Source organism: Podarcis liolepis (assembly GCF_965112155.1).
Source record: "Podarcis liolepis genome assembly, chromosome: 5".
Taxonomy (NCBI): Eukaryota; Metazoa; Chordata; class Lepidosauria; order Squamata; family Lacertidae; genus Podarcis; species Podarcis liolepis.
In genome coordinates this window covers 79,933,202-80,150,549 of record NC_139556.1, presented here as the reverse complement: position 1 = coordinate 80,150,549, position 217,348 = coordinate 79,933,202, and the positions used below count along the sequence as shown (strand labels likewise).

The 217,348-nt window shown below is 43.3% G+C and overlaps 1 protein-coding gene and 5 long non-coding RNA genes across 56 annotated transcripts in view; 5 read left to right on the top strand and 1 right to left on the bottom strand.

Annotated features, from left to right (window-relative positions):
- Positions 1–24,040: 24,040 nt before the first annotated feature.
- MBNL1 (muscleblind like splicing regulator 1) lies at positions 24,041–203,108 on the bottom strand. 50 transcript variants are annotated; one of them, XM_083504330.1, is made up of 13 exons: positions 202,135–202,519; positions 164,665–164,827; positions 68,654–68,824; positions 64,378–64,470; positions 57,894–58,001; positions 52,936–53,136; positions 47,265–47,522; positions 45,301–45,354; positions 44,154–44,307; positions 39,881–39,916; positions 38,922–39,016; positions 32,012–32,086; positions 24,041–28,276 (listed from the first exon to the last, which is right to left on the bottom strand). In XM_083504330.1, exons 1-12 carry the CDS (start codon positions 202,161–202,163, stop codon positions 32,030–32,032), a joined length of 1,419 nt encoding a protein of 472 aa, XP_083360456.1. In that variant the 5' UTR covers positions 202,164–202,519; the 3' UTR covers positions 24,041–28,276; positions 32,012–32,029. The 50 variants fall into 50 exon arrangements, with proteins under 50 accessions (XP_083360456.1, XP_083360467.1, XP_083360475.1 ...); XM_083504341.1 differs by having other exon boundaries at positions 164,665–165,757; positions 202,135–202,514; XM_083504349.1 differs by lacking the exon at positions 202,135–202,519 and adding an exon at positions 165,789–165,917.
- Positions 111,146–113,862, top strand: LOC310707566. Its single transcript, XR_014526586.1, has 2 exons — positions 111,146–111,774; positions 111,851–113,862. It is a non-coding gene; the product is annotated as an uncharacterized lncRNA (long non-coding RNA).
- On the top strand, positions 133,199–139,892 carry LOC310707527. Of its 2 annotated transcripts, XR_014526544.1 has the most exons (3): positions 133,199–134,120; positions 137,499–137,626; positions 139,623–139,892. It is a non-coding gene; the product is annotated as an uncharacterized lncRNA (long non-coding RNA). The 2 variants fall into 2 exon arrangements; XR_014526545.1 differs by lacking the exon at positions 133,199–134,120 and having other exon boundaries at positions 135,240–137,626.
- LOC310707533 lies at positions 186,465–190,367 on the top strand. The gene is made up of 2 exons (XR_014526551.1): positions 186,465–188,172; positions 188,958–190,367. It is a non-coding gene; the product is annotated as an uncharacterized lncRNA (long non-coding RNA).
- Positions 198,811–202,130, top strand: LOC310707462. The gene is made up of 2 exons (XR_014526469.1): positions 198,811–201,398; positions 201,914–202,130. It is a non-coding gene; the product is annotated as an uncharacterized lncRNA (long non-coding RNA).
- A 5,877-nt stretch (positions 203,109–208,985) lies between the features above and the next one.
- Positions 208,986–217,348, top strand: part of LOC310707536 — a 20,820-nt gene continuing 12,457 nt past the window's right edge. The window contains exons 1-2 of the long non-coding RNA XR_014526554.1: positions 208,986–209,063; positions 217,063–217,196. This is a non-coding gene — a long non-coding RNA (uncharacterized lncRNA). The remainder of the gene's footprint in view (positions 209,064–217,062; positions 217,197–217,348) is intronic.

Here is a 217,348-nt window from a genome sequence, read left to right as displayed (position 1 = left end):
TTTACAACAACAATACTTTTCCTTCTTCTTCTTTTTGGTACTCCTGCAAACCTTGAGGTTACCCTGAATTTGCTGATACCTCCCTCATGTGGAGGGAGGTGGTATGGTTGTGGCTACAAGGGAAGATTATATGATTCTATCACTATTACACAGCCTCCAAGTGTCCCTATTTTCCAAGGACAGTCTTGGATTTACAGATGCTGTCCCAGCTTCTAATTTGATCCCAGACTGCTCTGCTTTTCCTTAGGTCATCCCTATTTTCATTGGAGAAATGTTGGAGGGTACGTAGTTATGCGACACCGAGACACCGAGGTAAGTAACTACCTTTAGAGGACATCTGAAGGCAGCCCTGAATAGGGAGGGGGGGTTGGTACGCAGGCTGAGACCCTACCTGCCCGCAAACTGTCTCGCCAGAGTGGTGCATGATCTAGTTATCTCCTGCTTGGACTACTGCAACGCGTTCTACGTGGGGCTACCTTTGAAGATGACCCGAAAACTACAACTAATCCAGAATGTGGCAGCTAGATGGGTGACTGGGAGCAGCCGCCAAGACCACATAACACTGGTCTTGAAAGACCTACATTGGCTCCCAGTACGTTTCCGGGCACAATTCAAAGTGTTGGTGCTGACCTTCAAAGCCCTAAGCAGCCTTGGCCCAGTATACCTGAAGGAGCGACTCCACCCCCATCTAAGTTTGTTCTGAGTATAAGCTTTCGTGTGCATGCACACGGGAGCTTATGCCCAGAACAAACTTAGTTGGTCTCTAAGGTGCTACTGGACAATTTTTTAATTTTTTAATTGTTTAATTTTATTTCGACTGCGTCAGACCAACACGGCTACCTACCTGAATCCACCCCCATCGTTCAACCCGGACACTGAGGTCCAGCGCCAAAGGCCTTCTGGCAGTTCCCTCACTGCGAGAAGTGAAGTTACAGGGAACCAGGCAAAGGGCCTTCTTGGTAGTGGTGCTCGCCCTGTGGAACACCCTCCCATCAGATGTCAAAGAAATACACAACTACCTGACATTTAGAAGACATCTGAAGGCAGCCCTGTTTAGGGAAGTTTTTAATGACTGACATTTTAATATATTTTAAATCTTTTGTTGGAAGCCACCCAGAGTGGCTGGGGAAACCCAGCCAGATGAGTGGGGTATAAATAATAAGTTGTTGTTGTTGTTGTTGTTGTTGTTATATTTAATGTTTTTATTATGTTCTTATATATGTTGGAAGCCACCCAGAGTGGCTGGGGCAACTCAGATAGGTGCGAGTATAAATAATAAAAGTATTATTATTGTGATTATTCTTAGGATGTCCCTAGTTTCATCAGGGAAATGTTGGACTGTTATTGTTTTGTTTTGTTTTGTTTTGTTTTGTTTTGTTTTGTTTTGTTTTGTTTTGTTTTAAACAATCTTGTTACATATACAGGCTACAACCACCTTTGGAATGGCTGTAGGAATGGAATTGAATTTCTTTAGGATAGTATTCCACGTCTCATGAAGCTAATAGAGGCGATGCTATTCCAGAGCTTTTCTTCCAGATGATATTGTTTCTCCTAGCACAAAGCCATACAATGGATGCTAGGAGGCTGTCTGGAAGTAAATATATTAGAATTGGAAAGCTCATTGCCTAGAGGAATGGAGAGAGTCAATGAAGGATAGTCATGCTTATCTGCACACTTTATTATAGTCAAAAGTGGTATTTTCTATATTCTGGTGAATATATCATATTGCCACCGTGCTTATTACAGCGCACAGCACTGTGTTCTGTAAACAAATATAATCTGATGCATCCAAATAAATTGCTCTTCAAGGGAATCGGGGCTTGTCATGTGGATTGAATTACTGTGCCAGAACAGTATTAACTCTACTGCTACTAGCCTTTATTGGCATAAGTTAAAAGAGTAAAATCATAAAATCAATCAAAGTCATCCAAATACATTGATAAGCACATACAATATATAAAAGACTGGTTAGCCAACTATTGAATAAATCAGGCAACTTTAGATTTAGCTTTCAAGATCTCAGCTAAGTACCCCCGAAACTATCTTGGTAGTTTCGGGAGTATCATCCCTCAACAAATATTGGGATACTCTTTGTAAATCGATATTTTGAGCTGTAAGGGTGTCACTAGGAGATCTCTGAAAAGGGCGCTGAGAAGAGGGCAATCCAAAATTATGTGATGTATTGTACCTGGTATTTTCTTATGACAGGAACAGAATCTGTTCTGGAAGGGTTTTGGGGTGTGTTTTTTTTAAACCTTCCAATGGGACGTGGGTGGCGCTGTGGGTAAAACCTCAGCGCCTAGGACTTGCCGATCGCATGGTCGGTGGTTCGAATCACTGTGGCGGGGTGCGCTCCCGTCGTTCGGTCCCAGCGCCTGCCAACCTAGCAGTTCGAAAGCACCCCTGGGTGCAAGCAGATAAATAGGGACTGCTTACCAGCAGGAAGGTAAACGGCGCTCCGTGTGCTGCGCTGGCTCGCCAGATGCAGCTTGTCACGCTGGCCACGTGACCCAGAAGTGTCTGCGGACAGCGCTGGCTCCTGGCCTATAGAGTGAGATGAGCGCACAACCCTAGAGTCTGGCAAGCCTGGCCCGTATGGGCAGGGGTACCTTTACCTTTATCTTTAAACCTTCCAAACAACAAATGCATTCGCCTCATCTGTAGATGAGCTAGCATAAAAGCTCTGTGATGCGATGGAGTATCTAAATTACAAAAGTAATTAGGCATTACTCCATGGTGGGGCTACAATCCTAAATAAGCAGATGAACATACAAAAGGCTGGGAGGGGTAGTTTTTTCATTTCATGATCTAGCAGCCTCTGCTTGATGAGAGATAAGATTTGTGACACATCTGATAAGAAGGGAATCCCGGTTTTCTTACGTTTGAGGGTAATATAGAAAACCATGTAAGAATTATGTGTATATCTCAATAACCAAGTTGGTAAACTTTCCGGGTCTGTATTAAAATGAATTTTTAGCCAGTTTTCAAAATCATAAAAAGAGCTCTGCTTCTGTTCATAGCCTCCAAACCATCAAGGTGACAAACTGGGACACATGTTTTCCAGGGCCGCACTCCAGTGCGCCTGAGATTGTGGCCCCAAAAGACAACTTTTAGTCATAGGTGTGCTCTCACAGTACCAAAAAATGCAGGCTTTGAGGCACCACATGAGATCATGGTCCTGAAGAAAAGCATTTGGGGGGATCATTTTGGGGTGCTGTTTCTCAAACAAAAAAATGGGGTGTCCCAATGGACATTAGAGAGGTATGTGTGTTCTTATGGTGACCCCAACAAGATGTCTATGGGAAGTCTGAATGCAGGACCTGACGGCAACAACACCCTTCTCACTTGTAGTTTCCAACAGATATTCAGAGAAATGCTGCCTCTGGCAGTGAAGATACAACAATGCCATGGCTAGTATCCATTGAGAGCCTTCTTGTAGGACTTTCCCAGTAATATTACCCTTCCATATGGCTGCCTCTTCCCTGCTCTTTTACATTGCTAGAGAATACTAGGGCTGATAAAGGAACTTGGGGGAGCAGGATGGTGAACTGCGGATATGATGCAGTTGCTTCAAGCTGCACTTGTGTGCACTTGAGTTCGTGAGCAGCAAACTATACAAGAAAATTGAGGCCCATGGGAAAGTCATGGACCACATTCATGGTAAGGATGGGAGAATCCGTCAGTTTTGGTTTCTCTCCGTTTCTTGTTTCTCCAACCTTAAGTTCAGTTCTCCACATTCCCATATTACTGTAGTTTTTTAAACATTCTCATATTACAATTTTTTTAAAGTACAGTGGTACCTCAGGTTACATACGCTTCAGGTTACAGACTCCACTAACCCAGAAATAGTGCTTCAGGTTAAGAACTTTGCTTCAGGATGAGAACAGAAATCGTGCTCCGGCGGCGAGGCGGCAGCAGGAGGCCCCATTAGCTAAAGTGGTGCTTCAGGTTAAGAACAATTTCAGGTTAAGTACAGACCTCCGGAATGAATTAAGTACTTAACCCGAGGTACCACTGTACTCATCAAAATTTATTTGCACAAATATATGCATTTTTAATGCATATGCATTTCTAAGGGACGCGGGTGGCACTGTGGGTAAAACCTCAGTGCCTAGGACTTGCCGATCGCATGGTCGGCGGTTTGAATCCCCGTGGCGGGGTGAGCTCCCGTCGTTCGGTCCCAGCTCCTGCCCACCTAGCAGTTCGAAAGCACCCTTAAGTGCAAGTAGATAAATAGGCACCGCTTTATAGTGGGAAGGTAAACGGCGTTTCCGTGTGCTGCTCTGGTGCCGGTTCGCCAAAGCAGCTTCGTCACGCTGGCCACGTGACCCGGAAGTGTCTGTGGACAACGCTGGCTCCCGGCCTCTAGAGTGAGATGAGCGTACAACCCTAGAGTCTGTCAAGACTGGCCGTACGGGCAGGGGTACCTTTACCTTTACCTTTTAATGCATTTCTATGGATGCTTTAGTCCGGTACAGTGGTACCTCAGGTTACATAGGGTTCAGGTTATAAACTCCGCTAACCCAGAAATAGTACCTCGGGTTAAGAACTTTGCTTCAGGATGAGAACAGAAATCGTGCGGCAGCAGTGGGAGGCCCCATAAGCTAAAGAGGAGCTTCAGGTTAAGAGCAGTTTGAGGTTAAGAATGGACCTCCGGAATGAATTAAGTACTTAACCCGAGGTACCACTGTATATGCATTTTTGTAGATGATACTTAGCTGAAGAACTTCATTGCAAGTGACTTTCGAAAATGGGTGTGTTTCGGCTCTCCAATAGTTTCTGAAACTGTGAATATACTGGCAAAGGGTGAGACAAAAGTGTTTGTTTCTCCTCATGAGAAATGTGTAGCAGAGGCTCCGCACGCAATTTAAAGCCCTGGAAAAAGGCAAGTTTTAAAATGTGATTGGAGCCTCAGCCTACACAAGGAGAGGTGGAGTCTTCAAACAGGAATCCACATTCAAGGTTGCTTATAGAAAATACTAGCTCATGTGACACTCATTGGCTGGAGTGGAAAAGCAGGAGACATACGTGCAGAGGCAGATGAGTCAGAAGAACACAGGGAAAGGGTTCTAGCTCAGTGGCAGAGCATCTACTTTACATGCAGAAAGTCCCAATTCCCAGGTTCAGTCCCTGGAGATCCAGGCAGGGCTATGAGAGACTCCCTGTCTTAAATCTTGGAGAGCTGCTGCCAGCTACATGGGTCAATGGGCTGACTCCACAGAAGGCAATATAGATCTGGAACACAATTATGCAAGAGACAATCAGGACTGTTCAGTTTTCTTCCAAGTGCAATGCAAGGGGAAATGAATATTCAATACAGCTCCCAACACGCAACACATCTTCTTTTCATCTATGTACAGTGGTACCTCGGTTCTCGAACAGAATCCATTCTGGAAGCCCATTCAGCTTCTGAAATGTTCGAAAACCAGGGCACGGCTTCCCATTGGTTGCAAGAGCTTCTTGCACTCAGCGGAAGCCACGCTCGGGTTCCAAAAAAGTTCAGAAACATTTACTTCTTGGTTTGGGGCATTCGAGAACCAAAACATATGACAACGGAGGTGTTCGGGAACCGAGGTACCACTGTACCATTCTAAGCCAACTGTGTGTGGAGAAATAAAAAAATTCCTTCCAGTAGCACCTTAAAGACCAACTAAGTTAGTTCTTGGTATGAGCTTTCGTGTGCATGCACACTTCTTCAGATACACCACTGTGTATCTGAAGATACTCCACTGTGTGTGGAGAAGTGCATCCTCCCCCAACTTTGTGCCCTCCAGGTGATGATGATGATGATTTGTTGAATTTATATACCACCCTATACCCAGGGGTCTCAGGCCAGTTCACAGAATAAAATCAAGATATAAAACCACAAAATACCGTATTTTTTGCTCTATAAGACTCACTTTTTCCCTCCTAAAAAGTAAGGGGAAATGTGTATGCGACTTATGGAGCAAATGCAGGCTGTGCAGCTATCACAGAAGCCAGAACAGCAAGAGGGATTGCTGCTTTCACTGCGCAGCAATCCCTCTTGCTGTTCTGAGATTCAGAATATATTTTTTCTTGTTTTCCTCCCCCAAAAACTAGGTGTGTCTTGTGGTTTGGTGCGTCTTAAAGAGTGAAAAATACGGTACATGATCAAAATAAAAACAATAACCCAATAGCCCCTACACACACACACACACACACACACACACACACACACACACCATTTTAAAAGAACATAGGATGTAAATCAGATCGACCAAAGGCCTGGTTAAAAAGGAACGTTTTTGCCTGGCACCTAAAGGTGTATAATGAAGGCGCCAGGCGAATTTCCCTGGGGAGAGCATCCCACAGATGGGGAGCCACAGCAGAGAAGGCCCGTTCTCGTGTTGCCACCCTCCTGACCTCTTGAGGAGGGGGCACACAAAGGAGGGCTCAGAAGATTATCTCAGGGTCCGGGTAGGTTCATATGGAAAGAGGTGGTCCTTGAGGTATTGCGGTCCTGAGCCACAGATGCTCTAGACTACAACCCCCATCAACTCCAGCTAGTGTGGTAAACGATCAGAGATTATAAGACTTGTAATCCAAAATATCTGAAAGGTGTTGGGTTGCAGGAGGTTGCTCTAAAGAATGGGAAAACGAGATGCTGAGGTGGAACTAGTTATTGGCTTCAATCGCCTTAATGCAGAGATATGCACCTAGGCATCTGAGCATATGTGGCCCCCAAGAGGTGGACTGCAGTGTTCAATGGACAGCACCAATCATCTCCTGATTGGTTAGGGAGTTTTAAATGGCCCACACATCTTCTCATTCTCTCTTATGAAGGCTCTCATAGGTATTCTTTGCATTTTCACATTTGACAACTGCCATCTTCTTATTTGAAAGTCAAGTTCGCTATTGAATTGCATTATGTTATTGCACATTTAGAATATCCCGTGTTGAGACTTCAGAAAATTATAATGGGAGCTCCATGGACCAGCTTCAGGAGTTGAACAATTTGTTGCAGCATGCCTGGGGGGGAAAATCACCTTGTTGAAGAGACTGGAGTCTGATTCCCCCAAGGCTAGTTATCTGGAGTGCAAAACACATTCAGGAATCTGGAGGCAGACAGGTTTAATTGCTATATCTCAACACCACCTCTGCATTTCTCCTTTCTTCATTTACTATTTTTAATACTGGGTTATATCTTCACTGATTCATTTTTCCACTTTGCAACTATTTTATGAGGGTGGCTGATCCATTTCTCTTTCCCTTAAAACTACCAGCACAGATCGTTTGGCCCATAAAATCATCGTTTTCTGCGAGTTCTGACTGGTATGTTTAATTCCTCTGGGCTACATAGTAGCATGAGCACCAGGTGATGTAATCACTTTCCCAAAATTTGCATGCATCTCTGTTCCATGCTGTTAGTTTTCCCCTAGAGCCTTTCAATCTCCAGCCAAGCCAGCGCTGCCTCTGTCCTCCGCCTCCACCTTGATGCCGAAAAGAAAATGAGCCGTGTGAGAGAGAGAGAGACACTTTGTGCAATTGGCCAAATGCTCCTTTTTGTGCAATCCCTGTCCATTTAATTTGACTGGGTGCCTTGCAAGATGGGCTGTAGCCAAGATGGGGCCAATGGGTGCGCTGCCTGCCTGGAACACTTACTATTTGCCCAATGTGAAATTGGTTGCATGAAATTGGCTTTTTTAACTCATGAGATGACAACCTCTAGTTCAGTGTTTCCCAACCACTGTTCCGCGGCACACTAGTGTGCCGCGAGATGTTGCCTGGTGTGCCGCGGGAAAAATTAAAAAATTCGAAAGATTTTTTTTTAAAGTCAAATTTTCGATTGGGGCGCCGTCACTAGATGACCCCTGGGGTTCCCTCCCTCCCTCCCGCTCTGCGCCTCCCTCCTCCTCCTCCAGGAAGGCCCTTCCTGGCTCTCGGCCAAGGCTTGGCGGCTGCCACTCACTCACTCGCTCGCCCACCCGTCCCTCCATCCCTGCACCCGGCCTCTCCCCCTCCGTCCCCGGCATGGGGGCTGCCGGGATCCGTAGTCCCCTCGCCCTTGGGCTCCGCGCCCGCGCGGGGTGCGCGAACTACGTTTCCCAGCGTGGCCTGGCGGGCCGGGCATTTTGTTTGAAGCGCTCTTCTCCCGGCCATGGAATGAGCGCAGCAGCGGCGGCCGGGCGGGCAGGGGCTCTTCCGCGCAGACCCCGCGCAGCCTGCCTGCGCCCCCGCGGAGATCGGGCGGCAGGATGGAGCCTGGGGATCCCCGTGGAGGCGGAGCGGCGGAGGCGGAGGCTGCCCCCCAGGTAGGGCTGCGTCGGGGGTTTTTTATTTTTGCAATGCTGCATCCGCGCCGGAGGGGACGCATCGGACCGCGGGGAGACCCCTTGGCGTGCGTGCAAGGCAATGCATGCGTGCAGGCGTTGCATGGAGTGCAGTGCAATGCAATGGCAACGCGGCGCCCTGCATGCATGCATGCAACTTCCACCGGCGCTCCGGACTTGGCAGGTGAGGGGGGTCCCCAGTGGGCGGCAGAGAGAGCCGGGAGGGCAAAGGGGAGCCGGGGGGGAGCAGCGCTGCTCCCCGAGCCGAGCCCGGGGGGAAACTTCGGCGTCGTTGCGCCGGGTGTTGGAAGCGGAGGCTGGCGGGGGCCCCTCACCTGCAAAACCTGGTCGCCTCTCATATATTTCGTGCATTACATTCATCGCCCGCTTTCTCCTCCAAGGAGCTCCCGGGGGCGCGCGTGGTTCTCCCCGTGTTATCCTCGCAACAACAGCCCTGCGAGGTGGGTCAGGCGAGTGGCCCAAGGGAGCACCCAGGGATTGTCCTGGCCAGGTGGGGTGATTTGAACCCTGCTCTGTGCCCGGTCTTCGTCCTCATTTAGCCCCCACATGTGCATGACTGTGCATGACTGAGGTTTTCCCCCCTCGTCTTGGCTATGGTGTGAGTCTGTGCTGTTAATTAATGGGGTTCTGCCTTCGGAGAAGATGAGCCAGCCCTCAAGGAGGTGATTATGTAATTTGCTAGCAATTCATGTCCCTCCCGGCGTGACGCTGCGCGCTGACGTCACGGGGCTGTAATGGTGGTGTGCCTCGAGATTTTTTTCATGAAACAAGTGTGCCTTTGCCCAAAAAAGGTTGGGAAACACTGCTCTAGTTAATGAATGAAAGCTTGTTTTTAAGAATGGGAACAATTCAGCCAGCCCACCACCAAAGTTACAATACAGTGGTACCTCGGGTTACAGACGCTTCAGGTTACATACGCCGCTAACCCAGAAATAGTACCTCAGGTTAAGAACTTTGCTTCAGGATGAGAACAGAAATCGTGCTCCGGTGGCATGGCAGCAGCAGGAGGCCCCATTAGCTAAAGTGGTACCTCAGGTTAAGAATAGTTTCAGGTTAAGAATGGACCTCCAGAACGAAATAAGTTCTTAACCCGAGGTATCACTGTAATGCTCGAATGCCACCCACTTGGCACAGTTCTGTTCACTCAAGATATACTCCTGACTCAGGGTGGATTTTCTTTTCAGGATCATAAACACACTTATGCTTAAGTCACACTGAACAACAACAAAACCTGGTAGCCATTAGGTAAAAGGTAAAAGGACAGGTAAAAGGACCCCTGGACAGTTAAGTCCAATCAAAGGTGACTATGGGGTTGCAGCACTCATCTTGCTTTCAGGCCGAGGGAGCAGGCATTTGTCCGCAGACAGCTTTCCGGGTCATGTGGCCAGCAGGACTAAACCACTTCTGGTGCAACGGGACACCATGACGGAAGCCAGAGCACACGGAAACGCTGTATACCTTCCTGCTGCAGTGGTACCCATTTATCTAATTGCGCTGGTGTGCTTTCAAACTGCTAGGTTGGCAGAAGCTGGGACAGAGCAACAGGAGCAGGGATTTGAACCACTGACTTCTGAACAGCAAGCCCAAGAGGCTCAGTGGATTAGACCACGGCGCCACCTGCATCCCAGTTGCCATTAGGACAGTGAGTAGGACAGCCTGCTCAACAGGGAAGTGGGGAGTAACTTAAAATGATATTGGAAAACTACCACCCGGGGGGCCAAACTAGATGCTACTTTAATTCTCTATTTGACAACCAGTGGGAGCCCCCCCCCCAATAATTTAGTAAATAAAAATAATAGTTTCTCTCCAACCAGGCATTTGGCTGATTGACATTCTATGGCCTTTTAAATATGTCTGGGGGGGGATATTGGTTTGTTTTGCTTTTTTGTTTGTTTTGTTATGCATTTTGTGTTTTCATTTTGTATTTTTATGTTGTGAACCTGTGGTCTTTGGATGAAGGGCGGTATACAAATAGAAGAAGAAGAAGAAGAAGAAGAAGAAGAAGAAGAAGAAGAAGAAGAAGAAGAAGAAGAAGAAGAAGAAGAAGAAGAAGAAGAAGAAGAAGAAGCAGCAGCAGCAGCAGCCTTATAACATCACTGAGGATGGGGGAAGGTTTTCCAGTGGCTTTGCATCATTGGAGGAGAGGGTGAAATCTTCCCTCCCTGCATGCTGATGTCTCAATGAGAAATGGAGTAGTGGTGGTGCCCCTGAACTTGTAACTAAATGAAGGGAAAAAACAGCAGCAAGCTATGCATTTAGTTTAACGTGTACTTTGAGCTGAAGTTACCAATTACTCTTAAAACCCCTTATTAAATTGACAACCTCAGTGGCTAAAAGGGTACCCGCACCACAAAATATTTAAGGATGATAAAGAGTCAACCCACACACAAAACCTGTGGGCGACACACACACCCCAACACACATATAAACCCTGCCCTGCAAAAAGCAATGTACCCATCACACCTAGCGGGGAAGATAAGACAACAGCCCTGAGACCCATTAAAGTGAAGGGACCCATTGCAGCAGGAGGCCTTGATGAACTGAATCCACTAGAGACAGGAAACCCCACAGACGAAATGTGGTCCGGAAGTCAGCCTCCGAGATGAGTCTTCACGTTTTAGTCCCCATAAAACTTCTCATTTGTGTGTAGTAAAAAAAGAAGCAGCAAAAACATATCTGCCCTGCTGGCTGTACAGATCAGATCTAATAACAATCAAGCACCAGGCTTGCATGTTTAACTAATGAAAATCTCCATGAGTTGTTAGAATCTAAGAAATAAACTTATACACGAAGAGAGAAAATACAGTTTGTGCTTTGCTGAATCTGTTCCATCACTAACTGATTTGCTAACAATCAAAAATTTCACACCATCACTGCGCAAGGTCCTGCTCCAAAGTGCTTGCAATCCATGCTTTGCCAAAGGGCAAGACAAAAGCCTCTTCTTGCTAGAGGCCTTGTTTGTTTTTCCATGTGACACAAGTGTCATGTAGGCTCCTCACGCCATTTAGAACCAGGAAAATGAGGGTTCTGAAAGGTGTTTACACCAGTAAAAAAAAAAGAGGGAAAGGGTGGAGTGAATGTGCTCATCTCCACTACTTCCCCCTCTGCAACGCTGCTCATGTAGGGAAGAGGGGAGTAAATCTGGACTGGAGCTTTACCACTTCAGATTACAGCAGCGGGTTTATATGACAAGGTTCATACATACAGTGTGAAATATACTCGGAGTCAAGAGTGGATTTCATGCTCTTTATTCAGCTCATAGTGGTGAGGAGGAATGGAAGTTCCCACAGAATGTCTGCTTTATATACATTATTTACACAATGGGCCCCACGTGATTGGCTAATTCCAGGATTCTCCTGTAGGCCAATCAGGTTGCAGATTCACTTCCACCTGGAGCTGGATTGGGTGGCTCCTGTGGACCAGTCAGACTGCTGCATTCTGGATCCTATTGTTCTAGGACCAATCAGACTGCTGCATTCTGAATCCTATTGTTCTAGGACCAATCAGACTGCTGCATTTTGGATCCTATTCAACTCAGTACATAACACAGTGGAACCTTGGTTCTCAAACTTAATCCTTTCTGGAAGTTTGTTTGACTCCCGAAACCATTCAAAAACCAAGGCACAGCTTCTGATTGGCTGCAGGAGCTTCCTGCACTCAAGCGGAAGCCGAATTGGACATTCGCTTCCAAAAAATGTTCAGAAACCAGAACACTTACTTCCGGGTTTTCAGCTTCTGGAAGCCAATTTGTTCGTCAACTAATCTGTTTGAGATCCAAGGTACCACTTTACTTATTTTAAATGGCAAACCGATGTGGCGAACTGATTTTAAGATTAGAAAAATGAGAGACTGAAATTGACAGATTTTGCCTACCCCTATAAGTAGGTCTAAGCATAATCAGAGGAGACTAGATGAGGAATTGCTAGCCTCATCCAAGCAGATCTGAACAGAATGAATAATTTGATTTAGTGGTATTCCCAGTGCTTTTTTCTGGGGGGACACAGGGGTACGCATACCCCTTCATTTTGTGAATCTAAGTTTGGCCTCATTAAGGAGCAGTATTTCAATATGAGTAGGAAAATGAGAGTACCCCTAAAAAACTTCTTTTTTTCTTTTTTTAAGAAAAAAAGCTCTCAGTGTTGTTGTTTTTTACCCATTCCTAGGAATACTGGGATGCAGGGAATATTTGGCTAATACCTCATTTTTTCTGCTTCCATTTCTCCCATTCTGGACACAATCCTTCCTTCTCCTTCTCGGCATGTTTCCTGCGTTACCTCGCTTGGCTTACAAGCTGGCACATTGCTCACTCAGCAACTCCTGGCCTTATTCTGGTAAGGATTTGAGCGCCAGGAAGTGACAAGTGTAATGACAACCTTTTGTGATGTCAGTCTTTGAACTCATAAAACGAGAACCTGACACGAGCCACCGAGCAGATGGCACAGAATCCAGCTGTCCTGCTCCTGAGCTGGGTGGGAATGACCTAGAAGGAAAAGATTCCACATCCAATTACAATTCCCTGGAGGAGAGACAGGTCAAACTCGTTAGCTGCTTCACTGCTTTCCCTCGCTCTGCAAGGTCAGCCCAGAGCCTGCAGTCTTAGCATATCTGAATGAAGATTCCCACTTCCTAGATAATTCCTTTCCCATTTCTATACTATTCCAAGAACACCCTGGCCAGAAAGTCTGGTGAGCTCCATCTCTAAAGGCGTTCTTGGGACCTTCTGGAACCTGTTTTGGTCCGGAGGAGCAAAGTTCATTTTTACCTTATTCCTCCAAAACGATGCTTTGGCTCTGCTGGTTTTTGGTCTGCATTATTCTAAAATATTTTAATTCTGTGTTTTGTATAGGGACATAGGGAGTGGCCTTATACTGAGACAGGCTATTGTACCATCTCTCTTCACTGGCTTGTGTTGGCTCACCAGGGTTCAGAAAAGGAGAATAAGCCTTATATCATGGATGCTTTAGCTGAGATTCCTGCAGTGCAGAGGGTTGGACTAGATGACCCGTGGGGTCCCTTCCAACTCTACAATTCTATGAGACTCTCCCTGACATGCTGGCTGTTGAGCCTTCTCTACAGGGAAGACATGTGCTCTGCCACTGAGCTACTTATTCATTGCTGTTTACCTGCCAAGGTGGTAAACGAATTAAATCTTAGCATGGAGAGAGCTGGAATGGTGTTAAGGGTGTGAACTAGAATGTCACCTCTTCAAATCTCACTTCAGCTGTGATGAGCTCCCAAAGTGGTTTTGGATGTTTCCTCTGCTCTCAACCTCATCTGGAACCCTGAAATATACTCAGAGTCAAGAGTGGATTTCATGCTCTTTATTCAGCTCATAGTGGTGAGGAGGAATGAAAGTTCCCCCAAAGTATCTGCTTTATATACATTATTTACACAATGGGCTGCACGTGATTGGCTAATTCCAGGATTCTCTTGTAGGCCAATCAGGTTGTGGATTCACTTCCATCTGGAGCTGGATTGGGTGGCTCCTGCAGACCAATCATACTGCTGCATTGTTCTAGGACCAATCAGACTGCTGCATTCTGAATCCTATTGTTCTAGGACCAATCAGACTGCTGCATTTTGGATCCTATTCAACTCAGTACATAACAAACCCAGATCCTGCTCCTTCTTTATCACAAGTCCGCTCACCTTTTCCTGGTGGGCGGCATTGCGGCTGGGCAGCCAGGTCACAACATCTTACCGGCCTAAGAGGCAGAGGGATGCCGCCTCTCCCCTGTGTCATGCCGCCCATGTCATCATTGCTGGGGTTTGTTTCCTCCTATGGAACGGCCCCAGCCAATCAGCTTTCGGGGTGGGTGTGGCCACAGGCGACTTAACTCTAATGTGGCCAGCCGGCACCCTGTCTCTTGCCCCATCGCCAGATCTCCCAACCCACCCACCCTCTTTCCATGCATTGCTCAGATGCGACCTTGCTATGGACAATTGTTGGTTGCCATATTGTTGGGGCTGGGTAGGAATTTTTCCACTTGGCAAATTGGCACCTGCCATTTGGTTTTTGCCTACCTAGTAGCAATTGTCACAAACTTTGTGAAGTTAGGCATTGGGTGAGCCGTCGTTTGGTTGGAGGGAGATTGTGGCCTTCGCCTGCGCCTCCTCAGTAAGGGTATCCTGTTAAAAGAGATCCGGGTTTGAATACCGTCCGAAGCCTGGACAGGGGTTAGGGCCATGTTATAGCTCCTACAGGGAACCCTTGGGTGCCCTTATTTGATGTAAGTCATAGGGCACCCCCCTATTGGTGGTTTACACTTCTGTGGACTCCTTGCAGGAGGGCAGGAGTCAAGATATAGCTTGGCTTCACCCCAATGCCTAAGCCAAACTGCTCACATCTGTAACCAATAAAGCTGCAGCCTATTTGAACCCATAAACCCAAATGCTGACCTTTAAAGCCCTAAATGGCCGCGGCCCAGCATACCTGAAGGAGTGTCTCCACTGCGAGAAGCAAAGCTATAGGGAACCAGGCATAGGGCCTTCTTGGTAGTGGCACCCGCCCTGTGGAACGCCCTCCCATCAGATGTCAAAGAGATAAACAAGTACCTGACATTTAGAAGACATCTGAAGGCAGACCTGTTTAGGGAAGTTTTTAATGTGTGACATTTTAATGTTTTTTAAAGCTTTGTTGGAAGCCACCCAGAGTGGCTGGGGAAGCCCAGTCAGATGGGCGGGGTACAAATAAATTATTATTATTAATTATTATTATTGTTATTGTTGTTATTATTATTATTATTATTATTATTATTATTATTATTATTAGTGTGTTTTATTGTTCTCCTGGGAACTTTGTGGTTCGGGTGCCTTGTCATGCAATCTGTAAATTACAAAGCGGACAGCATGGACCAATTTTCAGTAGCAACACAAGCATATCTCCTCCGCCTCCGGCCCAATGCGCTGCTTGGATACAGGTGTATTTGGAGAGGTGCCCCAATAGACAAAGTCCTATGGTGTTCAGAGGATCTTATTTCCTAGATACTTGCTCCCACAGAGTGTTCTCCACATACTGCCTCAAAACGCACAGAGAAAGCACGAGCCGGGTGATTATTGGACAGGCATCAAGCAGCAGGCTTTGAGGTGGCTGGGATCACAGCCATTGTGATTAGGATTAAGGTGCCGAACCGCGGAGCTGCAATCAGCAGGTGGTAATCATTATATAACTTTCTCGGATATTGTTTCCGTTAATTAGTAGGGCTGAAATCCCAGCTGTCTGGAGAAAGGTTTTCGAGAGAACATTTGCTCATCTTCAGGCAACTGTTTTCACGATTAGCAAACCATAGCCATCCCTGCTAAATCCCCAGGCTTTCAAAGCAGCATATTAATGAGCACATCTCGCTCGAGTCGTCTATGTTGAATTCAAGAGGGAAAGAGAAGAACAGTGGGCTTGTATAGCGACCATCACCATTGCCGCTCGGTGTAAGCTACCCATTCTATGCCTAGGAACCCACAAAAGAGCTTAGACTTTTAAAAAGCATGATGCGAGTGCCCACAATATATGCATGCTTGGATGTGAATGCTTCCTCTTCCTGATAATTATAAACTGGGCCTGCATTCTGACTGGAAATTGCCATGCGTTACTGAAAGGTGTTAAACAGCAACAGATCTCCGACAAGCCATTTCTCCTCACACATTTTCATGTTTAACTTTATATATTTAACTTTATATATTTAACTTATATGTAGAATTCATCATGCGAAAGGCTGGGCTGGATGAATCCGAAGCCGGAATTAAGATTGCCGAAGGAATATCAACAACCTCAGATATGCAGATGACACAACCTTGATGGCAGAAAGTGAAGAGGAATTAAAGAACCTTTTATTGAGGGTGAAAGAGGAGAGCGCAAAATATGGTCTGAAGCTCAACATCAAAAAAACGAAGATCATGGCCACTGGTCCCATCACCTCCTGGCAAATAGAAGGGGAAGAAATGGAGGCAGTAAGAGATTTTACTTTCTTGGGCTCCATGATCACTGCAGATGGTGACAGCAGTCACGAAATTAAAAGACGCCTGCTTCTTGGGAGAAAAGCAATGACAAACCTAGACAGCATCTTAAAAAGTAGAGACATCACCTTGCCAACAAAGGTCCGTATAGTAAAAGCTATGGTTTTCCCAGTAGTGATGTAGTGAGAGCTGGACCATAAAGAAGGCTGATCGCCGAAGAATTGATGCTTTTGAATTATGGTGCTGGAGGAGACTCTTGAGAGTCCCAAGGACTGCAAGAAGATCAAACGTATCCATTCTTAAGGAAATCAGCCCTGAGTGCTCACTGGAAGGACAGACCGTGAAGCTGAGGCTCCAATACTTTGGCCACCTCATGAGAAGAGAAGACTCCCTGGAAAAGACCCTGATGTTGGGAAAGATGGAGGGCACAAGGAGAAGGGGACGACAGAGGATGAGATGGTTGGATGGTGTTCTTGAAGCTACCAGCATGAGTTTGATCAAACTGTGGGAGGCAGTGGAGGACAGAAGTGCCTGGCGTGCTCTGGTCCATGGGGTCACAAAGAGTCGGACACGACTAAACAACAACAACACTGAAAGGTGTTAAACAGCAACAGATCTCCGACAAGCCATTTCTCCTCACACATTTTCATGTTTGCTCAGGGCTCTTCATTAGGAAGTAAACTAGAGGCTGTGATTTTTGACTGTTAGATGTAGGCCTGGGTTAAAAGTTTTAGGAGAATTTTGTGGCTTTGGAACACCCGGGATCTTCTACATGCAAACCCCACATTTTGAGGGGGGGGGACCTGTAGGGCCCTCCGCCCTCTGCAGAGGTGTGCCTGGAGACCTCTGCAATGTTTGTGAAAGATCCATTCCCATCTCAGGATTCGTACTAGACTGGTGGGACAGAGGAGATCCCAGAAGAAAAAGACTGGGAATCTGCTATATGCATGGAACGAACCAGAACATGACACCTTGCAAACTTAGACTGCATGCAGATTCTTATTTCTAATTATGCCAGACCCTTTACATAGCACAGTTGGTAGAGCTTGAGTTTCTTAATTTCAGGGTCATGGGTTTGAGCCCATGTGGGGCAAGAGATTCCTGCATTGCATGGGGCTGGACTAAATGACCCTCATGGTCCCCTCCAGTGCTACAATTCTATGATTCTAAGAGCCAATAGCTGGCTACCACCATTCTCACCAGTCCCCAAAGCCTGCAGAAAAACATACACACACTCTCTCTCTCCCCCCCCCCAACACCCCAGGAGGCCATCCCTCAAAGATACCCGTTGTCAACCCTCTGGACCTATTTGGTTCACACAGCTCTCAAGCAAGCAAGACAATTCATAAAGGAACCTTGCTCCGGTTCAGATGTCACATATTACTAGCCCAGAGAACGTGCATTAAAGCGGGGGGGGGGGAGCCTGTGTCTCTGCAGATGTTGTTGGACTACAACTCCCATCATCCTTAAAAGGTAAAGGGACCCCTGACCATTAGGTCGACTCTGGGGTTGCGGTGCTCATCTTGCTTTATTGGCCGAGGGAGCCAGCGTACAGCTTCCGGGTCATGTGGCCAGCATGACTAAGCCGCTTCTGGCGAACCAGAGCAGCACACGGAAACGCCGTTTACCTTCCCGCCAGAGCGGTACCTATTTATCTACTTGCACTTTGAGGTGCTTTCAAACTGTTAGGTTGGCAGGAGCTGAGACCGAGCAAAGGGAGCTCACCCCGTCGCGGGGATTCGAACCACCGACCTTCTGACTGGCAAGTCCTAGGCTCTGTGGTTTAACCCACAGCGCCACCTGCATCCCATCATCCTTAGGCCATGCCAGCTGAAGCTGGTGGAGTCTAACAGCATCTCTTATAACGACCCATTTAATAGTAGATAAACTCTGATTGTGTTGGCAAAAGAGAGCATGTAGCACCATTCCTTGAGCATAATAGCCTGAGCCTCCTCAGCCGATCAACAATCCAAAATTTCCACAAACGCCCTCTTTCCTCGACAAGACACGTTTTCCCTTTTTATGTTCAGGCACATTCCCAAATCGCACCACATTCCGATGCTGACATCTGCTGGTACAGTGTGTTATGCCAAGCTATTTCTCAGCCTAGAGAAGATACGATGACAGGCAAAAATCAGCCTGCTTTGCAGTTGCAACACTCAATTTACACAAGCCTGATTGCCTGTTTACTTATTTTTTTTAACATCAATAGATAGTACTGTGGTGGTCTATTTGATTTTTGAGAAAAGCGGTGAACAGCTTTGCAAATACTCACATGCTTTTGCAATAGAGGTCAAATCCAATCAATGCTGCTGGAATAAATAAACTGGTAAAGAAGAATTGTGTATGTGTCTTTTGTTTTTTAAAGAAATCTGAAGGTCTTGTTAAATGACAGTCCTATCCTATGTTTACAGGTCATGTTCCAGGTTTTTGTTCTTTCTAAAAACCCTTTCTCTTCTGTGCATGCCTTTGGCATACAACACTGGAAAGGTTGGACAAATCAGAACGCCAGTTCTAAATCTGTGGAGCAAAGGGCAGGAGTGTGATTACTTGTCTGCTGTATATGACAAGCGCTTTTCCAATTGCTCTGTGCCTCCTGTTTCATGTAGTGCTGACCCAGTTGGAAGGTTCAGCTCAGAGATAATGGGTGGATCAAACCAGAGGAGGAAACTGCGCTCAGCCAAAAGCAGTTTTGCTGTAATCTCTCTCCATGCAGTTGTTTTTTCAAAGCCTGCTTTGATTCTTTTCTTTCTAAATGATTGGAGCAGAAGAAAAGGCAGGGACAGATCATTTGGAACTATTTTTTCAAAATAGGTAGCTTTTAAAACAGAGACTTTATATATCTGCTAAATACATTTTTGTCTCATCCTCTTGTTGCAGCCATCCTTTCTTCCCTCCTCCTCTAATTTTACAGCCTCCTCCATTGCTGCAATTCATATTATCAGGCCCTCAGGGCATATGTTGCACTCTTACAACATAGGCTTGTTCCGCTTGTGCAATTATTTAACTGAATACCGCCCAACACATTCAGAAGTTGCATTGCTTGCAGTAAATAAATGTGCATTTAGTGTATTAAGCAGTGAATAAATGTGTTGCTGCTCAATGGGGCTTAATCTGTACTGTGTTTAGATTTGCAGCCTCAGGCACTGTATACATTAATGGTGCTACAGAAACAAGTAACACATGATCCGAATTCTGTGGGGTTGCCATGTGAGGCTATTAATTGCAGTTTTACTATTTTTATTATTGTTACACTGCTTTGTTTTTAGTAGGCAAGATGGGGTGAAAATGCTAGAAACCAGTCAAATTGATCTTTAGACAAGGATGCCAGCAGTTACTGTTACCTGCAGATGTGGCACTAATAAAAGGTGGCAGGGATGTTGCAGTGCAGTTGCAAGACTTTAAATGGGTTGGAACGGGGCTCACATTCACACAACAGAATCATAGTACTAGTTTAGCTCTAGTTAATGCATTAAGGGAGTAAGGCCATAGAGTAAGCAGTCCTGCCAAACTTGACTAGGTCACATCCCCTCACCTTGGGAGGGTTAAAGGTAAAGGGACCCCTGACCATTACGTCCAGTCGTGGCCGACTCGGGTTGCGGCGCTCATCTCGCTTTATTGGCTGAGGGAGCCGGCGTACAGCTTCCGAGTCATGTGGCCAGCATGACTAAGCCGCTTCTGGCAAATCAGAGCAGCACACGGAAATGGCGTTTACCTTCCCACCGGAGCAGTACCTATTTACTTGTACTCTGACGTGCTTTCGAACTGCTAGGTTGGCAGGAGCAGGGACCGAGCAACGGGAGCTCATCCCGTTGCGGGGATTTGAACTGTGACCTTCTGATCGGCAAGTCCTAGGCTCTGTGATCTAACCCACAGTGCCACCCGCGTCCCAGTTGGGAGGGTTACCCAAGCCTTTGTTCAGTCTCTTCCACCATGTGAATCCAGCCAGAATGGATGTCTGAGCTAATGCTCCAAGCTGAGACCACATGTCTTTAGCAAGCCATCTTTGTGTTTCTCTACAAACAATATAGAAACTCTTACCTTTTTGAAACAAAGTTAAACTGCCTGTCTTTTCTTGCTGCTGTATGGAAAAGCACATGAATTTGAGCTTGGAAAAGTTTGTAAGTAAACCATTTGTAACTTACCAAATATGTAGTCTCTTTTTCTATGCTAAGAGCAGCTTTGGAAGAAACTTAAAATGGGATATTTTACAGATCTGACAGCCCATATTTCCACCCTTTACTTTCCTGCATGTTTTGTGGTTTTAATTCTTTGCTGGGGCGCTGTCACCAAGAGAGCATTTGCGCCAAACCTGGACCTAGGCATCCAGGGAATTCTTCCTTTATCCTTTAACCAAATTATAACCAAAAAACCCGAAAGGTACCCTGGTGGTCATCTAGTCCAACCCTCTGTGGTATGCTGGTTCTGCAGCACAGGATGCAATGACAACATCCCTGGCAGATGACTATCCAGCCTCTTCTCTCCAGCAAAGGAGAGCTCACTACTTTCTGAGGCAGTCTGTTCCAAGGGCTCAATTTGCCTATCACTTTAAATCCCAGTTAAGCTTAACTAGAGTTTAAAGGTGAACTGGGGCACAGGAAGGAAATTCTAGCCATTCCTGCCACGCTACAGGGAGCTAAGCTACAGTTTGTAATAGTCTGAACCCAAAATCCTGGCTTGTTTCTCTCCAAACTAACAATGAGCTGCAACCAAGATCTCCTCATAGCTGACCGCTTGCAGTTGGGGTGCGGGGAGAAACCACAATCCCTGGGTTCAAATGTCGCATTAAGTCAATCCCTGGCTTAGCTCGCAGTAGTGGAGAAGGAACAAGCAGCCGCAATCGTCTCCTTACGCAACAGCACACAGCAAACTCACCTTTAAACCGTAGTTAAGCTTAACTACGGTTTAAAGTGAAGTGCAAATCGGCTAATTGCCAAGCAGCTTTTACCATTAAGATGTTTTTTCCTTATGTTTAGCCTTCTCCCTTGCCGTTTCTACCAGTTGGTGATAACCCTGTCCTCTGTAGCAACAGTGGAAAAGTCTGCTTCATCTTCTTCATGACAGCTCTTCAGGTAAATGCACTTTGGGCAGCAACGAACTGGCCCCAGAACTGTAAATCAGTGCTCCCATATAGAATACATGTAGCAATGAGATTGCAGCAATGGACTTACCTGCCTTATTTTGCACAGGATTTCTTTTCCGCGTTCTTCATTTCACAGTCCAGTGAAGAAAAGCGTGAAACAAGGGAAGATGGAAGTGGAGTGTCAGCTTGGTTTTAACCAGCAGGTTCCCCAAAACTGGGGGAGCTCAAGGAAAAGCTGTGGTCAGGAGCGGGGAACCTTTATGTCCTGGTGACATGACCCCCCCACTTTCATGGGCCATCTTTTGACAGGTAGGCAGGACCACCCACCTGGCAATAATCCGGCACACGTCAGGTGCTTGACAAAGGTGCTGGCCTGCAAGTGGGGCAGCGGGGGTGGGGGGTATAGTTTAAAGGGATTGTTTAGCTCTGTGCACGGTGCTTCTCAAACATCCCCAAACCAGCTGATTTGTCAGGCATTTGGTAAGCACTGCACAAGGCCTTTGCAGCCACTGCCAGCTGCCGGTACCTGCAAAGCTACTTTTGGCCAAGTCTTGCCATCACCTGCTCCACACCTGACCTTATAGATGATGTCAGGTGAAGGCAGATGGGGATGGCTTTACTGAAATGGCCTCATGAGCCAGGTGAGGAGGCCTGGTGGTTCAAATTTGGCCCCTGGTGTTAGAGGCTCCGCACCCCTGGGCCCAATGCAGAGCCCTCACGTGGCTACCTACCTCAGAACTCCTTTCAACTTCCTAATACTCCATTCAAATGAGAAAAGGTAAGCATGGTATATTGAGAGCCAGTGTGGCGCAGTGGTCAGAGTGTTGGACTAAGACCTGAGAGACCAGGGTTCAAATCTCCTTTGGCTGCTTAATTGTCTCTCAGCCTAACCTACCTCACAGGTTGTTGTGAAGATAAAAAGGGAGGAAGGAACCATGTCTGTCGCTTTGATCTCTTTGGTGGAAAAGATGGAACGATAAACGTCAAAATAAAATAAACCAAATGTATGAGGCAGCAATATATGCAGAATCATATATTCAAAGCCAAATGCATTTTTAATTTTAATTTTTGCAGATTTTCAAGAAGGGTTGAAACAGCGAATAATAATGGGTGGTGCTTAAAAACCTTTAGTTTTGGTAAACACTTGTCCAAATTCTTTTTTTCTAATGCCTGGATTGGCAAGGTGTTTTAAAGCACGTCAAGGGCCTCCATGAAGACTTGGCTTTGCTTCTGACATAACCCAAATTTCTCTGAGATGCCACACTTTGGTGACTCCAACGCAGACCACTACTAGAATGTAGTACTTACTCACCATTTCAAATGAGGGGTGGGGTGGGGGGTCCCGTGACCTTTCCGGAGTGTCATGGAAGGCAGGTGAGACAAGGCAGACGGGGTCATAGATGCATGACTGTTGGTCAGCAGTTTTTAGCACAGGTACGGGACATCCTATTCCTTCCACCAATAGGGGTGTGGTGCTTCTTTTTGCCACTGACTGTGCTATAGCAGCTCGGTAAAGGTAAAGGGACCCCTGACCATTAGGTCCATTCGTGCCCGACTCTGGGGTTGCGGCGCTCATCTCGCTTTATTGGCTGAGGGAGCCGGCGTACAGCTTCTGGGTCATGTGGCCAGCATGACTAAGCCGCTTCTGGCGAACCAGAGCAGCGCACGGAAATGCCGTTTACCTTCCCGCCAGAGCGGTACCTTTTTATCTACTTGCACTTTGACGTGCTTTTGAACTGCTAGGTTGGCAGGAGCAGGGACCGAGCAGCGGGAGCTCACCCCATCGCAGGGATTCGAACCGCCGACCTTCTGATCGGCAAGTCCTAGGCTCTGTGGTTTAACCCACAGCGCCACCCGCATCCCGTAGCAGCTCAGTACTAATGAATATATTCAATGCTGCACTAAGGTGAGTACTCCATCACTGCAAAGATTTCAGCACAAGAAGAGATTGGTCAGCTCTGATGTGTTTGGTTTTTCTGAATCAACTTTTTAACTGAGAGGGTTTCTTCTCCCCCTCCCAGCTCCCCAAAAAGAGGGAGATACATTCAGAAAACATTTTTAATATTAAAAAGTATACCCTTATTTATTATATTTGTTACCTGCCCTTTATCCATGAAGGCCACAGCAACAGCAAATTTAAAAGTACAATATTAAAACGCAGATTACTATCAAGGCACTACCGTATTTTTCGCTCTATAAGACGCACCAGACCACAAGACGCACCTAGTTTTTGGAGGAGGAAAACAAGGGAAAAAAATATTCTGAATCTCAGAAGCCAGAACAGGAAGAGGGATCGCTGCGCAGTGAAAGCAGCAATCCCTCTTGCTGTTCTGGCTTCTGGGATAGCTGCGCAGCCTGCGTTCACTCCATAAAACGCACACACATTCTCCCTTACTTTTTAGAAGGGAAAAAGTGAGTCTTATACAGCAAAAAATATGGTAAATATGTAGCTCAAGTGTAAAAAGGTAAAGAGCTGCCCCTTCAGCATGTGATGGAAACCACACAATGAAGGTGCCAGGTGAGCCCCAGTGGGGAGGCAATTCCATTACTTAGGGGGCTGCCACGGAGAATGCCATCTCCCAGGCTGGCACCCCCAAACTTCTGAGGGCGGTGTAGATACCAAGAGGGCACCGGCAGAGGACGCCACATCACCCTCCAGCTTAAAAACAGAAAAGAAGATACTACAAAAGAGAAGTTTTATTAGGGCAATTTAACTTTATTTATTTTTTTTTCTCCATACAGCTAGGTCAACTATAGCAGTAATAATAAAATAAGCATAAAAACAAATTGCGGCCCAGGACAGAGTACATAATTTGGAGCAACTACCAAGCAAATTTAAGTCTGTGATTACATAATAGTAAAAAACCAAGCACACCTGTCCTTTCAGCAGATGAAACCCTTGCAGGGTTTGCCAGGAAGTGCAACGTCTTCTAATTCATCGGTGTGAATTATTACCAGAGAGAATCCAATCCAATCGTTTTCTCCCCAAACCCCCCACCCTGGCCCCTTCACTTTGGCTTCGTATATATTACATGGTTTCTCAAGTGCTTTAGGTTAGAAATGGTTAATTTTGATAAGGTTTTTTTTCTTTTCTTTTCCTTTCCACCTGCTAAAAGAACAGGAAGGATCACTACAGCAATAAAAATAATTACATAACAACTACAGCTATGATGTTTTGTTTTGGTTTGCCTGTTGACGAGTTTTTCTTTTTTAAACATTTTTGTGAGCATGTGAAAGTCAATATCGGTTTCTGTTTGTGTGTGTGTGTGTGTATTTCTGTGTGTCGGTGTGTGAATAATAAAACTACTGAAATTTGTCAGAAACTGTTTTGAATAGAATATATATCTTTTATATATATCTATATCTATATATATTTTCTCTTTCTCTTTCTCTCTCTCTCTTTGATACTTTAAACATGCAGTAGTTGTCTTGAGTAATGTACGACATATCTGATCCATGATTTCCCTTTAATGGTTTGAAGTACCTGTTTGTTTGAAATTTCGTTTTCTAAAAAAATAATTTTTATTTATTTAGTAATGATCTTCAGGCAGATTTGGACCAGTGCAGCTTTTAATTTTTTTTTTAAAAAAGGCCCCAACTGCTCTATACGTTCAAAGCACGATGTCACTTTAAACCGCCGTGGCTTGCCCCAAAGGATATTGGGAACTGTAGTCTCCTACGGGTGCTAGTAGTAGTTCGAAGACCCCTGCCCCCCTCACAGATTCCCAATGGCTTTTTAAACCAATCCCTCTTCTCAAGGAACGCTGGGAATTGTAGTTCTGCGAGGGGAGAAGTGGTCTTCTAGCAACACTCAGCAGCCTTAATAGACTACAACTCCCAGGAATTTTTAGCAGAAGCCATGGCTGCCTAGAGCACAGTCATACATTGGATCCTGAACACCTTGGTTTACAAACGTTCTTGGGAACCCAAACGTTCCAACGGGGCTTCCAATTGACTGCAAGAGCTTCCTGCAGCCAATCGGAAGCCACGCTTTGGTTTCCGGATGTTTTGGAAATCGAGTGGACTTCTGGAACGGATTCCAAGGTACAACTGTGGTTCGATAGGGCTTTAATTGTACAGTGCAGAAGGGTCCTTAGTCACAAGAACTGGGATAGAGGGCCAATCTTTCCAGCAGAAAGAATCCTGGCAAACTAGAAGCTGTTCACATAAAGCAAAGCAACTTTTTTCCCCATGGGGTTTGGAGTGCTAACTCTGTGCCACTTTTTTTGCAAGCAATTTTGTTCAGCCTGTCTTTTTTATTTTTTAATTAGCCTTAACAAAACTCCTTGTATTTATAGACATTTTTATTCAAAATAAGATCTTACTATTATACAGGTTACTCTCTTTTTTTTTTTGACTATATACAGAAGTGCAAAAGGTCAACTTTCCTCTCTATACTTTCCCACATGCTAAATTGCAGCATAATCAACCCTCAAGAGTTTGCACACGCACTCATACATATTATAATTCTTGTTATACGTAAACTTTTGAGTATTTGGATTATCAACAAAAAGTCCCTTGATCTATTGATTATGCAGCTTATTTATAACAAGGCCTGATATTCAGGGATTTCAAAAAAATATTTAAACAATATTTTAACATTTGAAATGGATACAGTAGAAAATAAATTTTTATTCTGATATCTAGGAACTAGATTTTTTCTTTTATAATTAATTACAAACAAAATAAATCATCAAAATATTACTCAGTTGTCTGCCAGGATCGTTGCAATAGCAACAACTTAACTTCTTACTTAGCAATGATTATATAAGATATCCATATAAAAGATCTTTGTTCTTTTAATGAAAACTAGACAAGAACTAACAATGACTGATATTCTTACATTGTAATATTAAATCAGTAAAATATAAATCATTTAGTTAACAATAATACGAATATTCATGACACTACATGTAAATTCAAAACTGCATATGCTATGAAGAAGAAAAAAAACTTTTTAAATTTTTTCCGTATTTTGAAAAATTCATTAGTTAAAATCTAATAAAACAAAATTCTATAAACTGAAATGGCATTCGTCTGGTAATAGAAAATGAAAATGATCTAATAAATGTAAGAAATAAAAACTACTATTTTAACAAGGAAAAAAAATAAGTAGTATTCTCTAATGTAAGTAAACTACAATAACATGTGAAGTCACCTATACTTTCTTAACACGATTGAAATTACATTGGTATGGGTTTTAACCCGTAATGTAATAATCTAAGGCTTTAATAGATGTACAGTACAATCAGTAAAATCAACACATCATTCTTTTTTTTTTCTAGAAAGCATCTCTCAAGCATAAAAACCTGCAAGTAAACTTGGAAGTACGGAAAGTTCTAGAACTGAACTCTCTCCTCTTCCATTCCATAGACTACCAGTGACCTGGCCCCCACCTCAGCAACCCTTTAGCTTTGCTGAACAGAGCAAAATATATCCTTTACTAGCTGCAACATCCAAACCACAAAAAAGATTTCCTTTGGATGAATCCATTCTTGAAAACTTGAATGCACATCTATGTTTTTTGTTTCATTTTTGTAAAGGCTTTCTAAGGCTATAAGCAGTTAAATCTGAACAGAAGAAATCACATATAAAATTCATCCCAATATTTAACCCACCCGATACCTATTTCTAATTAACATCTCCATTTATCTCATTGTTTTGGTTTCTTTTTTAAAAAATCGTGCATCTGATGTCAGTGCTTCCCTCATGATTAGAGTCACTATTTTTATTTTTGAAGTGCGTGACTTTGAAGTGATGCGTTTGAGAAGAAAGCAAAAACCCATCTCCTCCAACACTTTTAGAGTCTCTTGGACTTCTGACAGAGGTTAGAAATTCGAAGCGAAATAAAATTCCTCAAATGTTTTGCAAACAGTGTCTCAGAAATGGCTTTTCCCTTTATTTAAAATATTTTTTTTTAAAAAAAAATGTATATTGTCTGTTATATGGTATAGTTTGCATAACTGTTATTATGGATTATAATAATTTATATAGGTTTATATATCCAGTATGTGTAGGAATAACCTGGGTTTAAGACTGGTTCTTGCTTATTTTAAAAATGTGCTGCCTACTATTAACTAAGGTAAAACTGGCCATTTCTGAGACAGCTTTGGTTTAAAACAGAAGGGGTGCCCTTTGACTGATTAGCAACTAGGAAAACAAGCAAAATTAAAAACGTGGCTCTTAAAAGTAACACTGCAGAAATAATACTCTACTTTGATTACAGTCTATGGCACTTCATGAGCATCATTAACAACATGGTACTTAAAGCCATTGATGTGCTTTAAAAATATACACAGTTGTGGTTTATACTTGGCACATTCATCTCTGTCAGATACCTCTTTTTACCACTTCTTACAATCTATTACATTTAAAAATATTAACTCTTAAAAGCAAAAAACGAAAGGAAAAATAAAAATTATACTGTGCATGCACGCTCTCTCCTATAATGGCAATTTTAAATACAAGGTGCACCTTTCGTTATTTTATTTTTTTTGTAAACCTTGAAAGAAATAAACTTACTTAAAAAATTATATCTTGGTCTACAGACGTACCAATACATAATAGATCTATGGCTACATCACAGTCTGTCTTTTCAAGATGACGTACATGATTATGTAGGAAGGAGTCTGCCAGCGCATACCTCTGCTGTGTATGCCTGCTTTACCTGTGTGCTAGAAAAGATAGACAATGCTGTAGTCTTTAGACAATATGATCACCCCAGCACAAATATCTATTCAATGTACAAAGTATATAGGCAACAGTGTGCAGTGGATTTCCGAGTTGTCATTTCATCTTGTTAACATGCAATATGTGGATGTCTTACTGCTGAGGAAATTTGGGTGCTGTTATCTGACGGTATATACATTATGGCTAATGACCTGTTCCGTTTCTTCATTCAGTCACACTGTCCTCTTTTCTTTTATATGATCTGCGGGAAATAATGAAGAGGGTGGGAAAGGGGTCGCCTTCGTTTCATCGACACCTGCAGCTATTTCCCCCCTCTACTTTTTCTTCCATGCAAGAAAGAAATACCACGACCACCCCCCCTCGATGCTATTCAAATATGACAATGACAGCCCCCCAGCACTTCTAATCCAAATGCACTGAAATACGACATACACTACTAATTATTTAATGAAGCATTTAAATCAACATTGATTGCAAAATCTGTGCTGAGTTAAAATGGGAAGTGATGTGCAAAGTTTCCCCCTTTTAAATTTATTTAGCTTTGATCCTCATCAGCACTTGCTAAACACCTGAGCACAAACCAGGATATAGGTAAAGGTAAAAGGACCCCTGACCATTAGGACCAGTCGTGGCCGACTCTGGGGTTGCGGCGCTCATCTCGCTTTATTGGCCGAGGGAGCCGGCGTACAGCTTCCGAGTCATGTGGTCAGCATGACTAAGCCGCTTCTGGTGAACCAGAGCAGTGCACGGAAATGCCATTTACCTTCCCGCCAGAGCGGTACCTATTTATCTACTTGCACTTTGACGTGCTTTCGAACTGCTAGGTTGGCAGGAGCAGGGACCCAGCAATGGGAGCTCACCCCATCGCGGGGATTCGAACCGCCGACCTTCTGATTGGCAAGTCCGAGGCTCTGTGGTTTAACCCATAGCGCCACTCACGTCCCAACCAGGATATAACTAGTACTAATTATTATTTGCCTTTTTTTAAATCTCACATTTCCCCCCTTTCCACCCATACTTATCCTGGATGGCTTTAAAAAGAGGAAGAAAATTCACGGAGGATAAAGCTATCAATGGCTATGAGCTACAACGCCTTTGCTCTCTCCCTTCTCTGTAAGAGGCAGCATGCCTCTTTTGCACCAGTTGCTTAGAATCGCAAGTGGGGAGAGAGCTGCTGCTATCAGGTCCTGCTATCGGGTCCCCTGGGCATCTGGTTGGCCACTGTGAGAACAAAATGCTGAACTAGATGAGCGTTTGGCCAATCCAGTAGGGCTCTTCTTATGTTCTTAGGTGTTTGAACCATAGCCAGACTGAGGAGCAACAATGGCAGCCTCCACCCAGCTGGTAATATCCTTCTGAGCTGTGATGCAAACTGGGCCCAAAGGGAGAGTGCAAATAGGGAGAGTTTGCAAGGGTGCTTTGGGGCTTGGAGTGCTGTCTCATGGTGTATGAAGGACCAAGAGACATGGACGGCGAGGGAGCTACTGCGACGACCTGCAACACCAGTGCCATGCTGGTCTTCCTGCCTGAGAACGTGAGAAACTACGCCTGCAGCAAGTGCAAGGTTGATTGGCTGGAAGAGAAGGTGCAGCAACTTGTGGTCCATCTATCCAGACTTTGAACTACTGGGCAAGATGAGGGGTTTCTCTACAGAGCAGAGTGGACTGTCTGGGAACAGTGACACAAGCAGGGTGGCCCCTAGGGAGAAGGAAGGCTGCCCCTGCAGGAGACAAACCCCTGGAGGAACGTGACACACAGAAGCAGGGCTGTCAGGAGCCATGCTGTATCACTGGAGCTGCAAAATCAACTCCACGCCATCATCCCGGATGACAGTTCTGGGCCAAAGCAGCAAGGACAGCAGTTGCAGACCTCAGAATACACCCAAGTGGTTGTGGAAGGTACAGTGTACAGAACGATTCCTGCCATTCCCAAGAGTGACAATTCTTGCCTTTTATTTTATTTTTAGGTGCCTGCCTTAACAGTGAAGTAATCTGCATTTGAAAGGTCAACTTTCTTTGAATGGCACTTTAATTGTCATGAAGACTGCTGAGAAGTGTAGTTTTTTAAGGTTGTGGGAACTGTAGCTCTGTGAGGTCACTACCACGAAAAAGCTTCAGTTCCCAAGATTATCCATGCCAGTTAAAGTGGCCTCACAGCACTGTCATGTGAACGCATTTGATGTCAAGGCAAAACTAGAAGCAGGAAGAGGGAAAAGTTCTGAAGCAACTTCCATTTCCACAGCAGGCGTTGCCCTTGAAACAGGGAGAGGAGATGGCAGACGAGCTATTACCGGCAACTTAAAAATAGTCTTGTTGGATGAAGACATGATGTCAGGCAGAACCAGTACTGAACACTCCAATCACAAATTTAAATTAAGTGCAGAAAGAAAGAAAAACTCTCTTCCAAGCAGACAGGTGTAGTCAAGTGAAACCTTTTCTCACAGAGCAGAAGGTTAACTTATAAAGACCTGACATTCAGTAGCTGGAGCCGCAGTTCAAGATTAATTTATGCAAGTGGATGAGTTTGGGGTCTTTGCCTGATCTCTCCTGACAGCCGGTGTCACAAAACACACACACAAATTCAATATCATTTGGTAATTTGTGCTGGGGAGAGACTATCAGCTTGATGATTCCCAGTTCTGAGTCTCACACAAAAGGAGACTAAGGCCTGCACCTACTGAAAGGACATGATGTTTTTTGGTGTGATGACAGAGGCAACTTGACTTGCGGCTATTATGGACCATGCAGGTTTAAACTGCATTGAATGACAACTTGAGAGTCATTCACGTGCTGCATGATCCACCTTGCTGATTGGATGCTTATCCCTACAGAGACTTTGGGGCGGGAGGAATCTGTGGCAGTGAAAGAAAAATCAAAGGCTCCTTGATAGCAGCCATTTCCTTATGTAGTCATGAACCATCCTTATGTAATCATTAAAAATGACACCTGCACGCCACCTGGAATTTATGCAACGTTCCTTTAGGACATACACGCAAAAGCTTAAATCTTTTGCAGTCCCCGTATCTAGTAGTTAGACAGTAGGACATAGTACATTATCCAGAGTATTATTTATGGGATTTTGGATTTGTATACATTTTTTAAAAAATGATACTTTCAAATGCCACTTACAACTAGCCTGTGTATACAGTAAAAGGTAAAGGGACCCCTGACCATTAGGTCCAGTTGTGGCCGACTCTGGGGTTGCGGCGCTCATCTCGCTTTACTGGCTGAGGGAGCTGGCGTACAGCTTCTGCGTCATGTGGCCAGCCTGACTAAGCCGCTTCTGGCGAACCAGAGCAGCGCATGGAAACGCCATTTACCTTCCCGCCGGAGCGGTACCTATTTATCTACTTGCACTTTGAGGTGCTTTTGAACTGCTAGGTTGGCAGGAGCTGGGACCGAGGAACGGGAGCTCACCCTGTCGCAGGGATTCGAACCGCCGACCTTCTGATCTGCAAGTAGGCTCTGTGGTTTAACCCACAGCGCCACCTGCGTCCCGTGTATACAGTAGATGACAGGATAAAAAGTGTGAATGGACTTTCCCCTTCAGACTGCATGGGTATGGGCATCAGGGGAAGGTGAGATTTTTTCCTCCAAGTACAAAAATTACCTGCCCTTGGTAAACCAGGGATGGAATCCTATGCACGTTTAGAAAAATGGGAAGCTAGCTGACTACACCGGTCCTGCTTGGAGATTGAACCTTGGGACTTTCTGGATATAAAGCAGATGCTCACCCAAAAAACTACAGCACTTCTCATTTACCTGGGTTGACATTCAACTCATTTGGGTTTAGTAGGCATGCATAGGACTGTGTTGCAGATACCACGGAGGAGTCCTAGCTTAGTGTGGTCTCTGGCCTGCTGTGGGTATTACATCCAAACTGGGCTGCTAACTTGGTTCTTGTTCCAGGGAGGAGAAAATGCAAATCCAGAATAGCACTATCAAAATGCAACATAAAGCATACTTGAGAAACTTACTGTTTGATGATTATATGTCTACATCTGTGTAACATACTTGTGGCTAGTCAGATGTTCGGCAGATATTATGGGTATCTATTGAAGAACAAAAAAAGGAATGTAACCTGTGAATAATGTGTTCCACAAGAATGCATGATTTTTTTATACTAACAGCTCAGGTGAAAGATGGTGGACTTCTATATCGCAACAGCAAGTTAACAAAAACACAGGTATCAATTTAAATAAAAATGTTCTGTTAAGTAGTATATCGACCAATGTTTAGTAATGATTACTGATTGTTTAGAAAGAAGGATAAAATTAACAGTTAAAAGTTCATGCAGTGCAATAATTTCAAAAGTCCTTTTTGTTGGCCTACACATATTTATACGGTTTGGGGGACTTTGCCTAACTCGCTGTGGGAAAATTTGAGCCAGATTTGTTTTGTTTTGTTGCAAATCATTTCATTTTCTGGTTAAGCTGTGCTGATATTCAAGCGAAAGGCATATTGAGAAACTTCAACACTCAGAATATCCACTCCAGAACTGAACTGGAATAAAATCTCAAGTACATAAGCTAATCATGCACCTAAGAATCATATACTTGTTTCCATCTTTGCACTGAAACAAACAAACACACACAAACACATTTGGTGGGGAGGGGCACATATCAAATTTAAATATCTTCCCAAGAATAACCTCCTAATGAGGTTCTTGGATTTATTCCCAATATATTATTCTCCCAGCTGGGGGGTGGGGGGCAGTACGTCTTCCCCAGATTCCTAAAGACTCCATTTTGGGCAAGTAAACTTAGCAAAGCAAGAAAGAGAACCATCTATCTCTATTCTGGTGTCATACCTTGGAAATGCCTTTCCAGTGCAGATCCACCTAACTGTAGCCTACTAGCAAGTAAAGAGAATCCTTTGTTGCTGGCAGATGAGTAGCAGGGACTGTTTTGACTTACTGATTATGGCCTGGTGCTAATATTTTGTTTTGACTACAGCTGACACTGTCTGGATCTTTTTTGTGAATGGCATTTCTGCTTTGAATTTTATAAATATTGCCCCAGGTACCTTTGTGCAGGGGAAGTTATTTATAAAAATAAGGCTGCAATTCGAACCCGACTTACCTAGGAGCAAGCCCCAATGAATTCAACAGGACTTACTTCTGAGTAGACATGGTTAGGACCACACTGTCAAGTGTCTTTCAATTGTGGATTAAAAGTATAGAATTGTTAGTATCCATATTAAATTTCTCCCAAAAGGGCCTAATTTTCCATAATATGGAAAGTAAAGCTACCTGGAGTGATATTTTGTTATGAAACGTAGCGTTTTGCACCATAACATACACAGTTATTCTCTCTCTCTTTGCCATTTGAAAGAAAGTCTTCAAACGGTGCATAACTTGGGAGTATTCCCCCACCCCTAAAAATCAATACTTTGAACTATAGTTGCAACAATTAAAACAAACTCAACTTGGTGGGATATCGATTGGTGATTATAACTGGGCCTTCTTCTTTGTGGACCAGCAAAATGTCTCACTGAAGGCATGAGGTGTTGCTCTTCCGCTGCTGGCAGTGGGAATCCTGCACAAGCTGGGGGACAGAGCTATTGAATATAGGAATATGCAACCCATGAATGGCCTGGGCCTTCCCAAGATGTGGTCTGAACAAAGGAGCATTTCTTTGCACTTCAAAGTCAGGAATGCAAGAAGCTGCCTTATCCTGAGTCAGACCATTGGTCTATTCAACTGAGCATTGCCTACACTGGCAGGCAGCGGCTTTCTAGGGCTTCAGATGCCAAAAGATGGCCTCTGGGACTAAACCTGAGGCAGAGCTATGTCCCTTCCACAAAATGAAGTCTGAATTGGCTCAGAAAGGATAAAGAAGGACCTACTCACCAGATGCAAGGTTCTGCACTATGGTTCAGTGGTACCTTGGTTGTCAAATTGAATCCATTCCAGGAGTCGGTTCGACTCCCAGAACGGTTCGAAAATCAAGGCGCGGCTTCCGATTGGCTGCAGAAGCTTCCTGCACTCAATCGGAAGCCGCAGAAGCCACGTCGGACGTTCGGATTCCAAAACATGGAACTCTCACTTCCAGGTTTGTGGCGTTTGGGAGCCAAAACGTTCAAGTACCAAGGCATTCGGCAACCAAGGTATGACTGTACTTTGTTCAACTACTCCCTCAAGTCTGCAGTGTATAAACTTCCCGTTGGCTGTTATTCAAGTATATATGCTCTCCCCAGGGAAGTCCGCCTGGCGCCTTCATTATATACCTTTAGGAACCAGGCAAAAATGTTCCTTTGATCGATCTTATTGACCTCCAACACTCTTTTAGAATGTGACTTTTTTTGGGGGGGGGGTTATTGGGTTACTGCTTTTGGTTTGATTTTATATGTTGTGGTCTTGTTGTGAACCGACCTGAGACCTCCGGGTATAGGGCGGTGTATAAGTTGAAATAATAATAATATCCACCAGACAGGTCAGGAGATGGGAGATGAAGAGCTGTGGCACATCTTGTAACTGAGTCCCACATCCCACCCACCAAGCATGACTAACTGCCCCCTAGCCACATACTTGTTCTTTAGGTGTACTGTATACATTTGTACAGCACATTTTTTTGTGCGTGTGCACGGAAACATGTGCCAAGTGTAATTGAGCTTCTCGTACCATTTGTTTTCTACGGCAGCAGGAGAGGATGTTGCACCCAGCTGTGTAGAAGCTTCAAGAGCAGTGCTGTTGAAACAGACCAAGGACCTTGAGCACTGGCAAGTGACGACAGAGGGGCCAGTTCTTTTTGAAAAAAACAACAACTTCTGCATGCATGCACATTGCGGGAGGTGGGGGTGGGTGGGCTATTTCTGGTGGCTTTTCATTATGTCAACAATGCTTACATACTATATACATATATGGCTCATATATGCATATACTGAGGGTTGGCTGCGGTACTTGGCTGCAGTGCGTTATGAAGACCCAGAGAGATACGCATGAAATGGTCAGATTGCACAACGAAAACAGAATCTGGCTTGGAAAATGCATGGGGGTGGGCAGTGTCTTTTTAAAATACAGAAAAGTTACATTATCATCTGTGGAAGGGAAAGAGGATTTTGCAAGAGGTTTTACATTAATGATCCTAAAAGACATTAATTTTTTTTTTTAAGATGGCTGAACTGTTTATCAACCAATTCATACTAAATAGGGGGGATTCCTGATATACAGTCCTTTGTTTTGTTGCTTATGAATCAATCATAATATTAGGATTTGGGGCCGCTGCAAAGGCTGTGGCAACAGTCCCATGTGGGGGCCTGTGGGGGCCCTTCAGAATGGGCCGTAAGGGATGGGCAAGTCTATCAATTCCAGTTTTTTAAATTCAGTTCTCCACATTTCCACATCAGTTTGCATTTTTTTTAAAAAAAAAAGCCTCATGAAAATTCACCACCATTTTAGTGTGAATCTCTCCTAACATACATGTTTTTGTATATTGTATATTTTTATATTTTCCATACTGTAATGAATTTCCATGTGCTATTTTCATGAATATAAGCATTTTTATGAATGCTTCATCCTAATATATGCATTTCTGTACACAATACTTGATGGGAGCACCACATTGCAAAATTCAGAGAAGTGTGAATTTTGAAGAATGGTTGTGTTTCAGTTTGCATACTGTCTGGGAATGTGCCAATGTGACTGCTGTTTTCCTTTTGGTCCTTAACCAACAGAAAGGGCACACACCCGAGGTGCAATTTCCCACCACTCCTCTTTCACTGACATTACTGTGTGGAGTCTTGATGAGGTTGGAAGCAAGACATCTCACCTATCCGTATGCTGGGGATCATCATACAGAAAGCAGAAACAACAGTTGCCATTTCCAGAGCACATGCGCAAGGAGGTGCCCTGTGCAGAGGTCTGTATCCGTGATCCACTTATGCTGAACTTTAATTCTGGCATAAGCAATACCCTATCTGCGAGAGGCTCATGGCCAGCCTTTCAAGCAATATTTGAGAGGAAAATGCTCCATCCTGGCTAAGCCAGTCCCCCCAAAAGGAGCATTTAGGGTGAGTGGCAGAGGCGAGATGGGACAAGGGGAAGACTTGCCCCTATTCCAAACTCTGCTCAACTGGGTCACACAACCATGCGACCCAGCTGATGTTACACTGCCAAGTCTAAACTCCATTTTAAAAGCTTGCTCTCCCTCTTGAAGGCCAGCTCACCTGACAGTAGCCCTGCTCCTGAATGGAGTCTGGACTACGGATAAGATACAGCTGCATAACTTACACCTAATTTACATTGGCTTCCTATTGTTTGTACTGCTCTATGAACTTCGTATCCCTGTTCCGTTAATTCTCCTTCGTGCAATGCCAACTGTGTGCGTGGGGAGGGAATACATCAGGGGAGCACTAACTGGACTGACAGCCTCTGTCTTGCTTGACAGCAGACGTTTGCGGCAGGGACCTTGCACCGCATCCTATTGAGATCCCTGCATGATCAGTCTATGCTGCACGAGAAACCAACACAAACAGCCCATTCACCACAGACATTTAGCATGGGGGGGCTGCGGGAGTGGGTCATTGGGAATGCAACAAGGGCGAATGGGTCTAACAAGCATACAGCTGCCCTAAGATTGGAATTGTTCGATTGAGAATGTCTGAACAGGACTGATCAGATCCTGCTTTCCTATACAGTGGTACCTCGTCTAGCGTCCACCTCGGTGAGCGCCCGTTCTGCCGAACGTCCACAGCAAACCCGGAAGTACCGGAACGGGTTGCTTCAGGGTTCGCCGCTCGCACATGCACAGAAGCACAAACCACTCCGCGCGCGTGTACAAACGTGGCACTTTGTCCAGCGTCTTTTTCGGCCAGCGACCGCGACTCCAGAATGGATCCCGGTAGCAAAATGAGGTACTACTATACAGCAAATGCGAAGCTGCACAGGTGAGAGTGGGAGAGGAACCATTAGCAAATGTGCATGAATCTGTTGCCATAGCACCTACGGTCTTTGTAACCACTCAGTTTCAACTTGAGGCATGAGCTGTTTTCTGCAGTCCCTAGGGTATGCTTGCTTTCAGCTCCCTACCATTCATCTCTCAGTTATTCAGCAGCATCAAGTGCACAGCTAAGGTGAACCTCAGTCTAAGCAGGTGGGTTGCTGAACCCACAACATTTTGGAAGATGAGGGGAAGGATCCCCCAGGAATGGAAAAAGTAACTCTTTTTACACATGTAAGGTTCAAGCATGGGGAAGGCAGAGCATGCTGGCCAGCAGCATTTAATGGATCATCATCAAGTGTTTTGGAAAGGCTATGGCCTGTCTTGATGATGATGCCCTAGAAATCCTTTTATACAAATTCTCCTGCGCTCAGCTCCCAGTGTAGCTGCCGATGTGGTCTGCCTTGAATTTCCCACTTTCCACGCAATGCATTTATCAATGCAAGGTGCAATGCAAACTAATAATGCATTTAGGAAGGAAGCGAAAGCTGGTTCATGTTCAAACACTCTAGTCTTAAAGGGTGATCCTTTATTGTCTGAAAATGTTCACAGACGTGTTATTCTGCCAAAGAAAGCAGGGGGGACAGAAATAATAGAAATATATATGCAGCGCCATCAATGCAACCGATTCTTCTGCTGAGCACCTGTGGAGCAATGGATGGCGCAGTGGCAAAAGTGTAGAACATCTGCATTTATGCTGATTCATGCACAACAGTAGGGCCCTGCGCATATCATGGCTGCAATTCTAAATTTACTAGGGAGTAAGCCGCCTGAATACTGCAGGTCTTCTTTCCAAGAAAAGATTAGCAGGATTGTATTGCACACCATGTTCTGTGGCCCTTTGATTTTCTGGCTTGCCTATGCAAGAAGTCCAGAATCTTTGTTTTCGCATTGGCCAACCAGGAAGCCTTGCAAGGAGGACCTGCGTGTAACAGCGCTTTGCTCACTTGTGTGGCAAACAGAATGGTTTTATCCAAAAGCTGACGGTCTACCATTCATGACCTATGAACTGTGTGCTGCGTTGCCCTGAAATATTGCCTATTTAATCGTCAAGCATCTGCGCAAACATTTGAATCACTGGCTGTGTAATTGATGGTGGGATTAAGAGCCATTCAAATGGATAAATCACATACTTAAATTTGAGTCAGATTTGATTCTAAGTTTGATATCTGAAGCGCAATAGTTTTATTACTTACTGGCTTGTTACCATGTTTCTGTTTGTTGTAATTATACTGTCCAGGCAGAGAGGCAATTGCGATAGATTTCTAAGAGTAAATGTAATCTGGGTTGCAATGGACATGGCTGTCAATCCCCTGACTGATTTGAAAATTGAAAGGAAAGCCACAGTGCTATAAAGGCTTAAGCATTCAGATTTTGATAGCTTCGGAACATTCCAGCCATCAATAGTAATGATTTTATTATTACTGTGTTCCTGACCCTTTATTCCAGGGATGTGGGGACCCGTGGCCTTCTAGATTTGGTTGGACTCCAGCTCCCAGAATTCCTGGTCACCGGCCATGCTGGCTGGGGTGAGCGGGAGTTGGAGTCCTATCCAGACTCTAATCCATCACTTAACAAATGCTGGTAAAATTCTACGTACAACAAAACAAAGTACTGTAGCCTTGAATTCCTTCTATTACCAAGCTCTCTGACTATTCTAAAAACAGATGGGGAGGCAGTGGGTCCCTTGCTATGCTGAGTAATTCTTGAGAGAGATTGTGCCTAATATTTTGGTACCGGAAATGGAGATGCAGAACCTTTCTGAGCATAGGCAAAAGGCTAGTTAAGCTATGCTGCGGATCTCAGGGAAATGTGTAGGCCAACAAGAGGTACGAACGAACAAAAAAACGAAACAGAACGAAAGGGGGGGGACGGACAAAACCCCATGCTTCTGAAAAGCACTGATTCTGAGTTATGTTTTAAGAAACAAAGCTGTAAATTAGCAAACCTGGTTGGCTGTGGCTGCTGTAGCGAAGGGGACGCTTGTGGCAGATGTTGCTGCTGCAGACACAGTGGTGGGCGTACCGCCGTGCACCATGGGAACTTTCGGGAGGAAAATCATATAAGCAAACATACAGGAGAGTGTAGCAGTATGGGAAACCATGGCAACAGGTGGCGGAATCGTCGAGTATGGTATTTATATCAGCAGATAAGCCGTGGGGACGAGGTATCACCACCAGCAAAGTGACATGCAATCGCAGAGCAAAAAGCGGGACAACATTCCGGAGAGCGAGGAAAGAGGGGAGGGAGAGAGATGAAAGAGGAGGAGGAGAGAGGAGAAACGCTTGTTACCATCAAATCACGGGAATCAACACAATCAAGCTCAATTATTCCAGTTCATAGTCAACCAACAAACTAGACGTAACCCCCTTTCTTTAACATGTCACGATAACTATTCCGCCGCTGCCACCCGTCTCCCCCTCCCCCCCCTTTTTTTAACCGCTCTAACATTTCATAATCTCCTGGCTTGAAATTCTAGTTCTGGATTAACTTGCACGAAGTATATAACTGAATGTTTTCTTTTCTTTTCAAAAGAAAGAAAGACGCACAACAGTTTCTAAAAAACTGGAACTCAGAGTCCAGTCAAAATCCACCAGAGCTGCTAAGGAGATTGTGGCATGGGGGGGGGGTTGGCGGTGTGTGTGTGGGGGGGGAGATAGGGCAAGGGGGGATGTGTCACACAGCCACCTGGTCTGCTAAACGGCTTCTAGGATTTCTGAGTCAATTAAATAGAAGCAAGTGCATTTAATTGACAAGTTGTTAGTGCAAGGGGAAAGGGGGGGAGGAGGGGAAATGGATTGGCACAATAGCTACATGTTAAAGACCCAGCAGTGGATTTTGAGAGTCTGTGAGCTGCTAAACAGATTTTTAAAAAAAAGATAATCAAGAAACAAAGCTGGCACCTACCAACACTTGTAGCGGGTGTCATGCACAATATTGAGCCTGCCCATCATGCATTGCAACAGGAAGGTGGATTTGCAAAGGGAAAAGAATTAAAACAACCCATCACACGTGTAATTAGGAAAATCTCATTTGAACAAAGAAGAAAAAATTGGTTATTATGGGAAACAGTGGCATGTAACCATCAGCACAGTCAACTCAAACAGCAAGGTGGTGGTCAATTAGAACTAGTCTGACATGAGCAGGGCAGGAGGAAAAGCAGATTGAACTGTGTGCTGGCATTTTGATTAAAATGAGCTAGGGCAGTAAGGGTAATGAAGGCTCTAACAGCATGAGAAGAAGCTTGAGTTGTTGGTTTTTAATATCACCAATTTTAATTAATCCATTCCTTACTAAGTGTGTAAAGCCTGCTGGGTCTCAAACTAATTTCCCTGAAAATTGGCTTAAATTATCATTCTTGTTTTTAAACCTGCAGGACATTATTGGATTGTGATACTTCTCACTTGTACGGAGATCTAGTGCCTTGATTTCAGATATTAAATCAGAACTACAAAAGTTTGCAACACTGCTATCAGGCAGGTGCCACCCTAAATACTGGCACACGCAGGATATCTTAGGATAATTTAGGGGCGCCATTGCGCCCCTGTGATTCTCTACATATGAGGCTACATGCACACCTAAATGTAGCATTGGCCCCACCCTTCAATGGATGCACATTTAGTGTGATGTCTGCAAGTGGAAATGCACCTGTGAGAGCAACGCACCCTTCGATATATGCAGATTCAAGAGTGATCCGAGCTTAATGCCATCTATGTGCGGGCAACTAAACACACAAAGGTGTTCTATGCTGCTGAGATCCACACTAATTGTGGGTTCTGCATCTGGGGCTGTGCGAAGAGAGCACTCTGTCAGGATGGAGGCCAATTGTTCTCACTGCCCCCTTAGTAAGCAGAAGATGTGCTGATACTTTCTGCAAGGGGAAATGTCCTGGATGTTACTATAGTGCCCTCTGCAGATTTTTCTAGCAGTTTTGCAACTAAAGAAGTCAGTGGGAACAAACACGTGCTGAAATTACAACAGTTATTGGCAAACTGGTTTTAAATTATATAATTTTCTTGTATCTGTTGCATACAATTACCACTACCATACAAATGAATTATGATATTCGAAGTTGCTTTCGAAATTTTAACTACTAATTTTAACTACTGTGTGGCATTATTAGTACTAATCTATTTTGAAGGCATTGGGCTGGATCCAGACTAAGTTGAACAAAGATCCTGTTGAAAGGAAGGGGACAAGTTTGTCTTGACTTAAATCCCACTGATTGCACTGGGAACTAAGTCCACTTACGTTAGTCTGGATGCAACACAGGGTTAGCCACTGATATGGGCCAGTTGGTTTTTTTTGAATGGATATAGCTTAGCTGCTTTTCTCTGGACTTAGCAGGACAGCATAACCCCCTCTCCATCATTTGTGCGCATGCAAACACACACATCTTCTGTGAGTGGAGTTTTGCTGATGGAGAGAGCGCTCCTGGTTCCTGCTAATGAAAGTGAGGATAAAATTTTGGCCACTACCCCTTCACTTTGTGGCTCTGAAAACTGTTCCACAGCTTTTTTGGGGGGGAACCCCCTTGGCCACTCTGACAGGTGGTACAAGTGACTGCAAAAGGGAGGCAGAATTGGAGAAATTAAGCTTCAACTCTTTTGTTAGTGGAGGTCAAAGCCCTTGCAATCACAGAAGGAATATTTCTATGAACAAAGGGCATTGGGTTGAATCTATTGCAACTGAAAGGGCATATTTTTTCCTGGCTCACCTCTGCCTCCACTTCCCTTGTGTTTATTCTTTAATTGTCCCTTGAGATTGAGACCTATCTTCTTCTTTTGACAAGCATAATGTGGCACATATTATACACCATCAGCATTATCTGTATTATTGTTGTTGTTTTTATGCCATTTTCACCTACATATTATTAGTTCTATAATCTGTACATTTAATTTACTTGTACATATGTAATGAAAAAAGCATTTGCTTTTCTTCATAATTATTTCCTGAAATTTAACTACGCATGCTTTCGGTTTTAATCTTAGACTGACATTTTAAACCAACACACATTCTTGCACAGGGTTTGCAGCAAATGAATGTAAGGCAGCAATGAAAACCTGTGGTGCAAAAACTGGCAGGAATGGGGGGGAAAGACAGTTGTGTAGGACCCCTTTGTTTATCAGTAATTAAAAATAACAACCCTGTTATTACATTCATCACCTTGACTTTAAAAGTTTTAATTCACTAATCAAGGTGAAATTCAAAACTTGCTAATTCAAACTTTATCTTCCATTTTCCCCCCAGCTCAAGACAAAGTTTGATTTACAGTAGTAAATAGGGGGAGAAACCCATTAGAGTCCCTCAATATTTCTCTAGCAGAATTTAGCACACAAAGAGGTATGTTCTCATTAGGATACGAAACAGTTCATTTCACACAACGACATGTGAAATAGTGCAAACATACCATTCCATATATTTATCTCAATAAATGCAGTAAGAGACCAAGCAGGCCAGATCTTCCCAGAAGCTAATATTATTGTTTCACTCCTGCTGAAGCACTGGGAATCACGATGGAAACCTAAGCGAGTTTTTGCCATTGATTTTAGGCGGAGCAGAAATGGGTCTAGCAAGGACTCTGTACCCTTTAAAAGAGATTACGTATGACTTTGCCATCCTCACCTGAACACGTAATCACCAGTTTTATGTGCAGCGCTTTGCCCAAAGCACCTGCTCTTGTGCAACTTTTTACACAAAATCAATGGTGGCCCTGGGAACATCTTAGCACCTTCTCACATGTTACTTGCATGAAGGGACAACACAAAATACAAAGGGGCTATGGAGCCATGTGTTTAGTCCTGCTCCTGAGATCCCCTCCTATCCTCTCGTGTGTTTAGGGATGAAACATCTGCAGTGGCAAGCCTTTACTACCTGTGTAGCCCCTGGAACCCTGGAAATTAGAACCCTGTGTGACTTAGAACCCTGGAATAACCCTGGTTATTCCTTGGCATGTAGGGGTGCAAGGAGGCAAACAACCCTTAAGTGGGATGTAATGGTCAACTTCGCAGTAATGTTTAAAGTGGGCTTTAAATAAGTGTGGAAGTCAAGTCCATGGCATGTTAGAGTGCCACCCTCCTTTGGGGGGAAAATGGGACTGGAAAGCAGGTGGCAGTGTCTCTACTAACAGCCAGCACAATGGGGGCCCCTTTTCTTGCCCAGGTACGCCACAAATCCAATGGCTGATATCTGTAACACTGGCCATGCTTGAGCATTCTTTCTGGGGTTCTGTCTCAACTTTCCTTTCCTGTTAGGCAAGGTGGTTGGGTGAGTGGATTAAGGGAAATTCGTATCTTGATTTGTATACGATACAGTAGCAGGGACAAAGCAACCCAATTCTGCCACTGATCCTTCCAGCAGGGATCTTCCCAATGGATTCTCCAGTTTAGTTCCAACTTAGGGATCTCAGGACATAAATTCTAGGAGCACAAAGGCACCCGAGTGCGTCTTCTTTCAGACTAAGTGGTGGTGGAATTTACATTCTGAACTTGACTTCCTTCAGCAAATGTTTTATTCTGGATTGTTTTATTTGACGTTTCAATGTGTCGTAAGCCGCTTTGAGATTTTTTCCCTTTAAAATATCAAGCGGTATAGAAATGGATAATAATGGTTGGTCTCGCTCACGATAAAATCAACGGCAAAGCTCCAAAAGGTTTGTGTCTCTCCCCACCCCCCAATAAACAATTAAAAGGTTAATGGGTCTTGTCTTCCATAATAGGCCTTAGAAGGCGGTTACAACATACAGGAATGATTTGTTACGCAGTCTAGAGCAAAGGGGTCTTACAACAATTTTTTATATATATAAAAAAGAACCATACCAAACAGCTGAAGAGAGGTGAAATGGAGGATTAGGCAAAAGAGGCACAAGGGGAAAGACTTCAAATGCTGTTTTTGAAACGTAAGATCACACACTTTGAAGATGCAGATTGTCACATTAGGCCAGAAAGCACCCAGACACCTTGCTTTCAAGACAAACATATGCAGAATCTGCAGTTTAGCAGCAAGACTGTCTTCCTTCCCTACTCACAAAGGGCCAACCCTGCGGGGATCTCTGTTCCTTGGCTCTCTAGCTAGCAACTAATCCTTAGCCTCCGAGGCCTGCTAAGATATGGGGAAGTCCTCCTGTGACCTTGGCTTGTGCCTGGCTCCCGCGCGGGCAGAGGGAAGCTGCGTCACTTACCTGGTGGAAGGAAGGCTGTATGCTGTTGCAATTGCATGTTTGCAAGAGCCTGCTGGTATTGGAAGATACCAGTATTAAAGACAGCTGTGGCACCATTGGTTTTTTCAAGCGCAGGCCTCTTTGGTAATGGGGGGAGTACAGCTTGAGGAATTCCCTAATGGAGGATGAGTATAAGATAGCCCAGGTTTTTTAATAAAAAAATAAAAATAATGAAGAAAATAAAAAGGAAGGTGGGGATGGAGCAGGGAGAGAGAAAAAGAGAGAAAAGAAACAGAAAAATCAGTAGGAGGAACAACCAACAGGCACCATCTTTTTAAAATATATATATATATATCCTTGAGCAAGCAAGCAGCGTAGCGGACTTTACTATTCAAGGAAAGGGCAAAGCTGAAGATTTAAAGTAAGGAATATTTGCCCTCCAAAATATGGCATTGTGTAGTGACAGTGCTCGAGATCTATACACTAGCATATTTCTACAATATAAAGCTTCGGGTTTCTAGTAAGGAGGCAGCAATACCGGGGGTGGGGGTCGGGGTGGGGTGGGGTGTAAATAAAGAAAGCTGCACTGCTAGCTCCATGAGAATTGACAAGTAAAAGCCATGTTAAAGAGAAATCTTAACAGAGTGAATGAAACAGGTTAATATAATATTAGAAGTTTACTCCCGCAAACCCCAAAAGTCTTAACTACTCATGCAAAAATAAAAATGTACCATTCCATGCTGGTACTTCTTCTTCATTTTTTAACATTGCATTACAAATGTTAAATCTACTTTAAGAATATTGTTAAGCCATGCCAACCAAACCGATACAAATAGATATATCTCATATATATTATATACATTTCTTTATATATATATATAAATATATATTTAAAATCCCATCTTACTCCCTTTAGAAACTGCTATAAGGTAGTTAAACTGAATGTGAGGTTCCTACATCCTAGGGGACATGGGCTGAAAGATTAAACGGCTCAATTTCCCCATGAACGGGATCAGGAAACCACACTCAGTTCTTTCTCCCCTTTGAGCTTCAGTTACTTTAATAACAGGAAATAAGGAATATTTACTAATAGAATTTAATTTATTTTTTTTAAAATGCATCTACAGTAAAGCTACATGCCAAGCTAAAAGGTGAAAGGTCATAGTACCAGGTCAAAGGTTGCCTCGAGGGGTCGCTTCAGTGATTTGACAGCCGACTGAGTCTTAATTAGCAGGCAGCGAGCACATGATGGCAATGGGCCAGTGGGGTTCAAGCGCATTAACATAAACAGCAAGCAGAGGTGCATCATGGGGGCAGCAGTGCATTTTTGGGTAGGTGAGAAAAAACAAATAAAAAACAAATCATCGGAATGCCATATACAACGAATAACAAGACTAAGCATGCACAATAAAGGCACTACTGAGTTGTTATTGTGAGGATACACCTCTAATGTAGTTAATTACAAACAAGATACTCTATAACAGGGGGAGAAAAAAGGGTGAAGGAAGGAGAAGAGAGTGAGAAAGAGAGTCTGCCTTCTGTATTTTTGCTCAAGTATCCATAAGCACAGGGGGGAAAGGCCTCTCTCCTGTAGTCCAGCAGTGTGCTATGAAGATCACACAACAACGTTTCACATGAAGTAGTATTTTAATGGTCAAATCATGTAGCTATGTAGAAAAATATATAGGATGACACTAACAGCTAAGCAAAGAACGGAGAAGGGGCCCATTAAAATAGCTATTTTGGCTTGACAACCCCGCCATCACATTTTTAAGCAGTGCGCACACCAACTAATTCAGCTCCCTGCCCCAGTATGCTGCAGTTTAGCTACTCCATGTCATGGTTAACTTCCCAGTTGTGCAATTATTCGTTACACCATAGTTATGTTTAAGAGAAACACAGTAATAATAATAATAATAGTAAAATGATTTCAGGCCCCTCAATTCAAGTTAACAGTCTTGCTGTTGGGTGTGCCTGCTCCTAAGTAGTTCCAGACCCTATTGCCACCCCCTCGCCAATTAAATCATATATTTTAAAGTTACTGTGAAACCTCATACACGGAAAGAAGGCCCAAACGTGAAATATTTAATGCATATCTATTCAGTGACGTGTACGTTTTAGACAAGCAATAATTGGAATATGCATATATATTTCTCAGGGTGTGTCCAAATGAGCAGAACTCTGGATGTTACTTCTCTGCTACCAAGACTATTATTTGTGTGTTACCCATCTGAAACTCAGGCTTTGTCAGGGTTTGTTCTTCATGTGAAATGTTGCATTTGTGCCCCTGCAACAGAGGACCCACAACAGCTCCTAATAAGATTGTTTCCCCCACCCAGCAAAAAAAAGTTGGAGAGGGACCTTGGTTTTGTGAAATAGTTGTGTTCTGGAATCATGAAATAGCCAGTTATGACCCGTTATATTCAGGAAGGAATTAGCAGACAGCATTTACAAGGCAAATAAGATGCACAGGGAGGGTCGTGCAGATTTGTCATCAGGGAAAAAACAGAAATAAAAACTCCAATGAAGAAGATGGAAGAGGAGGAGGGAGGGGGCATATTGTGCAGGAAGTGAGGCAAAAAAATAATAATGTACCTCTTTATAAAGGCATATTATCTGTTGAACATAGCACAGGAAATGAAGCAAAAGGAAATGGCAGATCGTGAGATCTGATGAGGAATGCACCAACTGCTTGTGCAATTCTTACGTCTGAAATGCTGCAGAAAAAACTGCCGGTATGGACTGATCCTGACAAGCATATACATGCATATCAAAAGCTATAGATGGGCAGGTATAAACGGATGTGCGTTACCATCACGCTAAATGCCTGTCTCTCGGTACATTCACAGGCGCATGGCTAATGCTATGTACATCTGGGTACATACATATATGCACAAGCCATGTACACACGGAAAGACTCTATGATAATTTCCTTTTTTTTTTCCTTTTTGAAGGAGAACCTGAAACTACTTAAGAGCAGAAGTGGCATCACATGCTTGGAAGCTTACTGGAATACGTAAGGAATGGGATACCTGAACAATAATATCTTCAGCAAGGAGAGTTAATACATTAATACTGTCCTGCAGCTGACAATGTTACTGCTTTTGCAATCATTTCTTTCTTTGGACTCACCATGGCTGCTGCAGTAGCTGCTGCCTGAGCAGCTGCTGCTTGGTTGACCTGGTACTGGGCAGCTTTTATCTTAGCTTGCAGGTGTGCAGGAGGGTGGAAATATTTGCACTTTTCCCTTGAGCATCTCCCTTTGATGTAATCCATGCAGACGGTAACGGTGTTGTCATTGGTATCAATCATTGCACTGTCGGCAGGGTGAGCGAACCGGCAATCGTTTTCTCCTCGGTTACAATTGCCACGCTGGTACTCTCGGCATACCTGTGGCGGGATTCAAAAGCAAAACTGAGTTACAAAACCTGATCTGGGAAAAGTGACCTAGATCACTTTGCAAGGAAACGTCAGGTGCACCCTGGCGATTGCACATTGTCCCACCTTGTGGCTGTTTTAAAAGCAATGGAATCCTATGCGTCTGAAGTCCTCATATTGTTCGAGCAGAAAAAACAAGCATTTCTGAGGCTGGATGGCCATCTGTCATGGATGCTTTAGCTGAGATTCCTGCATTGCAGGGGGTTGGACTAGATGACCCTGGGGTTCCCTTCCAACTCTACAATTCTATGATTCTATGCTGCAAAACAATTCCCCTGACTGCTGCCATTATGCAGCTATTAAAACTTCAGTTTCTTTCGAGTGAGATTCTTTAGTTGCAATCTAGCAATCTGCTTTGCCTTATGCAGGTTATAACCTTCCTAAATGCAAAAGCAGAATTAACAATTTCTAATTCAGCCAATTGCATTTAGTTCTAGCTTTGAGGTGCATGACCTTTCCACGCATTTTTTTTGTTCCACCTAAAGCTTTGTCAGCACACATGAGCAAAATATATTAACTCTGCTATTCCATGATTTTACCACACGAGGGGGCGCAGACACACGAAATGCTTTTTCATTGTCTACGTTCCCTCCTTCCCTGTCAAAGTGTGTTCTGTTTTTATAGTTTCTCACATCACTTTGCTGCTGCTTTCTTTCACTAAGGCTGCACTCACGCATGCAGAAAGGCTTAATATTAAGAGAGAAGGACATAAGGCAATGTGAACACCTGAAACCTTTTTCCAGTTACCCCAGGGCCTTTTTAAAAAAAAAAACCCCTGTGAATTGTGAATTCGTTCTAGATGAAAGTCAAGCAGAAAGGGGCAACAACATCTTTAAAAAGTGTGTTTTCCCACCGCGAGCCTTTTCATTTTAAAAGCAAAAAGAGCAATGGCTGGCCCCAAGGCAAATAGCAGGCAGGCAGGAGCATGTCATCAGTTAACTTCAAATGGTATCAAGTGATAAGTAGCCCGGTTGGTGCGTCCAAACCTCGCCACCCTGCCCTGCCCTCTCATTATCCCGGTCCATGGGAGCGATGTCCTTGCTAGGTCAGATTGAGGGCCTCACACCTTCCCTGCTGGAACTCCTGCATCCCCCCCACTTCTGGGCCTAGGACAAAAGCGAGCATGGGCGATGCCCGTCTCTTTTAGTGCCAAAGTGAAAGGGGTTTCTCTTCACACGATACATCTGAGGAAATTCAGGGGGAGCCAAGAGAATTTGAGAAGACCAGGGAAGTTCTGCGCATCTCTTGGTTCCTGCTGAATTTCACACCATGAAATTTTGGAGGCTTTTCCTCAGGTGGTGCATTCAGGGACTTCTGAGGGAAGCCAGAAAAGCTTCAATAAGATCTGATATATTTCTTAAGGTGGGGTTTTTTTGGGGGGGGGGATTGGTTTGCAGAATCCAAATGACTTTCCAGTTGGGAAGGTTTGGATTGTTGTTGCTGCTATTATTATTATTATTATTATTATTATTATTATTATTATTATTATTATTATAAGCCCTTCACCCTAAGGCCTCAGGATGAGTTACAACATTAAAACATAATATTTAAAACAGTCTAAAACAACGAGAGGTGGGTTCTAAAAATATACACCTCAAGTTTATAAAGCCATGGTAAAGCCAGTGTGGTGTAATGGTTAGGAGCGGTAGACTCATAATCTGGGGAATCGGGTTCGCGTCCCCGCTCCTCCACATGCAGCTGCTGGGTGACCTAGTCACACTTTTTTGAAGTGTCTCAGCCTCACTCACCTCACAGAGTGTTTGTTGTGAGAGAGGAAGGGAAAGGAGAATGTTAGCCGCTTTGAGACTCCTTAGGGTAGTAATAAAGCGGGATATCAAATCCAAACTCTTCTTCTTCTTTGGCAATCGTTGGAAGCTGTATAAATGAAGGGGAGTTGAGGAGTTCCCCAATCTTGGGGCTGCCACTGAGAATGCCCTCTCCCCTCTTGCACTGTAGCTTGTGAGGGTAAAGAAACTACTAAGAGGAGCCCCTCTGCTGATCTTAACACCTGCGAGAGTCTGTAGGGAAGGAGGCAGGTCTGAGTCACCTAAATTCTATAGACATTGTAATTCAGCAGGATAATTATACCGCTTCCAAGGTAGCCACACTCGACTGCTACAGATGGGATTTACCAATGTTGCTTTTTATTTAATGCATACCCTGCTTTGCCTACACGAATCTCAAGGTGGTATATGTGGAGTTCTCAGGTGGCTTCCTATCCAGGCCCTGACCTACTTAGCTTCAGCAAAGCTTTAACGTCACATGACTTCCGAGTGTATGGATGGCACGTGTGTCAGTATCTAGAGAGTGGGAGGAGCCAGGGAAGCTCCTCTGCACATATGCTACCCACAGGTTATGAACAACAGAACAGGTCTGTAGACTCTGTGAATCCGTGACTCAGTTCACTCCTGTGAAATGGGAACAATAATGAGATAACTCACAGGGCTGTTGTGAAGGTGGACTGGGCAAAGACTGCCCAGCGTTAATGTGTCTGGGAAGGGGTGGGGGTGCTGAGGGGGCAATCGGATCCAAAAATAAGAGCTGCTGCCTATTTATAGTGGGGAAAGAGTTTTATGACTGTTGAACAGACAGCGCTGATTCATAACCAAAACAACAGTTTTGAAAGGCTGGCTAAAAACAGCGGCAGCAAACTTCCAAAGATGCTGCAAAGACGTTTTGCCCTAGAAGGACAAAAAAAACCCTCACTTAGCTGGTTGGCTGACAGCAGTTTTGTCTTTGGGAGCTGCAAAAATGACAGCGGAGCCAGCAGAGTCCCACTTCGCCACTTAACACACAGCAGAACAGGAGCCCCGCTCTGGAGAGAAAAAAGGCTCTCTGAACTCTGGCAAAACAAACAGCAGCAGATCGAAAATCGCCTAATTGGCCTCGGAAAAAGAAAAGAAAACCACCCTAGCCGTTTCTCTTTCGTTGCAGCTCTTTCCTCCAAAGTCTGATCAATGCACCTGTCCCTCCACAGGCCTGGCTCATACTTTCAGCTCTCCCAGTACCCAATCAGTGCAGCTCGCCAACAGCAAGTCAATTAATTTATTATTTTTTAAAACTGGGGCTGGTGTGGGAAGGGGAGAGATATATGCACAAATGGAAATTAACTGGACTGACCTGGTTCAAAACTGAATGTCTGAAACGACGCCACCTTACAAGAATGGCATTAACCACTTTTCCGTGAGTGGAAAGACTGTCGATGGATTTTACGCTTTTCCTTGCAAGGTAAAATAGCAGCCTATTACGGTTGTAGTATCAAGAAGCATCTTAGGACATCAGAGAACATGGTACTGACTCCATCCTCTGTTATCTCTTTCCAGTGGTATTATTATTTTTTGTCCCTTTCTGTGTGTTTTAAAACCTGTATGTGCCATGTAAATCAGGCCTTTTTTTCTGGATCTTGGGTTCTGCCCCACGCCCAGGCTCCAAATAGTCTAAAAAGGCTGTGCAAAATTTCACAGGGGATTTCAGTGATGCAAGCACATGCCTTGAGTGCAGAACAATCTCTGACATCGCCATCTAAAAGACCTCCACCTGAGACAGAGGACAATTGCTGCGATCCAGAACAGACCATACTAGGCTAGACAGACAAAGAGTCTGACAGGGGATAAGGCTGTTCCCTACATCCACAGTGTTATTATTTTTTATGTATGTTAAAAAGTGATTCTGACAGCCTCCTTTTCTACCCACTTTTGGCAGCAAGCAGAAGGTAATGATCTTACCCCAGAGCACAGGGAGACTTTATAGCTGAAATAGCACAGATTACAGCTAAAGACCCAGACGTCCCATTTCCCCTTGCAACTAGCCAATTTCTCCTCACAATTCACAAGTAATAAGGTGCTACTTTGGAGATCTTCCTTATGGGAATTTTTGAGAAATTGAAAGTTCCTTCATGCAAGCAACTTTAGCAAAATCAGTTTTCTCCCTCTGGCTTTTTTTAAAAATGTACGTTGTACAGTTTTTCTTGCTATAGAAGAATCAACTTTTAGAAGCCAGGAGGAAAAGAAGAAACAAATGGGAACTCTGATGTGAGATGGAAGAATGGGGCACTTCAGCAATCATCTGGGGCTACATAAAATGTGGATGTTGACTGCTTGTGCAGCTACAAACCAGAATCTGAAGCCATGGTTTGAAGTGGTTTTGAAAAACCGTGATTTGAACTGCCTAGGGAGGAGTGTAACCTTTCACCTCCACTGACAAAACCATGGTTTAAGCCAGTTTGCAAACCCTGTTTGCAATATGACAGTGAATAATATCCACCATGGGGCAGAGTTTATAACTCAGAAAGCTAAACTGTGATTTTTTTTGCTGCATTCTGATTTTGTTTGCTATGTAAAGGATGATTTCACTGGGATAAATTAAGCCAACAGACCATGGTCAGCACTAACCATGATTAAGCATTATGCCTGCATCCATTTACGGACAGTTCAGATAGTGCCTAAACCAGCACGAAGAAGGCTTCATTTGTAACTCAGTTTTTTAGCGCAGTACCAAGCTGCAGCACAAGGCTGGCTGAGGGCCCACATTGCCACTGATGTCAGAAGATGCTGAAAACTCTTGTCAGACTCCCTCAGATAAGGAATTGTTGAGGGCAAAGGAGAGTATCTGCTATAGCAGAACAACATTTGTTAGGGATGTAGCAAAACCTGATAAATAAAAAATATGAGACCTCATACAAGATTCTGGCAACAGGCGTAGAATGGAAATGAGAAAGTCTGTGGAAAATATGCTGCCATCCTGGTATGATGGTAATACTACTGATGCTCAGAAACTTTTACTTCCTCTAGAGTGCTCTAGACTGCCGTGAATGGGACTTAGGGAGGGATTATATTCCACCCTTGTCAGCCATGAACTCCTGACAAATATTCCCATTTTACAGATGGGGTACTGAGGGTCAACAACAGTGACTTGGTGAAAATGTGTGAGGGAAGGACTATAAAGCGATTTGCACCCTAAAACGTTTGGAGAGCTTGGTAACAACCCCTCTCCCCAAAAGTGCTAGATTTTCAATTCTGGATAATCATTGTTTGAAAGAGCATTGCTTATTTTGTCAATTGCCAAAGATTAAGGAGGGGTAGTTGGTGCCTTCTCCTGCAGAAGTGCTTCCCCAAACCCACCAGCGAAACAGAATAGCAGCCGGCTGCAAAACAAGCTCATAATATCATTTGCAATTCCCCAAGTTATGCAGACACAGGGCTACATTATTACATCACCGTCTTTGCAAAGGATGTTCCCCAGGGTCACAGAACGACGCCTTTCTCGTGCAAGGCGTTTATGGGGTGTTACCACTGCAAGACTAAACAATGCCGATCTGGGTGGTCGGAAGCTTTGCAAAGGGAAATTGTAATGTGTCGTTTCCTACCTCCAGTCTGTCTGTCCTCATTAGCTTTTGTGCGGCTGCTGCTGCAGCAGCAGGAACTGGCATGCCAGGATTCCCCGCAACCAGCATTGGCCCTGACGGCAGGATCTCTGCTGGGACCAAACCAGGAGAGACAGGCCCCAAGTAGGGGTTAAAGGCTGTTGAAGCATTGGTGGCTAAGCTTGGTGCAACTGAAAACATTGGCTGGAGTGGGGGGGGGGAGAGGAGAAAAAAGAAGTAAATATTAGTCAGACCATCACATCAATAACACTATACATACAAAGCCATATTTGAGACAGCAAGCCTGCACTCTTTATCATTATATTCTAAAGGACTTGCACACATTGGCTTGGACCCAGCAGTCACCTCTATGAAGAGAAAGGCTGCTTCTGCTCATGGAAAGCTTTCGATCCAGTGTTGATCCCACTCACGGAAGTATGTGGAGGCTATTTTTGCTGAATCTCCCCTTCCCCTACAGAGACTCCGCCCCCATTCTGGATGGCTCTTCGGCTATTTTGGGTGGTGGACAAAGGACAAAGCAGTCCATGGCCAATGGACCTGCAGCCTCCAGTGAGTTGAAGTGCAGGATAGCCACAACTCATTGAGTGCCAGTGACCATGACACAGATGCTGCATTGGAGAAATCTGCAATGCACTGACTGGAGGCACTGGAATTGGGTCTGGTCTTTTAAGCCACTGTTTTTAGCCATGACTTTGGTAAAGTCGGGAAGAGGCCGGGAATGGAATGAGCACTGCCGCAAGGCCACATTCTCTTGTTGCTCACAACTTAACAGCACCCGCCTGTGGCACACAAGAGCCCCTATCTGCCGCTTCCCAGTGGTGTTCTGGTGGTGATGGGAACAATGGCATACAACGTGAGTGGTACGGGAATACTCACAGTGGCAACATATCACATCACAGCCCGCCCACCCCTGCTTTTTAAAGGGGTTCCTACCCCCCACTATGATCCCTAGGACAAAAAAAACTGTGAAGAAAGTTGCAGTGCAGACAAGGCCTTGTCCCATACTGTAATTTATTACTCTATTAATGCACCCCTCTTCCTCCTGCTGGAGCCCAAAGCAATGATATTTAAACACAATTATCCTAAAAGTAATTAAAAAATTATCATCGGAACAATAACCTTTTCAGCGCCAAAAGGGCAGGCAACAAAAACTTATCTATTAAAACGAGCAGCTAACATTTTAAGTTGACGCCTAAATGCTGGCAATGTGGGACAACCGTATCTCAGGATATGGGTTACATTGGGGGGGGGGCGTGTATAGCTGACAAACAAGAGCAGGGCACAATCCCTCCTCTCCTGCAGGGAACAGCTTAGAAATGAGTATTCACGTGCAAAATGCTCGCTCCTTCAGGGAAAATGCTATTCCATTCAGAACAGGCTGTTTCCTCAACTCCTGGACCCAGGAAGTGCCTAACCACAGGACCTCCATTTTATCAGAATTCAGACTGAGTTTATTGGCCTCCATCCAGCCTGTCACTCTCTCCAGATACTGGTCCAGCACCTGAACACTCCCTCCTGATTCACATGTCATCTGCATATTGAAGGCACCACACTCCAAATACCACCTCCCAGCAGTTTGATATAGAGATATCAAATATATGACAGGAGTGGGGCATGCAGGCATTTTTTAAAAAAATAAGAAAATGGCCTTGTGAGGCCAAGTAGAGCCTTGTGTGTTTAATTAGGTCCACAGGCTAGATGTTTCCATTTCTGGTCTGGGCCATTACTGTCTATTCTGACTGGCAATAGCTCTCAAAGGCCGAGAGGGAGTAAGATCTTTCCCAGCTCTGCTACTTATTAATTGGAGATGCTGCAAATTGAACTTGAGACCTTCTACATGCATGTGCTTCATCCTTTGCTGTGGCCCCTTAACATCATGCTCTCAATTAGTTCCTTCCTGAATATGCCACCTTCTCCTTAGGTAATCAATACGGCCCACAATTTAGGGCTGAAAAGGAACTATTCCCATCCATCAAAAGTGTATCGTTTTCTAGTGCTTGATAATAATCAGACCGAGGCTTAGGAGAAGTACGTGGGACAGATATGGAGGAGGGAGCTTAATGTGAAAGATGACAAAGCAATGGTGTGATCAAAGGCTAAGTCAGGAATGGGTAGGCCAGCTCAACACCCATCAGTCCCTGCCAGCAGAGCCAATGGCTAGGGTCGATGGCAGCTTCTAGCGCAACACTATTTGTAAGGTTGCAGGTTTTCTCTTCCTGGGTTAAATGAAGAGGTGGAATGTGAACAAAGCCGCTGTTCTGTGACAACCCCCCCCCCCGACCCCTGATCCAGCATGTCTTCTTAATGTTAAACATTATTTTCCCTACGAAATACAACAGCCTCGCTGCCTCAGGTTCTTCCTACTCCCATCAGTGGAATGTTATATGAGCCCTGTTCACATCGCCACATCCAGGGAGTGCAGGAAGAACAGCAACTACCACTGGGAAATTTTAAGAGGTGCCTTAAGGGCAAGGAATAGGCTGATCAGCTAAACTGCTAGCTCACTGGGTCACAGCCAATACATTCAAGAATCAACAGCTATGGTTACTGCTATCGATAGGACATCCACAAATTTAAATTTGGGAAGCAGAACCCAAAATACTTTAAGTTGCAGTATTTTGCTCTTAAAGGGAGTGGGAAAAAGAAACCCTACTGGTTTTTCCTCTATTGTAAGCCAGCAATCTAGGCTACCTAAACCAGCCTCTGCTGGTGTCGCTATTTCTGCCACACTCCCTGGCTTCCTATTAGTGGACCGAGTGGGTGCCACTGTCTGTGATTTGGCCTCTGTCCTCCCATGTGTACCTGCCTGTATACCTACCACTCTCCCTGCAGTGCAGACAAAAGGTGTGGGAAGTAATGGGAGAAGCCAGGGGCTGCATGCATGAAATAAGGCTGAGGGACACATGTAGAAAATACTGTTGGCTACCCAAGCCCAACCACAATGTGTAGTCTGCTGAATAAGCCTTAGAGGAGGAGGAGAAGGAAGAAGAAACATGCTCCTAGCCTTGGCTACATCCTTAGCATCCACCAAAAGCCACTGCTCAAGAATAAATAAAGAAGCATTCCTTGACAGCTACACCGACTCTCCCAAGCCCTCCATCTCTGGCTGTCAGCGAAGCTTCAATGGACTAAAAGGCAAAGTGAGATTTGGAAGCATTTGAGGTTTAGTAATCAAATAAAAAAGTTCAAGCAAGACTTGAAGGTAAAAATGGAAGTTTCCAATGGCCCAGGACAGCATATCAACAGCCTGACTAGCCTGGGCCAACAGCTGAAGGGAAGCAAACACCTTGCAAAACCAGGAACCAGATGAGCTGTCAAAACATGCCTTCTCTATTTCCAGCCAAAGCTTTTGCAAATCTTCCCAGTTAGGAACTGGGAAGTACTGGTGCTTGTTCCATGGGCTGTAGCACCAGGATCTTAGGTTTTCCAAAGTGCGGCTGCCCATACCAGCACATTCAAGAAAGAAATACTTGCACTAGCACAGCATAGCACTGTAAAAAATTAGACCCTAAAAATGAACTCAGTTTGATGGAGTGTGTGTGTGAACAAAAAGGGGAATTCAAGTTGTTTGCATAAGCTGAAAAGCCAGCATTTCCAGTAATGCAGCATATGAAAGAAAACACTTACTGCCCATATTGACAGCACTTCTCTTTCTCTGCACTGAGGAATATTTAATAATAATCTAAACAGCATTTCCCTACGGTACACAGTCAGATGGATAGGGCACGATCAAGAAAGTTAGCGTGCTGCAAGAAACGCAGCGAAGAAATAGGAACTCATTCATTCCGGTTCCAATGTCTGCTGAGTCACTGTGTGCTTAGTGGCCAAATCGCTAGTTAAAATTCATGTCCTTGACTCCCTGGTGATAATGCAATGTCATCTTGCTTCATTTTGCATGGAGGCTGCTCCAGTATAAAGGATATTTTATTTTATTTTAAAAATTGATGTCTTTGTTGTAGCACAACCAGAAAGTCCTCCCTTTCTAAAAGAGATGTGCTGGTGGAGGAGACACGATGCCTAAACATTCTCTTCCTGGGTCCAGAGCAGTGTACATGTTTGATGCTTCTTTACTTAAGCCACCATTCCCAATATTCTTTGCCCAGGATTCTCGGCTTGGAAGCACACACCTGCGAGTTGGGCACTGCAGGAGAATTCCCCAACTCAGCCCAGCAGTGGTCTATGGTAGCAGTCAGTGCAATGCTATAGCTCAGGGGTGGGGGACCCTTTTCAGTCTGGGGGCTTCATTCCTTTCTGGGCAACCTTCTGGGCATTGGATGGGATGGAGGCGTAAGTGGGTTGAGAGAGCAATGGAAAGTTTACCTTTGGACAGTAGGGTAGCTTCAACACATCCCTTTGTACCCTCCATTCAGAGAAGCAAGAAGAAGTTCCGAGGACACATTCCAGTCAGGGGGGAAACAGTCAAGGGGGTGGGGGTACAAGGCAGGGCCAGCCAGTGGTGCAACTGGGAAGGGTGTGTGACCTGGGAAGAGTCCCAAGGACCAGAGAGGAGCTTGGAGGGTCACATTTGGCCCCTGCGGTTCCCTAACTCTACTATACATGCATGCTCAGAAGTAATCTCCATAGAGTTCAATGGGTCTTATTCCCAGGTGTGTATAAGACTGCAGCCTTATAAGACACCCCCCCCCCCCGCCCTTGGATCCATAGTAAACAAAGCAGCAGACCTAGGAGTCAACACAGTATGAGAGTTAGGGTAAGGGGGCAGTCGCTAAACTTGCAAGCTGCAAATTCCTGTCGTCTAAAGACCTGGGGAAATAGAGACATTCATCCTGCAGGATAGTCAGCCCAATCTTGAACACTATCCCAGGATAACAAACTGCACACAAACCCCTAGGGTAACAGTGACTTCTGTTCCCAGATCTGGGACACACCTGTAACCAAAACATACATTTGGGGACACTTTTTTTTTTTTAATTTGTTACCATATATTTGTATTGTGGTAGTGCTGCTGTTGCGACCCATCTTAGATCAGTCTGCGACCCGGTAGTGGGTCCCGACCCATCAGCTGAAGACCATTGGTCTAGGGCTCTCTAAAGTACAGGAAGTAGAAAAATGGACAATTGTGATAACTCACGTAAACAAACGAAGATTTCCTCTAAGGGTTTATAGCGAAACTGGGAGATTTTAAAAAATTGTTGTTGTTGTTGTTGTTGTTGTTTGAGGGGAGTGGGGTGGTGATGTAAAGAACACACCCTAGCCTTGTAAACTAAGTAGCTGGTGCCTATTTGAATCAATATGTTTGCAAGCTAGGTCTTTTCAGAGCTCATCGCCACCTCTTCCCTCCCAGTTAAGTGGCAGTGAAATGGCTGCTGGGAAGCTGGTGTCGTGGCTCTATCCCACTGGGTAAGCTGTTCCTGATGTGCTGACAAGCTTTAAGTGGCTGTGGCAGAAATATTTTAATATGAGAATATGTGGCCCTTATTGATCGGCTTTCTTTCCCAAAGCTTCACTTCCATGTGCACCTGAACTTTGAACTTATCTGTTCGATCTGCCTTATTATCTACCAAGATCCTATAAAAATCAATTCAGGGCCAAACCACATGCGCCATCATCAACATTTAATGTGCATGGTTTTTAATTCTTTAAATCTTAGCTGGGGGGAAGCAGTATTGGGTCCAAAGCATGCGAGGGGCATTCACCCTGTTTAGGGAAGCTTTTAATGTTTAATAGACTATTGTATTTTAATATCCTGTTGGAAGTAGCCCAGAGTGGCTGGGGAAACCCAGCCAGATGGGCGGGGTATAAAAAATAAATTTTTGCTTGCTTCCTGGGGCTAATCCCAGTTTCAGAAATTAGGTGGGAGGACCAGGGCATTGGATGTCCACATCGTATCTTTTCCTCTGCATGCGATGGCCCCAATACTGTTTGCCATCTGCCCAACTGATAGTTAAAGGATATGCACTTTAACTTCTTGCATGTGTTTCATGTAGCTTTGCCCTCAATGCATGCAAACAATCAGTGCTCCATGTGCTACTATGTGGCATTTTAGCTTAGTACGAAGACTATAAACACCATTGCTATTGCAGCTGCTCCTTGTAGTAAGGATATACTCTTGAGTTGTTTTGCAGGAGGTGAAAAACTCTTAGAGCCCATGGATTTTATTATAGTAGGAAAGAACAGCCCCACCCATTCCACAATGAGTCATACTGGAACGCATCGCGGCCTACGTGATTCAGGTTGAGAACATGACCTTTTCAACTTTCTAAAGCTATCTTCAGTGCTGCTGGACTTTAGGGCGCAAAGGTGTGGTCCTTCTCAGTTTACACTCCAGCCGATCTCAGATTCATCGGCTGCCACCTTAGAAAGCTGAGAGTAACCCAGAGCTAAATCAAATGAGCAGGAACCAAGTCCTTAATACATAAATAAATGCTAAAGAAAGAAACTCATGCAATACTCTGTACCCTCTTGAATGCACAAGGTTGGGGCACTCATTTGAAGGCACCTCAACTTCAATATTTCCTTCCATGCAGAAAGCTTAAAGGTAAAGGTAAAGGGACCCCTGACCATTAGGTCCAGTCATGACCGACTCTGGGGTTGCGGCGCTCATCTCGCTTTATTGGCCAAGGGAGCTGGTGTACAGCTTCCAGGTCATGTGGCCAGCATGACTAAGCCGCTTCTGGCGAACCAGAGCAGTGCACGGAAACGCCGTTTACCTTCCCGCTGCAGTGGTACCTATTTATCTACTTGCACTTGACATGCTTTCGAACTGCTAGATTGGCAGGAGCAGGGACCGAGTAACGGGAGGTAACTCCGTTGCGGGGATTTGAACCGCGACCTTCTGATCAGCAAGTCCTAGGCTCTGTGGTTTAACCCACAACGCCACCCGCGTCCGTGTAGAAAGCTTACATGACTGCAAAGTCTACAAGAAACTTTAATTGATGGGGCTGTCTTTCCATGTGGAGGAAAGTATACATGTGGGAGTGCTTTCAAAGGAGGATTCTCTCTATGTGCACTGTGATCATGAGTTCTTTATCTTAAGTCAAAGTGGGGAATGGCAGAATGTTAGATGCATGGTCCCTAGAGAAATGACCCAAGTAGGGGGTCAGGCAGACTACATGTGACCCAACTAAAGCCTACTTGCTTTTAAAAGACATCTGAAGGCAGCCCTGCTTAGAGAAGTTTCTAATGTTTAATACTGTATTGTGTTTCTAATATTCAGTTGGGAGCCGCCCAGGGTGGCTGGGGAAACCTAGCCAGATGGGTGAGATATAAATAAATTATTATTATTATACTAAGTGCTTTTGAAGTCAGAATCAGTGGTGAGCGGTGTCTCTTGGAACTGTAAGGGTGCAAGGTAGGAGGCCAACAGTAGGTGGAGCCAGAGCCAATGAACTCCATCCTCCACTATAAAAAATGGTTTGAATGTGACCTTGATCAGGCTGTAACAGAGGCAAACGGTTCAAGCCCCCTAGGCTGGCCACCTGAATAAAAATCCAGCTACTTAAAAGGCACAGCTAAATAGTTAACATGACCCTCTTACCTTCGTGGGGGATGGATATGGGTATTTTTTTTTAGGGAACTGGTCTTGTAGCTCTTCTATTTGTTTCCCTTTTTGCTGGAATAATCCAAAATCAAAATGTGGAGCCTGCCACTGGACAGGCAAGTAGGCACTACTTCATCTCTCAGAATAGCATCCCGGCCCCTTTGTTTGGTCCCTGTAAACCTACAGCTTTCCTGCGACTAAGGAGGTGGGGTTAAAGAGCCAGACTCCATATTGGCCGAGTATCTCTTTCATGATTATTACAAATGTCAGAAACCCAAGAGGCAGGAAATGCTTCCAGAGACAGCAAGCAAGGCAAAAAAGCGAACAAGAGAAGCAGCTCAAGAGCGCAATATAGAAAACAGACACTTTGCAGAGACTTCTAAGCAGCCTGGAACGGAAGGCGAGCCTTGCTGAATTTCTTTTTTAGTTTCTAGCGAGGTGTGGGGCTGTATGTGCTTCTAGGCACTGAAGCCTCTTTCTCCTGGAACTGTGGTCTGAGGTTCGACTTACTTTATAGACAATGCATTCACACAACTGCACCCACATCCCCCAATGCAGCGCCAAAAATAATTTGATTCCTTTTGTGGAAAAGGAGAGGTGGACGAAAAGCCTTGACAAAAACAGTAATTACTTTTCGGCATCATCAAGGAGGAAGGGCAGAACGGCAAAAAGAAACGTAGGTAACTTATGAAAAACAATCGTACACCAGTCTGTACTTTCTAAGCAGCCCTTGAATAGATAAAAATATTATTTACTGCATGAAGTCAAGCACAAACAATGGGAGATCCAGGGGTGCTGTTTGTATTGTAGGAGTATCTGGGTGCACCATAAGAGGCTGCAGATAACAGGGTCTGGATTATGAAATCTCTCCTACATCTGCACAGTAATAAAATCAAACTGCTGTCGCACAGAGAGCCTTGCTGGAAATACATCAGGAGCAAAATGTAAATTAAGCAGATTTTAATTGCATGCAGCCAACATGATTTGCATATTATTTTCAGTCGTGAGTCAGATACCAAGCTGTACATGGCGGACCTCCTGCATTTCTTCTGCGCCCTTGTACTTAAACTTGAAGCCACCCACAGATGAGAAAAGTAAGGAAAGGGTTTTCACTGTTAAATCGCTTTGGGATGTTGCAATTCATAAATGAAGCAAACAAGCTGGAAATAAATCAACTTTCTTTTTTTGCAACCTTGAAAACATGAGGCTTGCTTTAAAAATGAAACTGAAAGGAGGAGGGGGGATTCACAAGTTCCTAACATGTAACCTTTGCACACGGACAGCAGCTCTGACCGTAGAGGCAAGCGACCTTCCGAAGGAAATGCTAAGGTTTTGGAACGACGAGAGAAAGATGTACCACATAAATAATTGATGCATTCCTCGGGCTATATATATATATATATGGCACAAACTGTCTCGGCACATGACTTAAGATGTTAGGAGACGCATCGCTGCCCCTGCTCCACGTCGCTTTTGCCACTCACCCAGCCCTGCCAACGGCGAGGAAAATCACGCCTCAGCACGGTGTCCTGCCCTGCTTTGCGCCTCATTATCAAGGCTGGCATTGCCGCCCGTCTGGTGGGCTCCCTGACTTTGTTTCTGTGCCTCTTGCCCACACACTCCTCTGGCAAAGGGAAGGAACAGCAGCCACCACAGCCGGCTGCAGCTCAGTGGTCCCAGGTTCAATCCGCAGCATGGGAAAGGATGAAATCTGGGAGAGCTGCTGCCAGTCAGTGTACACGAGCTAGGGGGACGAATGGCCTCTGACTTGGTATAATGCAGGATCCTACGTTCCCCTTTCCCTCTGGGTGGCAGTGAGGACCGGAGGTGAGAGGGAAAGCGATTAGGCAGAAGGGAGGTGCAGGGAGGAGGACCGCGGTTCTTATCTGCACAGAGAAGGCAAGGAGGGAAAACGGGGCTCTCTCTAGCCACCCTGTGGGCTGCAGAGCACCCATATGCAGCAGTAGCCTGCTCTGCTCACCTGCTTGTGCTCCCCAAGTATGGTAAAGGTAAAGGTAAAGGGACCCCTGACCATTAGGTCCAGTCGTGGCCGACTCTGGGGTTGCGGCGCTCATCTCGCTTTATTGGCTGAGGGAGCCAGCGTACAGCTTCCAGGTCAGCGCCGTTTACCTTCCCGCCGGAGCGGTACCTATTTATCTACTTGCACTTTGACGTGCTTTCAAACTGCTAGGTTGGCAGGAGCAGGGACCGAGCAACGGAAGCTCACCCCGTCGCGGGGATTCGAACCGCTGACCTTCTGATCGGCAAGTCCTAGGCTCTGTGGTTTAACCCACAGCGCGTAGGACCCTGAATTTAGGTGTGTCTGCAGCGGGACCAACACACAGCATAAGATGACCACAAAGGGATGCATAGCAACCCCCTGGCACTCTGCCATTGGTCATTCTCCTAATGGAAAGATCCAGAAACCAAACTGGGGGGCTGCCGTGCATCCCTTTGTGGTCATCATACTAAAAGTCCTATCACTTGCTTTGGGAGCCAGTGTGGTGTAGTGGTTAGGCTGCCGGGCTAGGACCCGGGAGATCAGGGTTCAAATCCCTACTTGGCCCTGAAGCTGGCTGGGTGACCTTGGGCCAGGCATTGTCTCTCGGCCTAATCTGCTTCACAGAGTTGTTGTGGGGATGAAATGAGGTAGGGGGCAGAGAACCACGTCTGCCACCTTGAGCTCCTTGGAGGAAAAGGTTGGGATATATATAAAAACAACTGGCTCGCTAAATAAAATGCAACGCTGTAGCTAAAAAGGAGGGAGGTATACCAGCCATCTGGGCACCTGCTGGGGGGCAAAGCCGTTGCAAAAACAGGTCCAGGTGCTCTCCGCGGCACCGAAGGAGAGGTGACTTGCCCCCATCCCTGCCCAGGGCATGTGAGGCAGTGGTTAACACCCAGCCAGCCAGCACAGGACACCTGGAGCTTTCCACCTGCCCACCTCCAATCCTCAAGATTTCCGGGAGAAGCCTTTGTGTTTGCTGCCTCCCCTCCATTCATCTCTGTTGAGACAGAAATCGTTCCGCTCCATCAAATCTCATAAGTGAAAAGCAGCAACTGACATGTCGCGGTAGCTGCGTTGGGCTCTGAGGCCCCGACTGCCGTCTTGCTGCTTTCACGCCAGGGCGCGGAGTCCCGACTGAATGCAGCTGAAGCTTTGCAGTCTAACACAGATGCAGGGAGACTGGTGTTAAAACATCACCCCCTTGCTGAAACAGGGACTTTGCGAACAGAAAGCCAGCTTCCCTCTCAACAGCCCTGTTAATGCAGCAAGTGGGGGGAATTTAAACCAGCCTCTCTCTGCATCTAAGACTTTGCCTTCTGTCCATTTTCAGTGCTTTTGCCACCTAAAGGCCATACCTCCTTTCTCCCACTGATAGATTTTAAATAAATGTTCAGGGCTTGGCCTTTAAGGACTTTGCTTCCCAAATTCTGTCATTATCTTTCCCTGTATTCTGCATTTGTGTTTCAAGGTGCTGTCTAATTTCCTCCTCTCGGTTGGCATTGTACTGTTGTTGTTTTTTACTCTGCTGTTCAACCACGTTGGCATCTGCTAAGGCTCAATCTGACTCTCCAGACTCTGCCCTTTCTCTTCATTCTGGGGTATTCATTCTTCTGAAATTTTCGCATGTTGAACTTTCTAAGCAATTTTCATATAGATTGAATTTCAGGAACACCGCTTTGTAACCAGATCCTGGGCAACTCTGAGCATTATATCAAAGGTGACCCCCCCACCCCCCTTATTGTTGGCTTTGCAACGAACTGTTCTAAGACAAATCAATCATCATAGCTAAAAATGCTGGGTCTTCGTCACGATATCAACGCATATTAAACCCGTCAATATGAGCAACTAACATTCTAATTGGCAAGAAAACCCTCACAAAGCAGAAAGAAAACCCAAAATCATAATATTTTCTCACCTTTAGTGTTTGGTATTGATAAATGGAATCAGTGTCGATGAAATATGGAGATCCCTCCCCCCCTCTTTTTTGGAATGTCTGAGGCATATGGTTCTATGAAAAAATAATAACAGTATCGAGTTAACTAATTAAAACAATTAAACTAAGTCATCAACAGCCATATTCGGTAAAATAGTAAAGATAAATGACTGACACTTTAGATCTAAAAAGTGACGGAAAGTTATAACTGTGCAATAAAACAATAGTACCATTCCTTGAACGCAGGTATAAATCAAAGGTTACTTAAAATGCTCCGATGACAAGGAAAATATTGTGCAGACCTTTTTATTTGGATTAGCAGTTATGCACGTCAATACAAACCATGGGAACAGAGAAAAAGAACTGTGGGAGGGTAGGACTCAGCCCTGCTTTCTATAGTTTGCTAATCTTTTCTCTGTACTTTAAAAGCGCCCTGGTTGCTTTTTCATGACTGCCTAGATCTGACGTTTCATAGTCAAGTGACGTCAGCCACTGAAAAGTGTGTATTTGCTTACACACACTTGCACCTTGCAAGCAGCTTGCATGCGATTTCGCGGTCACTTCCAGATGACCTGTTTGCTGAGCATTTGCTCTGATTTGTTTGCAGGGAGGGTTATAAGTAAGCAATGGTTTTCACCACTTTCCTGATTTCAAAAAGTCAGGTTTCTTTTGTTTGTTTTTTGATAAGTGGGTTTGTAGCGCTAGAACACCAAATCCACTTTAATTGCACAAATCCACTGTAATTGCCATTAGGCTCTTGAATCGCTCTTGCAAAACAGCAGCAGCTTGGAAGTGGCCTTCGCCTGCTCCCCGGCACCCCCCCTTTTTTAAAAAAAAAAATTTGCATTTTGCAGCAATTTGCATTATCCAGGGAAGGGCAGTCTGCGATCCTCCAGATGTCCAGCGGAAGTAGATCCCAAATGTTGTGGCAAAACTCCACAATGGAAGCTGGACTCCAACAACACCTGGAGGAGTACAGATCGTCCTCCCCTGGAATAATCTACGATCAATGCTTTATGCCTGTAAGAATTTTAGCAGAAATGTAAGGCAAAGTTATGCAGGAGCTTTGGACAAGGAATCATTACCAAGTTTTAAAATACTGTTGTGCATTTTGCTTGGATTTTTTTGTAAACCACCCTGGGGTGGTTGTTGTTTGCAACCAAGCAATATATATATTTTATGAAATAAAATTACAATGGTACCTTGAGTTACAAACGCTTCAGGTTACAAACTCTGCTAACCTGGAAGAGTTACCTCGAGTTGAGAACTTTCCCCCAGGATGAGAACAGATTTCGTGTGCTGGCAGCGCAGCGGCAGCAAGAGGCCCCATTAGCGAAAGCACGCCTCTAGTTAAGAACGGTTTCAGGTTAAGAACGGACCTCCAGAACGGATTAAGTTTGTAACTAGAGGTACCACTGTAATACTGCAAGGTAACATCCATCCACCCAGCAGTAGTTTTATGCTCAGTATCCAATGATACTTTTAAACTTCAAAATAATGCTATGGTTGTCATTAGGGCAACTTTGGTAGTGATTCTACATTAAGCAGTTTTATATATGACAACATGTCCTATCCAGATTTCCAGATTTCTTTATATGATGGGCTGAGGAGGCTTTTCAATCCTGTTCTCTGAAGTTGTTGTTTTTTAAATATTTTATTAAGGATTTTCTTGTTTTACAGAAGTAAGTGTAATGCCTCATATTTTTTTTCCATGTAACATTTTTACAAATCCGTTTCATTTGTTGAGGCATTAGGGGGAGAAGAAAAAAGAAAAAGAAAAAAGAAAGGGGGTGGAGAGAGGGAAGATGGATAGGGGTGGGGTCGGGTGGCGGTGTTTCTATTATGTTTAATGTATGTAGAGTTTGGTGTCAGCGTTTGTGTTGTTCACTTGTGTTCCTTTGGTGGTGAGAGAGGTTGGGGTTGGCCTAGCAATGTAAACAATACGGAGGTGGACTTGTGGGCTGAGCAGCAGAGCACATTTGGGCTGCTCCAGTGACAACCCCCCACATCTCCTCTCTTGGGTAGGAGGGCTAGGAGAAACCACTTCCCAAGACCTTGGAGAGAGCCTGCCAGTCAAAACAGGGCAGTTTTGGACCAGGTGGACCAAAGATCTACTTCTGCATAAGGTAACTTTGTACATTCAAATTTTGCGGTGTGTGGGAATCTCACTACAGAAACACCACGATGAGATGATCTCCAGTCAATTACAACCTTTAGTTAACTAAACACTCTCTTTACAGGCAACACTATTTTTAGGCTGTGCACATGTTGGCAAAATTTGGCAAAACCAAACATGATCCATTTTATTATCAATCAGATTGTGCTGCAGTCACAGTGCAGATTTCTGTCAGGTTCCCTTTATTATCACTTTAAGGAAAACATTATTCAATTTACTGGTCCTGCCCCAGCTAATTTGTTGATCCTGCAGTTATTATTATTATTATTATTATTATTATTATTATTATTATTAAACACAGAGGACTAAAACCAGGCTTTCAAATTTGTCTCTTATGTTGACTGCACTGCTGCCTGCTTGTGAGCATTCAGTGCTGGAAAACATGAAGCATTTATCGCTTGGCCCACAAATCAGATAAATTGAGGGTACTTAAACTGAAACTGGTTTGTGGGTGAGAGCTCCAGATAGTTATTTTCTACCCTTTTTCCCCCAATGCCTGGTAGCTCAATCTCATACATGTTTATTCAGAAGTAAATTGCACTGTGCACAGCGGTAAATGTGCAGAGCACTGCAGGCTTCCTAAAGCTCAGTGGGCTTGAAAGCATTTTCAAGGTGGAGCTGTTAAAACTTACGATCTCTAAGTCACACCAGCCAACCAAAGAGAAGATTATGAGCTGACATCAGCGTATGGGACTGAAATGAAACAGGAAATTGGGGACTCACCCTCCCCAAATACCCTCTTCCCAAAGGAAGAGGTAGCGCTATGGATTAGAACCTGTCACTTGAGAAGTCGCCCCTTGACAAGCATCAGGGCTGCAAATTGCAATACTGACCCTCCAACTGTGGCCTCTGCCCTTGTTAATTGATGTTCAAAGCCCAAGATGTACAATATGGCACTATGGTGGTTAGATGGTAGGTATGCTCTCTACCTCTTCTTCTGCCTGGGCAAGTGCTGTAGCTCAGTGTCAGATCATCTACTTTCAATGCAGAAGGTCCCAGGTTCAATCTTTTGGCATCTCCTGGACAGCCACTGCCAATTAGTGTAGACAACACTAAGCGACATGGGCCAGTGGTCTGACTCAGTAGGAGGCAGCTTCTCATGTGGATCCTGGCCTCGGTCATGTATACCTGAAGGAGCGTCTCCACTCTCATCGTTCTGCCCGGACACTGAGATCCAGCGCCGAAGGCCTTCTGGTGGTTCCCTCATTGCAAGAAGCGAAGTTACAGGGAACCAGGCAGAGGGCCTTCTCGGCAGTGGCGCCCACCCTGTGGAGCACCCTCCCATCAGATGTCAAGGAAATAAACAACTGACATTTAGAAGACATCTGAAGGCAGCTCTGTTTAGGGAAGTTCTTAATAACTGATGTTTTAATGTATTTTTAACCTTCTGTTGGAAGCCGCCCAGAGTGGCCGGGGAGACCCAGCCAGATGGGCGGGGTAGAAATAATGTTAAAATTATTGTTATTATTATGTTCCTGTGCTTGCAGAGCAAGACAGCACAGCATCCCACCATGAGAAAAATCAGTGGCGGAGTTATAGAGGTTTAGGATCTTCTCAAAAGATGCTGTATTTCAGGTGTGTGGGAAATTAGTTCCTCTGTTCCCTCTGTGCAAACCACCGGGAGGGTTATCTTGAGTAACTGAGGTTGAACCTGCTTGGAGCTACATCTGTTTGACGTTCAGGGGCTCAGTTTTGATGAACCCATAGAGCTACGTGCCAGAAACACATCACACCATGCGGGCAGGGCCCACAGGTGCAGAAGGTGGGGAAGGTAGGTCTTTGAGCTCACCCAGTTAACTCTCCAGATATTGTGGACACCAGCTCCCACCATCACTGATCATTGGCCATGCTGGCTGGGGATGATGGAAGCTGTCATTCGTAGTATCTGGATGAGACCAGCTTGGCTAGCCTGGCTCTCCATATTGCAGATGCACCACCCTGAAGTCTGGGTGAGCGATTGCGTCTATCAGCTAATTTAACCTATACTTAGTGCACACGACTGTTTCTGTAACTGGCAGAGTAAGACTAGAGCACAGACAGTGCACTGGGACACAAGAGAAGAACGGTCCAAACGATGCTCACCACTGGTTGTAACGGGGCACCAGGCATCATGGCATTGGCTAGTTGCATCTGCTGGGCCAGCATGGCCATGTTCTTCTGCTGAATCAGGTTATTGCGTCCATTGATCTCCAACTGTGTTTTTAAGTGTGGCGGTGGGTGAAGGTATTTGCAATTCTCCCTTGAGCATCGTCCCTGGAACACAGCAAAAGAGAAGAAGACTAATTAGGTTTGTCTGCTATTGATTAATACATTTAATTATTCCAGGTGAGCTATTCTGAGGCACAAAAACAGTTGGAGGAACCTGGGGCCCTTCAGACGTTCTTGAACTCCAACCCACGTCAAGCTCAGCCAGCATGGCAAGTGGTCGGAGATGATTTAGGCAGCAGTCCGATGACCTAGGAAGGGTCAGAGGTTCCTCACCTCTGCCTCAAAGTGCTGCTTTCCAGCACACTTTTTTAAAATAAATAAAAGAGCAGCCATATACCACAACTAACTGAGCACAGTTCCCAGATGTCAACATCACCATGGAAAACAACCTAACATTGGCGTACAACCAGCAATTGTATTTGCTATAAGTACCGCCACCATCTGGGAGAAAGAGGGCAGATCGTGTCAGATGTCCAGTTGAATCATTTTCTACTAGATGATATGAATCTGTTTAAAAAGAAGGAGAAGATCACCACGTTCCTATTATGATTTAAGGCTGCACCACTGTGGTGCATCCTGAAGAAGCCTAGGACATTCCAAACAAACAGTATGTGCCTCTACCACTCAGCCAAAGCCCTTCTTAAATAAATGGGTACATTTGTACAGACGTAGTAAAATTTTGATTTGGTATCCTGCCTCTCAAAGCTACTTCCTAATAATGCTGGTGACAAGACTTCATGGAAAGGTAAGGGAGAAAACATATTCTGAAGCACACTGAGGTAATGTCAAATTTAAAGGTAAAGGTAAAGGGACCCCTGACCATTAGGTCCAGTCGTGACCGACTCTGGGGTTGCGGCACTCATCTCGCTTTATTGGCCGAGGGAGCTGGCGTACAGCTTCCGGGTCATGTGGCCAGCATGACTAAGCCACTTGTGGCGAACCAGAGCAGCACATGGAAACGCCATTTACCTTCCCATCGGAGCGCTACCTATATATCTACTTGCACTTTGATGTGTTTTCGAACTGCTAGGTTGGCGGGAGCAGGGACCAAGCAATGGGAGCTCACCCCATCGCGGGGATTTGAACCGCTGACCTTCTGATCGGCAATTCCTAGGCTCTGTGGTTTAACCCACAGCACCACCCACATCCCAATAAATTTGGATTCCGTCTAAGTAAGGCATGGCCAAACATGGCCCTTCAGATGTTGTAGGACTACAATTCCCATCATCCCTGACCACCGGTCCTGTTAGCTACGGATGATGGGAGTTGTAGTCCCAAAACAGCTGGAAGGCCAAGTTTGGCCATGCCTGTTCTAAGTCCTAGGCAATACCTTTGCCTTTTAACAGATTAGCTCAATACACAACAAGGCCTCAGCATGCACAACTAGGAGAAGGACAACAGCCCAAATTTTTGAGTGGCACATAGCACTGTGTGTTGTTCGTGCGCAGATTTTGTCTGAATTAAAAGGAAGCCACTTCCGGCTTGCCCAGGAGGTGGGGTTGTGGGCTTCACACCCACCCCACGTGAGCGGGGGCTGGTCACAGCCCCCGCGAGAGCAGGGGAATCCTGGCCGGGCCTGCCACCCCCAGCCAGCCAATCAGCTGGCTGGGGGGCGTGGCCTGTCCTATTTAGGGCCAGCGCAGAGGGGGCTCACCCTCTTTTCGCCGGCTAGCCCTCACTTTTTTCCCACCCTCCCTCCCTTTAAGTGGGCTTTAGGTAGGTCTTTGACTTTGCTATGGACTTCGGTCTGTCGCCGCAAGGGGCATGGTAGGAATTTTTCCCAATTGGCAATTTCTAGCCTTTTGGTTTTTCGCCTACCTCATAGCAACTCATCACAACTTCTCGGCATTGGCGGTAGGCATTGGTAAGAAGGGGTTAAGAGGATGTGTGGGGGGGGAGGAATGCCATCACCTCCCCTCAGTGAGCGAAGGGTGGTCCGTTAAAGGACTCCGGGGGCGTGGTCCTGTCCGAAGCCTATGGAGGTGAGGGCCAAAGGCACGCCCCAGAGCGGTGACCCGGGGGAGCTCCTAGGCGACGTGCCTCGGTAGGAGACTCCCCCGATATAGTGTTAACCCTTCCCCGTGTCTCCAGCAAATGGGCTGGAGCCGGATAGTCGATAGGACCAATGCCTAAGCCAATGCCTCTCATTCCTGAATTCAATAAAGTTGTGGCCTAATTCGCCCAATTAACCTTATATTATGGTGTCTCGTGTCTTTATTTATCCTGGTGGGGGGCGGGAACTCGCCACGCAACTAGGAGAAGGACAACAGCCCAAATTTTTGAGTGGCACATAGCACTGTGTGTTGTTCGTGCGCAGATTTTGTCTGAATTAAAAGGACGGTGCCCAGGGCACTGCAGAGAATGATGAAACCTTGAGTAATATTAGCAGCAGCAATTAGCCACTGACTCTCTTGAGTTTAAACATGACACAGCCAAAGAAAATCCCCTACGCACAAGCACAAGTTTCAGGTTTAAATTTAACTGCTCTTCTGGGTAATGCCTTTCTTTCGTTAACGAAATAAAGTATTCTTCTCTTTCAGCTAAGAACAACGCCTTAGAACAGAATGTCCAAGTCCCACCTCCAATTCCGAAAACCTTTCAGAAATAAATAAATAAATAGAGCAACATATGACCGATAAAAAGGAATTGTATACAGAACCTTCCGTCGAATTTAATGGTCAGTGTCATACCTTCCATTTATTGCAACAAGATCATCTCTGTACTAGATCTTCTTGCAGATAAGTAACTCTATATGTCACTGATCCTATTCTCTATGACCTTTCTAAGGATACAGCAGAGCAGAACGGCTTGTATGGCCCAATCCTGCACAAAGAATTATTGAACCTCATGGGGCTTGCTTCCCCAGTGGGCTGCACAAACCCCATTCTTAATTTTACAAACCCTGCAGTATTCAGCAAGACTCAGTCCCAGATAAGAATTCACGTCAGTGTAGTCTAAAGCAGATGTCATGTCACAATTGTCAATAATTTTCTGGAAACCACACGCTAGATACCGCCCAATGCAAAATGAAGAGAAACGCCCCCACTCCTGAAGGCCGCTATGCTTCTATGGGCTGAGGCCTGACTGACCCATACTGAACCCAGGATGGGGGGTGGGGTTGTCACATCAAAATGGGTGTGGCCAGAGTGCAAAAGTGGGCGTGGACAATCACCTTTTTTAAAAAGCATATATTTGGTCCTTCGCTGCCCAAACTGTGAAGGGGGGTCACAGAGACATTTGAGCATCACAGAATCATAACGGGGGGTCTGAGACAATGATCAGTATGTACATGTATGGACATATATAAGTGTGTGCACATGTGGTGGGTGAAATTCAGCATCATACTCTTCCCATCGTTCTGCCAGTGGAAGCATCCCGGCTTTCCAGGTAGAATGATAACCTACACACTGTTGTGGGGGTTCTTCCAATACCACTCCTGAGCCAATTTAAGTGGGCAGGGTTTTGGGGGGGGGTTGAGGGGAGGCAGCCCCACTGGACAAATGAAAGTTCTGTGCCCAGGGCTTCCATGAAGGGGGCTGGTTAAGTGGCCCTCACTCCATAGTTTCAAAAGAATTTAAACAGATAAATTCTGTGGGGCCTTGGCGGGAACGCAAAACCCTTTGCCATTCAAGCAGAAGAGTGGGCTGGGATGAGTCAGTAAAAGGAGAGAGGGAGAGAAAATGTGCAGGGGGGAAATATTGATTATGTGTGATGTAACATCGCCTATTCCATACTGGCACCACCACAGTTCTGCCCCTGTCTGCCCCATGGTCTCCCTCATTTCTACGGCAGGCACAGACGAGGCCACTGCAGATTGGCTGAGCTCAGGTTCCTATTTGACTTGTGGGGATTGACTGAGCTGAATGAGCACATCTGGTCCCTGAAACAAGCCCCCTTCAGACGCACTCTCATCTTGAAAAACAGCAATTAGTCAACAAAATTAATGTTTCCAATGATCACGGTTAAATGTATAACGGTAGAGTCTATTCTCCCAGGGACACGCGAAAAACAAAGATATAAAGAGGCACAAATTTCTTCTTGGCAGAACAAATGGCTTAATCTGAAAGGTTCCAATTCCCTTCTTTTCCGTAGTAATCAATCCAAAAAGCAGCCGTGGCAGTGAAAAACAGAACCTTAATTTAAGCAAAGGGCTGCTTGCATCAAGCTTTGCTTTGCTCTCCCCACCGCCTTTTCTTAAAAAGAACAAATTAATGCAGTACAACATGCCCTTATGTTGTACTTTTGCACAGAAAGCTACAAAGCTTCTCCTAGTTATAGGTCTGCCAGTGATCCAACCCAAAGCTCTCTTGTGTCAGTGTATATGATTTATTTCAACCCATCTGCCTCTGCTCTCAGCAGCCAAGCACACATGACTCTCATTTCTGCAGCTAGCCAGTTGGCATTTGCATAACACAGTATGTTTGATGACGGGATTTTACATAATTCTCGAGATCTTGTTGGGGGTTAAGCAGCAGCAGTAGAACAGTCAATCAAACCGACTGACTATGCCGATATGCCTTTCAAAACACATTCTCACCATTACATTGGAAACCCCAGTCTGGATCAAGCCAAGGCCGTGAAATGTGTTAAATATGGAGGAGGTTTATCTAACATCATAGAAGAAATACAGAATGGCCACAGCATATTGAGGCAGAGAATGCGGGAAGTCAATAGACACCACACTTTTTTTAAAAAAGCAGACTTTCTGTTTAGGGTTGAATGCAGGTGGCGCAGGCGGCACTGTGGGTTAAACCACAGAGCCTAGGACTTGCCAATCAGAAGGTCGGCGGATCGGATCCCCGTGACGGGGTGAGCTCCCATTGTCTGGTCCCTGCTCCTGCCAACCTAGAAGTTCGAAAGCATGTCGAAGTGCAAGTAGATAAATAGGTACTACTCCGGCGGGAAGGTAAATGGCATTTCCATGCGCTGCTCTGGTTCACCAGAAGCGGCTTAGTCATGCTGGCCACATGACCCGGAAGCTGTACATCGGCTCCCTCAGCCAATAAAGCGAGATGAGCGCCACAATCCCAGAGTCGGTCACGACTGGACCTAATGGTCAGGGATCCATTTACCTTTACCTTTTATGCAGCGTGGGGGGGGTGTACTAGACGTTGAGCTAAACAGGCTTAGTGTGTGCAAAATGGAAAACCTGAATTAACAGGTGAATGAAGCAATTAACTTTTTATCAACAGGATTTACTGTAGAGTTCTACAGATAGTCATTTCTCTACTTTGGGAACCATAAGAAGAACCTGCTGAAGGACCTTCTGATCAGCAAGCCCAAGAGACTCGATAACAGTGAGTCAGATAAACAAGGCCAAAGGAACTTAAGAACATAAGAGTCCTGGATTAGACCAAAGACCCATCAAGTCTAGTATCCTAGATCAAAGAGGAGCTGTAGCTCCTTGGTAGAGCATCTGCTTTGCATACGAACAGTCCCTGGCATTTAGACTCCAGTTTGAAACCTTGGAGACCCTACGGCTAGTCAATGTAGGCATACTAACCTAGGTTGGCCAGTGTTCTGGTTCAATATAAGGCAGTTTCCTATGTTCCTAACCTGTTCTTCACAGTGGCTGACCAGATGTCTGAAAAGTCCCCACACAGGATATAAGTGCAATAGCCCTCTCCCAATATGGTTCACCAACAGCTGATCCTGAAAGTATTCATAGAATTGTAGAATTGGAAGAGATCTCAAGGGTAATCTAATCCAACCCTCTGAAATACAGGAATCTCAACTAAAGCATCCATGACAGATGACCACCTAATATCTGCTTCAAAACCTCCAGGGAAGAAACAGCCCGCCACCTTCTGAGAGAGTCCATTCCACTGCTGGACAGCTCTTGCCACCAGAAAGTTCTTCCACAGCCATAAAGACTAAGAGCCCTCCATGAATTTCTTCACATGTGTGAATTCACTGGGCGGCAAAAGAGCACCGTAGAAGCAGCAGGGACAGGAGGGGAATGATGGAGGATCAGAGAGAGGTTTGCAGGAGGCATCTGAGAAGGACCCCAAGTTATCACACAACCAATCACACCAGCACCGGAGAGTTTATATATCACCAGGGCCATTATGCAACCCTGAAATCTATATTTAATGTAAATGACCCTAAGAGACCAAACACAATTTTCTTGCCAGGTCAACTCACACATGCACACTTTTAAACCTAATGCATTTTCATGCATTCGTACTAACAATTACTCATGACGGTTTGTTGTCAGTGTGCGCGTACGTGTTTAAGCCCATTTTCCATCCCCCATGTGTACCGTTAGCCTATTTAAATCAATGCAGATCTCTGGCAGAGAATGCATCTCCTCTAGAATTCATTCTCTTTGGCACAAAATCTATGCGATTCCTGCAGTGTCCCTCCAGTGGCAATAAAAAAAATGGCCTAATTAGCTAAATATATCATCTAAATAAGACAGGAACAAATATACAAGTTGATTCCAGGGAGATAGGATACAGTCTGGACCGGTAAGCTAAAATAATCTCCTTTCAGCATGAAACTCATTAGAGAAGTTGGTTGGATGAAAGATAGTCCACACCTGGCGATGATGCTGGATTCTCTGTTTCTATAAGATACAACAGCCCTATCAGGGCACTGCACTCATGGTTGGCACCAAGACGCAAGCCAGAAGTGATACCATGATGAGTAGCCCCTCCTTCTGGCATCCACATCTGTAATGGAGTGAGGGGGGCTAGCCTGCACACATATAGAGTTCCATGCAGTTATGGAGCTCTGAATGCTCAGAGTTACAGAACCAAGTGGAAACTTTTATGTGCAACCGCAGAGGATCAGTGCACTGCTTGATAGCAAAGCTGGTTAGAGAGCAGTGTTGACAGTGCCAAGTTGCAAGTTTGATCCCCATATGGGACAGCTGCATTTTCCTGCACTGCAGGGGGTTGGACTAGATGATTCAAAGCATTCCATGATCACTGCAGATGGTGACAGCAGTCACGAAATTAAAAGACGCCTGCTTCTTGGGAGAAAAGTGATGACAAACCTAGACAGCATCTTAAAAAGCAGAGACATCACCTTGCCAACAAAGGTCCATATAGTTAAAGCTATGGTTTCCCCAGTAGCGATGTATGGAAGTGAGAGCTGGACCATAAAGAAGGCTGATCGCCAAAGAATTGATGCCTTGGAATTATGGTGCTGGAGGAGATTCTTGAGAGTCCCATGGCCTACAAGAAGATTAAACCTATCCATTCTTAAGGAAATCAGCCCTGAGTGCCCACTGGAAGGATACTAAACAACAACAACAATGAAAATCACACAAAAATAGAGGGAAGGAGTACCGTATTTTTTGCACCATAACACTCACTTTTTTCCTCCTCGAAAGTAAGGGGAAATGTCTGTTCGTGTTATGGAGGGAATGCCTATGGGTGGCATGCCTACGGATTTTCCTCCTCTAAAAACTACGTGCGTGTTATGGTCGGGTGCGTGTTATAGAGCGAAAAATACGGTAACTTTCAGCAATGTTTTTGTTTTCCACCACTGGAGGGCGCTCTAGGCCCATCTGAGGACACTTCTCCAGGCATAAAGGAGTGAATCATATGTGCAAGTTTGGATTCTATGCATGGACCCCAGTGGGAGGGGTACTTGGTGAGGATGAGGAACCTGCAGCTCTCCAGGTGCTGTTAGGATGTAACTCCCTTTACTCCTGACCATTGGACCATGGCTGCCTGGAACTGGTAGAAGTTGGGAGTCCAGCAACAACTGGAGGGGTGCAGGTTCCCCATCCCTGACCATAGGTAACAGCTGCATTATAGCTGATGAACGAACAGTTGAAATCCAGGTATGTGTGTCATCAACTGAGGTTTGCAAAATTTGGCACGTTCCACTTTTATGTATGGAGATCGATTTCTTCTCCTGAGCATCTTGCAGATATGCAATGGGTGGCTATTTAGACCACACACTGAGGCTGGGTGTGTCTGGTGGGGGGTGCTCTGAGTCAAGCTGTATATCAACATAAACTGGACAGAGCTTGGGAACCTGAGAACAGTGGTCTTCTGAAGAATTTTGTGCAGTTGTCTCTTCAGGCCAGAAAAGTTTGCATGAGCCTTGAAGAAGCAAGTACCTTTGCAGCTCTCTGATTCAACGTGTTTGGAATTCAAAACCTACCCAAAGCTAAGCACTTTCAGACCAAGCGCACTGTTGAATTCTCTGTTTCGACCTCAGGTGATTCAAACTCCCCCAATGAAATCAGTGTGATTTAACTTTACCTGGAACTTATATGCCCTTTCTGCATTATAAAATGTGGCTAAATGTGCCAGATACAAGTTTTAGGTCCACAAATGCACACGCTTTCTAGGTCTCCTAAGAACAACAGGACTGGGCAGAAGATATTTGCTACCGAAGCTCCCCCCCTCCCCCGAGACTCCATCAGCCCCACATTTGCATTTGGAAAAGCCAGGAGCTGCAGAATGTCCACTTGCACAGGTGAGGAGATGCATGGGGGGGGGGCTGCTAGTGCATCCTTAACCTGGGTTGCTAGGTAACAGAAAACTTAAGGTGAGTGTGGCAACATGTTCTCTATGGAAAGGGCAGAAGTTGAAACAGTCACAGGAGCATCAACAGCCTGGGCAGAGGGCATTTGCCACCAACGAACAATGGACCAATCTGTCAATTTCAGTTTCTCCCATTTTTTTCTAGATCACTCCATTTTGGCATCAGTATGCAAACTTTTCTACGAAGAAAAAAACACACACGAAAATTTGTGTGAATTTCTCCCAATCTGTGCAATTTTACAAGCATTTTCACTTAATGGAATCCATTTGGTATACTAATTTTTGCTAATCTATGTGCTTGTGTGCACGCTTACACCCAATATCGCAGTGCAAAATTGGGAGAAATTCTGGAGGCTACCTGAATTTCAGTTTGCTCCTTGTGTGAATTAAGTAGGTTCTGCAAAAATGTGCACTGAACGAATTTATCCCACATCCCTACCACCAACGTCCACCCCTGTGAAAGAATCTTACTATTGTGTTACTACTACCTTTCAATTTTCAGTTATTGTCATTGGAGCCTGTTGTCCATACATGAATACTGCAGGTAGGCAAGTATGTAAAACCTTACACATACAATTTCAGGAGCAGTACAGGGTAGGGTAAACACTGGGGGAACTATGCAGCAACAGAGATCGACTGGCATAATCATATGACTGCATAACAGCAGCCAGAGTACTGAAAACATCACATGATGTGCAATATTTGCGGAAGGAAAGTATCAATTAGAGAGGCCTGTTACTTTTCCCACACTTAGATATAACCATCAAAAGAACCATCAGCAACAAAACCCCTCCTGCGTTCATACTGGTTCTGCTATGCTTTTGCAATTATAACTTTTCTGTGCTAAAGGATCTGAAAAGACTGCCCCAGATCTCCACGTCCCGCAACGGGTTCTGCTCAAAGGGCTTGAACTCTACAGATGCTGGGATCTGCCGTGGGAGCCATGGAAAGAGTGAACACGGAGGTAGCTTCCAGGTTCTGAATGTGCCGCGCATGCCATTCTAAACCAGACTTCCTCAACCTGGTTCCCCCTCCAGAGGCTTTGGGTAGCAATTGCCATTAGACTCAGCCAGAAGATCCACTGGTCAGGGGTGATGGGAGAGGTCGCCTCCTTGTACTGGCTAAAGGTGGAGGAAGGCAGCTCCAAACAGTATACTCATCTAAGCAGCTAAACTCCTCAGACACTATTTTTGGGCGGATTCAGGCAGCGACCATTTTGCACATGCCCCATTGGTGCATGACCGCTAATGCGCAGGTCCTTTCGGACCCGGAGGAGGGCAAAAGGGGGGGACGAGGGGTGTGGAGTGGCTTATTGTCTGCTCTGCCAACGCACACGGGAACCCCCATTTGAAATGGTCACCACCTGTATAGCTATAATACCCATCTCTGTATCAGTGAATAAAAGTACTGGCGATGTGTGCGGGAGATACATTTATTTGCTTTCCTCCTGTTTCTTAACCAACTCCCCATCAGTTTGGAAGGCCCCCAGGTGTTTCAGCAACAAATCGGCAAAAATGTATTAGCAGCACTTCGGAACACATAATATAATCAGGTCTATAAATAAAACGCCCGCATGCAAAAGCAGCGTCGGCAACAAAGTGCTTGTCTAAATAAATGTTTTAACTTGGTTTCGTTCTGGATTTTAAAATTGTGTAAGGGTGGGGTCTGGTGGGTATTCCAAGAGAAAGTGTTTTTATGGGAGGGAGGGTGACAGGAGGGAAGGCAGTAGAGATTCTATTTCACAGCCATAATTGCCATACAAGACAATATATATATATATAAATCATTCTGTTTACAGAACGGGGACAACCCAGCAAAGGTGTCCACAATTAGAAAAGGAGAGGAATCTCACACATAATGCCTCACATTTTTCTGAGGTGTCTTCCAACCATCCGGAGCAGAGGGAGGAGCAGAGCAAAAGGGAAGGAGAATCAGTGAAAAACTGCACCCCCGAAACGTATTATTATTTATTAAATTTGTATGCCACCGCAACACCTGAAAATCACAGGGCAGTTCGCCTCATAAAAATACAGAACGAAAACACAAAATAAACCAAAAACAAACCAATAACATTTCCCCTACCACAAACACATTTAGAAAGTTGTAGAATGCTCATCAGCCAAAGGCTTGGTTGAAAAGAAATGTTTTCGCCTGGCGCCTAAAGATATTTAATGAAGGTGCCAGGCGAGCCTCCCTGGAGAGAGTATTCCACAAACAGGGAGCCACTGCAGAAAAGGCCTCCTCTCGGAGGAGGCACGCAATGAGCCTCAGATGATGATTGCAGGGTCTGGGTTGGTTCATATGAGGAGAGGAGGTCCTTGGAATTACTGCAGCTCTGAGCCGTTTAAGGTTTTGTAAGGTCAAAACCAGCACTTTGAATTGGGCCCTGGAATTAATTGGCAGCCAGTGCAGTCAGGTCAGGATCGGTGTAATATGCTCAAACTCATCTTAGCTCTGTGAGCAAGTTGGCCGCCAAATCCCATACCAGCTGAAGATTCCAAACTATCTTCAGATGGTTGGAGTACAGTGGTACCTCGGGTTAAGAACTTAATTCGTTCCGGAGGTCCGTTCTTAAGCTGAAACTGTTCTTAACCTGAGGTACCACTTTAGCTAATGGGGCCTCCCACCGCCGCCACATGATTTCTGTTCTCATCCTGAAGCAAAGTTCTTAACCCTAATTTCTGGGTTAGCGGAGTTTGTAACCTGAAGCGTCTGCAACTCGAGGTACCACTGTAATCTAAACTAATCCATGGATCACTGGATCCAGTCCACTGAAACTATTCTAGCTTCACTCACATTTCCTCCCGGAAGGCACTTTTAATTCCAATTTGACTCTCGCTTTTATGAAATCTGGATACGGCCAGGGTGGGTGGGGGTGGCGGGGAATACGTATCAATATACCGATACATTTCAAGCAACCTTGCACATCCCTCAGATGACCTTCTTCAAAAAGCAGCTAGCCTTCAGTGTTCAGTTTAATACAGACCAGAAGAGCAGGGTTTGACTGGCAAATCTATTATGCAGTGCATTATTCTAGAAAAGGGAAGATAGGGGCAGGGTTGGAAAGGAAGAGCAGCTTATTTTAGGTAAAGCAGCTGCAAAAATAAAAAAATCTCCCCCCTATCCCAGCACATTTAAATTCCACCTTTATATTACATTAATTAAATTATAATTGGAATTACACATGACAATCTAGTATCTGGATGACAAAAATAATATAAAGGAAGTGCAGAATTTGTTAAGAAGGAAAAAGCTGCTGTGGTCTAATGGATGGCATTCTATTTTTATCCTGCAGAGAAGCTATCACACTGCAGGTGTATTAGCAAGTTAACATTTCTCTTTGGGCTGCAGCCTCTGCAGAGAGACGCAAGTGGCCCCCAAACCTCAGCTGTGTCACGTAGGCAGGTTTTTATTATTATTACAGGACACTCACATAATATAGTTCTGGAGTCGTTAAAATCCCCAAAGATTTGCTGCTTGACCTTGTTGGTTTATAGGTTTCAACCTTGACTTTTAATAATGCAGTGGTTTGGTTTTGCTTTTTTTTTTTTTGCAACGAACAAGTAAATCAAATGCAAATAAGAAACTCTTTTTTTTAAAAAAAGAATGTCTTAATTCTCCAACATATCAATCGATTTTTTTAAAAGGTTACAAATAGATTGTTTGTTGTTGTTTGCCAACAGTTTAGAAGTAAAGCACTCAGTCGAGCAAGGTGAAATGAATGTTTTGTTCTATGGAACTCCAATAAATAAGCTTAAATGGGAAAAGGAATAAACATATACAGTGGACCCTCTAGTTATGAACCGCTTTGGATATGTAACTTTCGGGTTACTAACACGGCAAACCTGGAAGTGTATACTTCCAGGTTTTGCTGTGTGCGTGCGCAGAAGCGCTTAATCGCGCCACATGCATGCGCAGAAGCGGCGCCTCTGCCTATGGACTTTTTGGGTTCCAGACAGACCCCCGGAACGAATTTAATTCATATCCGGAGGGTCCACTGTCCTTAAAAGGATATAATGCGTAGAGTGGAGATATATGGGTTGTTGTTGTTTAGTCGTGTCTAACTCTTCGTGACCCCATGGACCAGAGCACGCCAGGCACTCCTGTCTTCCACTGCCTCCCGCAGTTTGCTCAAACTCATGCTGGAAGCTTCGAGAACACTATCCAATCATCTTGTCCTCTGTCATCCCCTTCTCCTTGTGCCCTCCATCTTTCCCAACATCAGGGTCTTTTCCAGGGAGTCTTCTCTTCTCATGAGGTGGCCAAAGTATTGGAGCCTCAGCTTCAGGATATCTCCTGCCAGTAATATATGGGTAGGGGTCCCCAATTCAGAGCTCAGAAGCACCCTAACACCCTCAATACCCCTGTGAAACTCTCCACTGCCTTGTCCCTCCTCCCAGGGGACCGCAGCAGTTGCAAGGAAGAAGAAAGAAGGATATGTTTATCTTTCTCCTTTACTTCCTCTTCCTAAGTGGGACAAAGAGGAAGTACAGAAGAAGCAGAATACCTAATTGCTACTGCCAGTAAGCTAAACAAGCAGGTCCCATCTAACGTAAATTGGCCCATGTGTTTCAAAAGTGCCTATTGAAAAATCTGTTGGATGTTTAGAAGTATGTCTATGTGCCTTGCTTTTAGAAAGGCATTCATAGAATTGATCCGGAGAAGATCAAGGGGAGAGCCATTTTGTGCTATAAGGCTTGATTCCCACCCCCAACTATAGCCCTCTTCAAGGGTCGACACTCACCATCCCTGGAATGGCAGGAGATGGAGCACATACAGTTGCAGCAGGAAAAGTAAATGGGGAAAATTTGGCAGTTCTCCTTTGTGCGGAAGCGCTTTTCTGTTTGTAGAAGCCATCTTTGAATCCAAGCTGTATACAGTCATACCTCGGGTTACAGACGCTTCAGGTTACGTGTTTTCAGGTTATGGACGCGCCGAAACCCGGAAGTACCGGAACAGGTTACTTCCGGGTTCCGGTGCTTGCACATGTGCAGAAGCGCTAAATCACGCTTTGTGCATGCGCAGAAGTGCCGAATCGCGACCCACAAATGCACAGATGCGGTGCTGCGGGTTGTGAACGCTGTGGGTTGTGAAGGTGCCTCCCGCACGGATCACTCACACTGGCACGCATCCCAAGGTAGAATTTTTTTTGAAATTGCCCTTAGATTCAACCGGCCCACATTATTTTATGATCTGCTTGTTTCATAAACCTGTTAAGACTGCTTGATTCTAGGGGGGACGGGACACCTCAAAGTGGTTTACAAAAATGATAATAGTATTATCCCTAAAAAGATTACAACCATAATTTAAAACATACGGAAAGTTTAAAGCATAATAGAATACAGTGGTACCTCGGGTTAAGTACTTAATTCATTCCAGAGGTCCGTACTTAACCTGAAACTGTTCTTAACCTGAAGCACCACTTTAGCTAATGGGGCCTCCTGCTGCCGCCGCACCGCCGGAGCCCAATTTCTGTTCTTATCCTGAAGCAAAGTTCTTAACCTGAAGCACTATTTCTGGGTTAGCGGAGTCTGTAACCTGAAGCGTATGTAACCTGAAGCGTATGTAGCCTGAGGTACCACTGTACACTAAAACAAATTAAAACTCACACGAACTTTCTAAACATCTGGGTCAGCTTGCCTAAACAAGAATGTCTTTGGTAGGTACCAGGGGAAAAAATACAGTGAAGACGTCTGCCTGATTTCAATAGGAAGGGAGTTCTAAACAGTAAAGTTTAGTGGTGTGGGTATTATGTGGCACCTGTAGCAGTGCCAATTCTGCCGATCGAAGCGGCCGGGCGGGTAAGCTGATCTCGTAGGTAAACTGGACCCAAGTTGTGAAGGGCTTTATCACCACTGTTCAACAACTCTCTCTCTCTCTCTCTCTCTCTCTCTCTCTCTCTCTCTCTCTCTGGCTTATTCACAAGGCAGTCAGAGCTTATTGGTTGAAATGTTTGGCGAGATTTCAGGCAGAGAAATACTGCCTTCATCTGTAAGAAACAGCATGCCATTTTGTCGTACATAAAGCAAGGCTTACTTCTGCGTTATGTAATTGGGCTCCCTTATGGTAGATCGTAATTGCCCCCTTTTTATTACGCCACTTTATAACACTCCAAGTGCTTGACTTTCTGCAACAGGGCTACACAGATAGCGCTGCGCTTGATACTGCAATTAGCCTCTGTGCACAGACTATTCATAAATATATACTGGGACGGGGGAAGAGAGAAATATGGAGTCGTTATGAACTCCGCTGATGCCAGCTGTGGCCGTTCCATACGTCTTCATAAGAAGGAACATGAAAAAGGAGAGGGAAAAGGGCAGATGACTATCATATGATGTTTTGCTTCTGCTGCCATATCAACAAAGTTCAGGCCGAAAGCCGAGGATCTGCTAAACCATTTGATTAGGGCACTGTGACTTCTGCAAGTATTTCAAATTGTTTTCTGCCACGGCAGAAGAACTAATTTATTGCAATACTCCCTCCGGCCTGCTACGGCAGTAGTTTCCCCTCATTTTCTTTTTTTGGATATTGTGTCCAAGCTGATGGGAAGGAGATCTGTTTTTATGTTCAGTCTTCAGGGGCTGTAGCTCAGCGGCAGAACAGATGAATATAATGACCCCACATGGTCCCCTCACAATACCCACAAATATATATATATCTGTAAATAAGCACAGCCTGAGTCACATTTAAGGGCATCAGCCTACTAGTATCCACTTCGTAACTACTACTATATTTGTACCATTTTTATCCTTGTTGTTGCTGTCCTTATTCAAAACAGGAGCCAGTCCCCCAGTAGCTCACACTGGTCCATTGTGGGATTTAAGTCTCGTAATTGTGGGTGAAACACTTATTTTTAAGGACACAAAATCACCAACATCTGAACATGAACCTCATAACACAGATGTGGCATTTGCAAGAGCCGAGGAAGGCTGCAATCCTTTACACTAGGGATACGGTGGGACGCGGGTGGCGCTGTGGGTAAAACCTCAGTGCCTAGGACTTGCCGATCGTATGGTCGGCGGTTCGAATCCCCGCGGCGGGGTGAGCTCCCGTCTTTCGGTCCCAGCTCCTGCCCACCTAGCAGTTCGAAAGCACCCCTAAGTGCAAGTAGATAAATAGGTACCGCTTTATAGCGGGAAGGTAAACGGCATTTCCGTGTGCTGCGCTGGTGCTGGCTCGCCAGAGAGCTTCATCACGCTGGCCACGTGACCCAGAAGTGTCTCCGGACAGCGCTGGTCCCCGGCCTCTTAAGTGAGATGGGCACACAACCCTAGAGTCGGACACGACTGGCCCGTACAGGCAGGGGTACCTTTACCTTTACCTTTAGGGATATGTAAGAGTACAGGATCGTGCATTCCCTTGGAGTATTCTTTAGAGGGACAACACACCAGGAGTGGGAAGGGCCAGTTTGCACTAATCAAAAGAAGGATGTGCCTCTTTCTCTACCTCTGTACCCTTTTTCTCGTTTGTCTTTCACTCCTGGCAAAAACCACCCCCTGCAGCTAAATGTTTTATGGGTATTTCTTTTCCCCCATTGGCACCATATATTAACCATTCCCTCCCTAGCTGTGTCTCCCGCCCCAGCAAAAGTTTTTATGGTAAGCCTAATAAGGGATGTAGCAGAATTCCAAAAGAAAAGGGAGCAGAATTTGCCGCTGTTCACTTATTCATCCTGTGATTGATGTTTGCTATTGTTCTCAGTCTACAAGCTGCTACTTATTTAATGGCATTTCCCCCATTTGCATTGAAATTAATGGTGTGGAATAATTAATCACTTAAAATCAAGCCAAGAGCTGAATAATGCAGTTTTTTGTCGGAAGCTGAACTGCAGTGGAGCAGAAACAGTGTTGCATGTGGTGAACATGGGTCGGAATGGAAATTAATGCCTTCTTACATGCAAGAGCCAAAGTCATCTCAGGCCAAATCCAGGCTGGAGGAAGGGTGGGGGAGAGGAATTACTGCTATATTCATGTACCTGGGAGTAAGTGCCACTGAAAACTTAACTTTTACATGTACAGGGCTGAACGCTGTTAGGTGAATTTGAATTTATTTATTACGGTTGGAGACCAGCTTGTCGCTGTTAGGTGTTTCTGGAGAGGGCAGCCAAAGATAAAGGTAAGTCTTTAACTTAGACGAATAAAGGCTGTAAAACTTATTTCACTTTGCAATATTATACTGCAGCTGCACGCCTTTAAACTTCTAAGCCAGGCTGTTGAGAACTCAGCTCCATAAGAGGAATGTTATTATTCCCAAAGATCAAAGTTATTGGGTGTCATTTTGTAAACACTGTGGAGCATGGAGCGCATAACATTATTGCAAGCTTCGTACGAGGTTATGATCCTTACAGTGGTATAAAAATAGCTAAAATAAACAGTCCCAGCAAGCAGGCGCAGCATAAACTCTGAAAACTTCAAAAAACAGCGCCACTCATTCTTTTTTAAGAGGGACAACTTGATTATCCCAAAGTGAAGTATTTCCTGGCTGAACTATGCTTCATTCAAATATAGCTCAGATGTATATATTTGAAGAAACTCTGAGGCTGAATTAGGTGAGGGAATATCTTAAAATTAAACAGCTTCAGCATACTGTGGCTGCTTATCCCCACTGCACCCCCATTTTTATGACACTGCAGGGGCACTACCAGACTTACAGAATATTCGCTATACAGTTTGGACTGTGTTTACACAAAACAAACTGAGGGTTGTTTTTTTAAAGTTTCAAAAAGGCAATTGTATAGAATCTTGTTTTCCATAAATCCTTGCCATTACAGTATCTCTGTGGATTTTCACACACACGGCAGAACTGCCAGAACAAACATGCTGTTTATTAAAAGAGGCGAAACACTATTTGAATGAATCTTTCTTCTTCTTACCCTAGGGTAACACATTCAACCTCTTTGCTCAGGCAGAGTAACACAATTAGCCACTAATATCATTTTAGGGAGCTGTCTGAGATGTCTGCATTAATTCTGCAATTCTTTTAAAATTATATGGCTTGGTACTCCAAAATGTTGCAGCCGTTTGAATTACCGTATATTTATCTAAACCTGCAGATGTATTCCCACTGTAATTAATGTGGTTGTTGTTGTGGATGATTCTGTTGTTCCTTTGAATGAAGGGTCGGAGTTCAGTGATAAGAACATCTGCACGGAATGAAGAGGGTCCCAAATCTAATTCCTGGCTTCTCCAGCTAGGGTTGGGAAAGACCTGGGCTTGGCCATGCCTCTCCAGGACTTCAATCAATGTTGACAATACCATGCCAGAGAAACCAAGGGTCTAATTCAGTAAAGTAAAGGACCCCTAGATGGTTAAGACCAATCAAAGGTGACTATGGGGTTGTGGCACTCATTTCGCTTCAGGCCGAAGGTGACGGCATTTCTCCACAGACAGCTTTCCAGGTCATGTGGCCAGCATGGCTACACCGCTTCTGGTGCAACAGGACACTGGTGCAAAACAGAGTGCATGGAAACGCCATTTACCTTCCTGCCGCAACAGTACCGATTTATCTACTTCCACTGGCGTGCTTTCAAACTGCTAGGTTGGCAGGAGCTGGGACAGAGCCACAGGAGCTCACTCCGTCGTGGGGATTCAAACCACCAACCTTCTGATCGCCAAGCCCAAGCAGCTCAGTGGTTTAAACCACAGCGCCACCCATGCCAGTGCATGGTCCTGGCTCACCAACCAGGACAACACCGCATTCAACAATTAGAAACTTCAGTGGCAGAGTTATAGGTAGGGCATTAGTACATGTGTTCACATGGCTGTAGTCTACAGCTGAAAATAAGCTTCAGGAGACTCGCAAGGATACAGGTATACCATTATGCTGTGAGTGACTACTATGGTAAACAATTAGGTGGACCCATCTATTAGGGATACATGCCGAGGATTGAAGTCTTTTTACACCAAGAACGGGGAGTGTTTGTGTCCTGCTTTGACAAGCTTGAAACAGTGGCTGCTTTTCGAAAAAGCTACTGCAAATAATGGCAAGCAATTCCTCATTCACTCATATATTTTTTCAGCAGAGAGGGCCTGCAAAGAGGGTGGGAGAATTATTCTGCAGGCAGGGAAGAAGCATTGCTCTCACTCTGAACTGGCTTTCTCTTTATGCCAGATATACTAGTCTGCTTACTTATGTGATAGTGCATCATCAGCGTGCAAGCTACCCCACCCCTCAATTGGATGGGTTCACATAGTTAGCAAAAGGAGCCCCACTTTAAAGTAGCAGTGCCAAAGCTGCAGCAAATTAGGCAGGGAAGGGCATTAAAATAGCAAGCAATTCAAAAAGTAAGGGAGCTGAATGCACCATTTGGTGGAAAGATGGGATACAGATCCAATAAAACAGACAAACAGACTTTCCTCCACCACCAACAAAATTGTGCCCAAAATATTCTTTTGCGAACATTCAGCAAAAAATATAGAAATAACAACAACAAATGCTTTTAAAACACACCAATATTGACCTTGTATGTTCACATCCCTTTAAATATGAGCCCTGTTGGCACCATAGCTAAGAAAGTGCCCCAGTTTGAAGCGACACACAGTGCTTTCAAATAAGTATATAATGTTGAACAAATCTAAAATCGACCAGGAATAAAAAATGTATTTTGTATTTCAACAGTTTCAAAAGCATTTCTTGATATTTCACCAAGCAATGCTTACAGGGACGAGGAGCCTTTTACAAACCTCCTGCTAAACCATACTGCTTTAGCAACTTAATTCAATATATGTACATAGATAACATAAGCTGTCTAGGATAATAATTCTGTCATTTGCATTTTAATATCAAAACTAGAAAAGTGCATTGTTTATAGGCAGCCGGGATTACTGAGCCAGATACTATGCCTTCATAGAGCTATGCTGAGCTACATGAGTCAAAGATATGGCTCATTGATTTCATCCTTTTCTGACTGCATTAAATCAAGTAGTCGGAGTCTCAGACTCTCTGCTTGAAATCTAAATAGCTCCAGTGAAATAAGTGTTGCTTCAAATCAGAAACGCACTTCAAGCTTAGATGTTCTGCTGGTGAATCTGCCAGCAACCGGCACAATATCCAAGATAGGGATGCGGGTGGCACTGTGGTCTAAACAACTGAGCCTCTTGGGCTTGCTGATCAGAAGGTCAGCAGTTCAAATTCGTGCAACAGGGTGAGCTCCCATTGTTCTGTCCCAGCTCCTGCCAACCTAGCAGTTCGAAAGCATACCAGTGCAAGTAGATAAATAGGTACCATTGCGGCGGGAAGGTAAATGGCGTTTCTGTTCACTCTGGCTTCTGTCACGGTGTTCCATTGCGCCAGAAGCCATTCAGTCATGCTGGCCACGTGACCTGGAAAGCTGTCTGTGGACAAACGGCAGCTTCCTTGTCCTGAAGCAAGATGAGTGCCACAACCCCATAGTTGCCTTTGACTGGACGTAACCGTCCAGAGGTCCTTTACCTATTTACTTTCCCTGCTGAAATTTAGTATAATTCACCACATGGACTGGGGCGACCACAGAATCATTTCTGCCACTCCTAGCACCAAGTATCAGTGACCTGGATTGCAAGAGCACGAATTCACAACATGTTGGCTTGCTTTACGTAATGGTACAGTTCAGGGTGCAAACTCCCCAAAGATTTGTCCACTCCAGTGGAGAGTGTCCTATACAGAAACGGCCCCAGTGACCCTCCATGGGAAGGATGTAATGTACCTGCTGGGCAGCTGCAAAGAACACCTGTACACATCCACTCTTCTTATGGCTGCTGTATTTTATTTAGAGTTTAGCTTACCTTGTACTTAAGTCTCAAAATGGGTTGACTTAAAAAAAACAAAGCATTCTAACAGTTCTGGTGCCTAATATGTACAAAACTTCTAGCTATCCCACTGAGATTAAAGCAACAGCCATAATTATGCCAGATGCAAGACACACACAGAGAGAGACAGACATAAAAACACACACACACACACACACACACACACACAAAATATTTGGGTGGTGCCATCTAATCAATGTATCAAATTTGTAAGCTTTGCTCCCTCCCTCAAAGCAGTATTGGAAAATATGTGTCACGTCAGACTGTATATTTCTTCTCTGCAAATAATAAAGTAACACGTATGGATAAACATTCAGTGGTTCAGCTGATGTGGAAGCAAGCTTAAAAAACTTGTTTTAAAAAGAATAAAAAACCAATGTTCAAATGAGTATACATACAAAAGCAAACAGACTGTGTAACCTAACCCCTGTGCCACTATGAACAACTGTTAAACACCACCAACAACAACAAAAACAACAACTTTTTTTGGGTATGGTGCTTCAGTGTCAAGTGGCTTCTGGCTGCCATATTTTATTTAATTTAAATATATATATTTATAATTTTAATAAATTTGCCACATTTTCCTTCCTGGAATGCTGTGGAGCACCACAACTTCTAGGGCATTGGGGGAGGCAAATGCAATAGAGTGGCCCAAAGCTACTAGGTCCTGTAGGGATTGGGGGGGGGTGTAGAATACTGAAGTCCAAGGCCAGCAACAGGTGTGGGAGGGGGGTCCAACAGGCTTCACCTTGTTGGAAGGAGCCAGTGGAAAGCCGCTAAATAGGTCATTTGAAGGGTGCAGCAGGGTGGGACTGAGCTGGCCTAGGATCTTCTACCTCCTTAGACAGTCTCACTGCCATCATCACCTGTTGGCATTGGCAAAATAAAAAAATTCCTTCCAGTAGCACCTTAAAGACCAACTAAGTTAGTTCTTGGTATGAGCTTTCGTGTGCATGCACACTTCTTCAGATACACTGAAACAGAAGTTGCCAGATCCTTCTATATAGTGAGAAGGTGGGGAGGGGTGTTACTCAGAAGGGTGGTGGGAATGGGAGATAGGCAGATAGCTGGGAGAGCCTGTTGACGACTCTTAACGACTGTAATAGGTCTTACAGGAAAAGGCAAGGGGTGAGAAGGTGAGAAATGGTATAGTCATGTATAGTGAGATAAGAATCCAATGTCTTTGTTAAGCCCAGGTCTTTTCATGGTTTTAAGTTTGGTAATGAGTTGTAATTCAGCAGCTTCTCTTTCCAGTCTATTTCTGAAATTCCTTTGTAGTAAAACAGCTACTTTGAGATCTTGTATAGAATGCCCTGGGAGATTGAAGTGTTCTCCTACTGGTTTCTCTGTTCTGTGATTCTTGATGTCAGATTTATGTCCGTTTATTCTTTGGCGTAAGGTTTGGCCTGTTTGTCCAATATAGAGAGCTGAAGGACACTGTTGGCATTTGATGGCATACACAATGTTAGACGATGAGCAATTAAATAGTCCCGAGATGGTATGTGTGATGTTGTTGGGGCAAGTAATGGTGTTGTCCGGGTGTATGTGGCAGCAAAGTTGGCATCTGGGTTTATTGCAGGCTCTGGTGCCAGTGTCTGTGTTAAGTCTGGTTGTGGTATTATTGTGGGTTAGGAGTTGTTTAAGATTGGGTGGCTGTCTGTAGGCAATGAAAGGTCTTCCTCCCAGAGCTTGAGAAAGAGAACTGTCATTGTCCAGGAGAGGTTGTAGATCTCTGATGATGCGTTGTACTGTTTTAACTTGGGAGCTGTATGTGATGACTAGAGGTGTTCTGTTATTTTCTTTTTTGGGTCTGTCTTGCAGCAAGTTCTCTCTGGGTATCAGTCTGGCTCTGTTGATCTGTTGTCTAACTTCATCTGCTGGGTATTTTAGTTCTGAGAAGGTTTGCTGTAGATCTCTTAGGTGAGAGTCTCTGTCTGTAGAGTTGGAACAGATGCGGCTGTAACGTAGTGCCTGGCTGTATACAATGGACTGTTTGGTATGTTTGGGATGGTAGCTGGAGGCATGTAGATATGTTTGTCGGTCAGTTGGTTTGCGGTATAAGGTGGTGTCTATGCGCCCATCCTGTATTTTTATAGTAGTGTCCAAAAAATGTATTTCTTGCATAGATTGATTCATTGTAAGGTTGATTGTGGGGTGAAAATCATTAAATTTCTGGTGAAAGGTGTCCAGGGTCTGTTGACCATGTGTCCAGATGATAAAAATATCGCCAATGTTGGCATTGGGTTTACTGTTGCTGAGGATGCAGCAGTGGATCCTCAGTGCCCTGTGGGTAGGAGGGGTGAGTTTGGATTGCGCCCTTATTTAAGCTGATATGGCAAGGAGTTTACAAGTACCGGTAAATTTGTAGGGATTTATGCAGGACAACAAAATGACATTGGCTTCTGATAGGGAAAAGGCGTCTTCACCTAACAGTTAATGACTTTTTACTATACAGTGGTACCTTGGTTTTCGAACGTAATCCATTCCAGAAGTCCGTTCGACTTCCAAGACGTTAGAAAACCAAGGCACGGCTTCCCATGGGTGCAGGCGCCCCGAAAACAATAGCCAACAACCGCATCAGACATTCAGCTTCAGAAAAATATTCCAAAACTGGAACACTTTCTTCCGGGTTTTCAGCGTTCAGGAGCCCATTTGCTCATCAACTAAGCCGTTCGAAAATCAAGGTTCTACTGTATTTCTTTTTATTGTTTTGGGAGAACAATCAAATGTTGCCAACGAACTCTTAGTACCTTTGCCATCTCTTAAGCCATGGGAAACAGTGGCAGTATGTTCTACTGTTTGCCAGCAGAAGGCAATTAAAACTAGCTTTAAGGAAACAGAAATACTTTGGCAGCATCCTTTCTGATAAATTCAATGCGATTGTAAATGTGTCTTGATATTGCAGCCTGGAGCAATCATATAGCAGCAGGCAACTAAAACAAAATACAGGCAGTGGCTGATAGCACCAACCTGCTTGAACAGTGGCACAAAGGTCAGTGGAACTACCAGCGAACTCCCAATATTGAGAGTGTTGTTTTTGGAGATTTGCCTTCCTTCGGAGTCACAAGAAATGCCATGCGATCCAGGATGAGTGGAATTTATATGCCTAACGTCAAGCCGACATCGCTGAAATAAATTCAGATAATTCTGTTTGTTTAGCATTAAATAAACACCATTGCGAATGTGCTCTCAGTAGACCCAAGGGCATTGGTGCAGTCATCGGAACAAAATAAGTGATATATGGGAAGAAGAACAGTCGTCTCAAATTCACATCGAAAGACTCGCAGCATGCATACAGATATATCTTCAGGAATTACTGTTTTTCCCTTGCTTCCACACCCCACACCAATGCCTTCACAGCATATTTGACTGGCATATTTAGCAACTGTTTTTATACCAATTTTTTACTTTCCCAGTGGTGAGCAGAGGAACACATCTGCCACACATACACCAGGCTTGGTGTAATGGTACTTTGGGTTGCTCAGCAAGACATTGCAAATTAACTATTCAGGATAGACTAGTGGCTGGCAACAGGAAACCTCTAGGTCAAATAAAGCCCTTGAATATAATCACTTACACCCTTCAAGTGGTTAAAAGGACCTTTTAAGCCACAGCCAACCATAGACAGGTTAATGGGGGAATTGGATTATTGCAGTCACTCATTTTAAGCCTTTGAAAAGTCATTACACTACTCTAAGGCTTCCAGTCTCAGACAATGATGACCACTCTGACAATGGCAGATGGGTGTTCTGTGCTCTGCTTTAGATCAGCCTATCAGTCAATTTAATACTTTTATTGCTATTTAGGCCCTAATAATTAGTACCTTAATAAATTAATAACAGCAAGACGATGGTGAGACACATCAGTTCTAGAACATGTGAGAGACAGACCGGGTTAATTCCCAGTGGCTCAAACTGAAAAAGCACAAATCAACATTTCTTGGAAGATCTTCAGAAAATCCCACTAGGATGTATGAGCAATGCTAGTATATTCACCTAGCCTGGCAGTTTTTCTTCTTTGCATATGGGCTGTATCTTCTGTTCTCCAGCCCAAAGGAAGCTTTCTTCCCAGATGACCCACTGTTTACACTCTTATCTCCCTGCTAACCTTATCCAATCTATTGCAAAATACATTTCCCCAAACCCTCTCCCTGTTCTCCTCCTCAGGCACTTCATACGGCTTCACTCTTCTTTGTGGAGTTAAGCTGTTAAGAGGCTTGGGGGGTGATGGCAAAAAATTTGAGGTGTTTTTCCCCCCTTCCCTGGAGTATTAATTTGATATCCAGCAAGTATAAGTGATGGACTTAAATCTCATTACCAACTACCTACTGACCTAATTACCTGACCGCTACTGCAAAAATCTATGGCTGGGCTAAAGGTTCCAGGAGGCAACTGTCCAAATTAAAAACAACAACACAGAAATAGTATCAACTGCCCTGTAACAGCACATAACAAAACAGCCTTCCTGGAAGCATGAACAAATGCACTATGCACCCAGAGAAGCAAGTGAGAATATAATGGATTGAATATGGATTGAATGCAGGGAGGCAGTGGAAGAAGGGACCTTCCCAATTGTGGCATACTCTCCTCAGAAAGATGTGCCTGGCACCATCATTATCAACTTTTAGGCACTAGGCAAAGATGTTCCTGTTTAGCCTGGCATTTGGTTCTTAACTGGGAACATGGCTGAGGAGAGGACTTAGAAGATTTATTGCACTGCCCTCTGTATGCCTTCCTAGAAAGAAACTGTTATCTTGTGTCCAATGCAGCGAGTGGCCTATACAGGACATAGGTGTCCACCTATTTAGGTGGCAACCATTTTGTGTGGGGGTTCCATTCCTGGCCCCCATGGACATTGGCAGAGCTCGCACAAGCCTGCTCCAACCCCCATTCTGTCCTCTTCCAGTCCAGCATCAGCAGGCACACGTCAATTGGGCACGCACAAAATCAGGCTTCCTCAACCTTGGCCCTCCAGATGTTTTTGGCCTACAACTCCCATGATCCCTAGCTATCAGGACCAGTGGTCAGGGATGATGGGAATTGTAGTCTCAAAACATCTGGAGGGCCGAGGTTGAGGGAGCCTGAACAAAATAGTCACCGCTTGCAATTCATCAGAGGTTTTTAAACAGAGGTTGGATGGACATCTCCCAGTGATTCTTCAGGTGTGATTCCTGCACTGCAGAGGGTTGGGCTAGATGACCCTTGGCGTCCCTTCCAACTCTACGATTCTATGAATTGCTTGTTATCTGATGGATATGGGTATATATCCTATCAAGCTGCACTATTTTCAGCCGCAGCGAAGGAAAACCAAGTGAGGGAGCAGCATGTAAAACTCAGCTGAGTTCCAAATCATCTGCCCTTACAGGCTACATGGCACTCATGAGGAATACAGTCCAGCTTGCAAGACTTGTGGCAAAATAATTAGAATAATGTCGCCTTGGTGGCTCAGGAAATAAAGATGCTCAATGGCCCAGTTTAGTGTACATCCACAAGCTGCTGTGAGTTGTTTCAGCATTAGGTGATCGAGAGCAAAGCTGGTGTGCACTTGCACATACGTTTATACACTTGCATGAACTGTTTAGGGAATATAGTAAACTTGTCCTTTAAGAAAAGTCCTAGGGGCATAGACAGATAAAACCGTCTATTTCACAACGTACGCCATAAATGTCTGAGGGCTGTCAGGCGGTAGCACACTTGAGATAATTGTTCCCTTCAAATCTGGGCAGAATTATAAGAGTTTACATTTTTCTCCCTCTTATAATTCTAAAAACCAGGGCTACCCAATGAAGTTGGATTGTTGGAAGGTCCGGGGCAGACAGAAGAAAGTACTCATTCGCACAGAGCAAAGTTAAATATGCAGCTGCCCCATATGGGAATCAAACCTACGACCTTGGTGTTACCAGCACCATGCTCTAACCCACTGAGCTATCCAGGTAGTAAACACCAGGAACACCAGAGTTTGGCAATAAAAGACCGATTTGCAGTTAGCCTGTGCCTAGCTGCGCTCCAGCAGATTATGGCATCCAGTTTTGACTCTGATTTTTAAAACCGAAAACTACAGATTTTCCAGGACGGTTTATTCTGCTGTTTTGCGCCGTGTCCTCCATGGCTTCCCACAGCTTAGTGATCTTGTCCCATACCGTGGCAAACCTTCTATCCAATGTTTTCTAGATGGCCATCTGTTTGAAGTTCCCCTTTCATCTCCCTTCCCCGCCATTCTGTTGGGTTTTGTTTTTTTGCCTAGCGTTTTGCCAAACCTCGTTCTTGTTTAACTTATCACATTTCATGGGCACTAGTGAAAATTGAGGCATTCTTTCATCTCCTCCATTCACAGCTCCACCAAGCATAATGTTATTGCAGTCGCCCCCCAAAGAAAGACACCGTTCTAGCTGTGCTCTAGCGGTAATCGTGTGGGCGTGTTGGCATGTAATTTAATTTGTTCAAATCAATTTCAGCTGAAGGGCACGGGGGGGGGGGGGGGAGGAAACAACGCATGAGCCTCAGTTGTTAAATTCTTTGTAGACCGTGGAGGAGGGAGGGAGGGAGGATGTCTAATTTGGGAGGAGAAAAGCCTTTGACCAATCACTGAAGTCTTGGCATTGCAAAGATTCTATTAGATTTCTCTAAGCAGAAAGAAGACTTCTCAGGTGGTTTTGTTTAGAAATGTGCTGCACCTCTCTGTTCCCTGGGAAACCTTGGGGACAACCCCTTTGTATCATACCTAAGGCTCTGTAACACAAATAAATGCATGCCAACCCCCAACCCCCCAATCTTGCCCCCCTTTCCTTCCTTCTGCCAATTGGCACAAACCTCTCCTCTTTTACTTTGGAAAGTACAATGGATCCAGATGGCACTATATAAATAATAAATTGTAACTGATAAAATGATAGCCATAAACCATAAAGTAGGGAGACAAGAGAGAATTTGTAAGGGGCTTAAAACTCTATAAATTGTTTTTCATGCCCCAGGCTACTAATATGGCTTTATGTCTGTAATTGTGACTACACCCCCACAAAACTCCTTCCACGTGTGGTCTGGAAGTTAGTATAAGTTGTACTACTAGACTGGGGCTGTAGCTGAGGATAAATATAGAAATTAAGGCAATTAGCAGAGCATCAGTTTAGAAGATATTCAGGGTCTTCTTGGTTCATTTGAATAATTTGCATCCCACCTTTTAAAAACACCTCCCTGCTCCCCACCTCCGCGAGACGGCTAACATACATTGAAAAAAGTCGACATCATAAACCATGGTTTGATGTTGGTTTATGTCAAACAAACCACAATTTACATTAACCACAGTTTATTGGATTTGGACCACACAATAAGCCATGGTTAATAATAATAAAAATTGGAAAGGCTGGAGCTGAACTGGAAGGCAAGAAGCGTGGAGGAGTTTGCAAGTCCGAGTTGACGCATGGCCTATTCCTGTGATGATAAGCTATGGTCTAAACACTGCTGAAATTAACATTCATGTAATCTGTGATTAACACGCGTACAAAGGAGATGAAGTGGCAGGTACATCATGCGAGGTACTCTGCTCATCATTATGGCACAATGCATGCAAATTTTTACATGCAAGGGGTTGGAATTTTATCCCAATTCCAACACTATCAGCATTCAGTATTTAAAATAAGATTCGGCACCTGACAAGATCTGTGCTAAGGTAGCTTTTGTGAGATTACGTCTTGGCACCAGAGTTGCAGTGTGGTTGCTCTGGTAACCAGTGACGAGGTAAAGGAAGCAGAGATTCTAGGTGAGGACTACAGCAGGAATGAAGAAAAGTCAGTGGGGTGGGGTGGGGGAATGGGATGGTTAAAAAGAACGCCTTCTAATTCTCCCTTGAAGTGGAACGCATGTGGGAGAAATGTGAAAAGGCCAAATTACATCATCTAACAGAAAACAATATAGTTTAAGGTTTCCTACTAGAGAAAACAAATGGATTTTTTTAACTGTGCACTTAATATATTTTGTATTTACTTCCAGGGCATTGATCAAGGCGATAATGGTGGGTCTGGAAAATGTCATTGCTTGTGGAGAAAAATAAAACGCTTATGTTCTCTTATTGTGGAGTCTTTGTGCTTTGACTGTCAAAACAAGACAACGATACTCCCTGAAGAGCAATCTCTTTCACCTGGTCTTCTGAAAGAGACTGAAAAATGTTTAGACAAAGATATTATCAAGCCGACGTATTCCAAAAACAGCAAACTTTAGAATTATGAGGCCCTATGTTTATTGCATTTTGAAAAATGATGTTGAAGACTCTTTTTTCTTTTTGCCAATGTTACCTTTTCCTCAATGTGATTTTTAAAGAGATCCACAAGCGGAAGCCAACCGGCATCTAGTAGTCCTTGCAGATCTGTCATTTAAAACTTCAGAAAATACTTTTTCCCCCAGTATAAACCTTCTCATAACTGGTAATATTGTGTATATTGTGTATAAAATGTCTGGCTGGCTAGATAGCTAGACAGCTAGATAGCTAGATATATGCTTGCATACATACAATGGTTTGGATTCCACCTAAGGTAGTTGACTTCTCTTCAAAATAAAAAATGACCAACTTATCCCATTGATTTCAATGGAGCCTTAGTTCAACTAACTTTGGAAGCACTTCTAAGCCCCTGGTGGCGATGGCAGGGGGCGTAGGATGAAGTGCAGGCCCTTAGTCACCACTCTCTACTGGCGGAGAGGAACACCATTGATACGTGCTCATGTTAGGTCCAAAATGCATTGAAACAGGGCACTATGGGGGCAGGGGCACAACTGGGCAGCCAACGAGCCCATTGCCAGGTGAAGGGTCCAATCTGAGCTCATTTGCTGTGTCAGTCTGGAGCTGGTGCAGCCCAACCCCACAAGAGCCCCAGATGCCCACTTTCCACCCCGAATGGCAGGAGCACAGGGGCTTCAAATGCAGCGGTGGTCCCACATGACCTACGATGCAGAGGCTAACAAACTGTGCAATGTACTCAGAGGGTGATAAGGCTTCAACTCTGTTTTGGGGAGGGGAGAGCTGCCAGAACTATCTTCAGGACCCTCACTGCTCGTCTGATTCGGAAAAGGTTTCCCATAGTACCCTTATGTCTTCAAAGCCATCAGAAGAAGAAATCGACCCTTTACAAGCAGTCGGCTCCTCCGGAAAGGAGGGCTGACTGCAACGTGGTCCTGCCAAAACATATAAGGCTTCCAACGGAGCTAGGCGCTTGCAAAGACAACCGCTCGTAAAGCTAACCGCAGGGTTCTTGCCAAGGTTCTGCAGGTGCCTTGCATGCCTGCAGGAACACAACTGGATTTCCCCCGTGCACCTTGAGCTCACAGAAGAGAACACCCTGCCACATCACGCTATGCATTTGGCTGGGACTAGCCCTTCACATGCACCATAGGGCAAATAAGACCACAGCATCCCCAGACCGTGGAGATGGGGCTCCAAAGCATACGCCGGCAATGGTTTTGCAACCGACAAGTGCTTTGCTGGCAGAAGATTATTTACGAAGGCAGAGCGTACAGAAACACCTGACTCGGCTGAAGCCAGCTCCTGCTTATTTATTGCAAATCAGCATTGTTTACACCAATTAAGCAAGCACAGAGATAATTGGCGTGGGCTGATTAGGATCCAGGAGGCCTGTCTCCAGTTTGCAATTGCAGATAAGGTTCCCCTTGGCAAACATCTCCAAATGCAACAGAGGAGTCCTCAATGAAAACCACCTTGTTTTCTAGTCTAAGGCAATCCTCTTTTGAACCGTTCTGGGCTGTGGGGTGGGAAGGAACGGCTTAAGACGCAGGGAAGCGGTGGGAAGTCAATGAAGATATGTGTAGCAATTTATGTCCTGGTTGTCTTGTAAGCAATTGAAGCTGCCCTTCTGGACAACCTGCTGTTCCGCCCTCTCCCGCCTACTCATTATTGTCATACCACACACACACACACACACACACACACACACACACCTCCCTCTTGTTTGGTGCATTGTATCTAAATTACCCAGTGACTGACAGATCAATTTCATGTCCCTGACAATCACATCCTGCACATTTTCAGCCTATTTCCTCTGACCAGAGCTTGGCCCCGGCAAATAAGGGAGCTGCCAGCATCCCGTATGTCAGCCGGGCAGTTCAGACAGACTGCAGCGGCTGCTGTCTAATAACGTGTAATACAGCTTGAGAAGCGATAGAAGAAAGAAAGGAGGGGGGGGGAACACAACAACACTGTGTGCGATGCTGCAGACAAGCACTTCAGATATCCATGTCTGACACAGCTTGCAGAAAGCGGTACAGATGTTTTGCAGATTAAAAAAAAAAAAAATGCCCCAAAGCATCTTTGTTTTCTACCAGTCTAAGTGCAAGAGAGCATACGTGCTGATCATGTCTGTCCAGTAGCCGAGCGGGAATAGGGGAAGAACAAGACATTCTAGGCAGTAGCGTTTACTGTTAGCAACCGCGCTGAGACCAGTTTCCTGTGTATAATTGGGTCGGATCTGAATTCTATGAAGAACAGTGACATATATTACCCAAATCCAGCATTTCGCCAAAAAAAAAAAACCCCAACAACCCCACAACAGAACCAAGCACCTTTCTGCATCCTCCTCCTTTAATCGGATTCAGTGAATGGAGCTGCTAATAGCTTTTAAGATTTTATTCACAGGCTTTAGGAAAAACTGTCTGTGACTTCTCACCTCCTTTCTAGTCTACTCCAAATCTAAAATCCAACTTGGGGGAGGGGGGGAATGCAAAGTAAACAATGCCAACATGTAGGAAGGATTAAATGTTCTAATGAACTGAACGGTTCAATCCTATGCATGCCCACCCTGAAGTACCATTCACTTCAATGGGGCTTGCTCCCAGGCAAATGTTTATAGGATTGCAGCCATGATTACCTTTCACAATGTCCAGTAAACCTAAAATGGCTGCCTCGGACACAGCTGCCGTCTCTAAAAATAGGAAGCATCACAGTGTTTCTGTTAATTAAGGACAGAAACAGGATCCTCTCTGCCTGACGATTGTTTTGCATTAAAACTCACATAGAAGATAATTGATATCCAAAAATAATGGATATTGTTTCTTTAATTAAGAGGCAGGAAAGCTACCAATCACCAGTAGATGTCATTAAAGCAATTACGTACAAACTTTCCTCATGGATTACAATATTTTGTACTGTTGTTGTTGTTATCACATGTTTCATTTTACTTCACATCTTCAGTGTAATCTGCAGTTACATCAACTCTTGACATTTATCAATGACAAGAACAGGCAGCAAAAAGTAACTCCTGCCCTAAACTGCGATGCATAGCCCCATTAAATAAAATATATGTTATACTATGGTGCCATTTTGCTGTACTGAGCGAATACTAGAATTTGGGAGACAAGCTTTGTTTTCACGCCCATTAGTAGTGGAATTGACCGCTTTTTAATGAATATATTGAAATATTAAGTTTTGCAAAAACTGACGACGTTATAGCCAGACGCCACACAAGTTGTCAACAAACATCTCTTTTAGGTAGATGCATTTTGACCACAACAACCAAAGAGTTGTGAGAAATCAGACTTCGAGTATGTTCTATCTAATGAAAAGGAAAGGGTCGAGGATAGCACAAGGAAAATATATGCTATCGATCACCAGCTTTTTCAGGCACCGGACCTTAAAAGTTATTTTAAAATCTGTAGGGGGACATGGCAGCAGCCAGACTCCATGGAAGCAGCTCTGCGCTGTCCTAAATCCCTATAAAGTGTTATTCTATCATTTAACCTGTACATTTCCATCGGTAATTCTGAAGGGTATGGAGAATTCTTACCACACACACCTCAGAACAGATCTGAGGCTTGCCACATATCTGTCTATCATACACTGAAGACAAGGTGAATATATACTCTCAAAAAGATAAGTAAACTTCAGTAAGCTTTGAATAAGTCCCAAAATGCCCTGAAACATATCTCTTTCCATTTTGAACACACAAACTAATGGGAGAACAGAATGTCTGAGTGAGCTATTTGCATGCCGTCAAAAGATAAACAAGACTTTGGTCTCCCGATTCCCAGTCCTGTGCCTAAATTGCAAGATAAATATTCGTCATCCACTTCACAAAAGAGAAATACACAGACATGTACAGAAGGAGAGAACACGTCCCCCCCCCCCCCGAATATAGGTATATAATACTGTCTCTTGATTAAGGTATTGATAACTGCTCAAGCTTTGTTATTTCAAATATTTCACATATATATTTCAAATATTGAAAAGCCACTTTCCTACAAAAAAAGCCTTTAGCTGTGCGATCCTATGCATGCTTACTCAGATGCAAGTCCCACTGAGTGCAGCCCAGACCGCTCAACAAAAATAGTACAGTTCAATGATGATGATTTGACTTAGTACTCTTTACTAGTTGCTTTACATGGAAGTCACATAGCAGCTTACAAAATGAAATACAATACTGGTAAATGTTTCAAAATCAATACCATGCAGCATGGAGATTAACACTTGAATTCTTGGGGGGGAAAGGGATGTCATTGCCTGGTGCCAAAAAGATGTTAGTGTTGGGACTGCGCAAAACTCATGAGGGTGATTGTTCCATAGACGGTAAGTTTGTGCAGGATCAGAACCTAAATAAGTTATGATATATATCATAAATAGTTATGATATGGATGCTTTTAAGCAATGTTTGGAACGTAATAAAACTCCTGATTCCCAACATGGATGTTTTAAATTTAATCTGAGGGGTGAATCTACACATTACAAAAGGAATAAAGGGTTGCTGACCTCATTTTTTCCTTGCAAATACAAAGACTGTTATGGGGGCAATTACGGGGAAGAATGAGCAGGAAGAAGGGGGATGTCTAACCCTGATTTATCCCCACCTGTTAAATGCATGGGTTCAGCTGCAAACATTTGAAGTGTGTTGCAAAGTGCATTATACAAATATGACACTAGATGGCGATGGTGAGCTATGGTAAATTCAACATATTTTTGGGGGAACCTTTTTTTTAAAAAGCATTTTCACAACTTTTTTTTATGTGTCTAGATTCCACCCAAGTCTCCTCTCAAGCTGCTTTTAAAATCCCCTCCCTAGCTGAAAGCCAACCCACCTGGGGAAGGGGCTAATTTCAGTGGGGCCTTTTACAGGAGACCATTGTTGAGCATGAAGGGGGAATAAGCATTTCTCCCACGGGTCCTCCCTTGCTAGTGTAGTCTATCCTCTGTTCCTGCAGTCAGGCTATCTCAGCCAACACAGGTTTGAGAACCCAAGTCTGCTGAGACAATGCAGAAACCATGTGTCAGAAAGCTAAACTTCAGGTAACCACTTCAAACAAGGCAGCTCCCAGGTTATGCTTTCATTTACAAGAAGCCTTAGAAATAATCATTCCAAATCATGCACATCATCATGTGAACAAGGAAGTATGAGCTGCCCAACAAAACTCCGTGCAGTTCAAAAATAAGTCACGGTGGTATCAAAATCACTAAGAATGAGACTTTTCCTCTGACTGTATGGAACATTAATGGAATCAGAGGCTTTAAGCAGCTCTGCTCACTGAATGCTTGGCTTGGGTTTGGAAGCCGCCCACAATCAACCACTTCTTTGCACTAACAGTCATTTGCTCCTAATAGCTGTTGGATGACTAGCGTGAAATGAGTTGGACAGGTGTCCCTCGGAAAAGAAACCGAACGTCACAATTGCCATCGATTGGAGCTGCTCTTTGGCAGCCTGTACAGTGGGAACTATTCAGTACCCGGGCCAGCTATGGATACCAGATTCCCTATCTAGAAAGCCACAGGCATGTTGTCGAAAGGAAAGGAGTGCGCTCTCTTAACAAGGCAATGAATGAAAATGGAGGCACGCGGCTGTATTCGCAAGGTGCAACAGGCAGAGAGGAGGACAATTTTAAAAGATCTGTATGTGAGATATCGAAAGCTAACCCAGTTATTGTGCCAGGAGTTTCCAGATTGAGAAGGACTACTTAGGGGCAGGTTCAGGAACATCAGACCTGCAGGGCAAATGTGGTACTTCAGCCCTCTCTATTCAGCCATCTTGCCTTTCCACCAAACCATGCCTTTTTCCTCAAGCCCACACCCCTCACTGACCATGATCTCTACACTTCTAAAGAAAGGGCTTTTGCCTGGCTGGAAGATGTCACCGAACTGTGATAACATCTCTTGCATGCCTAGATGAAGATTGAAGAGGTGTGTGTATTGGGGGCAAGAGGTACAGAAACGCATTTGCTCTGCCCACATTATTATTACAGTGGTACCTCGGGTTAAGTACTTAATTCGTTCCGGAGGTCCGTTCTTAACCTGAAACTGTTCTTAACCTGAAGCACCACTTTAGCTAATGGGGCCTCCTGCTGCCACCACACCGCCGCTGCACGATTTCTGTTCCCATCCTGAAGCAAAGTTCTTAACCCGAGGTAATATTTCTGGGTTAGTGGAGTCTGTAACCTGAAGCATATGTAACCTGAGGTACCACTGTTTTATTTATTTATTTATTCATTCATTCATTTATTACTATTTATCATATTCTTTATCTGCCCTTCACACCATGAGGTCCAAGAGTGGGTTACAACAATTTAAAATACAGTATTAAAATCAATTAAACAGCCTGGGTAAGTTTGATCCCCATATGGGACATCTGCATATCCCTGCCTTGTAGGGCGTTGGACTAGATCAGGGCTTCCCAAACTTGGGTCTCCAGCTGTTTTTGGACTACAATTCCCATCATCCCTGATGACTATGGATGATGGGAGTTGTAGTCCAAAAACAGCTGGAGACCCCCACGTTAGGGGAAACCCTAGACTAGATGATCCTGCCTACTGTAGTTATTCAATTAACTGCCTATCACTTGCTTAACTTTTGGCCACCTCACTGAAGTCCATGGAATGCTGCTATTAGGTCCCTAGCAAAACTGAGGCGTGGATTCAGAAAAGGAAAGAAACTGATAAGCCTTACTTAATTTATTTTCCTAACATATATAGCGACAACTGCAAAGAGACAAGCTAGTTTCACGGTGCTGTTAAAAGCAACAGTGGGTTTATTAGATTAAAAGAAGCCCAGGCACTATAATTAGAAAGACATCTCTCCCAACCAGCGATCGGTATGTAAAAGGTGTTCTACTCAGCAAAGTCATGTTCTACCAGTGAAATTAGAAGGATCTAATCAGTGGAAACATGACAGTAATGGTTGAGATTTCCCGATTGATGTAATGTTGCTCACTTATAAAAATCAATTCAAGTCAGATTGACTTGCAGATTGCTTGAGTTCTGATGTAGCATCTACACTGTTCCTAGGTCTCTGCTTCTCTGCAGATACCCAGCGGGCCCAGAAGGCATTTAAGTTCCCTTAAATCCTCAGATTATACCGTTTTATGAAGGTTCCAGTCAGCCGTATCATTCCAAAGATCTCTGTGTAACAGTGGTTATTCCCTGGCAACTGAACCACTTCTTCACTGATCATGTACATAATGGAGAAAATACTGATAAATGGAGAGCTACATTGTGGTTTCATTTTCCTCTTCCCATTACTCTGGCACCTTTCAGAAAGCTGACAGGACATGCTGCAGAACCCATTCGCAAAGGGTCAGCAAACTTAAAGCACAGGTTTGAGTCAATATCGCCTCAGAATTCATTGCCAAGAATTCCGAGTCCCTTAGTCTCTCTAGAACGTCAGATACTAAGGCATACACAGTATATATTCTAGAAGACCAGTATTGCTGCCTTTGACAGCAGGGCTGTTTCTTCTAGAAACTTTTCCTGACCCCCCACAAGTACTTATATAAATTCTTACTTTACACCCCTAGTCCTGCGAACTTTTACACAGAAGTCCCACTGAGTTTTTAAGAGGACTCAGGCTATGTATATATTAACCCATTTGTAGCAAAAAAAAAAAAAAAAGCTTTTATCAGTTTGGAATCATTCATGCTTGTCCTCAAAATGCTACTTAAAATCTAGGTTGGTTCTAGATCCTGACACCCACAAGAGTGGGTGTAGTTTCTTGTGATGTGCTTAAAAACTCTCCCTTTGATCACTTTTATGCCCTGCACATGCGCCCTAGGTAAAGGAAGAAGGAAATGGTGATGGCAGTCTTGGTATACACCCACCCACAACTTCACTGGGCAGATGCAGTTACATCTTCTCTGCTTCCAGGACTGCCAAAATTGGTACACTGTGGGGTAATGTGGAATCCACACTGAGCTTTTTATTTTTGGAAGGAAACCAATTTCTCAAAAAGTACAAAAAAAGATGCAGAAGATTCTAGACCAGGCTTTCCCAAATGTGGTCTCCAACTGTTGTTGGACTACAACTCCCATCATCCCTGACTACTGGTCCTTCTAAGCTAGGAATGATGGGAGTTGTAGTCCAACAACAGTTGGAGACCCTAGTTTGGAAAACTCTGATCGAGTTTGTGTGCGGACTATGTGGAAAAAAGGATGTCCTGCATGTGCATTGGATCTAGAATAAAATGCCGCATGTACACAGCCTTACTTACGGTACTTACTAGGACTGCAACCTCAGGGATATTTTTCTCACTTCTTGATTTATGCCCTCATTTGGTGTGAGTATTGGCAGGGTTACAGCTATATTTTCTAAAGCATGAATAATTGAACATTGCCCACTGCAACCATGCCAAAAAAAGAAAATAAAAAATTAGATATAACAGCAGGACGTGTGGGCTTCCTACGGGTAGCAAGACTACATTATATTTCATTTTGAATAAACAGAAGTATTTCAGCGCATCAAAGCCTCTCAGTATATCATGAACTCACTATTTGTACTAGTAAGGTTTTCTTTTAAATTGCAAATTAGCCAAACCAATCTATCAGTCTCTCCTTTCTGGCACACTGTTTTCACTGCAGTAATTATTACGCTGATTTAGCTATGAGGTTTATGTTTTCTAATCATTTTGTTGCATTCGTTCAGATCCAATATAATCATAAAATAAAATAAACTGACCGCCTAATGACATCTTTGAGTTTTTGTAGCATCTCCCTCATTTAGAAGTCTTCCAGTTATTTACTGTTTGCACAGTGATATATGAGAATTTCTGATAAGCAGGAATACAGTCCCACTGTTCTGAGACATTACTAGTACAATCCTACACATCACACAAACGTTATCCCCAGTAAATTCAATGGGACTTACTCCTAGGAAGTAGGCTCAATGTTTTAAAAATAAAAGGTACCTGACATCACAGCTGCTCCAGTGAACCCTTTAAAGAGTTACTTGAACAAAACACAACCTTCTTCACAAGGAGGAATTTTATTTTTCACTTCCGTATCAGAAAGTGCTTTGCACATGTAAGTGAATGGTCAGTCCCTATCCAATCTGTGTGTGTTTAGATCAGGGCAAAGTTTACTTGACTGTAAACTCCTCACACAAACTAGCTCATTTTGTAAAGGGATAAACTTGAACTGAAATTTCTTTTTAAAGTTGAACTAGAACTAGTTCCTTTTGAAATAAACTTTCCAAGCTCTGATTTCCTATTATTTGATTGAATCCAAACCATACAACCATCTTGGGAAACGTACATTGTTAGGGGTGCTGAGAGTTGTTAGGAGACCCCCATTCCTGTCACAGAGTTACAATTCCCAGGGTGGTTTAACTATCAAACCTTCTTGCACTCAGGGAAAGGGTGGTGCTCAGCAGTCATTTCTGATATTTTGAATCATGTACTGAATGTTACTGTTTGATAGATTTGTTAGTTTTTTGCCTTATTTATACACTATTGTGCTTTTGGTATGGTTAGAATGATGACAATGGTTCCTGAAGAAGTGTGCATGCACACGAAAGCTCATACCAAGAACAAACTTAGTTGGTCTCTAAGGTGCTACTGGACAATATTTTTATTTATTTTGATTTCTACTGAAATGTTAATATCATCATTTTGAGACATTTTGAGCTCAACTTTGTTGTTGGAAAAAGAGGAAAGCAAATATTAAATGAAATCAAACCCAACCGAACTCTGTAAACTGTAGTTCTAGGAAGGGAATGGGGGCCTCCTAGCAACTCCCAGCTGGCGCTGTGGGTTAAACCACAGAGCCTAGGACTTGCCGATCAGAAGGTCAGTGGTTTGAATCCCCGCAACGGGGTGAGGTCCCTGCTCCTGCCAACCTAGCAGTTCGAAAGTACGTCAAGGTGCAAGTAGATAAATAGGTATCCGGCAGGAAGGTAAATGGCGTTTCCATGCGCTGCTCTGATTCGCCAGAAGCGGCTAAGTCATGCTGGCCACATGACCCGGAAGCTGTACGGCGGCTCCCTTGGCCAATAAAGTGAGATGAGCGCTGCAACCCCAGAGTCGGTCACGACTGGACCTAATGGTCAGGGGTCCCTTTACCTTTACTAGCAACTCCCAGCATCCTTAACAAACTACAGTTCCCAGGATCCTTTGAGGGAAAGCCATGATTGCAACAGTGATATAATTGTGCTTTAAATGTATGGTGCAAGTGTGGCCACAGAATATAGGACCGGAGGATAGTTTATGGTCTAATCCAACTCTTTGTTTGATGCTGGAGGCTAAGAGCTCACAGGATCTTCAACCTGACTTTCCAGCATCTGTCTGAAGACCACTAGCGAGGGGCAACCCACCACCCCTTAGACCAGCCTTTCTCAACCTGTGGGTCCCCAGATGTTGTTAGACTACAAATCCCATCATCGCTGAGCCAAAGCTCAGGGATGATGGGAGTTGTAGTCCAACAACATCTGGGGACCCACAGGTTGAGAACCGCTGCCTTAGACCCTTGGTTCCATTGATAAACTTCTCTCACTGCCAAGATGTTTCTGCTAAATGCTCAGCTGGAATCTGCTGTAACTTAATCATATTATATATAAAATCCTGCCATCTGGGGCAGTAGAGAACAAGTCTTCTAGGTGACTGCCTTTCAAGTATTTAAAGTAATAATAATAATTTAATTATTTACACCCCACCCATCTGGTTGGGTTTCCCCTGCCATTCTGGGCGGCTTCCACCAGGATATTAAAACACAATAAAAGGTCAAACATTAAAAACTTCCCTAAACAGGGCTGCCTTCAGATGTCTTCTAAAAGTCAGATAGTTGTTTATTTCCTTGACATCTGACGGGAGGGCATTCCACAGGGCAGGCACCACCACCAAGTAGGCCCTCTGCCTGGTTTCCTGTAACCTCACATCTCACAGTGGGGAAACTGCCAGAAGACCCTTGGAGCTGGACCTCAGTGTCCGGGCTGAATGATGGGGGTGGAGATGCTCCTTCAGGTATAATGGGCCAAGGCCATTTAGGGCTTTAAAGGTCAGCACCAACACTACTGTGTCGCCACCATTACTCCCCTCCCCTGATTTTATGAGAATTACTGTTTGGCTATTTTCCAACCATCTTGCAGACTGCTAACGTTTTGATAAAAACAGCTCCCTCTGTGAGCATTGAATTAAAAACAAAAAAGCAAAACCATTGGGGGATTACGCAGAGCTCTGCACTCAGCAACCCGAAAAGCAAAAATCTAGAACCATGAAGTTCAATGGCTAACGACCTACGTTCATCTATATGAACCTTACCCGGAGCATGTAAGAACTAACAGTTTAATAGTAAAAACAGTCACTCGGCTTCCAGATCAAGCAAAAGGACATGGCAAATTTGATTCATTTATCATTAAAGCTTCGTACGGGTCAGCCAGTGAGAAGCAGTGAACAAAGAAATACTGTTAAAGGCTCAGCCAGCTGCAGGTAGTGATCAGCCCTCTTTTATCAACAATTCTACCCACTGTCTACAGTTTAGCTGTAAATTACTTCACTCATTTAATGGTCCAACAGCCAGCTGTTTCTATTTAGGTTGTTGCTGCTGCTGCTGTTGTTGCTTTCAATTTATAAGTCAAGTCACATTTATTGAATTTAGCCGTGGGCTGTTACAACATGCCTTTATTTCACGAATCTTTTAATTCACCCGTTTTTAAAAGAATCCCTTTTCCAGTGCAAGTAGGATCGCAGTAAAAACTGACAGCCATTATTTCTGCTTCTGAAGCAGTTTTGCTACTTGCTCTTTTCAGAACATCAGTAAAAGGAGACAGAAGCTACAGGTGGGAGATTGGATAAAGGAAGATACAAGTTATATATGGGCATTCGTTGCAAGAACTGGCATGCTGGGCTTTTTCGTGTCATTTTGGCAGATCCACGTCTTCATTTCCTCTCTGTCCTTATTCCACTTGAATCTTGGAAGACTTTTTAACTGCAAATTTTGCCAAGTTGGATTTTGATTCCTTGTGACTGGTCATGTCATGGGAAGCATATATCTTATTATTCCTCCCAACAGGGCCATTATTTTATGAGGTGTCAAACAGCAGCAATACAGTCGTACCTTGGAAGTTGAACGGAATCCATTCTGGAAGTCTGTTCGACTTCCAAAACATTTGGAAACCAAAGCGCGGCTTCTGATTGGCTGCAGGAAGCTCCTGCAGCCAATCGGAAGCCGCAGAAGCCCCGCTGGATGTTTGGCTTCCAAAAAAAGTTCGCAAACCGGAAAACTTACTTCCGGGTTTGCGGCGTTCAGGAGCCGAAACATTCGAGAACTAAGCTGTTCGAAAACTAAAGTACGACTGTTACTTAGACATTGTCTTACGGATTTTGTAGCATTCTACTGTGGTGGGCTTGAAGTATGGCATTGTTAAGACTTTCAGTTCTCAAATATTACTGCACTAAAGGGGCAAGAAAACTGGGAAGAAAAAGTACAGTTACAAAATAACTAGCAGGCTTTTATTGGCATCCCTGTGAGCACTGATTCGATTCCCTGGCAAAACTTCAGATGTGCTAGTCATACTGCAGATTAGTATCTAACAACCCTTCTATATTTGTGTCACAAGATCTATTACATGTGCTTGCGCATATTGGCCACTGCAATGTTGCACAGGGGTCTTCTTCTCACACAGCTGCCAGATATGATCTAAAATCCAGAAAACTGCCAGTAAAATTGGGGCTGGGTCCCACTGCAAAAAAATAATAATCCAAAATCCAAGAAGAAGAAGAAGAAGAAGAAGAAGAAGAAGAAGAAGAGGAGGAGGAGGAGTTTGGATTTGATATCCCGCCTTTCACTCCCTTTTTAAGGAGTCTCAAAGCAGCTAACATTCTCCTTTCCCTTCCTCCCCCACAACAAACACTCTGTGAGGTGAGTGGGGCTGAGAGACTTCAAAGAAGTATGACTGGCCCAAGGTCACCCAGCAGCTGCATGTGGAGGAGCGGAGACTCAAACCCGGTTCCCCAGATTACGAGACTACCGCTCTTAACCACTGCACCACACTGGCTCTCTTCCATTGGATGGCAATGGGAATGTGACTCGTGACGCGTGGCTGATAATACACACGTATGAAATCCTGAACAATACCTGTACAAGGCATTTGAGCAACTTAGCATTCAGCACCAGAGTTGCTAGACTGGGGTCGTGGTTCTTAACCTATCAAGCAGCCAAATCAAATCATAGCCACATAGGTATGGATTATGGCTGAATTTAAGAATGGCTGTCTCTAATATGAGATACTGCAATACCAACATTCACAAGCCCCAAAACAAAACAAAACATTCGCTGTCCTTTTAGGTATTCCTTGCTAAAATGGAGCACTTTAAAGTCAAAAATTCAGCTCTGTGAAACAGTGCCAACAAAATACGAATACACTGTAAGGTCATTACAGTAGCAAAATGTGTTGCTCCTTGTAGCTTGGAATGAATTGATTAAATAATTAGTCCTGGAATATGTTAATGACAAAAAGGGCAAATAAATATATTGTAATAATTTAATATGCCAAATAGACTTTTTAGCATAAACTGTCTTTTTTTTTAACTATACAAAATTAATTTCCTTCTTTACAGTTTGCATCTTATTAACTATGTTGTTTCAACAGACGTCTGTGTTGTAACCAACCTCACAGCTGTGTTTGGCTATCTTTCTAGTAGGTCTGTGAAATGCTTTTTGTGTGTAAAAAAAGAGTGACTTGAAATCAGTTTTTTGGATAATACTCTGTAATCATCTGTATTTTGTATCCCGAAGCTCCAAAAGAGCTGAACAAAAGACGATGTAAGCAGATACTCATTTTTCAATTGTTCTTGCCGTAACACTTTTATGGGTCTGAAACTCTTTTAATGAAGCACAAAGGATGTCGCTAGTAGAGAAGGACTAGTAAAAGAAATGCATGTTCACAATAAGTGAATTAAGTGTGCAAAGTGAATGTCTGAACACGCCTACTCAGCAACAACAAAAATATCTGCATATCTATATCTACATAGATAAATAAATCACTACATGTATGGGCAGTAAATTAAGAGCAATGATAAGCTGTTGTTGGCTGCAGACTCATATGTGTATGATCTACACATCGGAAGCACATAATTTCCAACTCAGGGTCTTTCTTTGTTGGGTTTGATTAACATGCAACACTGCAGTCTGTGCATGCCCATTCTCTGTTAATGTTCAAAATCCCTGCTCCCAGATAAGGTGCTAGTGCTGTTGAGGCGTTCAGTTATGTTGCCTCTAGATAGCTTAGTAAGATGTGTGGTTATCCTTATTTGTAAGAATGGCCAAATTCATTGGCCCACACAATGCCTTTCAACGCAGGGACCACAGAAAAATATTGATTGCGAAAGGGACTTCAGAATGCTAAGCCAGGGATCGCCTGGTAAGCAATGCAAAGTTCTCTTATTATTGCTTTGCAACTAGAGTTTGTAAAACTTGCTCAGCATTTGATAGCATCAATTCTTTGTACTCAGCAGTGCAGTAACTCAGGTATATCTCCAATTTTGTGCTAACATAATTCTTGCAGCTGTCGTGGCATATAGAAACAAGGTCTCTTGTAACTCAGGTATATCATCAGATTATTCAAAAGTTCTCTCACACTAGGTTTTTTTATTTTTATGGAACATTAAATACTGTCCTGGCACTTTATATGCTTGCCTTTATGTTACTCACGTAGCAATTTTTTAGCTGACATATATCAATGTGCTATATTCCAAAGCCGTCCAAAAGGGTTTGTTCTGGAACATGGTCCTAACAAAAGCTCCAACCCATTTAGGGGCTCTTTGTGAAGTTCATGGAGTTCCACATAGCCTAAGCTGTTATTCTAGCCTTTGTTTATTTTGGGGATCACCCATGAATGTGATGAATGCCTGTTCTACCACACTATACATACAAATAGCACATGCCCTACAGCAGGGGCAGCCAACATGGTGCCTTCCTTATGTTGATGGGCTGCAACTCCCATCATCCTTGACCACTAAGCTGCATTGGCTGGAGCTGAGAGTCCAACATTACCACTTTGCCTACCCCTTACCCTAGAGATCCTTGGTCCCTGGATGGGCTATACAGTGGTACCTCGGGTTAAGTACTTAATTCGTTCCGGAGGTCTGTTCTTAACCTGAAACTGTTCTTAACCTGAAGCACCACTTTAGCTAATGGGGCCTCCTGCTGCCGCTGCGCTGCCGGAGCACAATTTCTGTTCTCATCCTGAAGCAAAGTTCTTAACCTGAGGTACTATTTCTGGGTTATCGGAGTCTGTAACCTGAAGCGTATTTAACCTGAGGTACCACTGTATCATAATGGAAAGGATGTCATCAACCTAGTCTTTCCACTGAACGAACAAACCTATAGTTCTGAGCACCGTGCAAATTTTGTTAGGGTCCGGTTTAGCTTTGTGCTTTGGGAGAGGGCATGCACAGGAGATTATTATGATTTCTACAGTGCTATTAATATACATGGTGCTTTACAGAGAGCAAGTTTGACAGGTCCCTGCCCCAAGAGGCTTCCGATCTAAAAATATACACAGGGAAGCAACAGAAGAAGGGGAGAGCAAGGGCAGAAGGGGTGACAAGACAGTTTTAACTTTTCACACGGACAAAAAAAATTACAACGAACTAAATGTCCTAGAATTATTCGTAGTTATTTATTTATGCCTTTTAAAATATAACTAAAGACTAATGCACATGTTTTGGTTTTGCTATATATGAATCAGAAGACGGTCATGATTTCTTGAGAGATTTTAGAACAATGGGGCGGGGAGAAACCTAGTGTGGGATCACTTTTAGTTTCGTTTACTGTTTTAAACCTGTATGTTGTATTTGTACTATATTTTTTGCTATAAGTTGTCATGAAACCACTCTCGGTAAAAATAATGAATAAAGGAAAAATAACAATTATTACTACTTTTCGTGGTTACGGAGAGGCCATGCACAAACCACACATTTTTATTTTTTAAAGGAATTGATTGAACACATTTAATTAAGCTGAAGAATATATTGCCAGGTTCAGATCCTAAAGCATGGGCCAAAGTGCTGTATGAATTTCTTGAACACTATGCAGAAGAATACATTGCATTCTGCTTTAGAATTCACACACACACAAAAATCCTTCTCATCCAAACAGTTACACCACAACACTGCTTGATGCAGATGGTAGTTCTCAGCTAGAAGGATCAACTGTTCCCTTCTGTAAAGGCAGAGTCTTGTTGAAAGGTGAAAGTATACAATTGAACATGCATCAACAGGAGACGGCTAAAATAATCACTTTTATCAGCTACATAACTGCAGTGGCAGCCCTAGACTTACAGAGTCTAATGCTAGGGCTTTGATCTGGCGTGGCTTCACACTATAGGGTGGTCTGAAATTGCTCCACATATGTGCATTATTTTTGTTCTCATCTGCTCAAAGTACGATACTGTAAAGCCATGGCTCTCTGAACCTCCTCTCCTCTGCCCCTACAGCTGACTTTTGGACCTGCAACCATGTCAAACTACCACCTTGCAGGAGAACAAAACCCTATTCTAAGTATTCTCAACGGAAAGGAGCTGAAAGGAGACAAAAATGTGTGGGACACAATCTACAGTGGTACCTCGGGTTAAGTACTTAATTCGTTCCGGAGGTCCGTTCTTAACCTGAAAGTGTTCTTAACCTGAAGCACCACTTTAGCTAATGGGGCCTCCTGCTGCTGCCGCGCCGCCGGAGCACGTTTTCTGTTCTCATCCTGAAGCAAAGTTCTTAACCCGAGTACTATTTCTGGGTTAGTGGAGTCTGTAACCTAAAGTGTCAGTAACCTGAAGCGTATGTAACCCGAGGTACCACTGTATATTACCATCTGAGAAAGAGAGAGAGAGAGTGTGTTGAGTGGGTGCGTACAGCTAATCTACACTGAGGAATGGCCTTAACTCAACATGCTTTGAATACTCGCCATGTCCAGAATTCCGTCCCTGACATCTTCAGCCAAAAGGATCTGTTTGAGGTGACATGCAAGGTCCTCCTCTGCCTAAAACCTTACAGAACCATTACCAGTTAACACTGGTCTCCAGATGAACTAATAGTTCCAACCTGGTATTTAATTCTATTTATTATAATTTTATAGGCCACTTTTCTTCCCCAGCTTGAGTTGATCCTAGTTCTTCGTTGCCTCCATGCATCAGAGATCCCACATGCAGCAACACAGGAAGAGCAACTGGCTATACCAAGGAACACAGCACCATCACTGGCCAGACATCCATAGTATTGCTGCGGACGCACAGCTACAATGACAGACTTCCACACAACTTGTAATTCTGCCCGATTAGGGCTACAGGTCACATGGAAAATATCCATCCCTGCAGACAGTTCGGTTGTTTGTGCTGATGCTGGAGGTCCACTACGAGGTCCAACTATGCTTTCTGCTCAGGTGCTGTTCTGCATTGGAGTTTCAATGCCTGAAATAGGTTTCTGTCATTGACATCATTGCAAGCATATGTCAATTACTTGTCCCCACAGAACCTCACACTGACCACTTGCCCCCGCCTAACCTGTTTCCTTTTCATAAAATAGTCTCTCCTACACACACTCGTCTTTTAGATGCACTTCTTTCTATCATCGTAGATGACAGGAAGATAACTAATGTGCTGGGAATAGCTAACATCTGAGCCCATCGCCATGATCCATGTAATAGACAACTCAGGTCATTTGCAAACTTTAATGTCTTGGGAGATTTAGATTCTGATGGCATTTTCAATTTTTACCTCCAACACCAAGGGCTATCAGAAAATTAGCCTCATTCACATATATTTTGTCTCAGCGACAACAATAAAAACCCCAAACCTAGCCTTGGAAGCAAAAAACATGCCTGGAAATTCATAGTGCCCCCTCTTAATAACAGCTGTGAGAATTATTCCAAAAAGCCCGCAGCAAAACTTAGAAAGAATGCATGTGCTATCGTTCCTATTACAGGTAATGCAAAAAGCTGTCATTCTTTCGATTTCCCAATAACCAGGGAACAATTGGCACTCCTTCAAGAAAGGAGATATTGGATACCTGAGTGAGAACTGGAACGAAGAAATGGGAAAATAATAGCATTTAGCATTTGCATAGTACACTTAAGTATTTGAAGTATGCCTTCACACGAATAATCATAATCTCAGCAATCTTTTATAAGGCAGTCTAGTATTCTTATCCTTGTAAAGCAAGGATAGGAAAACAAGAGGCCCTCCAATTGTGGTTGGACTCCAACTCCCATCAGCCCCCCATCCCAGCCAGCCCAATCAATGGTCAAGGATGATGGGGGCTGTGGTCCACCTGCAAAATCCCTGTCTTAAGACAAATTCAAGGCTGAGAAAACAGCAGTTTCCTTGAGGCCACTGCATTGCTGAAGTAAATTTGAACTGGGCTCATCCTGCCTTTCAATCAGAACTACATCCTGGTAATTTCTGAACTTGTGGGAATGGTGCTAGTATTAAATATTTAATAATAATAATAATAATCCCTTCCTAAAGTCTTGGAAATTAAAATTGGTTTCTGAATGGGATTTTGACAAAAGAAAGCTTTTAACAAGAAAAAACACACAATTCTGCATAACTTCACAATGTTGTAGGAGTCCACTGATTTATTTCTTTATTTAAGCCAGAATCCAAAGAATTGTACAACTAATTGTACACACCCAAGAAGGTCTTTGGCTCATGTTTCTCTACAAGCAGTTACCAATACTCTTTTCTGATCTCTTTTTGGAGGTCTGCAATTCAAAAATAAAAATCCCACTGGACCCAGTGGATTTGCCAAAAGCAGCTCTTTAAAGAGACTATTTTTATTTAATGTATAATATGCTTTGGATGCCATAGGGGTAATGAGAACATTGTATACTTCAGCATCACCAGAATATAACCAACTGGCCCCAATCCAACACAGAGTTATAAGTGTGCTTGAAGCTTGCTTAACCCTTTGTTGGATTATGGTCCTGGTTTTTGTTTTTGAGGGGGGTTTGGGGGGGGGGTTATGACCAGGTTGTAAAACAAACTCCGACCAGATGTCTGGAAATGCACATCTGTTAGGAATTGTGCAATAAAGCCAACTTTCTGAACCGAAAACATATTGCTTCAATAACAACCAAAGGTTGCTACCTAACTATAAGTCACACACAGTATATTGCCAAAGTAAATTGAAAGCAGCAGCTATGTAGGAAACAGAACATCAGGGGACCAACAGGCGCTATCTCAGGCATGGTGTGGAAGAAAATCAGTGCTTCTGTGTCTGCAGGAAAAGCCAAGTAAATAACATTCATAGATGTAGGGCCATGGAAATGTATATTCTTACACTGAACATGCTATAAAGCATATCTGTGCTCTGTATTTTTCAGTAATACAACACCCCGCCCCCGCAAAAAAAAGCTAACTTTTATGGTAGCTTACTTAGTTCATTATAGCCATTTCCGTTCACCCAGTAAAAATGACACAAGATTTATAATTCACATTACACAGCCACATGTATAAGCCCTTAAGGTCCATGAAACATTTGGAGGAGCAAATTCACTGTTGGTACAAGTCAACAGTGGGCTACAAACCTCAACTCTCTCTTTTTAGCCCATTGCTATTTCTGTAGGAAATAATTTGTGCAAAATTGTTATTATGCACATTGTCTCGACTGTTGTATCTCACGCGAAAAAAAACAAAATAAATGAGCATTTTGGATTCTACTTCCCCCCATGGAAACATAGGGGTGTTGGGCCCTTTTAAATTGCCAGCGATTTCAACAGGAGAGCAGAGCTACTTAAATCAAAGAGACTTAAGAATTCATATTGGTTTGGCTGGACGGCACCTTGGAATTTTAACAGAAAATTTCAAAAACTGAAAGTTTCAAAAGCTATTAAGGCTGCAATCCTACGCACACTTGCCTGGGACAAGCACCATTGAACACAATGGCATATGGGTAAATATGCCTAAGGATATCCCAAAATAACACAATTTCTATATAGTTTAATGAGATTTTACCCCCAGGAACCTTGTGTCTAGAATTGGAGCCTGTTTCATTTATTTCAATAGGGCAGCTTTAGGCACAGACTATAATCAACAGGATTTAATGGTACTGAAACTTTGACTAGATAGTGCCCCGAATAAGCAGCCATCCGAATGAAACAAAACTTTAAATGCTGTCCCCATGACCAATTATTTATGCTTTATCTGCATTTAGGTACAGAAAAGCTTTCAGTTGTGTACCCTTTTTCTTACCCACTGTAAGCATTTTTTCAAATTTTCAAACACACACGAAAAAATAAAATAAAATTAGAAGAAAACTGCAAACTTGGAGATCAAGATCGCTTCTATGTTATTCTGATTTACAACAATACAGTGGTACCTCGGGTTAAGAACTTAATTCATTCTGGAGGTCCATTCTTAACCTAAAACTGTTCTTAACTTGAGTTACCACTTTAGCTTATGGGGTCTCTTGCTGCCGCGGCGCAATTTCTGTTCTCATCCTGAAGCAAAGTTCTTAATCCCAGGTAGTATTTCTGGGTTAGCGAAGTCTGTAACCTGAAGCATCTGTAACCTGAAGTGTCTGTAACCCGAGGTACCACTGTAGTTAAGTTTAACTCAGAAACGCTAGAGAAATTAAATTTTCCAGGCTACAAATTAACTGCCTATTTTAATATTCTTTTTAAAAAACGCCTTAATTCTAATTTTATTTCATAACAAAAATGGCGATGCCAATAGGATAGCTGGCAAAGCACTCACTTTAGAGAAAATCCGCAGCAGCCCCATCCATGGCCATCTTTGCTTTAAATTTCAGGTTTTTAATTTATTTTATTTATTTAATAAGGTTTATTTTACCTACTTGATTGTAAAAAAAACAAACCCTCAAAGCAGCTTTCAAAAATATAAAACAAGAAAATAAAGAAAAAATGACAACCACACGTTAAAACATACAAAAGTAAAAACACTAAAAGAAATTAGCTGTTAGCTGATTCCATGCCAGAATACAGTCATACCTTGGGTTGCGATCGCTGCGGGTTGCGCGTTTTCAGGTTACAGATGCGCTGAACCCGGAAGTACTGGAACAGGTTACATCCGGGTTTCAGCGCTCGCACATGCGCAGAATCTCATCACCCGTGTGTGCAGACGCAGCACTACGGGTTGCGAACGCTGCGGGTTGCAAATGTGTCTCCCGCATGGATCACGTTCGCAACCCGAGGTTCCACTGTACAAAGGTGGTTGGTCGTTTTTGCTATGTTTTCTTTCAATTCAGCAGTAGATCTCTCCCAATTTTTACCCCCTTTCCCCTTTCCAAAAAAGTTGAGGAAAGCTAGCTCAAAACATGCAACTACTTCTGCTTTTTTACATGTGGACCCTGAGACATCATCAGGGAAGAAAGAATTTCTTAGCAGAAAACTGCAATCATATTACCACCAGAAGTCTGTGTACAAATAATGTTACTTAAGCCTGGAATCCTAAGAACAAAGCTAGAGTAAATGTCATCGGATACAGTGTGACTTACTTCCAAGCTAAGAAACATAGCGTTGCATTGCATGCCTGCAAAGTATTACAGAAGGCTTCTCTAACCAGGCGCTCTCCTATTGTTCTAGACTACATCTCCCATCAGCCCCAGCCAAGGAGTTGTAGTCCAAAACATCTGCAAAGCACCAAGCTGCTTTACACCCTTCCCTGGAAGGAATCCCCAATGAACACAGAGACCTATGTCCAAAATTACACTCCAGAATACCATTCACCAGCCACCAAGCATTATGGTGTAAATCTGCACTCTGACGGCAATCTACCATTGGAAACCTGTGGGATATGCATATTAAGCATATGGAAAAGTAGGAGGGGGAGAGGTCACGGAAATTAAATGAATGCATCCTAGCAGCTGGGTTTGAGAAGTCATGCTTCGAGTGCAGCAATGTCAACAGAAGTCTGAAGCACGACTCTATGTAGCTCTTCCTGATTTTAATGAAATGAGGATGGAGAAAGGCAGAACTATGAGGTGGCCTTCGTTCCCTTTGGTGGGTGCACACTCATCCTACGGTGTTGTGCTTCAGAAACCTGCAGCCGTTCCAACTTAAGACTTTGTGGCTGAAGGATACTAGCACACACTTGCCTTTGTTTACCAGATGCGGCACACAGAATCCTGTAAAAAAGGGTTTTGTACCAATATAGGAGGGTATCATGGTCCTTTTCACTAGATATACCAGCCTTGGTGCTTTCCTTCAATGAGGAAAAGATGATTTGACCAGATATGAGAATCTGTCAATGCATCAGATTGTGCCAAAGACCCTCACCTTGAATCTTACAGTAAACTGAGCTGAAATACCATTATCTGAGAAGGTAATGGTGAAATGCTGTAGTCACTGAGAGTTGGCCCTGTGTCACCAAAAAACACTAAGGTTTAGTTATTCTTAAATTCCAGTATTTCATTATTGTAAATTGCTCTTGGAAGTGGCGGGGGCAACCCAATCTAACAGAATTCTCATGGTGTAGGAACAGTCCAGTTGCAATCTACCTCTCACCTTTGAAAGAGTTAGATCATTATTAATATTATTTTACTATTATATATAGAATAAAGGCAAGATTATAAATCAACCATTTTCACTTGGTTGTATTTACACAGAAACTTTGCGCAGAAAAACAACAACCCAAAGCAGCTTTACAAAGTCGGAACGACTAATTTTAAACCAAACACTCATTAAAAAAACAAACAACAAGCATTCAATGTCAAATAAATGCATTAAATAAAAAGATATTGCAGATGTGGTGGTGCCGTGACTTCAATTTGTCTGCTGATGGATATATAAAAGTTGTTCAGATAAATCAGCACTTAATATTCTTTTAACCCAAGGCTTATTTAAGTTCTTCCAACCAGTTCTTCCAACCAGCCAGCTTCATCCCTTACCTTTGACTGGGGGGACAAGGCTCCTTGCTCTGGTAAAAATCCAGAAGACAGCCGTATCTCATGCCTTGACTCTCTTCAGTACAGCCAGCTGCAAAGGATGCCCAGGTCAGCAGCTTTTCCTTGGTCAGCCACAGGATAAGCAGCAACAGCAGCAGCAAACTCAATAGAGTTTCTCCTTGCACGCAGAAGGCTTGCCAAAGCATTCTTGGTTGCTATGCACACTGATAAAAGCTATTTGTATGTTTACAGACAAATTGCAACCACCGTTGCTTCTTGTACGCTTCTGCCTAAGCTCTTCGCTGTCCCGAAGGGTTGATGGCAGAAGCCTGCAAACCCACATTTCTTCTACACTGGCTGAACTCCCTTGAAGAAGAGCAAATTGCGTTTATATGAACAGCAAAGGCAATGCGCCGTATGCATGTAGCATTAGCACAACGGTGATGTATCAAGGGCACACATGGTACATGCTTTTAAACGTAAGCAGAACAGATGCCTTGTTTACATGGGCAAATGCACCTTCCCCGGCCCATATTATGAATAAATTGGACCTAACATATATTGTTTCACAAGAGTCACTTAAGGCAGTCTTCGGATAGATTTGCAAAAAGTCAAAGGGTGGTGAACACTATCTTGTATTACATACACACTACTCCGCAGAGTGTGCTATAAAACTCAAGTTATTTTTAAGTCTTGGGAATGACTGCTTAGGTCATAAGCATCAAAGCAGACCTGTGAGTCACTTCTGCATGGTCACCCTTAGCATGCAAAAATAACTTGTTTACGCTGATGTTATATTATCCCCCTGACATTGCTGCTCAGCTAGGTGGTTAGCAAGGGCCTCTCCGAAAATAAATATAAACTATGAAGAAATGGGTCACTTTTTTATCCCCTTGGTCAACACACGGAGAAGAAATATAGGTCACTAAGATCCAAGTATAGCTATCAAATCAATCTCTGTGCTTTTTCACACGCCTCTCTTCCACTAAAACGCGAACAACAACAAAAATCCCAGTACTGTAGATGGCAGGCTAGAAGCAGCAGACAAACTGTGCTTATTACCATGCTATTTGTGTAATTTTGTGCAAAGGCAGCATGGCCGTTCTTAAGGGTGTTTTGGGAAAATATTAGCTGAGGTAGGTATAATTCCAAGCCATAGTTTAGTCGTGGGTGGGGCCTTCCAGTTGTTGTTGGCCTCCAACTCCCATCAACTCCCAGCCAGCATAGTCAAGGGTCAAGGATGATGGGAGTCGCAGTTCAACGCTATCTGGAAGGCCACAGGTGCCCCACTTCCTGGTTGAGGCTGAGGGAATGTGAATTAACACTGGTAATATTAGGGAAAGGAAGTCACTGGTGGAGGAAGGGGGCATGGGGGGTGAGGTCCGCCCTCGTGGGACGCTCACCGTGCCACCCCCGTGAGCGGCACGCCCTGCCCCCAGGTGCACCACATGTGAGCCACTCTGTGTGCCAGAGCAGCTAGCTCTGCCTCTGAAGGAAGTGTGTTCATTTCTGATTTAAAAAGCATGTTATAAGTGCCATGGGTAGTTTCTGCCAACTATACACCCTGCTATCCCATACATACATATAGCATTTGCCCTATTTGTGTTTGGAGTAGGACTTTTTTTTCAGCCGGAACTGGCTAGAACTCAGGTCCATCACCTCTCAGGTAAGTGCCATTGCCATTCTAGGAGAACGAAGGTGTTCATGGTGACTTCCTACACCTTTCTTTCTAGAAAAAAATAGCACTGGTTTGGAGCGTATGTGCTTGTCCTTGATAAGCGCGAAAGAATGGGGGATACTTTTGAAGCAGTTCTGAGTCTATGCTCCATTGTCCCACCGGAACCATTTCTACCTGATACACAAACAGAAAGAGTATATAAAACTGTGAAAATGATATATATGAGGTATTAACTTCCAAAGTTTAATAATCTCCTCAGGGGACTGGGCATTTGATATTTTTTTTTCCTCAGTGCCCCCCTTCTGCAGACTGAATTTATATAGAAAAATGCTTTCAGCTGAAGACATAGAGAAATCACTTCAGCTAAATCACACATGGGTGGACGCAAAGTCTGCTACCAATAAAAATTAACTGATGGAAGAGGCTTGCAGAAATACAAAGGAGAAATAGCAGGGAAACTCTGAAGAAATCTGCTGGCAAACAAATCTGACTCAACATGAAAAGAATATTGGGGGAAAATCTGACGGAGTGGAATAACAGGAAGCTTAGTCAGTTCTGGAAGAAACAAAAAATAAAGAGTGTGTTCTTTTGTGAGACAGAAGTAGGAAGGGAGACTACTGTACTTTAAACAAATCGGAGGGATTGGCAGCCACAGTGCTTAAAAAAAGAGATTATGAACTCAATGGGATTGTGACCATATTAAAGTAAAATGGGTATCTGGCTGGAATAGGATATGAAACCACAGAATCCAAAGAGTACAGCTGGTATAAACAAGAAAACAAAAATTGAGGAAGTGTGTCCATAAGAAAATAATAAACTAGATGGACTGATCTCAACAGAAAAAAATTCCCCAAACCACTCTAAAAATCCACAATTAGTCATTCATTTCGATTTTTTCTTTTCCCTAATTCATTTAATTTTCTAAAAGGACACAAGGAAGCGTTTGACAAAATTAAAATGATGTTTTGAAGCAGATCAAAATGCTAAGTGAAATAAATAAATGAATAAATACTTAACCTTGATTAGCCTGCAATTGAGTGGGGAATGGGCTTATTTCTGTGACAGTTACAAATGCCACCCTCACACACATTAATAGGCACGGAAATAGAGAACCCCTTTCCAAAGATTAATCAGATATCAGTGAGATCTTAATTAGTATCTCAACTCCTTTGGCATACAAGCTTCTATATATAGAAAGAGGTTAGTCTTCCAATAAAAACGTGCTTCTAAATTATCTCATCCTTCTCAAATGGATCCATTGTGCCAAAGATAGGGAAGCTGTGGTCCTCCTGGGGTTCCTGGACTCCAACTCCCATCAGCCTCAGGATGCATAAGCAATGGTCAGGGATGATGATCACTGCCTATGCATGCTCTCTTCATGGGTTCTATGCTATGGAATTCCTTTCCAAGGGAAATTCATCCCACATCCTCCCTGCTGATTTTCTCCAAACTGGTAAGAATGCCCTATTTAATTACGAAACAAAATTTTAAAAATTCCTTCCAGAAGCACCTTAGAGACCAACTAAGTTAGTTATTGGTATGAGCTTTCGTGTGCATACATGTATCTGAAGAAGTGTGCATGCACACGAAAGCTCATACCAATAACTAACTTAGTTGGTCTCTAAGGTGCTACTGGAAGGATTTTTTTAATTTTGTTTTGACTACGGCAGACCAACACGGCTACCTACCTGTAACTATTTAATTATGGTTTGCCACCTGAAAGCTGAAGCTGACCACTGTATCCCACTTTGGGGGGCTGTTTGCTGTGATCTTGCTTTAACAATGTGCTTAAATTTGTAAACCACTGGAAACTATTTCATGACATGTAAATATATATATATATATATATATATATATATATATATATAGCATTTAAACTTCTCATATTGATTCAAATACATAACTGGATTTTTTAAAAGTACTGTTTTGTTCATTTGTGAGGGTCACCAATGCAAACTGTGAATTCACTGGGGTTGACACAGGAGGAAAATATTAAAAGGGTACTTCCTCCTGTATTTTCCACAAAAATGGGAAGAAAGTAAAATAGTGGTTGAGATCCAGAGTACCCTGAGGACAAGTGTAAAGCACCTCCACTCAAAGAAGGAATAACTGCAGATTTCTTGCTCCAGTGACATCCCTCTGTGCCTTCTTTGGCTTTTTGGAACAGTTTTTTAGGGGGATGCAAAGTGCCACAGGATGGATGGATGGATGGGAAGGGAATAGCTCTGCAGTACTTGAGGAACTCTGTGTGTGGAACGTTGGATCTAGACCAATGGCAACACTGGTGGCAGGGCAAACAGCAAACAGCATTTCAGCATCAGTCATTAAAGTTCAAAGATCAGTGCTCGTTAGGGCATAAAATACACAGAAACAGTTTATAGGAAATGGCAAGGGGCGGGGAGGGGGAGACTCGGAGATGAGCTAATACATTAAAAATTTGACCCTCTTTGGTAAACAGGAGTAGGGAACATTTCAACAACCCAGAGTTAAGGGCAGAATGAAGTATAAAGATTAAAAACAAAACAAAACATTGGAAAACAATGAAAGAAAGATGTAAACTGAATGTTTTGTTCCTTTATGGCTGCTGAGAAAATAACAGTAGGGGTTTAATGAGGGGAGGGGAGTTGATGGTCTTATCTAGGCTTGTGAGGGCTGAGTGAATTATATTTATTAATTGCTGTACATTGCCCATCAGAGGCACTGAGGGTCCTCAGGAATGGACCCAGGTTATGGTCTAAAAGTACACTGGACCACCACCTTGCTGAAACTAAGCAAGTCTGGGTCTGGTTGACTGACTTCTTGGGAACCACATTTAGGCTGCCTTGAGTTCCATCACAGAAAAAAACCAACAAGGTATAAATACTGGGCTCTATTGAATCGCAACCTGAATATTTCTCAGACTGTGGAAATGGTCTATCTGAGAGAATGGAGAGCAATGTGGTCAATGCCCTTAACAGGGGCAGAGGCAACACAGCCTATCATTCCGCCATTCGGTTCTCATTCAAAGTGGAAGCTAGAGATATTGCCAGGCTTGATCTCTGCATAATTTCCAGTACTCCACATGACTCAACAGGTTTCAGGTGCTGGAGCATCAGAGGCCTAAACGATGCTTGAGATTAGCAACCTTAGTTCCATGCATCTCTGCCACATGTGATGGTAGGGATGAAAGAGGAGAACAGGTTAATTTCTCACACGAAAATGAGATTAGTAGTAACTCAACATTTCGGCTCTTATCTCAAACTTCTTGTTATTATTGTAATAGAAGCTGGGGTTATGGTTCATATACAGGGGAGGACAACTCATCTCTCTTCCATGGATGGGCATGCTGCTGCCACATCTATCTTGAATAAAAGTGTTTAAAGAGCTTTAAAGTATGGACCTGTGCCTTGAAACACTGCACAAAAGGAATTCTGGATGACCCCTTATCCACAGTGACATTTTTATTACAGAAAAACACATTGCGGGGATGGGGAACCTGTGACCCTCCAGATGGACTACCGCCATCCATCCGGGAGCTGCTATCCAGTGATGACATGTAGAGAGCCACAGATTGCCCACCCCCAATGTACTGAATCTTGGTCCCTACCCATGAGCAGAAAGAGTCCTTCCATACATCATGTATACTAGGTGGAGGAGAGAGAGAGGTTCCAATCTAAACCAAAGGCGGTTTATTCATAACTAGGCACTCCAGGCGTACAGATAACTTGCAGGAACCTTGTGACTGAGTAGTCAAGTTTCAAGCACTGCAAGTGAGAGCCAGAGAGACAGACAGACAGACAAAGAGAGAGGGGAGGGGACTTTGCTATGTGTGAAACTATTGATAAGGGTGTGAGAGAGACGTTCATAGATTTGCTGCTCTTGTTCAGCTGTTAGAACTGAAGTAATCCTTTAGTTTTGCTGGAAGTGTGGGATATGCTGAGAAGTTGTCATTCACGTGTAAACATGTAATATTCAGATTCTGTGAAGATTTATTATGAAATGCATAATGCTTGCCTTTCCTGGATTTTATTCTGAACACAGTATGTTTATACCGTAGGAGACACTGTCCAGACATTACACTCTTTTTATAAGGTGCTGGGAATCTTTTCTATACAGCAAAGGTGTCAATGGCCTTGTGAACATGCATTGTTTTATGGAACATTTGCATTTTATAAACTAACTGGTTACAAGTCTGAAGGGCTTTTTTAACTTGTTTATTACATTGTTACATTCTGTTAATTTTTGTTAGCCATCTTGATTTTCTAAGAGAAAAGCAGGAGAGATTAGTTTTTTAAAAAAAACAGACAAAGCGTATGCAATTTTTACTGTACCGTTAGCTGCCTTGAGTATAATATGGAGAATGACAGACTATAAAATGAAATAATGGCAACATAGCCAATGCCCTAAGCATATGACCTTCCAAGCAGTTATCTCAAAAGATATCCATTTAGCTTCAACGACACAGTTCTGAAATAACTTAAAAAAAAAAAAAAACTGGGCTAAAAAACTCGGAACTGGATTTGCCACTGCATTCTGATGTCAGGATTTCCAAATCCTTTAGACCATAGTTTGTAGGATCAGAATTAAACCAACATACATAGGATTCATACAAATAAGATCCAGGCATGGGCAGGCTCAGAATCTCACGTTCTCAGATCAACTTACTTATTTGATTTTAATGTAATAGGGCTAATCCTGTTTTTGTTGCTGATTTGTAATACTGAGTGGGTATCATTCAGCTAATTACGCTGGCTCTCTGCCTAACATATGGTGCAAAATATCACTCAAATAACTTTTTCAAAGAAGTATTTTTAAAAAAACTTTATAGGCTAACAAACTGTACAAATAATTAAGTTTTATACACAGTACCATTGGTGACCCCCATACATTCAGCGGAGGCTCCAGGCAACTAAGACTTCTTAGTGACTTAATACAGGACTATCTTCATAGTGTATGTGTTAATAACCAGGCTGCAAACATATCAAAATTACTTTTGACATGTGTGATCAAATCCATCAAAATTAAAAAAACGAAATAAAGGCTCGTTGCATCTATTAGTCTAAGCCTTCTAGCTGCGCAGGCAATTTTCACCAAGAATGCAACTGGCAGGGACGGATACAACTGCAGGCCATATAACAATTTCTCTGGCTGCCATCTCTGGTTGTAAATAATTAAAGAAAATCTGGATATGTCAGTACCATTACTCATTACTCATAGCATGTGGTCTGGGCTGCAATAACAGCTGCTGAGGGGCAAGGAAAGGCGAGCCCTAAAACATTCAAGGCCAGCTCGTGGGATTCCCAGAGGCATCTAGAGGACTGCAGTGGGAAGCAAAACATTGGACTCCATGAACCTCTGGTCTGATCCAGCCAGGGTCTTCTTATGTTCACATGAGATCATAAGCCAGCAGCACAGTTTGCTTTGGACGGAAAACTAATATCCTATTATCATTCGAAAATTCTACACGTATTGGAATAAAAGCAACGGCATGGTAAGTATATAGCCCCGCTTGGTTTAAAACATAAATTAGCTTTTCATTATCAACTTGTAACTCACAAGCCATGGCTGTACCCTGGATAAGCCCCTGTGCAATTACAATTATTGGTATAAATTCAATAGCAACGGCCAAGTCATTCACATCTGAAAATTGGCTACAGAGCTCTGCACTTGATTGCAGCCACCGCTCCCATTATTGGCTGTGCCTATCGGCGTTTTCATTACAATGACTTCACACAAGAGAGTGACAGGGTATCTGGTAAAGAGGATTAATAAATCATGTCAGAGATGCATGAAACGGCAAGTTTGCCAAAGCTTCCCACTCCTCCACTTGGTGCAAGGGCCACAAAGCGAAACTAGGAAATGCAGTATAGAGACACTCTTAGAAATGTTCAGAAAACCAAGGCAGAAAAAAGAAAGGAAAATGAGCTTGCATCTGTAAACCCAAGGCAGTTCTGCTGCATGCTTTAACCCAGTTATACATTTTCCCTACTCTTCATGGACAATGCCCCATGTTTCAGACACGTGTTAATTGTTTGATGCTTGCAACAAAAGAATTTCCACGTCTTATCTTATCCTCTCAATTACAACCCTTTCCAACGGAGCCAGCTGCAAGTATGTATAATAATCAAATGCAAAACTATCAAGTGATGTACACGGCGTGCGAGAGCTGCAGCTAACAGCAGTGTCATACAACCAACAGCAGAACGAACCCCAGCACTAGGCTAGCCAGCCACGGGATTAATTTTAAGAGTCCTGTATATACCTTAAAAATCAGGTGTGGGGAAACTTTGGCCCTCCAGATGTTGCTGAACTCCCATCAGCCCCTGCAAGCATAACCAACGGCCAGGGATGATGGGAGTTGTAGTCAATTGTCAGTTTGATATCTTCTCCCCACATGAATGACTCTTACTGTGAGGTGTGAACCATCATAGAATCACAGAAACCTAGAATTATGAACCAAAAGCGTCATCTAGTCCAACCCTCTGAAATGAAGGAATCTTTTGTCTATTATGGTGCTCGAACCCAAAACCCACAATCAAGAATCTCATGCTCTACTGACTGAGCCATCCCTCTCTTGCCACTGGCATGTTCTCTCTCACCCTCTCTGATATATAAGTAACATTTCAGCTGCATAATACATTCACTCATCACGATGTTCTGGATCAATTAAGGGTGCTTTTCTCTTCAATGCAGGAAAGGGCAACAGTCTCGCCAGACACAGTCTCACTGCACTTTGAAGATGCTCGGAACGCCTATAAGTCTATGCACAACAAGGACAAAACTCTGAATTGAAGAGGGGGACCTGAAAGATTTCCTGCAGATGTACTGTAGACTTTTGATAGCCTCGCATGTTCAGTGTGATGACAGAGACAAGACCTTTCTCCTTTCCCCTCAGGGTAGGGTCACTGCCACATCCAAATTAGGTCTGGCTAGCAAAGCCTGTGCATAAGGCCGTAACATGTTGCTGCTTTACTGTGTCCGACTGAAGGGGCTGTGGCCAAAACTACAACACCAACATATATTTCTCTGTAGTATTCAGGGCTTGCAGCTAATCACAGTACCAGATTATATACAAGTATTTGCTGGTGCGGTGCCTGAAAAGAACTAAACTACTCAAAATACAGGGTGAATGAATGTAAACCCTAGAACAGGCTACCACAGTGTAATGGTATTTGTCCCAGCAAGGCCTAAAGCAATGATTAACATATTGAAGGGTGCCTTCCTTCAGGAGACAGAAGTTCCTGAGTATTATGCTTATTAGAGGGACACGGATGGCGCTGTGGTCTAAACCACAGAGCCTAGGGCTTGCCAATCTGAAGGTTGGCAGTTCGAATCCCTGCGACGGGGTGAGCTCCCGTTGCTCAGTCCTGGCTCCTGCCCACCTAAATGTTCGAAAGAACATCAAGTGCAAGTCGATAAATAGGTACTGCTCCAGTGGGAAGGTAAACAGCGTTTCCGTGTGCTGCTCTGGTTTCACCAGAAGCGGCTTAGTCATGCTGGCCACATGACCCGGGAAGCCGACTGTGGACAAACGCCGCAGGGGTACATTTTTTACCTTTACCTATGCTTATTAGAAGGGACGCAGGTGGCGCTGTGGGTTAAACCTCAGCACCTAGGACTTGCCGATCGCATGGTCAGCGGTTCAAATCCCCGCGGCGGGGTGTGCTCCTGTTGCTCGGTCCCAGCGCCTGCCAACCTAGCAGTTCGAAAGCACCCCCGGGTGCAAGTAGATAAATAGGGACCGCTTACCAGCGGGAAGGTAAATGGTGTTTCCGTGTGCGGCTCTGGCTCGCCAGAGCAGCTTCGTCACGCTGGCCACGTGACTCGGAAGTGTCTGCGGACAGCGCTGGCTCCCGGCCTATAGAGTGAGTTGAGCGCACAACCCCAGAGTCTGTCAAGACTGGCCCGTACGGGCAGGGGTACCTTTACCTTTACCTTTATGCTTATTAGAACACCTCTAACGTTTGTTTTCTTTTTAAAAAATCCGTTCATCATACATTCTTACGATCTGATCCTATGCATTTACTTGGAAATTGGCCCCACTGAGTTCATCAAACCTCTTGGGCTTGCTAATCGGAAGGTCGGCGGTTCGAATCCGTGCAATGGGGTGAGCTCCCGTTGCTCTGTCCCAGCTTCTGCCAACCTAGCAGTTCGAAAGCATGCCAGTGCATGTTGATAAATAAGTGGGAAGGTAAATGGCGTTTCCGTGTGCTCTGGTTTCCGTTGTACCAAAAGAGGTTTAGTCAAACTGGGCACATGACCCAGAAAGCTCTCTATGGACAAATGCCAGCTCCCTCGGCCTGAAGCGAGATGAGCACCATACCCCATAGTCGTCTTTGACTGGACTTAACCATCCAGGGGTCCTTCACCTTTTTACCTTACCTAAGTTTAGGACCACTGTTATCTCTTGCCATCTACAAACCTCTCAGCCAAGGGCACAGCATTTAAATGGATAATGCTACAGATAAATATATCAGTAAGTCATTCATTCCATCTTTTCTTACCCTCTCTCTCTCTCTCACACACACACTCGCACACAGTTTTAAACACTAGTGGAAATGAGTGAATTGCATTATGCTGTCAATCGACCGACAAGCAGAGAACTGACTTAGAACTGCCTTTCCACACAAAGCGCTTTTCCAAGCCTTATTACCCATTTTGTAGATCAATATTTCACAAAGACAACCATGCACTACAGATAACTGTCTAATCAGGCTCTTATCTGGTGAGTAAGCACACTTTTCAGCTCCACTGAAAAGGCCTGCAAAAACTGCTTATCGCATGAACCGGTGAGATAATATAATAATAACGGAACAGAACAGCACCAGTAGGCTGGAATACAAAATTGAAATAAAGATAAGATTTAAACAATTCCCAAGACTGTGATCCGCACCTCTGTAAATCTGGAGCAGCTGCATAAAAAAAAAATCAGGCATGCTACTGTAGAGTATGCTGCTTCATGAGGACATCCATGCCAAAAGATGTTGTTTAAAAAAATACTAAAGGTATAAATATAGCATCCAATGTTTCGTCTCTTTACTAACAAGAGTGAAATGGAATATTCATGCTCACCTCTAACTCCACAGTGAGTTGATAAGAATGTTATGCTCCATGATCTCAGGGTTGGGCCTCTAAAACAATACATGCCAATATGCCCAGCCCCATTTCCAGTGCTGAGGAACACAATAAACAGCCTCTGGCATCTTCTCCTTCAATCATCCACCCAGTGCCAAACTAGACACCACTGAGGAAGCCATTTTTGTCCCTCTTAATGTCAGTCACCCTCACATATAATGCAGAGGTGGGATCTATTTATTTTTTACATATACTCAACAGTGCAAACGGAAAGCTGAACCCTCCCACCTACAGGAGAGGGTCATCATAGCTCAGTGGCTTTGCAAGTAGCAGCTCCCAGATTCAATACAAGCTATGCTGAGATGGAGGAACCTGTGGTCTGACTGTTTAAGGCTGTTTCCTATATGCTCTCCTGCACCCTGTTGCACGAGGGTGCTTTTTCATTACAAATTGCAGGAAGGCTTTGAAGTGTGTTCAGCTGAACACATTCAGAAGGGCCTTTCAGACATTCCTGCTCACCATGGGAAGAGTAGGTAGAGGCAGGTTTTGCTTGCACACCACAACACCTCTCCACTTTCAGCCCTCATACATTCAGCAGAATGCCTGAAAAAAGCTATTAATTTGCGTTTTTATTTATTAATTTATGGCAAAGCTTTTGCATATGCCTCAAGATGAAGAATCAAATGATTCTATCAAGATGATAGAATCAAAGAACTGCAGAGTTGGGAGGGAGCTTGAGGTGGTATTTGGTGAGCTATGAATGGGTTGATACATAAATAAGAAGAAACTGAGTACGGAGGTAAATGAAACACTGCTGACCCTTGCAACAGATAAAAGGAGAACTGGGAATTGCCTAACGCCACATGTTATTACAGAGTCTGCCAAACGGTTGGGACACTTGAAATTCTGAGAAAGTGCCATTAGGTGTCCTTCACAAAATGGTTGCTATGAGGAGTGGACGTAACACAAAATGGCTGCCGCACCTCAAAGTGCATAAAAAGAGACAGGACCCCCCAAGACAGTGCAGGCATGCCCCCTGCATCAGCCCCTCATCAACTGAAAAAGGCAACATCATCAGTGACCACTGCATGCACTCACAGAAAGAAGCTCTTCCCAACCCTCACCTGTTCAGAAAAGAACGGAAGTTGACTGTCCAGGCCTAGCATCCAATGAAATGTTCAAGGTGGTGTGTTCATTGTAGTAGAGGCTGAGCCAGTGCAAACAGGTACAGAGCAGGGACAGCAAACTATCTCTCACACATTGTGAACTTCTGAGGGGATATTGAATCTTTGCAGGCCCACAGGTGCTGCGTTGGCAACCCTTGTGCTATTATATTTATTGGGAACGCTTGGTCAGGGTGGAGCTGCTCCATGGGTATAAACAGGGAACTAAAAGAGCTGTTTATCTGCAAGGATCATGTTTGCAAAATGTTCTTCAGTGGTTAACCAGGGAACAAAGAGTGCTGTGTAAAAGCTGTAACATGTGCAGCTACCTAAACAGAAGCATCCCTACAGAGAAAGACATCTGCCTGAAATTTGGTTAAGCAAAGTTCTTTTTTTCAAAGACAGCAGAACTTCTTGAGGAGATGAAGAGACACATTAACCCTAGACCAAACCTGGTCATAGATGCCCAGAAGATGCAAAAGCAAGAGGAAGAGCTGTTGCTTTGGTAATTTGATGTTCAGAATTTTAAAAACTCAAGGTGCTCTTTGTAGTCTTTTCAAAATGGGAGTGGAACAAGCATAATTCACAAGGATGTTGTGACCATTGGGGGGGGGGCATGCATGGCCACAGAAAGACTGTGTAGACTTTCCATTTATCCCTCTGAAGGCTTAACAATGAGGCATTATGAAATGCAGTTCTTGTATAAGACACTCAAATATTATTGCTAAAGAGATGCGTTAGCCTACAGGCAAACACCACAGGAGGGGGGGGAGTCTATGTCAGCAGAACCCCAGAGTCCTGTGAAATGGTAGATTCCAAGTGATTCATTGATGGTGGTGATGATTGCTTTGCCTTTCATCCTGGAGAACCCCAGGGCCATGCACAATATGATAAAAAATATAAAACCAGCTATACCAGCTAATTAAAACACTCCCCCCCCCAAAAAAACCATACTAAACTAAAGCAACAGCTCAACATAGTAAGCACAATACCAAAGACTGCTACAACCTAGGGCAAATCTATATCCCAAAAGGGTGCATGAACAAATAAATCTTTAAAAAGTAACAGTGTGGGATACAACCATACTCTCCTGGAAAGAGAACTCCATAATTGGGGTGCCACCACCAAGAATGCTATGTTCGTGCCACTGTATCATCACCTTGGAGGCCTCTTACAAGCCCATGACTCCAAGCAGAAAATAATTTGTTGCTTCTTCTGTATGTACTATTAATAGTAAGCAAAAATCTAGCCAAAATCCATCACCTTTAAGTCCTACAGATGTTGAAGAGAAAATTGAGCACATGCTTGTATCTCTTCAATTGAAATCAACGGGAGTTATAAGTGGTGTGTCATCCCCTCTCATACCTCCACCCCATTATTTTTTGGGGTATTCCATTTACACGGACGTAAGAACTAAATAATTGGACCAACTAATAGCTCAAGCCAAATTATGGTCTATTCAACCCAAAGCAGAGAATTTACTTGCTGGCAGAAAGAGAGAAACAATTGCAAAAGAAGACTCGTTTCCATTTACAGCAACAACACGGTGCCAAAAATATCTAAATAAAAATGTGGTAGATTCTCACAATGATAACCAAGGGTACTGGCTGTTCTTAAGCACTGTTTAGTCTCCAGAGTCATGAAGCACTGAAAACTGTTTTCATCTTACTTGTGCTAGTTATAACATATGGTCTCGACTTTGAACAAACTTTGAACTGAACTATAAGTGGGTTAATTTTGGCTGGACTGTGCCCAGTATATATCGCCAGCTGGTAGTTAAACCCAATGACTGCATGTCTGAAAATGGGAGACAATAAAATTGATACACTGCTGCCATGGGTATCTTATGCGATTGAGAAGAAAAACCGCCTAAGCCAAATTTTAACCTGGTTCTCTTTTTTGGTGGGTATGCCGTAATGTTGTCACATTAGCGAAACAGGAGGCCTCATTCTGGCGGAGCCAGTAGGAACAGACTGAAAACACCTCTCAAATTCAAGTTAATCTCTCTCTCTCTCTCTCTTTTTTAAATATCCTAGCCAAGGCTAAGTATAAAGATTCAGAAGGAACATGAGGCCCTTCAAGGTAACTATTTATGGTACAAATATACCCAGTTCAGGAGGAGGGGTAGGAAAAGGGAAGATTCAAACCCTCAATTTGAAGCTAGTTGAAAACCTGAAGGAACAAACCACTTATTTCCAAAATATATCCATTATATTTTAATAATAATAATAATAATAATAATAATAATAATAATAATAAATGTTCCAGTTTTGCAGTTACAAAAATGATTGAAACCTAACTTATCAGATACAACATGGAGGCAGAAAAGCAGCATGCAATAAACTAAATATGTGAATATTCAGTAAAAAGAAACTGTCTTTTTTTGACAGTTTTGCAGTAAGACATTTTGCCGCTGTGAGATTGAGGGGAAAATAGCTTTCCTTTGTGAAGCATCCAACTGAGCTGATGAAATGAAATGTAACATTCAAACTAAGTGGCAAGGATTAATAAAGAGACATACTCTAGATACCAATGGTGGCAAGGTACTCTTTGGGTCTGGTGGTTGAGAAGTACACAGAAACACCAGCAGTAGGTAGAGCCAAAGACAGGCAGAGCTGCAACCTAACTGGTTTTAAGTACGAGGGCAGGCAGGTGGGACTGGCTGGGGTCAGACTGGGATTGATGGAGCAATGCCCCCACTTGCTCTAATGGCCCTGCCTCCACAGTTAGATACTGAAATTAAAGCAGAAACAGAAGGTCAGTTCACATGTGACTTCAAGCCAGGCTCAATCCTAGTTTCCAAACATGGTTTGCATGGCAAGTATAAACCATACTTTGCCAGTTCATGTGAAACTGCAAACTTTGATTAGTCTCAAGGAGGAAATTAGAACATATGAGCACAACAGCGCAAAGTTTGGCATTACATGTGAACCAGCTGTCTAGGAAGTTATGGGTAATATCACCAATGAATAGAAGCCAATGTGATCCGGCTACCCTTGGATAACTTCAGCCGGGTAAATTGAGAAGTATTGTTTCAGAAAGTTGAAATTTGGTAGGTTTGCCTTTACATGTGAGCTAATTCAGATTCCTTGCCCAGCCCCAATGCTCACTTGTGTGATTTGCGTAGTAGATGCGGCATAGTTTATGTAGTGTCATTGTGTAGAGTGGCAGGGGAAACCCAGCCAGATGGGCAGGGTATAAATAATAATTTATTATTATTATTACTATTATTATTACTACTATTATTATTATTATATCTCAGCATTCCTGCTGTCACTGCATGTTGATTGTTGCATTCTGTTTATGGGGAATATGTGGATTTTGTCCGTGAGTGACATTGCAATTGATTTCTTTTCTTCTTCTTCTTTTCTTTTGATAGAGCTACAAGGGTACTGTCATGGGCACTGAAAGGATTCTGTCAGTGTTGCTACGTAAGCTTTTGCTTCTATTGCTATCGTTCTTTATTTTGCATTTGCTGAAGAGGTAGCAATGTGTTATGTTACACTAGCTCTGACATAATACTTGCTTATGTGATGGGAGACACAGGATCACTCTATAAGAAAATGAGCAAAGTGTTTTGAGCAATGAGCAAAGTCAAAATGGTACGGGAGATTCATAGAGCTCCTGGTATTTATAGGTTGCAATCCTATTCCCGCTTAACTTGAAGAAAGGCTCATTGAACCTACTTCTAAGCAGATATGTAATGGGCTGCACTGTATGTTTGAGTTATAGAAGACATGGGCAGCTTCAAATTGGATCAGGGTAACAATGCTAAAACGGCAGGGAGGTGAGAATTAAGCCTTCCTCCTCCCCTCACATGTATCTACATCACCTCCCGCAAATCTACTATTTGCCCCAGTGGGGTTGGGGATTACTTGAGAAGTGTTTGAATGATTCAGATTTAGGAAAAGGCAAAGGCAGAGGGTTAAATTCCTCTTTTCCTAGCACCATTGCTTCAATCCCATTTAGTGTCATGCACAAACCAGTTGCTATTAAACAAAACTTAAAACATCAGGAAATCACGGATCTCCCACATTACATGTATATAGCTCTCAGTATCATCATCAGTATCATCGTTATCTTGTAGCTTATTACTTATCAGAGATTACATAATTGTCACTTGAAAATTAGAACGAGGCAACTCCACACCATGGAATAACAAAACTGCTGTTCAGTCCCGGGCAGGCATGGATACAGACAAGTCTGAGACCCTCAAAGGAAGTTGATCCTTGACTTTCCAGAACCACAAAGGCCACATTCTGATGTTACTTAATGTGGTGTGTATTTAATTGCATTTTTTATTGCAAGGAAAGGAACTGCTGCAGGCTTTTCGTTAATGGAAACAGCTGCAGAAATCAGCTGTTTCTGTGTTGGGAAACAAACAAAGGATTCGGATTGTATCAAAATAATACAAAGAGAAGAATTACTGACCACACAAACACAAAACGAAAAGATTTACATGCTGAATTCCAAGGTATTGTTGGATGCGGGGGGGAGTAGTGCTGAAATTGTAAAAATATTATAAAAATGCCACCACTACCCTTCAATTTTTCTACCAAAAAAGACAGAAGAAAATTGAGGATAGAAGATAAACGATATATCTTAGAAGCCATGCATAACACCAAATGTAGGAAAATATGTAGGGGAATGCTTTTCAGAATAAATTTCTAACAGATGTCTGCAGCAACACTTTTCCATTTCACAGAACATGTGAAAAAGATTAGCAGGTTCATGAGGTTAACGCACGGAAGGAGGGGGGCAGACAAGATACAATTGAACTGCTACCCTGATTTATCAACGATATTCAAAACAAAACTACCAGGATACTAAAGCTATACCATGTCAAGTATATAGATTTGTGTGTTTCTGTGTGTGTAGACACACACACACACACACACACAGAATTGCAGTTTTCATGTTCAGCAACACAGTACAAATTCTAAACCAATTAAGGCCCTGTACAACACAACAAAGCTAATGAAAATAAATGCAGCCATCTATTTAGTTCTGTCTGTGCCTGCCTCTGCAATGCGATTTGCAAGCTACTGTGTCATTGACCTCCATTCTGCTCTGAATGCCTCAGAGAGAAGGAAAGACAATGTCGTCTGCATTCAACCAACATCACTGGCTTTCTGCCACACATGCAAAATAATTTCAGGAGGAATCGCATAGCATTATGCACCAGGTACTTTATGAGTTGGAGCACACCAGCTCCAGGAACTATTTCTTTTTCACTGTAACTTCTGGATCTTTCCTTTATACTGCAGCCACCATGCCAAAAGCACCTACCGGTATTTGAAAATAATAATACAAAAGTATCTCTATTCTACTTGGGAGCAGAATGTCAGGATGTTGTTAACAGCTGATTCTGAACATCTTACGCCTCTGTTGGCTTGGTGTGACACCTACACTAAAAAATACTTTCTTTAATGAGCTTGCATATCAAACTTGTTATTACAGAAGTGGTTTGTTCATTTTGGAGGCTGGTGAACAAAGGCCTAATGTGGAAATATGTGCATACAGAGAGAATAGCTCATTGGTAGAGGGCATAACCCAGGCAGATCTAAAACTTCCATTAAGCTATCAAGGTAAATTTCTGCTGATTTCTATCCCGCTATGATATATACCGTTGATTACTACTTTTATTGATTATGTCCAGCGCCTATTAGTAGAGGGAAAGAAGCAGGTTCAGACTTCTCTATATGTCATCAGGGGTGTCACAGCAGGCAGGACAGATCAAATGTTCATTGGGCAAGACTACCATGTGAAACAATGTGTGTACAACACATTTGGGGCTGGAGCCATCCGTCTCCTATAGAGCGGAAAGGGTAGAAAACCTTCCACCTTCCACCTTCCACCATCTCTCCCTGGTGAACAATTGACTGAAACTTGATGAAGGGTGGAGAAAATAAAGTACAAAAGCCATAACGCTTTCAGTTATTTATTTCTGGAGCATTTTGGTGTATCTGTAGATCCGGTGAAGTCCCTGCACTCATTTGCGCAACCATGTGGTGCCAGGTAACTCATTCCATTAGCCCAAGGATTTAGAGTTGTGTAATGGACGGGACACGGGTGGCGCTGTGGGTAAAACCTCAGTGCCAGGACTTGCCAATCGCAAGGTCGGCGGTTCGAATCCCCGTGGCGGGGTGAGCTCCCGTCGTTCGGTCCCAGCTCCTGCCCACCTAGCAGTTCGAAAGCACTCTTAAGTGCAAGTAGATAAATAGGTACCGCTTTATAGCGGGAAGGTAAACCACGTTTCCGTGTGCTGCGCTGGTGCTGGCTCACCAGAGCAGCTTCGTCACACTGGCCACGTGACCTGGAAGTGTCTCCGGACAGCGCTTGCTCCCGGCCTCTTAAGTGAGATGGGCGCACAACCCTAGAGTCGGACACGACTGGCCCATATGGGCAGGGGTACCTTAATGGAACTGTCTCCCTCTGTCCCCACTGTGCACCCCCTGAATCTGCCCTGGGGCTTCACCAAACCCTCCAGAGCAGGAAGGGGGCAGAAAGGAATTCTGTTGCACTAAGCATAAATCCTTTCACTCATTGAACAAGTGCATCGGATACTGTCCAAAACTTCCCCTCCCATTCCTGCCCCACCACATTTTTTTGAAAAAAATCTGCTCTAGGAGTTCTCAGATTTCGTCCAGTTCTACCCTATACATCCAAGATGAAGGCTGTTCTGCAAACTAGGCAAAAACCAAAGCATGTGTGTAATTGCAATGTATGTAATTCATATTAATGTGCAAAATGTAAGTTAAAGTTAAGAAAATCCCTGTTTTAAAATTTAAAAATACCCCTGGACATAGGAAATTTGAATTCAGGCTCTAACAGATATGGTGTAGAACAACAGGCAATTTGGGGGGTGGGGGAAACAGCTTTTTGCTGGACTCAGATAAGCATACAACTCTGAGGATGTTTATCCGACATTTATCACCAGGGGATAGATCTGGAAATCACAAGGACCAGGCTTCCTTGTAAGGTTTATGAGGCTTCCTGTTCTCGCTCAGAAAAGGAAACTTTTCATTATGGAAATCAGTTTCTCTCTTTCTCAAGGGGGAAATTTCACCCTGGTACAAATAAAGTCTGCCCCACTTAGATGATGCTTGAAGCATTTATGAGGCAGGCCTGCCCCCACAACAACAACAAAATGTACCTCATGGTGTTTTGATATTCTACCACTTCAACAGTCAACTTCTGTCCTTAGAGAACACTTTTTACTAACTTTTCAATATTTGGGTGTGCAAGCAAGGTTTAACTTTTCTGTTTTGTAAGTATTTTTATGCACTTTGGGGAGCTCTGGTTGAAAAGTGGGATATAAATCTACAAAATAAATACAGTGAACGCATTAGTAAAATAATGCAATTACGAAGAACATTTCTATTGCCTCAGTCTAGGTAAAAAAAGAAAAATGAGACTATTTTCCCAAGCTTCTGTTTCATTGACATGCTGGACTTCAGTTAATTTTGCTGCTGGTAGTTACATTTAACTGTTTGCTATTTTATCTGTTGTTGCATTGGTGTTTGATACCGATTTAAGTAAATGGATATATACTAATTCAAAGCTGCTTTGAATACATTTCAGGGGAAAGAAGAATTTCTATTATAAAAAGTACATGTGTGGTCTAATGGAGCAGCTAAGAGCAAACAGGGGAATTCTCACTTCTCAGAAACTCATCTCTGTCATGAATTCTCTATGTGGCCTTTAGAGAACAATCCTCAACATGTCTACTTATATACATTTCTCTCACCTTAAAGAGCTATTGTAAGAACGGCAATAAGGCAATACACACAAGGTGTTTCGAACATTTACAAATGCTCTAATGTACAAATAAAAACAACAATTTTGATTGCATTTGAATCATATTGGTTTTTCAAAAGAATATGTGAACCGCCCAGAGAACCTGGTTAATTGGGCGTGATACAAATGCCAATAAATACAATAAACAAACATGTTTATTAACTATCATCACTACACGTTCAACGAAAGTACCGCAAAGCAGGAGCATAATGATTTTCAGCCAGGTCACGTCAAGCATCTTTCCCACCCTGCATCTTAACTGGTGTCAGATGGATAATAGGCCACAGATAAAGTCTAGTTAGCTGAACAAGATTGAGATAATACATATTAGGGGAAACAGCTAGAGGACATGACAGGAACTAGGCCCATGTGCTTCTTAATGGGCACATCTGTCATCTGTTTCATAACCCTTAGGTATTGTTGGTTCCCCGGCGACTGCTGCAGTCCCAGAGAGAAGCAGCTGTCACGATTGTTTCCATCATTTATTTGCACTTGGGAAGCAGGTTAAAGCATATTGCCTTCTTTTGTCTCGAACCTCCCCATTCTTAGCCCGCCTTTTGAGACTCTGCAAGCGGATTTACGCCGGTACCCTTCTCTAAAAGGCTGCACCTTTAAATTCCTAGCAAAATGAAATAAAAAACAGAACCCCTGTAGATTATCAGCGCTGCCAGTCAAAACAAGAATGGCAGCCCCACGGATAAATAAGAATAAAACAGAGCCTTCTGAGGCGAAGAGCTGACAATCTGAAGGAGGAAACTTCCTTGGAGAGTGAATTTTAGCTGGAAGTATTTGGTGGTGGTGATGGAGAGGGAAGGAATCTAATCGATCATCGGGCGGGGGGTCAACTCAGATCCAAATGCTTCCGCTCCAGTAAGGTGAATCAGGTGGGATATATGATATGTGGGCATGACAGATTCTATACAACAACAACAACCTGCAACAGGCTTGATAAGCAGTGATGAGGCTTTGCTGTATTCATTACAAAACTATTCCACCTTTAGTGGGGTGCACTGAACAGCTTTCAGAATGAGCGTCGCAGGAATGTCTAGTCAAGCTGTGCCTCTACTGACTAGTCATGGAAGAAAACTGGTGTGTGTGAGAGAGAAGAGAGAAATCTCTTGCAGCAGCCACACTGTTACTCTATGTTTCCGCAGCTGGAGAAAGACCTATATAGCTGTCAGCAGTTGCTCTTACAAACAGATTTATACAAGATACAGGTCACTGGAAAAGCTCAACCTGGGGTTTAGGGGTCTGAGGCTCAGGAGCCTACTGCAGCCACCAGATCTTTCTCTACCAGACTCTCATGTCTCTCTCCAGGCCATACGCATCCCAGTGACCCTCGTTCTCCCCCACCAAAAAAAACGTTTTTGCCTGTCTGGAATGTTTCCCTGAACTCTGATATTGCATCTTGCTTCTCTGGATGGAAGATAGAGAAGGATGTCTCTCTGTGTGTACAAACTAGCCCAGCGTACAAAGGTAATTTTTTTTTTTTTTTACATTCATTTCGCCTCCCACTTTTGGACTTTCTTTGTATTTCCCCCTCCCCTCCCTCTTTCATTTCTCCATCCTTGAGAAATGCTGCCATAAAAATAAAAATAAAAACTGCTCCAAGTGTGAATATTCCTTCTAACACCTTTTGCAGTGGAGGCTGCTGCAAATCATTCAAACAGAAGTGAAATCACACTTTGTGGTTACTGTCAAATGTTCTTCCCAAAGTCTCATGTGAGCTCAGTATGGGAAGCAGAGGGGCTGTCTCTTGAAAGTGGAGAATATCGATACACTACTACGGGGTAAAATTCATTCGCTTTATTCGCAGTGTTTCTTTTTTTCCCTTTACATCTAACAGTCGCATTGCTTCTTTTCTGGATTCCTCTCTCTCTGGTGTACTTGCATGTTTTATTTATTTACTTATTTTTTTAGTTCTGTTGCTGCAGGTTTTGGTATGGTTTGTCAGAGTTGGTGATCTTTTTTTTAAAAAAATAAAAACTTAATTCAGCAAGAAGTTTGCTTACTTAAAGTCAACTTAAGTGTTACTATTAAATTCAGTAAAACCTCATAACCTATGTTTTCCTGTTAAAATGTAGCTTATTTTGAAAAGCTTGTGCAGCTACCCAGCACTGCAATCCTTGTAAATATCAATCACTGCACTTTCAGGCAAACATCTTTACAAGCCTAATTTCTCGCTGAACCTGCAATTCAGCATTAAAAAGCTACTAAAAGGACAGGACATTAAGTGCAATATAAAATAATAAAAAAAAACCTGCAACAGATCTAGGATCGTTTTCCAAACTTGTAACTATGAGGAAATCTCCACACAGAAGATAAAATGAAGATAGAAGAGGAAATGTGGAGAGGGCAGGGGGAGAAATAGCCTCTCTCTCAAACTGAACAGAGGCCAACTGAATAGGGAATACAACTGGCCTAGACTAGGTATACCATGGTAATCTGGAATTTCTAAAGTAATATAATAATAATTTATTATTTATATCCCACCATCTGGCTGAGCTTCCCCAGCCACTCTGGGGTATTGTAGGTATTGTAGTTTTGCTGGAGTAGATAGATGATTCTCCCAAACCAGCTTTTGGTCTGTTTCTTGGGTGTGGGGGGAAATTTATTGGTGATTGGATGCACGAGGGGTTAAGAATGGGGATGAACACCCAGGTCTGCATTCCACTGAAAGCAAAGGCTTGAATCTGCATTTGGATGTGCATCTCACTGAAAGTTACACCCAACGTGCAGGAATGGATGTTCATCTTGATGCGCATGATTTATTCCCATTTATTCCTAAATGCAAGACACTTCAGAGATATCCACAGAAACTGTGCAAGCAGTGGGAAATATAAAACTAAATTCCCATTTATCTTGTGCTTCCTTCCTTCCAAATGCAATTTCTTCAGCTCCCTTCCATCCAAAGATACTGAATGGAAGAAGCAGATCCATGAAACCAAGGTATATGTTCACAGAGCTGCCATATTCACTGGGACAGATGGAATATGGAAGAACTCTGGCTGCTCAGGTTGAAATGACTGGAACTACTTGAATCAGACAGGATGGGACAGGTAGCCTCCCTCCATAGTAAGATGCCAGGACTGAGTGCAGGAAACAGGGGAAATGTATGGTCAGCAGGGACTGATGCAAAGGAGCAAGAATGTTATCGTGCAGCTTAAACAACAAGCAGTTCCTCAGTTTCCTTAGTGGCCAAAGAAGACACAATAGTCTCCTGGCTCTAACTTTGTGTTGGTTCACGTCTTCACAGAATGCGCCAGGCTCCAAGTCAGACACAATTTTCATTTTGCCCTCTCCAGAAAACCCAGAACAAGGAGCAAGATGCATTTTCTCAATCAAGCACTTCAGTGCCAATTCTTAAGACTTGCTCAACATCAAACTCCAACGGATTTCCCCTTCTGTCAGGGGGTCAGTTGGGCTTTTTGTCAGTTTGTGTGGTCTTGCAAGTGGAGCTTTCAGTTCTACTTTTGCAAATTTGCTTGAAGTGGTTGGGTTTCGCTTTTGCTAATTTCATTTTTAGCCTCGGTACACTTCGCCATGGAGGGCTGGCGAAGGTTTCATTTGATTCGTTCTGTTTAGTTTCCCTTTTGTACTAAGAATATTTTCTCAAGTGATGCTCCAGTAATGTGAGGCCTGACAGAGTTCCCATTCCACTAGTCACTAGCCTTTCCCTGCAAACAGATCTGGGTTATCATAAACATTGTGAAAAGGGACGGTTCTTAGCAGCAGGAGACAGTATGTCCCCAGTTACATATAACTTAATCAGATTTTATAAATATTAGAATCATAAAGGCTTCAGGTGTATAGAGAAGCTCACAGGACTGTAGAAAACTGCCTTATAATGTGTCAGACCATTGGTCCATCTACCTTAGTATTGTCCACACTAACTGGCAACTGCTTTCCAATAAGGATATCTCCCAGACCAACCTAGATATGCCAGGAATTGTAGAGTTGAAAGGGAGCCTGAGAACCATCAAATTCAACTTGCACCAAGCTCTAACCAACTTCACCCATTGATTTACAGCATGGCTGGGTGAAATCACAATCACAGTCCCACTCCTACTATCAACTGGGAATAACCTCGGAATATGTCGAGGAAACAGGTGTGAATTAACAATGTAATCCTATACATATGTCTACTCAGAAATATGTGGGGCTACTGGAAGGTAAGAAGGTAAGTATCAGATTCAACTATATGAAGGAGGGATAGGGAACCTCTAGTCCAGCAGATGTTCTAGACTATACATGCTGGCTCACCTGAAGGCCACAGTTTGTAGTCATGTGTGGCTTGGGCCCAGGTTACCTGAAAGACAGTATTTCCCTATGCAAACCTGCCTGGGTGTTAAGATCCTTGGGTGAACACCTTCTCTTGGGCTCATCGACAACAGAGGCACAGTTGCTGGTGACACGAGAGAGGAAGAAACTTTTCCGTGGCTCCTTCCATATTGCTGAATTCCCTACCGAGAGAGGTTAGGCTGCCTCCCTCTTTTTATCCTCTGAAAACTAAGGTGCAGATAATAGTCAACACTGGGCTGCTGTCAGGGCAAACTGTACATTAATGCTGGCTTTAAATATGTTTTACAGTAATGTATTTTAACTATCATTCTTACCTAGTTTTTATTACATCATAGTTTATAAGGATGTTTTTAAATGCTGTAAGTTGCCTTGAATCCCAGTTTGGGAGAAAGGTGGACTATAAATACAGTTAGTTAGTTAATTAATTAATTAATTGATTGATTGATTAAAATAATAATAGATTCTCCATTCCAGATATCAGTTATAAAGAGCAGCAGTACTGACATGGCTCCTGACAGCCAGATGTCTGTCTATGTGGTCAGTGAATATTTTTAGAGCAATTTAAAAAAAACACACCCAATGTTCAAATTTAACTACCACTGGAGCGTTTGCCATTGTGCTCCTCTCTACAGTCATGCCAGGTGGCTTGACAGGATGGATTTGGCAGTAACTTCTATTTTAAGCTTATCTTGCCGTTTCTGTTTCTCAAAGCTGTGCTACCAAGCCACGGAAATAGCAAAAGAAAAAGAAACAAAAACAGAAAACACCTCTCCCATCTCATTTCAGAACTGCATGGGTTAAAAGGCTATTGAGCTAATATTATTTGCAAGTCTGCTTTCTCCACAAAGGCAGCCATAGTCTGACCCTGAACCCAAGTAAGCGTTTATTGTTGTACCTCTTCTGATTGTAAATCAGAGAGCATAAAAGGGGACTTAATGGGGGAAACATGACATCACGGAGTGTAGGTAGCCTTGAACCTACCTTGATTTAAATCCAGCCACCAAGTGATAGTGGAGAGCACTGCACTCCCTCGTGGGGAGAGAATGTCCTCCCTAAAGGAAATTTAAGAGTCTACATTTGCTCTAAAGAGACCTCTTTAAGCTTATGTGCAGTTTCCCCCGCAAAGGAGTGGAAGAAAAATGCATGTCCTCAATTAGTTGCTGTGTGCTCTATATTTTGCATCAGGTTTGGGTTGGATTAAACCATCTTCCCCAGCAGTTTTTCCTCTCTCAGGTCTTCTATCTAGTGTAATTACATAGTTTTATTATTATAATCATTATCACCACTTGCAAAAGGCAACAAATGCATAAATTCGTGCAATATTACGACTGCCTATGGGCACTTATTTGGGCATCAGTCTCACTGAACTCAGTGGGACTTGTTTCTAAGTAAGCCTGCATAAGATTGGAATGTAGTTCTGATTTTCTTTTGCAAAAAAAGGGGGCCAAACCTACCATGACAGCTGTACCCATGTTTGCTTATGCACTGTGGGGTAGAGGTTAGAGTACAGGACTTAGGGCGTGGGAGACCCTGGTTCAAATCTCCACTCAGCCATGAAACTCACAGGATAACCTTGGGCCGAGAGCAGGACCATAAAGAAGGCTGATCGCCGAAGAATTTATACTTTTGAATTATGGTCTGGAGGACACTCTTGAGAGTCCCAGGGACTGCAAGAAGATCAAACATATCCATTCTTAAGGAAATCAGCCCTGAGTGCTCACTGGAAGGACAGATCCTGAAGCTGAGGCTCCAATACTTTGGCCACCTCATGAGAAGAGAAGACTCCCTGGAAAAGACCCTGATGTTGGGAAAGATGGAGGGCACAAGGAGAAGGGGACAACAGAGGACGAGATGGTTGGACAGTGTTCTCAAAGCTACCAGCATGAGTTTGACCAAACTGCAGGAGGCAGTGGAGGAGCACACAGGAGTGCCTGGCGTGCTCTGGTCCATGGGGTCACGAACTAAACGGACACGACTAAATGACTAAGCAACAACAGCCACCTTGGGCCCAGTCCTTGTCTCTCAGCCCAACATACCTCTCAAGATTGTTGTGAGGGCATGAGGAGAACCATGTAGGTCACATTGAGCTCTATGGAGGAAACGTGACAAATAATTGTACCAATAACTACATAAAATATGCCTGCCCCATTCACATATAAAATGATGGGTGATCGTAGGGAGTCTAATACTACCAAAATCTGAAACCACTCAAGGAAAAGGGCTCACAATGATAGAAGCAGAGGAAAGTAAAAAGCAGAGGGTAAGGTCCCTTCACCTGAGCTAGCCATTTTTTGTGGTCATTTAAAAAAAAAAAAAGTAGATGACTCCCCCACACACAGACACACACAAAACCTGGTTCATATATGAACAGAGTGCAAATGGTGAAACATTGATTTATTCAGGAAAATAGGATTAAGGGATATAAAATCATATTTCTTCTCTCATCTTTCTTCAGTTTTTAAGAGTCCTCATTTTAGTAACTCTGTGGCACAGAAAAGTATATAAGATTATATTGGTACCACATCTGATCTGGCCTGAAACATTGGTTTATGCAGGAATATAGATTTAAGGAACGTGAAAATCTGATTTCCTCTCTTTCACTCGCACTTTCATCTTCTCTAATTGTCAGAGTCCTCATTTGAGTAACTCTATGACCTAGAAAGCCAGATAATATTATCTTGGTACCTGCCCTATGAAACCCACTCAGCACAAGTGGCTTAATTACTTATAACCATTTCCTTTTTAACAACCTATCTGCAACGTGGGTCGTAAATTAATAGAGCTGTCAGCCCTGACAAGCCACCAAAGGATTACAATCTTGCCATGGCATTATGAGTGGCTCTCACTGGACTGAATACAACCGTAGACTTATCTTTTAAAAACATGTCTGGAACGGATTAGTTTTGCACATGGCAAGTAGATGAAGCGTTACAACAGAGTCTGCATCACTCCGAGATCTCTGACCACTTCGCATTTAACAGAATTAATCTGACTAGGAGTGTGACCAATTTGGCTTCAGAGGATGATAACATTAAGGGCTTTGGAAATAACATCTAAAAAATTATAGTCTGGAATATAAAACTAAATGCCCAATTCAACTTTTTGGGAAAGAGCAAATAAATCAGGATATCTGAAAAACAATATGCTGTATTTTTTGAATCAGTTTTGGAATTAAAGGAGTCACAATCCCCTTGACTTGGAACACAAATATATGCCAGACAAATGTATGCTCTTAGCTCCAGTCTCCCTGTTTTGTCACTGTGCCCTTCAGCTGTTCCTTCATTACAAGCCATCTTAATATCTTAAAGGCAGAACCATTTGTCTTACCCATCCCTCAGTCTTAAAAAACCCTCCTGTTTTCTTTTTTCTCCTAGTTTTTAACTATGTCAGCTTTGCAGTGTCATTTTGTTTGGAAGTTCAATCTATAACAGCAGGGAATGCTGTTTGTAACAAAACTGCTAATGTTTTCAAATGTAAGTGCTTAACATCCAGTCACAAGGAAGATAAACAACTTCTGTGATCATTATATATAACCAGTGTGGTACAAATAGTATTATTCATGGAAGCACAGAAAAACGAAAAACAAAATGCATTAGCCACAGAATACAGTATCCTATGGATTTCAATTCTCATTTTTTTAAAAAAAATGTTACTAGTATTTATGACTGTCAATTATGTTTATATGTATGTGGTCAATGCCTGGTGAAAACCTCAGAACCTGTAGGGATTTTTGAGTGAGATTTCCAGTAGTCACGAGGTCAGGACTCCCATCTTTCAGGAAGATCCATTTTCAGTAGAAATACTGCACTAAAGAATAGGGAAAGAGTTCCAAAAACCGGGTGCTACTACGGAAAAGTCCCTGCCTCACTTAGCCATCTTCTTCACTTCTGCAGGTGGAGGCACCTGAAGATCACATGAAGATGCTCTTAACATGAATGCTAGTCATGATGGCTATATACTACCTCCAGATTCAATAGCATGTTTCTGAGGACCAGTCACTAAGAAATAACAGCAGGAGAAGGCCCTTGCCCTCAGGGGCACTTGCCCTCACGGTTACCCGCTGTGAGAAACAGGGTGCTCGATTAGATAGACGTTTGGTTTGATCCAACAGCATTCCACTTATAATCCAGTGGCGTCTGTGCCATGTCTCCCTTCTTGAACCTCTCTGTGACACAGAAGGGATCTTGGAATAGGAATAATTTCTACATGTCAAAGAAACTTGCCGTTCTTGCAGCAGGATATATATACATATACTAACACAGCGTTACAAACTTTTATTATTTCTAATAAATAAATTAATGCAGCATTTTAAATTCCTTCAGTTCAGAACAATTAATGGATCTATTTTGTCACTGAACCATTGCATTTTTATAACATTCCAAGTGCAGTTACTAGGTTACTCGTTATTGCTACGATTTTGCTGCTGAACAATCATATTTTTTTTACATTTCCCGTGGAGTCCCTTGATGACTTGCACAACATTTTGCGCTTCCACATTTCAAGGAATGAAATCTGCTCCTATAACGATGCTCCCAACTCCAGCTCAGAACAAGTTGGAGAAAACAAAGGGGGTGGGAAGGGAGGTTTTTTGAGGGGAAGGTATCCAGATCAGACTCAAATGTGGCGAGAGGAGCTTCACCGTCGCAGCTGGGAATATTAACCCTGAAAATGGAATGTAGCAATTCTTAGTAAGAATTGGGTAAGAAGGGGTCCACACAGCAAAAGTCCCTGCAAAATTCATGATCTAATTCTAATGAAAATGTGTACCCTTCGGCAACAGAATAGTGCAATGGTATAAGAGTGTGCATGCTTAGATCCCAATCGATTTGATCTGAAAGATTGTCAGGGATTTAATAACACCCACCCTCCAAAAATAACAAAAGGTGTCTGTTCCTCTCTTTACAATTATTTTAACCTTACTCTTTACAATTATTTTAACCTTAGAAATCCTGTGCTGCTGAACATCTTTAAAGGGTTCACACAGAGAAGCTACTTGCAAATTACCATAAGGTTTCATTCTAGCTGCATGATTACTAGTCCAGCACTAGTGATCTGATGAAAGGCACCAAAGCTTATTAATCAATTCACAAAGGCATCTGTTTGGCTACTGTGAGAACAGGATGCTGAACGACACGGGCCTTTGGCACGATCCAGCAGGGCTTTTCTTATGCTCTTATCTATCACTCAGCTGGGGAACGCCATATTAGCTATTAGTAGCGATGGGGGAGAAGTTTGATTCTGTTCACATTTAAAGGCAAATCTATCTAGCTCACACTTTCCGAAATAATACAAGGCCATCCTTTGAAATCCTCGCTCCTCCAGCCAAGGAATGTGTGCAAAAATACATCTGTTTAGGGTAGAGTGTGCATTTAAATGCATATATTCGTTAAAATATACAAAAAATGAATTGTTTTAAAGGGGAATCATTTTGCAAGTATGTGCATATGAGGCAAAGCTGCTTACAGAAAAAAATGTGTATTACAAGAAGCTCACGTTAAAATATGGATGGTATGAAAACCTCACGGTTGTTTACAAAACGAAAACTGTTTAAAAATGAAATAGTGTGTGTATATATGCACACACAAATTAATTGAAACAGCAAGTAATTAATTAAAACAGTATTAAAAATTGTTTATTTATTTTTTTATTACATTTCTATACCACTCTTCATTCGAAGATCACAGGGTGGTTTACAATATAAAGTATGTTTCAGTTTCATCAAAGTGAGGTTACGGACTATGTTGCCCTAGCTCCATTTAAGTAGTACATCTGATTGGCAAATGGATTAATGGAATTTCTCTTGAGTTCAAATCAGTCCAATCAGACAAAGACAATATTTTTAATTCATAGGGGAACTGTTACATTTTAAGTATCACTTTTGAAAGTTATGAGCACGTCCTCCTTGGAGTTCATTGGACAGCAATTTTAGCAAGAATATGGAGTTAAAAGGGATGCTTGCATCCTTATGCTTAAGAAAACAAACGACAATATGTGCTCTCTTTTTCCATTTAAAGGAAACAGTAACTAAAGTGGAGCCTATTCTTATTCTGTTCCAGAAAATTATTTCAACATGTGTCTAAAAAACTCAGGAGACTAACCTAACAGTTTCAATGAAAATTTGCTTGATATGGTAGGAAGCAATATTTGCATAAGCAAACTGGTAAAGAAATCTCTAATTTACCTGAGCTGGTTCATACTACAGTGGTGCCTCGCAAGACGAAAATAATCCGTTCCGCGAGTCTCTTCGTCTAGCGGTTTTTTCGTCTTACGAAGCAACCCTATTAGCGGCTTAGCGGGTTAGCGCTATTAGCGGTTTAGCGGTTTAGCAGCTATTAAAGGCTTAGCGGCTTAGCGGCTAAAAGGCTATTAGCGGCTTAGCGGCTTAGAAAAAGGGGGGGAGCGGAAATAAATCGGAACACTCGCAAGACGTTTTCGTCTTGCAAAGCAAGCCCATAGGGAAATTCGTCTTGCGAAGCAGCTCAAAAACGGAAAACCCTTTCGTCTAGCGGGTGTTCCGTCTTGCGAGGCATTCGTCTTGCGGGGCACCACTGTATATCTGTTAACTCAAGAAACATCCCACACCTTTAACCACTGCATTTGACAAACAAGTGATATGGTTGACTTAGTCCTGCACACAGAGCGCATATTATATTCCACTAGACAAAACGGATGGAAGAAAACTTGCATTAACTGTACTCAAGAGTGAAAGCAAAGGAATTAAAAGTCGTCATTATTTAAGTTACTTGTCTCTTCATATCGGTTGGCTTATTCTCAGTATGATTTCGGCTGAATATCACACAAAAGTTGTAGCGATGTGATCCACGCATTTTATTTCATGCTTGGAATACACCACAACATTCCCTGTATAAAAAGATGAAACGGTAGCTGGTTTGAATCAGGGCTGCAGCGTATATTTATGTGGGTGGGTGGGTGGATGGGTGACTTGAGGAGCGGGGCTTAACCCTTTCCCCCCATGCTGCTTTCTCACTGGAAAAACACACACAACTGCTGAGCTTCTATCTGCCGCCAAAACTGTTGTGTGGAGAAAATAACAGCTTCTGGGGGTATAGGGCAGTTGAAGATTGAGGGGCTGGGGTAATGCTTAGTGGTGAAATGATCAGAGTGGATTTGATTTAAATCAAATTGATTTAAATCATGAGTCAGTAAGACTTGATTTAAATCGGGTTTTTCACAGATAGACTCATTCTTGCTGGTATAATCTTAATATTTACAACCAGATAAAGGTTTCATTTTTGGAATAATAAATTTTCAGAGTAGTTTTTACAGTTATATCAAAAATTACTGCTTTGGTTATACTATTAGAAATACATAGACAGATAATTGTGAAATTATTGTGAGGTTTAATAAGTTAACTGCATTTGGACAACTTTTCTGCTGTACTTTATTGGAAGGGGGAAAACAATCATTTCCTTAATAACAATTTAAACAATTTATTTAACTAAAACAGTAACATTATGTATCCATGTTTGTTAATTGATGTGGTTAAACTTTTTTAAAAAAAACAAAACCCAAACTTAGACTGAGTTTTAGCACTCATGAAAAACTTAAAACAAATCCTTATTTCCTGATGAATAGCCTTTGGACTATTTTGCAACTTAAATATAAAACTATCTTTAGAAAGATTTCTCCTCCAAAAGCATTTTATTTTTAAAATCCAATTTAAATTTTAAAAAACCGATTTAAATAAAAAATAAAATTCTGATTTAAAAATTTAAAAATCTGATTTTTTTATTTTTTTATTTTTTAAAATTGATTGTTATCCCCCCCTGGAAATGATAGAAGCACAGTCCCATAGAATTGTAGAGTTGGAAGGGACCCAGAGAGTCAACCCCCCTTGCAATACAGGAATCCTGCCCTCAGCTGTCCCTGAGTGCGTTTGAACCACCAATCTTCTGGTTAACAGCCATATGCACTTACTCATTGCCAGGGATGAATCCCTATTACCTCTGCCCCAAACCTAGATCAAGGCCCCCCACTGCTGTTTTTTTAAAAAAAATGAGAAACATGCAGAAAATCCCAAGCACATGATTCAAACACATATTTTAACCTAGCATATTATTTGACTGAAGAACTGTCTTTAGTGCTTTGTTTTGCCAAACTAGGTGGAATTTCAGGGCCTTGCCCACCCCAAAGAAGTGTTTGCAGACTTTAAGTGGCTTAATTCTGGGATAGATCCAACCCTATTGCAGTGTTTAGCCTTTGGCAGATTTTAAATTCCTCCTGTTAAAGGAAACAGCATTTTCATTATTATTTAAAAGCCAGCAAGGGGGGGGAAACTGCGCTCCATATCTGGCATTTGTCCACCTACGTGACTAATTGATTTGGCTTAAGCGTTGTGTCTTTGAGATTCAGCACAAATTAAAAATAGATCTATTTCTATAGGGTCAAGTTACAGATATCAACTTTGCTCTTTGCTACTGGTGAACTGGGAGTTCCCATTTCAGCACAAATGCCACCACAGAGTACACTGGGATGTTGTTCTGCCTCCCCAAAACGAATATATGCTTCCGATTTGACAAGTTTTACTCCAACAAAATTACTTGCCAGCGATGGCTCCTTCTACCAAATTTACAAGAGCAAACCCAAACCTCTCACTGGCTTTTTGCAAAATCAAACTGCTGATGATTTTGGGCTAAGTAAACTCAGAACCAAACTCTTAGAAGGGCAGTAAGTTACTATAAAGAGTTAGTATAAAATGTCCCTCACAAGCAGTAACATTTGAGTATGGTGTTACCTCTATTAACGGCTGTTCTAAAGCTCTTTGGCTGATTTAAGGACTCGTGTATCACATACAGTATTCCAAGCTGAAGAAGCACTTGTTTACCTTTCAATGGGGGTGATCAGACAGCAGACTGAAACATACCTATAGATATTTGGGTGAGTTGCAGAAGATTAGTGAGGATTCCTGACTCCCCCAGTAGAGTCAGGGGGTTGGACTCGATGGCCCTTGTGGTCTCTTCCAACTCTATGATTCTATGATTCTATGATTAACAATAGCAAAGGAAAATCCAAGGCAAAATAATAATAATCAGCCATGCCTAATACTTTACCAACTGTGAAGACTCAAGCTCTGTTTACCTGTAAAATATGAGCATTTAATGGTCATCTTGGCCAAGTCTTTGTGCAACTCTGCTGGCCAGTTTTGTTTTGTTTTGTTTATGAAATTTATATCTTGTATTTCATCACAGATGATCTCAGGGCTGGTAGCAACAATTTCATTGCAATACAACAACAACAACAACCACACACACAGAGAGAGAGAGAAAGAGAGAGAGAGAGAGAGAGAGAGAGAGGAGGGTGGTGGAGGAAACCATTATGGAAACAGTAAAATTACAGAACACTACTTTGTCTCTCCTATCTGTCCCGACACAGGTCAAAAATAATCATGTTGAAATGCAGGGAGAGGAAAAGGCCAAAAGGTGGACAACATTGCCACCAGGCAATTGGGGAGGTGACTGTATCCCAGAGCAGGGGTGCCACTGCCAAAAAGGTCCTGTAACTTCACGGAATTATGGTGTCATCAAAACATACTCCATAACTGATCTTAAAATACAGACAGGGAAATACAGGCAGAGGCATTCCTTCAGGTTATCAGGTCCCAAACTGTTCAGAGCTTTATACATCAAAACTAGCACACTGAATTAATCTCTATAATGAACAGGCAGCCAGTATTTGGTATCATAAGGACAGGCTAATATGGCTCTGTGCAAAAAGGTTCAACAATACTCTAGCCACTGCATTTTGTACCAGCAGCAGTATCTGAATGGTATTCAAGGCCAGATCCACCATACAGAACTTGACATATGCTGAACCGACAATATTCATGTGTCGTAGGAATCTTGGCCAGGGCAAGATAAGGAACAGGCTTTGACTTGATGTTACCAATACGATGCATGGAGGAGATGTGAGCTGGCAGCAGCCATGACATCTTGTTAAACCCACAGGGCAAACAGAAGTTAATACGACTCACTTATGCTTGATGGCTTGACACTGCAACCCTAAAGAGAGTTGCTTGGAAGTGTGTCTTACTGGAATCAATGGGACTTAACTTCTAACTGAACGCAACTAAAGACTGTGCTGCTAATCAGATTTTCCTTCCCTTTATTTGCTCAGTGTGGCGCACCTGTAGGTCATGCTAAACGAGACCTATTTGAAAAAAGATGCACTGTGAAAAAGCATCAAAAATTGATGTTGCACAAACATCTTGTGTTAACTACGTATTGGTTCCCGTTTTCCTTTTCTCTTCATCACAATTTGTATCTGAGATCCAGCAAAATAATAATAAGAGTGTCGGCTGTTTGCTGGAATTTCTGTTATTTAGGTTCCTACCATTTTAAGTGTATTTGCTATAAGTGATATATATCCCCCCCCTTTCCCCCCGCCTTTTTTGCTCTCAATTGGCTCGCTATATGTCTCTTTGCTTTTCGCCCTGGAGAAGTTCACACTTTAAAATGATTCAGTCCTAAAACTTGACAGCAAGTATGCTACCATAAGCTCAGCCTTTGTATTTTTGTAATGATGTGGACACTGAGAACTTAAAGAGTCGACAAGCTTATTTCACGCCTGCAGTGTGTGACATAGTTTGGGGTGGGGGGAGAGATAAAGGAACAGCTTAAAAACTCAGCTGACCATGTTTAGTTTGAAGGAAGTGGGTGGAGGAAGCTCTATATACTCAGCTGATTACCCGTCACAGTGTGTTTATCTTCTCTCTTTAATGCACTTGTGAAGCAGAAAGGACTTGCAAGATGTAAACAGAAAAACAAGAGACAGAGACACCAATAAGCTGACTGCTGGTGCATGCTGTAAATTATGGAATCTAGCTGTCAGCACAGTACCCAACATGTCCTTTAGATTCCAGATTAGTCATTGTTTTGTTTTGTCTGAAACTGATAACTAACCTATATGATTTTAGGTTCGCCCTGCCCTTCCTCCAAGGACTTAGGGTGCCATACAAAGGTCTTGCTCCCCTTCTATCCTGTAAGGTAGGTTAAGATGAGAAATTGCGACTAGGCCAAGGTCGCCCAGCAAGATTTACAGCTAAGTGTGAGGCTGGATTTCTCCCGCACAACAGTTTAACCGCTATAACACACTGCCTCCTCTCTGAGGCACAACAAAGACATGGAAGTGATTTCCAGTGGCTAAAGGCCCTTTTGTGTCTCACTCGTACCTCAATATCCCATAAAAGCCCATCTCTCTCTTCCTGCCATACGCACTTGTTTGGACAAGCGATATGAGTTCTGATTCGAAATGCCCTTCCCTGGGAGCAAACTGCACTCAAAATAATGGCACTTATTTCTCAGTAGACATCAACAAGATTGAACTGTTTACCTTGTGTGAGCAGTGCAGATGCTAAGGAGGAACAGAAAAAGTGGACAAAGAATATGGATATCTATTTTCCTCCACAGAATTTATTTTATGTACAATGCTCAGAGCTTGTTGCTGATAAGAACTGCACAGCTTTTAGAAGACATCTGAAGGCAACCATGTATCAGGAAGTTTTTTATGTTTGACATTTTATTATGTTTTTATATGTGATGGAAACCACCTAGAGAGGCTGGGGGAACCCCGCCAAATGGGCGGGATATATACAATAAAAGTAATAATAATAGTACACATACAAACACCTCTTTGAGCCTCCCAGTGCAACCGTTATACACTTCTGATTCCTTTCTGTGTAGAGCCTAGGAGAAGCAAAAATGGACGTAAAGCTAAAGAGCATGGCTGGGTTCAGATGGTCAGGAAGTTACTTGCACTTTTAAAAATTGGGAGATATATATCTCCACGCCCCAGTTATGTAGTCTATTCCATTCCTAAAGTGGAATAATAACAGCAAATTTATCTGAGATGCTGGAAGCTAGTCAGCTGCCAACCAAAATGGTGCCACCTAGTTAAGTCTTTTTAAGTAGCTTCTACATGACTCTCCAATTTGTCTGACGCAGCTCTCAATTCAACTTTTGCATACACAGTATGATGGCCATCATGTGGTGAAAATCACACAGACTTCAATAACATTCAAGCATGGGTAACAAAGGTTTAGCAGTTTAGTCCTAGCAAGAAATAATTTGAGGTCCGTAGGTAAAAGTGTTCCTGCACGTCGGAACAGAAAACAGCAGTTAGTCCCCTGGGAAGTAACAAGGCAGACATTAGAGTGAATGAAGCTTTCAAATGTTTTAAGCTGAGGCAAGCTGAGTTTTAACGGGAGGCAATTCCTGCTGCAGTTCAAAGAAACAAAATCACGCTTCCACAATTTGTTTCTTGACCGACAACCAAATAAAGCTTACGCTACCATGAAATTAGGCAAAATCAAATAGTTCAAATTTGTTGCTTCTTTTCATCCCACAAAACTTACATAATTTGAAACTATTATTTTAAAAGGGATCTTCTTCCTCTGAGAGGCTGAATGCGAATATTAAACAAGTTGACCTCAGGAACTTCTTGTGCTAGATGGAATTTTCCACCCCATTAGCCACTTCACTGAGGGTAACCAACATGGGGCCCCTCCACATGTTGTTGGGACTACAATTCCCATCAGTCCCTGCAAGCACGACGTTGGCTATCCTTGCACTATGCCATACCAGCCAGTTCAACTACAGAAACTAAATCAATTAGCAGTGCCCCAGGCATAGGTCTTTTCTATCTTCTTTATGTGATCTTTCCAAGTGGAGATCCCAAGGATCAAACCTGGCACGTTCTACATGCAAAACATCTGTTCTACCACCAAGATAGATTCCCTCCCTGTTGTTTTTTATCAATAATAATAATACTAATTTATTTATACCCCGCCCATCTGGCTGGGCTTTCCCAGCCACTCTGGGTGGCTTCCAACAAAATATTAAAATACAATAGACCGTCAAACATTAAAAGCTTCCCTAAACAGGGCTGCCTTCAGATGTCTTCTAAAAGTTTGGTAGTTGTTGTTCTCTATGACATCTGGTGGGAGGGCATTCCACAGGGAGGGGGGCCACTACCAAGAAGGCCCTCTGCCTGGTTCCCTGTAACTTGGCTTCTTGTAATGAGGGAACTGCCTGAAGGCCCTTGGCGCTGGACCTCAGTGTCCAGGTACAACGATGGGGGTGGAGACACTCCTTCAGGTATACAGGACCGAGGCCGTTTAGGGCTTTAAAGGTCAGTACCAACACTTTCAATTGTGCTTGGAAACGTACTGGGAGCCAATGTAGGTCTTTCAAAACCGCTGTTATGTGGTCTCGGCGGCCGCTCCCAGTCACCAGTCTAGCTGCCACATTCTGGATTAGTTGTAGTTTCCGGGTAACCTTCAAAGGTAGCCCCACATAGAGCTACCCTCTATTCATTTCCCTCCCCCCCCTCACACACACTATATACAGGGTGAGTCCTTTAAAAGAGGTCCCATAGATACAGAGTACACATGTTCCACGGGGCCTCTTTTAAGACTCACCCTCTGTTTGTGGGTGTGGGTTTCAGTAGGTGGCCATCTAAAAAACTGCATTTTTATCTTTGAACCAAATGCCCCTGGGTCCATGCAGTGGTACCTGGGAGCATAGCCAAAGACTGAAACAGCACAGCTGAAGGTTCTGCCATTTCACAGGGTCTCCTCAGAAAGTGTTTGCTTTGCCTGCTACAATATTCTAAAAATAGCAAAAGCATATTGGGCGATATCCATCTTGCACTCAAATGCAGCTGCTAGACAAGAACTACAAACATTCTGCCTTACCTTGATCACCTTTTATCAGGTGGAGAGCTTGCTAAATGTTTATTTTTTTAACCTAAACAAGTCACATATATACACACCCTCTGAGTAATAACTGGTTTTCCCCCCCATTAACACTCTCATAACATAGGCACGCTCAAACCTTCAATGTCCTTTCCAATATGAAAGGCTGCTAGCCTTCAGAACTAATTTACTATTATTTTCATATGCATTTTAGAGGTGGTTAAATGTTTTTATAACTGTTTAGATTAACAGTTTTGTAACTGTTTTTCCTACTGAGGTGTTTGTACAGAAAATATACCTCACATAAATGTAATCATCACCAAACTTTTTAGTTCATGATGTACAACGTATAGCTTATTTTGCAATATACATCTTATTTTTACAGAAACGTTTTACTTGCTGTTCATTTTCAACAGTTTAAGTTTGTATTATTATTTTTTTGCCACGAGGCAGAAAAGACCAGACTGACCTCAGAATACAACCTTGTTTTTCCCCTTTAATTGCCCGAAAGCCTGCATAATAAATAACAACGGTAATCTTTACTTACATTAAAGCTAATTACAAACAGGGGGTGCAGGAGTATTTATTTTCCTGCTGGGAGTAGGGCAGAAATTCAGTAACAATCCTGGCCTATAAAGGGGTTCAGAAAGATTCTGAGGCAGGACAAAGAATAGACTGTAAAATATTAAAATGTTTACTTATTAAAAGCTTGGCATTGCCTGCTTTCGACTCCCATATGTCAGACATCTCAAGGTGCATGCTAGCAATGTTTCAGCCAATGCCATTCATGCTTTAGCAATGTGCAGATTAGACTACTGTGATACCCTCTACATGGGGCTACCTTTGAAAACAGTTCAGAAATTTCAGCTTGTGGCGAGAATATGGCAGCCTGCCTGCTGACAGAAACGGATAGGATCTCTCATATTTCACCTATTTTGAGACAGCTGCACCGGCTGCCAATTCGTTTCTAAGCCCAACTTGAAGTGTAAGTCCTGACCTTTACAGTCCTAAACAGCTTAGGTCCTGATTAATCTCAGGCAACATCTTCTCCTATTACACACACACACCCCTTTTCAGGGTGTCCTGCTCCAGATTCTCTCTTACGGAGAGGCTAGGTTAAGCCTCTACAAGGAACAGAGCCTTCTTGGTGGTAGCTTCGATGCTCAAACGCTCTTCCAAGAGAGGTCAATTTAGCCTCTCCACTGCCATCCTTTCCAGAACAACAGTAGACTTTGCATTGCCATCTGCTGAACTAGTTTTTGTTGTGGTTTATTAGGATTTTATTAAATTTGTTTTATTTGCTGATTACCTTTCATTTTTTCGTAAATCACACATCACTATAAATAATCAATATGCATATGAAGACACATAACTTGGTACAGGTTGCCTCACTACTACCTTGTTCCATTTGGTGGAAAACCTGGTCTGCTAAACTATTATAGAGTCATGTAAGTTATATGAGTGTGCTGAGGTTATCGGTATCAGATAACCACTGATTCCTCCAGTCCAGTGATGCCTGCGTATTTTGCTGGTCACTAAGGTATTGGCCAGATGCCATGATCTGAACCTAGGACCTTCTATATATACAACATGGGCCCAACCACTGAGCTCTGGAGCTTTCTTCATAAATTATGGGACTCTGGCCACAGGGAGGAGACGAAGGGCTCTACGATTTAATCCATTGACCTGAGATTGATAGCCGCATGGATCAAGCCCCAAGAGACAATTCTTAAGATTTAACATTTCAAAAGATCTTGCATTAAGGTGAAAACTCTGATTTGTAATGTGCTTGAAAGAAATCTTCTGATTCGGTTCCATCGTTTGAAAGTATACTCAGGCTTAATTAACATATGTGTTAGCACACTTGCCAAGCTTTACATTCCCCCTCCTGGATATATATATATATATATATGCGCATGCCAGTAGGGAGTCATACATGTGATGCACTAACTAAGCAAATGAGTGAAAGTAATTTGCTATGGTGTTAAAATGGGAAGTATCTGGGGATTGCATCTGTCTTCAGGATTTTGAGTCTTCCAAATAATGAGTAATCTCCAAGGGTCTGTGTTTATTACCAATTTATGCCAGAATATGCTGGTCGAGGTTAAATGATAATCTTATTTATGTGAGAGTAACGATGCACAAACATATCTGTTGGACTCACAGCTTTTCTGTATTATAGCACAGTTGCTTAGAGCTTGGCGTTGATAACGCCAAGGTTGCAGGTTCAATCCCTGTGTGGGACAGCTGCATATTCCTGCATTGCAGGGGGTTGGACTAGATGATCCCTCAGGGTCCCTTCCAACTCTACAATTCTATGATTCCATTTACAGTGGTGCCTCGCAAGACGAAATTAATCCGTTCTGCGAGTCTCTTCCTCTTGTGGTTTTTTCGTCTTGCGAAGCACGGCTATTAGTGGCTTAGCGGCTATTAACGGCTTAGCGGCTTAGCAGCTATTAACGGCTTAGCAGCTTTAAGAAAAAGGAAACAAACTCGCAAGAACTCGCAAGATGTTTCATCTTGCGAAGCAAGCCCTTAGGGAAATTCGTGTTGCGGAACGACTCAAAAAACGGAAAACTCTTTCGTCTTGCGAGGCATTCGTCTTGCGAGGTACCACTGTATTAGATTTGCAACACATCTTTTAGGAAAACGTCTTAGAAGGTGGCTTGCGAAACACTGAAAAAACAAAATTTTGTATGATCAATCAAAACCAAAATAAAGTCACACTACATTGTTGTGTGCGTGGATTTTCAATTTCACCAGACTCTACATTCTGGGCATGACAACTCTATCATTGCTTAATGGGTGCTAGTTCTAGGGTGGTTGTGGAGCCTCGAGCAAGATACCACACCAACTTCCATGCATGGTGGGAGTTTGAAAACCAGAATCCACTCCAAGAAGTCTCCTTTGCAATTCCTCCTCACAACAGAACACTTGTTCCCATGAGCAGTCAACTCCCATAAGCAGTTAAACCAGCCTTGTGAATAGTTCCATAAAAAGCAAAATTTCGTGATCAAGGGACATAAAATGTTTAATTATAGTTTGACTGCAGCTGCACACCATTTGTGGCCCAACAAAATTTTCATTTTGTGTCCTATTCAACGTTTTAAAGCAGGTGTGAGGAACCTCTGGCCCTCCAGATGTTGCTGAGCTACAGTTTCCACCATCCCTGGCCATCGCTGGCACCGATGTGAGTTACAGTTCCTCAACATCTGGTGGGTCAGGTCTTCCCCACACCAGTTTAAAAGTTTCCATGCTTAGGCATCAAGAAATCATCCATCCTTGCCACAGAAGACTGAAGTCCCCTTCAGACTCTACAGGGGAGCAGGGATGCTGTTATCTGAACTAGCCAGATGTTTAACTGATATTCAATCACAGTCAGTCCATTATTTAGCACTGTCTTGCCCAAAAATGACAACTAGACATTTCCTTTTGGTGACTGTAACATTGGTTTAAGAAGCCATTTGGAGCCTGGCTTATATATCTGAGTTTCTAACACTGAACTCAACCCTTCCCTGTATAGTCTGTTGCTTTGTATTGAAAATCCACGTTTTTAAATGGCTGAGAGTATGGTCCGAAGGCACTTACCTTGCTGGTGCTAAGAACGCCTGAGCCTGGGGTAAAGGAAGTTACCTTATATAGAGTCGGAGCAATGCTCCATCTAGCTCAGTACTGGCTACACTAACTTCCAACAGCTCTCCAACATTTCAGGCAGGAGTCTCTCCCAGCTCTAACTGGAGATGCCAGGGACCTGGGACCTTCTGCAAGAAAAGTACGTGCTCTACCACTGAGCTACAGCCTTTCCCCATTCCAGAACACCGAATGAATGGAAGACACCCCAGAAACCACACGTTTCACCTTGGGTTCCGTAAAGGATGAGAAGTGAGATACAAATATGAGAAAACAAATCACTTGTTTTATTCCACCATTGTAAGTTGCTGTGGGTTAAACCACAGAGCCTAGGACTTGCCGATCAGAAGGTTGGCGGTTCGAATCCCCGCAACAGGGTGAGCTCCCATTGCTTGGTCCCTGATCCTGCCAACCTAGCAGTTCGAAAGCAAGTCAAAGTGCAAGTAGATAAATAGGTACAACTCCAGCGGGAAGTTAAATGGTGTTTCCGTGCACTGCTCTGGTTCGCCAGAAGTAGCTTAGTCATGCTGGCCGCATGACCTGGAAGCTGTACGCCGGCTCCCTCGGCCAATAAAGCGAGATGAGCGCCACAACCCCAGAGTCGGTCACGACTGGACCTAATGGTCAGGGGTCCCTTTACCTTTAAGTTGCTCCAAGAGTTTCAGCAGAACTGAAGGGGAGGATATACAATTTTATAAACAAATAAAACGATTGGGGGTGGGGAGGAAAAGAACAATCTCTCTCGTAGTTTGCAAAAGCTTCCAGTTTGGCAAAAGCTCTTGAAACGGGTTTGGAACAGGGCTGGTGAGAGGTGGCATGGCAGAGTCACCAAGACCCAGATAGAGAAGCTTGGAGGGCCACATCTGGTTGCAGGGACTGACACTCCTTACCCATGGCCTATGGCTAAGGTGTAGTATTGAGTGTCTCTCACCTGCCCTTTGTGCTGCATCCCTCAGTCATTGCAACAACAGCTTGCACAATGGTACCCGTAATCAAATGAATGGAAGTTACCTAGCAGCAACGCTTAATGGAGAGCTTTCCTAATCCTTAAGAATGGCTATGGTTGCCAAGCAGCAGAACGAAACGACAAATGCTTGGCTCACTAGCTTTGGCAACCAAGGCTCCCGGGGCTAACAGAAATTTGTGCGCTAGCTATGGAGCATCCGAAAACAGCAATAGACAGATAGATAGGCAGGCAGATGATCGTCACTCCAACATGGCCTATGTGGCTGACAAGTAGTATTACAACGTTATTCTACAGCAAGAAAATCTAAGCTGACCTTGAGTGTGATATGGCCAAATGGCAAGTCACAACCCACAACATGCCTTCAGCCACCAAAGCAAACATAGAGCAGAGAATTTACTTTTCTCACAGTTCTGGCAACTGCTGTCCAGTCAGTATGAACAAGTCCAGTCATAAACGAGGCAGAGCTGAACATTTGCCCCTTCACAGCCTAATTTCAAGTCCAAATATTTGGCTGGAATGGCAGCCCTATTTCATTTTTAAAACAAGCAAACATACATTTCTCCTTCAACTTCCACTTTGTCCAGCTATAGGTTCATCAATTACAGGCATCACTTCTTTAGACATTACATCAGGGGCAGGAAAAGTGTGTGTGTGTGTGTGTGTGTGTGTGTGTGTGCATGACTCAACCACGTATTGATTTCTCACTGCTCTGTAACATGCAAAAGCCATCCTGGCTCTCAACCAGATTCAGAACCCTAAATGAAGCCTAAATACTTGCATTTAAATCAGTTCAGTTCCATTTAAGTCAATCAGACTAAGCAATTTGAAATTCAAGCCCTTTACCTGCATGGACTGTGGAATGTTGAGGTCAAGGTGCATTGAGCGTAAGCCTATGCACAGTGGCGTAGTGTGGGTTGTCAGCACCCGGGGCAAGGCAAGTAATTTGTGCCCCTTCTGCCCTAGGGGCAGAGAGCTGCGAGTGCGAGCGCCCCCCCCCTCAGATGTTGCGCCCGGTGCGGCCGGCCCCCTGCACCCCCCACGCTACGCCATTGCCTATGCATTTTTACTTGGAAGTAAATTCCACCATGTTCAATGGGGATTACTCCCAGGTAAGTGCATGCTAGACTGAAGCCCTAATCTGTATGCTCAAAGGAACATATGCCTTATGGCAGACCACTGGTATACCTAGCTCAGTATTTCCAAGGCTGAATGGCAGAGACGCTACAGGGTTTCAGACAAGGAACAATTCCAGCCATACAGATGCCAGGGAGTGAACTTGAAACCTTCTGCATGCAAAGCAGATGCTCCACCACTTAGCTACAACCTGTCTCCCAAATAAACAAGTCTGGGATTTCAAACATAGTAAACTAGGGCAGAAGATAAGTCTCAAGCCTGACTGATGGAAGCAGGAACATATTTGAAAACAGCAATTCTAGACATTATCCATTTTCCTGAAGCAGTAAGATATCCATAGAGCATTAGCTATAGTTCTCTTTCATAAGTGCAGAAACATGGTTTTCAAATCCAATATTTAAACAGGCGATCCTTTCATAAGCTGAGACTTATACAAGTGATCTTTTAATTGAGAATTTTAGTGAAATGTTAACGAAGGAAATTCTCAGACTTTGTGACTGCTGACTACACACAGCAACTATCTAGGTATGCTCTCAGCACCAAACAATTGTTCAGAAGACATGGCCTTTAGTTTGAGGACTCTAATTTTTTTCACTTTAAGCACACACAGAGAATTAACCGTTGAATTTTTTCTACAAAAGAAAAAAAGGCAGAACCCTTTCATGTCCTAATGACTAACAAAATTATTGCTGTAAGAGCTTTCAGAGTAGATAATCCCAGCCTTTAACAGTTCAGACCTGAGTCCATCTTTCAGTCTAAACATGAATTGTATTTGCTTTTTGCAGTACTATGGACTAACACTCTTCTGAGGTGCACAAATGGTGCTTCTTAACATTCCAACTTAAAGATACACTGTAATTCTAAGGATGAAGGAACTATAATAAACTGCAAGAATACAGAGCCTAGCCCTTCTGAAAACCCCCACACTCTCTCCCTGCCTTAAAGTGTAATTATTAAAACCACAACCTCATTAATAAGATTAAAAAAATAGCATCCTTTAAAACTCAATTGCTTCAGTGATTACAACTGTTTCAGTCATTATTTTTGTCTTAGCTTTGAAAAGAATGATAATATTTACTCACTTTCAATGAATCAAAGCAGGCGATTACGCGTCCATTTTCAACTTGGCAGCTTTTCGATGGATGTGCAAATTTACATTCCGTATCTGGACGTGAGCAAGTCCCTCTTTGGAACTCACGACACACTTCCAGTGTTAGCCATTTTGTGTCCCGGATTGGTGTGACACTTACAGCCATGTTTAGATTTTTTTTTACAGGTAGTTAAAATTGTCAATGAAACAAACAAATTAAAAAAAAAGGAGAGAAGAGGCCAAACTGATAAGACTGGAAACGATGAAAAATGCCACCTCCAAAATGCTGCCCCCAAAGCCCCCAAAGCCCAACGTTAAAAGATGTAAAGTTGTGTTGTCGCAACAGCAAGGAATAGATTTCCCACTAGAAAGTCACAGCGCAAAACTGTCAATCAGAAGAGGGGGGTGGTTTTGGAACTTAAGGTCGTCAGAAAAATGAGCATTTAAAAGTGTGGCCTGGAATGAGCCTTGTTCTCTCAGTAAACCATTCTTGAGTGCCAAATTGGGAGGCCAAAATGCAAGCAGCAGAACGTGGGAGACCCTTCAGCAGAGAATTTCCAAGCTGCTCTCAGGAAAAAGTTGCCTGAAAGGGGAATCTCCACACGGCTGAATCTGCAATTGTTATTATTAATTTTATTATTGAGATTTCGATTTATTCAATTTTTTTGGTGTGGCGCAATTGGTATCGATTAGTTTGGCACAGACAGATGCAGCAGTTTAAAGAGATAAATCAAGGAACGGTTTATTTTGCTCCTCCTCTCTTTGATATTTTTTTTTCCTTTCTGGCAGAAGATTATCTCACTTTTCCAGCAAACTTTTGTTGTTGTCGTTATGCTTATTATTTCTAAAAAGAATAACTAAAGCAGCCTAGGGCAATGCCTGATGCTTAGAGCTTTTTTCTCTCTCTCTTTCTCTTTCTCTTGATTATAAGTAGAAATGAGGGGAGGGGTGGCTGGGCTAGAGGTGGCGAGTGGATGAGCTGTCGTCGCAGTCTAGCTGGCAGCAAGCAAGGCAAAAAGCAGAGTCTGCTCTAGAAGCGGTTCCAAGCAGCAGAGACGTCAGGAAAGGCACTTCTTAGTACCAACCTGTAGAAAAAACAGATACGTTAAAATTTACCAAGCAGCACTTCACTGATGTCTCACAGCATAATCACGTCGCCATGTGCTCCTCTCTGCCTTACTACTCTCTACACAGCATGATTCCCCACCCCCCCTTCTCGGTCTCAAAACAAAACAAAAAATACTTACAGTGCAGCATATTGCAGCCGGCCATCGTGGGCTTATTAAAAAGGGGGCCGTTCTCCCCTTCTGAAGCAAGGCATGATGATAGGGAGATAACCAATCACAGACAGTGTTGCAGCAATATTCTGGGCAGAAAGCCAGTCGTGTGGGCTGTCTTATGAAAGGTCGCGCCTGTCAGACGTTCATTGCTATGCTATAAGCAGAGAAGACGTCCATCAGATGCGACTTTATTCCACTGCAAGAGGACGACCATGTGGGTTTTGAAATTTACCCAACATGCAGCGTGTGGAATAAACCATGTTAGCTGTTGTTTTTCCCAAACATCTTCCAACTCCAGCACCAAGTGCTTGCAGAGTCCAGGCAGAGGAAAGGGGGTGGGCTGCAGAGCAAGGGGGGGGGGGATAAAAAGGAAAGCAGGAAAAGCAGCAAGCTTCCCAACTGCAGGTCACATTTAGGCTGCTTTTCTCCCCGCTTTGCATCGAAGCCCAGCAAGCCCAGAGCACGCCTACTGTATCTGACAGATGAATATAAAAGGGAAAGGGGTGTTCACAAATGGTACAGTCTCCTGACCTATCCAGTTCACTTCCTTCTAAACCATAAGCCCTGCCTCCTCTACAGAAAGCAGCTCGACACACTCTCTCTCTCTCTCTCTCTCTCTCTCCCCTCCTCTCTCTCTCTCTTTTTAAACTGCTGGAGAACTATTCCGTTCAGTCAGCACATAGCCTGCCAGTAGATCCCAGGCAGGTTAGGAAGGATCAAAAATACCTTCCCGAGGCACAAACCTAGGAGGTAGGAGCGGTGGGTATCTTCAGCCTGCCCAGCTGCCTCCAAAGCCAATCTCGGAGGGGATAAAGTGATTCCATAACCATCACCTTAAATATTAAGCAGGCAATCTGGTTTAAAGCAACACGATACGCTTCGGGTCGACACTTAAAGCGATAGCGTCAACAAACGGCCTACGGTTTTCTGAGGCTCGTGTTCACACCAGAACTCAGCTCCCCAGGGGCTCACGTCTTAAAATGGCTTCTTTAAGAAAGGAGTTTGCTTTGCACTATTACTAGTCAGGATACTCTCCGCCAGAAGAAGAAGAAGAAGAAAAAGACAGAGAAAGAGAGAGAGATGAAGATGGTAATGATTATTATTCAGAGAGGCAAACAACTGCGGTATTTTTCGGCCCGTGGGAGAGAGAAGAGCTGTTGTAAATTTCATAAACCAAATTAATCTGACGGGACTTTCACAAGATTGCATGGTTTTGTTCCAGTTTAGTTAACTCTGAAAAGCAGAGGGTGTTTTCACAAGTGCTGAATTTGTTACATAGGATTTGTTCTCTCTCTCTCTCAGAAAGCTCGGAGCACCCTTTGCCTGCCCGATGAAATTCTCTAAACATGGGGGGAAAGCGTAGTGATTTCTACTTGCGGGTACATATTTTATTCCTTATGCATGGAAGTGCCTTTGTAGGTATGTTTGCAACAGCCCATTTGAATCAGAACCTAAAGATGGGATCAGGAAGAGGCAAGCCCAGAACAAAGTCCAGCCACCTGAGGAATACCACTGGCCATCTGCAGCCAATTCAGAGGCATGAGAAATGTATGAAGGGACAGCTCCTAGCCCAGGGGTCTGCAACCCGCGGCTCCGGAGCCGCATGTGGCTCTTTTACATCTTTGCTGCGGCTCTGGGGCGGATACTAGCAAGGGGAGGAGGCGCATTGTGCGCCCCGACACTCCTCACTGTTGCGGGCACTGTACTGGCTGTGACGTCGCATGGGGGCGGGGCGTGAGTTAGTCACGCACCGTCCCGACATCACCTTCCCGCCCGCTGTCAGATCGTGGCTCCGGAGATATATTTGTTTTAAATGTCGCAATGGTTTTGCGTCTCCCAGTTGTTGTTTTTTCTTCGGAAACGGGTCCAAATGGCTCTTTTTGTCTTAAAGGTTGCAGACCCCTGTCCTAGCCACACACCTGAAAGGTAGTAGCAGAATCCTGGCCTGAAGAACTGGCTTGCCATGTGAGCAACTACACTAGCTTCCTGGGAGGTGGGTCACTGTTGCATGCTGGAAGGAACAGGGATGAGGCAATGTAGAAGTCTGTGTGGTGTAAACACACTGGCAAAGCCAATCCTGTGTTCCTGCTGGTGCGTTTGCACCATGCTGGCCTTACTACCCCTTCCTGTCTCCCCCCTTGTAAGCAACAGCAACCCGCCTCCTGGAAAGCTAGCAGAGTGCCTTCAAACCACCAATCTCCCGCTCTTCTTCAAGGGGCCCCTCCAGTAAAACGAGTAAAGGACTATTCTAATAAAAATGAATTGCCATGCCATCTTTTCCCCGGTACATCTACACAACCAAGAAAACGGTGAACATACTAGTCTTGCCTGATGCATCAGGCGATATTCAAATTTCTTCCACCATTCCAGCCCTCACACATTTCAGTACAGTGCTAATACATAGCTCAGTTGGCTAAAGCATGGTGCTGATAATGCCAAGGTTGCAAGTTTGATCCCCGTAAGGGGCAGCTGCATATTCCTGCATTGAAGGAGATTGGACCAGACGGTCCTCAGGGTCCCTTCCAACTCTACCACTGTATGATTCTATGTCTGCTCAAAAGTGAGTTCAGTGGGGACCACTGTCAGGGAAGTGGGCAAAAGATTGCAGCTTTGGAGTGCGATTTTATACAAGCCTACTAAGTAGTAAGATTTATAAAGTTCGAGGTGCTTAAGTACACTCTTCCCTAAGTTCCGCTGAACTCAATAGGGCTTACTTCTAAGTAAACACATATGGGATTCTGCTCTTAACCTCTTATAAAGACAAGGAATCAAAAAGATAAAACAGTGAGACTGGGAGATTTTTAACCTTGCTGTCTTTAGTATTTTGATTTCCTGGAGCAAAGTAACATGAGGAATGTTGGCCTCTTCTACAGTGGTCTCCCACCCCCATTTAAAAGCCATAATTGCAGCACTAACCAGCTAGGACACAGAAATCCTCTGTGATTAGGTGCAGAGCATGCCGCAATCAGTCTTGGCATGTTATTGGAATTCGGTCTGTGAAAACACCACCCCAGTTCCAGATTCATCAATCCAGAAACCTCCTTCAGTCATTCATCAGTGGAATCACCATGCCACTCTTTAAATGCTCTTTGGAAGAGGAGATAAAAATCTATCTTTCCCCAAAGTTACAGTGTGCAAAGTCACAAGTGATCAATATTACATGACGTGAGCAAGAGGTTTCTAAAGGAATAGCAATTTCTGGATATATATTTTTTACATTTTCTAGCAATCCTTTTTTGTTCATTATGTCTACTGCTGTGGAAATCATTACTTTCTCTTTATCCCAAAATACGCTATAAAACACATACAATGCTCTTCAGAAAGATAGATATACTGAAAAGAGAAATGTGTTTTATGGTTACCTGCTTATCGCCACAATAAAATATACCATAAATGGTTGATCACAAGAAACTGTGTATGTTGTTATCCATTTAATAAGGATCTCCAACATTTCTGTAGCAAGATTCTGAATACTAAAATTAACAATGCACAACCTTCCACTTTGGTATTTACCCAAGTATTTCATGCAGCAAATGGATACATACTGCATGGATATATGCAGCTATGGCAAAGAATTATAGGGCAAAACCAACTCCACCCTGTTCTTTGAACAGCACAGCACATTGTTATTGATCTGCAAATTCAAGGTGCTGGTGTTAACCTTTAAAACCCCTAAACAGATAAAGATAAAACACAATGTTATACTGCTAGCTTGTTTAATGTATTAGTCACAATACAGCAAAATGGTAGCAACATTGTTATTAGTTGATGAAGTCGTTTCAAAGAATGGTGGTGTTATTATTTATTTTTGCATTGGGGATGTTGGTTATCAATAATAGCAGTAGGTTTTTTTAAAATAAAAATAAATATATATTCCTAAAGAAATCTATCCCTTATTGAACTGGGTAAAGGTAAAGGACCCCTGAATGATTAAGTCCAGTCAAAGGCGACTAAGGGTTTGCGGCGCTCATCTCGCTTTCAGGCCAAGGGCACCGGCATTTGTCCACAGACAGCTTTCCAGGTCATGTGGCCAGCGTGACTAAACCGTTTCTGGCGCAACGGGACACCATGACGGAAACTGGGACCCCCCCCCCCCAGTAACTACAGCTAGGGCCTCTAACCTGTTCAATACTTCTTCCCATGAGGTACACCACACACCACTGTATTGTTTTAAGTGGCTAACAGACAGGGTGGGTGTTTGTTTTTTCAAACAACTATTACCTGATTGTTCTCTTTTTGCTGGTGTATCTTTTATGCCTTCATTTCATTAGCTATCTTGGGATTTTGTTTGGAGTTTTTGGGTTTGATGTCCCCATCCATAGGTTTTAATGGGGATTGCCATATATTTCATTACTGTCAACCTATTTTTTGTAAGCCGCCACCCTGAATTTTCTCTGAAAAGGAGGAAAGGGATAAGATTCCAAAAAACATAAATGTTAAACAGTGACAGTAATAAAGGTAACAGCTTGAACATATCCATTGAGGTTCATTGACATTTAGTGCTCAATCCCATATGCCTAAGAATACAAGACAAAAACTGTACTAAGCCGACTTAGGGTCTAACCCAGGATTGAGTAGCATGTGGCTGTGGATGTTGTTCAATTCCAGCTGCCTCAACCAGTCTGGCCAACAATTGGAGATGAATGGAATAGTACAAAAACCTGGATGGCTACAATATAGCACCCCCTGCCTGTTCTAGCCCAATACAGTGGTACCTTGGGTTAATAACTTAATTTGTTCTGGAGGTCCGTTCTTAACCTGGAACTGTTCTTAACCTAAGGTACCACTTTAGCTAATGGGGTCTCCTGCTGCGGCCGCCATGCGATTTCTGTTCTCATCCTGAGGTAAAGTTATCAACCTGAGGTACTATTTCTGGGTTAGCGGAGCCTGTAACCTGAAGCGTCTGTAACCCGAGGTACCACTGTATCCTGTTCCCAACACTGATCAACCTCCAGGATGCCTACAAACATTAAAACTGTAATTGATTTCAAAAGACTCTCCTCCCTGGAAGGGAGGGGAGTGGTTGTGGGCGGGAGACCGAGCTCCGCCCCTGGTAGGGGGCATTAGCCCCCTCCCCTCCTACCTGGCTGGTGCCCACACCCACCGGAGGTGGCCAACCAGGTGCCTCCGGGGGGCGTGTGTAGCAGCTTAATGCTGTGGGGCCAGCTCCGCCTCCTCCTCATTCGGCGTCGTCCCTCAGCGAGTCACCCACCCTCCACTCCCATTTAGCTCAGGGTATAGGTTTTTGGCCTTGCTATGGACCTTAGGTTGGTCGCCCTGGTTGGCTGGGGGTCCTGGTAGGAATTTTTCCATTTGGCATTAGGCCTTTTGGTGTTTTCGCCTACCTCGTAGCAATCGTCACAACTTTTGTGGTATTGGTGGGTAGGTTAGGCATTGGATTCATGTGTCAAGAGCTAGGTGTGGCCATCGCCTATGCTATCTACCGTGGGTTATTCCGTTAAAGGAATCTGGCGGTCGTGTATTCCGTCCGATGCCTGCTTGGCGGGAGGCCATGGCACGACCCCCGGTGACATCAGGGGAGAGCCTATAGTTGGATGAGCATCAACAGGCTCCACCTACTGTTGAATAAACCCACCACCTATAGTCATCCAATGCCTAAGCCAATACCTTTTCACTGCTGTAATCAATAAAGTTGTGGCCTTTTCTTGCCCATTAACCTTATATCACGTGTCCTTGTGTATTTTTTCACATAGCGGGGTCGGGCCCTCGATCCACAACATTCAGCTGCAAAAAAACTTAGTACTCAAAGTGTGAGGAGCCTCCACTGTTTTATAAGCTGCTCCTCCCTGACCATATCCCAGCTTCCTAGTTTAGACCATGTCCTTTTTCTGCCTTCTGCCTCTGAGCTTGTTGCACTGATTAGTTGTGCCGGTGGACAATGATACAACTCCCTATTTATTTCGGCACTTTTAGCAAGCACTGGACCTTTTGCCATGAATCCACTGCTGTGTAGCCTCCTCCTATCCCTTCTAGTTTCATTTAACCTGCCCCTTCCCCCAACCTCGGAGGAAAATGAGCGCCGAGCATTTAAGCTGTCTCCCCTTGCCCTGCCTTTATCATCCCTGCGATGATTTGAACACATTCCACCCTCCCCGTCCCCAAGTCTCACTGGGGCAAAGTTTCAAAACCCTTGAACTGCAAATATTTAACAGACACCACTGAGAAGTAAGTTCAAGGTTCTGCTACAGGGAAGATCTGCTTCCAGGCTCATTCTGGCCTCAGTTTAGCAACTTTGATGAAATACACCAAGAAGAGTTCTAAAGGGCTTAACAAAGCCCTAAGCGGGCATTTAAAACAAGCCTAAATTAGCAGGATAAAGAGCAGTGATCACAAGCTTGCCTTAATCTGTATGAAGCAACTGTCTGCTCCTTGCATGCTCCAAGTGGCTGCAGTGTTTTGATTATTTCCACCCTCTCCTGCTCACAGGGCTATGTTTTCACATACGGTAAGCAGAGCTTCTGGGGTTGCAAGGAGGAAGACGTAAATAAACATTAACTTGGGAGAATATGAGCTGGGTAGAGAAGAATTAAAGAGGGTCATGTGGAAAGGGCATGACATTATAATAGATATACTTCACAAAGCCAATTTCACAAACTGGCCCTGATTTTTTTTCCCCATCTGCCCTTAACACATCTTCCCTTTTTTTAAAAAAGAGAACACCAAGGCAAATTACTGCCATTTAAAGAGCACTTTAGCCCTAAAAATATGGGCACGGACGCTGCATTATTCTGCTGAATATCTTGACTAAGCATCCGGTGACATTTTTATATCAGTTTCCTAAATCAAAACACAAACCTTTATAGGCAGTATGTCATAACAAATATTTTGCTCCCCTGTTATATGTAGTAGTAAGGCTTAAATGCTTGAACAGGAATGATTGTGGGCTGAAGATTATGAGACTCTGAAAGTTATGTGGAGAATTGTGACAGAGCCTGGACAATGAATTCTCTAATATTCACCTTTCCAGGTATATAATATTTTCCACGCACAAAAAAACAAAAAAAGCTCCAGATCATAAAACTTTAAATTACCAAATTTGTGGTCAATATCACACCCAAAAATATCAAAATGTAATGGAAGTAAAATAGGAATCTATGTAAACCAATGGTTTTTCTCTCTAGGTTTTCTTACTGCTCTGTTTTTATGGGACTGAGCAGTGAAGGAACCAACAATCTGTTTAAATCAGGTGCTAAAATGGTCAAGATAAGCTTGCCCACAACTGCAATGGTTCAGACTACATACCCATTATTCCCTCACAGATGTCTACATCATGGGTAGGCAAACTAAGGCCCGGGGGCCAGATCCAGCCTAATCGCCTTCTACAAAAATACGTATATGAGAAGAATGTGTGCATGAAAAATGAATATATTAGTGAAAATAATCAATATATTAGTGAAAATAATATTATATGCATTGTACTGGGAGAAACTAGTGGCAAGCATGTGCACATTGGTCAAAACTGCACATACAACATGCAGTTACTATGAGAAATTTACACAAAGTTGCTGAATAATTTTCATGAAGATTTCTTTAAAGGAAGTTTAAAAAGTTGCTGCAGAGATTTGAGGAGCCGAATTTAGGACTGGGAAAATGAGAGAGAGCCAAAAAATTTCATAATCTACCATCTCTACTCCAGTCATGTATAAGAGACCTCCATGGGCCACCAAACATGGCTACGTCTATCCTGCAAGAGTAGCAAGCAGATGCAGCTCACCAGTGGGGAGGAGCCACTACACTAGCTTCCTGGAAATAGTGCCACTGCTGCTTGCAAAGGGGAGGCACGAGGTGGGAGGCAGGAAGGAGGTAAGGGTTTTGCATCATCTTGGTTCTGACTACCCAGCCCTGACCTCCTAGTCTTCTCACCCTTACCCTGCTCCCTCTCGGGTCCAGGGATGCCACTGCCGCAAAGCTAGCATTGTGGTTCCACCCCACCACCACTTGCAAAGGGGAGGCACGAGGTGGGAAGCTGTACAGCATGGGTAGGCAAACTAAGGCCCGGGGGCCGGATCCAACCCAATCACCTTCTAAATCCAGCCCACGGATGGTCCGGGAATCAGCGCGTTTTTACATGAGTAGAATGTGTCCTTTTATTTAAAATGCATCTCTGGGTTATTTGTGGGGCCTGCCTGGTGTTTTTACCTGAGTAGAATGTGTGCTTTTATTTAAAATTCATCTCTGGGTTATTTGTGGGGCATAGGAATTCATTCATATATTTTTTTAAATCGTGAAGCTGAGGCTCCAATACTTTGGCCACCTCATGAGAAGAGAAGACTCCCTGGAAAAGACCCTGATGCTGGGAAAGATGGAGGGCACAAGGAGAAGGGGACGACAGAGGACGAGATGGTTGGACAGTGTTCTCGAAGCTACCAGCATGAGTTTGACCAAACTGCAGGAGGCAGGGGAAGACAGGAGTGCCTGGCGTGCTCTGGTCCATGGGGTGACAAAGAGTCGGACACGACTAAATGACTAAACAACAACAAGTCCGCCCCCCGCAAGGTCTGAGGGACAGTGGACCAGCCCCCTGCTGAAAAAGTTTGCTGACCCCCTGATGTACAGCCTGTGTCAGGGAATCTCAGAAAGAATGTTGTTCCTAAACTATACAAGAAAATAGAAATAATCTTGCTCTCTGGGGCTTCAAACGAGTAAGGAACATAACTGAAACTTGTTTCCAGATTTTTCCAGCCATTCAATTAATCAATTATTCAGAGGATTACTAAATGGGGAGGCTAAAGAATTAGCACTGAAGAAATTACAAACATCAGCTACAAAAGGAAGATTTCACTTTAAACTATGTTCTATTATTGCTCCAAAGAAATGGATTCATTTTCATATTCTCATTACACTTGTCATCAAAGGAAAAACACATTTGAGTAGGAACCCTCTGTTTATGCTTCGTATACATGCATCCACGGTTCTGTAATTGATTTAGCAGAATACTGGTTGTTTTGCTCCATGGGAAGCCAAAACACACATGCAAGGAAATGTACAAACAGCGTTCATTTAATGCAGCATTAACCAGCCTTAAAAATCAGAAAAGCAAGGAACAAAAAGAAGTCAAAAGTCGTGAACTGAATTGCAGATAAAAAGAAAAATATGTGGAGTGTTTATTAGCCTAGATAATGCCTGGATTCCTAATATATAGCTGGTGGGCCTCATACTGGCTTTTGAAAATGCATTATGTTACTGTCGCAGTATCATAGAGGACTGCACTTCATAATCAGCTAGTAGAAAATACTGGTCGGCTAGCATGCAGCCCGAATCTGCAAAGTCCTGCTATTCACCGGGGACTAAAATCCATGATGCCCACTTTGCACTGGGCTGCTGGCAAAGAGGGATGGCAGTATTACAGAGTTTCCCGTTCCACCTGCCAAACATGTGGGAGGGCTGATGCGCCACAGGTAGCAGCCCTGCCAGCAGCAGCCTATGGAAAGTCTGGAAACGGGGAGTTCTAGGGTGGGGAAGGGGAAGAGCAGAGCTAATCTAGGATCCACTTGATCCCAAGCTGGCCCCACTGCCATCACACAATTCAGGAAGGTGCAGTGATTTCCCCATGTCCCACTTTCTGACCCAGCCAGTATGAGCAGCAGGGCTGCAGACATTGGTCCTGGTGCTTCATTAAGCAGCGGCCAGGGTTTGAATCCCACCCTTTCACATTAAGGGCAGGGATCAGGAAGCCTGGGAACCAAAAATGTATTTGCTCCTTAATTTTCTATCCTAAAAGCAAAAACAAAACAAAACAAAAAACAGCCCAACTGTGCTGTGTTTTCACCCCGTCTGACTGGCGGCCCTGCACAGCGTTGTAATGAGATAGTTCTTATGCATGCATTTCAAATGCTTTCTAAAAGGCTCTAAGCTTCGGCGGTAGCGTGAGCTAAAGTTCCAATCAGATAAATAAAGTGTGCGGTAATTACTTCACCAAGCAGCAAGAATGCAGTCAAGAGATAGGTGACAAGATAAAATTAAACCATGAACCACGGGGGCAGATGGCTGGGCTTGGAACTACGTATTTAAAAGAACAACGCCACACTAGATGAAAACCATCTAGCACGGTATTCCGATTATCAAGCTGGCAAACAAACAGGAAATGGCAGGGCTTGTCTCTCTTCCGTTTTCTGTAGCCGTGAAGTTTGCAATTACCTAGTTCGGTAGACAAACTGTCAAGCTCAAACAACACCATTTCTACCGGAAGTTCTTCTCTGGTTGAACATTTTGATTTTCCCCCCTCCCTCAAAATTGCATTTCAGCACTCATCTTGTACAGTCAAGACGTGATATGCACATTTTAGTTACGAAACATTGACGGCAGGCTCCAAAATTGGGTAATTTGTCCCCCTGCCTCCCAAAATCAATAAATTGCAGTTCAGTACTGATCTAGTACAGTAAAGTAGTGCCACACAACAGGATTACTGAAAGTGAGCTCAGTGGAGTAAACTCACCAGACTAGAGGGTTCGCATCTTGGCAGGGCAACTTTAGCAGGCAGCACATGACTCCGAAAAACAGTAAAAATATTTTAAGAATGTTTTGAATACACTTGGGACTTTCTTACTAAAGTTTTGTTCTACAGATGTTCAAAACCCAAAGGGCTCATTAGCAGAGTTTGCAAATTAGTCAGGCCTAATCTGCAGTGTGAAAAAATCCATAGAAGCTATGTGAACGTCTGGAGTGCGATATTCTCACAACATATAGTGAGTAATTCCAAAATTGTTCACCAACTGAACACAGTATGTTCTTGTATTATACAATGCTGCATAAACCAAGCAAGCTTTTAGGCCGAGCTGTTCATGAGACACAGCAGTCATGGAAAAAGCACTGAGGAAGTGCAATAAATTTGTTACTCACTTTCGCAGGCAAAACCTTTTGTTTGGCTAACCACACATCTGAATCACCTGAATCCTAGAAGAAAAACCTCTTAAGTAATCTGTAATACATTTGGTTGAATGCAGACCAAGTAAACTGCACTGATCTCCAACTAAGTCATTCTCATGTAAACAGACTCAATATACATTATGAAAGTACAGATTATAAATATTTGAGTGATGCCTCACCTGCCTTTTTACATGTGTTATTCTGTATTTTATTGAAGCTTTAAACTATTTCATTATATTTTATCCACTGCATTTGTATTGTTATCATTATCCGCCTTAAAAACAATTTAGTGGAAGTGGGGATATAAATTTAATAAATTAAGGAACGTCAAAAATAAACCTGCATAACTTATAAATGTCAAATGTCATTCACAAGCCATGCTGCCTAATTCTGTATCACTGCATTATACTTACACCAATTTTGCTGACTCATCCTCAAGGATGCATTAAAAGCCATTATTGCTCTCCTAACTGAAGGCCCCAATAACTGCCCAATGATCCCTTCAAAACAAAGCTTAAAAACCATTGCTGACTTTACGTATAATTCAAATGCCGCCTGTCTATAAAACTTTGCACTGGTGGGGCCCTACATAGCTTAGAGACATCCTACTTCTCTGTGTTCTGTTAAACTTGCTCATATTGGCAAAGAGAGCGCATCTTGTCAGTTGCTGCATATTATGAAACTCCCATCTTATGGAAATTGCCAGAGCCCTAGCCTCAAAAACAATAGGAATGCAATCCATTTAAGGAGGCACTACGGGACCCAGTTTAGAAATACGCTAGTCTCTTACATTTATATCTTTGCCCAAGGCAACATGCATGTGTGAGCCTCATGCCCTTGCAATTCGTTCTCACAATGCCCCTTCTCTGCTCCCAACTTGGGACACTATGACTGAAGACTTCCTGCGTTAACCCCAACCCTCTCCCATTTCTCCTGAACCAGAAATCCACGGTGACTGGGGGCACATCTGACCAGCTCTTAAACCAGCTTCAAGATCCTAGTTTGCTCCAGCCCCGGCAAACGATGGAATTACATCTAGTAAACCCAGGCAAGACTAGAGCAGAAGAGAGAAAGAACAGAACACATGGGCAAAAGGCTTAGACACTTCTCAATTCAATAAGTCATGTATACCTGAAGGAGTGTCTTCACCCCCCTGGTTCAGCCCGAACACTGAGGTCCAGCTCTGAGGGTCTTCTGCTGGTTCCTTCACTGCAAGAAGCGAGGTCGCAAGGAACCAGGGGCAGGGTCTTCTCGGTGGTGGCCCTCCCATCAGATGTCAAGGAAATAAACAACTATCTGACTTTTAGAAGACATCTGAAGGCAGCCTTGTATAGAAAAGTTTTTAATGTTTGATTTTTTGTGTGTTTTTAATATTATGTTGGGAGCCGCCCAGAGTGGCTGCGGCAATAATAAATAATTATTATCATTAATTATTAAGCAATCCAGTGACTAAGGTTAACCCATCTTTGTACTTTAATTGAAAGGCAGAATATGCTTTGTTTAAATAACTAAGTAAATAAATAAGCTGTAGATCTGTTATAATGCGGTATAGTTTGTTTTAGTTTTAAATAAGTGTTGGGATTTGCCCCAAAGCTACATAATATACTTTTTTAAATAATGCATTGGCATTAACCCATTGCAGGGCTGGGACTAGCAACTAGTCTGATTTATGTGTCTCAAAAGTCCTAAGAATGGGATTTTTTTCCCCCATTTGCACTTAGAGGGAGGTGTAATTTTTCCTTCCTCATCCCTGACCAGAAAATGAAACACTCTGAAAAATGTCAGCACAGAGTGCTGGGTGGATGAAAGACTTGTCATTTTGTAAATCCGCCAAGATAGGCAGACTGCATGTAGGAAACTACCAAGTCAAGGCACAGGGCTCAGCTTAGCCTTCTCTTTGACATGCTATAATCTCGACGGAGCTTGAGGCTTTTCCACATTCGGATCTGGTCTACACATGAAGCAGAATGAGGTTGGAATGAACGGATAGGCTTTAAAGGTACCACCAGGTTTCAGGTGGGAATCAAGTTTTAGGTCTCCCCTACATCACAAACTCCCTGTAAGTAGAACACTAGCACGACGGGCACCAGGACAGATGAGAACCACTCTTCCTGGTGTTCTAGTGTTGGCTATCTGAAGTGTTTTTTAAAAAAATAAAAAATAGTAATAATGGGAGATTATGCAAAAATGACATTCTATATTATTATTATTATTATTATTATTATTATTATTATTATTATTCCCCATCCATCTGACTGGGTTTCCCCAGCCACTCTGGGCAGCTTACAGCATATCTAAAAACTTAATAAAAACATCAAGCATTAAGAACCTTCCAATATAGGGCTGCCTTCAGGTGTCTTCTAAAAGTTAGGTAGTTCTTTATCTCCTTGACATATGAAGGGAGGGCGTTCCACAAGGAGGGCGCCACTACCAAGAAGGCCCTCTGCCTGGTTCCCTGAAGCTTCACTTCTCATGGTGAGAGAACCAGCAGAAGACCCTCAGGGGGGACCTCAGTGTCTGGGCTGAATGATGGGGGTGGAGACGCTCCTTCAGGTATACAGTGGTACCTCTAGTTACGAACTTAATTCGTTCCAGAGGTCCGTTCTTAACCTGAAACTGTTCTTAACTAGAGGCGTGCTTTCGCTAATGGGGCCTCTTGCTGTTGCTGCATCACCGGCACACGATTTCCGTTCTCATCCTAGGGCAAAGTTCTCAACTCAAGGTAACTCTTCCAGATTAGCAGTTTATAACCTGAAGAGTTTGTAACCTGAGGCATTTGTAACTCGAGGTACCACTGTACTGGGCGGAGGCCATTTAGGGCTTTAAAGGTCAGCACCAACACTTTGAATTGAGCTCGGAAATGTACCGGTGTCCAGCGAAGATCCTTTAGGACCAGTGCTATATGGTCCCAGCAGCCACTCCCAGTTACCAGTCTAGCTGCCACATTCTGGATTAGTTGTAGTTTCTGAGTCACCTTCATTCTAACCTATTCTGGCCCCTCCCGACATTTTGGACTAAAATGCCCATCAGCCATGAGCAGTGGCGTAGCGTGGGGGGTGCAGGGGGGGCCGGCTGCACCGGGCGCAACATCTGGGGGTTAGGGTTAGGGGGCGCAAATCCACGGGTTAGGGGGCGCAAATTACTTGCCTTGCCCCGGGTGCTGACAACCCACGCTACGCCACTGGCCATGAGCAATAGTCAGGGATGATGGGAGCTGTAGTCTACACCATCTAGAAAGCACCATGATAGCTAACATGAGCTCATTTTCCTGCCTGTGCAGATCAGACCTCTCCCATGCAAAATATCCTCTCCCGCTCCACTGCATCCTGAATTGGCACAGTCCGGGTAGAAGAGAATGCTTTACCATTTGAGTCATTGATGGGAATTCAAACAGACACCTAGCAACAGATTTCTGGGTAACCTGAAGATTTTAGGTGCCCAACGAATTCTTTTGGATCAGTGATATTCTGCATATGCAGCCAGAAATAATCCAACACTTACAAGTGATTAAACTATTCCGGTCACTTCTCATACTTGGGTGAATCCAAGTGCTTAGATACTCTTCCTTGGAGTATTTAAGTGTTTTGAGAAGCTTGTTTCCAATGGTGGTTCAAATTAATTGTTAAAAATAACACTGCACCCTTTCCAATCTGTTATTGTCACTCGATGTAATTATAATAAGTTTGGGGAAACTGCAAACATGTCTCAGCAGCCATAATATCATTACTATGGAAACACTAACAAGGAATAACAGTCTTGGAGGCTTTTTCAATGCATACTAATTTAACTACCCATTATCTGCAATGGAAACTTGTGCAAGTCGATGTTTTCATGATACTGAGTTTCAGAATTTTTGTTCCCGCAGTGGACACTTAGTAAGGAGCATGTGCTAACTTCTGGTGCTTACTTCACAGTGGAACTATGAGTGACTTAGTGGAGAGTTGCATATTACAGTCAGGATCCAAAGAATTAAAACTAGCACCTCGGCCCCAATTCAGCTTTAGACGTGTGTCCCTCAAACGCAAGGTCCTTGGTGTCGCAAACAGTTTGTGTTTTGCAAATCATTTTGAAACTCAGGAGTAGTTTCAAAAGCAGCTTTGTGATATGCCATGGGAGCAGATATTGTTCAAAGTGAAAAAGCAGAGGGAAAATCACTGCGGCTGTACACAAGTCCCTGGGAATGCCAAGAGAAGTTCCCAGCCTTTACTGTGATGGATGTGGGAGTAAGCGATTCAAGTTTACTACAATTCAGAGTCATGCGTCAAGAATTACACGGCACGGTTGTTGCATCTGCAGCTGAAAAACTCAACATTTTGCAGAAATGTTGTATGCAAGTCAGGTCTGATGAACTTGCTTTTAAATTTCATCAAATTGCTCAAAATAATAAATGTTTTTTATTTATTATTTAAAGGATATCTACACCAACTTTGAAGACAGCCCCCCCCCCCCACAATAAAGCAATGCCAAAAGAATTAATAAATCATAAAATCCAATACAGTGGTACCTTGGGTTAAGTACTTAATTCGTTCTGGAGGTCCATTCTTAACCTGAAACTGTTCTTAACCTGAAGCACCACTTTAGCTAATGGGGCCTCCCGCTGCCGCCACGCGATTTCTGTTCTCATCCTGAAGCAAAGTTCTTAACCCGAGGTACTATTTCTGGGTTAGCAGAGTCTGTAACCTGAAGCGTATGTAACCTGAAGCGTATGTAACCCAAAGTACCACTGTAAACTGTTTACTAAAAACCATCTGCCCAATTAATGAGCAGCAACAATACTTTCTGAGAAGTATTGTGTTAGAGTATTAGAGTTAGGGTTCTATACAACTAAGTAATACTTACCCCTACTGAAATAAATGGACTTAAGTTAATCATGACCACTAATTTCAATGAGTCTACTCTGAGTATCACATAATTGGATATAACCCTGGGAGGGAACCACCTTCTAATCCTAATCCCTGCCATATTATGGCCAGTCACAGATAAAATACTCCTGGCCCTTGCCAGGCGATTGCACAATCTCCCAAAGAAATGTAATACAGTGGAACTTCGGTTTTCGAGCGTCTCTGAAGCCGAAAGATTCGGAACGAACACCGAAAACCCAGAAGTGAATGCTTCCGTTTTTGAACATGCCTCGGAAGTTGAACAGCTTCCGAGGCGCTTTTCTTTATTGAAATTGCCAACTGCCCATTGTGCCTCGGTAGCTGAACATTTCGGAAATCAAACGGTCTTCCGGAACAGATTATGTTCGACAACCGAGGTTCCATTGTACGTTGTTCTTATAGCATTGCATCCAATGTTGCATGAACAGAAAGCAGCTTGCACAACTGATCTTTCCTGTCCCCTCCTCTCTCTTGCAGTTGCCTGAAAATCGCCCCTGCCCTCCCCCCCAAAAAAAAGACCTCCCCAGCGGCTTTGTGGTCCCTACCAAATATCCTGAACTATGTCATTCAGGCCTGCAGTGGGATGGGAGAACCACTGGAAAAATCAGTGGGAAAATGTTGCACCAGTGGAGTACAAAGTCCATCCCTTAGTCCCATCGTAGTTCTGGATGACACAGTCCATGATGTCCAGTAGCCCCTTCCCAAACCTCTGAAAAGGCTTTTGGGGATATACTAGGGACTATATGGGGAGACAGGGAACAGAACAATCCATCTGCCTGCACAAGATTAGATCATCAGGAAGGTTTCCCTTTTTTCAGATCTGGGTATAGCAGACAAATGAGCAAACATGAGGAAAGCAAACTGTCTAGGATGAAGCTGAGATGTGTGGAGCTAAGGATAAGATGCAAATCTGCAAGGGCTCACAATGGAATTTTTGTAGAGGATGACCTGACTTATCCTGTAATTCCGCTATCGTGCACCCAATTTGTAGGAGGACATTTTGGACAAGGATCAGGCTTATTAGCCATTTATAGACCCAACAAAACCCATGAAGATATACTCGGGGAGGCTGTAATCTTTATTTGTGAAAGGCTTACGATGAGACTATGATGATAGGAAGCTTTTGATGATAGAAGGTTTAATGACACAGTTATTCACACAAAGCCAGGCCAAAGTATGTTGGAATATGCTGATTTCCACTGGAACCGGATTAAAGTAGCAGGCAAGGAAGTTGATCCTTAAAGCTTTTTGGAAAATGTATAACTCTTCCTTCTGAAAGCACATATGAGTCGCTCTAACACATAGGATTCCGCTCTCCCCTCGTGTAATACCTGCTGGGTGGTGTTATAGCTTTATTGGCTGAAACAATAAATATTTAACAACCCATACGGAAGAAAAGGGCCGTGGAAAGATGAGTCAAGTATAAAATTGCTTTAAAACCTAAATGTAAATTATCAAAAGACCCCAAGGACCTGAATCAGAAGTGGGTAAAAGTGGCACATCTTTCATATATATATATTACAAAGGCAACATTTGCGGACGTATAACTTAAGCAATTTACCATTATGCAATGTAGAACACAGCAATGGGAATTTATCTAAACGCTGCTTTCAGAAAACCCAATTGCACATTCACAATAAGTTAATAGCACAAATAGCATATGTGAGGAAAGGTACATTTCAGAGATCTGCTGTCCTGGGACCACTTATGTGAGGTTAATCCTATACTTAATGATGTGTAGCTGGGAGATGACTTTCCAGAGCTTGATGTGGAATATTTCCCCTCCTGCGATTCTATAACGCTCGGAGTTCACTAGCAGCAGGAGGACAATTTGGTAATTTTTTGATCCAGGAACAAGAAAGCACTATGTAGACGAGCATGAACTAGTCAGCGTCTCAGTCGTGCCACAACACTGAGTTAGAGAACATTAGTGAGCAGCATCTGACTAGTTCAGATATAAGCGGAATTTGGTTTCATGTGCTGCAATAAAGCTTGGATTCACCCTTCCCCAGTCTACCATTGGAGATCAGAAACAAACCACAGTTCCCCGTGAAGCCCAAACACAAGAAACTGTGGTTGGTTGGTTGGTTGGTTTTAACCAGCCTTCCCCCTCCATATGTTCTGGACTACAGCTGCATTAGCCCTGACCACTGCCTATGCCAGTGGTGGCCAAACTTGTCCCTCCAGCTGTTTTTGGACTACAACTCCCATCGTCCCTAGCTAACAGGACCAGTGGTCAGGGATGATGGGAATTGTAGTCCCAAAAAGAGCTGGATGGCCAAGTTTGGCCACCACTAGCCTATGCTGACCAAGGCAGCTGGGAGTTTTAATCCAAAAACATATGGGGGCACCCAGTTGGGGAGAGCTGATTTAAACTCCAGTTAATGAAATTACACCAGGAATAAACCATAGTTCCAGATCCTGGCTTGTTCTCTCTAACCATGTTATAAACCAACCACAGTTATCCAAGTTCACATGCAATGGGATACCACAAGAGAGGAGAAGAGAGGAACGCGAGCCCAAGATTTGCTGCCGCTCTTTCACACGGTAGGAAACTGTGGTTTCTTGTTACATGTGAACCATGTCAAAAAGCCACAGTTGCCAGCACACCTTGTAGTCTAAGAACTGAGGTAGAAAGACACACAGCTGTACCTCGCCACTCTTGTACCTATTGGATAATAATGATGGCTTGCTCTATAGGGTTGTTGTAAGGGTTATTTAGTTAAATAATATTAAACAAGAAGAGTAGACTTTCTACAGCAAAACCCAGGTACGGTTGCTTCAAAAATAGCATTATTTTTTTCCAGAAAGTCTGCCTGAGTCACCAGGCTTCTGATATTCTGCAGCATCTCCCCTGGAAAACGGTACACAAACTATGAAGCACCCAGATGCAATTAATTCAAATAACTTTTCCTTCTCCCGCAGCAGTTTTATTAAGAGAAAGAACTAGATTTTCTTCCAGAAAATTTTCTTCCAGCTTGTAGGCGTCACTTGCCTCCTCACTTTACGCAGCAAAGGCATATCTATTGTTATACTAAAAGGAGAAGCTATTTATAGCCGAGTTATCCAATGCTCTTAGCATGTTCTTCTATCTTCACAAAAGTGTTCACATTTAATAGAAAATCAAGTGCTGCGGTTCCTACGTAAATTATTTCCCTTATGAAAGCAAGGCTTCCCTTCCACACCTAACGCAAAATGGGTTTATTTTTAAGCCTAAGGGCCAAGCTCCAAAGGAGTGCGCAGAAACCAAGGTACTGCAGTTTTTCTTCTTCTTGGTCAAACAACCCCGAATAGGAAGACTTTGTTGAATGTTCTCCTTGCCCGCTTCTATTTTGCAAAGCAATTGTGATACCATTCCCAAACCTGCCAGAGCTAAGCCTGATTCCCACAAGCATTTGTGCTGTTACTTGATGTCATGTGCCCACTGCATTCCCTGCGGAGTGAAATGTCTCTAGGTTCTGCAGGGACATCACCTACCTGAGCTGCCTGAGGAATCCCCCTGATCTGCTTCGGGCTTGAGCTGCTCCAGCACGACAAGATAAAACTTTGAATCATCAGTCCACCTAGCTCACCTCCACATCAAACGTTTAAAGCACTTGTACACCCCCTTAGGGATGCGGGTGGTGCTGTGGGTTAAACCACAGAGCCTAGGACTTGCCAATCAGAAGGTCGGCGGTTCGAATCCCCGCAATGGGGTGAGCTCCCGTTGCTCGGTCCCTGCTCCTGCCAACCTAGCAGTTCGAAAGCACCTCAAAGTGCAAGTAGATAAATAGGTCCAGTGGGAAGGTAAACGGCGTTTCCGTGTGCTGCTCTGGTTCGCCAGAAGTGACTTAGTCATGCTGGCCACATGACCCGGAAGCTGTATGCCGGCTCTTGCGGCCAATAAAGCGAGATGAGCGCCGCAACCCCAGAGTCGGCCACGACTGGACCTAATGGTCAGGGGTCCCTTTACCTTTACCTTTACAGATATTTCTGGCCTTGCAAACAAGAATATCAAAATTACTAGCCTCCCTATCCATGCAAGCCTGTTTTAGTCATTTGCAGCTCCAAATGTTATACTTTTTTAAAAAAAAACTCTTACCAATCTGATCACTCAGAACCAGTTCTTGCTCAGAAGGCAACCAAGATGATCAAGAGGGTGTAGTGACTCCCCTATGAAGAATGGTCGACGCTTTTGGGACTTTTTGGCTTAGAAGAAAGGCGAGCAAAAGGTGACGTTTATAAAGTTACATGTGGCTTGGAGGAAGTTGATGAAGGAAAGTGGTCCTCCCTCTCTCACAGGACCGGAACTCATGGATGTCCAATGAAGATGAATGTTGGACGCTTCAGGACTGACCGAAACAGCAGCGCATAGTTACAGTATGAAACTCTCTCCTCCAGGGAGCTGTGATGGCCATCAACCTAGGTAAAGGGACCCCTGACTGTTAGGTCCAGTTGCGGACGACTCTGGGGTTGCAGCACTCATCTCGCTTTACTGGCTGAGGGAGCCGGCGTACAGCTTCCAGGTCATGTGACCAGCATGACTAAGCCGCTTCTGGCGAACCAGAACAGTGCACGGAAATGCTGTTTACCTTCCCGCCGGAGTGGTACCTATTTATCTACTTGCACTGGTATGCTTTCGAACTGCTAGGTGGGCAGGAGCAGGGACTGAGCAACGGAAGCTCATCCCATCGCGGGGATTCGAACCACCGACCTTCTGATCAGCAAGCCCTAGGCTCTGTGCCACCCACGTTAAATATGGCTTTAAAAGAGAAATGGACAAATTCATGGAGGAGAGGAACATAGCCTTGATGGCTGTGTTCTACCTTCACTGTTGGAGGTGGTATTTATCTGAATGCCAGTTTCTAGAAACCACAGGATGAGAGGGTCCTGCTGTGCTCAAGTCCTGCTTCCCACAGGCATCTGGTTGACCACCAGGATGCTGGACCAGATGAGTCCTCTGGTCTGATTCAGCAAGCTCTTCTTATGAACTCATAGGTACTCAGATCACTAGCTGTTTACAAGCCTGGCAGTGACACTTCTCTACAGGCTAAAAAGGAAATTATGACTTCTCTTTAGCGACATGTGCAAACATAACACTGGAACCTATCGTGAAGCAATGAAACCACGTGAGCCGCTCTTCCAAGCTAGCATTGTACAAACTTTCCCTACCCAAATATTTCCTCCCTGCATGCCTTCCATAAGCACTTGGCACTCAACCTTGGCCTTCTGCATTTTCGCACTTCAGGCAACCCCTCCCTTTATTATATAATTAAATAATCTCCATTAACATCACTACTGGCATTGCATCAGACAGACGTTCCAACTGGTAATTAAATTCAACTTTTAAACGATAGGATAGAGGAAAGCAAAATGTTATATTGTCAGCATGTGACAATAACGTAAGTGGATCTCATCTTTACATGACGTATCCTGAAGGATCATCTAGAAAGCAATTTGCTGAATTAAACAGTTCGGACAATCTTCCGTATGCACGCAGAATATTATTTTTTTCAGATTGCTACCAGCCGCACTACTGACATTCCCAGTAAGTGTGAGTGGGAAGAGTCCGTCCTGTCCTTGCAGAACAAGTGGATATAAAAATTATGGGATGCATTGATTATGCAAACATTAACTTGTCAAGTCAGAGCAGCTCAAGGCCAAGGTAAACAAAAAAAGGAATAACTCTCCCCCTTTCTGCCCTATGTTATTATGCCCTTACAATATTATTTTCCTCCTTGCCAAGATTTATTGAATGAAGATAACAATGGTTCTACCAAGTTCTCCCTCTGTATAAAGTCAAACCTTGAAATTTTTAATTGCCTTTACCTGCTTCCATCTATTGCTTGAGTGACTGTAAATTAAGTGTTTACAAACATAAGCAAATGTCATTTGAATCTTTTCCCTCTCCCTCTCTCTCCTTATGAAAAATAAAAGACAAACCCTTGAAAAGTACCTAGTTTTAAGCGATTTCTAATCTAGGGTACTCAGTGCAATTACACTGCATTGCGTGATATCCAAAGTTTGCGGCATCCTGGTGAACTTTCTTCCAATGGAGATTCAGCAAGCAGGACTGCTTTTCCACCTTTAATAGTGGAATAGTTGCGATTTGATCTGACGTAGTTAAGAGTGAATTTGAAGCTGACTGTCTGCACCTTTGGTCACATGTCGCTGCTATTAGAGAGCGCAGGGTTTTCTTTTCAACACTAATGACAGGTTGCGCCCAAATTGAGAGAGGTTCTGTGGTGGTTGTCAAGCTCCATACACATCTTTGGGTTCCTCCAGTTATGAACATGTTGACACACTGGGCAATAGATATAGGACACGATATAGATTTTCATCTTTGGGAAAAACTTTGGAAGAGTGATCTGAAATTTACAACATGTTATTCCTTGAAGGAGAACTACCTGAAAATGATTTACAGATTGTCTCTCACTCCGATGAGACTTGCTAAGATTTATAAGTCTGAATCAGGTAAGTGTTGGAGATGTAATGAGACTGAGGGTATGTTCTATCATATGTGGTGGACCTGTAAAAGGGTAAGAGAGTATTGGGAAATAATTTATAATGAGCTGAAAAAAGTGTTTTAAAGTACTTTTTTAAAAAGAGTCCTTTTTGTTGGGGATTAACACAGATGCAAATTTCCAGGTGTCAAAAAAGGCTATTTATGTATGCCAGGTGTCAAAAAAGGCTATTTATGTATGCCACTACTGTAGCTCGTGTTTTGTTAGCCAAAAATGGAAAACGAGCGAGGCCCCAACCAAAGAAGAATGGCAACTTAAACTGATGGAAAATGCGCAGCTTGCAGACCTAACATATAGAATAAGAGAACATGAAAAACATAGGTTTAAGGAAGATTGGAAAATATTTCTTGATTATATGGAGAGAAATTGTGTATATCTGAAAACATGGGCAGCATTAAGATAAATGCAACAGTGTAAATAAGTTTTGGTGGATGTTATAATAGAATATTGAATGGTTTGGTTTATATAAAATATGCAGGGATTTATGTTGTGCAAAATGAACCATGGAAAGAGAGGAAGGGAAGTCATTGATATTTTAAGTGAATATTATAAAATGTAAAACAGAAATTTAATAAAAATTACAACAAAAAAAGAGAGTTATGAACATGTGTGTATGAAATTGAAGCATAATAGTCCAGAATTCTACTCTTGTGGGAGTATAGATTAGAAGAGGAACTGCATATCGGCAAGAACTATGGATAACATGGTTATTGCGATGAATTTTTTTTCCTGCAGCTAATTATTGCTGTCATTAGCAGTACTTTGCCTCAGTACCATCCTCTCCATCTGCCATAATTCTCCTCTAAACTGAGCTCATAAACTGGGAGGCTCACACCATTCAAAGGTAAGTGGCAGAAAACAAATGTTTCCCAAACTATGCTCGCCCACCCAACCCTCTCCACAAATGAAAAGGTTGAGGATCCATTCTGGATCTTTCACAAAAGGCGGATCTTTTGCAGTAGAAGAAAAGGCCTTTTTCTGGTACACTGTTCCGGAATACTAGGTGAATAATGACAGCACCGTGTGTCAGCATGCCAAAAATCCCCACCTCCCTCAGAAAAGGAAGAAAGAAAAAGAAACAGCAACTAAATTGGTAAGTGCAGGAAGGTCCTAGCTCTAGATAAGGAGGAAGACAGAAGGAATGCAACAAATTATGCCGAACACAATCCGTATTGAACACTGTAAAATAAGAACAACTTCCATGACAATCAGTGTTAGTATCTAAATATCAGCAATGAATGAGGAACACCAGGACCTCTCTGAGGAGCTCAGGCTTACATCTGGTTGTGTTATTCCATTTTTGGCACAACATGAAACAACTGTAATTTTCTAAAGGAAAATTAAGCACAGGTTAATCAGTGGAATCACAAAGGGCTTTCCCCTGAAATCACATGGGGATTAGCCAGGGAGTGGTGAGTCTGTGGTTCTCCAGATGCTGGACTGCAACTGTCATCATCTCTACCCATTGGGCATGCTGACTGAGGTTGATTGGCACTGGGACTCCAACCACATCTGGAGGGATGCAGGTTCCACACCCATTTCTCTAAGCAAATGTGCTGATGAGTTGGGAATTACATTTGCAAGAGACAAAAACCTGTTGACCATCATTGCCAGCAGAAGTGCATACAGACTTAGGCTCAGCAATGTGCTACACTCCCATCAAAACTCTTTTGAGGTCAACTCAGCAGAGGATTAACAAGGGCACTTAGGGTACATTTTTAATAATATTTTATTTATCTTTCAGGAAAACGACAGGGACACCGTCCAAATGTTGATATTACTTTGTCAAATCTATGGCAGATCTAAGGCATGTGACTTATTACTTTGTTATTCTCAGTGAGCTAAGCAAACAAAACTTAAGACTCTATTTAACTTCTGGCACATGGAAGTCTGAAATTCTAGAAACAAAGTGTCTTTATACGCAGTACAGAAAATGTGTTGCAGTAAGATAAAAGAGCACACTTATTTTTTAAAAGTAGTGCAGTCTACAGATAGGTTGCTTTAATTAACCTGACGCTAAATTAATGAATGGTTATATTCTAAAACCTGAATTGACTCTTTTTTGAGGCAAGCGATATATATACACTGTCAATCAAAACATTTTTAAAAATACAAGAAACAAAAATAAATGAAAATATTAAGAAATTTGCCTAGATAAATAGATTGTAGCAAATGTCTATAACATAGACAGTAAAAGTCTTCAGAAACTTCAACATAACACACAAACCATAATCCACAAACTACAAACCATGGTTTGGGGACAATTTGCACGTTCTCAAAGGGCTCCGTGATATTTTACCCAAGAGGGTCAGGTTACTATGGAGAACTGCTGTTTGTGTACTGATATAGTGGCAAATTCCATTGTTCATGGTAGATGATGAACATACGACTACGACTCCCATTGGGAAAGTACAAAGCTATCCATTCTCAGGCTGCTTTGAGACCACATTGCAAAATGTAAACTGGTCCTTAGTTTTAAAAAAATCAAAAATCAAAAAAGGGACTTGGATTTGTCGATTACCAATTTATCTCTAGCATAACCAAGTAGGTTCTGAATGAATAATGTATCTTACAGTGAGTGTCCAAAATTTGACGAATATTGGATTTGTGTGCAAATATTAAGACTCACCCCCAGATGAATTATGCTGTGCCTGGGGAGAAACTATTGTCTCACTTTTGGGACATGAAAAGCAAATGCTGACAATCAACATCTAGGTGCCTGCCAGCATCTACCAGCATGTTTCTGAAATGTCAGACATTTGCAAAATTTGTCTGGGATTGCCTGCATTCATGTGTGAACAACAGCATTCATCCATTTTTGAGCACTCACCTTAACATCTACAGAGATATGCACGAGAAACAGGGAATTGATATGCTGATGGGCAAACCATCTTTATACACACAAACAGAGGAACATAAAAGAAATTGTGTGATACTCCCCCCTGAAAAGTAATGGCCTCATTCAGATGTAATGAGAGGGCACTACAGGGAGCCTTGTGCAGTCTCCCATCTCCTCCTCTTCCTCTAGAACAGCTGCTAGGAGGCATTAAAACACTTTCACTTCCATTTTGTATTAAGTGCAGCTTGCTGTGTTGCCCAAACCCACACAAACTTGTGGCTAATCTTTAACTGCAGTTTCTTGAAGCACGAAAACGGCAAGCCATCGTTTACGGAGCTGGTTTGTTTCAACTAACCATAGTTAAACCTGGTTGAGGGTTCAAGTGACACATCAAAAATGGAAGGAGAAGCCCCAGATTTCTCCATGGCTGCACCAGAGTAGGGGACAAATACAACCCCTGTGTTTATGAAATAGTCTGTCATGTGCCGACAGAGGAAAAGCAGCCATGCACTGTGGCATTATTGACTCTGGATGGTTATAAACTTTGTGGCCGCACTATTAGACATGTGCATGTGAGTGCGGCAGTAGAATCACACAAATGAGGTGGGCGTGTTTTTTAAAGACTTGAGACCTTAATGGACTGATTTCTCTGTCCACGTGACTGTTGCTGCTATAGCATGGGTTTTTATTTATTAAGCCTTATTTATTAAGGAGGGAGGAGTACACAAGTCCAAGATTTGGACTACTGAACATTAAACCATGGTTGGTGCTACTTCCAGACACAACCGAAGAGTGAACAGGGTATTTGCTTGGTTTCTGCTCTTCCACAGAACATGAAGGAGAAATATTGTTCCAGGTTGCTAGTGGAACGAAGTCCCAATGTCCTTAACGGTAATAAAAGAACAGACAGATTCCAGTTCATTGCGACTCTCACAATGAAATGGCCCGAGTTTGCCAAATTATTTAATTGTTACAAAAATAAGGTTTCTAACTCAGTGGGTAAAGGTGAGAATATGCAAGTCATCTCCTGCATCTCAGCTGCAGGGCAGAATTGATGAAAGGAAATGAGGAATCATTCGAGTTAGACTGCACCAGCTGAACGGTGACCAATTGTATGCAAATGATATGACACAGTTTTAGGGGACAATGTCCAGCAGCACAAATCACCAAAGATATTTTGCAGAGCAAAACCTGACTCCCATGTAATAATGATCTTTGGAAAACATAATTTTTAATCTAATGTAAATACCGTAAGATTTTGATTTTGACACACAAGAGAAAAGTACCTATAAGATAAGCTCTGGAGAACAAATACTTATGGTGGCAACAACTTTTAACCTAAAATGTATTTTTATTCCATTTTTTCACCTTCTATTTCTTCTCAGGAGAATGATAGTGGTGGAGAAATGAACTAGCTATTCTAGTCATCAGGAGGCGTTAAGGCCTGTCTACCTAATCACAGGGGTTATTTGCTACATTTTTCTGCTACCTCTCCATTAAATTTCACAACAGAAGCTTTTACATCTGAGCATATAAAAAACAGAAATCCAGAGGTCTATTTACACAGGCAGCCGATGTAATGGCGGCTAACGCCATATACCAGAGAAGAAAGCAATGCAGCTTTTCTTTGTAAGTCTCCTTTTAGCCACAGTCTGCTCTGTGCAATAATGCATCCCTTCTGAGCAGCTCATATTTCAATCCATATAAACTGAGTTTCAATCCATAAATCAAGTCTGCTCCCAGAAACCCAAAATAGTAGCCACAGTAATGCTGTTATTAGTTAATGCTGCTTCACAAACTGTCCACGTACTGAAAAGCAAAACAGAGGTCCTAGTAATTTGGACAGTCCTGCAATATTTGCACACCCCTAATGGGGCTTTCCCATCCCCTCCCAGTACAGTTATTCAGGCCATAACTAGAAGTAAACAATCAGTTCCAGAAATAAGGGGATGCCATTGCTTTTGAGTTTCTCAGGCCACCAGATCACATTCCTGTGCATAGCCTATGAGCTGCTTCTCCCATGCCCATCCACAAACATCAATAACAAAACTGTCCAAAGCCAATTTGCAAAAAAAATTCAAAAGGCGCTCTGTCATTGAGGGAGAAATCCTATACAAAGAAGATGCCTTAGAGCAAGCCGGTGCAAATTAAGCCAGCATAAAGTTACACTCAACATCCACCAAGCTCAGCTGGGAGGAAGGAGATATGATGGAATTTTTTGATTCTATATCCAGCTGAGCTGAAGGTGCAGGAGTTAAGCCAATGTAGCTCAGCTGTGCCGGGAGATCCACTGGATCCTAATCCACTCATCCCAACGGGGATCCTTGCTGTAGGAATGCTACCTAAGGCTGCAGTCGTAAAAGCAATTTACATGGGAGTTAAGTCTCAATGAACTCAATGGGACATCCTTCTCATTGCAGATACGCTATTATGTTATTTTTGGATTATAGGTGACTAATATTTTATATAATAGCATGATTCCTGCGACTATAATTTGCTTTAACTCTTTTTAATACAGCATTATAAAATGCTACAACCCTCCCTGGGACCTGGTGGTGGAGGCTGGATAAGAACAAGTGTGTGTTTGAATGTGTTTGTATATGAAACTGGTCTTGTGCAGTATTTCATTTCTTTAAAAATCTAATAATTAGTATTATCATCAATAATAATAATAATAGGATTTCACTAAGTCAGGTAGCCTTTCTTGTGCACAAAAATGAGGCTGAGATTTCCCCTCCCCCCCTTATTTGTGCCATATCAAATGAAGATCTACCCATGTCGCTAAAAGCCCAATTAACACTGTGCCATAGAATCACAGAACTGCAGAGTTGGAACGGACCACAAGGTTAATCTAATCCCACCCCTTGCAATGCAATAATCTTTTGCCCAACGTGTGTCTTGAACCCACAACCCTGAGATGTAGAGTCTTATGCTCTACCGACTGAGCTGATGAACCCTTTCTCGCTGAAGAGGATGGGAGTACATCCATACTACAGAGGCAATGTCACTTAGCTCGGCTATATACAGGTGAAACTCGGAAAATTAGAATATCGTGGAAAAGTTCATTTATTTCAGTAATTCAACTTAAAAGGTGAAACTAATATATGAGATAGACTCATGACATGCAAAGCGAGATATGTCGAGCCTTTATTTGTTATAATTGTGATGATCATGGCGTACAGCTGATGAAAACCCCAAATTAACAATCTCAGACAATTAGAATATTAAATGCAATCAGCAAAACAAGGACTGCAAATAGAGCAATATTGGACCTCTGAGAAGTAGAAGCATGCATATGTACTCAGTACTTGGTTTGGGCCCCTTTTGCATCAATTACTGTCTCAATGTGGCGTGGCATGGATGCTATCAGCCTGTGGCACTGCTGAGGTGTTATGGAAGACCAGGAAGCTTCAATAGCAGCCTTCAGCTCTTCTGCATTGCTCAGTCTCATGTCTCTCCTCTGTCTCTTGGCAATGCCTCATAGATTCTCTATGGGGTTCAGGTCATGCAAGTTTGCTGGCCAGTCAAGCACAGTAATCTCATGGGCACAGGTTTTGGTACTTTTGGCAGTGTGGGCAGGTGCCAGAGTCCTGCTAGAAAATGAAGACAGCATCCCCATAAAGCTCGTCTGCGGAGGGAAGAATGAAGTGCTCCAAAATCTCCTGGTAGATGGCTGTGTTGACCCTGGACTTAATGGAGAACAGTGGACCAACAGCAGCTGATGACATGGCTCCCCAAATCAACACAGACTGAGGAAACTTCACACTGGACTTCAAGCATCTGGCATTGTGTGCCTCCCCATTCTTCCTCCAGACTCTGGGTCCTTGGTTTCCAAATGAGATGCAAAAGCTGCTCTCATCAGAAAAGAGATTTGGGGAGTCATGTCATCAGCTGGTATTGGTCTACTGTGCTTCATTAAATATATTAGTTTCATATATTAGTTTCACCTTTTAAGTTGAATTAGTGAAATAAATAAACTTTTCCACGATATTCTAATTTTCCGAGTTTCACCTGTACACAGTGTCTAACGTCTAACCCTTGGAAGCGGGTTGAGACATCCACATTACTGTGGAAGGAAGAGCTGCCCAAAGGGTTTCAGCACATGAGAAACTTCACAAACCTAGCATGCTGAAAGCATACTTTTTTGGCCACATGTTGTGTTGCAAGAATGCCCTGGAAACTTTTGTTATGATGAGGCAACCTGCAAGCGCAATGAATAAATAAAGGGTCACAGAGCCCACTGGATAACACGATATGAGAAATGATACTTCAAACCTAGGATAGCTGCAAAACAGATTGCAGCACGCAGCAGGTGGGATTCTCTAAAAGCCGAGGTTTCACACCCGGTCTAAACAAATGCACAAGCCTATTTCACAGTGTGAAAATGTAGCTGTGACGTTCGTGTAAGCATTTGCAAACCTGATTGGCAAAACTTATTTTTATTTTCTTTTATAAAACCAAAGTGTCCCTTGATATGCATATTTTTAGGACGGATTACACAATAAATGATAAAACAAAGAAACAGCGCCACCGACATATATCTCCCTCCCCCCATGTTCAAAAGCAATAGAACAGGGAACCAACACACCTGTAATCCATATAGCTAAATGCATGCAGAATCTAGAGCAGCGTCTCTCAACCTAGTGCCCTCCCCCCGCCATGTTCCTGGAAATCAATTCCTATCACCCTTGACTATGAGCCATGCTGGCTGGGGCTGATAAGAGTTTCAGTCCAAAACATCTGGAGGAGACTAAGTTGGGGAAGACCAAACTAGAGTGCAAGACTAGGGCTTAAATTGCTACTCTGCCATGAACTTCACTGGGTGACCTTGAGCCAATTGTGCACGCTCTCTCTCAACCTAACCTTGGTTGTCACTCAATGCTTGCTCATTTTTCTATTATTATTATTATTATTATTATTATTATTATTATTATTACTGATTTTAGGTTATGATGGGCTGATCTCCTTGGGGACAAAGAGTGGGAAGAAAAGTATTTCAAACAACCCACTTCACAGGGCTTGGATAGTGGGGGAGGAAGTACCATGTGTGCCACCTTGAAGTCAGTGTTAGAAATTAGCCAGGAGCCAGGCGCGTTTTGCTACTAGCGCGGGTCTAATTATGATCACATGGAGATCTCTGGATGCCAGGTTGGCGACTGACATCTCCACCTGGCTGGCCCCTCCAAGTTTCTTAAGCAGGTAAGCAGAAGAGCTTATTTACTGCATTTATTTCCCAACTTTTCCTCTAAGGCGGACATGGTTCACACACACACATACCCCTCCTCAGTTAATCCCCATGACAACTCTGTTAAGAGGCTGTGACTGGCCCAAGGTTACCCAGTTAACTTCCTGACTGAGTGGGGATTTGAACCCCAATCTCCCAGATCCTAGCCCAACACTCTAACCACTGCACCACACCATCTTCCTAGAGTACCTCTTCTATGGGGTAGCTATATAAATGAAGTAGGTAGATAAATATGGAGAAAGCAAAATGTCACTTAGAGAAGGGTCTGAAATGTTTTCCTTGAAGCTTGAATTTGTTTTATTCTGGGTTGTTTTATTTGATGTTTTAATGTGTTGTAAACCATGTGGAGATTTTTTCTTTAAAATATAAAGTGGAACAGAAATGAAATTATTAATAATAATAATAATAATAATAATAATAATAATAAAAAATTCCAACTGCAAAAAGCACCTAGACATTCTGTTGTGGCAACCATAATCCAGGTTTCAGATGCCATTTGGCAAATATATATAGATATAGATATAGATATAGATATAGATATAGATATAGATATAGATATAGATATAGATATAGATATAGATATAGATATAGATATAGATATAGATATAAAGGTAAAGGTACCCCTGCCTGTACGGGCCAGTCTTGACAGACTCTAGGGTTGTGCGCTCATCTCACTCTAGAGGCCGGGAGCCGGCACCATCCGCAGACACTTCCGGGTCACGTGGCCAGTGTGACATCGCTGCTCTGGCGAGCCTGCACCAGCGCAGCACACGGAACGCCGTTTACCTTCCCGCTATAAAGCGGTCCCTCTTTATCTACTTGCACTTTTAAGGGTGCTTTCGAACTGCTAGGTGGGCAGGAGCTGGGACCAAAAGACGGGAGCTCACCCCGCCGCGGGGATTCGAACCGCCGACCATACGATCGGTAAGTCCTAGGCACTGTGGTTTTACCCACAGCGCCACCCGCGTCCCATCATATATATATATATATATATATATATATATATATATATATATATATATGAGTTTCAAACACAGCTATAAAGTGCCAAGATATGAAGGATTACACAACCTAGTTCTGCAACCCAAAGGGGCCTGTGAGCATCTTGAGCTCCTCAAACAGCCACCACATGGGAAATGGCTTTTGAAGCATAAAGATGCTTTTTAAAACCTGTTTGCGATATGGCCTTATGGAGTCAGCCGAGTCTGCTGTTCAAAGGGAGATGGCATTAAAAAATTCCAGTGGGTATGTTCAAACTTCTGTACTTTCTTGACACAGCTCTAAGGATCCTAGCCTTAAACTCTGTGCCTCATAGAAGCCAAGAAATACTTTTCAAATATACTGCTATAATGCTAAACTGCTCATTATTATTATTTATTATTTATTGAACTTCTATATTGCCCTGTAAACTTAGGGATCGCATCGCTCCATCCCTCATGCAAACGCAATTCGCAACCTGCGCAACAAACAAAGCCCAGAGCCTCTATCTATCCAGCACTTCAGGAACTCAAGCCAGTGGTGATGTTCCACGTTGCATAATGATCTGCAGCATGAGAAGTAAAAGGCCAGCTAAATGCCCCTTTTAGGTTTACACAATAAATGACTGATCTCTTCTTCCAACACCCTGTTTAAGAAATGGATTTTCAAGGATCTTCTCAACCTTATCAAAATGATTTGGTGCAGAAACACTCCATTGCACGGTACTCTGGCGTTAATCACTCAAGAAGGAACTGTTTAGCAGTGAATACGTAAAGAGGTGCTCTGAAGAAACAGTAATTCTAAATAATAATGGAATCCAATTAGGGTGCCTGGAACATTTATAGGATAACCTGGTTTTATACGTTCTCTAAAAGGTGACTGTGATTTTCCAATTGTCTTCTACATTTCCCCCCGCACCGGTACCTGCCGAAAAAATCTTAGGGCCTCACATTGGTCCAACAGAGACCTCTCAAAGATGCAGTAAACGTGAACCAGCAGGCAAATAGATACTTTTATCTCAGAGATTTGATAGTGGTGCAGAGATGTAAGTTCTGAATCTGTATGTGGGAGGTGCAAGTTTAAATTTCTTTTCTGCCATGGATCGTTTGTGCATTGCAAGGTGGAGTGTGTGTGATCTGCACAAAAACAGGGCAAATGTTACATGAAATTTGCATGTGCAGATTTATAGGTATAGATGTGAATTTTCAGAATTGCTGTTATTTAAATTGAAATGCAATGCACCGCACAGCAGTGGGAAATAATAATAATATTTTTAATAATAATAATAATAATAATAATAATAATAATAATAATAATAATAATAATAATAATTTATACCTCACCCATCTGGCTGGGTTTCCACAGCCACTCTGGGCAGCTTCCAACAAAATATTAAAATACAATAGTCCGTCAAACATTAAAAGCCTCCCTAAACAGGGCTGCCTACAGATGTCTTCAGAAAGGCTATGATCTGGTACCCTGTGTGCCTGATCTGTCTTGCTGTGTGCCTGATCTGTCTTGTTCCCCATGACCACCTCAAAACAAGGATCAGGAACCTGGTTTCAAATTCTGATTTGAAAGTCAACTAGGACCAGGAGCCACCGTTCAGGGATGAGGGCCCTCCAAATGTTGCTGGGCTTCGATTCAATTCATCCCTAACAGCTGGCCATGCTGTTTGAGGCTGGTGGGAGCTGGTGGGAGCTGGGCATCCCACAAGATTGGGAAGGCCACAGGTTCCACACCCCTGCTATAGTTAATCTGGGTCAGATGTTACAGCAAACTATAACTCCTTATCGCTAACCAAAAAAAGGGATGAAGGGAACCAAATGAGAAGCTAGGGGTGGCAGAGGAGAAGGAAGGAAGGAAGGATCAGAGAAGCCCACAAAGCACTCCAGATATCTAAATTAGGCCAATATTGAGTTGTTATCACTGCTTTTGAAGAGGGCTAGAATTTAATCTGCTTTTCAACAAAAGCACCCTCTTATGCGGATACAATAAAGGAAGAGCACACAGCTTATCTTCTACCTATAATTAATGAGCACGGTCCTTTTATCACTTTCCCCCTCTCCCTCCACCCTACTTTTTCTCTCCCACCTTTGACCTATATCAAAATTTTATGATCATTCCATACACATTTTGCCACATTTCCTTGAAACAGCACACCTGCAAGTCTCTATCAGATACTTAGGTAGCCAGATCAGTCCTTTTGCCATAAATGCTTAGCAAATGAAGGAGCGCTACCAATTTCTGCAGCACCATTAACTATTCCGCTATTTATGAAATCTCACAGCACAGCCGGATAGGTGTCTACTCAAAAGTAAACCAATAAGGCTTATTCCTGGAAAAGGCAGTCTAGATCTACAGCCTTGGTATGTGTTTATTGTAGTTGGAGTAGATGAATTACTCCAATTAAAATGTCTACTCACAGGCAAGCCCCACCGAGTTCAATGGCACTTACTCCCGGGTAAGTAAGGTATAGGACCGAGGCCTAAATAAACGTAAGGAACAAAATGCCTCCAAAATCAGATCCACCCGCAAAGACACTGTGTTCATTCCAAAACACCCTATGTGAGCAGTTGTAACTTTAGTTCCCAAAGTAATTTCCAGACACTGGTGCCCAGGTGTATGAGCTCGGCTGAGACTCCTTGAAGTTCTCTTTAGTCATGGTGGGGCAGTTGTAAGATTTTGCAACAGGATTGCTCAGTCTCCTTTACAGGCCACTGAAAATTCCTTAAGCAACACCATTCCCTCCCCCCAACATGCGTCTAACTCTGAATTCGTATCTTCCCTACTGCAACAATTAACCGATTATACTGGCTGTTTTCACTTTCCGTCTTTAGGACATGTTCAGATGATTGACCACATGACTTTTCGTCCACATCAAAAGGTTTTCAGCTGTTGTGAAAATCCTTGTGAACTGACAGCTAGCTCTCCTTTGGCGATGTACTGCTTAAAAGAAATTGCAATACGCAGCCAAGCACCAGAGGAAATAGGAGTATCTTGGAGACTTCGAATCATATTGCTAACTGAACAGTCAAGCTCTATCTAAAACACTGATAATGATTCCTCAAAACACGTAAACATTTGTAAAGTAAGGATATATAACCACACAAGTTGAATACAGAAAGCCCGATGAAGAGGCCTAAAAACCTGCAAACTAATGTTCTCCTAATATAGAATATATAGACTCAGTATTACATTATATATAATGTATATATTCTCAAGATGCGTATGTATTATTTATCTTGTGAACTGCCCTCTGACCTTTGGATGAAGGGAGGTATACAAAGTTAATTAATTATAATTAAGATGGCACAGCTATAGATAAACCCACACAGATTCTCTCTCTAAAAAAAAAAAAAAAAAAATTCCCTTAAGAGTTTTGATCACTTTAGGAATAACCCGTGTCTGCCAACAATTCACTTTTAGCATTTAAGAAGCTCTGTATCTACCAGGGAGTGAACTGGCTCTTTCTGCCTACCTGTGCCAGTTAACTACTTTGGAGACAAGACTGTACACTGCACCACAGTTAACATCCCCCTAGAGAAACCTGAATCATAATGTTTTCTCATGATGCAGTGCTATTAACAAATTCCTGCCCATTAAAGGACACACAATCTGATCTCTCTGTCTCTCTCACAGACACTTCTGGATTTAAAATATAATCAATAGGATGGGTTTTAAAATGCTATTTCATTCCTTATAAAGGCAAACTTGCATATATCAAACTTCAGTTACTATGTGCCACGTACAGTTGAGCACTGGGAAAATTTGTGTTGTTTATTTTATAAATACAAAACAAAACTTCCCCACCCTTTGGGGAGGGGGGTTTCCTGCCCTACCAACTTGTGCAAAAGCCCTGAGATCCCAAATGACAGCGCCTTCCATAAAAGGAAGCCCAGCCAGAGATGGCACCCACCATTTATGTGCAGGAAGGCGAGAAATTAACCTCTCCGGCAGACGCATTTGGCCCACTTTTCAAAAAGGAAAGTGAGACTGAACAGGCGGGCGAGTGAGTCTACTACCCCTTCCCGAAAATCAGGATGGGGAGGAAACACCTTGCAAGGAAACCAGCCTCAAACCCTGCTGGACCTTGTGGCAATGATGGCTTGCGGTAGGTCGCTGGGGCTGTGAAATGGGAGGGTTGTCAAAGTCCCGTGGAGGAGAGAGAGAGAGCCGGTGCCCGGTCTATAATAAGAGGGCATTGCAGCACACAGCCAAGTTCAGGGGGGTAATTTAAGCTTGGAAGAAAGGTCAGGGAGTGATTGGGGAGGGAGACCTTTCCATGCACCTGCTCAAGCCGGTGTCTCCAAGCTTCCGTGCGCGCGCGCGCGCGCGCGCCTGTCTCTCTCTCTCCCTCTCCGTGTGTATGTGTCTGGTTACGTGCGTAAAAGACTGCAAAACTGCGCGACCCTGCAGAGCGATACAGGCGCGCACGCACGGGCAGGAAGCGGCTGCTCGGAGCAGAACTGCAGCCCCTGCTCCCTTCCTTTTTAAATAAAAAATAAATAAAATCTCTTTTCTGAGGCGCGATCGGAAAGCCTTGAAGTGTCTATGGGGGGGGGGGGGGTAAAACAATATCCCTGCACTTCTTAACATCTCATTTCCTCCCTCCTCTCCTTCTTTTAGCCACCACCGGGTGTGTTGTTTGGAAAGCGTGGTGTTTAAATAAAATTTAAAAAAAAACCCCACTACCACCACCTCTAGCCCCGATCTGCCAGAACCTGAAGGATCGGCGACATGTCACGACGGCGACAACGCGATCGTCGGAAGCCAGATGGCGATGATGAAAGAGGAGAAGAAAAAGGCGCGGGGTTAAAAAACATAAAATTAAAACACGCTCTTCTTACCTCTCACATTTCCTTCCAGAGGCAACCATCAGATTGTAGACAGATCGACCAAGGCATTGTGGGGGATTCGCGAGAGAGGATGACCAAGAAATTGGGAGGGGGAAAAACACCCAAAAGAAAAAAGAAAAAAAGAAAAGGGGGGAAAGGAAAAAAAAAAGATGGGGACTTGTCACACGCCTCCGTCACAGTGGCATTCTCGTCGCCCCAATCCTCATGCAACTGCAGTGCAAAGGGGGGGAAGCAGAGGAGAGCGAGCGAGCGCGCGCGCGAGAAAGGGAGAGAGACAGTTGCCGACGGCTGTGCGCTGCACACTCTTATCTGTAATGTCTGGTTTCCGCTGCTGCCTGCAACTGCCCCTCCTCCACGCTGCAAAAAACCCCGACCAGGAAGCGGCTGGGCGTACTTTGTGGAGCCTGCAAGAATGCACACGGAGGAAGGAGGGCTTGCATTTAAAAAAAAAAAAAAATGTGTGCGTGTTTTAATTTGGAGGGAAAAAAATTCCACCCTTCCGCGCGGGGTTTTTTCAAGTAGGAGGGAAAAAAGGGAAGCCAAACTTTTTTCTCCTTTTTGCAAGCTGCTAGGAACTGGCAAATCCGGCCGGTACAGTGGGGGGTGCAAAAGCGGGGAAAGCGGCGGAAAAGCCGCCCTCGGGACCCCCTAGGAAAAAACCTCGCCTTGGTATCTTCCGGATTTCATGGGTGAAACGGAGAGAGGCGAGAAAAACAGCCTCGGAGTTGCGCCGCCAGTGCGGCACGCGTGGAGGGCTCGCCGCGGGGAGGGTCGCGCCTGGGCCGGCGTGGGATTTGCGTGGCGCGCGCTGGGAACGGGGAGCCCGCAAGGTTAAGGTGAAGAGCCCGCAGACTTTGCAGCACTTCGCTGCGAGGTTACTTAAAATTCTCGGCGCGCTTCAGTCGCCAGACGCCCGCTGCTTCCTGGCCTTTAGTTCCAGACCTTCTCGGTCATTGGTGTGGCTTTATTTGTGGCACAAATGCTGCGTCTGAGCCAAGATGCTCCTTGAGCCAAATGGCAGATGACTCGACCATTCCTGGCTGCCGCTGGCAGGGTGTGGCTGCATGACTCAGTTCTTCATATGCGCACGTCCCTGCACCTGGAAAGTTAGCAGCAAATCATTTATGCGCTAGTTTTCTAGGTACAGGGTGGTTATTGCTGCTGTTTTAATGGGAGATTCGTTTCGTGTGTGCTGGTAATCCTGGGTATGTTCATATGCTTTGTAAAAATATTACTTTGAGGGCTTTTCCGGCCGACTTGTTTATTCAGCATTTATCCTAATTTGCTTCCACAAGGCCTACACAGTGGCTGGACTATTAGCATTTATCCTAATTTGTTTACAAAGTGGTTATTCGACAATGAGCATGCCTTCATCCTGATTTGCTTGTGGGGTGTTTACACATCTTCCCATTCATCCCCTACTTCCCAATGCATCTTGCATCTCGCTCTGGAGGGTAGGACTTGAAATCAATGACAAAACAATGGACCTGAATCAATGGATTTAAGTTACAAGAACGGAGGTTCCAATTTAACATCAGGAAAAACTTTCTGACAGAGCTGTTCATCAGTGGAACAGACTCCCACAAGAGGTGGTAGACACTTCTTCCTTGAAGGTTTTTAAGCAGAGCTTGGATGGCCATCTGTCATGGATGCTTTAGCTGAGATCCCTGCATTGCAGGGGGTTGGACTAGATGACCCTGAGGTCCCTCCCAACTCTGATTCTATGACCAGCCTGGATAGCTCAGTTTGAGCACGGTGCTGATAATGCCACGGTTGCAAGTTCAATCCCTGTATGGGACTGCTGCATATTCCTGCATTGTAGGGGGGGGGGTTGGACTAGATGATCCACAGGGTCCCGACTCTACAATTCTATATTTCACTGACACTTTCCAGACAGCAAAAAGGTTTTGTTTTGTTTTGAGCGGCTTTATCGCATTAGGGTGACTGAGCGCCCTTTATAATCCACTTCGATCGTGCAAACCTAACGTATGCACCTGAATCTCTTCCGCAAAATACCGACAAGCTAGGTGCACATGATCAGCTTAAAAAGCAGCAAGGTCATTCTTTTTCTCAGTTTGGATCGAAGCTGGGGTTTTTGGGGTGGGGGGGAAAGGCATCAACATGCAGTATTGCATAAGATATGATGGGAGAGCTGTGGCTTGTGGCTAACGAGTGTAGACCACTTTCCAAACTAGAAGTGATAGAGCACTGGATGCAGAGTTAACAGTATTGTGTATACAGTCACAGCCTTCAGGCCCCCTGGGAGTGAAGCAGTGGCTCTAGCCGAGACTCTTGCATCTTATTTGTGTAGCGTGGGTGGGATTGTGAAGGTCCCAGGGGGACAAAGTTAGCAGGGGTTGGGGGTTTTAGAAGTTGGATGTGCATCCTAGCCGGTGTAAGGTTTGCATTTTCATTTGCATTGCAGATGCAGAAAATTCAAATACCGATCTTCAGTTGGTTGGTGCATCATTTGTGAAAATGGCATCGGATGCCCTGATTTAGCACAATCTGCTCAAGCCGCACAGTACTATTTATACTTACTGATTCTGCACCAATCCCATAGGAACCTTTAGGGCACACACAGGAGAACTGAAAGAGAACTATATGAGGAGCAGCAGATTCCACGTAGTAGAAACATGAAAAGAAAAGAAAATCAAATCTATGCGATATTAAGCTCGCCCCCTTCCTGTTTCCCGATAGAGCATTGGATCTAATATTATACCCAGAGTAGACCAATTGAAATGCATGGCCACGATTAACATGTGCATTAATTTAAATGGGTCTTCTCTGTTTTGGGAGCATGCCCATTTGATAGGGAAAAGCTGCTTCTTTCGCTGCATACAATTTTGTCTGGCTTACCTAGTTAACTTCCATAGCAACGAAAACTCCTACAATTAATTTCAACTGATGCTTCTTGGTGACAGAACACTCACCTGGAGCTGCAGGTTCAGATGCAGAAGTGATCCGCCAATCTACTACCCAGCCAAGTTCAAGATGTTGGTACTAACACAGTTTGGGTACTATACAGTTTAGCACCGGGTTACCTGAGAGTCCACCTTATCCTTTATATACCCAGTAGGTTGCTGTGGTCTGCAAGAAAGCTTCTTCTGCAAGTTCCAAAGTTCTCAGAAGCCTGCTCCACAGTAACTCAGAGCAGAGCTTTCATTCTGGCTGTTCCTGTTGCTGTTACGTATTAAATTCATATACCATCCTTCATCCAAAGATCGCAGGGCGGTTTAAAACACAAAATGAAAAACACAAAATATGTAACATAACTAACAACTCCCCCAACACATTTACAAGGCCATAGATCATTTAATCAACCCAAGATGTGCTTGAAGGGGAATGTTTTTGCCTAGCAAGCCTCCCTGCGGAGAAAGCACATTCGCAAATGGGGAGCCACCGCAGAAAAGGCCCATTCTGTTTTAGAACATTTGTGTTGAGCAGTGTCAAGCACCCTCTGTGTGTTTTCTAGAAATAAGGTGTTTTTGTCCCTGCCATGAATGTCTGTTTTGTATTGTTCTTGTTTTCTTCAAAATCTTTTTTTTAAAGTGTTTTGGTCTTTTTCTGTTTTTGCTGTATATTGGCTTGAGTTGATTGTGTAGGAGGTGATTAATAAATTGATGATGATGATGATTTATTATTTATACCCCGCCCATCTGGCTGGGTTTCCCCAGCCACTCTGGGCGGCTTCCAACTGAATATTAAAAACAATACAGTGTCAGACATTAAAAACTTCCCTAAACAGGGCCGCCTTCAGTTGTTTTTTAAAAGTAAAATGGTTGTTTATTTCCTTGACGTCTGCTGGGAGGGCATTCCACAAGGCAGGCGCCACTACCGAGAAGGCCCTCTGCCTGGTTCCCTGTAACCTCTCTTCTCTCAGTGAGGGAGCTGCCAGAAGGCCCTCGGCAATGGACCTCAGTATCCTGGATGATGGGGTTGGACGATGGGGGTGGAGACGCTCCTTCAGGTATACAGGACCGAGGCCGTTTAGGGCTTTAAAGGTCAGCACCAACACGTTGAATTGTGCTCGGAAACTTACTGGGTGATGGTGATGATATCTGAGGAACATAGGAAGCTGTCTTAGACCAGCCAGTCATCTACCTCAGTAGTGTCTACACGAACTGGCAGTGTCTTTCAGTGGTGCCAGGCAGGGGTCTTTCCCAGCCATACCTGGAGATGCCAGAATTGAACCTGAGACCTTCTGCATGCCAAGCAAGTGTTCTGCCGCTGAGCTGTAGACCTTCCCAAATAGTTGTGCTAACCTTCACTTTGTGTTAAAGCAGACTATAGGAATCTGCCTTACATAGAGCCATGCTATGGGTTCATAGAGCTCAGTCTATCCAGCAGATCTCCAGGGTTTCAGAAAAGGGTCTCTCCTTTAGTCCTATCTCGAAGATGCTTGGCATTAAACCTGGAATCTTTTACATGCAGAGCATGTGCTATAGCACTGAGTACATGAACCTGGGTACGAGTCCCACTTTGGACAAAAGGATTCCTGCATTTCAGGGGGTTGGGCTAGATGACCCTTCCGGTCCCTTCCAACTCTACAATTTTATGATTCTATGAAATTAACATTCCAGGCATCATAGAAATAATGGAAGACTGGGGTGGTAGGATTCTGGAAGACACCACTTCAAATTGCAAGGGCTGCGCCATTTCTGGAAGTGAGTCCAGGGCAAAAAAAGAATAAGCTTATTCCATGTAGCAAGCTAGCACATCATAGAACAAGTTTAAGTGTTGGCCTAAGATAAAGATTCATTGTAGTGGGAGGGAGCATGCAGAAAGTAAGACTGCCTATCTATAGCCTCAAGTGGTACAGTCCAGAGTTTCCCCAAGCCATTCTGCATAATGTGTACATAGAACTGACCCAAGTCTGGTAATGGAAGCCATGATTGTACAATTATTAACTGGGGTTGGTTTCTGTGTAGTTGCAAGCTGACTACAGAGAGGAAGCTGAGCACGGACAGCGTAAAGTAAGCTTCTAGGACCTCTACAATGACAAATTAAATACCAGTGCCCAGAATTTAGAAAATTCCATCCTGACTGCTCGAATCTGACTAGTCCGTGTTTAAACAGAGTGTCTTTTCTGCTGAAGCCTACTTGTAAAATCTATGTGGCCATTGTGAAAAGGAGTGCACTTGTCAATAATACCAGCTATGTGTGTTGGGATTTATAATGTGCTCACAATCAACCTGGTGCTCTGAGCAGAATGGCACAGATCTTCTTATCTTTCCTTATACCTGAAGGAGCGTCTCCATCCCCATCGTTCTGCCCGGACACTGAGGTCCAGCACCAAGGGCCTTCTGGTAGTTCCCTCACTGTGAGATGTGAGGTTACAGGGAACCAGGCAGAGGGCCTTCTTGGTGGTGGTGCCCGCCCTGTGGAACGCGCTCCCACCAGATATCAAAGAGAACAACAACTACCAGACTTTTAGAAGACATCTGAAGGCAGCCCTGTTTAGGGAAGCTTTTAATGTTTAACAGACCATTGTATTTTAATATTTGTTTGAAGCCGCCCAGGATGGCTGGGGAGACCCAGCCAGATGGGTGGGGTATAAATAATAAATTATTATTATTATTATTATTATTATTATTATTATTATTATATAAGCGTAGTGAGTTACTGCTTCACACAATGATTTTAGAATAATCCCAGAGGATAAGCCAGCTCATCCTTTTCTCCTTTGCACAACCGATACAGACACCCAAAAAAGCCATAATCAGAGAAGACCCATTGAAATAATTTACTTTGTTTATATCACCCTTCTCTGATTATGACTAAAGGTGGGTTTCATCCATATTGCACATGTTTGTGGATGCGTACACTTCTGGAGATAGTATTATGGAGTCATCAAGTCATAGAAATGTAAGAGTTGAAAGGGATCCAAGGGTCATCTAGTCCAACCCCATGCAATGCACAAATCACAGCTAAAGCATCCATGAGAGATGGCCATCTAATGGGACATACCTAGCTCTCACCTCAGCAGTGACCTTGAGTGTACAGCCCAGCCTGTTACCTGCCAAATATTTGGACTACAACTCCCATCAGCCACACGGCCAATGACCATTGATTATGGCAGCTATGGTACAGCAGCATCTTGAGGACTCCAGTTTTCCCTTTTCTGATGTGGGAGAAGGCAGTCCTTGCTAGCATGCTATAAGGCCAGTAGGGGAGTGGCAAACTCAGAAGTGCAGGGTCCCTTCATTAGGTCACAGCCCTTCTGAGATGATGCAAAAAATCTTATACAATATTAATAATTAGGGACGCATTGCAACAAGCACTGCAGAGCTCCACGAGTTGCCTGCCTTTCAGTTAAATCTCCTATTTTCTGTGCACATACACGGGGAAGTGATTTGCAGAACCCAGTATCTTCTTTTGTTGTGTTTTCTGTGAAGTCCCATTGTGCATGACAAACCTTGCACACTGTTCTCTTGAAACTGAAGCAGCTTGTGTTTTCAGTGTTCTTAAATGTAAGCTTTGGCGAGCAGAGTAGTCAAAAAGCTCCCCTTTCATGCTGATTGGGCAGCTCTGAGACTCTCGAGACACAGATTCTGCAGGGACTCTGTGAAGAAATAATAAAGGGTGTTTGACCCTGCTAGCCCTCTCCCCCCCATGACCTTGGATCACTACCCCACTATCTTAAAACATACCCCATCTCACAGATTTTATCAGTGACAAAGCACATTCTGCTTTTATTTTATTTTCCTTATGTTTTCAAAAGAGACCATTCCTTTAAAACTTCAGACCATGCATGTCTTTCTGACTGCACAACTATTCTCTTCTTTTGTTCTGAACATCAAAAATCACTCTGCATAATTCAGCATGGACTTTTCTTTCCACCTGGTCAAGCAGCCTCTTACATTGGCTGGAAAGAACTCTTATAGTGACCTCCACCTCGAGAGAAAAAGAGAGCGCAGGTGAGTGTTTGTTTTCCCATTAAACACTGTTCTCATCCTCGCACAGAAGCACTTTGTCTCTCCCGATTTAGTCTCCCTAGATCTTTACTAAATATGCCAATAGCTGCCTTGAGGTCATCTTGGGGCAGAGAGGAATTCTTCAGAGAACGTATTATAAAGAACTAGAGGGGAGGCAAAAGCCCCACTATATCCTGAAGGTGACCTTGTACTCAAAACTGCAGAATGACCCACCCCACCAACACCAGACATTGTACAGAAAGCTGGAAAGGAAAAGCTGCCATGACACCGACCTACGAATGAGTCATAAGGAGTCAAGCCACAAAGAAAATAACTGTCTACGCAGATGAATATAATATTTCAGGAGCTTCTGCAGCCGTCAAAAGCTTGCCATTCTAAACCACAGAAGCGAGACTTCCTCGCACCCTCCCCTCAACGTCACAGGCACAGTGAGGTTCTGTCTCGCTCTCAGTCAACATGGCAACATAGGCATCAACACCAAAGCATAGCACTGACGAGCTTTTGTTTAGTTCTGAAATAGCACCACCCCCAATCCAAACGGAGCAGCACGTTTTTAAATGTTAAGATCCCACCAGCCAGTTGTTGGGCATCAAACAGGGAGGACTTCAACATTTTGAAAGGTCTCCATGCATGTTTTGTGAATCGGGTGTGGGACCTATGCTGGCCTCTGGCACCCCTAGCCCCCAGGCAGTATCAAGGATGATTGGAGTTGTAGTCTAGCACTATCTGGAAGGACACAGGTTCCTCATGCATGCCTTAGACTGAAACTTGGTCTGATCCAGCAAGGCTCTATCGCTATTATGCAATCCAGTTGTTGGACTGGAGTGGGGAACCCCATACATAGTACCCATTTACTCATGGGATTGCTCTTTCAGCTAAGGAGGCACACATCTTCTAGATGCATTTGCCCCCAAATGGAGTGGGGCATCTGTTTGACAAGGGGAGGAGAGCGGGTGTCGCTATGGTCTAAACCACTGAGCCTCTTGGGGCTTGCTGATTGGAAGGTCGGCGGTTTGAATCCGCACGAAGGGGTGAGCTCCCATTGCTCTGTCCCAGCTCCTGCCAACCTTGCAGTTCGAAAGCACACCAGGGCAAGTAGATAAACAGGTACCACTGTGACGGGAAGGTAAACTGTGTTTCCGTGTGCTCTGGTTTCTGTCATAGTGTTCCATTATGCCAGTAGTGGTTTAGTCATTCTGGCCACATGACCTGGAAAGCTGTCTGTGGAAAAAAACAGTGGCTCCCTTGGCCTGAAAGTGAGATGAGCGCTGCAACAGCACAGTCGCTTTTGACTGGACTTAAACTTCCACGGGGTCTATACCTTTACCGTTTACCTGTTACAAGTGGCTTGTGCAAACTACTCGCAGAACGGTCAAAACAAAACAAAGCATGCAGTCTAAGCTTTAGATGACTTTAGGTGTATCCAGCATCAGCCATATACAGGGTAACCCGCTGAAACGAAAAAACACAACTAACTTCAGTCCGTTCATTTCAGCGGGTCTACTTTGAGTATAACCTATTGAATATTAACTGTATATCAGAATTGTAAGACCCAAAACAAAGTTTTATACTGCATACATTTGAAGTTTGTCAACATTTCAAATTCTGAATCTGAAAACCACAGTATTTTGTTTTGAAATTTGACTTTGATTACTACTTCTTTTAAAATGTTAAAAAGCAAACAAAACCCCGTGTTACTATGTTATTGCAAAGCACTGGGCTTTTTTTGATACAGCGTCCAATGTTACATTTGGATACAAATAGAAAATGCCACAAAGTATATTCTCACCCCATTAACAGTGTTTGGTGCTTGTTATTTCTGGTGAATATCCTATCTGCTTACTTACCTGGCAAACTGGGTTCCGTACTCTTGCAGGAGCTGCTCAAAGCTACTGAACTTTTTTTAACGTTCAAATGCTTCTATAATTATAGTAAAGGCACAATCCAGGCTCTGCCTTCATGATTGGGATTGCATCCAAAGAGAAGTACTTTCTGTATTTGAAGCAGCTGCTTATTTTAACAGGATATATAGTATCTAGAAATACACTACCTACTCTGAATTATACCATCAGAAGTGAGAAGCACACATCTCCAACTGGTAGCAAGTTTATTGACCAGTGCTAAACTTTGCACTAGGGACGCGGGTGGCGCTGTGGGTAAAACCACAGTGCCTAGGACTTGCCGATCGCATGGCTGGCGGTTCGAATCCCCACGGCGGGGTGAGCTCCCGTCGTTCGGTCCCAGCTCCTGCCCACCTAGCAGTTCGAAAGCACCCTTAAGTGCAAGTAGATATATAGGTACCGCGTTATAGCGGGAAGGTAAACGGTGTTCCGTGTGCTGCTCTGGTCTGGCTCGCCAGAGCAGCGATGTCACACTGGCCACGTGACCTGGAAGTGTCTGCAGACGACGCCAGCTCCCGGCCTCTAGAGTGAGATGAGCGCACAACCCTAGAGTCTGTCAAGACTGGCCTGTACGGGCAGGGGTACCTTACCTTAAACTTTGCACTGTTCAACAATGCAGACTGCTTCGGAAGAATCTGGGAGACAGCTGTAATAATGAAATAAACGTACCAAAGGAAAACTTCAAGCAATAACTAGCAGGGCAAATTTATTGAGAAATGGGCTTTATTTATCCAATTTTGGAATGAAAAAGCAAGACAATATTTATCCATATCACTCTTTCTCCTGAATATAATAATTTATCATTGTGAAAATCTCTCTCTCCCCCCCTTCATTTCCCCTTTTAAAAATTACATTAGACTGTATAACTGAACTACAAAAATGCCGGGAAAGAAAAACCCAAGTTATCTGAACTTTTAGTATGCATGAAAAAAAAGAACCTGCAGTTGTTTCTGAGCTTTTAAAATAAATAAGGTATCTGCTTGCTTCCATGTACAAACTGAAGCAACGGAAGTTAATGCCTGTGGTGAAACATTTCACGTGATGAAACCCTAAAATATACATTGATTTCGAGGCTTTCCTTCGTCGTCGTAGCAGTGCCTCAAATTTTGACTTTGCCAAAATTGATTTCCCAAGTCTCTTGTTAAAATACTGCAAGTCACTGTTTTAATAAAGAGAGAGAGAGAGAGCAGGATAGTTCAGCCTTAGCTTTGCATCTGTTCCTATGTTAAAATTATGCTCCAAGCAGCTTGTAAGCAGTGAGCAGCTTGTCTCAAAATGTTACATTTTGTCCAAACAATGTTTACCTCCCTGAGACTGCAGAGTTTTAAAACAGGACACAAATCTATTTTCAAAGTGCAATTCAAAGAGGTTGTTTTGTGTTGTTGTTGTTTTCTTCCTCTTCAAGCCCACAAACTTAATTTGGAGTTGGAACTACAGGGAGTAATTTGGAAAATTGTTGCCTTATGGCCACGGCTATACTACTTTTTATATCAAGTCTCCACTACCTTTCTGCAGGTGTAAAAACTTGCTGATAAAGCATCCCCAGCCAGAGCAGCAAAATGAAATTTAAAGCAGACTATACGTGGCCTATCCCATAATAATCGCAACATCCTTATTAGTATACAATGGGCAAAGCTGGTATCTTCAGTGCAGGTGAATCAAAACATTAGAATATAAGAAAAGCCTGCTGGACCAATGCTGCATCTAGTTCAGCGTTCTGAGAATGATTTTTGAGAAGAGATGATCAACCCTGTACACAGTATTTCAGTTGCAGCCACACCATAAATTTGTATAACAGCAACAATGTTATGGGCTATTTTATTTTCAATTCCTTTCCTAGTGATCCCTAGCTCAGAAACTGCCTCTCTCTCTCTCTCTCTCTCTCTCTCTCCAGCTGGAATATTGTGAATTGTGAAATAAGGTATGACCATAATATTCCAAAAGCTCTGTTGTTTTGAGGTACATCTTTAAAACTCCTTTAAGTTAGCTCACTTTCTTTAGACAAGGGGCATCATCCAGCAATCCAGACTGCATCTGATCTTGTTTCAACAGTGGTTGGATGTTGACAAAGAGCCTACAGGAGAGAGCAATTCTGCCTCTATCTCATTGCTGTCCCGCATCCAGCAGCATTGGGTACCAACTGCAGTTTTGTACTTCGTCAGGTTTCTCACTTTGAGTACTTAACAGGATAGGGTTGTTACACATATCCCAGGGCAAGAAGCCCAGTTTTGCTCAGTGAGTCTCTCTGTTGAGCATCCCATCACATTCTTAGGTCACCAGGAAAGGGGGGGAAAGATGCAGTATGTGAATGGACCCTTAAATTATTAGATAATAGAATAATAGAATTGCAGAGTTGGGAGGGACCCCGAGGGTCATCTAGTCCAACTCCCCACAATGCAGGAATCTCAACCAAAGCATCCAGGACAGATGACCATCCAACCTCTGCTTAAAAACCTCCAGGTAAGGAGAATCTACAACCTCCAGAGAGAGACCATTCCACTGTCGAGCAGCTCTTACGTTCAGGAAGTTTTCCCTGATGTTTGGCCAGAATCTCCTCTCTTGTAACTTGAGGCCATGGGTTCAAGTCCTGCCTTCCAGAACAGGAGAAAACAAGCTGCTCAATCTTCCATGGGACAGCCCTTGAGATATTTGAAGGCAATAATAATAATAATAATAATAATTTATTATTATTATTGAGGACTTTTGATTTCATTGTTCTTAATAGTTCTTCTTGTATTAATTATACAGTCATACCTTGGGTTACAGATGCTTCAGGTTGCATTTTTTGGGGTTACGGACCACCGAAACCCAGAAGTACTGGAACGGGTTACTTCCAGGTTTCGGCGGCCGCGCATGCGCAGAAGTGCTAAATAACGCTTTGCGCATGCGCAGAATCGCAACCCGCAGGCGCGCCGCTGCAGGTTGTGAACGTACATCCCACATGGATCATGTTCGCAACCCAAGTGTCCACTGTATATCAATCAGTAGAGAGATAGGACCTTTGCTATTGTTTTATTTGCATTTGATAATATTTCATAATTGTGATCCTACTGGGGAGTTTTGTAAAAGTGCAGCACTCTTTACAAATATGTTGTTGTTGTTGTTTAGTTGTTTAGTCATGTCCGACTCTTCATGACCCCATGGACCAGAGCACACCAGGCACTCCTGTCTTCCACTGCCTCCCGCAGTTTGGTCAAACTCATGCTGGTAGCTTCGAGAACACTATCCAACCACCTCGTCCTCTGTCGTCCCCTTCTCCTTGTGCCCTCCATCTTTCCCAACATCAGGGTCTTTTCCAAGGAGTCTTCTCTTCTCATGAGGTGGCCAAAGTATTGGAGCCTCAGCTTCACGATCTGTCCTTCCAGTGAGCACTCAGGGCTGATTTCCTTAAGAATGGATAGGTTTGATCTTCTTGCAGTCCATGGGACTCTCAAGAGTCTCCTCCAGCACCATAATTCAAAAGCATCAATTCTTCAGCGATCAGCCTTCTTTATGGTCCAGCTCTCACTTCCATACATCACTACTGGGAAAACTGTAGCTTTTACTATACGGACCTTTGTTGGCAAGGTGATGTCTCTACTTTTTTACTTTTTAAGATGCTGTCTTTACAAATATAATGAATATATATATATTCAACCCACCATATATAATGAACATACATTCAACCCACCATCAAGTAACTGTTAGGCAGCCAAACAAAAGACAAGAAACTGGATGCGGCAGGTGGCTCTTCAGGTATGAGTGAACTAGGCGTACACAACCACACATCTTTTGCCACTTTCCATGAGTTGAAGGTGAACTTCTGAAGTAGAGCGTGTCAGGCTCTTGCGAAAGGTCCATACATGATTCAGAACCCTGATCATCCAAGGCTCCAAATAAGACATGGAGCTTCCCTGAGTACATGAGGCTCCAAACTCCAGAAGGTTGCCCTCCAATGGGGGGTGCTTATGATAGAATCATAGAAGTATAGAGTTGGGAGGGGACCCCGAGGGTCATCTAGTCCAACCCACTGCAATGTAGGAATATGCAGATGGCTTGCAAAGGGGACAAAACTGTGACCTTGGCATTATCAACTAAATGCTCTAACCAACTGGGCCAGTTCTTTCCCATTGGTTTTACATGTAAGTAGAATTCTTGAAGAGATCTTGCCTCTTGTTGTATATTTTATTTTCTGTAATAATAATAATAATTTTATTATTTATACCCCGCCCATCTGGGTGTTAATGACACCCAATATTTTTCATGCGTTCAGTGCTATGCTGTTACTATCTATTCTGAAAGGCCAACAAAGATAAATAAAAACACCTGAATGATATCAAGAAATCTCCCACATGATAGTAGCTCCCGCAGTAACTGTATGAAGGTCTCTTACAGACAGAATAATAAATAGCAGTAAAATGATCTACTTCAACTTTGGGGAGGGATTTTCATCTATAGCTTCAGCCCAGAGTTTGATTCAATTTGCCATTATTTGTAGGCCTTTAGAATTAAGTTAGAATCCAAGCAAAACAAACTCTTGTGAACCTTGCAAAGGACTCGACTGCCTAACGGGAATGTTTTGACTACTCCCAGAAGCTGCCTTAATCAACCCAATATATTTTAATGCTAATTTTATTGAGGAGGAAGTACTTAAACATTTTTTTGTGCTGTTAGTGCAACGTGAATTCTTTGGTGAACAATGGGTGTGCTTTCTTAGACTGCAAGAGCATGCAAGCATATAAATAGCATTACAAAATTATAGCTATTTCTTGCACCACATCAGGAATTTTGCCTGAAAATAGAGTCTCTGTGCTGTGGGCAAGGTTTGACTTGTATATTTGATTGGGCTCCAGTCCCATAAAAAGGTACACCTGATAATAGGGCAGTCTTTGTGAAGGAATCTCTCTGTCTCAGCAAGCTCACTCTATTTAGGGCCAATTTGCTGCAAAGGTGTCCCACAGCATGGGACCAGCGACACTAAATGCTGGACTTACAGTAGAGCATCTGTAGACACAAGGGTCAACTAGCAGTGCTCCTCTGGGTGAGCTCAGTGGTCAAGCCAAGCTATAAGGACTCAGGTGGTCCTTAAGATATTCTGGATGGTTCAGGGCTTTGTATGTCAACACCAGATCCTTGAGCCTTGCAATCGAAGGGCAATTGAAACCATAGCTTTGGATTCTCCATGTCAGATCTCTGCCTATTTCCAGATTCAGTCCCAATAATGTCTCACTCCATTGCCCGGGGAGACCCGGGTTCAATTCTCTACTCAGCCATGATGCTCACTATGTTACTTGCGCCAGTCAGTCACTTAGCCCAACCTACCTCACAGGCATGTTGTGAGGATAAATTTTGGAGTGGAAGAAGCACCTACGTTACGTTGAACTCCTTGGAGAAAACTCCTTGGAGATAATAATCATTTTCTTTCCATTGCCCTGATTCCACCCTGCTATCACTGAGATCACCTGGAAACACCCAGGGTTGGAAATAAATACTATTATTCTTTGATAAAGCGCTCCACTTTCCTCTCACCCTTTCATGTAACCTCAGAAAAAGGGAGTTTGGAAAATAACATTTGCCAAGATCATAAGTAGTTCAAGCCTTAAAATGCAATGACACACTTTTCAAATGTAGAACATTAATTGCACAATTTTTTCTCCTTTCTAAATCCTTTGTAAACCTGAATTACTAATTACCCGAACGTTTTTTATCAAGTCAAGTGATTAATTCTGATTGTCACCAACTTACAAACAAATGGCTGAAATCATTAGCTATCATTATTGCAGGAAACAATTACAGCGAACACTATGTAATGGAGACATTTGATGAAGTATTTTTTTTTTAATCATTATTATTAGCCCTTGGGTTCATTCAGTTGTAAAAGTATATATATAATAAACAATTTGCACTAATTCAGGTCAACATCCTATCAGCAAAAACACGGGGAGTCATCCAATAGAAGTGCTGTCATTTTTATTTCTTTAAAAAATTAGTAATTCTAGCAGTATGTTGAATCCGTGAACACTGCTGAGACATTCACTGTCGGCAATCTATTTCATATCAGAAAATCAAATCATTATTAATGCGATTTTGATTAATTTCAGATACCATAGATTATTACCTTCTCTGAAGCACCAGGATGAACATATACATCAGTCAAGTGCCAATTAACCAGGTGGAGCCAGCAGAACCTGATAAGCCCCCACTGTGGGTCAGCTGGTGTGACAATGGTTTCAAGGTATTATTTCTTCATTATTTCTGCCGCCACATTCACACTATACATTTAAAGGCTCGCTCTGCCAATATGTTTGCAAGACGCCTTGTACTATGGAAACTTTTGAAACCATTTATTTGGAAAGCAGCATATAATCTTTCCAACTAAATAGAGAA

Coding starts and splice junctions, on each gene's coding strand:
- MBNL1 (XM_083504330.1), bottom strand. CDS start 202,163: ATGGTTGCCTCTGGAAGGAAATGTGAGAG. Junction 68,825..164,664: donor CCTGCTTTGATTCATTGAAA/GTGAGTAAATAT, acceptor GCTGTGTTCCAG/GGACGATGCTCAAGGGAGAA. Junction 44,308..45,300: donor TCGAGGCAACCTTTGACCTG/GTACTATGACCT, acceptor ATCCTCCATTAG/GGAATTCCTCAAGCTGTACT.